General features: G+C 43.5%; 1 protein-coding gene across 1 annotated transcript; it reads left to right on the top strand.

Annotated features, from left to right (window-relative positions):
* Positions 1-154,396: 154,396 nt before the first annotated feature.
* On the top strand, positions 154,397-285,426 carry CA4 (carbonic anhydrase 4). Its single transcript, XM_077482142.1, has 15 exons — positions 154,397-154,552; positions 174,267-174,311; positions 184,949-185,110; positions 187,263-187,411; positions 192,578-192,679; positions 194,799-194,865; positions 199,728-199,891; positions 202,134-202,236; positions 254,504-254,554; positions 258,599-258,763; positions 265,203-265,354; positions 267,562-267,663; positions 275,537-275,603; positions 278,884-279,047; positions 281,483-285,426. The coding sequence occupies exons 1-15, from the start codon at positions 154,489-154,491 to the stop codon at positions 281,672-281,674; spliced, it is 1,749 nt and encodes a 582-aa protein (XP_077338268.1). The 5' UTR covers positions 154,397-154,488; the 3' UTR covers positions 281,675-285,426.
* The last annotated feature ends 2,932 nt before the right edge of the window (positions 285,427-288,358 follow it).

Genomic DNA, 288,358 nt, shown 5'->3' with positions numbered 1-288,358 from the left:
GCGTGCGCTGGCAGAGGAGCAATTCCCACTCCCAGAGAAGGATTTGCGGGTACCAATCCAACAGCGCCTGCAAGAAGAGGCCGGTTTGAAGATGTGTTGGTGACTTCGGATATGAGGTCATTCTTTCAGCCGACCCATCGACAGGTGTCATCCGGATCCAGCATCAGGGAACGCCTAGACCGTCAGGTGTCCGACTACATTGGGTTAACGGCCGATGTGGACGCTCTGAGGAGTGATGAACCCCTAGACTACTGGGTGGGCAGGCTTGACCTCTGGCCAGAGCTTGCCCAATTTGCAATCGAACTGTTGGCTTGCCCCTCATCCAGTGTCCTGTCCGAAAGGACGTTCAGCGCAGCAGGGGGGATTGTGACCGATAAGCGTACTCGCCTAGCTCACGACAGTGTTAACTACCTCACATTTCTAAAAATGAATGAGGCATGGATCTCGGAGGAATTCAACACATGTGATCAGTAGACCATGTATATGTCTATAAACAATTTTTGGAATCAAGCACACAGACCTTCTTAATTCATTTGGCTCACTTCCCTGACCCAAAAAAGCACACCGTACTATATGCCCCTACCCTCCTCTTTGAAGAGGTTGAGCGGTGTCATATTTCTACTGGGGCTGCTTATTATGAGGGGTTCCCACCATCCCTGTGCTGTGCTGACTTCCTCCTGGGTGTTCTTATTATGAGGGGCTCCCACCATCCCTGTGCTGTGCTGACTTCCTCCTGGGGGTTCTTATTATGAGGGGATCACACCATCCCTGTGCTGTGCTGACTTCCTCCTGGGGCTGCTTACGGTGCTGCTGTCAGCGCTGTATGTCACGGAGCTGCTGTCAGCGCTGTATGTCACGGAGCTGCTGTCAGCGCTGTATGTCACGGAGCTGCTGTCAGCGCTGTATGTCACGGAGCTGCTGTCAGCGCTGTATGTCACGGAGCTGCTGTCAGCGCTGTATGTCACGGAGCTGCTGTCAGCGCTGTATGTCACGGAGCTGCTGTCAGCGCTGTATGTCACGGAGCTGCTGTCAGCGCTGTATGTCACGGTGCTGCTGTCAGCGCTGTATGTCACGGAGCTGCTGTCAGCGCTGTATGTCACGGAGCTGCTGTCAGTGCTGTATGTCACGGAGCTGCTGTCAGCGCTGTATGTCACGGAGCTGCTGTCAGCGCTGTATGTCACGGAGCTGCTGTCAGCGCTGTATGTCACGGTGCTGCTGTCAGCGCTGTATGTCACGGAGCTGCTGTCAGCGCTGTATGTCACGGAGCTGCTGTCAGTGCTGTATGTCACGGAGCTGCTGTCAGCGCTGTATGTCACGGAGCTGCTGTCAGCGCTGTATGTCACGGAGCTGCTGTCAGCGCTGTATGTCACGGTGCTGCTGTCAGCGCTGTATGTCACGGAGCTGCTGTCAGCGCTGTATGTCACGGAGCTGCTGTCAGCGCTGTATGTCACGGAGCTGCTGTCAGCGCTGTATGTCACGGAGCTGCTGTCAGCGCTGTATGTCACGGAGCTGCTGTCAGCGCTGTATGTCACGGTGCTGATGTCAGTGCTCTGTATTACGGTGCTGCTGTCAGTGCTCTGTATCTCCTGCACCCTCTTGTTTGCCTACCCTGGTCCCTGACCTTCCCTCTCCTCCATTGCCTTCATTAGCTCCATAGTCCTGAATTGTCAGAACAATTTCCCAAATAAAAAAAAAATGCTTGTAGTTATCGATCCCAAATTCACCTCATACATGTATTATGCTATTGTCCAGGTGGTGGGACTACGTGCTACCCCCTAATAATTACCCCGTGGCCGCAAATTCGACCTAAAGGTTTGCGAAATTCGCCTCCCATTGAAGTCAATGGAGCCCGCGGCGAACGGTCGTTTTCGCGAACGTTTGTGTCCGTTCGCGTTTCGCGTTCGCGAAACGTCCCGTCGGAAGTTCGTCCATCACTAGCCACAAAAGTTGGCTCTACAAAGTATTGACTTCAGGGGAGTGAATAATTATGCACATTGACTTTTTCTGTTATTTTTTCATATTTGTTGTTTGCTTCACAATAATAAAAAAAAAATCTTCAAAGTTGTGGACATGTTCTGTAAATAAAATGATGCAAATCCTCAAACAATCCATGTTAATTCCAGGTTGTGAGGCAACAAAACACGAAAAATGCCAAGGGGGGTTAATACTTTTGCAAGGCACTGTATGCCACATGAATATTTGATTTATTGATTATGATTGTTTTAATATATTGATTCACTATAGAGCTTGAGTAACATCATTTATAAGAACTATTGATTTACTTGTGGGAACACAATAGGTGTTAGCAGCACTCACAGTGTGTTCAACATTTTTGTTAGATCTATATTTATACCAAAGGTAGAGCAGAGGTATCATTGGTTTTTATTTTCACTGTTCATAGCAAGAGGTACTGTACCTATTTAGGAGGTTTGTCATCACTGTCATTTATATAAAATATTTATAAATAAAATCTGATAAAAAAAAAAAAAAACCTCTGTTATAAAAATAAATAAATTTCCTTTTCAATTTGCAGAGCTGTAATTTTCTGTAAAATACAATGCAATATGGCAATGTGGCAACCTGGAGGCTTTGGTGTTGGTATTGGTGTACACAACACCCCCAGAACTGTAATTCCATGCTTGTGTGATTGGCTCACTGATTTTCCCAAATCTGCAGAAAGATGCAAGTCAAATTTTAGGCATTTGCTGCAAAAAAAAATGCTAAATAGTTAATCACTTTTTTTTTTTAGAAATATTTATTTATGAAAGTATTAATGTGTAACAACAAAGTGTTACAAGCTGAAAATCACAATGGGTATCCAGTTGATTAATCACTTCTTAGCCCTTATACACACGGTCGGAGATTCCGACGGAATGTGTCCTATCGGACCGTTTTGTCGGATAATCCGACTGAGTGTGGTATGCATCGGACTGATTCCGTCGGAATATCCGTCGGACCCAGATTTCCAACTTGCTGGAAATATTTTCCGACAAACTGGTCCGATCGGACATACTCCGATCATGTGTAGCCTACTCCGACGGACAAGGTGCCACGCATGCTCACATTCAAATTCCGACACGGAATCGCTTGTTCAGGTAAAACTACTGCTCGTAAGCGATATAGCACATTCATCACGCTGCAATGTTAAAAATTCATTCATGAAGCTCATTCTCTTGTTCTTTACAATGCTGCAAGAGCGAACTTCTTTTGCTGCTCATAGTCACACACACTTCTCCCGAATGTATTTCATTACTCTTTTTTAACAATTTCAGCAATACAATTTTAGTTTGCGTCACATCTACACAATTTTAGATTTTGTTTATTCTTTTTAGGATGTTTTTTTTTTTTGGATTCTCTAAAAATCTCCTTTAAAGTTAGTTTGCTCATTTCTCCTTTTTTTGGTTTTTTTTTTGGTGTGTAAACTTATCACAACAACATTATTCTATTTTTGATATTTTGTTTTTCTTTTTTAATCTACAGGAGGTTGTTTATTGTTGTTACCCCTTGTTATTCATTTCACTTTGTTTTTTTGAAATGTACCTGCCTGCTCACAAATAAACTGGCCTTTTGGAAGGAAAACACATACGCAAGTATTTCTTCAAAAAAAACAAAACCTTTATTTCGGTGTCAGTAACAGATAAAGAGGGAGGCAGCGATGGAGAAACTGGGGAGATTAGCGAAGCCTTTGGCCCCCAGGGCACACATCAACTATTTAAATGCAAAACTTGGTGGCCTGAGGAATACATGTCTGAGGGAGAGAAGTCTGGTCCTGAAGTCCATGAAACCCAGAACAGCATCAGATGACATCTATGTTCCCAGGCTGTGGTACTACAACAGGCTGCATCTTCTGTGAGACCAGACTGAACCCAGGTCATCACTCTCTGGTCTTCCTTCCACGCTTCCTTCCAGGCTGTGGCTGTGGTGCTGGAGGTGTGGCAGAAGGAGGAGGAGGAGCAGGGGCATGGGCCAAACCACACAAGTGTGTTTCTTGTGTCATTTGGCCCAACAGACCCTTGTTGAGGGTGTGGAGAATAACCTCCTCACACAAGATCTTTTGCCCCTGCTCCATTTTATCAAGCTTGCATGCAACCATGGCGGCAAAGGCCTCTTGGTAGGTGGGTTTTGCTTGGAGTGCCGCAGAAGCCTCCCCAATCAGCCTCAGGGCCGACTCCTCAACATTCCCCCCCTTTCTCGCCCTTGTGCGTGGAAGGCGGAGGGGAGGGACCTGGCATTCAGTGAAGCTCCTTTGGCTGCCCACCGCCTGGCTGCCGCTTACCCCCGCCTCCTCCTGGCTGCCACTTTCCACAGCCATGTCCTGGCTGCTGCATTCCACACCCTCCTGTTCCTGGCTGAGTTCTTCCTGTGTATGAAAAAGGAGATAGTTTGAGTTTTTGGTTCATCAAACACACACAATTTTCACATTAACACTGTTGCAAATTGTTAATCAATAAAAAAGACTATCATTCTGTGCCCCACATTTTTCTTTCTTGTCCCCAAGGTTTTGGCCACTACTGTCTATTGATATGTGAAACACTTTCAAAACTCAGCAATTAGTGAGCGAAAATCAAGTTAACATCATTCATTTTGACTCCACAAATATGTACAACAATACTATACCTGGCTCAAGCTGGGCTCCTCCAGTTCTTCCTGAGTGGAAGGCCCAGGTTGGGCGTCGGAACACTCATCGGGTGTGGAATGGAGCATAGAAGGATGCGTGGAAGGAAGAGTAGAGAGGGATTCTCTGACCTCAGCCTGGTCTGCCAGAAAATGCATCCTGTCATAATACCACAGGGTGGGGACATAAACGTCATCTGCTGAAGCTCCAGATTGCATGGACTTCAGCACCTTGTTCCTCTCCCTCAGATATGTACTCCTGAGGCTAACAATTTTCTTTTTTAAATAGTTGACGTCTGCCCTGGGGACCACAAACTCAACCAGTTTCTCCAGCGCTGCCTGCCTCTTTTGTTTGTTACTATATAGTGGGTGTGTTGCTTGCCACAGGAAGGGCATGTCTCTGTATTTATCGATGAACAGAGGGAGGAAGCTATGGTCATTGAACCCGTCCATAATGTCTGCAAGACAGAACACAAGACAAACCCTAATGTCAGTCTAAACTCCACTAATGCAGGCCTCAATCTACAAGCAGTGTAGCCTAGTGATGTACCAAGTTCAAAATGTTGTAAAAATGGACCCTCGCGCCACTAAGTGCTAAAAGTGAAAATATATCTAAATACGTGTATGGTCAAAAAATGGAGAATATACCAAAAAAAAGAAAATATAAAGTAAACAGTAAAGTGGTACAAAAGTGCAAGTGCTACTTAGTAATGCAAAAAAATGCAGCGGGACAAAATAGTGAACACAAACTATCACATCGAATAAATAAAATAAAGAGTCCTGCGCAAATCGTGCCACTTTAAAAAATGTATATATAAATATAAAAGTATAAAAAATGTGAAACAGTCAATGTATAAATAGGAATAAAAAATCCCAAAAATCACACACCAATAAGTGAGGATAAACTGTGAAAAAGAGGAGAAAGGACGGGACCAAATGTTCCAAAGTTCACAAATCCGGGCTCTCAGAACTCTCACCTTAAGATGAAATGTATAAGCAAATGAAAATAACCCCAGAAACTTCTCTTTTGCTTCTCTGTATAAGGCAACTAAGGAATTGCAGGTAAAGCATGTAATATACACTTCCGCCACTAGAGGGCCATTCCCAGTTCTTAGGTATTGCACTGCAGATAAAAGCTTCTATTTCTGTAGTATATGGCTCGAAAAAAACACAAAGGAGAGGGGGAAGGGGAGAGAGAGAGGGGACTCCAATCGTGTAGTAGTTCAAATTAAGCAGATAAATTTATTAAGAAATAGCCAAAACTCTCACATTTCAAACATAAAAAATATACAGAGAGAGGAAAATGGAGATCTGGTGTCTTCCGCCAGTCTTACGCTACTTCCGGTTTGTCCTATGGCCACACCCTACGCGTTACGTCATACCACGTGACTTCTTCATGGGGATGATGATTGGCCGTTCAAGATATCCATATATATCGAAAAAAACGGAACCGGAAGTGTCCGAACGGCCATTTTGGAAGAGGTAAGCAGGATATAAACAAGTATAGACCGGATATAGTAACTCGGCCATCTTGCTCCTCATATATGGTAAAGCGGAAGTGTACATAGCCGCCATCTTTAGACCGGAAATAATCCCTCGGCCATCTTGCTCCTCATAAATGATACAGAGGAAATACACATTCCCCCATCTTAAAAGCAAGCAATGGACCCAAACGGAAAAATGAAGATAAAAATGTTAATACTGAAAAAACAGCGCATAAGGATAGAGTACTTTAATGGAACAGGAGCTGAATAAATCTGGCATATATTCCATATAATAAAATAAACAAAATATAAAAAACCCCAGTTAAGAATAATATATATAAATGACATAATGAGCAATATAAGTATGATGGAAATATGGATGAAAACTAAAAATAGTAGCATATCAACTAAATATGCCTAATCAATATAATAAAAAATGGCGACAATACCCGCCCCATAAAGTACTAAAAAATATACTAAAATATGTGTAAAAAATATTTTTAGTATGGCAGATATAATAAGAAAAAATGGAAAATGAAATGATAGATAAAAATGGACCATTAAAATATCAACCTCAAAGTGGGTAAATAAAATGACATACCGGAAATAGAGCAGGACTTTACATAAAAATATGTCCTATCACAATATTTCCCACAAAGGGATAAAATATTAAGGTATAATAAACAACATAACCCATAATATAAATTGATAAATATTAAAAATTACTTAAAAAACAATTAAGATCAAAATCGACATTTAGACCATCAGGATAAAAAGATCTCATAGTAAAAATCCATCTAGATTCCTTCTGACTAATACTTCTAATTTTATGGCTACCCCTCCATGAAGGATTAAATCTTTCGATACCCCAAAATTCTAGATGGGAGGGGTCCCTATTGTGCACTTGGTCAAAATGCCTAGAGACACTATGTTGTGGAAAGCCCTTTAAAATGTTCTGTATATGTTCTTTAAGCCTGACTTTGAGCGCTCTTTTTGTTCTTCCAATATATTGTAATTTGCAACTGCATTGTAAACAATATACCACGCCTTCCGTATGGCATCCTATAAAATCTCGTATCATGTGCGTTTCTCCAGTAGTGGTACTAATAAAATCAGTTCTTTTATTTTGAAATTTTTTAGCATGTCGACATGTAAAGCAATTTTTACAAGGATAAAAACCTTTCCCCCTAAAAAAGGTAAAATCTCTTTTAGGAGGTGGTTCAACCACAGATTTGGCAATGATATCTCTCAACGTGGGAGCCCTTTTATAGATAACATTCGGTTTTTCCGGCAAAATTTTGCCCAAATCCTTGTCTTTTTTAAGAACATGCCAATGCCGACTTAACAACCTGGAGATCTCTTTGTGTTGTACATTATAGTCCAGTATAATGGAAGGAACTTCATAATTGAATTTATTTCTATCTTTGTTGTTATTTTCAAGCATCTTGAACCTATCCATACATTTAACGTGTTCAATTTCTTTTTTTATAAAGGAGTCGTCATACCCCTTTTCCCTAAATCTAGTAGCAATTAGATCAGCCTGTTCCAAATAGTCCTCAATTTTACTACAATTTCTTCTAACTTCCAAAGTTGTCCTTTGGGTATGTTAAATAACCATGGCTTAAAATGGCAGCTATTGATGGAAATGTAACTATTGGCATCAACACTCTTAAAATGTGTTTTAGTAATAATATTGTTTCAGTCCAGGGAAATATTTAGATCTAAAAAGTCAATACTTTTATCATTTATTTTCCATTCTAAATGGATGTTTTTTTCATTCACATTTAAATTAGCAAGGTATTTTTCTAATGCTTCAAGGTTACCATTCCATACTATAATAATATCATCAATATACCTTTTGTATAAATTTAACTCTGCTGGTGTATTTTTATATATAGCCTCTTCTTCCCAATGGGCCATAAAGGCATTCGCGACACTTGGCGCAAACTTAGCGCCCATGGCTATCCCAATAGCCTGTCTGTAATAAGTTTGGTTATGCCAAAAGAAGTTGTGTTTTAGGCAAAAATCTAGACACTTTATCAGGAACTTCCTTTGTTGACAGCCCAATGTGGTAAAAGTTCTCAGAAGCCATTTAATAGCAGAGCACGCTTCGTGATGTGCAACAATAGTGTATAAGGAAGAAACATCTGCGGTAGAAAGCAAAGTTCTTCCTTCTAAAACAGTTACTGTTTCCAATAATTGAAGCGTATGTTTCGTGTCTTTAAGGTACGCATTAGTTTTCTGTATGGCTGGTTGGATAAAAAAATCTAAGTATTTCCCCAATCTTGATGTAAGAGATTCGATGCTATTAACAATAGGTCTGCCAGGTGGATTATTTCTATTTTTATGAATCTTTGGAATCGTATATATAATTGGTACTCTACACGATTCAGGGATAAGATACTTGCTCTCTTTCTTGTTTAGAATAGCTTTCTTAATCCCTAAATGAATTAATTGTTCCAGTTCCTTTTTATACTTCATGGTAGGATTACCCAAAAGTTTGATGTATGTATTACCGTCTTGTAGTTGCCGATCAAGCTCATCCAAATATGATTTTTTGGATTGTACAACAACAGCACCACCCTTGTCGGCCGGCCGAACAACAATATCTTTCCTTTGTGTTAATGATTTGATACCCTTTTTGATGTATCCTGGATCAAAAACTTTTTTAATTTTCATAGTATGCAGATCATCCAACACCAGTTTCTTAAAAACTTCAATATGTTGGTTACCAGTCAATTGCGGGTTAAATACTGAGTTGTTTCTTAGTGTACTAAATTGTATAGGATTAGGTTCATTCAGTGTCCTAGTACTGGGTTTAATAGGATTATTCATAATGTACTTTTTGATATTAACTTTTTTGATATATTTTTGGATGCCAATGTAAGTGTCAAACTTATTCAAATTTTTTACAGGAGCATATTTAAGACCTTTATCCAGGACAGCTAGTTCTTCAGGGGAAATGGGGGTATCGCTCAAATTAATAACACCTTCTCCAATCACTCTCTTTTGCGTTTGGATTCTCTTTCCCGCTCTGCAACCTCTCTTCTTTCTGGGCTGCTTCGTATTCGGTCGTTCTCGGTCCTTCTTGCAGGGGAGTGATATGGTTCCTGTGGTGGTCTTCTTCCGGGCGAGTCCCTCCTCCAATGTGTCTCCTGTGGTCTTCTCGGGGAGTAGTCTCTTCTGTCTCGATCTAAAAAATGATCCTGTGTGTCTCGTGGATACTGATGATAGGAATGTTCGTAATGATTCTGTTCCGGATAGTTTCTAATAGGTTCATATCGATTGGACATCGGTATGGGACTTCTATCCCTCCTTCCTTGAGTCCATTGATTGCTTTTAAGATGGGGGAATGTGTATTTCCTCTGTATCATTTATGAGGAGCAAGATGGCCGAGGGATTATTTCTGGTCTAAAGATGGCGGCTATGTACACTTCCGCTTTACCATATATGAGGAGCAAGATGGCCGAGTTACTATATCCGGTCTATACTTGTTTATATCCTGCTTACCTCTTCCAAAATGGCCGTTCGGACACTTCCGGTTCTGTTTTTTTCGATATATATGGATATCTTGAACGGCCAATCATCATCCCCATGAAGAAGTCACGTGGTATGACGTAACGCGTAGGGAGTGGCCGTAGGACAAACCAGAAGTAGCGTAAGACTGGCGGAAGACGCCAGATCTCCATCTTCCTCCCTCTGTATATTTTTTATGTTTGAAATGTGAGAGTTTTGGCTATTTCTTAATAAATTTATCTGCTTAATTTGAACTACTACACGATTGGAGTCCCCTCTCTCTCTCCCCTTCCCCCTCTCCTGTGTGTTTTTTTCGAGCCATATACTACGGAAATAGAAGCTTTTATCTGCAGTGCAATACCTAAGAACTGGGAATGGCCCTCTAGTGGCGGAAGTGTATATTACATGCTTTACCTGCAATTCCTTAGTGGCCTTATACAGAGAAGCAAAGGAGAAGTTTCTGGGGTTATTTTCATTTGCTTATACATTTCATCTTAAGGTGAGAGTTCTGAGAGCCTGGATTTGTGAACTTTGGAACATTTGGTCCCGTCCTTTCTCCTCTTTTTCAGAGTTTATCCTCACTTATTGGTGTGTGATTTTTGGGATTTTTTATTCCTATTTATACATTGACTGTTTCACATTTTTTATACTTTTATATTTATATATACATTTTTTAAAGTGGCACGATTTGCGCAGGACTCTTTATTTTATTTATTCGATGTGATAGTTTGTGTTCACTATTTTGTCCCGCTGCATTTTTTTGCATTACTAAGTAGCACTTGCACTTTTGTATCACTTTACTGTTTACTTTATATTTTCTTTTTTTTGGTATATTTTACATTTTTTGACCATACACGTATTTAGATATATTTTCACTTTTAGCACTTAGTGGCGCGAGGGTCCATTTCTACATTTTATATCTTGACACATTTTTCCTTTGCTGCCACTATGGAAGTGTTCACTTTTTTGGAAAATAGAAATATTAATTTGGATGAAATATTCTCACACAAAAAGCACGTAACTCTGACCTTGATAGTCTTATGAGAAAGTTAGGACACCATATGGAGAAAAAGATTAGTCTTTGGTGGGATACTATTACTTTTGATCAATATATTAGAGAAAACATTGCTCCAAGATGCATGAGGTGGGAGTTACCACCTAATGATGGTCTTATTGATAAAGAATCTATGGAGGAGTGGTTCGAATTTTTTAATAATAAAAGCGTTGAATGTGTTAAATTTTGACTAAAAAGAAAGCAGAGAAAGGCCCACATGATTGAAAAACAGATTGAGGAGATTAGAAGTAAACTAGAATCGCATAAGGAATCGCCAGATTTTAACAAAATGGCAACACAATTAAATAAAGACCTTATTGCAAAAGATTTAGAGGTTCAGCAACGGAAAATGAAAAAATATCATCGTGATATTACAGATTACAAAACCAATAAAGTATTTAAATGGCAAGGTAAATTAGAACCAACCATTCCGGAGTCTACACAATCTACTCCAGAAAGAGAAGTAAGGATACAAGATCCTACATCTTCTCATGTTGCTAATGGTTCAATATGGGAAAAACAAAATGTTAGATATGAGACAGAGAAGCCCCCTGTTGTACATTACAATAGAGGGTATCCTGAGACGCCTAGAAGGCATGATTCATCTTACAACAATCAATATACCACCCCAGTCCCATATGATAACCATACATATGGGGGCAATTACACACAACAAACCCCAAAAAAAGGTTGGAAAAAGCCTTTTAAGAAGTTCAAGAAGCCGTACTATAATAACTGGCACCAAAGAGATAATAGAAGACCTTCATATCAACATGATCATCAAGGAAGGAGGGATAGAAGTCCCATACCGACGTCCAATCGATATGAACCTATTAGAAACTATCCGGAACAGAATCATTACGAACATTCCTATCATCAGTATCCACGAGACACACAGGATCATTTTTTAGATCGAGACAGAAGAGACTACTCCCCGAAAAGACCACAGGAGACACATTGGAGGAGGGACTCGCCCGGAGGAAGACCACCACAGGAACCATATCACTCCCCCGCAAGAAGGACCGAGAACGACCGAATACGAAACAGCCCAGAAAGAAGAGAGGTTGCAGAGCGGGAAAGAGAATCCAAACGCAAAAGAGAGTGATTGGAGAAGGTGTTATTAATTTGAGCGATACCCCCATTTCCCCTGAAGAACTAGCTGTCCTGGATAAAGGTCTTAAATATGCTCCTGTAAAAAATTTGAATAAGTTTGACACTTACATTGGCATCCAAAAATATATCAGAAAAGTTAATATCAAAAAGTACATTATGAATAATCCTATTAAACCCAGTACTAGGACACTGAATGAACCTAATCCTATACAATTTAGTACACTAAGAAACAACTCAGTATTTAACCCGCAATTGACTGGTAACCAACATATTGAAGTTTTTAAGAAACTGGTGTTGGATGATCTGCATACTATGAAAATTAAAAAAGTTTTTGATCCAGGATACATCAAAAAGAGTATCAAATCATTAACACAAAGGAAAGATATTGTTGTTCGGCCGGCCGACAAGGGTGGTGCTGTTGTTGTACAATCCAAAAAATCATATTTGGATGAGCTTGATCGGCAACTACAAGACGGTAATACATACATCAAACTTTTGGGTAATCCTACCATGAAGTATAAAAAGGAACTGGAACAATTAATTCATTTAGGGATTAAGAAAGCTATTCTAAACAAGAAAGAGAGCAAGTATCTTATCCCTGAATCGTGTAGAGTACCAATTATATATACGATTCCAAAGATTCATAAAAATAGAAATAATCCACCTGGCAGACCTATTGTTAATAGCATCGAATCTCTTACATCAAGATTGGGGAAATACTTAGATTTTTTTATCCAACCAGCCATACAGAAAACTAATGCGTACCTTAAAGACACGAAACATACGCTTCAATTATTGGAAACAGTAACTGTTTTAGAAGGAAGAACTTTGCTTTCTACCGCAGATGTTTCTTCCTTATACACTATTGTTGCACATCACGAAGCGTGCTCTGCTATTAAATGGCTTCTGAGAACTTTTACCACATTGGGCTGTCAACAAAGGAAGTTCCTGATAAAGTGTCTAGATTTTTGCCTAAAACACAACTTCTTTTGGCATAACCAAACTTATTACAGACAGGCTATTGGGATAGCCATGGGCGCTAAGTTTGCGCCAAGTGTCGCGAATGCCTTTATGGCCCATTGGGAAGAAGAGGCTATATATAAAAATACACCAGCAGAGTTAAATTTATACAAAAGGTATATTGATGATATTATTATAGTATGGAATGGTAACCTTGAAGCATTAGAAAAATACCTTGCTAATTTAAATGTGAATGAAAAAAACATCCATTTAGAATGGAAAATAAATGATAAAAGTATTGACTTTTTAGATCTAAATATTTCCCTGGACTGAAACAATATTATTACTAAAACACATTTTAAGAGTGTTGATGCCAATAGTTACATTTCCATCAATAGCTGCCATTTTAAGCCATGGTTATTTAACATACCCAAAGGACAACTGGTTCGAATTAGAAGAAATTGTAGTAAAATTGAGGACTATTTGGAACAGGCTGATCTAATTGCTACTAGATTTAGGGAAAAGGGGTATGACGACTCCTTTATAAAAAAAGAAATTGAACACGTTAAATGTATGGATAGGTTCAAGATGCTTGAAAATAACAACAAAGATAGAAATAAATTCAATTATGAAGTTCCTTCCATTATACTGGACTATAATGTACAACACAAAGAGATCTCCAGGTTGTTGAGTCGGCATTGGCATGTTCTTAAAAAAGACAAGGATTTGGGCAAAATTTTGCCGGAAAAACCGAATGTTATCTATAAAAGGGCTCCCACGTTGAGAGATATCATTACCAAATCTGTGGTTGAACCACCTCCTAAAAGAGATTTTACCTTTTTTAGGGGGAAAGGTTTTTATCCTTGTAAAAATTGCTTTACATGTCGACATGCTAAAAAATTTCAAAATAAAAGAACTGATTTTATTAGTACCACTACTGGAGAAACGCACATGATACGAGATTTTATAGGATGCCATACGGAAGGCGTGGTATATTGTTTACAATGCAGTTGCAAATTACAATATATTGGAAGAACAAAAAGAGCGCTCAAAGTCAGGCTTAACCACATGCTTACTGGGCACTTAAACCCCCCTCAGTCCCAGACCAATTTTCAGCTTTCAGCGCTGATGCACTTTGAATGACAATTGCGCGGGCATACAACACTGTACCCAAATGAAATTTTTATCATTTTTTTCCAACAAATAGAGCTTTCTTTTGGTGGTATTTAGTTACAGCTGGGAGTTTTATTTTTTGCTAAACAAACAAAAAAAGATGCAAAAAAAAAAAAAAAAATCATGTTTTAATAGTTTGTTCTAAAATTTTGCAAACGGGTCATTTTTCTCCTTCATTGAAGTGCGCTGATTAGGCGGCACTGATAGGCTGCATTGGTGGGCACTGATGGGCTGCATTGGTGGGCACTGATAGGCTGCACTGGTGGGCACTGATAGGCATAGTTAAGGCGGCACTAATAGGCACAGATAAGGCGGCACCGATGGGCACAGATAAGGCAGCACTGATGTGCAAAGATGGGCACAGATAAGATGGCACGGATGGGCGGCACGGATGGGTGGCACGGATGGGCACTGATAGGTACCACTGATAGATGGGACTGATGGGCACTGATAGGTGGCACTGATGGGCACTGATAGGTGGCACTGATAGGTGGCTCTGATAGGTGGCACTGCTGGGCACTGATGGGCGGCACTGCTGGGCACGGATGGGCGGCACTGCTGGGCACTGATGGGCGGCACTGGGGTGAAGCACCTTTGAGGCAGATTGTGGGCACTGTGGGTGGCACTGTGGGTGGCACTGCTGGGTGGCACTGTGGGCACTGCTGGGTGGCACTGGGCACTGCTGGGTGGCACTATGGGCACTGCTGGGTGGCACTGACGGGGGCACTTACTTTTATTCAGGATGGCACTGCGGGGGGCAGGTGGGCACTGGCAGGAGGCAGATGGTCGCTTGAATTGCTGGCCGTGATCGGGACTGACGTCCCGATCACGGCCGCCGGCGATCGGCTTTTTTTTTTCTCCTCGCGCTGACAGCGCGAGGAGGAATACTAGCCGATTACCGGCTCCGTTCTATCACCTGATCAGCTGTCATTGGCTGACAGCTGATCACGTGATAAGGGGTCGGGATCGACCCCTTGCACGGATCAGTGATCAGGCGAGTCTCATGGACTCGCCGATCACAGAGCGCGCCGCGTGCACCCCTCAGGGGGCGCGCAGGCCGCTCGTGCACGGGACGACGTCAATAGACGTAGTCCCGGAAAAGTAGGTCCGCGCTAATGCCGTCATTTGGCAATAGCGCGGATCCCAAGTGGTTAAAGAACATATACAGAACATTTTAAAGGGCTTTCCACAACATAGTGTCTCTAGGCATTTTGACCAAGTGCACAATAGGGACCCCTCCCATCTAGAATTTTGGGGTATCGAAAGATTTAATCCTTCATGGAGGGGTAGCCATAAAATTAGAAGTATTAGTCAGAAGGAATCTAGATGGATTTTTACTATGAGATCTTTTTATCCTGATGGTCTAAATGTCGATTTTGATCTTAATTGTTTTTTAAGTAATTTTTAATATTTATCAATTTATATTATGGGTTATGTTGTTTATTATACCTTAATATTTTATCCCTTTGTGGAAAATATATTGAGATAGGACATATTTTTATGTAAAGTCCTGCTCTATTTCCGGTATGTCATTTTATTTACCCACTTTGAGGTTGATATTTTAATGGTCCATTTTTATCTATCATTTCATTTTCCATTTTTTCTTATTATATCTGCCATACTAAAAATATTTTTTACACATATTTTAGTATATTTTTTAGTACTTTATGGGGCGGGTATTGTCGCCATTTTTTATTATATTGATTAGGCATATTTAGTTGATATGCTACTATTTTTAGTTTTCATCCATATTTCCATCATACTTATATTGCTCATTATGTCATTTATATATATTATTCTTAACTGGGGTTTTTTATATTTTGTTTATTTTATTATATGGAATATATGCCAGATTTATTCAGCTCCTGTTCCATTAAAGTACTCTATCCTTATGCGCTGTTTTTTCAGTATTAACATTTTTATCTTCATTTTTCCGTTTGGGTCCATTGCTTGCTTTTAAGATGGGGGAATGTGTATTTCCTCTGTATCATTTATGAGGAGCAAGATGGCCGAGGGATTATTTCCGGTCTAAAGATGGCAGCTATGTACACTTCCGCTTTACCATATATGAGGAGCAAGATGGCCAAGTTACTATATCCGGTCTATACTTGTTTATATCCTGCTTACCTCTTCCAAAATGGCCGTTCGGACACTTCCGGTTCCGTTTTTTTCCGATATATATGGATATCTTGAACGACCAATCATCATCCCCATGAAGAAGTCACGTGGTATGACGTAACGCGCAGGGAGTGGCCGTAGGACAAACCGGAAGTAGCGTAAGACTGGCGGAAGACGCCAGATCTCCATCTTCCTCTCTCTGTATATTTTTTATGTTTGAAATGTGAGAGTTTTGGCTATTTCTTAATAAATTTATCTGCTTAATTTGCACTACTACACGATTGGAGTCCCCTCTCTCTCTCCCCTTCCCCCTCTCCTTTGTGTTTTTTTCGAGCCATATACTACGGAAATAGAAGCTTTTATCTGCAGTGCAATACCTAAGAACTGGGAATGGCCCTCTAGTGGCGGAAGTGTATATTAAATGCTTTACCTGCAATTCCTTAGTTGCCTTATACAGAGAAGCAAAGGAGAAGTTTCTGGGGTTATTTTCATTTGCTTATACATTTCATCTTAAGGTGAGAGTTCTGAGAGCCCGGATTTGTGAACTTTGGAACATTTGGTCCCGTCCTTTCTCCTCTTTTTCACAGTTTATCCTCACTTATTGGTGTGTGATTTTTGGGATTTTTTATTCCTATTTATACATTGACTGTTTCACATTTTTTATACTTTTATATTTATATATACATTTTTTAAAGTGGCACGATTTGCGCAGGACTCTTTATTTTATTTAAGTTCAAAATGTTACCTTCGTTTGCACGTTCGTCGCGTCAGCTTCTCCCTCTGTTCACCGATCGCACGGACGACACAAGCGTGTTGCATTTTATATACAGTGCGCATGCGTGAAACTCCACCCGCCCCTGACGTTCTTTCTACACTATTCCCCGCCCCTTCTCTTCCGGCGCAGTGGGGAGAGCACATGGTGGAGAGAACACAGGTGCGCAATAATAATAGTTCCACTAACGAGGAGGAGGGTGAGGAAAGCCCGGAGCCTGAAACGTCCCGATCCAGGAAAAGAAGATTTAAGGCCTCAAATATGTCTTTTGGAGAAATGTTGGAGATGGTGGACATATTGAACAGGACCAACTATGATGGGAAGTATGGACCTTACCCAAACTCAAATATCAGAAAGGCCAAGATCATGAATAAAGTTGTGAAGAGTCTTCATAAGATTTTGGGATACGCTGATCCAAGGATCAACTGAGAAAACGCTGGTCAGACCTGAAACTGAGGGAGCACGAGCAGTACATAAGGATCAAATGTGTTCTTGACAAAAGTAAGTAGTTGTCGTGTGTTCACATGATTATTATTGCTTGCATCCTGCTCCATGTGCTTTGATTTCATGTTGTGCAGTTTAAAATGGCCACTTTCAAGTTCATGGTTTTATTTGTTCGTAGGAAACATCGTTCTGCAGGTAAGTATTCTAGGTGAACACAGTGTCCCCAATAATGTTATGACCTTGAAGCTCGGCCAAAATAAACAATTGTACAACACTTCCAAACAATTTTTCATATTGTTAATTCTGACCTCTGTGTGCTAATTCTTTCTTTTTTCCCATTTCCCACTCCCCTCCCAAAGAAGGCCAACTTCCAAAAGCAGAAACAGAGGAGCAGGAGGAGGAGGAAGGAAAGATCGTGGAGGTTGGGCAAATTGTCACCACAACAGGTGAGTGTCGGAGAACACAGCTTCCGGTAAGCTCATCAATGTGTCACCATATTTTTATTACATGGTGTGTTTTTTTGCTTTTTTTTGTAGGTGATGTGGAAGAAGATTCCCGTTTTACCAGTGAAAGTGCCCAGATCCTGATTGGGGAGATAATGGGGTGCAATCGGGATTTGGAAAATATACAGCAAAACATCAATGATGTTCAAAATAAAATGAAGAACATCATTGATGTTTTGGGGAGAGTGTGAAAAACACCAAACTAGATATGGTTTTATTTTTGATATTTTAAACCAAAAATTTTGTATTTTTCGAAATTACAAATTTGGAAGATGCACAGAGTGTGTAAACATGCGCTATCTCCCATCATGGGGGATCAATGTACGTGTTTTCTGTAAAGTGGCTGAGATGAAGGGGTTGCAGCCCCAAAGCATGTACATTGATCCCCCATGATGGGAGATGTTGACACACTGTGTGCATCTTCCAAATTTGGATTTTCCAGGGGTGACACCCCATGTGATGAAGGCAATATCAGCCCAGTTTGTACATACTCATGTCTGATATTGTCTTCACTTTTCAAAGCTGAACTTTGTAAGTTCCTGTGTTCTGTATTTTACGGTTTGATACATGCCTGTTTACACAAAAACACCAAGTAAACAAATTTTTCTTAAACTCTGTTTTTGATACACACAATTTCTTGGTTTTTTGTAAAAACCTTTTCGAAAAGCACATGTGAATGTGCTTGTATTAAAAAGTTTAATTATCAACAATGTGTGGCTTCCTTTTTCATTGCACCAAAAATGTATTTGTAGAAAAATTTTAGTTTGTGCTGAGAAGGAGTGTGATTTACTAAAGGAAACTCCACTTTGCACTCCAAGTGCAGTTTCAGGTGTACTTTTGCAGTGCACTTGTAGTGCATAGTGGATGTGCCTTTAGAAAAAAAACACCCACAGTGAGGTGTAAATTTGGACAATCATGCCATTTTCCTGCCATGGTGCAGAAAATGAACACGATTTTGGTCAGTAATGCACTACATACATTAGTTACAAAAAGAAGGTGTGTGTAGCAGACCCACAACATAATAAGATTATCTGAAGAAGAGACTGTCCCCTCATCTCGATCTGAACTTGGGTTTGCACTGTTGGTGAAGAAGGCACAACTTGAAAAAACCTAAATATACCTAGGAGACACCTAAAACCAAGCCAAGCATGTGATTCAGTTTGTATTCCGCCATGTGAATAGGCATAAGAAAAAGGCGGAACCGGCTGGCCAGTATACCAAAAGTGTTCTCAACCACTCTTCGGGCTCTGGACAGATGGAAATTAAAAATCCTCTGCTCTGGGGGAGGGTCCTCATGGGGAAAGGCCGCATCAGATGGTTCGCCAGGGCAAACGCCTCATCCGCGACAAAGACGAACGGGAGTCCTTCCTGATTCTCCTCTGGGGTTGGCAAGCCCAGACTGCCACTCTGGAGACACCAGTAGAACTCCATCCGTGCGAAGACTCCACCATCCGTCCATTTTGCCCAACGTCCACATACAAAAAGTCATATGTCACAGACACCACCACCAACATCAGGATACTATGAAACCCCTTATAATTATTATAGTACGACCCCGAGTTGGGTGGTGGGACGATGCGGACGTGCTTACCATCTATTGCTCCTCCACAATTGGGAAAGTCCCAACGACTGGCAAAGTGGGAGGCCACAGTCTGCCATTCCTGTGGCGTTGAAGGACACTGTGGTGTGAAACAAGAACAAAAATTTGTAATTTGACAAATCAACATTGCAAGCAGATTAGACACCAACATTTTTGGTCAAAATTAGTATAACATTTTGGGAACGGAGTATTTAAAGCCTAAAGTCTAAGGTCCCCTTATGAGAGTCATCACCCCCCATCCCTCCCCCACCCCCCATATCCCCCATCTGATGGGCCCTTGCTAAAAAATGAGGGGGGGATATTTAGGACAGGTAACCCTATCCACTTGATTGAGAGCTGAATGGCTAAATAATGTGTGCTACTTTGGGAGGCCCCTCCTTAGTTACACTATTGGCAGCCCACCGGACAGGTAAGAAGGGTCATAATAACAAAAAGAAAACAAAATGGAAGCACTTTTTGACATTCTGCTATTACATATCCAGATAATTAATAGGTTAAAAAAAAAATGCATTTAAAAGTATTGAGGCAGGCCCTTGCACTACATGCTTTGGTGAATTCGTCCATAAATGTGAGCATCAAAAAGGTAGGTATAGTGTGTATTGGGTTTGGTAAAGTCAGCAGATAGAGGATTGCTATCAGCTGAGCTAGCAGTTGGGGGGAGGGGGGTTCCTAATGAGTTTGGCACAACCCCAAAAAAAGAAAAATGTCACTCTGCATGAATTGAAGCACACACATCACATTTGTAGACATTTTAGGGGGTGTTTAGGGGAAAGCAATACTATGGAGCTGACAAAAGACATTGGTAAGTGACTAGACTATAGTTTTATGGGCCAAGAAGAGCATGGTGGGGAAGTTAGTGAGGCAAATATGCCTGAGGACAAAGGGGCAGAGCATATGAATTAGAGCATATTGCAATGATGGTAATTAGGGAATGAGGAAAGAAATGCAAGACATTAGCAATCATGAAATACATAGAATGTGATGTTAAAGGATAAAACTTACCTTCATATAGTCGTTCTGCAGGACCTGAATGATGGCAGAACAGGTCTCTGGAATAATGATCCCCAGAGCCTGTGGGGAGATGCCTGTAGAGAACTTGAGGTCCTAAAGGCTTCTCCCTGTCGCCAAGTAGCGTAACGTGGCGATGAGCCTCTGCTCCAGAGTGATGGCTTGCCGCATGCAGGTATCCTGCCTGGTGATATAAGGGGTCAGCAAAGCCAGCAGACGGTGAAAAACGGGGTCCGTCATCCGGAGATAATTCCTGAAATCATCAGGATTATTCTCCAGGATCTCACGGAGCAAAGGCATGTGCGAGAACTGGTCACGCTGGCGCAACCAATTCTTGGTCCACAAACGCCTCCCCTCCCTGTTCATGGACCGGGCTTGTGTCAAAGTAAGAACCCCAACACAAAGCCCCTGCACAGCACAAACTCTACGACGAGTAGATGAAACATGGTTTGAAAACGGTCGGCTCGTCAGAACGGACACCAGAAAGCACCGATAAACAGCAAGGCCTGAAAGAACGACCTGAATAGCAGAAGCAAGCAGACAATAAAAAATGCCTTTCAAAGTGTACTATACCAAGATATAGTCCACAATGATCAACAAATACTTACTGACTGCACGCACTGATGTGCAAAGACAAGCACAAACCGAAGAGCATTAGCGATCTGAATCACAAATTTTCTAGTCCTGCGGCTTACGTCACCGCGTTCTTGGCAATGGCAAATTCCGATAACTTGGTCCGACCGTGAGTATGCAACAGTTTCGGACACAATCCGTCGGACAAAATCCGTCGGACAAAATCCAACGGATTTGGTTGGCAGAATGTCCGACCGTGTGTACAGGGGCTAACAGGATTCATACATTACATATCTTCATTAGAACACAGAAAGCACATGCAAGCACATCAGTCACTCCCATTCAGATTCACTCTGCAGACAACAAGTAGCATTTTCTTCAGAGCATAAACATGTAGGACTCTGCAACAAAATGTGTTACATTTTCATTTAAAGTTCATTTAGTATTCAGCTGTGACAAAGTTCTAGCTACTTAGTATAGAAGGCTGCGTTTTGTACAATTGCTTCCATTTTTCATGCACTTTCTTGACATTGGGGGTTATTTACTAAAGGAAAATCCACTTTGCACTGCAAGTGCACTTGAAAGTAAAGTCGCTGTAGATCCAAAGGGGGACATGCAAGGAAAATAAAAATCAGCATTTTAGCTTGCACGTGATTGGATGATAAATTCAGCAGAGCTTCCACACATTTCAGATCTACCCCTTAGATTTAGAGCGACTGCACTTCCAAGTGCACTTGCAGTGCAAAGTGGATTTGCCTTTCGTAAATAACCCCCATTGTGTATTTGTTGTCAGAGTCTTCATTGGAAATGCGATAACCCTAACTACCAAGACTTGAGGTATGCTTTGGCCTAGCTGGTCATTACACCTAAAAGAGGGCATACCCTTAATTTATGAATATGAAAAAGTGTATGAAGCGTATATGTATATATGAAGGTTTGGGGGAACGGGTGGGTGGGAACCATGGATGAGCCAATGCAGAAATAGACAGAGGAGGAGGGATATATATATACCTCCCAGACTCCTCCTACAAATGCAGGCTAGCCTCCGGTCATAACTTTTAGTAAGAGTTTTGACTTGGAAATGTGATAACCCTAACTACCAAGACCTGAGGTATGCCTTGACCTAGCATAGTAGGTGTGATACTGTATGAAAGCTTTGATGAAGGGCAGGTAACATCAATACATCTAGAAAAGTAGTGAATGGCCGGATGACTACAGTATAGGGTTCCGGTATGAATCTGCTATGACAGGAGAAACTCCAGCTGCCCATGTACTTGATGAAATAAGAAGGGATCCCCTGATTGGTGCCTGCGAAAGCTGACCCGATCTTACACAAATGTCCAATAAAAACTTTGGATTTTTTCCAACCCTTCCCTGGGTTGCACCTGTTGCCTTATCAGTTTATGTGACATCTCCATTAATATCTGTAAAATACTGTAATTATGAATATAGTTCAACTAGCTTTGTATCTTTGTAACAGAGCCACCAAGAAGGTTAGGCTAAGCAGACAAGACGGTGCCTAGGCTTTTGTGTACAAACAATGGGTTTCAAACCCATTGTTTTACACATACACACTTCAAAAGGATCCCATGCTAGTATATGCAATGAAGTGATTCCCACCCCGGGAATTAATTCTTAACTTCCCAGTAGGGATGAGCTTCGTGTTCGAGTCGAACATACGTTCGACTCGAACATCGGCTGTTCGTCCGTTCGGCGAAGTCCGAACATTTTGGTCCGTTTGCGCCAAATTCGTGTGGCGCTCACGGCCCACAATGCACTGCGATGGCGCAGTGCATTGCTGGCTCATGATTGGCCAAGCATGCACTGTGACCCCGCATGCTTGGCCAATCGCAGCGCCAGCAGCGAGGAGAGCCATGATTGGCCACAGGCAGGATGCCTGTGGCCAATCATAGCTCAGGCTGTGTAGTGCACGCCCCACACTATATAAGGCCGCCAGCGCGGCGGCCTTGTGTAGTGTGTTGGCGTCTGAAGCAGTGGGTGTTCTGTGTACCTTCAACACAGTACACATCGATCGTTTTCGGCCGATTTTCGATCTTGCTGTTGTGTAGTGGTTGTTGTCTGCGTGCCCTGACCGCAGTATACACCGCTATATTCACCTCACCTATATAGCTAGTGATCTATCTTTTATAATAGAGCTTGCAGTCAGTAGTGTTAGGAGCTTGTGCGTGCTGTCTGCGTGCTCTGTACCCAGTACATACCGCTATATCCACCTACATAGCTGTTCTCTATTTGAGCCCACTTGCCATCTGCAGGAGTTATTGGAAGTTGTGTGTGCCTCCAGCACAGCACAGTATACATCTGTATATACCCCTTTATCTCTGGTGTTCTATAATAAAGGCATCTGCAGGAGTTAGTGGGTGTTCTGTGTACCTTCAACACAGTAAACACTGATCGTTTTCGGACGATTTTCGATCTTGCTGTTGTGTAGTGGTTGTTGTCTGCGTGCCCTGACCGCAGTATACACCGCTATATTCACCTCACCTATATAGCTAGTGAGCTATCTTTTATAATAGAGCTTGCAGTCAGTAGTGTTAGGGGCTTGTGCGTGCTGTCTGTGTGCTCTGTACCCAGTACATACCACTATATCCACTGTTGTCTAGTATTTATGATTATGTGCATACCCCTCAATCATTGTAGTAGTATGGACATATACATATCTAGATCTGAGAGATCTTGTACAAAAGAGATAGTTCAATCAGCAATACACATTTATTTATAGGGTTACATAATATATACAAATTACACACCAGACAGTATTTACATCACAATATACAGTGTAGGTCCCCTAGCTTACATGTTATTTACAAATTACTCACAGAATCATATTTACAATACAATATAAGGTGCAAGTTCAGAGTTAGATTACCTGTTAACTTCAGGTCAGCCCATGGTGACTGCCGTGTGCTCCCACACCAGAGTGACTTGGCTTGCTCACAAAGCATTATATCCCCCCCCTACTTTCTGTAGTGTGACTAATATATTCTCCCTAATTGGTCACTGTACCTAGTCAATGTATATTGGGAACAGCCTGATTGGATGAGTCAACGAAAGCTGTTGTTTACTTCCCAGGTGAGATGTTATCAGGGAAAACAAAAGGCCAAGCTTTGAAGTTGAACCAATTACAGTAACACCAACACAAACACTCAATACTTTAAATATATATTTAAATCTAATGGAAATATATTTCTAATTACAATATTGTACAGGTATTAATGGAGATTTCACATAAACTCATAAGGCTACAGATGGCCCCTTGTGGCCAGTTGAGAATATGAGACTCGGCCACACATAGAATAATGGTTTATGTGCAATCTTCTTTAATATTTTGAACGTTTGGCTTTGCCCTCTGAAATGAAATAAAACTCTTTGAGAAGAAAAAAAAACTTTTAAAATCCCCCATCTCTACAGTTCACATTTCTGGATCCCAGTATCGGTAGTCCTCACTTGTTCTGAATGTAATAAGTCCATAATAAAATCATAGGATACAAAACACAATAAAAAAAAACAAAAGGGATAAAAAAAAAAACATGAGGATCCTTGTTCTCAACCGTCCAATAATAATAGTACGAAAGTCAATAATGTCCATCTGGTCATGTTGCCCTTGCTTCTGGGACAGCCTCCCATGGTGATTCACGTTGGATACCGCATACAGTAATGGCCTTTGGACCAGCTTTCCCGGCTAAGATTATACTTTGTTAATGTGGACAGAGGTAGAGAAAGAACACCACAAGTACATTTGAGACACATGCATTCAAATTAATGCTTGTCTGGTAAGTCTGAGCAGTTAGGACCTTTTATTAGAATTACCATAGATATACTGTGAGATATTAATAAGACCCCTTTCTCAGTGACATGTGTAACAATTTGGTTACGCCCTTCAGCCAGGTGTCTGATTTCCACCCCCCATCTTTCTTCCTCCATGGTCATATGCCTGCAAGTAACTCTGTTCTGCCTTCTGCTGTATACCACTGTGTGTCTGTGTATGACCCTTCAAGTGTCCAGGGGGCTCTTGTTGCCACCGCAACTCACCACTACCTCCTTTTACTGGAGCTGTGTTCCATGCTGGTCCCAAACATTGGGCATACCGCTCCATCCTTGGCTACCATGTGTAGCTACTGTACGAGCCCTGCCTTTAGCAGGCTACGGAAGAGGTCATCACTTTAAGAGTTCTCATTGCAGATTAAGCAGTGTCGCCTACGCAGACAAAAATAACTTGATTTCAGAATACAGATAGGTGTGATGTCACCAGTCACTAGTGGCTTCAGGAAAAATCTAACTAAAATACTCTTGAGTACAAATGTACTATACTCCCTGCTATTTGCCAATCACTATGAGTCTCACAAGTCCCAGTATATCTATGATATTGACGCAATGCTCTTTGAACTTATTATGGCACAAAAAGGAAAAACTGAGCAACATACAAAAAAAAAAAAATGATCAATGACCACATCTGATGACTGCCCAATATTAGAACTGTAGAGAGGATTGTATGTCACATATACCCAGAAAATAGTCACATGGTTGTAGCTAAACCCTAATATTACTATTGTCATGATAATAGCTACAATGACCTAAATTCATATAAAACAATTATCCAATGTCATAAAAGAAAAACAAAAACTGTTGGATACTCGACCCGTCCCCAAAATGCTAAAGGGAAGCTTTTAATATTCTATATCAACATTTGTAATTGCTTTAAATGTTCTCCATATAATGTTCCCCATACTCCCCTCTTTTTTTTTTTTTTTCACCATAGGCAAGCCAAACTGAAGAATCACCAAAAAAAAATAAAAATAAGGTGATATAGGAAGTAAAGAAAAAAAAAAATAGTTTTCCTTAAGAGAAAAAGTTGAAGGAAAAAAACCTAAACAATAAAGAGAAAAAAAAACTATTCAGATTGAATGCTGCCTCAACCTTTAATTTGTTAAAGAGCCTTGAATCTGTAATTGTGTTAAACAAGATGATTGAATTTGCCTTTAAACATTGCGCAACACCCTCTCTTGGTGGTGATTAACCTATTAATTGACTCTCCGTGCAAAACAATATGCAAGTCAAGCAGGCCACAAAAATTTGTATTAGAGAGCGCAGGACCTCTGTTTATTGAAACAGACCGCCCCCAAAACATTTTTTTTTTTTGTTTTAGAATTTAGTTAGGCCTGACTGTAATTAATTCCATTCAAGGCTTCTCCTTAAAACCAACATAAAATTATGTTTTAAGGTCCTCATCTGTGTTTGACAATACTTTGCCCCGTCTGAGTCCAATCATCCATCCTTGTTTGGGCAATTACCCTAAAATACAAAACTTAAAAATCATTAATAACACCTCACTGTACCTCTCTGAGAGGTTCATAATGGTCTACAATAGTAGTGGATGCTTGGAACAGACTTCCAGCCAAGGTAATGGGTCCATTAACCGTAAGTACAGTCAATAATGTCCAGGACCCACCCCCATATCTATACTCGGACAGACCAAAAATTATGGAAAAACTGGGAGGGTTTGTAAATACTTAAATTCTAAACGACAACATGTAGATCTATAACCTTCACACATATTAGCATCACATGAGTTAATTTGGAAGGAAAAACAAAACAAAACACAAGACCTACTGAATCCATAAGATGCCACAAGGTGCAAAGTAATGTATCATGGTAGTTTCCGAGTGTCAGAGTGAAAGAACCTTCACTCTAAACCACAGGAAAGGAGAAAACAAAGATATACACAACATTCCTACAGTTCCTCAAAGTTATAGGGATTGAGATTTCATATTTGTGCACAGGTTATTTATTCGCAAGTACATTTAAACTTGTAAAAAAAAAAATTATAAATTTAAACTGGTACCAGTATTGAGCTCATTTCCAATGAAAAAAAAAAATTATAAAATAATCATAAACAGTACAACGCATGCGCATTAGTGTGATCACACTTATTTATGGCCATAAAGCAATGTTGAGTACACCCCCTAAGAGAAAAAAAAAAAATCTTTGTTTACACATGGACAGTTCATACCCATGCATTCCATCACTCACACATACACATTCATTTCGATTGCATGCCATACATCCTGGATAGCACTTTGGTAATTGCAAATGAATTGTTTGGCGTTTCTGGCCTCTGGGAGAATACAAAGGAAAGTGAGAGGAAGAGAGAACAAAAAAAAACAAAAAACAATGGACTGTTATACCTTACCTTTGTTAGGCGTGTTTTTACGCATATGTACAGCTAATTTGTATTGACATATACTTTCCTGAACTCACTTAAACCTGAAAAAAAAATTACTTTGTAGAAGACAGTTATTAATCTTTCCCCCTTTTTATTTATTTAACCTATTTAAAGCAAAACAAAAAATAAAAAAAATAAATAAAAAATACATCATTCTTATGTGTACATTGGTAAATAGACACTGACATCCGCACTTGGATCTGGTGAAAATAAATTACTCAGATCATAGACATCTGAATGACACATTAGATCTGGTACTTCTTTCACTGTTTCTACATTGCTTATATTTAAGTTTTGTTCCCCGTAAGAGGAAGTCCTAGCAGATAATATAGATAGATTGGGCCTCCCTCCTGTATTTTCTGTTTGAATGGAATAGACGGTTTTCTGTGGGGTCTTAACAATTTGATCAAAAGATTGTTTTATTTCTTTCAGTCCTTTATTACACTGTACCACATCTGCATGGCATGCTTCATATTTTTCCTTAAGAACATGTTGTGATGTTTCCATTATTTTATTGGTATTTTCCCAATTATGAATATGCGACTTCAGTAGCTCAATCTCATTTTCAAGAGACGTAATTGTGGTTATTAACGTAAGTTCTTTCAGAACTGATCTCCTGTGCTGTAATCTGAGATCGCTTTCCATGGTATTTACATTCAAAGGGGAGCATGAGGCTATTTGCCTTTGACTAGTATCTGTGGAGCCATGCCTATAGATCTTATCTTTGGAGGCATTGTAATTGTAATGATGTCTCTTTCTGTTTGAAAAGGTGGCCAATTCTCCTGTAGTGTGACTTGCTAAATAGGTATTTTTGTTTGTACGCTGGTGATAAATCTTTGATTTCACAGAATTAGACCTTCTGGCCACATGAAAATAATTGTGCATACAATCCATGATACTTTGATATGAATCTTTAAGAGGATTTATAAAAAATCCACATTGAATTTTAAATTTTGGATGGGCATTAGATATTAGGAGGGTTTTGTACTCTGGGTCCTCTCTGTTTACATTTCTCCGTTTGCCTACATAGTAAGCTGACCATAGCCTGTTTGCATAAAGAAGTGGATTCTCATTATTTTCCTGTTTTGTTCTAAACGCTGCTATTAAGCCTAGGTCAAAGGGATATAATATTTTTAGCAGTTCATCTACAGTTTCATTGTAATCTGCTCTTCCTTCTTTAACATGATCTGGTAAGGAAGACCATGTGTCTAAGTTGACTGTTAATAGTAAAACTTTAACCTGATCTCTGGAGTTGGCAACTCCCAGCAATTTACATCGTTGCAAGACATTATCTGCATGAAATGTTATGTGCACTCCTGGCAATAGTTTGCCAATATTGTTAGCTACAAGTAGCACATTTTCTAAAGACTGTCTGTCCTCCCTATCCATCTTTTGTGCTGTACTCTCAATTCCTGTTACATGCACTTCATCCACTGCAGGAAACATCTTTCAAACTTTTTTTTTTTTTTTTAATCGACTAAATCTTCATGCATAGAAACATTGGGCAACAGCTGTTTTCATCTCCTTCTAATGTATCTGGACTCTTCATGTACAAATTCTATATTATATTTAGCTTTTAACATAAGTGATGTGTTCCTTAGTATACTAACAGTAGGCTTCCTAATTATCACACACTGTACAACACAGCTATTTTTTATAGCCCATTTCTATATTGAGCACATAGAGCACCCAATGTTACTTTTTAGCATTCAGATGAAAAACCCTTTCATAGTGTGCCTTTTGTAGATATTGCAACCCCTTGAGATACTGCTGAAAGAGACCACCAATTTTTCTTGTCCCTTCATGGTTGCCATTTGTTGTCTAGTATTTATGATTATGTGCATACCCCTCAATCATTGTAGTAGTATGGACATATACATATCTAGATCTGAGAGATCTTGTACAAAAGAGATAGTTCAATCAGCAATACACATTTATTTATAGGGTTACATAATATATACAAATTACACACCAGACAGTATTTACATCACAATATACAGTGTAGGTCCCCTGGCTTACATGTTATTTACAAATTACTCACATAATCATAAATACTAGACAACACCACCTACATAGCTCTTCTCTATTTGAGACCACTTGCCATCTGCAGGAGTTATTGGAAGTTGTGTGTGCCTCCAGCACAGCACAGTATACATCTGTATATACCCCTTTATCTCTGGTGTTCTATAATAAAGGCATCTGCAGGAGTTAGTGGGTGTTGTGTGCCTATAGCACAATATACACTACCCAACTGCTTTTTTACCCAACTCCCTTCAGGCCATTACCATGTCTGGAAGGCCAGCAAGGAGAGGCAGACAGGCGCGAGCCGATAAAAGAGGGCAAGCAGGCTCTGTGTCTAGAGACAACAGTGCTGGTCGTGGACGCGGTGCATTGTCATCAGCACGTGGCCATGGGACACGCTTGTCCTTCTTTTCGGCAGCTGGACATGTTGAGCTGCAACATGCCAATGACTTGGTAGAGTGGATGACCAAGCCCTCTTCATCCTCCTCATCCTCTCTCACCCAGTCTCAGGGTACTAGCAAAGCAGCTGCCAACGCATCGTCTTCCCTCCTCTCAATGTCATCATCAGTGACTCCTTCCCTAGACCCACCACGTCCTCCTGAGGAGTCTCCTGAGCTCTTTGAGCACAGTGTTGGGTACATGCTCCAGGAGGATGCCCAGTGTTTTGTGGGCTCTGATGATGACACTCAGCTAGAGGAAGGCAGTAGCGTGAGCGCAGAGAGAGGGGATGCTCAAGAAGGACAGCAATCTGGCAGTCATGTTCCACAAGCTGCAGCATACTGCCAGGTTTGCTACAGCGATGAAGAGGGAGGGGATGATGAGGGCACTGACTCCACGTGGGTGCCTGGAAGGAGAGAGGAGGAGGAGGAGGAGGAGGCACATGTCCAACGAGACAGGATGCCCTCCGGGGGCCAGCTTAGGGGCAGAACACCGACTGAATCACACCGCAGAGCTCCGCCTGTGCAGGGCGCTGCCTCTGCGCGTTATTCTAAAAGTTCTTTGGTGTGGGCCTTTTTTGAGACGAGTGCATCAGATCGCACCGCTGCTATTTGCAACATATGTCTCAAGCGTATCTCACGTGGCCAAAACATCAGCCGCTTGGGCACCACATGCTTGACCAGACATATGTTGACCTGCCATGCAGCTCGTTGGCAAGTGTACCTCAAAGACCCACACCAAAGAACAAAGCAGACCTCTCCTTGCTCCTCATCAGCTGGCATCTCCAACCCCACTAGACCTTCAGTCCTCTCTGAAACCTGCTCTGAGAGGAATGAAGGTGTAGAATTAGGTGTGTCACAGCCAAGTGCTTCCGGGAACTCTGCTAGCGGTACACCCACGTCTGATTATAGCAGGCAAATGTCCCTGCCCCAGCTGCTGGACCGGCGAAAGAAGTTCACTCCCAGCCATCCACATGCCCAGAGGTTGAATGCTAGCTTGGCTAAATTGCTAGCACTTCAACTGCTGCCTTTTCAGTTGGTAGACTCGGCCCCCTTCCGTGAGTTTGTACAATGTGCGGTTCCTCAGTGGCAGGTCCCCAAACGCCACTTTTTCTCACGGAAGGCGATTCCGGCTCTCTACCGGCATGTGGAAGGCAATGTCCTTGCCTCGCTGGACAGGGTGGTCAGCGGTAAGGTGCATATTACCGCTGACTCATGGTCCAGCAGGCATGGACAGGGACGTTACCTGTCTTTCACGGCCCACTGGGTCACTCTTCTGGCAGCTGGGAAGGATGCAGGACAAGGTGCAGTAGTGTTGGAGGTTGTTCCGCCACCACGCCTCCAAAATGCTACTATTGGTTGTGACACACCTCTCTCCTCCACCCCCTCCTCTTATTCTTCCTCCATGGCCTCTTCCAGTGCTCTGTCCTCAGAACCAGCGGTGCTTCGTAGGCGTTCCAGGGGCTACGCAAGTACGCAGGCAAAACGATGCCATGCCGTGCTTGCGCTGGTTTGTTTGGGGGACAGGAGCCACACTGGGGCGGATGTTTTGTCAGCTCTGCAGGGGCAGGCCGAGAGGTGGTTGACGCCACGCCAGCTTAAGCCAGGAATGGTGGTTTGTGACAATGGCACCAACCTCCTCTCTGCCCTCCGACAGGGACAACTGACCCATGTGCCCTGTGTAGCTCACGTCCTTAACCTGGTGGTGCAGCGGTTCTTGGGCAGGTACCCCGGCTTACAGGATGTCCTGAAGCAGGCCAGGAAAGTCTGTGTGCATTTCCGCCGATCATTTAATGCCTGTGCTCGGCTGGCTGAGCTCCAAAAGGAGTTGAACCTGCCCAAGAACCGCCTTATATGTGACATGCCCACCAGATGGAACTCAATGTTGGCCATGCTGCAGCGGCTGCACACGCAGCAGAGGGCCATAAATGAGTACCTGTGCGACTACGGCACCAGGACAGGGTCAGGGGAGCTCGGTTTTTTCTCACCACGCCAGTGGGGCATGATCAGGGATGCATGCACTGTCCTGTCACCGTTTGAGGAGGCCACAAGGATGGTGAGCAGTGACAGTGCATGCATCAGTGACACTGTACCTCTTGTCCACCTCTTGGAGCATACGCTGCGTGGAATAATGGACAGGGCACTTGAGGCAGAACAGAGGCAGGAAGAGGAGGACTTTCTTGCCTCTCAAGGCCCCCTTTATCCAGACAGTGTTCCTGCTGTGCCACCCATCACACAGGAGGAGGAAGAGGAGGAGGAGGATGATTGTGTCAGCATGGAGGTGGAGGCTGGCACTCAGTATCAGCAGCAGCAGCAGCAGCAGTCTTGTGGGGATGATTTACAGTCCCAAGAAACACGTGGACTTGTACGTGGCTGGGAGGAGGTAGCTGTGGATCATGTTGTCCTTAGTGACCCAGAGGACCCCGGACCGAATGCCTCAGCTAACCTACGCTGCATGGCCTCCCTGATCCTGCAAAGCCTGCGGAAGGATCCTCGTATTCTTCGGATCAAGGAGAGGGACCATTACTGGCTGGCCACTCTCCTTGATCCACGGTACAAGGGCAAGGTTGCCGACCTTATCTTGCCATCGCAGAGGGAGCAGAGGATGAGACATCTCCGGGAGGCCTTGCAGAAAGGTCTGTGAAACGCGTTCCCAGAGACTGGGAGGTTACAAACTCCTGGTCCTGGACAACTTGTTGCTGAGGCATCGATCAGAAGGAGCGGTGGAAAAGGTGGCTGTCTGACTGATGCTTTCAGACAATTTTTTAGTCCGCAGCCCCAAGGTATGATCGGTTCCAGCACCCATTGCCAGCGTCTGATTTACATGGTGCAGGAATACCTAGGGGCAAGGTCAAACTTGGACACCTTTCCCACCGAAAATCCTCTGGCTTACTGGGTCTTGAGGATGGATCACTGGCCAGAGCTTGCACAGTATGCAATTGAGCTACTGGCCTGTCCTGCATCCAGCGTTCTTTCGGAACGCACCTTCAGTGCTGCTGGTGGCTTTGTTACCGATCACAGGGTGCGCCTGTCCACCGAATCAGTTGATCGACTGACCTTCATCAAGATGAATCAGTCTTGGATCACCCACAGCTACCAAGCACCTGAAGCTGATGTAACAGAATAATTTTTTTTTAAATATCACATCCCTTCAAGACTGCCTATGCTGATGCTGAGTGACTGTCCTGTTATGTTGATTGTCTATCCTCTTCCTCCTCCGCTGATATGTTGGAAGAACATTTCTGGTTCTGGTTGATGCCATCAGCCCAATTTTTCTGCCCCTGTTTAACAGGGGCGTTTAAGTACAATTTTTGATGCAATGCTTTGCAGCAGGGCTAATTCCTGTAATAAAACTAGAGTATATGGAAGAGGTTGCAGTGTGGTGGCACCAGCACCAGTGCCTAAGGCCCAATTTTTCTGCCCCTGTTTAACAGGGGCGTTTAATTACAATTTTTGATGCAATGCTTTGCAGCAGGGCTAATTCCTGCAATAAAACTAGAGTATATGGCAGAGGTTGCAGTGTGGTGGCACCAGCACCAGTGCCTAAGGCCCAATTTTTCTGCCCCTGTTTAACAGGGGCGTTTAAGTACAATTTTTGATGCAATGCTTTGCAGCAGGGCTAATTCCTGCAATAAAACTAGAGTATATGGGAGAGGTTGCAGTGTGGTGGCACCAGCAGCAGTGCCTAAGGCCAAATTTTTCTGCCCCTGTTTAACAGGGACATGTAATTACAATTCTTGATATAATATTTCACAGGAGGGCCCCTTCCTGTGCCCACCCAGAGTAACGGTGAGGACTTATAGTGTTGTGGCACCAGCACCACAACCACCAAAGGTCAATTTTTCTACCACTGTTCAACAATGGCATGTAATTACAATTCTTGATAAAATCGTTCACAGCAGGGCGCTCCAGCGCCCACCAAGAGTCACTTTGAGGGCTTACAATGTTGTGGCAAAACCAACACCTTGTTCCGCCATTTCTGCAGAGCATATAGGGCAGGCCCCTACTTTCAAACATCCAGCTTACAAACATCTCCTACTTGCAAACGGAAGGAGACAACAGCAAATGAGATGAAAAAAGATGGACGACAAAACAAATTATACAGGGGTGATAACCCTTCCCTATGTTTTCCAAAAAGCTTAAAAATAGTTTTTTTGACTGGAGCTACACTTTAAAAATGTACCAGTTGAAAATTACAAACAGATTCAACTTAACACAACAAACCTACACAGTCCCTGTCTTGTTTGCACTGCCTGTATACTGCTGTTCTGAGTATATAGGGCCTGGGGGCCACACGCATTTCCTTTTTTTAATATGGGTACAGGGTTCCCCTTAATATGCGTACAAGACCCAAATAGGCTGGTAATGGGCAGGGAGGGCTACCCATGCCATTTTTCTCAATGATTTTCAACCATATTGCAGGAACCAGATATAACATTAAAACCCCAAGCAGTTTTAAATGGTGTTATTTCCGTTTAATGTCATTTTGTGCAGGGACTGTTCTAAACACAGGAAACACGTGGCACTTCACAGGCATACTACAGACACCCCCCAGGCACCATATTTAAAGGAATATTTCACTTTTTTTTTCACTTTAATCGTCATTAAAATCAGTGCTCCCGCCAAAATGGCCATTTTTAAAAACATTTTAGGCATTGACCCATGTCCCCTGGGGCAGGAGCCAGGTCCCCAAACCCTTTTTAGGACAGTATCTTGCATATTAGCCGTTAAAATTAGCACTTTTAATTTCGAATGTTTGAGTCCCATAGCCTTCAATGGGGTTCTAAAGTTCGTTCGAATTTGGGGTCCGTTCGAAAGTTCTGGTGCGAACCGAACCGGGGGGGGGGGGGGTGTTCGGCTCATCCCTACTTCCCAGCAACATTCTCCTGCTCATAATAATCATTAGGATTTGCATTAAAGGGGGCTGGCTTAGGCAAAGTATAGGGAAGCTAACCAATCAGAAGTCACGCTATGCCAACCACTGAGACATCAGCCTGGTTTGATATGCACAGACTAGCGGGGAGGTAACGTGCTCTTTCTGGGAAACCAGGCATCAGAATGGATGCCTGGTTTGGATGGGCTGGGTAGGACCAGATGTATGCATCTTGCCACCCCTCAAGGATGGCTGTCCACTCAGGATATTTGTGCTCTTACCTGCCCCTTTTGACTTCTTGAATGGCCTACCAATTGTCTCATTTTTAGCAGTCCATACCAGACTCAGTGCTCTACATTAGGCCATTGACTGCTTTTGAACATCTCTGCGCGGATGACAACTACGTACCACATTTATTGTCAGTCTCATATACACAACTTATTACGCCTCGGGAAAGGTACATCCCTCCATACATTAGCCGATGTGAGTCTGATTTGCAATTTTTTTTTCAAGACAGCAAATCAATAGTATTATCTAGGTGGTATAGGGTCCCGATTCTATTCAACACATTTTACCCTCAAATCTCAAAGCTTTGCTGGCGCTGTAACAAGGAGCCTGGAATGCTGCTACATATTTTTTGGCAGTGACCTTTGCTTACCCAGTTCTGGATGGAGGTGGGGAGTGTGATCAAACAACTGACATTTGTTGACCTTGGCATGGACCTCTTGGGATATCTTTTACATCCAAATTGGTTACCATTACAAAGTCTTTGAGAGTGCATTTGCTGACTGCTGCCCGGGCATGTATCCCTGACCTATCGAAGCTCACTACCTTTAAAACATTGGTTCTCCAGAATAGATGAAATTAGGACAATGAAAAACCTGACAGCATCTCTCTGTGGAAAAGAGGATCAGTTCAGAGATACCTGGTTGCCATGGACGGCCTTTACTTGCACATCTCAATATATTGATGGTCTCTCTGTTTAGTTCAATAGAATCAAACGTATGATGATACGCCATGATCGCCCCCTGTCTCCTTTGGGGGAAGGGGGTGGGTGCAGATGGATTGGAGTTTTACGCTCTTCCTATCCCTCTACTCCCCACTTGATTCTAATGCTCCCCAAGCCCATGTCTCTCCTCCCTGTTTATTTTCCCCCTCTTTTTATCCCCCATCTTTCTTTTTATTTTCCTTTCACCCTTTTTTTCCCTTTGGATCTCTCTTTTTGTTTGATTGTTCTATTTTATTCAGATCCATGTCATCTAGCACTGTGGGAAATTTTTGATCTAGTTTTTTGCGCATTTACTTGTATAATGTGTCTTTTGGGAAACCTTTGTGCTGCAGACAGGTATTTTTTTCCTTACATTGTCGTATAGTTTTTTATTTGTTATACTGCTTATTTCATTTTATACTGTGTTTTTATATACCCTGTCCCCTCTTTTTTAACCATGGATATTATCTCCATTATAGACAGTAATAGGAATGTAGTTTTAGACAAAATATACTCAATGTTATCCTCGGTTACCTCTTCCAACAATGCTAAACTTAAAAGGTAAACATGCCAGAACCCTTGTGGCAAATTTAAACAACTAGTAGAAAGGATGATCCAAACCACTAACCAACAGTGGTGGGATAAATTCTTCCTGGCTCAATATATTGACACATATATCTCTCCTAGAAGCCTGTGTGTGATGAAGGATTGTCCCACATTTTTGGATGATAAAAATTCCAAAGAATGGGCAGAATTTTGTACAGCTAAATAGATAGGAATATTAATCTCACATAGAGCCAAAAGGTTCCATCAATTGTATCTACAATTATCCACCATTATAGAGGAAATCTCCAGCCATTCAGTACCAATCCCCTGCCTTTGGCTAGAGGTTTTTAAGAAACATACCAGAAGAGGCGAAGACAATCTCATTAGTATGAAAATGCGTAAATTCAAACATGACCTGGACGATTATAATTTTGACTGGATTTTTTCATGGAAGAAGACTTTTCACCATCCTAGTAGTACACCATTTGTACCCACTTTCCCCATTCCACCAATACAGAGAATACCGGATTGTGCACCTCCTCGTCATTACTCCCCTGTTGATGAGTTTATGGCTTCTAAGCCTTTATGCTCCCGATAAACATATGAAGAATTTTTCATCCTTTCATACTAAATCACCATCATCTTGGAACAACTGCACTATCCCTACATATAACTGTGACAACAAAAAGAAGAAAACCAGTGATAAAAATAGTGATAAAAATAGTGAACTAATTTTTTCCCTAAATAAATTCTATAACAGATCATTCAGCTCCTGTCAGGTTTCAGATTCTCAAATATCATCTACTATACCCACTTGCAGTGCTCCAGTTTCAATTTGTTCCAATCATCCTGTCCAAACCACCATTGCTCCCTATATAGATATCCAGACAGGTGCTTGTCCTGCTTCCTCTGTTACTATATCCACTGAGTGTATTTCATCTTTACTTACGGAACATACAGACCAGGACACCCTGCTCCCTAGTACCTCCATCATCAACTCATCCCTCTCCCCAAACCCCTTGACACCATCTATTTTAGTGCAACATCCTCCTCTGCCCCTGGTCTCCAGAAAAAGAAAACTCGTAGGAGAAGCTGCAGAGAGGGATGAAATAAATCATCCAAACGCTCTAAAATACCAAACTGTAAAAATATTCAACTTGTCCTCTCATATCCTATCCTCTAGTGAGACCTCTCTCCTCAGCCATGGACTTAATTTCGCTCCAATTAACAAACCCAAACCTTTCCTTCTTTTTTTAAGGATCTAAACAGATATATTCGTAATCTTACCCCGAAAAGACACTTTCATATTAAACATTAAAAAGACCAAAATGCTATTCCTCAAAAGGTCCCCTGGCGGTACTTCTCCTGTCTTATCAGTATCCATTCCTGAGTTCTCTGAAATTCTGAAATTGATATTGACATTTTTGAAGAAGATGAGATACTCAGATCACTTACTCAACATCTAGTCACTTCTCCTCCCATAGTCCATTCATCACTTAAGCCCAAGTGAATTTTCTTCCCAACACATTCCAATGGCCCCTATCTGGAATCTTTTTACAGAGTAGTTTATGCAGATTTAATCAAACTGTGTAATTCTACCACTACATCCCAACACAATAACCTTTCACCTTCTGAAATCAAAGGACTTGATCTTCTCATGCATGCCGACAACTTAGTGATAAAATCTGCCGATAAAGGAGGAGGAATAGTACTCCTAAATAAGACAGATTACCTAAAGGAAGCCCATCGACTACTCTCTGATGAAGTTGCCTACACCAAGCTTAAAAATGATCCTATGGCTGATTTTTCTAGAGAAGCTGATGTTTTGATTAATTATGCACTCCAGGAAGGCATTATCACTAAAATTGAAAGTTAATTTCTAGGAAAAGCTTTTTATCAAATACCATACTTCTATTATCTAACCAAGAGCCATAAAAGCCTACAAAACCCTCCAGGAAGGCCTATTGTGGCGGCTATGGACAGTGTCACCACTGGCTTTAGCATCTACATATATCAATTCCTACAACCTATTGTTCTCCAGTTACAATCTTACATTCATGACGGCACACATCTACTTGAACTTCTGTCACCTTACAGTTGGGAACCAACTTACGTCTGGCTCTCACTTGATGTCTGTTCCCTCTACACGTCCATTACACATACCTTTGGATTAATGGCATTAGAACTATTCTTGCTTTCGGACCCACTCATCAACCCACGTCAGGCAGATTTTATTGTACAGGCTACAAAATCCTGCCTGACGCATAATTATTTTACTTTTGATGATGAATATTATCAACAACTGCAAGGTACCGCGATGGGGGCTAATTTTGCCCCCTCATATGCAAACCTAGCCATGGGATTCTGGGAAAATAATCATATTAACAATAACAACCCTTTTGCAGCCAACATAGTTTTCTTTGAGAGGTATATTGATGACCTCATCATCTGAGATGGTGCCCCTGATCTCAATATTCCATTCGTCCAACACTAACAACAACACCTATGGGCTGTCATTCACGTCTGCCACCAATCTCTCCACCATGGCTTTCTTGGATTTAGAATTGGGCCATAATGGTCAACACATTTGTGCTAAGAACTATACCAAACCCACAACAGGAAACTCCTACCTACACTTTAAAAGTTGTTACCATCCTAAATGGATAAATAATATCCCAAAAGGCCAATTTTGCCACCTTAGGCAAAATTGTACTAAGGAGTCTATGTCGAGCTTAATACTCACTTCAAAAGCAAATTTATTGACAAACAATACCCTGAAGGTCTGATTGATGAAGCCTATGAATCGTACCTCCATGGCAAGCCACTGATATCCAGCCACAATACGAAGGATGGCTCAGTGAGGTTTGTCACAACTTTTCATTCAAAACATAGAAATATGGAAAGAATATGATCCAAACATTGGGATATCCTACAGCAGGATCCCCATCTAAAAACCATACTTCCTGCTCACCCCACAGTCACCTATCGGAGAGCTCCTAATCTGAGAAATAAAATCGCACCAAGCTAATTAAAACCCAATATAGTTCCATTGCCTATACATCTTAATACCTATCATAGGCACATATCAATGCAAAAAAGCACTATGCAAGACCTGCAAATTCGTCAGTCATGGCCAGAAATCATTTACTACAAAAGGTAAATCATACCAGTTAAAGGAGTTTTATAATTGTTCATCTGACCATGTTGTCTATGCTCTCAGTTAAACCATTCGGGCACTGAGAACTAGGTTTGGTGAACACAGAAGATTCATAGAGGGTGGTACAGATCCTCATAGTGTTCCCAGACATTTTACCATGGCTCACCAAAAATCTACTGTAGGACTTAAAGTGTGCGTGATCGAACAGACCCCCAGTTCCCTTCCCACAGCAGAGAAATTCAAAAAACTCTGTGCTAGAGAAACATATTGGATTTATATTTCCCCTGGTGGTATAAATAGGAGCCTAGAAATTTCCACCATCATCTAATATGTTCACTATTATCATTACTATTTTTTATTCATACAGTCCATTGTCTCCCCCCCCCCTTTTTCTTCTCCCTTCCTTACAGTTCCCCTTTTATATAATATTATCTTCATGCGTGTGTGTGTATACAGTATATTATATATATATATGTTAATTTGAAAAAATCTTTAATATATATATATATATATATATATATATATATTTAGTAAATTGACTTATAATGGCTTAATATACTTTCAAACAATTTTTTTAATATTTTTTAAAATGATCTCAAGATTTCCTTTGATATAATATCATTATTCCTCACATGTGCATACCCTACAGGCCGGTCCCCCTTCACTTTTTCTTTTTTTTTTTCATTTCATTTCATTATCTTTACTTTTTTTATGGCAGACATAATTGTTGATGTCAATGTGATCATAATTTGCATTGTTTTATCATTGTCATGTTTTGCTGTTTTCTTTTCATGATTTTCCGTATATTTTGTATATTGCGTCTGTTACATATTCTTATATGCTGTCATGCCCCCGTTTCTAGCCACATCATCCATTTACTACATTCATTTGTCCATGTATATCAGCAGCTGTGTACTCTGCACAATCCCCTTTTCATATCTATTCATTACCGTGCAATCTCCTACTTTGACCACTCCCCCTTACCCGTGTTCAGCCTTTATTAACCAGTCTCCAAACTCCACCTATTAGCTTGACAAAGGTGCGTGGCTATCATGTCATCTCAGCCTGTACGCACCTCTTTACTTGTATTCTTCTGCAGATTTTGGAACACGGTTTCTGTTCCTCCCTGATGGCAGCATGTGTGAATTCCCTGCATTTGATTCCATTCCATTTATTCCCTTGGCATTTGGATTATTTGTATACAGACTTTGTATGGACTATTTATTGCATGGACCTCGTTTTGATTGATTGTTCTATTTTATTCAGTTCCATGTCATCTAGCACTGTGGGAAATTTTTGATCTAGTTTTTTTGCGCATTTACGTGTATACTGAAAAAATTTACCATGACTGCGGGACTCAGACCCAGAAGCAAGTCAAATACAATATACTTGGGGTGCTGTTGAGAAACTAGAATGACCCAAACTATTTTAATTTCTCTTACGCATAGAAGCTTGGAAAAATTCCAGTACAAATTTGTTAACGGACGTGATAAGGTTGACCTCCTTTTTTTTAATGTTATCTGTTCTATAACAAATGGATTGTTTTCACACCCTGACTGTCTGAGGCATTTGGAATTTCCAATAAAAACAATGAAAATGATTCACTGACAGTGACATGTCAACAATCATCCAGTGTGCAAGTGTGTGCAGAGCACATAGGCTGTGAGGGAAGGAGCCAACTGTGCCCTGTCACACACTGCATACCGGTCAATTAAATTGATCCCCCCAGATTCCCCCGATTCCCATGCAGCACCGATCCCCTGAGGATTCTCCTCCTCTCCCATCGGCTTCAGCTACTGCATAGGAGCCTCAGAGGGAATCAAAAACTCCAAATATTTTCCCCACATGGATCCTCCTACCCCCATAGTGCAACCTTTCACCAACAACCCTCCAGGGAGTACGGCTTCCCCTCATCCCCCCTCCTGCCGGGTGCAGCTGCTTCTGGGCTGGGAGATTGGTGTCAGGATTGAGATTGGGGCTGGTGAACATGTCAAGTTTACCAACCCCTTCCTGAATGAACACAGCGACTGATCTGTACTGGTCACTCTTGTGTTCATTCATTACTGAAGCATAGTAAACTGTGTTCAGTCTGTGAATTAATAGGAGACTCTGTACAGAGACTTCTATTCATTCATCTGCAGTGCAGCTGAGGCTGCAGAGCAAGGGAATAGGGACTCTAAGTCTTCAGTCCATTTCTCTGTCTCAAAAAAGAGATATCAGGGGTCTCTTTAGACCCCTGATGTTTCAGCAAAGCCCCCCGCCCCCCAAAAAAATATATAAAAAAAAGCATTGTAAAAAAAAATTAAAAATAGTAAGCTCTTGCTTACAAAGGGGCATACTACAGCATGCACCCATGCAAGGCTGTCTTTACCTGCATATGGATACACAGGTGTTCTGTGAATCCCCACACAGGCAGTCCCATTGATGTCAAAAGGGAAGCATCGGCTGCATAGACATAGCTGCTACTCTGACATCCAGGTGGGTGCATGTCCCTGAACTCACACTGTCTGCATTCGGAGCCATGCACACGCACCCACCTGGACTTTAGATTGCCCTAACACGGGCATACACTTCAGTACATCCCTTGTGAACGAGGCCTTAGTAGAAACTGAACAGGAATTTTGTAAGCTATGTTGTGTTTATGTGTGCTAATAATGATTTTAACCACTTGCCGCCCACCCACTGCCAAATGACGGAGAGATGGTGTGGCTCTCGTTTTGGGTGGACGTCATATGACAGCACACCCGAACGGCCACTCCTGCATGCTCGCGGGGGCGCACATCACGGCGATCATGGTCGCGCCATGTTGCTAGAACATGGCTCTTTAATAATGTGATTGGCTGTGTCCAATCACAGCCTGTCACATGTAAACAAGGAAGAGCCAGTAATCGGCGATCCTCACCTCACAATGAGAGTGTGTGGCAAGGAGAGCCAATTAGTGGTATCTCCTTGCCGGGGACAGTGAAAGATGTAATCAGGGCACTTATGATTAGTGCCCTGATTACATTACAGCGCCACCAGTACCAGCAACTAGTGCCCACCAGTGCCAGCAACCAGTGCCCACCAGTGCCAGCAACCAGTGCTCATTAGTGATGCCAGTCAGTGCTGGCTTTCAGTGCCCATCAGTGCTGCCCATCAATGCCCATCAGTAAAGCCCATCAATGCTCATCAGTAAAGCCCATTAGTGCCACCTATCAACAGGGCCATCTTTAATATCGATTGGACCCTGGGCAAAACTTTTCTTGTGGACCCCCCCCCATGCAATTTCGCTCTCCACCTGCTCTGGAACATATAATACATACAGACTCAAAATCAGTTTACTGTATCAGATCAAGCAGCGATTGCAATAGGTTGCCAGAGGTTACAGCATATCATTACCGCTTACTGACTGGTTGCTAGAGGTTACAGCACACATTACGGCTCACTGATTAGTTGCTAGAGGTTAAAGCACATCATCTCCTCACTGCCTGCACACCATGGACTGGGGATGTGAGCAGACCCATCAATAGACAGAAAACTCTTATGGATCCTAGAACTCTTGGGATCAATGGTAGTTCTGTGGGGGAGGGGATGGTGTGATCAATGGCAATGCTGATTTTTTTTTACCAACTACCAATATAAAGAGGAGTTTCAACACTGACTACCAATGTAATAAGGGTTTACGCTGACCACCAATGGAATAGAAGCATTCACGGTAACCAGAAATGTAAGGAGGGATTTACACTGATCACTAATGTAAGGGGAACATTCACACTGACCACTAGTGGGAATGAAAGGATTCTACACCAAGCACCAATGTAATGAGAAGATTTACATTGACCAGTGACCACCAATGTAACTGAGACATTTAGCCTGTGTTCACATTTGTGTTTTGGGAACGCATGCAAAATACCTTTCCTGACACCACAGAAACGTGCTGGCCTTTAGCAGATACAAAGCAGTACCATCAATTGTTAATGACACCCTCACGCATCTGCTGACATGTGCCTTGGCACCGTGTGATTTAGAAAAAGGGTTAGGGACTCTCTTCAGCATTTCTAGTGCATAGAGCAGCCCAGTCAAATGAATGGGCTGCCCTACATGCTACCTACATCTTTATCCATCCTGTCAGTACACCCTTGCATCCTAAAACCCATGCTAACCTTTAACGCCAAACCTTCCTCGTCCTCTACACTCCAATCCCCTTCCCCTTTACGTGCCTCCTCTGCTCATCTTTGCACCCACCTTTATAACCTCTACACATCCCTTCCTTGCTCACCTGTACACCCCAAACTGTAATTCCTTCTCTGCCTACCTCTGCACATCCCACACTACCCCCCCCCCCCCCCCCCCCACACACACACCAATTTTTTTACCCATGTAGAACAGGCAAATGTTAGACTTAATGACCACGGTTGTAGGCAGGTCTTTCAAGCATGCCCTTTTACCTCCTCAGTGGGCAGCATTCAGTATAGGTGATGGTGAATATGACCTCAGTGTCAGGGCTGGCTTAGCCCTTCCTTCTCTGGGCTGGCTGCTCAGCTGTCGGCTAATTGCCAGCTCTCATCTCTCTCCACAGTTACCCAGCTGTTCCTGATCCTGCTCGTCTGACCCGCCTACTTAAAGCTGTCTAACTCACTTCATCTCTGCCTTCGCCTTGGTCACATCACAAGAAACCATCTCCTTTGGTTCTGTTTAAAGACTGGTTTGCTGACATCCCTTCTGGCTCCTTATCCTGCTGGCTGTTGCTCCACTTGGATCCCACAACTTCTAGCATGGCTGATTACCCAATCTAGTTATTGAACTCTGGACTGCCTGACTACTCAATCCGGTTACTGGACTCTGGCTATGCTTTGACTATGCTTACTCTGTTTGCCTTTTTATTTTTTATTAATAAACAAGTGGGATTTAATTGTACTTAATTGCACTTAATTGTACTTCTGTTTCAGTCTGGTGCATGGTTTCTGACACTCGACATGCAAAATATACATATGAATGTCGCCTCTATTTACATATGAATTCCACCGACTGAGGGCATTTACATATGAATGACGGTTATTTACATGTAAACACAGGGTCTACAGGTGAGTCACCCATCCACAATGGGGCAGATCTGGGCAGCATTAGTAGCAGCACTCCACACTGAGATATTGGGACAGGATAGATTAAACCAGGATAGTTGGCAAGTATAAGGCACTACTTTTGCGCCCCACAACAATGACAGGGCCCAGGGCAGCTGCCCCTTTTCCCCTGCCTTAAACATGAGACAGCCCTGCCTATCAAGCCCATCAGTGCCCATTAATCCCACCCATCAGTGCTGATAAGTACCACCTATCTACGGTGCCTATCAGTGCCCACCAGTGCCAGCAATCAGTGCCCGTCAGTGCCACCTATCAGTGTCCAACAGTGGCACCCATCAGTGCCACCTGTAAAAAGGGGTACTAATGCGCACAACTCGAACAAATATCCCTGATATATGTCTAACGTGTAAAGAACTATTACTAAGGGAAGCTGCCAACATATAAAGTGATCTCTGCACCATCCAAGAAAATATAATAACGCAAATAATGTTCAAGATGAGGACTCAAATAAGTTAAAATGTTTTGGACTCTTATTATTTGAGTCCTCATCTTGAACATTATTTGCGTGATTTACGCCACTGCATTGCTATGCTATATGGACTTATTATGGTTTGCACTGGGTTTGTGGATTGCACATAGATTTGCACATAGCATATATGTAAGTGTGTTGTTTATTGTACTTTAATACGTTGGTTGCACTATATGCGATTTTTGCACTGCAGCATTTTTGCACTATTGCTCATTTTGCACATTATTTGATGTATTATTTATTTAATACATTTTTGTATTTTCAATTTATTTGTAATTTTTAGTTTATTGTTAATTAATTCCTGGGTTAGGTAGCGCCACATACTATTTTTATTATACCCATCAGTGCCACCTATCAGTGCTCATCAGTGCCACCTATCAGTGCTCAGTGTCACATATCAGTGCCACCTATCAGAGCCCATAAGTGCAGAATTTTAGTGCCTCCTCATCAGTGCTACCTAATCAGTGCCCATAAGTGGCATCTCATCAGTGCCCATCAGTGCAGCCTATCAGTGCCACCTCATCACGGCACATCAGTGGAGGAAAAATTACTTTACAAAATTTACTGACAGAAATTTTTAATTTTTTTTCAAAAATGTCAAGTCTGTTTTTTTTTGTAAAAAATAAAAATTCCAGCAGTGATTAAATACTACCAAAAGAAAGCTCTATTTGTGTAAGGAAAATTATACAAATTTAACATAGTTACTGTGTAGCATGACCACGCAATTGTCATTCAAAGTGCGACAGCATTGAAAGCTGAAAAATTACCTTGGCAGGAAGAGGGTGAAAGTGTAAGAGGTTAATGTATTTTTATTGAAAGCAGTGATTTGATAAACATTTGTCCAACTTTTGCAGGGCCTAAAAAATTCCCTTAAGCCCCTCCCACCAGTAACACAATTTGGCCACACCCACCGTTTGACATGGCATGTATATAGGGTTGCCACCTTTTCTTCAAGCCAAACCCAAACACTTTAGTGGCACACAGCAATGTTTTTTTTGTAGTATACACTATAGGATTAGTAAAATGCTTGGGACTCCTTTGGGTGCACCAAGGGGAGTAATAATGCGGAAGGATGGAGGGTGGACATGGGGGGGGGGTTGGGTAGTATAAATAGGAGGGGCTGCAAGGGTAGGGGTAGGGGGGTCAACTGAGGAAAGGAAAGTGGGGGGGTGAGTGAGTGGGGTGACTGGGGATAAAAAGAGTGGATGCAGCAAAGATAGGTGGTAGGTTGGTGGAGATGCAGACCAGGACCGGGGAGGGGGGAAAGTAATGGAATGAGACTTGCAGAGAGAAGGGAGCTTGCTCTGTAAGATAACAGATTCAGAACTCAACCTGTCCGGGTGAATCCTGGACAGGTGGCAACCCTACACGCATAGTGCACCACATGAACTCTTCTTCTTCGTGTGCCCAAGGGTGGTGCCCCAGGTTTTTTACAATCCTAGCAACGCCCCTGGCACAATAACAATCAGGCTCTGCTCCTTAGTGTGGGACACTGCATTCTTTTTTTATCAAGCAACGGGGCACAACTTATGATTTGCACACAGGCCCACTAATTTCATAAAACGCCTCTGTTCACTGGTGATTGAATGCTACGTTAGCTTGCATTGTATGAGCTCATCTGTAAATGGTATGAATTTGTGCAAATACGATTTTTCATGTGACAGATTTGCTCACAAGACTTATATTTATGATAGTTGGTTTCCTTGTGCGTACCAGCATTATCCTAGATGCTGGTGAAAGGTAAACAAATCATGCCAGGATATATCTGCAGTGCTAAAGCTACAGTTTACATTTTCCTGAGTAATAAAATACTAAATTCTGTCTGTTGTTAATACATTCATTGCTGGCTTTGTCAATGTATTTATTATTGCCACTATTATTATGCTTTTATTTCCCTCCCATCTTGTACTTGCTAGGTTTTACACATGTCATCTGCAGGGGGCTGCAGATGACTGGTCTCCTTACTCCTGCACAGCCAGACGACAAGCGTTTTCCACTTCCATCCAAACACAAGTAACAGTCTTTGAGCTTGTTTTTTGTTGTTTATTAGGGATATTAACTTGGATGGGGAATAGGAATTATGGGATGCCCAGCTTGACTGAAACAATGTCCAGGGACAACATCCTCCCTATATACACAATCTTGAACTGTCAGTCTCTGAAAATGAAATGCAACAGCCCCTTATGGACTAGGAATTCTCAGTCCCTTAGAAAATAACACTTTGTGTAGTAAGCAGCATACAGGAGTATCCCCTACTCCATTGTAGACACCGATCCCAGCTCTACTGCCTGCAGGAACTACCAGCCCACTCAGCTGTTCCAAAGATCTCCCAGGGCAAGGGACAAGAAGGGTTAAGCACAATGCTGTCCTCCAGAAAGGCTTGCTGCATGTGGCAGTCTATCCCCTTGTGAATCCCTGGGTGTGATTATGTACTTACACTGTCCTTCTTACTCCCTGCTGCTCCTTAGGGGACAAGGTGTTTTGGGGGGGAACCAAGTTGAGGGCATGTGGCCTGGTACAGTTCAGGAGGGGCGGATCTCTTCCCCCCCTTTTCCTGCGGCCAGCCAGGTTGTGTGCTCAGATAAGGGTCTGGTACGGATTTTGGGGGGGGGGGTGGCCCCACCACATTTTTTTAAAAATGTTGGCACGGCGTTCCCCTTAATATCCATACCAGACCTGAAGGGCCCCATGGATGTCCCCCATGGCATTTTATTTTTATTTTAGCGTGGGTTTTCCTTTAATATCTATACCAGACCCAAAGGGTCTGGTAGTGGACTAGGGGTGGAATCCCCGCCATTTTTTTCAATGATTTTTATGTATATTCCTGGGATCCAGGGACACATTATAGCTGCAAGCAGTTTTAAATGTAATTTTTTATTTAGAAATGTAATTCATTACACTACCTACAGCCTTACATAGTGTGAGGCATGGACTTAGCCCCCTGAGCTATGATTGGCCAAAGGCACCCTGCCTTTGGCCAATCATGGCTCTCACAGGAGAGCGCGCTGTGATTGGCCAAACCATGCAGGTCAGGTGCATGCTTTGGCCAATCAGCAGCCGTCCATCCACTGCGATCTCGCAGTGCATTGACAATCCCGCAGTTCATTATGGGGGCCTAATGCGGGCACTCAAATTTACCACAAACAACCTATAATGTTCTAAATTCGGCGAACGGATGAACATCAGACTCATCCCTACTCCTTAGGTAAGATTCCTTTCATACTGTAATGCTGTCAGAATCCTCTTAAGCCAGGCTGACCTCCAGCCTGAGGCAGAGCCACCAAACCCCAGACACAGGGGACCCCCTCCAAGGTCACCGACACTCTCCTCAACACTTCATCTTCCACGACACCCTTGCTGACATGACTCGTTCATATTTAAGGGCTGGCTCAGCTACTCTACCAGGCCCATCACCTGAGAATAGGCCATGGTCCCCCAAGTATGCAGATCAGCCCTCCTGGCCTCTGCCCACTAACTTCTAGAAAGTTATCCAAACTTCCAGAACCAGGAGGAAGCACCAGAGACCTGCCTCTGTGAGTAAACAAGCCTGACTTGCAGTAACCCCTGAATCAGATTTAGACTCACTTTACCATGAGTCACACAAATAAATTGATCTATACTAACCTGATAGCACATTCGAGGGTGCTACACACATTTGTTGGAATATAATAATTGTTGTACAATAAGACTGCAATGTCTATGGTCAGCTTCTAAGCTGGATATACACCTTGCAATCTGATTGAACAAACATATGTAGAACTACCAATAATTATATATACTTTTCCATACACGTGTAGCTCACAAACTATTCCACATAAACTGTCCAATATGTTAAAGGAAGTCCTGATTCTCAAACAAACAAACTGAAGGTGCTCATATGGATCAGGATAAAATCAGTGATGTCCGTGGCAGGTATATTGGTATTGTTTAGGTATTTTGCAATTCTAATTGGTCAGCGCTGGCAAAGAGCATTGTTCTGATCCACCACAGAAGCACTGTAGAGAAAAGAGGGAGAAGAATGGACCACTACACTGGCTGTGTGGACACTGAAAAATCATCACCTACAGAGGTAGGTACAGTTAGGACTAGGGGGTTGGGCGTAGGTTGTTATTTCACCTTTTTTTCTAAAGGGTGAACCAACCCTTTGCCACCATTCATACCAGTGCGACTTGTCATGCAGTTTGACAGGTCCAAATCGCACGACAAGTTGCACCCTATAGTCAGCAATGTAACTGTTCAAAACGGTGTGACGCTGACTTGAAAAGAAGTTCCTGCACTATTTTTGGCAATTTCAGGTTCAACTTGCATAGATATCTGTGCATGAAGTCACATAACTGCGATTTCAAATGAAGTTGCACGATTTAAAAGTCGGATTTGGTGTGAACGGGGGCTTTAACCACTTCAACACCAGGCGAATTCTGAGATTAAAATGGTGGGTTCTGCCATTTTTAATGTCACGTGGTATTAGCGCAGTATTTTTTTTTTAAAATACACTTTAGTGAATTTAAATGCACAAAAACATAATATAACACCCAATTGTTTAGTAAAATCTAAAAGATAATGTTACTTTGAGTAAATAGATGCCTAAAATGTCATGCTTCAAAATTGTGCATGCTAGTGGAATGGTGCCTAGCTATGGTATTTAAAAATCACCATAGGTGATGCTTTATAAGTCTTTACAAGTTACCTTAGTGTTTGGCCAGCCATAGACAAAGCACATTTCTTTCCTGCAACCATGAGTGTTGATGAGGGAATCCCTCCAGCCAAGCCATTGTGTTCTTCCAGCAGGGGAAGCCTTCCCTGCTTGGAGAACACAGTGATTATTGCTAGTAGTTATAATGGCTGCTAGCAATAATTGCATGGAAATTTCCTGGCAGGCTGATTGTACCCAAGTTGATTGATTAATCAACTTACATACATTCAGATTTCCCATACATGGTTCGAATCTCGGCTGGTTACTGCTAGTATAGTGTAGTGTAGTGTAGTAGTTAGTGTAGTATGTCAGGGACGCTCTGCCCGCTCCAGAAGACGGGCGCCTATGCGCATGTGCGAATCGTGGACTTGCACAGATACATGAACACGCGAATTGCGGACTTCACACACAGGTGCACGCACAAGCAAAATTGCGAACTTTGCGCACAAATGCGTGCACAAGTGCATTGCGGACTTCGCGCACAAATGCACGCACACTGCGGACTTCGCACACGCATGTGCGCATGCATTTGCATTAGCGCGCATTGGTGACCAACAGTCTATAAAAGATGCTCCTGGAGTGCCACCCATTGTAGTTTGATCTGCTTCTATTACCTGTGTTCCTGATTCTGTGCCAGTATCCTGCTCCTGTGTTTGACCTAGATCCTGACCTTGCTTCTGTCTCCAATCCTGACCTCGGCTTGTTTGACCCTGCTTACTCTTCTGCCTGATTGCCTGTTGCCAAGACCCAGCCTGGACTCTGACTATTCTCTCCTTGCCGTTTATGCTGTTCACCCTGATGTGTATGACCCAGCTAGTCTGACTCTGCTTCTGCCTGTATCCGCTGACCTGCACCCACAGCCCTGCAAACCTGCATCTGCTGCTCTGCAACCCTGCATCCACTACATTTGCTGGCCTGCATCCGCTGATCTCCGTATCTGCTGTTCCAGAATCCACTCGGCTATACAGCTTCAAACAGTGAGGACTAAACAGGCACCTTTACCTCCCCGTGCTCTTACCACCACTGTCCCCATTCCAGTGGTCTCCAAGGCGGGGTGATACGGGAGGTCTCCCTCCGCACATCAGGCTCACATCCAAGGTACGTTACAGTGTAGTTCTCAGTGTAGTGGACAGTATAGTTACATAGTTACATAGTTAGTAAGGTTGAATAAAGACACCAGTCCGTCCAGTTCAACCTGAGTGAGTGTCTACAATTGTCCCTATCCCTGTACTTTGCACACTCACATTGGTCCCTACCCTCAAGGAGCCCACAATCTATTCATATACTAGGGCCAATTTTGGACAGAAGCCAATTAACCTACCTGCATGTCTTTGGAGTGTGGGAGGAAACCGGAATGCCCGGAGGAAACCCACGCAGGCACAGGGAGAACATGCAAACTCCAGGAAGGTAATGTCGTGGTTGGGATTCAACCCAGTGACCCTTTTTACTGCTAGGCGAGAGTGCTAACCACTACACCACTGTACTGCCCTTATACTTTTATATAGTATAGTGGTCAGTGTAGTGTGCAATGGTCAGTAAAAGAATCAGGTTGGACAGTGTTGAAATCAAGTAGGTTAGTGTAGTGGTCAGTACACGAATCAGGTAGGTCTGTGTTGGAATCAGGTTGGTCAGTACTACTGTATTTGAAGGGACTCGGGGAGTGCTAAATTACTTGCCTTGCCCCGGGTGCTGACAACCCACGATACGCCACTGATATGATGTCCAGGACTTGCTGGTTAAAGGCAGGAGGTATATATATATATATATATATATATATATATATATATTGTGGTAGTATGGTACCCCACCAGCAGAAGGATGCAGGGTTCTCAACCAGGCAGGTTGAGGGGCTCCAGGGGAGTTGTTTGTTTGGGAGAAAACTGGCTTTTCAGTTTCCTCATTGTTTTCAAAAATCCAGTTGGGTACCTGGAGCCCGGAGATTCCATAGTGTTATGGGTGGGACGGAATCTCCAATCCTGGGACCGGGTTTTGGGAACAGCCAGAAGTCTGGCTGGAAGATTGAACAGGTGGGTCCTGGGGTTATAACAGAGCCAAGACCATGGATCTGGGCTCCACCCTCCCGAGGAGTCCAGGCAAGCAAGGGAGAAGCATGCATGTCTGCATGGTGTAGTCAGAAGGCCCAAAGCTGTGGGCTGAGTAGTAAGGAAGATCAAAAGATGTACAGTCCTTGTACAAGATCTCTGTTATGTGGCCGAGAGGGCTGAAGGGTAAAGCCTAAACGTCAGTATTGCTGAGGAGAGCCAGGGGGCTTGGTACTTTTTCTGTTTATTCGTTTGTTACTGCTGTGAAGCTGAACCCTCCTGTTATGGGACTTGTTTTCTTTTACGTTTAATAAAAGTGGGCCAACAAGCCCTTAAATGGCATAACTGGCGTGGACTCTGCTCACTGGTGTGCTCTACACAGAGGCTAAATAACCCCCAAATATCACAATATATATATAGACAAAGGCAAATACCATAGCGTTAATTTACAATAACAGGATAATATATCTTGCCAGTGTATCAATAATGAGAACTCTTTATATGCTAGGGATTTGTTCAAAAGGACTGCACACCCCTAGCATAACTTGAATAGGTAGTGTAGCGCCGACTCCTGAAGAGCACGCCCTAAATGTTTTTTAAATTTAATGTTAAACCTAAACTGCAGTTTTGTTTGGGTTTAATTACTCAAAATTTTGACCTCAGCATCAGTCTGACTGGACTGCAAGGTGTTCGGCCTGGCCATAGGGGGCGCTGTCACTTCTGGCAGGCATGGAAACACAGTCTGGTTGGGTGCTTTAAGGTTACTTTCTCTCAGAGCCAGCCCACTGGGAGTGTAACTCTTGCTGTGCTTTCTGGGAGAGGGTACTTAAGATGTGGATGTCACAAGTTTAGGATTTCCGGTCCAGAAGTATGTTCTGACGGCATGGTCCTGGTCCTCCTGACCAGCCCCCAGGACGCCTATGGCCTGGGGTGTGGATCCACCCAACTTTACGTCTCGGGGCTGGCTAGCCCGAGGCGAGGAAACTAAAGGAAGGATTCGGAGGTGGTCAGGTGCCGTCTCAGGTTGTGGAGAGGCCCAGCAACTTTGTAGTTACCCAGGGGAGGACTCTTCGGGAGAAGGCCACGCAAGGGTTGGCTTCTCAGCAAGAGCCTATAAAAGCTGAAGGACCTAAGCAAATCCAATTCTCATGCGGTATCGCCAGGCCGGCTGCAAGATACTGGTACCACATGAGCGTTTTGCAAGTTTTCCAGTTTCCTTACACGTGTTCTATAACAAAGTCTGTGGCAGAGACTTGTTCCTGACTCAAGCACCCTGTTGGCTGCTAGGCCTGGTGAGAGAAGGACTATCCAATTAGGGTGAAGATCCAGCTGTGAATGGCTATTCTCTGGATTTATTCAAAGTAAGAGAGTTCTTTTATGCTGACTTTGACACTAAAACCCTCTGATCCTATACTGAGAGACTGTTAACTACGTTTTTGCAAATAAAAATCCTTTTAAGCTGATCAGTCTTTATAGTTCTTGGGCCATCTACCATGGGAAATCCCTATACGCAAATGGAGGTGAAGAAGATATCGGAAAGCCCATTAAAACCAACCGCTCCTTCAGGGGTCAGTGCTCCAGTAGCATGGAAGGCCTGCTGAACCCATGACCTGCGTAATGCCAAATTCTTACCTACCAAGTGGGTTTCTTGTAAAAATAGAATATGGGGTCTGCGATGATTCAGATATTTGAACATTGGCGCCCTCTTGAACTTATCATTGAGTCCACTAACATTCCACAATAACAATTTCAGCTCCATAACTCTAGTAAGGAGACCCATGACCTGAGCAAGAGACACTTGAATACAAAAGGTACACATAACAGAAGGTAGAAAGAGTTGAATTCCTGGAGAACCCTGAAAAAAGGGGCTGTAATGATGCATAGATTGGAGAGCTGACTCAAAACAAAACTGGAGCATGGTCAGTGAAACAAAAAACCCTGTCAAGAAATATGTAAAACACCATACTGACCATGAGTCCCCGTGTCATGTACATGATAGGCTGGGCCGTCTTTAATATTGATTGGGCCCTGGGCAAAAATTTGCTTAGGGCCCCCCTCCCCCCATGCAATTTCGCTCTCCACCTTCTCTGAGACATACAATAAATAGCAGCTAGACTTAAAATCAGTTTACTGTATCAGATCAGGCAGCGATTGTGATTGGTTGCCAGAGGTTACAGCATATTATTACTGTTTACTGACTGATTGCTAGAGGTTACAGCACTCCTTAAGGCTCACTGATTAGTTGCTAGAGGTTACAGCACCTGATTTCAGCTTGTTGATTGGCTGCTAGAGATTACTGTACAGTAATACTGCTCACTGGTTTCTGTAGGTTACAGCACATCATCTCCTCACTGCAGGGGGCATGATATATATATGAATGCTGCCTTATTTACATATCAATGCCGTTGGCCTCAGCTATTTACATATGTATGCTGGTTATTTACATGTAAACACAGGGTCTGCAGGTGAGTCGTCTGTACACAACAACAGGACTAAAACCTCAAGGGACAAGGGAATGTAAACTGGGATAGTTGGCAAGTATGAGGCAGCTGCTTTGGGCCCCACAACAATGACAGGGCCCAGGGCAGCTGCCCCTTTTGCCCTGCCTTAAAGACGACCCTGATGATAGGAGACTGATTTGATGAGGTCGGCCTCTCTTATATCTCCTGTCCTGGCCCCACTAAGGATGAGACAGAGGAAGCCGAAGGACAAGAGGGACAGAGTGCCTGATGTGGATGATTCCGGGCCGGCAGCTTGTCAGGGTTCTGGAGACTGGAATATGCAGCGGTGTGCAGAGCTGGAGCAGGAGACAGCCAGGCAGGCCCCCGAGTGTTAACATAAGCCAGGATCATAGACAGAAGCAGAGTCTCAGAAATAGCCAGGGTCATCAGCAGGTGGGCAGCGCTGTACCAAATCCTAAACAGAGCCAGAGTCAGGAATGGAGCCGGGTCAGAGGTGAGCAGCAGCACAGGAACAGGATACACATCCAAGGTCAAAGAACAAGCCAGGTCAGCAACTAGGATCAGATCAGAATACATGACACAGCTGAAGATCAGTCAGCAAAGAATAGGAGCCTAGACTTCCTTTAAATAGGCCATCTGGCGCCAAGAGGAATTATTCCCGCGCACATGTGGACTCCTGCGCGCATGCGTGCACCTGTTAGCCGTTCTGTCTCTATTTAGATGTCCAATACGCTATTTGCTGGTTGGAGATTGGTTTACTTCCTTTTTAAGGACCGAGCCTCTTTTTCAGACTCTGTATTTACATGTTTAAAACAGTTTTTTTTGCTAGAAAATGACTTAGAACCCCCAAACTTTATATATAGTTTTTTTCTAACACCCTAGGGAATAAAATGGCGGTCATTGCAATACTTTTTTTCACACCGTATTTGCGCAGCGGTCTTACGAGCACACTTTTTTTGGGAAAAATTCACTTTTTTGAATAAACGAAAATAAGACAACAGTAAAATTAGCCCAATTTTTTTTTATATTGTGAAAGATAATGTTATGCTGAGTAAATTGATACCAAAAATGTCAAACTTCAAAATTGTGCCCTCTCGTGGAATGGCCTCAAACTTTTACACTCAAAAATATCCATAAGCGACATTAAAATAATTCTACAGGTTGCATGTTTTGCGTTACAGAGGAGGTCTATGGCTAGAATTATTTTTCTCGCCCTACCAATCGCGGCGATACCTCACAGGTATGGTTTGAATACTGTTTTCATATGCGGGCACTGCTCACGTATGCGTTCGCTTCTGCACGCAAGCTTGTTGGGATGGGGTATTTTAAGAAAAAACATTTTTTTTTCTTATATATTTTACTTGATTTTATTTATTTATACACTATTTTTAAAAAAATGGATCACTTTTATTCCTATTACAAGGAATGTAAACATCCCTTGTAATAGAAAAAAGCATGACAGGTCCTCTTAAATATGAGGGGTCAAAAAGTCCTCAGATCTTATATTTTGACTTAAATGCAATAAAAAAAATAAATGTAATTTGAAAAAATGACATTGAAAAATTCCTTTAAGAGGTATGGGCGGAAGTGAAGTTTTGACGTCGCTTCCGCCCTCCTATGGTATAGAGACGAGTGGGGGCCATCTTAGCCTCACTCGTCTCCATACCAAGCACAGAAAAGGACCCGATCCCAGCGGGAGAGGTGCCACCTCCCCTTCCGCCGCTCTCCCGCGTCCTCCGTCTGTAGTAGCGGAGGGCACAGGAAAGCGGCAGGAGGGGGGTGTGACCTCTCCCGCCGCCGGTAATGGTGATCTCCCGACGAAACCCGCCGCAGACCCCACCATTATCGTACACACGACCGGCGCCTGAAGAGATGGATATCCCTCTTCAAAAATGGACGTACATCGTCGCGCACAGGTCGTAAAGTTGTTAAACAGCTTAGGAATTTTTACAGTATATAAGTATAAAACAACACTAAAAACTTCAGTGAAAAATGTTGGAGCACTTGCAGAGTGCTAGAGCAGGTGGAGACTTCCATGTGCAGTGTCAGAGGCGCACAGGAGGACTGCCGGAAAGTCTCTATTGAGGGATCCACGAGCGCCGTGTGTTCACAGTCATCGGGCGCCTGAAGCTGCCTCACTCCCTTTATAGCCTCCATTTAGAGACTAATTTTTAGGGGTTCATCCCCCAGAACTTTCAATCCACTCACCGTTCACATGGTTGCACCTTTATGTATCAGCATGCAGATGCATGCCTTTTCCATTTAAATTTTAAACTTTAATCTTTTTCATCAGATGGTTTAGTGCTAAACATTATACCAATATTGTGTGTATGTTTCCTCCTAGCATCTATGGTAAACGCTATGTCTTTTCTCTGTACTATAAAAGTTTCCTGTTCCTGTCTGCTGTCAAGCAGCAAAGCAGCAAAGCCCAATATGTTCTGTAGGTCTATATACAGCATTTCTAACAGCTCTGATGTAACCTGAAGTGGCATGCAAGAAAGCAGAGATGGAAGCAGAAACTGGATGCAATAAAGCACTGATGGAACAGAAGCTGCACACAAGGATGTGAGCATGCCACAGCCATGGCAACCTGCCAGGGCTGGGCTCAGCCCTTCCTTCTCTGAGCTGGCCACTCAGCTGTCAGTTAATTGCCAGCTCCTATCTCTCCACAGTGACTCATCTGTTGATGATATCCTGCTCATCAGTCTTGCTTACTTAAGCCGTCCAGCCAATATCTTCTCTGCCTTCACCTGGCCAACATCACAGAGACCCTCTCCTGCGTGCCTGTTAAAGACTTGCTTGGCTGACGTTCCTTCTGACTCCAGATCCTGCTTGCTGTTCCACTACACTGATTCCTGGCTTTCTGACTTTCTGGCTTGTCTGACTATCCTTTTCAGTTACCGAACTTAGGCTATGTTATGTCTACGTTTGTTCTATTTACTTTTATTATTAAAAAAGTCTAATTTAACTGTACTTCTGTCTCCATCTGATTCATGGTTTCCGACACAACCTAAAGGTTTTAGAGCAGGCTGTTTGGGAAAGTAAAGGAGGTAAAAGCAGCACTGGGTTACATCATATGCATCCTATTCCTCACACTCTCTCCCAAAGCTTCAGCTACCAATCACAGCAGCTGTATCCCTCAACCAAGGTCAGCACACCACACCCACCACCTATCAAGACAAACTGCCTACTCATCCTTCAATACACTAGGCTTTTGCACTGCACCAAACTGTAGACACCAGTATGCAATAGACAATAATGCATCTTACTATGCTAGTCAACTCTCTCCTACCAAGTCCACAGCTCCACAGCTGAGTCAGTGTTGGGTAGGAACACATTTGCACCAACATTCCTCCCAAAGTCACACAATCTTAGCACAACAGCCAATGTATCCAGCTTTGTTCCACATGCCTCTGTGCATCTAAAGTCCAAAAGCGCAGATGTGTCTCAGTTTACTAAATATATGAGTCGCAAAAAGCTCACCAAGACAGGTCTCTCTAAGTTTGATGAAAAACTTAGAAAGTACAGAGGCTGGAAATCCACATTCAAAGCCACAATCAGTGAATTAGATGTCATAGCTATAGAAGAAATAAATCTGCTTATCAGGTAGCTAGGTTCCTAATTCATTGAACATATCAAAAGACTGTTCACATTGACAACCCTGCTGCAGGTCTTAACGCTGCTTGGGATAGACTTGAGTGTAGCTTCGGCAACCCAAAAGCCATTCAGGATGCTTCATTTAAAAGGTGGCAAAGCTTACCATATCTAGCCAGGACAATCTAATGTTTCAAGAGCTCAGTGACCTTCTCTTGGAGCTTCAACTCAAAAAAGCTGATACCCACTTACCTCGCCTCGGGTAACTAGATACCCCTTGTGGCGTTAATCCCACAGTCTCCAAGTTACCATATGGTGTACAGGAGAAATGGGCATCACTTTTTTGAGCCAGGTATAAATTATTACTCAGAGCCAGGTATAAATTATTACTCACAGAGCCAGGTACAAATTATTACTCACAGAGCCATATACAAATTATTACTCACAGAGCCAGGTATAAAAAAAGTTCATAGTTACCATTAAGGAAAGGAGCACTCTCTTGCCCTCGAGCATCAGATCTAACTCCTTCACGGGTGGAAAGAAGAGTGGGAGCGTGCACTGCTTTCCCTATATGCGGCCGCAGCACATCGTCGGTTTCACGTGCAGGAGACGTGTATGAGATCCGCCTCCCGCACTTGAAAGCCAGCAAGGTGCTGTGGCCACATTTAGGGAACGTGGTGACCTTGGCTTCTCTGTCCCTCCTCCTCTCCTTGCGTCCTGGTTACCAGATGACCAATGGGTGTGGGGCACATGCACGAACTGCGGCTTTCAGTTGCCACAGTGGGCGTGGGAATGGAGAGACTTTCCGAACCTCCCACCATCACCAGGCATATGCATGCATATCCTCCCGTGGCCGGCCCCGTCAGCTCTTTTTAAGACATGCGTCCTGGCGTCCCAGTGGCCCCCGGTCCACCGGGCTAATGGCCAATCTGCCCTATGGCCAGTCCAGGCCTGGTAGTCACTAGTTTATACGTACATTGTGTACCATCTCCACAACATAGTCTCTTATAATCTTGTTTTACCTCTATGTATACACCACTCTTTGTGGCTATTTGCCATCCCAGTGTGAAAGGGCTCTTAAAGGCATAGCCGCACCCTGGAGCAATTGTGGCATAAAACTAAATCCCAGCTTGCATTCACCAGATATAAATCTGTCTTCGTAAAATACAATTTCTCCCTCCATGCTGCCAAACAAGCCTACTTTGTCACTCTCATTAAAACTCTGTCCTCTAGTCCTCGTCGTCTCTTTTCTATTTTTAACTCTCTACTTTCTCCACCACCATCTCCACCCAGTAACATGCTCACTCTTCACGAGATTGAGAAGATTGATGCAATTTGTGGGGGCATCTCCACTACACAGACATCTATTCCACTTAGCATACCCTGTACAAAACCACTCAGCATTTTCCTATTTTGACCTTATTACTACCGAAGAGGTCGCTAACTTTTTCTCAGAAGCCCGACTTACCACCTGTCCCCTGGATCCTGTTCCCTCGCAACTACTACGGTCACCCTATTCTTCTATCCTATGATCCCTCACTCACATCTTCAATTTCTCTTCCTCTACTGGCATCTTCCCCTCCCCTCTAAAATATGCAGTGATTACTCCCATACTTAAAAAGATCCCACTGTACCCACCAGCCAGAACAACTTAAGACCCATCTCCTTGCTCCTGATTGCATCAAAACTTTTAGAATGGTTAGTCTACAGCTACTTACTACACTCCACTGGAACTGCCCTACTGAAACTCACTAATGATCTATTAACCGCTAAAACTAATGGTCACTACTCCATATTCATACTACGAGACCTCTCTACAGCCTTTGATACTGTTGACCATTCCTTCCTCAAAAACATTCTACTCTCTTGGCCTTCAAGACTCTGCCTTCTCCTGGTTCTCCTTCTACCAATCACAGCACTCCTTCAGTGTTACCTATAACTCTGTGTCATCCTCTACACTTCCTCATTCTGTAGGGGTACCCCAAGGTTCGTCCTTTTCTCCATTTACACCCCTTCCCTTGGTCAATTAATAAACTCCCATGACTTCCAGTACCATTTTCATCCTGACAACACACAAATCTATTTCTCTACTCCTTACCTCACTCCTTCAGTCTTCTCTCGCATTACTAACTTATTAACTGACATAACAGAATGGATGTCACACCACTTCCTTAAACTCAATCTTTTTAATACTGACCTCCTAATTTTTCCTCCGGCAGTGCCCCCTCCCCTGACTTCTCCATCAAGATTAATAATTCAACCATCAGTTCCTCCCCTTATGCCAGGGTGCTAGATGTAAACCTGGACCCTGACCTGTCCTTTCAGCCCCAAATCCAAATGTCCAAATCTTCCAGACTTCACCTCTGCAACATCTCCAAAATATGCCCCTTCTTAACCATTGAAACCACTAAGAAACGTATTCATTCCCTTGTTATCTTTCGCCTTGACTATTGTAACTACATCCTCATTGGCCTGCCTCTCTGCAAGCTTTCCCCTCTTCAGTCTATCATGAATGCCCCTGCCAGACTCATCCACCTTACCAACCATTCAGTGTCTGCCACCCCTCAATTCCTCCACTGGCTTCCCATTGCCTAATGAATACAATTCAAAACACTAACATTAACATACAAAGCCATTTACAACTCTGCCCCAAGCTACATAACCAATCTTATCTCCAAATATCACCCAAACCGTCCTCTCCGCTCCACCCAAGACCTCCTGCTCTCTAGCTCCTTTGTCTCTTCCTCCTATGCTCATTTCAAAACTTCTCCAGAGCCTCTCCCATCCTCTGGAACTCACTACTCCAATCTCCTACTTGATTTTTAGGCGATCCCTGAAAACTCATCTCTTCAGGGTGGTCTATCCTGCCTTCAGCTAACAACCAAATTTTCTACTTCTCTCATCAGTTAATCCCTCACAGTTACTTCCTTTTGTTTCACCAGACCCTTCCTATTAGATTGCAAGCTTGCAAGAGCAGGGCCCTCCTATCCCTCTTGTATTGAATTGTATTGTTGCTGTATTGTCTCCCTTCATATTGTAAAGTGCTGCACAAATGGTAGGCGCTATATAAATCCTGTATAATAACAATTCAAAGGGGTTCAAAGGGTAAACCATCAGGGCTACAAGGAAAACAAAGGATTATGATCAAACTACAGCATTGTACATCATTTTAGTGGTATAGAATACCAAGCATGAATACATAGGGATATAAAATACAAAATAAATATTGTAGAATATTTAAATAGCATGTCGATCATAATTAAAAAGTAACCAGTATTATTTGACATATATTATAGTATTCTTTGCCAAGATGGCACCAGTGTGGAAGCACCTGTGAGCTGCCAATGTGGTCTTCTACTTACCTTAAGCCTCGATCTAAGTTTTTTTTTGGGGGGGGGGGGGTGTAAATAGGATTCAATTCTATAATTAGCCTGTTGTTTGTTTTTGTTTTGTCTTTTTTCATTTTGTTCCATTATGCTGCTATAATGGAACTAATTTAGTAAAAACGTGTAAATGTTCAGAAATATTGGATAAAAAAGGGATGTGGAAGATGGATTGTGAGATTTATGTTGCTCTAAATAAGAATGTAATGACTATGTGTAAAGGGAAGTACAGCAGTTGTAAAACATTTAATGTCAGTCAGTAGCTGCCTTATTAAGTCATAACTATGTGTACTTGGATATACTGTAATTCTCTTCATGTGTCATCATATTCTAAAGTATGAAGTTTACAGGTGGACCTTGTCATAGCCATACAGATAGCTTTAGAGCTCATTCTGGGGTTTGTATCAACAGGGAAAATTTCTATTGCTATTGCAGAAGAACAAACAACTGCTTTAAGACACATGAGTGTCTGGGTATATCCTATACTGTATATAAAAACCATCTCCACTCAAACATGTTCAGAATAAAATTGGGTAATTTCTTGGCATCGTTAACCAATTCCTAATCTGAATAAATAGAAAATGTCTAATAAGAACCCTTTCGCACTGGGGCGTTTTCAGGCACTTTTGGGCTAAAAATAGTGCCTGTAAAGTTCCTGAAAAACTCCTCCCCTGCAGCCCCAGTAAGGAATGTAGGGGAAGCAAAGGAATGAATAAGTAATGAAGGTAATGAAGAGTCCATGAGAGAATGAAAGGATAAGTTCCCCTTGGGGTTTTCAGGCAGCAACACCACACCAGACAGATCATTGAAACAGGTATGGAGAATGTTGAAGAGAGACACCTTTCTTTTCGCTGTGTCTCTCTTTATTGATACAATATAAAGTTTGGTAACTATACTATTTTATATTTAGCTTTAGGGCCGCTGCGGCACTGGGGGCTTTTTCGTTACTCGTTTTAAGGGGCTAATTTATTTATCTGCAGACTACAAAATAAGTGCAGCAGATACAATACACAGGTAATACATTACTAATCACTAACGTTACCAATATTCTTCCAGTTTGCACTTTTCATCACCATTCATACTATCACATTCTCAGGCACTTCACTACATGCTGATGGGGTCAGTGGTTTAAGCATACACACTTATGCTAGTCTTTTAGTTTTACTTCTTTTTATACACACTCACACATCTTGGTTTGGTTGCACTACTAGCTAACTGTTTTTTGAACTACATCCACACTACCTTACAATAATGTCGATTATCACAGTGGGATCTTCACACCTGTTTATTACCTATACAAATATTATTTGGGCAACAAAGTATTATTCCCCTCCTATTTTGTTATTCCCATTCATATACGCTCTTGCAGATCAGCACAATAGTGCAACACATTAGTTAAATATCTAATTAGAATAATTTTCGTGATATATTTGCTCTATATCTTATTGTATTCTATTATTTTTAGGTGTGACCACCTTGGGTGTGCTAAGAACCTCCTACTCTGTTCCTCTGGTCTCCCTGGGGAACCTCCAGATACTGTCAATTCTTGTAAGCTAGCGATCGATGCCCCCGTGAAGTAGTTTTCCTCTGTTCCCTTCCCCCCCCCCTCCCTTTTCCAGCTTGGTGGGTGGCTGGGGTGGGCCAGAACAGCAGGGCAGCGGATCCAGGATGACCCTTTGAGCGAAGGCACATTTCTTTTTTCAGATTTTATTAAAAGTCTCTGGTTGAACAGTAACGGTTCGGTGGAATTGGTAAATATTACTGAAACAAGTTATGAAAATTAATACATTTTTTGGTAAAAAACTATTATATTGAAAGTCTTTTTTCCTCTGATTACTTGCAGAATACACAATATAATTACCTCTTTCGCTTGGGCTTTGTTGTTTTTTCCCCCCCTGAAGAAGACCCTGACTCCTTGAAGGTCGAAATGCATTGGGGCAGCCTGGGTGTTATTTGCAACTTTTGAAAAATTGTTGTATTTGCAAATTGTTCCTGTAACCATTTCTGTATTACTTGTTGCATATACTTTCTATCCATTGATATGCTGTAATAATATATACCAGAGCCTGTATTTTAAATCTATGATGGCGAATAAGCCGTTGAACCAATAAAACAAATATATTTTTTACGAATTTATTTCTGCTTCTTGTTGCTGCCTGAAAACCCCAAGGGGAACTTATCCTTTCATTCTCTCTAGAATACTTAGGGGTGTGCAGCTAGCTCGCTCTCTATTTATTTTTATGCACTTCTCTTTTTTTCTTACATGAAGAGTCCATGTGCCAATACTGTGCAAAGGAGATATAAAGTAAAGGAATAAAATAAGGTGGGGGTTGATGTATAAGGGGGTGGAGGAATACAGAAGATATAAGGAATGATTGAACTACTCCCCCCCTCCGCTCTGGCTTTACTTCCCCTATTCCCGTTTTCAATCTTAACCTCCCTGGCGGTATGATTATTTTCAGATTTTTGGTGCAGGTATGATAAAGATTTAAAAATGAATCATAAATTATAATATAATAAATAACTATAAATAATAACAAATAATGATAAAAATTATTCAATAATGTAATTAAAGTGGTTCTGCACCTAAAAAAAAATATTAAAAGCCAGCAGCTACTAATATTGCAGCTGCTGACTTTTAATAAAATCACACTTACCTGTCCCAGGGTCCAGTGATGTCGACGGCAGATGACGAGCGATCGCTAGTCTCGCTGCTGCCCCCACCGCCATCCTCTGTCAGGGAATCGGGAAGTGAAGCATCGCGGCTTCACTGCCCGGTTCCCTACTGCGCATACGCGAGTCGCGCTGCGCGTCTCTTCTGGTCCCCCGCTGTGTCCTGGGAACTGTGTGTTTCCCAGAACACAACGGGGGGGCGGGGCGTCTGCGGGGGTCTGCGGCGGTCTGCCCGGAAGTGGGTGCAGATACCTGGATTATCCAGGTAACTGCACCCCCCTCCCCCCTGAAAGGTGCCGATTGTGGCACCGGAGGGGGGGAGGGATCAGATTAGCGGAACTTCCCCTTTAGGGTGAAAAACCGCTTTAAATCAAAAACACTGAGATTTGCTTAGTTGCAGAATTTTCGCTGTCATTGGATTTAGTATTTGATGATGAATTTCCCCACAAATCATTAGCACTCAATTCTGCAAGTGATTCTAATTTATTATCGCTATTTTCTAGCTGGTCTAAAACCACTTTTGACATAAAGGGACACTTTTTGGTTGCTATGGGCAATCTACAAATTCCAGGCAGAACAAACAGTATTTATAATATAAAAGTGCATGCAGGGCACTGGACAGACCACTAGGGACAAAGGGGATGTGTAATTTTTTATACAGTACTACAATCTGTAAGATTATAGTGTACTGTATATGTACTGTGTTTTTACTTTTTTGAATTTGGCGCTGTTCTCTGTCCCCGTGCGTCGGGGGCACTGCTAATGGTACTGAAATTCCACCCTGAGCCAGACTCGGGAATACCGCCAGGGAGGTTAAAAATCTTTATGGAAGCAGTAGTGGAAATAGTACAGAGAATAAGTGAAGTGCGTTTAATTTCTATATTGGTGGAGTATGTTCGGAAGGCTCGGACTGGAGCAGCCGTGATCAACCACAACCCCCTAATAGGCCAGCACTCGAACCTTAGATTCGGAAATTGAGTGCTTAAAATTAGTAGTGCTATAGGGACCCTCAGGGGGCCGGAAATGAACAACTGACTTGAGGGCCTTTAGTGGGAAGGGAAGTATTTTTTTCTTTTAATATTCTGTAAATTGGGGAGTTTTTCTTTCTCTCCTCTCCTTCCACACTCCCATTTCTCTTTACTTTACTCTATGGTGTTTCACGCAGGTAACGTTGAATCCAAAAGCAAAGGAGTATCTATCATGATATCAAACACAGTGGCTTGGAACTATAAAGATTCCATGACAGATGTAAAAGGAAGGTATTTGTTTATAAAGGGAACCATTGGTGGGGAGTTAGTGACGTTGGCTTCATACTACGCCCCAAACATTCAGAAAAATACTTTTGTTAAAAATGAATTAGAAAAGCTTATGGAGTTTAAAGAAGGACAGCCGATTATGGGAGGAGACTTAAATGTGCCCTTGATACCCAAAGAAGACACCTCATCAGGAGTATCCTCAGTGACATCTAAAATAAGGAAGGGGATTTCCCAATCAATGGCAGAGGCAAGAATGGTAGACATATGGCGATTATTTCACCCAAGGGAAAAAGACTATACCTTTTTCTCTAACCCACATAGGGTATACTCAAGTATTGACCTTTTTCTGGTACTACACAAACAATTAAATTCAGTAAGGGAGGCCTCTATTGGTTCAATCACATGGTCAGCTTACGCACAAATTTTTCTACAATATAACTTAGCCGATAGATATCATACACCCCTGAGACTGTGGGACCTTAAAGAGGAAGTAAACCCTGATGAGTTTACTTCCTCTTTCATTCCCTGTAAAGGCAAAGCATAATGGACTACTATGCATCGCATAGTAGTCCATTATGTGTCACTTACCTGACACAGGAGCCAGCGAAGTCACCGCTGTCCCCTGTAGTTCCGAGCGTCCATCTTCTTGGTGGGTCTCCGTGGGTCTCGCTGCTCCAGCGCTGTGATTCGCCGGAGCAGCGATGACGTCACTCGTCCATGCGCACGGGAGCCAAGACTCGCGGCATTGCCGTAATCGACGATGCCCCTCTCAGTGCGCCTGCGCGCCGCTGTCTACGGCGCATGCGCCGTAGTTAGCGGTGCCCGTCTTCGGGCAAATATCTCCTAAACCGTATAGGTTTGGGAGATATTTCTTGGACCTACAGGTAAGCCTTAATCTAGGCTTACCTGTAGGTCAAAGTGGTTTGTAAGGGTTTACAACCACTTTAATGAAGGCTTTCTTCAAGACCTCATGGTAAGGGAGGATGTCCAGAGGGAAATAGAATGTTTTTTACAGATGAACGATAATTCAGACAGTTCCCTGGGAGTGATTTGGGAAACACATAAAGCAGTAATACAGGGATCATTAATAAAACATGGTGCAAGAATAAAGACGGAGAGGGAAGCCAAATTGACTATGCTACTGTCTAAAATCCAAGGGTTAGAGGCATGGCATAAACATGCTCAGATGGTAGACATGTAACGAGAGTTATTAAATGCCTGTAGACAAGTGACTGATTTATTATACAGAGATAAACTGGCATTACAAATAGAACTAAAATGCAGCTACGATTTGGACAATAAATGTGGCAGGCAACTTGCAGGAGCATTATGTGAAATGCACACAAGGATGTTTATCCCTTCAGGGAAGAAAAAAGAGACGGACACGGACAGGAGGTGGGGATGCCTGGGCAGATAGCTGAGGAGTTTGGCGAGTTCTACTCCTCACTTTACAACTTGAACATAGGCACACCAGATCGAACAGTGATGAAGAAGTATTTTAAAACAAGTGGAATGCTGTGCCTGACAACTAGTGTGCAGGAGGAGCTGGACTTGCCAATTACATTAGAAGAGGTACAGAGAGGAATACGATTAGCAAAAACAGGGAGAGCACCAGGACCAGGTGGATCTCAGCTCAGTTTTATGAATCATTTTCACCAGTATTGGGACCCTATCTGGTTAAAATGTTTAATGTGATGGGGGAGGGAGCCTCTTTCCATTCAGAGACATTAAGAGCTATGATAGCAGTGATCCCAAAAGAATGTAAGGATCCAAAGCAATGCGGAAACTATAGGCCAATATCCTTACTGAACGCAGATCTGAAGATATTTAGTACAATTATAGCCTTAAGACTACAACAGTAACTACCCTCCCTGATCCATCAGGATCAGGTAGGGTTTGTTAAAACAAGAGAAGCAAGGGATAACACTATCAAAACCCTGAATCTGATGCATATAGCAAACTCAACCAAGACCCTGTGTGTGTTCCTAGGAACAGACGCGGAGAAGGCTTTTCATCGGGTGGATGGGGGTTTATTTTTGCAGTCCTGCGCCATATAAAACTAGGAGGGAAAAATTATCAGATTGATTGCAGGCATGTATAAGAAACCTACAGCTCAAGTGAAGGTAAACTGAGTAGCGCCCCCCCCCCCCCCCCCCATTTGCGATAATGAACGTGACAAGGCAGGGATGTCCATTGTCCCCTTTATTGTTTGCACTGATATTGGAACCTTTGCTGTGTAGAATTTGCCTTAATAAGGACATCTGGTAAATAACGGTAGAAGGGACTCAACATAAAGTTGTAGCATATGCAGATGATATGCTCTTCCCAATGACCAATTCGATAATTGAAGACATATAGTACACCATCTTATTTTAAGATTAATTTCTCTAAATCAGAGGCATTGGCGGTAGCCGTTCCAAAAGAAATGATGATGTCAATAAAAGCGAATTATAAATTGAAATGGGCAGATCTATCCTTGAGGTATTTACTGACTTGTATAGCAGTAGACCCTTCTAAAATGTATGAACTTAATTTTTTACCAGTATTAAATTAGGTATGAGGCCTGTTGGAGAGATTGCATAAGGGATTATATTTCTGGTTTGGAAGAAGCAACATAATTAAGATGAACATCCTACCAAAGATTCTGTATCTCCTCCAGGTGGTACCAATTGCAATCCCTAGATTTTTTTTTTTAACTATACAAACATTATTTGCAAAATGTATCTGGGCATTCTAACAACCTAGGATGGGCAGTACTCTGCTGTCCCTACCAAAACAACATGGGGGGCTGGTGGTCCCATATATATATATACAGTGGTGTGAAAAAGTGTTTGCCCCCTTCCTCGTTTCCTGTTCCTTTGCATGTTTGTCACACTTAAGTGTTTCGGAACATCAAACCAATTTAAACAATAGTCAAGGACAACACAAGTAAACACAAAATACAATTTGTAAATGAAGGTGTTTATTATTAAAGGTGAAAAAAAATCCAAACCATCATGGTGTGAAAAACCACCTGTGTGAAAAAGTGATTGCCCCCCTTGTTAAAACATACTATAACTGTGGTTGTCCACACCTGAGTTCAATTTCTCTAGCCACACCCAGGCCTGATTATTGCCACACCTGTTCACAATCAAGGCATCACTTAAATAGGAGCTGCTTGACACAGTAAGGTCCACCAGAAGATCCTTAAAAGCTACACATCATGCCGAGACCCAAAGAAATTGAGGAACAATTGAGAAAGAAAGTAATTGAGATCTATCAGTCTGGAAAGGGTTATAAAGCCATTTCCAAAGCTTTGGGAATCCAGCGAACCACAGTGAGAGCCATTATCCACAAATGGCGAAGACATGGAACAGTGGTGAACCTTCCCAGGAGTGGCCGGCCGCCCAAAATTACCCCAAGAGCGCAGCGACGACTCATCCAAGAGGTCACAAAAGACCCCACAACAACGTCCAAGGAACTGCAGGCCTCACTTGCCTCAGTTAAGGTCAGCGTTCATGCCTCCACCATCAGGAAAAGACTGGGCAAAAATGGCCTGCATGGCAGAGTTCCAAGGAGAAAACCACTGCTGAGCAAAAAGAACATCAAAGCTCGTCTCAATTTCTCCACAACACATCTTGATGATCCCCAAGACTTTTGGGACAACATTCTGTGGACCGATGAGACAAAAGTGGAACTCTTTGGAAGGTGTGTGTCCAAGTATATCTGGCGTAGAAGGAACATTGCATTTCATAAAAAGAACATTATGCCAACAGTAAAATATGGTGGTGGTAGTGTGATGGTCTGGGGCTGTTTTGCTGCTTCAGGACCTGGAAGACTTGCCGTGATAAAAGGAACTATGAATTCTGCTGTCTACCAAGAGATCCTGAAGGAGAATGTCCGACCATCTGTTCGTGTACTCAAGCTGAAACGAACTTGGGTTCTGCAGCAGGACAATGATCCTAAACACACCAGCAAGTCCACCACCGAATGGCTGAAGAAAAACAAAATTAAGACTTTGGAGTGGCCTAGCCAAAGTCCTGACCTGAATCCTATTGAGATGTTGTGGTATGACCTTAAAAAGGCTGTTCATGCTCGAAAACCCTCTAATGTAACTGAATTAGGACAATTCTGCAAAAATTCCTCCAGGACGCTGTAAAAGCCTCATTGCACGTTATCGCAAACGCTTGGTTGCAGTTGTTGCTGCTAAGGGTGGCCCAACCAGTTATTAGGTTTAGGGGGCAATCACTTTTTCACACAGGGCCATGAAGGTTTGGATTTTTTTTCACCTATAATAATAAACACCTTCATTTACAAATTGCATTTTGTGTTTACTTGTGTTGTCCTTGACTATTGTTTAAATTGGTTTGATGTTCCGAAACACTTAAGTGTGACAAACATGCAAAGGAACAGGAAACGAGGAAGGGGGCAAACACTTTTTCACACCACTGTATATATATATATATATATATATATATATATATATATATATATATATATATATATCTGGGACCACCAGCCCCCCATGTTGTTTTGGTAGGGACAGCAGAGTACTGCCCATCCTAGGTTGTTAGAATGCCCAGATACATTTTGCAAATAATGTTTGTATAGTTAAAAAAAAAAACATGCAAAGGAACAGGAAATGAGGAAGGGGGCAAACACTTTTTCACACCACTGTATATAAATATTACCAGCCAGTGCACTTGGGCCGCCTGTTGGACTGGGGCTGACATGGAGAACTTAAAATCTGGCCAAGACTGGAGCAAGCGCAGAGTGAGGAGCTATTGTACTGAGCCCATTGATGTTTCAAGGACTTGACATCTAAAACTAAGATGCATCCAACAATAGGACCCACACTCCGTGTTCGTTACAATCTTTTATTTAAGGGTAAGCTATCCACACAGGAATCACCTTTAGTACCTATATTGGGGAATCTGCCATTTATATTAGGAACACAAAAAGGACCTTTTGACATATTGATTAAACGGGTGCTGTACCAGGCATTGCACTTTTTGAGATCAGGCAGATGGCCAACAGTGCAGGAATTGATAGATAGAAATGGTCCCTTTCAATTAGATTTCTGGTCAGCAGCACAATTACGACATTATCCCCCAAGTCCTTTGGATCTAAATCTGTTACCATTTGAGAAATGTTGTATGGAGACTGAACCAGTAACACACACTGTCTCTAGAATGTATACGCTGTTGATTAAACCACAGGAGAATTTTCAGTTACCGTTTCTTCAGAAATGGGAAATAGATTTGGGGAGGATCTTTTCGGAGGAACAAAAAAACAATATGATACATTCAATATTTAAGACATCGATATGTACCAAAAAACAAGAAACTAATTATAAAATCATTTCATAATGGTACAGAACTCCAGATAAACTTCAAAAATGTTTCTCAAATGTATCGGATAGATGTTGGTGATGCCAGACAGAACAGGGGACTTTGTTACATGTTTTTTGGTCCTGCCCCAGAATGAGGACATTTTAAAAAGAGGTCCGGGAAATAATCCAAAGATTTAGCGAAGTGGAAATACAGGAAGATCCAGCTTTCTTTCTTTTGCATCTGCACCTGTGCCATTTGGTGAATGCAGCTAAAGCATGTTTTCCGCTTAAGTGGAAACAGACACAACCCCCTACAGTGAGTATGTGGCTTAAGAAAGTAGAGGATAGAAGACCTAGTTTGGACAAATAGGAAAAAAAGAGAAATTTTTTTAAAAACGTGGACACCATGGAATTGTTTTATTTCTTCAGAGGAAGGGAAAAAAACAAATTGATACAACTTAAAAGGGAGAAGGGGTTTTGGAGAGGAGACGATTGTTTAATATGAGGGAATTTAAATAGGGGAATCATTTGGGGGTTTTTTTTTTTTTTGGAAGGGGGAAAGGGACTATAGATAGAAATGGCAGTGGGAATATTGAGAGATAGTTGGAGTGCTCCGGTGAGGTCGGGGGAAAGCGCCTCCCTCCTGATGCTGCACAGAGTAACAACATGATGGATGGAATTAGGAGAGGAAGTTTACTTCTCTTAATTCTGTCTTCTATGCCTCTTTTGTGGCTCCTTTATGTTTATTTGTGTATATATCTGTTCTAGATAGTATATTAGGAACATACAGATGTACATGAAACAGAATGAAAGTTATTACTATGTTCTTATTTTTTATTTTCTCTGTCTGACTGTATGTATAGAAATTAAATGCTATATACAGAAAGATTGTTAATTTTTTCCCCTGTTATAAAAGAAAAATAAAGAAATTATAAAAAAAAAAGATAACGTGGAGATCACAATACACCCCTACAGGACTTCGGATGGGTCTTGAATTTCAAGAAGCCCACCCTGATCCCGACTGGAGTATCTGGGTCTGATTCTCACATAACGCAAGCCAAGGTGTTCTTCCCATTGGATGAGCTCCGGAAACTTTGCTCATGTTCCACAGACCTGTGGTCTTGCATGTAAGCCTTGGATCTTAGGCTCGATTCACATCTATGCATGCTGCTTTTGAGTGTTTCTGCAGTGCTTTTTGCTGTGCTTGCTGTGTTTTTACCATGATTTTACAGTGATTTTTCCAAGATTTGTGTTTTTTTTTTACACTGTATATAGCTGGTTGCTAAGGAGGGGTCGGGAAGCTGGCTGCCATGTCCTTAACAACCAATGCATCATCAGCTGTCAGTGGGCTTCCCCGCTGACAACTAAAATAAATAAATAGTGAAAATAAAATAGCACTGGGTCCCCCCAGGTTCATACCAGGCCCTTCGGTCTAGTATGGATTCGGAAGGGACCCCCCCCCACACCAAAATTCTTTAAAAAAAATGGCGCGGGGTCCCCCCAAAATCCATACCAGACCCTTATCGGAGCATGCAGCCCAGCAGGTCAGGAAAGGGAGGGGACGAGCGTGCGCCCCCTCCTTACAATACCAGACCACATGCCCTAAACTTGGGGGGTAGGTGCTCTGCCCCCCAACCCCAAAGCACCCTGTTCCCATGTTGACAGGGGCCTCTTCCCGACAACCCTGGCTTGTGGTTGTCGGGGTCTGCCGGCGGGGAGCTTATCGAAATCTGGAAGCCCACTTTAACAAGGAGCCCCCAAGATCCTGGCCTCCCTACTTATGTGAAAAAAAATAGTGAAGTGTGGCAGAAGACAATAGCCAGGCCTTTATTAAAAGTGTCTTTTTCCCACTTTTTCCTCCTCGGGTTTCTCCTTCTTCCTCTGGTCTTCTCCTTCTCCTGCTTCTTTTTCTGGCCTTCTTCTTTCTCCGCTGATGACCCGCCTCCCATGCTGTGTCCCGCTGATCTGTCCTTGCCGATGTCAAGCATTTCTTAGATAACTATAGGGCGTGGCCATTGGATGACATCATCCATAGGCCCCACCCCCTTGTGTCTTCACCGCCCAGGGCATGATGGTTTCTGTGATGTCACTAGGAGGCGGGGCCTCCAGATGACATCATTCAATGGCCACGTCTCAAAGTTATCTAAGAAATTATTGACATCGCCACGGACGCAGTATCAGAGGAGGGTCATCGGTGGGAGCAGTGGTGGAGGAAGAAAACCATACAAAGAAGAACAGAGAAAGAAGTGGGAAAAGGAGAAGACCAGAGGCAGAAGGAGAAGCCCGGAGGAGGAAGAAGACATTTTAAAAGGGCTTGTCAAAAACTCTCTATTTTCTTTTGTAACACTACACTACTTTTTTGGGTGAATGGGTAGGAGTACATTGTACCCCATACTCATTCATATGGGGGGATGGGATCTGGGGGCCCCCTTGTTAATTTGATCTCCTTCCCTACAGACTGGGAAGTCCTTTCTCCCTCTCCACTGGACAGCAGTCATAAATGGATGCCAGCCTGTCGGGATGCAGGGAAGGAAAAATCCTGGATGCAGGATCTTTGGAGGCTAGGAGCAATGGATGGACCTTCTCCAGGGGGCACCTGATCAGAATCTAAATCGGACAATGCCACCACCTGGCCTATGTCAACCACCAGGGAGGCATGAGAAGTGCGTCAGTGGCACTGAACATCTCATGCATTTTTCAGTGAGCAGAACTTCACAGACCAGCTCTCTCTTCTGTGTAGATTCCAGGCATTGGGAATTGGAAGGTGGATTACCAGATGCTGGATCAGGGGGAGTGGCCCCTACACCAGGACGTGTTCCATAAGAGCTACCTAGGCTGAGGTACCCTGGACATGGATCTTCTGGCATATTTCCTCTACATGAAGGTTCAGAGGTTCGTGGCAAGAGTGAGGGATTCCCTATTGGATGCAAGGGATGTACTGGTGGCACGGTGGGATCAGTATCACCTCTTATGCATTTCTTCCTTTCAAGCTTCTGCCTCTCCTGCTATGTAGGATAGAGGTTGACACGAGTCTGGTCATTTTGGTAGCTCCAAGCTGGACTCATCGACAGTGGTACGCCAATGTGGTGCTGCGGTTGCAGACTCTCCCTGGCAGCTGCCCCTTCAAGTGGATCTCCTGTCTCAAGGACCAATTTGCCCCCTTGCTTTACCATCTCTGGCTTGACAGTTTGGTTATTGAAAGCCTGGTTTTGAAAGATAGGGGTTGTTGGGTTCAATGATCCCTATTAGGGATGAGCCGAACACCCCCTGTTCGGTTCGCATCCAGAACATGCGAACAGGCAAAAAATTTGTTTCAAATTACTTTTTTATTTCATTTTTAAGACACACATCATATTAACATTTATCCAATATTCAACATTCAAAACATTTCCTTTACATAACCATATAAAAATCTTAATTATAAACACAATCCCATTTATAAAAAAACAAAACAAATAATATTTTATTATAATCTCCCTTCTCTACCCCCTCACACCCCCCCCCCCCACTTTCTTCCGTAGGACCCTCCTCTTCTCTCCACTTACAGATAATCCCTCATCCTCCTTGAAGACCGAAATTCCTCCCATTTTTGCCATAACCTTGATATTTGATTATTTCTATAACCTTCTTCTCTTATCTGTTTTTCCATATGATATATTTTGTTCATTTCACATATCCAGTCCGTCACAGTTGGACTATTTGATTCTCTCCATTTACGTGCTATTACTACCCTAGCTGCCGTAATCATATGATGTAATAATTCTACCTCCCTTTGCTTTATTGACTTTGGTGTAAGGGAAAATAATGCAATGTTTATATTTGAATTTAATTCTATTCCAACCACTTTCTGATATATTTTCATTATACTATTCCAAAATGCTCTTACCTTACAGCAACTATACAGAATATGTTCTAAAGTCCCTCTTTCTACCTTACATCTCCAGCATTTTTCCGTATTCTCTTTATTTATCGTATTCATTACTACTGGACTCCTATACCATCTTATTGCGATCTTATAATTATTTTCCTGATATTTAGTTGCTGTTCATAATTAATGTATTCTCCCAAAGATTTTTTCCCATTCCTCCTCCGTTAATGAGTTCCCTATTTCTTCCTCCCATTTTTTTATTCCTGTTATTTCCTTAATCTTTCCAGAGGGAAGTAGTAAATCATATATCTTGGATCATTTTTGAATTGGTTTATCTTTCTCCATAACTATTTGTTCAAATTTAGTAGCTTGTCTATTTATTACCATTTCAATTGGTTCAAAACTGATAATATTGTAGCCATTTATTTTTATATTCAGGTCCCAAATCTTGAAAAGTTGGCATTTTTCCATCCACTAAGATCTGTACCGCCCTTTCATTCTCCAATATATTCCATTTGAAATATTTTGTGGCTTTTAATGCTGGCATAAATTCTGGATTGGAGAATAATGGGGTCATAGGTCCTACCATAGTGGACAGATTTCCATTTTTCAATATAGCATCCCAAATTTTTTATGTAGTCTTTACGAAAATCAGTAATTCCTTTTCTTTTGGTCTTAAATTAGGTTTTGTCCATTTTAAGTATTTTATTTTTATCCCTACAATATCTTCCTCAAGGTTGACCCATTGTTTATTATCCGCATTATGGTGCCAGTCTATTATTCTAATCAATGATGCTGCTTGCAAATATTTAGAAAGATCAGGTAATGCTAGTCCTCCTTTTTTTTGTTCTAATTAATATTTCTCTACTTATTCTAGGGATTTTATGGGACCAGATAAAGCTTCCCACCGCTTTTCTCAGGTCCTTCATAAGTTTTTTTGATGGTATTATAGGTATCATTGGAAAAATATACAACAATATTGGCAATATTTGCATCTTCACTATATTTATTTTTCCTAGCCATGAATAAGTTATTTTATCATATTTTTGCAATATTTTCTTTATTTTATGAACTGTCGTATTATAGTTCAATTCTTGTAATTGTTTCAAGTTTTTTGGAATATATATTCCCAAATATTTAATCGCATCTTGCTTCCATTTAAATGGGAAGTCCTTTTGTAAAAGTGTCTGTGTTCTTTCTTTGAGCGTAACATTCATCAACTCAGATTTATCATAGTTTACTTTAAAATTACTTAATTCCCCAAACCTATCAAATTCTTTTACTAAGTTTGGAATTGTTATTATAGGATTAGTTATATATAATAGTAAGTCATCTGCGTAAGCAGCTATTTTATATTCTTTACCATTAACCTTTATCCCTTTGATGTCCTTATTTTCTCTTATAGCTTCCATAAGATGCTCCATTACTATTATATATAACAATGGGGTTAGGGGACATCCCTGTCGAGTTCCATTTGAGATCTTTATATATTCTGATAGTATTCCATTTATTCTTACTTTAGCTCTTGAGTTGGTATATAACGCAACAATCCTTCCTAACATTTTTGACCCAATTCCTATCTGCTTTAATGCTTTTTCCAAGAACTGCCATCCCACCCTATCAAATGCCTTCTCAACATCTATAGCTAAGAGGCATGATGGGATAGCGGCTCTCTGTGCATATTCCATCAATGTACAGGTTTTAATAATATTGTCCCTTGTTTCTCTCCCTTTTGTAAATCCTGTCTGTTCTAATTTTGTGCTGGTACAGTAGATGTTAATCTTTTAGATATGATCTTTGAATATACTCTTATATCTATAGTTGTCAGAGATATTGGTCTATAGTTCTTACATAATGTATGGTCCTTCTCTGGTTTTGGTATTAGTATAATGTGAGCCTCTGTACTTTGTGGTACAAAAGTTTGTGTTTTAGATATAGAATTAAATGTTTTTTTTAAGAATAGGTATAATTAAATTTTGAAAAGCTTTATAGAATCTAGCAGTGTATCCGTCTGGTTATGGGCTTTTCCCCAGAGCCAACTTCGAAATAGCTTGTTGGATCTCTTCAGTTGAAATTTCTTCTTCCATATCTTCTACTATTTCTTTAGGGAAAATAGGTAAAGCCGTTTCCTTTATATATTTTTGTATCTCTTCTACCTTCCCTATCTTTTCCTTGTAGTCTTGTTGTTCTTCTATATTATATAGTTTAGAATAATAAGTATAAAAAGTTTTGGATATTTCTACTGGATCATAAGTCATATCTCCATTTGTTTTTCAAAATTTCTGCTATAAAACTCTAAGGCCGCGTACACACGGGCGGACTGTTCGCCCAACTTTGTCCGTCCAACAGTTTCGGCAAACAGTCCGCTCAAAATTAGCATGGACGGACATGCCCACACACGACGAACGAACAGTTTGCTGAAACCGTGCGCGATGACGTGAACGGCACGTACGACGGGACGAAAAATACGACGTCCTATACACTGCATTATAACTTTCGGCGTGTAAATCCTTTCTGAGCATGCGCGGAACTTAGTTTGACGAACAAGCCTACACACGGGCGGACTGTTCGCTCAAACAAGGTTTCAGCGGACAGTTTTACGGAATTTCCGAAAAACCTTGTTCGTCAAACTGTCCGCTGAAACTGTCCGCTGAAAGCCCACACACGAGCGGACTGTCCGCCCAAACACTGTTCAGCGGACAAAGTTGGGCGAACAGTCCGCCCGTGTGTACGCGGCCTAAGGTTGCTGTGTTTTTATTGATCTAGCTAATATTTTCCCAGTTTTATTTCCATATTGATACCACTGTATTCTATTTTTGTCTCTTATCTGAATGGACTCTTTGTGAAGCACCGATTGTAGCTCCATTCGCTTATCCTTTAACATTATTCTATCAGCTGAGTCCAAGCTCTGCTTATGTATCCTTTCTAAGTTCTCAATTTCTAGCAGAATTATTTAAATTCCTTTAATTTATTATTCTTCCTATGAATTTGAATATTAGTAGTATCAAGCTTTACATCCATTATAAAATGTAAATCTCCGCCCAAGATTATTGTTCCTTCCACTTTCTCCATTGCGTCCGACGGGGCTTTTATTCCAGTCTCAATTTGCTCATAGTTTGGTAAATAAAGGTTAATTATTGTAAACTTTTTTCCATATAGCAATACCTTTATTATTAAGGACCTGCTATCTTTACCTTTATAATTTTGTAATATTTGATACGGTATTTCCCAGTGGAATGCAATGGATACTCCTTTTGGTTTGGAATATGAAAATGTATCATGAATCCATGTGACATAATTTCTATTATTTATTTTTGGTCTGTGATCTGAACGAAAGTGAGTTTCTTGAATTAATATAATATCTACTTTTTGTTTATGAAAAAAATGTAGTATTTGATTTCTTTTAGAGGGAGAATTAAGTCCTCTTGCATTGAAGGAGCAAAATTTTACCACTCCCATTTTGACTCAGGAGAGGATTAAGTGACCCACAAGGCTCTACGGGATCAAAAGAGAGGGTCAGAGAGAGCAGAGTAGAACGGAAAGAGAGAAAAAAAACCCCACACACCAACCCCCACTAACGCGCAATCCTCCAACCCCAATATGTCCTACCCCTTACACACAACACACCCTTAACTACTCTCACTATTTCTTCCACTACACTCAACTCACACTACACTTTCTTCACCTCACAACTTATCCTCAATCTATTGACTTCAATAAGTCTAACTTACTTAAAGTAAGATCCCTATTGAGGGGGGAGCCGAAGCTGCTGATTCAGATCTGTTACCCGTCAGCTTTTCTCATGCTGCTTTATCTAGCTAATTTTTTCTTCTTTTTTTACCTTCCTTTCTCTCTTTTCTTCCTTTTATACTTATCTTATTATACTTTTATACTAACTCCGCGTTGCCTCTTATTTTCTATCAACCATAATATAATATGTAAAAGGGGGGGGGGGCTTAGAGCCAATATGGTAAGGGAATGGAGGGGGATCTCCTCATATATAATTTTAAACTAATATAAAGAAGAGAGAGAGAAAAAAAAATCCTGTGCCCCAGCCCCCCCCCCCCCCCCCCGCTTCTTATAAATCCACTAGTGTTATAGTGCAAAAATCAAACAATATCTTGTATCCATCCAATCCATCCCTTTTAATCCCATTCTCCCTCCCCTAACCTCTCCCCCTCTTACCCTACCCATTTCTACCTTGGTGCCTTTATATATTCATTAAAATAGTTAACTAATAAAATAAATAGAAGTATGTTACAACATTTTGTGACACTAATACCATACCGTACGATTTACTTTATAGATTATTTTTATTATTATTCCCCCATCCACCTCATATTATTATGTGAAAATTTCCATTGATATCTATCCGTGTTGGGTGATTGTCATCTCCTATAAATTGCATAATGTGTTACCTTCCTATGTGATTATATGCTCCATATATTTCTCCCTCCTTCCTTTATTTCCCTCTTCCCCTCCCCCCACCTACTCCCCTCTCCCACCCCCTTCCCCCTTCAAAAAATGTGTTCTAACACTTGAACACCGTTAAAGTCTATGGGACACGAACATGAATAATCAAAAGTGCTAATTTTAAAGGCTTATAGGCATGGTATTGTCATAAAAAGTGTTTGGGTCCTGCCCCAGGGGACATGTATCAATGCAAAAAAAAGTTTTAAAAATGGCCCTTTTTTCCGGGAGCAGTGATATTAATAATGCTTAAAATGAAACAATAAAAGTGTAATATTCCTTTAAATTGCGTACCTGGGGGGTGTCTATAGTGTGCCTTTCCCGTGTTTAGAACAGTCTGACAGCAAAATGACATTTCTAAAGGAAAAAAAGTCATTTAAAACTACTCGTGGCTATAATGAATTGTCAGTCCGACAATACACATAAAAGTTCATTGATATAAATGGCATGGAATTTCCCCACAGGGGAACCCCGAATCAAAATTAAAAAAGCGTGGGGGTCCCCCTAAATTCCATACCAGGCCCTTAAGGTCTGGTATGGATATTAAAAGGGAACCCCACACCAAAAAAAAAAATGTGGGGTCCCCCTCAAAATCCATACCAGACACTTCAGATCTGGTAGGGACCTTGTTGTCGGAAATTCCGGCCGTGTGTAGGCTCCAGCGGACATTTTTCATTGAAATTTCTGACACACAAAATTTGAGATCTGGATCTTAAATTTTCTGACAACAAAATCCGTTGTCGGAAATTCTGATCGTGTGTACACAATTCCGACGCACAAAGTTCCATGCATGCTCGGAACCAAGCAGTGTAAATACAACAGGAAGTGAGAACAAATATCTCCATAATGAGCAAAATTCCCCTTTAGGCAGTTGCCACTATAACATTCCTAACTGGCCACAGTTAAAAGCGATAGAGACTGCTCCTTATTTAGCAGCCCATCAGCCATCCACTGTTAACATTCTTAATGGGACAGCTTCACAGACACCATCTTACAGAAGGTCCCTAATGATAATCGGCTAATACTGACAATTAGGGACCATGTCGTTTATAGCCAACTTCAGGGGTACACCTTTGGAGCACAGTTCATTGTTGCCTATTTTCTGTGTACGATTTTAGAGTGGTAGCACACCAATGGTTAAGTTACACAAGTGTGAGCAGCCCCGACATACAAGGTGTGTAGTTGGGGACCAAGCAGCTTAAAGAGTCCTGGAAGAACAGAGAACCCATTATCACCAGTGGCTCCTGCAGGAGTAAAGCTACATTTGGGGGCTTGTGCAGGATACCTTTTTGTCTACAAGCAAGATACCAAGATAAGGAGCTGGAGACAGTCAACGTTAATCCTGCTGCCACAATCCAGTGGTGGGAAAAGCAAAAGAGCTGAATGGAATTTAGCATGGTGGCCAATATTGCCAGAGCCATGTGGACAGAATAGCAGATCTACAAAGCAGTGACAGTACTGGTTCCTGATCAGCAAGTGTCCATGCTGGACATGGATGTGGATTGAGTTACCTCTCACAGCTATGTATTCCTAGAGTGGAGAAGGGGGATTCTTGCCTGTTTCAAATGGGATAGCCTGCAGATGACTTATGAAATTGAGGGCCACTTGGTACAGTTGAGAGTGCCAGACATGAATCCAGAAAGTCCCAGTCAGGCAGCACCAGAGCCTGATGTAGCTGCTGCAGCCTCTGCATCAATCTCAAGATTCCCTTCTGACTCTTTCTTTACAGATGTGGAAAAACTTTTGAAGAACTTTGTGAATGATGGTTTTGTACCCATTAACCATGGGTATAGGAAGCTTTTAGGATGTTTAAGTTCTGTCAGCAGAGGAGGACTTGGATGGATCAAGCCTCCCAGGCATTAGAGGAGGAGAGAAAGCGTCAATGACAGTCTGAGGGGACCTGATGCCCAGTGCTGGGACAAGTTCATCCAGTGCCCAGGGCAAAAGATGCCAAACTGTGCACCCTCCCCCTCCATTCATGATGTGCCAGCTAAAAGGATCCTATACCCAGCAGTCAATCACTTGTCAAAATCAATGTGCAGGTCAGTTTTAGTGAGAACACAGGCCGCACCTTATCCCAGCTCTCTCCTCCTCTCCTTGCTGCTCCCAGCATTTAGATGACAAGAGTAATGATGCCATTGCCATTACTCCTGTCAGCCTTGTAACAGAAGGAAGCGCCTCCATCGATACAGTGAGTAAACCATTGTTCCCAGGGCAGCCGCCCTTCCCGCCCACCCTTTGTCCCGACCCTGCTGCTGCCAGAATGATTTGTAACTTAAAATTGGGAAACAGGAGTGTACAGCCTAATGCCCCGTACACACCGTTGGATTTTACAACGGAAAATGCTCGATGGGAGCTTGTTGTCGGAAATTCCGGCCGTGTGTAGGCTCCAGCGGACATTTTTCATTGAAATTTGCGACACACAAAATTTGAGATTTGGATCTCAAATTTTCTGACAAAAAAATCCGTTGTCGGAAATTCGTGTGTACACAATTCCGACGCACAAAGTTCCACGCATGCTCGGAACCAAGCAGAAAAGCTGCACTGGCTATTAAACTTCAATTTTCTCGGCTCGTCGCTCGTGTTGTAGGTCACCGCGTTCTTGATGTTCAGAATTTCTGACAAGATTTGTGTGACCGTGTGTATGCAAGACAAGTTTGAGCCAACATCCGTCAGAAAAAAAAAACATGGATTTTGTTGTGGGAAAATCCTATCATGTAGGATTAGGATTAGACTACATTGAGGCACTGTATGTTACAAACACAGAGGGAAGAAACTCTTGTACTACATAACCCAAGTGGACAAGATTCTGCTTTAGATCATCTAGAAGAGAAGAGACTCTGCTGACAGAGTAAGTCCAAATCTTACAGGGAGCTCATCCAACCCATCCCATTGTCCTAAAGTTTAGAAGGGCTTCAAAAACACTCCCTCTTATCCAGAGTTGGTGAAGGAAGTCAGGGAGGAAGAGGCTTTGATAGAGGAGAAAAATCAAGATGCAAACACCAGGTCAAAGCAAATGCTCAAGATAGAAGAGGGCCTCACGTGCTCTGCTCAGGCAGGATAACACTTCCCAGAGGACGAGGATGAGTCAGAGTATGAATCGGGTGTTGAGCTGCCGAAAAAGACTACATCTCACCATCTGAAAAGAAGAGTCTGAGGTTAGAGCCTGCTGTGAGAGTTAGAGTGGCTATTTCAGTGGGGATTAACTTAGAAATAGCTGCACTGAAAGTGGAAGTGACCCTGCTATCCGAAAGGATCAGTGAGCAGCTTGGGAAGTTGATACAAGTCACTCCTCCTGAGCAGTCAACAGATTCAGTTATCTGCTACAATTGTGTAGCACATGAACGTTTAAGCTACACAAGCATAAGTAGCCTCCAGCATACACACAGGTGTGTCAGTGTGGACCTAACAGTTTAAAGGGCTGTGGCAGAACAGAGAATACATCATCACCAGCGGCTTAGGGGCGGATCCAGAGTCTAATCTCGGGAGGGGCACTGCTATAAAATGTTTTTTTGCAGACAATTTATCAGGGAAATGGCTGGTGTTGGCACTTCAATCATCCCGGCACCATGGTTGTTATGGTGTCAGGATGATTTAAGCACATCATTTTGTATTATTACATTGTTATATAAAATGAAATGGTTCAACTCACCATAATGCTGAATCAGTGGGAGCCCTGAGGGTGTCACCTGCCACCAAATGAGGATTGTCACTTGCCACTTCACTTGTCATACAATGCAGATTATCATTTGCCACATCACCTGTCATCAGATGTGGATTGTCACGTTACCTGCCACACATTGCGGATTGTCACTTGCCATGTCACTTGCCACGTCACCTGCCATACATTGGGGATTGTCACTTGCTACGTAGCCTACCACACATTACGGATTGTCACTTGCCACATCACCTGCCATACATTGCGGATTGTCACTTGCCACATAGCTAAAGTGGTCTTTTGCTGTGCCCCAGAGTGAAATTAGGCAGCAGAGAGATGATGTAATCTCTCTTCTGCCCACAGGTTCCAGCACAGTGAGGGCGGAACTGTGGGGCGGTGAGAGATGATGTCATCTCCCTGTCCGCCGGCTTCCTGATTGGCCAGCAGCCCGCTAAAACACTGAGCTGCCCAGCTGCCCCCCCGCAGCCGCCCACTCACCAACCGAGCCACCCCCACTGTCACCCGCACTGTCATTCACGGAGCCGCCCACCCGCGGAACCACCCGCACTGTCACCTGTGGAGCCGCCCACCCGCCCTATCACCCCCCCTATCACCCCCAGAGCCACCCGCATTCTCGAAGGGGTCAATTTCCCCGTTGCCCCCCCTGGATCCGCCCCTGCATATATATATATATATATATATATATAAATAATAATTGAATGTTATTAAAAATTACCTTTCCTTTTCAATCTGCAGCCACTGTAATTTTCTGAGAATGCATTGCAATATGGATACCTGGAATTGTTCTCTACACAGAGTGTGTACTGACCACTAAGGATGAGCCGAACACCCCCCGCTTCGGTTCGCACCAGAACCTGCGAACAGACCTAAACTTCGTGTGAACTTTAGAACCCTATTAAAGTCTATGGGACTCGAACGTTCAAAATAATATATTTCCGTTACATCAGAGGGGGGCGGGGTCACCCGCAAGTCACTGGGGAAGCCCGCCCTCCTTGGCTAAGACGTGTCAGGCTGCCGGGATTCCCGCAAATACTCCGGTGGAGACAGGATGGATGCGATGTGCTGGACCATCGCTGGATCTGATCACCCATCGCTGGAGAAGAGATCAGCCATCACTGGATAGCCAGAGTGGATTACCATTGCTGGACTCTTTAAAAAAAATATTTTTAATAAAGGACTTTTCCCAACGGTGTGTGTCTTTTTTAACTATTTTTTTTTACACTTTCTTTGTGAAATGGTAGGGGTACTTTTGTACCCCCTTACCATTTCAAACAGGGGGGGGCAGGATCTGGGGGTCCCCTTGTTAATGGGGGCTTCCAGATTCTGATAAGCCCCCCGTCCGCAGACTATCACAACCACAGGCCAGGGTTGTGGGGATGAGGCCCTTGTCCCCATCAACATGGGGACATGGTGCTTTGAGGGGTTAAAGACCCCCAAAGCATCCTCCCAATGTTGAGGGCATGTGGCCTGGTATGGTTCAGGAGGGGGGGTGCTCTGGTAAGGATATTTGGGGGGAACCCCACGTCATTTTTTTTTTATTTGACGCGGGCTTCCCCTTAATATCCATACCAGACCTGAAGGGCCTGGTAATTGAATTTGGGAGAATTATTTTTTTTAATCATAAATGACTTTCAATGACTGTTATCTGTATTACTGGGAGCCGACAATTCATTATAGCCACGAGTGATTTTAAATAATGTTTTTTTCCTGCAGAAATTACACTTTGTGCAGGGATAGTTCTAAGCACGGGAAACATGCGCCCCTTTACAGGCATACTATAGACACCCCCCAGGTACGAAATTTAAAGCAATATTACACCTATTGTTTCACTTTAAGCATTATTTAAATCACTGCTCCCGAAAAACCGGCCGTTTTTAAAACTTTTTTTTGCATTGATACATGTCCCCTGGGGCAGGACCCAGGTCCCCAAACCCTTTTTATGACAATAACTTGCATATAAGCCTTTAAAATGAGCACTTTAGATTTCTCCTATAGACTTGTACAGGGTGTTCCGCGGCTTTTCGAATTTGCTGTGAACACCCCAAATTGTTCGCTGCTCGGCAAACAGGCAATGTTCAAGTCAAACTTGAGTTCGACTTGAACTCGAAGCTCAATCCTACTGACCACCCCCCAGAAACATAATTTTCTGCTTGTGTGATTGACTCACCAATTTTCCCAGAAGTCTGCCTAAGATACAAATCAGATTTCAGGCATCCCCTGCAACAAATATTTCATTTTTGGAGAGATACTTTTAATAGGAACATGTCTAAAGGGATGCAAGCCCAGCAGATTTCCTCATTAGTGCTCTGCATCTGCACACCTGACAGTTAATTATGAAACCACTCCCATTAGACCCACTCAGAACAGAGGCACTGAGAAACACAGAGGGATTTCTTCAGAACAACAAAAGGTAGGAATCTACAACAAAGCTTGTTATAATCCTTGCAATGCACATAGATTACCCAGAGGCAAATGTTTTTTACCCTAGACAAAAGTGGAGTTACGCTTTAAGGTACAACTAATTAAAAGGGCTTTAGCAGCCATAACTAGTCAAAAATTAGCATACCCACAAAAATGAGTCTCCGTATATATTGGATGACACACTACCTAGAGGTAGAAGACTGTTTACCCCTTGTTTGAGCAAACAAATTAAGACTGTTCTGACAGCTAAACACCCTTGCAGAACCCTGGCAAAGTGCTGTAATTTTAAATGCTACCAATCAATTGTAAAAATAGAAAAACAAAATGCTAGTACACAGTAAGTTAATTTACTGTTACAAACAAATGCTTGAAACCTGCAGGCATGGAGGGTGTTAATTACTAATTCTACCTCCTTTATGTCATTGGAAGGGGGATACAACATTTAGAAGGCCTTGCCTATACTCTTCTGTAATAGTAAAAGATAATCACATTAAACTATATCCTTGCCTGGGATAACCAGGTAAAGAATTGTAGCCTATATAGTAGCTTTCAACATCCTGTGCAGCAAAGTATTACTTTAAGGCTGGGTTCACATATGAGCTGCATGTGGCTCACAGCAGGGGTACAGTGTGTCCTGGTTCACCGCTTCACGTCTGATTTCAGCCCACATTTTTGGCTGAATTCGGACCTGAAATGGACCAAAAAGTGCAAATCGCACTGGACTCTCTGCGGAGATATGTGAACCGGCTCCATAGAGAGCCGGTCCAAATGTTCTGCTATATGGTGTGAACCCAGCCTGAAGCTGAGCTGCAGGTTTGATTTAACTTGAAAACTTGTCCAAAACAAACTATTTCCTTCACTAATACATGCGCCTGCTGAGAGCGTTACATAAACTACATGTAATGATAACGTGAATATTCCCGCGTTACTATGGACTCTAATTTAACAGTGGGTGTGGTGCAGCAGCCACCATGTGGGTCAAACACTACCCACAATAAAATATGTGGAAAAAAAAAATCAAAGGATGGTGTTGCGCTCCAAAATAGATAAATATAAAGTGCTGAGATAAATGACAATATATGTTATGTCCAATATAAAACTGACATATACTGATCATTTACAAAGAAATAATAGTGATCGGGCAATAGTAGCAAAAAATATTAAAGTGACTGTAGTGTACAAAAAAATAAAATCACAATGCATATAAAATATAATAATGATTCAACAAAGGTCCATATATGAAAGTGCAAATAGTGCAAATGATCACAATCCGTAAGTAATAAAATCTTCCAACCATGAGGCTGGGTTCACACTGCTGCGGTGTACGAGATCGGATGTGATTCGCACCGCACTGCAGTGCAAATCACATGCGATCTCTGTGCGATGCGAGTTTAGCCATACAGATAGTGTGGCTGAATTCACATCGCATCTGGCCCAAACTCGCACAGGACCCTTTTTTTGGTCCGTAGCAATATTGGATCGCATGGGTGTTCACACCATGCCATCTGATTCCTGTCCGAGTTTGCAGATCGCACTGCGATATGCGAACTGATCTGGGGGTGTCATTAACTTTTCACTGACACTCCCAGCAGTTCGCAGAGGGCAGTGTGAACTGCCGCCGGGAGGCATGCGATGCGGGAACCCTCAATAGATTCAAAAGCGTTCCCGCATCGCAGCAGTGTGAACCCAGCCTTAAAATGAATCCCGAGCGGTGCCTGGCTACTCCTGTTCCTGGAGAAAGGCAGCACCTCCTAGGCTCTTCACCTACTGGAACCCCCCCTGGAGGAACCGATGAGAGATGCCCCTCTCTCCCCAGAATGACCATTTATCTCCTTGTGTTTCTTTGAATGCTGCTTACCTTACAGCAGTAAGGTAAGAAAATAGTACACCTGCGAGTGTCATTTTGCACCAAAGATCCACAACACTAAAGTCACTACGTCACCTTTTGATGCCAGTTAGCACCTTGCAATTCGCACCGTGCACCTTTTTATTGTTTGGAAGATTTCATTACTTACGGATTGTGATCATTTGCACTATTTGTACTTTCATATATGGACCTTTGTTGAATCATTATTATATTTTATATGCATCGTGATTTTTTATACACTACAGTCACTTAATATTTTTTGCTACTGTTGCACCGATCACTATTATTTTTTGTTAAAAACTTGGGATACAAGTGAGCAGCAGTGCTTTGTGTCTCCTCTTTGATAAAGAAACTGCAGGCTGCATCCTTCTCATACCTTGCGCTCAGATCATCCTGTAACATTGGGGGTTCCATCTGGGATTGATGCAACAGCTATTACATTAACGTTGGAGACTTCAGGGAGGCTACACAGAACACCAAATGGCTGATCCAACATCAATAAAGAGGCTGCAGTGGCACATTCAGAAGCTATTTTGAGCATTGTCTGAAAGCTATGCGTACACACGACCAGACTTTCCGGCAGAAAAGGTCTGGCGGTCTTCCCGACGGAGTTACGACAGACTTTTGACAGAGTTACGATGGACTTTGGATGGAGTTACGACGGACTTTCGACTGAACGAACTAAAGTCCATTCATTTTAAACTTGATCATATACAACGGGAATAGAAAAGGAAGTTCAATAGCCAGTAACCAATAGCTGCAGTAGGGTCGTATTTGGTCCATCGGACCAGCATACAGGTGAATGGTTTTCCAGATAGAAATTAATTCTGTCGGACAGATTTGAAACATGTTCTATTTCTAGGTTTGTCTGAATTTTTGAAGAAAGAAGTCAGATGAAGCCCAGACACGATCGTAGTATCCGACGGAATGATTCCGTCTGACCTTTTCGTCCTGAAAGTTCGGTCGTGTGTATGTGGCCTCAGCTGCACTCACTGGCTACCTTCATGCAGGAAAAAGAAGGTAAAGCGTTTCCTCACGCCATAGGTTCAAGTGAGATGGAGATCTGTGAGTACATCATGAAACACCTGCAGGGAGAAGAAGTATGCAATGCAGTGGACAGAGGTATAGCATACCTTCTCCAGGTAAAAGAACAGGTGTTGTCTTTCATAAGTGAAAGCAACTATGAAAATCCTAATATAAGTGAGGCGAAAGATTGTGGACCATTCCTGCCAGGAACATATGACCAGTTTTGGTCATCTTACTTGAAAAAAGTACCGTATTTATCGGCGTATAACACGCACTTTTTCCCCCTTAAAATCGGGGGAAAGTCGTGGGTGCGTGTTATACGCCGATCCACACTGTCTGTGAGTCTAAAAGACCGAGCGCCGCCGAAAAAGACCGAGCCGTCTGCTCGGCTCCGCTCGTAGTCCCGCCTCCCTGCTGTTTCTGGAGCGAGCGCTGCCGAAAGAGACCGAGCCGACTGTACTGTGTACTCGGCTTGGCTCGGCTTGCAGTCCTGCCCATACTGGGCGGGACTGCAAGCTGAGCCAAGCCGAGTCTGTCTCGGTCTGTCTCGGTGGCGGGATATTTAAACATGGGCAAGGCTGCAAACAGCACTGGGCAAACTGGAAATGACACTGGCAAGCTGCAAATTACACTCTGCAAGGCTTCAAATAGCGCTGGGCAAGCTGCAAATGATGCAGATCATTCCGCAATGATGGACAAGGCTGCAGATGCACACTGATAAGGCTGCATTGACGGGCATTTAAATGTAAGTTTTTTTTCCCTTAAACTTCCCTCCTAAAACTTTTTTCCTTAAAATGCCCTCCTAAACTTGGGGTGTGTGTTATACGCCGGTGCGTGTTATAACCCGATAAATACGGTAATTACTTAAGTTACAAATTACTTCTCCCAAAATTAATTGCGTTAGTAACTCGGTTACTACATTGGAAAAGTAATTTGTTACTCAGCAAAGTAACTGTGATAGGGGTGGCAGCGGTGGTACTTGAGGGGGCGGCAGTGGTGGTACTTGAGGGGGTGGCAGCGGTGGTGGTGTACTTGGGGGGGTGGCATTGGTGGTCGTGTAAGTACTTGGGGGGGTGGCAGCGGTGGTACTTGTGGGGGTGGCAGCGGTGGTGTACTTGAGGGGGTGTGGCAGGCAGCGGTGGTACTTGGGGGGGGTGGCAGCGGTGGTGGTGCCATCCTCCCCCACAACCACCTCTGCCTCTTACTGATCCCATCCCCCACCACTACTGATCTCATCCCTACCGTATCCCCCCATCACCTCTGTTGTAGAAGTGATGGTGGGTGGGTAGGGATGGGGTCAGTAAGAAGCATAGGTGGTGGAGGACTTGGGATGGATCGATTGCACTGCAATTCGAATCGTCAGACAGTCACTTACTTGAATGCCTCCAGGGATGCCTTTACTCATTTGGATAGAAAGAGACTCTCCCCTTCACTCGATTGGTGTCAGCTGGTCAGCTGACTTAATTTTTTAGTGTCCACTCTGCCTCCCTACATTCTCTCTCTGGATGGACAGTCTCTCTGAGTCTCAGCCTCTTCTCAGCTCAGGGGGCGAAAGCCCCCCTCCCCGCGGTAAAATGAACGGCCAGGCAGCGCGGCCACGGCGGGCCTCCCGGGCGGTAGATGTAATTGCAGTAACGGCGCCCAAGTAATGGGAACCGAGTTACCATGAGGGGAAGAGTAATCAGTTAGTTTACTCATTACCCTCTAAAGTAACTGCGTTAAGTAACTCTGTTTATTTTAATTAAGTTAAAGTCAAAAAATACCAAATACTGCATGTGCTTAGGGCAAAAAAAAAATATTATAAGGCAGCTGTCACAATTTGCATGCAACAAATTAAAAGCAATAAAAGGTAGATGGGTGCAGCACTAAACATAAATGCAAAAAATACAAATATAGTATTATAAAATAAAAGTCATTCACACCAAAGTGAATCTAAAAATGTGCAAACACTTGAGAGATCTTATATAGAGCAAGTCCATTAACAGTTTTTAAGGTGGCCAAAGATGAAAAATAAAAATCAGTCTGAAAATGGGTGCTCCAGGAGTGTAGCATGAACCAGAGAAACCCTCCATCGACATAGTTTTAACCACCAAATGAACAGCAGTCAAACAGCGCCTTATGGCAATGGCAATTCCTCATTACCTTTGATAAGGAGCGGAGGAGGGACTTTGGAAATCCAGTCAGGAAAGTGGTTAGGCACAGTTGGTTTCAACAAGGATACATGGAATACTGGGTGGATCCTTAAGTTCTTGGGCAACACTAATTCAAATGCTACTGCGTTAATTTTCTTCTTGACAGGAAAAGGACCCAAGTTTCTTCGAGGGGCAGTTTAACCTTAAATTAGCTGTGGACAGCCAGACCTTATCTCCCGGTTTCAAGTTCAGGTTGCCTCTTCTTTTCTTATCAAAGAATTTCTTGATGCTTGCCTGAGCTTTAGTGATCGTATCTTGTAACAATTGATTATTGGTAGAAAAGAAGCTTAACCGGTCTTGTACAGCAGGTACGGAAGATTCAACAGATACCTCTGGCAAGAAGGAGGGATGAAACCCATAATTGGTAAAGAAGGGTGATTGTTTGGTTGCTGAGTGAATGGAGTTATTATAAGAAAATTCTGCAAAATTCTGCAAGTGGAAGAAGTGACAACCAATCGTCTTGTGTGAAGGAAGAAAAGCACTGCAAGTATTGTTCAAGGGTTTGGTTTGTTCTTTCGGTTTGGCCATTTGTTTGTGGGTGATATGCGGAAGACAGATGAAGTTCAATGTTCAGTGCCTTACATAAAGCCTTCCAAAATCTAGATGTAAATTGTACACCTCTGTCGGAGATGATGCTGTCTGGGATGCCATGTAGCTTAACAACTTCTTTAATGAAGGCTGAGGCAGTCTCGTGGCAGAAGGGGTTCCTTGTAAGGGTATAAAATGGGCCATCTTGGTTAGTCGGTCGACAACAACAAAAATGGTGGTGAAATCTTCAGATGGAGTGAGCTCTACAATGAAATCCATGGAGATCATACTCCATGGTTTCTTAGGTATAGGAAGGGATTCCAAAAGACCCCAGGTCTTGGCTTTGTCCGACTTGCTGCAAAGACATGTAGAACAAGAATTCATGTATTTCTTACAGTCCTGCCTTAGGTCTGGCCACCAGAAGGTGCGGGAGATTAGGTCAGCAGTCTTGGTAATTCCAATGTGCCCTGACAGAGGGTGATCATGGCAACGTCTTAAGATAGCAACCCTGAATCGCTCAGGGACAAAAAATTGTTCCTTATGAAAGAAAAGATTGTTCCTCAGTTGAAGAGCCAGATTCTGGGAAGGGGGTTGATTTACCAGATCTACCTTTATTTGTGACACCGGATCGGCCTGAAGAAATAGAAAATTTTTAGCCAGGAGGATGGTATCCGGTTCCATGGAAATTACAGGACTGTTGAACATGCGTAATAAGGCATCCAGTTTGCCACTTTTTGAGCCAGGGCGGTAAGTGATATGTAACATAAAATGTGAGAAAAACAGTCCCACCTTGCTTGTCATGGCCTTAATCATTTAGCTGTCCTTAAATACTCTACATTTTTGTGATCCGTGAAGATGAGGATCGGGTAAGATGCTTCCTCCAAAAGGTAGCACCATTCTTCGAGAGCAGCCTTGATGGCTGGTAGCTCTCGGTCTCCGACATCATAATTCCTTTCAGAAGGATTTCATTTCTATGCGAAGAAAGCCACTGGATGAAGTAAAGACTTGGGTTCTTAAAGCTGGGATAATATAGCTTCGACCACATTCTCAGAGGCATCTACCTCCGGCACATAAGCCAGGGATGGATCTGGGTGCTTCAGGATGGGGGCAGAAGTGAATAAGGCCTTCAGTTGTTCAAAAGCCTCCTGAGCTTCTGGAGTCCAGCAGAAGGGAACATGTTGTTTTGTTAATTGTGTAATGGGGGAAATGATGCCAGAGAAGTCCTTGAAAAAAAATTTCTATAAAAATTTGCAAACCCCACAAACCTTTGAACAGCCTTTCTGTTGGTGGGAGCAGGCCATTCTAGGACAGATGAGACCTATTGTGGGTCCATAGAAAAGCCGTCAGCAGAAATAACAAGTCCCAAAAAATGCATGGTTCTCTTCTCGAAGTCACATTTTTCAGGTTTAGCATACAGGCAGTGTTCACGGAACCAATTTATCACTTTTTTCACACGGATCTGGTGTGATTCAGTAGTTTCAGAGACTATAAGAATGTCATCTAGGTATACTATGACAAATAGATCTAGGAAGTTCCGGAAAACATTGTTTACTAGATGCTGAAAGGTAGCTGGGGCGTTGCAGAGTCCGAATGGCATAACTAAATATCCAAAATGGCCGAACCGGGTTCGGAAGGCCGTTTTCCATTGATCCCTTTCCCTAATTTGGACTAAATTATATGCTCCTCTTAGAGCAAGCTTGGAAAACACCTGTGCCCCCCTTAGTCGTTGGAAAAGTTCAGGAACCAAGGGAAGGGGATACTGGTTCTTCACCGTGATCTTATTAAGGTCCCGGTAGTCAACGCAGGGTCTCAGAGAATGGTCTTTTTTCTCCACAAAAAAGATACTGGCACCAGCAGGAGATGTGGAGAGCCTCGTGAACTGTTTCTTCAAACTTTCATCTATGTAGGTACGTAGAGCTTCCAGTTTGGGTTCAGAAAGGGGATAGATCCATCCAAACTGAATTTCTGCTCCCAGTAAAAGTTCAACAGGATAATCATATGTCCTATGCGAGGGAAGAGTGTCTGCACCCTTCTTGTTAAACACGTCCAGGTATTCGTGGTAAGCCGCAGGAACTAATTTCAAAGTTTCAGGATCACGTTGTAGACTCAAGAGAGGGGTGGTGTTGACCGTACTTCTGGGAAGGCAGTATGTCAGACAATAGTTGGAAGTGAAGGAGATGTCTCCTGTAAGCCAGTTGATGAGTGGATTATGGGCTTTTAACCATGGGATGCCAAGGATGACAGGAAATATAGGTGATGATATGACATCCAGCTGGAGGAACTCGTGATGGCCTGTGGTAGTTTGGCAGCGGATAGGTGCAGTCTCTTGAGTAACAGGACCAGATTTAATGCCAGAGCCATCGGCCAGATGGACCTGGAACCCTTGCTTCTTGGCACATACATTTAGCTGTTGCAGAGAGACAAATGTAGAATCTACAAAACAGCTACAGTCCCCAGAGTCTAGAATAGCTGATATAGGAATTGTCCTTCCCCAGTGAAAAAGTTCTATAGAGAGAGAAAAATGTGACTGATCTCTTGCAGGAAGATACATCATGTGAGGTGGACGTGGGCTAGGTCTGTTGCGTTTTAGCGGGCAAGTCCGTATAAAGTGACCAGTCTCCCCACAATTGAGGCATAAATTGGTTTGCTGTGGTCGAAGGTGCTCAACAGGGGAGAGAGGTGGCCTTCCAAAACTCCTATGGTGAATTTTAGGAAGTTTCTTCTCTCTGGGAAGTGCAGCCAACAGAGGAGCAGAAGATCTAGGAGTCACAGGAGGGGTTCTTTGCAGTTTTTTGGACTGCCATTCCCATAATCATTGGTCAATCTGATCAGATCTCCCAAAGATGTGAGCACACCCACTCTGGCAAGTTTATCCTTTAAAGTATCAGAAAGTCTCAAGCGAAACTGGTGGCCGAGTGCGGAGTGGTTCCATAGGGTATCAGCACTCAAGATACAGAAATCGGTTATATAGTCCTCAACAGGCCTTGAACCCTATTGTAACTTGCCAAGCTTGGATTCTGCAGTCTGATGATAGAAAGGATCGGCATATAGCTGGGCCATGGCTGTAAAAAATGAGTCTGTGGTTGCCAGGACAGGGTCATGTTGTTCCCGGAGATGGTGGGCCCAGGAAAGTGGATCATTAGATAACAGGGTAATGATGAACCCCACCTTGATGTCTTCTGAAGAGAAGGTCCGGGGCAGCAGAGAGAAGTACAGTTCGCAGGATTTTCGGAAGGTACAAAACTTTCCCAGGTCCCTAAGAAAACTTTCCGAAATAGGCACTCTGGGTTCCAGAGGGGGAGCAACCTCCTGGAGAAAACTGAACTCCCTTTGAGCAGAAGAATCTGTGACTGCAGGGAAAGCAGGGGCCGATGCGATTTTCCTCTTGTCCGAAAGTCGCTCTTCTATGCAATTTAGATTCTTCTGTAGACCTTGCACTGTACATGTTAGTGCAGAGACTGATCTGAAGATGTCCGTTGGTGGGGAGACCTCCTTTTCAGACTCCATCCATGGCTGACTGGTACTGTCACGTACCTGGTAGGAGTCTACTATGACGAGGGCGGCCTCCTTTGTATCTCTGACCCAAGCTCCACTGAATGTGGAACAGGTGGTAACTAGGACTTAGGAGGAACACGAGTGCCTGGGTATATTGTTTGCAGGACTGGCAGTGGAGGCTGTAGAATAGACGGATCTGGCAGAACAACAGGCAGAAGTCCGAGATAGAATTCAGTAGATCCACTGATGTTAAGGCGGCATACCAACCGATGTACAAGTTCAGGTATCGTGTCTTGTCAGGACCTCCCGAGCACCGGAGACGGAAGCAGAGTCGTGAGGATAGCCGGGTTCGGTAACAGGCGGGTAATGAGGTATAAGACATCAGGCAGGAGCAGAGTCAGATCAGGCCGGGATCAGGAAACCAGAAGTCACAGGTGTCAGAGTTCAAAGCAGAGTCAGAGCAAGCCGGGGTCAACAACGGTTATCAAGCAGGTTTTCATGCAGAGTACAGAGGATCAGGACAAGCTGAACACCAGTCAGCACTGTTTGTAAGCAGAGCGCCCTTTAAATAGTCTATCTGACGCAAATTGCAGTTAGGGGCACACTCTTGCGCGTGCGCGCCGTTGCGCACACGCGCGCGCATCAGTGATTCTGGAAGCCCGTTGTGGTCTGTGCGCGCAGACGTGCGCGTCAGCGCTTCCAAAGGTCCGTTGTTGTATGTGCGTGAGCGCATGCTTACGAGTGTGCGCTATGCGCGAACTACTAGTTTTCTTACAGCCAGGCTTCTGGGGAAACCTCTGGTGGAATTCCCTTGTTAATCTTGGGGGCATGAACATTCTCTTAAGACTTCCAAGAATTTTCTTCTGGCCCATATCCTTCCCATTGAACCAGATATTACAATTTGTTCCTAGAGATTCTAGAATAAAGTTCTTCTTCTTCACCCTGTACCTCAACAGGTGGAGGGAGAGGATGAATTCTTCCATAAAAAGTATTTCTCTTATATTCACCGACCCACACAGTTCCTCTCATAACCATTGGGTTGTTCTGCCCTATTACTAGGAGATACCAGGCATTAGTTGTAATACAGCACTCAGAACTCTTAGTTCCGCCCAGGGGGCGGTCCCTTGGGCAACAACCCTCCAGCCTGCTATGCAGCCATCAGTTTTATTTTGCCTAGTGAAGGAGAAGGACCTAGGAACCCTGCGGGCCCATCGGTCCGTGCTTTTTTATGCAGAAGCGTGACCTTTTGCACAAGATAATAGATCCTGTGATCTACTATCAACAGCCAGCTGGGTAACAGGCTGGATACCCTTATCCTTGTAGTCTCTCCAGTCCAGCCATCGAGTGTGTGCAGGCTGCAGCTACGCGCTCAGCAGGCTGCGACGAAACCTCAGCTCCAGAGGTGGTCAGTGAGCTTTTATGCTCCAGGGCATACATATGACCAGGCTATTGATGTCTGCGTCACAGTATGCCGGGCCAGCAGCCACCCTGTACTCATCAGAGAGTGGGTCTGTGATGGAATGTCTCCCAGCTCTTCAGGATAGCTAGACCATCTCCTCCTGAGGGCATCTTCCACCTCAGAATTAGAGGAGGATGTGGCAATCACCATGCAGACCCTGCAAGAATTTGGGTGCCTGTTGAACCTAAAGAAGTTGGTGATTGTATCGACCCAGTGTCTGGAGTACCTAGGCTTGCTCCTGGACTCCATGGAAGCGAGAGTGTTTCTCCCTTCAGACAAGCTGCAGACTCTCAGGGCCGTGGTAAAACTGCTTTTGAGCCGCAAGTGGTCGTCGCTCCGCTTGTGCATGCGAGTCCTGGGACTCATGGTAGCCTCCTTCGAGGCAGTACCTTATGCTAGCTGAGTCGCCAGATGCTGGACCCAGGAGAATGGGCGTTGCATCCGGAGATATTCAGGTCACTGTGCCTGGGGTGGGGCACACCAGACATGGATCTTCTGGCCTCCCGTCTCAATCAGAAGGTGCCAAGATTCGTGTCCAGGGCAAGAGATCCGTGGGCAGACGCGTCAGACGCACTGGTGGCTCCATGGGATCAGTACCAGCTGATCTACCCCTTTCCTCCACTGAAACTGTTGCCATGCCTGCTTTGCAGAGTGTAAGCCGAGGGGATCCCAGTAATGCTGGTTGCCCCAGATTGGCCTCAGCGTCCCTGGTACGCAGGCCTGGTGCGTCTGGTGGCAGACGCTCCCTGGCGACTGCCGTTGCGAGAGGACCTTCTGTCTCAAGGTCTGATTCTCCATGCTGCTTTACCATAGCTGGCTGTAACGGCATGGCTATTGAGAGACAGGTGTTGAGGAACCAGGGTCTGTCAGACAAGGAGTAGACCAGAAATTAGCGTTAAGCACCCTTAAGGGGCAAATTTCGGATTTGGCTGTCTTTTTTCAGCGCCCCCTGGCGTCTCACTCATTAGTGAGTACATTTGTTCAGGGGGTACGTCATGTAGTCCCTCCTATGCATCCACCGTTACCCCCATGGGATTTGAACCTGGTATTATTGGCGCTTCCAAAAAACACTGTTTGAAAATATTAGGGAGATTGCCCTGTTGACTCTCTCACAGAAAGTGGTCTTTCTAGTGGCCATCACATCGGCCAGGAGGGTTACGGAACTGGCGGTCTTCTCTTGCAAGTAACCCTATCTGGTTATCCACAAGGATAAGGTGGTGTTGCGTCCGCAACCGTCTTTTCTACCGAAGGTGGTCTCGGCTTTCCACATTAATGAGGACATTGTATTACCATCTCTATGTCCTAGGCTGAAACACCCTAAGGAGGTGGCCCTTCATGCTCTGGATGTGGATCGGGCCCTGAAAGTGTATTTGTCTACCACTGCTCCCTTTCGGAAGTCAGACTCTCTGTTTGTTTCGGTAAATGGTCCCAAGAAAGGCATGGTGGTCTCGTCAGCCACCATTTCCAGGTGGATCAGACAGATTGTAGTACAAGCCTATGCCTTAAAGGGGCAGGTGCCCCTCTTTCCGGTCATGGCCCACTCCACAAGGGCAATCGGATAGTCTTGGGCCTTCCGACACCAAGCGTCTGTCGCTCAGGTGTGTAAGGCGGCGACCTGGTCATCTGTCCACATGTTTACCAAGTTCTACAAGGTAGACGTGAGTGCATCAGCTGATGCCTGTTTTGGCCGCAAAGTTTTTCAGGCGGCTGTATAGTTGCAATTGAATATGCAATATTTTTCCTCTTTTCCTGGTTTTTCGATAAAAACACAGTACCGTTAAGTTAATGCACTGTTGCATTACATTCCCCAGTTTTTTGTGCGGTTGTGGGTAGTCACTCCTATTGAGGTACCCTGGTTTTGTGGTGGATTTCTCCACGCACTGTTGTTTTTTGTGGGTAAAGTTTCACTAGTTCTCACTTGCCATAGTGGATGACATTTTTATGTTGTTTTCCCACCCCTCGTTTGGCACTGCTTGGGGACGTCCTAATGGTTATGAGAGGAACTGTGTCGGTCGGTGAATATAAGAGAAAATAGGATTTTTTGTACTCATCATAAAATCCTTTTCTCTGTAATTAACCGACCGACACAGCACCCACCCCTCCTTTTTTATCTTTACATTATATTGCTTGTTGACGTAATGATGGCTGCATGGCAGGATGGAGGGTTGTTGCCCAATGGACCGCCCCCCTGGGCGGAACTAAGAGTTCTGAGTGTTGTATTACAACTAATGCCTAGTATCTCCTAGCAGAACAACCCAATGGTTATGAGAGGAGCTGTGTCGGTCGGTGAATTACAGAGAAAAGGATTTTATGGTGAGTACAAAAAATCCTATTTTTCATGAAACCGTTTACGTAGCGATATATGAAAAACAGGGTGAATCCTCATACTTTCAGGAAGTTTTACACGGAAAGTGACCAGGTTAATTTGAGCAGAAATCTCAAAAGGTTCCACAAACTTTTGACCCAGCTTAGAACATGAAACCTGAACCTTCCAATTTTTGGTAGATAACCAAACTTTGTCACCTACGTGAAAGGCGGAAGACCTATGATGTCTGTCAGTGGCCTTCTTGTAATATTAATGCACCTCCTTCACTGTATCAGTCAATTTCTCCTGGATCTCATATAGTGAAGTTAGCCTGTTGGTAACAGCAGGAATTGAAGTTGAGATAGAGAGATTGGTCCTCTTGGTCTGACCATTAGACTGAATTAGATGAAAAGCTGAGGACAGATTAATTGTTACACCCAAACCTGAGCAAAAACGTCTCCAAAATTTTGAGGTAAACTGTACTCCTCTGTCAGACACCACTTCATCAGGAATTCCATGAAGTTTAAAAACTTCTCAAACCATTACCTTAGCAAGTATGTTTGGTGGAGGGTACCCCCTTAACTGGAATAAAATGAGGCATCTTAGTGAGACGGTCAACCACTACCAGAATGGTGGTCATCCCTTTTGTAAGAGGAAGGTCAACCACAAAGTCCATAGGAATTTACTCCCATGGTCTTGATAGAACAGGCAGTGGTAGATGTAACCCCAGAGGAGAAGATCGGGGTGTCTTATTGCGAGCACAGGTTAGACACAAAACCACATAACTCTTTACATCTTTCTTGTACCCAGGCCACCAAAAAGAACATGGTAAGAGTTCTTCTGTCTTAGAAACCCCAAAATGACCAGCAAGTTTAGAGTTGTGAAGCAACCTAAGGGCTTCTACCCAAACTGATTCAGGTACATAGAGGCAATGGAAGAGAAAAACTCAACCAAGGTCTACCGCTATATAGTATAGTTGGTGTGTAGAGTAGTCGGTGCTCTGGCTAATTAAGCTCACAAAAGATCCATAGAAAGTACAGGCCGGCAACTCAATAGCTTCTCCATAGAAAATATTTATTTGAATATTACAGCAATAACATCATCCAAAAATGCTAACAGGTTTCAGCCTTAGGCCTGCTTTTGATGAAGGCCTGAGGCTGAAACGTGTCAGAATTTTTGGATGATGTTATTGCTGTAATGCTCAAATAAATATTTTCTATGGATCTTTTACATAGAGGCAATGCTCTTGAGTCCAAAAACCGTTGTACTTGAGGTTAATGTCCTTAGGAGGATTATTAAGAAGTGGGTCATTCTCATACCTCTCCTTGAGAAGATTAAGAAATGTCTTCAAACTTGTGGCCCCTAGAAAGTTCTTTTGAGGCAGGATTGTACATTCAGAGTTGCTTCCTGGAGAGGCCCAGACAACATCCACGATAGGGCATCAACCTTACCATTCCTTGATCCAGGACGGTATGATATAACAAAATTGAACCTGGAGAAGAAAAGGGTCCAACGTGCTTGTCTAGATGACAACCTTTTATCAGAACTAATAAATTCAAAATTTCTATGATCGGTGTGAACGGTTACAGGGTGTTTAGCCCCTTTCAGCAGATGCTTCCACTCAGAAAATGCTTCCTTAATTGCCAGCAGCTCCTTGTTTCCAATGTCAGAATTCTTCTTAGCTGAAGACATCAGTCCAGAGAAATAAGCACCAGGAGGAAGCTTCATTTTTTCTCCAATTCGCTGAGAAAGGATAGCTCCCACAGCAGAATTAGAAGCATCAACTTCTACAATGAAAGATAGTTCTGAATCTGGATGTACCAGTATTGGTGCAGAAGTGAAGAGAGTTTTTAACTTACTAAAGGTAGCCTGTGCCTCAGGTGACCACAAAAATGGCATCCCTTTCTTTGTCAGCTGTGTAATTGGAGCAATTACCTTGGATAAAATCCTTATAACAAATCCCTGTATCTCCTTAACATTCCTAGTGACAGGCCAATCCACCACTGCTTTGATCTTATCAGGATCCATGCTTACCCCTTCAGAAGAAATTATGTATCCCAAGAAATGGATCTGAGTTTGTTCAAACTCGCATTTCTCTAGTTTGATGTAAAGTTGATTTTGCCTTAATCTCTTGAAAACAATACAGACATGCTTGTGGTGTTCTTCGAAAATTATCAGGGAAAATGTCATCCAAATATGCTATTACAAACTGATCAAGCAAAATTTTGAAAAGCATCATTAATGAAATGTTGAAAAGTTGCGGGAGCATTGCAAAGTCCAAAGGGCATGTGTCAGGGAATCAACAGCAGGAGAAGGGCTCTAGGACCCAGCATCTCTACCAGCACTTATGGCAGAAGAAGGACTTTAGGACCCAGCATCTCTGGCAGGAGAAGGACTTTAGGACCCAGTATTTCTACCAGCAGGTCACACTGGGCATATATAAGGAAGTCTGCTAGTGTCTGCAATTGTGACCCAGCTTGTTTTGACCTGCTATTCCTGATCCTCTGGCTTGGCCCTTTGGCTTGCACCTGACTTCTTCCTGCCTGCTCCCAGCATCTGACCCCGGCCTGGCTATTGGGCTCTGCTTATCCTGCTCCCTGTAATAAGACGCAGCTGATCTTTGGTCATTCTGATCCTGGACTGTCTCTCTGTGAATGACCCCTGACCTGGCTCCCGGCATCGCTATTCAGTTATTCCACTGGACTCTGTATCCTGGACCTTTCAAGCATGCCTGTCTGCAGCAACCCGGCACCTGTGCTTCTGTGCACACCACACCTGCTGTTCCACTTTCAGTGGTGTGCTGTGCTCGGCCACAAGAGGAGCCCTCCCAGCATCTCGGCCTCCTACCAAGTTACTGATAGCTTGACCAAAGACTCAAAATGTCCATATCTGGTTCTGAAAGTAGTTTTCCATTCATCTCTGGGACGAATGCGGGCAAGGTTGTATGCCCCCCGTAAATCTAATTTGGTAAAGAGCTTGGCGGAGCGGAGTCTCTCGAGCATTTCTGGAATTGGTGGGAGTGGATAGCTATTATTAATTGTGATCCTGTTTAAATCTCTGTAGCCATGAAGAATAGGATTGCCCCAGCAGGAGAGGTTGAGTGTCTGATAAAACCTTCCTCTAGATTCACATTAATCCACTCCCTGAGCACTTTCAGTTCAGGTTCTGATAAAGAATAAAGGTGACCAAATGGTATTTCTGCTCCTGGAAGCAATTCAATGGGACAATCATAAGAGCGATGAGGGGGCAGCTGATCTGCATTCTTTTTATCACAAATGTCCCGAAACCTATTGTGTATTGTGATATTGTGGTGGTTGCTTGTCGTATGACTGGATAGTTGCCAAAACTGCTTGTAAATCGTGGGTTGGTGGGGGGCTTATTTGATAAGATTCTTTGCAATGTTTTTTGCAATGGTCAGATGTAAAGCTTAAAGAACGCGTCTCCCAAATGATGCAGGGATTATGGATAAAGAACCAAGGAATGGCCAGAATGATAGGGAACTTGGGTGATGTGATCAGCTGAAAGCTGATAGTCTCCTGATGGTCAGTCTTAATTAGGTGTTTAAGTGGGACGGTCTCGTGGGTAACAGGTCCTAAAGACAAAGGTGAGCCATCCACAGTTTCCATATCAATAGGGGAGAATTTATTTCTTATTTGAAAGTTATTATTTTGGGAAAATTCAATGTCCATGAAGTTTACCCTGGCCCCTGAATCCAGCATAGCAGAGCAAGGTATTTCATTGCTTTCAACGATAAGCCTTATAGGGATGAGAGAAATAACTTTATTTGCTTCCTGAATCAAAGGAGAGACGGACTGAGAAATTGAGTTTATTTGTTCAGATACTGTAACATCTGTTGCCACAATTGTTCCTTTAAATTTATTGGGACAATTAACTGCGTAATGTTCAGAGTCTCCACAATAAAGGCATAAGTTCTCTGAATGTCGTCTTTCTTTCTACTGAGTAGTAATAGATATTTTAATAGCATCCACCTTCATAGGTTCAGGAGTGTCAGAATTCAGAAGAACTCTTGGACCCTTAGGGGAATACTGAGTAGTAGAAAAATGCATGCCACCATTACTGCCTAGGATTCCCAGTCTCTCCTTTCTCCTTTCAGTAAGTCTCTGATCAATTCAAATACATAATTTAATAAAAGTCTCAAGGTCGTCAGGACTTTCTACTCTGGCAAGCTCATCTTGCAAAATCCAAGTATACTATGTCCACAGCCACTCCTTTGTCTTAACCTTCATACAAAGGCATCAGATTTGTCTGACAACTTATGTCTTTCATGAATCCGTGCTGTCTGTTGCTTAACTAGTTCCGGACCAGCCACTGCAGTTATACTGCGGCAAGTTGTCTAGGCTGGACGAAGCGTTGTAGCTGTACAGTGGTCGTGACTATTGGATTTGCTTTAGAACCGATCAGTCTCCAGGCCCAGGTCAATGATTTCTGGCCTGGACCTGGAGATCGATTCTGGCGAATAAAATCCTTCCCCTGCTTGTAAGTGATATTATCTCCCCTCGAGGAACTCTTTTGTGTTCCAGAGAGAGGAGAGAGGACATCTCACAGTAAGTTTCACTAACACTACACTGACACAGTACACATAGGTACACCACTCCCCCCCAATCGCCCCCTCAGTTAACCCCTTCTCTCCCTGTCACAGTGTCACCCAGTGCAGTGTTTATATTTTTCTTTGATAACTGTATCCCCTCTACTAAAGGTTCAACCCCTTAATCACCCCCAGTTAACCCTTTAACCCCCTGTCACCAGTGATCATCATATTAGTGTTAAGGGTGATGCTGGTTAGTTAGTTATTTTTTATAGCGTCAGGGCACCCACCGTATATTACCTAATAAAAGGTTTAACCTCCTAATCACCTGGCCGGTCATATCAGTTAGGTTTTAGCATTATTTAGGGTCTGTGCCTCTGTGTCGCCCCAGGCAGCGTCAGATTAGTGCCAGTAGTGCTAGCATCATACACCTCCCTAATGCCGCGTATAGGCGATCGGAATTTTCTGACAACAAATATTCAATGTGAGCTCATTGTCGGAAATTCTGACCGTGTTTAGGCTCCATCGGACATTTTTTGGGGGGAATTTCTGACCCACAAAATCCGTTGTTGTAAATTCAGAGCGTGTGTACACGATTCTGACGCGCACAATTCCACGTATGCTCTGAATCAAGTAGAAGAGCTCGGTCTGGTAAAACTAGTGTTCATAATGGAGATAGCACATTCCTTTTTAATGTTTTAATGCAGCCATTCTCTTCTTCCTTAGAATGTTAGAATAATGATGTTTTGCTGCTGATATTCACACAGAGTTCTGACAAACTGTTTTCTTTATTATTTTTCGTGATTTAATGAATAATCTTTTTTATTTTTTTTGCCAGATCTCCAGAATAATGTTTTATTTATTTTTATAGTGAGCTACTTTTTTTTTTTTATCAAGATCTCCTGTTTTTTTTTATAGGGATCTCCATATTATTTTTCTCGTTTTGTGTGTCAAGTTACCACAACACCATTATTATCTTGTATTTTTTAACCTCAAAGATATTGGTTGGTGTTGGTGTTCCTTGTTAATTTCACATTGTCTTTTTGAAAGACTCCTACTCACCTACTCACAAACAAACTGCCCTTTTTGAACTAAAACACATAGCCAAGTATTTGTGAAAATAAACTAGCCATTTATTCGGGGTCATAGCAAAATAAAGAGAGAAGCAACACTGGATAAACTGGCGAAATTGGCGAAGCCTTTGCACCCCAGGGCACACATCAATTATTTGACAGGCAAAATTGGTAGCCTGAGGAGTCCATTTAATAGGGAGCACAATACGATCCTGGACTCCGAGAGATTGGGAACAGCAGCAGAATACATGTATGTCCTGAGGCTGTGGTCTTACAACAGCCTGAGACCTTTGTCAGACCAGACTGAACCCAGGCCATCTCTTGTCTTCATTCCACGCTTCCTTTCATGCTTTCTTCCATGCTGTGGCTCTGGTGTTGGATTTGTGGCAGGTAGTGGAGGAGGTGGAGGAGAAGGAGCATGGTCCAACTCACACAGGTGGGGTTTGCTTGTGATTTTTCCCCTCAACCCCTTATTTAGGGCCAGATAGATCACTTCCTCACAAAAGAGGTGTTGGCCCATCTCCATTTCCTGCATTTTGCTGGCTACCATGCAGGCATAAGTCTCTTGAAGATTGGGGGTGGTTCCGAGGGCCCCAGTAGCCTCCCGAATCGAAGAAAGCGATGACTCCTGCATGTTCCTCTTCCTCCCTTCCTGGTACTTTTTGTTGGAAGGCGGAGGGGAGGAACCTGGGATTCGTTCAGGCTACTGGGCCTGGCCACCTCCTGGCTGCCACTTTCCCCCACCACCTCCTGGCTGCCACTTTCCCCCGCCACCTCCTGGCTGCCACTTTCCACAGCCTCCTCCTGGCTGAGACTTTCCTGTGTATGAAAATGGGACATATTTTCAGTTTATTCAAACAAAAAAGGAAAAACGTACTTAAGCGCATGAAATGAATAGGAAAAAATATTCAACCCAAAGATAAATTAAATAAAAATCAGAAAAACAGCTGCAAGCACTCAGAACAGGCCAGCCAACCAAAAATGAGTGTATCACAGTAAATAGTGCTGCACTATCTTCCAAAGACAAAGGCAAAGTGCTAAATATATAATATATAAAAAAAGTGAGTGCAATCAATCAGAATGTGTTTTAGATGAAATCATCCCAAGAAGAAAAAAATATCCAACCATATAGTGGACAATCTATAATCTAGCCAAAACAGCATCCAAGTGCAATGTGCTAATTAAAAGGTGCTAAACAACAGGTGGAAGAAAAAAAAGAGGGGGGGGGGATCCCTTGATAAGAAATTAATTATAAAAATATTATAAATAATGTTCAGTCTTTGTGCACGCTTCATGTGTATATATATGATATTATCAATGATTTAATGTCTTGAGATTATTCAATAAATAAAATACGTTATATTGTAACTTACCTCCACTATTCATATTCAATTGCCTCATCCAAAGTCCCAATTTCCCTTTTTTTCTTATCCATTACCGGGATGGAGTCACCTTTGGGTGCTTCATTTAAAGTCCCAACTCCTCTCTATTGTATTCAAATACCGGGATGGAAGCAATTGAATATTTGGGACTGGCAGTGTTCCCCTGCCATCCCTGTGCGAGGTTGCCCTCATTTATAGGGTACCTTCTGTTAAGGTTTACATATTAAAAATATTAAAATTATTAATATTAAAATTACTAATTTTTATTGTTTATCTACATTTATATTGTTATTACTGTACATGGCATTATTTACATGCAGCATTCCTTATGCTGGTTTAACCACTTTCAGACCGGACCATTTTGCTGGTAAATGACCAGAGGTCTTTTTACACTTTGGCACTGCGCTGCTTTAACTGGTAATTGCGCGGTCATGCAATGTTGTACCCAAACAAAATTTGCGTCCTTTTCTTCCCACAAATAGAGCTTTCTTTTGATGGTATTTGATTGCCTCTGCGATTTTTATTTTTTGCGATATAAACGTAAAAAGACCGCAAATTTTGAAAAAAAATGATATTTTCTACTTTTTGTTATTAGAAAAATCCAATAAACTCAATTTTAGTCATACATTTAGGCCAAAATGTATTCAGCCACATGTCTTTGGTAAAAAAAAAGTCAATAATTGTATATTTATTGGTTTGCGCAAAAGTTGTCACATCTACAAACTAAGGTACGTTTTCTGGAATTTACGCAGCTTTTAGTTTACGACTGCCTATCTCATTTCTTGAGGTGCTAAAATGGCAGGGCAGTACAAAACCCCCCCAAATGACCCCATTTTGGAAAGTAGACCCCCTAAGGAAATTGATAAGAGGCATGTTGAGCCCATTGAATATTTTATTTTTTTGCCTCAAGCGATTGAATAATGACAAAAAAAAAATTTTTTTTTTTTTTTTACACAAAGTTGTCACTAAATGATATATTGCTCACACATGCTATGGGCGTATGTGAAATGACACCCCAAAATAAATTCTGCTGCTTCTCCTGAGTACGGGGATACCACATATGTGGGACTTTTTGGGAGCCTAGCCGCGTACGGGGCCCCGAAAACCAAGCACCGCCTTCAGGCTTTCTAAGGGCGTAAATTTTTGAGTTCACTTCTCACTACCTATTACAGTTTTGAAGGCCATAAAATGCCAAGATGGCACAAAACCCCCACAAATGACCCCATTTTAGAAAGTAGACACCCCAAGCTATTTGCTGAGAGGCATGTTGAGTTCATGGAATATTTTATATTTTGCCACAAGTTGCGGGAAAATTACAAACTTTTTTTTTTTTTTTTTTTTTTTCACAAAGTTGTCACTAAATGATATATTGCTCACACATGCCATGGGCATATGTGAAATGACACCCCAAAATAAATTCTGCTGCTTCTCCTGAGTACGGGGATACCACATATGTGGGACTTTTTGGGAGCCTAGCCGCGTACGGGGCCCCGAAAACCAAGCACCGCCTTCAGGCTTTCTAAGGGCGTAAATATTTGACTTCACTCCTCACTACCTATTACAGTTTTGAAGGCCATAAAATGCCAAGATGGCACAAAACCCCCACAAATGACCCCATTTTAGAAAGTAGACACCCCAAGCTATTTGCTGAGAGGCATGTTGAGTCCATGGAATATTTTATATTTTGCCACAAGTTGCGGGAAAATTACAAACTTTTTTTTTTTTTTTTTTTTTTTCACAAAGTTGTCACTAAATGATATATTGCTCACGCATGCCATGGGCATATGTGAAATGACACCCCAAAATAAATTCTGCTGCTTCTCCTGAGTACGGGGATACCACATATGTGGGACTTTTTGGGAGCCTAGCCGCGTACGGGGCCCCGAAAACCAAGCACCGCCTTCAGGCTTTCTAAGGGCGTTACAGTTTTGAAGGCCATAAAATGCCAAGATGGCACAAACCCCCCCCAAATGACCCCATTTTGGAAAGTAGACACCCCTAAATTTAGGGGTACACTAGTGAGACTAGGTAATAAATGGCGGGTGCCCTGAAACTATAAAAAAATAACTAACCAACCAGCGTCACCTGTAACAGTTATATGGTGATCACTGGTGAAAGGGTTAACTAGGGGGCAATCAGGGGGCTTTATGCGGTAGTATATGGGGGTCCCTGGCGCTATAAAAAGCTGCGGCGAACCTAAATACCTACTTGCCTAACTAGCGTCACCTGTGACACTAATACAGCGATCAGAAAAACGATCGCTTATTAGGCTGGGTTCACACTGGAGCGATGCGGGAACGCCACGAATGCGCGGCGGGTTCCCGCATCGCATGCCTCCCGGCGGCAGTTCACACTGCCCTATGCGAACTGCTGGGAGTGTCAGTGAAATGTTACTGACACCCCCAGATCAGTTCGCATATCGCAGTGCGATCTGCAAACTCGGATCGCATGGTGTGAACACCCATGCGATCCGATTCTGCTGCGGGCCAAAAAAAGGGTCCCGTGCGAATTTGCGGCGGGTGCGGCGGGTGTGGCGGGTGCGGCGAATGGCTGAACTCGAATCGCACAGAGATCGGATGTGATTTGCACTGCAGTGCGAATCACATCCGTTCTCAAACCGCTGCAATCTGAACCCAGCCTTAGTGACACTGGCGACGGGGGGTGATCACGGGGTTAAACCTTTATTGGGGGGGTTAGGGGGGTACCTTAGAACTAAAGGGGGCTAACCCTAACTGCCCTAACAGTTATTAGTCACAAATGACACCCGCCGGGTGATCAGGGGGTTAAACCTTTATTAGGTAATAAATGGCGGGTGCCCTGAAACTATAAAAAAATAACTAACCAACCAGCGTCACCTGTAACAGTTATATGGTGATCACTGGTGAAAGGGTTAACTAGGGGGCAATCAGGGGGCTTTATGCGGTAGTATATGGGGGTCCCTGGCGCTATAAAAAGCTGCGGCGAACCTAAATACCTACCTGCCTAACTAGCGTCACCTGGGACACTAATACGGCGATCAGAAAAATGATCGCTTATTAGGCTGGGTTCACACTGGAGCGATGCGGAAACGCCGCGAATCCGCGGCGGGTTCCCGCATCGCATGCCTCCCGGCGGCAGTTCACACTGCCCTATGCGAACTGCTGGGAGTGTCAGTGAAATGTTACTGACACCCCCAGATCAGTTCGCATATCGCAGTGCGATCTGCAAACTCGGATCGCATGGTGTGAACACCCATGCGATCCGATTCTGCTGCGGGCCAAAAAAAGGGTCCCGTGCGAATTTGCGGCGGGTGCGGCGGGTGTGGCGGGTGCGGCGGGTGCGGCGAATGGCTGAACTCGAATCGCACAGAGATCGGATGTGATTTGCACTGCAGTGCGGTGCGAATCACATTCGTTCTCATAAACCGCTGCAATGTGAACCCAGCCTTAGTGACACTGGCGACGGGGGGTGATCACGGGGTTAAACCTTTATTGGGGGGGTTAGGGGGGTACATTAGAACTAAAGGGGGCTAACTCTAACTGCCCTAACAGTTATTACAGTCACAAATGACACCAATGCAAAAAAAAAAAAAAAAAAAAAAAAAATGACATTGGTGTCACTGTGACTGGGGGGCAGGGGTAATTGGGGGGGTGATCGGGGGGTAAAGGGGGGGTGTGAGTGTGCCTGGCATGTTCTACTGTGTGTGGGATGTGTTGGTGCAACTCACTGATCCGCTCTCCTCCGTGTCGGAACGAAAAATACCGACACGGAGGAGAGAATACATCACTTCCTCTCCTGTGTTTACATTACAGGAGAGGAAGTGATGTCACCGGGGATTTCTATTCGTCGGGAGCGATCGCGAGGGGGTGGCCATGAATGAATGGCCGTCCCCTCGTCCGGGATCGCTCCCGAACGAAAACCGACCGCCGCAGGCACCGGGCGGGGGCCCGATCGGGCCCCCGACCCGCGGGAGGCAAATCACGTACATGTACGTGCTTATGCCTGCCCGTGCCATTCTGCCGACGTACATCGGCGTTAGGCGGTCGGCAAGTGGTTAAGGTACCCACATGGATTGTCTCTATTTAGATGTCCAATACACTGTCTCTGCCTCGTCAGCTATTCGCTGTGTGGGGATTGGTTGGCGTGCGGTTGGGGCTGTGGTCCTTCCTCATCATGGGAGCTGCGATGCGCTCAGTGGACCCTCCCTCTCCTCCCCTTACACGTATTATGTTTGGGAGGAGTGGGCGGGTGCCCCTCCACGAATCAGCGCCACGTCTGTCATGCTGTGGGTGCGACGGCAGGTACACCGTGCGCTTGACGTCAGTTTTGACATCATTGTCTGTCTGATGTCTGTCCCTAACATCTCGTGTTCCTGTATGGGGGAGCTTCCGCGCCTGCTACTGAGTGATCACTTGGTTCAGGTGCGGTCTTTTTTCCCCCATTGGTCCACTAACGTGGCATTGGCGGCATATATTCATATCCCCCAGTGCAGTGGGCTGTTCATTTGACCAGTCTGCTGCTGGGGTGATTGCACACCGGCTACGTTCGTTGCTGGTGGTGCCTCTATGCAGCATTAGGGTCAGCTTTTCTTTTGGGTTAGATCCACTTTCTCTTGTCTCTTCTTTCCTCTTGGTGATCTATTTTTAAGTTCTACTTTCCATTATTTTCCCACTTGTTATAGATTTTTGGGCTTTTTTACACTCTCTTTTTTGATTCATATACTTGTCCATCACTTTCTTACACTGATATTCTTATACTCCTTCGCACTTTTCTTATATTGTCATCACCCTTCGTGGAGCCACACTGGGTTCACCCATATAAAATTATTATTATTATTTAGAACATGTCACTGTTATAACTATACACATACTTTAAATATTCTGTTCCCAGATATCCTTGCTTCACGTAGTACACCTAATTCCTTGCCACATGGAGATTCTATTCATACTGTTTATGCCCTTATACCATCAGATGCTGCATCCTTGTTTTTTTGCCGCCTCAGCTTCCGTGGTGGGGTTTGTATTCTCGCCAGACCCTTGGCCGGCCACTCCGCGCTGTGGTTGTTATCTGGTTTGGTGAGTGTTGTTGGTCAACTATTTATACTTATAAAATGATTTTGAGTATTTCTATCTAGAATTTAGCTCTTTACATCCCTTTATATATATTCCATAGGAATCTCTGCCGCATCTGCTCCTGATGATTGGGAATACCCATGAAACGCGTAGAGCTTTACTTGATGCCACAGTTATACCTCATACGAACTGATATTTATCTATTCACCACTACTAGACTCTATGATGTTTTTATATTCTTCGACAGATGTACATATACCATGTGGCACATATGCCAGCATCGGGCATGGTGCTATTGGCACTTGCACACCCCCTTGTATCAATCTGCATATTCATTACTCCGATCATGTGTTGTATGTATGTACTTTTTTTTCTCGTTCAAAAGTTTTTATTTTATGTTAAAATAAATTACATGTACAGAATATAAGACAAATTATGTGATACCAGAAATAAAAAGTAGACATATTGAAGTACGGATGATACAAAGCACAGAAGAATTTCAAGATATTCTCGTGGGAATGACAATAAATGGCCTTATATATTTTAGAATTTGAAAACATTCTTATAGCTGAGTTTTAAACATTTTAATCCCAAGAAAATATAAATATGTCTAAAAGAAAATATATGATTTTAAAGTTTTGACCATAACTTCTAAAGTATGTTTATAGTAAGTATTATATAGTAAGGGAAGAACATAAAAGGTATATAGGAGGGGAAGAGGAGGGAATAATTCTCCGGAGGAGGTTTTATGTATCAGCTAATGTTGTAATTCTATAAAAAATCTTAATCACCATAACAATAAAACTCGGTTGTCAATATTATCTGACGTATAATATTTAATCCAAGGTTTCCATATTATATCAAACTTTGTCATCTGGTTTTTATCTATAGCATCCATTTTAGCATGGATGAAAGATTGATTCATTCTACGTTTGGTTTCTGCAATATTCACCACATCTGTTTTCCACGCATTGGCTATAGTCTGCTTTGCGGCTATCAGGAGTGTAAGAACTAATTTGAATTGTTTCTGATTCTGAAAGGCTAGTTTTAAATTAAGGAGAGCTATAATTGGGTCTGGAAAAATTGGATGATCAAAACATTTTGTAATTAGCAGAAAGATCTTTTTCCAAAATGATTGTACAATTGAGCAATGCCACCAGGTATGTATATAGGTACCTTTTTCTGGACAGCCACGAAAGCAGAGGCCAGTGTTGTCTGTTGAGAATTTGGCGATTCTCGCAGGAACCAAATACCAGCGTGTGAGAACTTTATATGATGATTCAGACGCCAATATATTTATAGAGGAAGATTTTGTGAAAGACTATATGTTGGACCAAGACCTAGAATCGATCGTACAATCCAAATCTTTTTCCCACTTGGCCACATATTTAGGTATAACAGTATTAGAATTAGATATCAATTGTGTATACAATGATGTAATACGACCTTTAGCATGTGGTTCCTTGAGACAAAATCTTTCAAATTGAGAAATATTATGTAAGTTTACATTTAAATTGAGAAGAGGAGTATAACATTTTTTGATTTGGAGATATCTGAATATTTCTGATTGTGGAAGCTTATATAATTTACATAGATCTGTAAAAGATTTTATTGATGTAGTTGAAGTTAAATTATATAGACAAGTGATACCAGCCTTAGACCAAGCTTTAAAGGTTTTGGGATATTTCCAGGCTGGGTAAAAAGTCGGATTCTTGTGGAAAGGTAATAGCGGATTTTGTGGAGATTGTAGACCATGTGAATTTCTATACCTATCCCATATAGATAGAGAGTGCTTAGAAATGGGGTTATTTATAGACTTACGATCCGCAGGTTGTAACCATAATATATTGTTTATAGGAAGAGGATCACAGTCTACAGCTTCAATGAGGACCCATAAAGGAATCTCAGTAGAAGAGTGATATTTTGTTAATTGAGATAATTGAGCTGCCTTATAATATATGTTAAAGTCTGGAAATCCCAAACCACCCAAAGTTTTGGGGAGAACAAGTGTTTTTTTGTGAAGTCTGGGTTTTATTTTCCCCCAAGTAAATTGCATTACTTTTTGTTGAATCAGCCTAAGAAAATATGCAGAAATATGAATCGGGAGAGTTCTGAATAAATATATAAATTTCGGAAGAACAGACATTTTTATGATATTGATTTTCCCAAACCATGATATTGGCATTGATGACCAATTAGATAACGACCTTGTAATATTTTTTAATAGAGCTGGGTAATTAGCTGCAAATAAATCTGAGGGGTTAGGAGTAAACTGCACACCCAGATATGGGAGGCAATGATCTACCCACTTAAAGGGTAGTGAATTTTGTAAAGATTGTTTATCTTTCTCGACAAGTGAAACGTTTAATGCTGAAGATTTTTGAATATTGACCTTAAGGCCCGCAATAAATGAGAATTCTTGTACACAATACAACCATAAGATTTGGGGCCGAAACATGTGGAGAAGATAGAAAAAGGAGAATATCGTCTGCGAATAAACAGAGCTTATGATGAAAGCCACCCATTTCAATACTTGTTATAGTGGGTTCCATCCTAATTCTTTGTGCTAAAGGTTCAATGAGTAAAGCAAATAATAATGGTGAAAGTGGACATCCTTGACGAGTCCCCCTCAGTATATTAAACTCGTCCGATTTGTACCCTTCATATCTGATATAAGCTTTGGGATCTTGATACAAATTAGAGATCCATCGTAAAAATACTGACTGTGTCAAAAGCTTTCATAATATCTAAAGAAAGAAAACAAGTGGGAATACGTCTTTTTTTAGCGGCATGTGACAGGAGTGTTGCACGTCTAATATTATCTCCTGCTTGACGTAATGAAATGAAGCCCACTTGATCACGATGTATAAGATTGCCTATAATAGTATTTAATCTGTTAGCTAGAATTTTGGCTAACATTTTTATGTCCAAATTTAGTAACGAAATAGGGCGATAATTAGACCATATTGAATCGTCTGTGTGAGGTTTAGGGAGCATACAGGTAATTGCAGTTAGGGTTTCTCTTCTAAAAGAATGACCTTCCAAAAGGGAATTAAAAGTGAATTAAAAGTGTTTGTCAAGACTGGAGATAGGGTGTCTACAAACGTTTTGTAATACAGTGCAGAAAAACCATCAGGACCTGGCCTTTTATTTAGTTTCAGATTTTTGATAACTTCAGATACCTTTATACTTGACACTGGTTCCTCCATCATTTCCATTTGTGTTTTAGATAGTGTCGGTAGAGATATATAGTGTGTATAGGTTTGGCAAAGTCTGCAGATTAAGTATTGGTATCAGCTGAATTAGCGGTTGGGGGGGGGGGGTTCCAAATCGAATGGGCCCCAAAAAAAAAAAAAAAAAGCCTCTTGCACTCTGCCTGAATTTAAGGACAACAATAACACTTGTACACATTTTAGGGGATGTTTAGGGTAAAACACTACTATGGAGCTGACATTGTTAACCACTTGCTTACTGGGCACTTAAACCCCCCCTCCTGCCCAGACCAATTTCAGCTTTCACGCTGACGCATTTTGAATGACAATTGCGCGGTCAGACAACACTGTACCCAAATCAAATTTTTATTATTTTTTTCCCATAAATAGAGCTTTCTTTTGGTGGTATTTAATCGCAGCCGGGGATTTTTATTTTTTGCTAAACAAACAAAAAAAGATGGAAAATTTTGAAAAAAAAATCATGTTTAATAGTTTGTTATAACATTTTGCGAAGAGGTAATTTTTCTGCTTCATTGATATGCGCTGATGAGGCAGCACTGGTGGGCAATGATAGGCTGCACTGATGGGCACTAATAGGCACAGTTAAGGTGGCACTGATAGGCACAGATAAGGTGGTAGAGATGGGGACTCATAAGTCAGTACTGATGGGCACAGATAAGGCGGCACTGATGGCCACTGATAAGATGGCACTGATGGGCCCTGATGGGTGGCACTGATGGGTGGCACTGATGGGTGGCACTGATGGGTGGCACTGATGGGTGGCACGGATGGGTGGCACTGATGGGCACTGATAGGTACCACTGATAGGTGGCACAGATGGTCACTGGTAGGTGCCACAGATGGGCACTGATAGGTGGCACTGATGTGCAGCACTGTTCTTCAGGCACTGATTGTGGGCACTGATAGCTGGCACTGTGGGCACTGACAGATGGCACTGTGGGCACTGACAGGTGGCGCTGGTGGGCACTGGTAGGCGGCACTGTTGCCTACTACTAGGTGGCACTTGTAGGGGGCAGAGGTGGGCACTGAGAGCTGGCGGCAGCTCGCAGTGATTGGGTCTGATGTCCCTCTCACTGCCGCCAGTGATCGGCTTTCTGTTTTCTCCTCGTGCTGTCGGCACGAGGAGAAAAAATAGCAGATTATCCGGCTGTGTTGACATCACATGATCAGCTGTCATTCTCTCACAGCTGATCACGTGGTAAGGGGTCGGGATCAACCCCTTACTCAGATCTGTGATCCAGCGAGTCTCATAGACCTGTACCTGTCAGCCCATCTGAGTATCTGAGTACCTGAGTACCTGTCACAACCCATCTGAGTATCCGAGTACCTGAGCACCTGTCAGCCCATCTGAGTACCCGAGTACCTGTCCCAGCCCATCTGAGTACCTGAGTACCTGAGTACCTGTTCCAGCCCATCAGAGTACCCGAGTACCTGTCCCAGCCCATCTGAGTACCCGAGTACCTGTCATAGCCCATCTGAGTACCTGTCACAGTTCATCTGAGTACCCGAGTACCTGTCAAGGTTCATCTGAGTACCCGAATACCTGTCACCAGCCCGTCGGAGCACCCAAGTACCTGTCACCAGCCCGTCGGAGTACCCGAGTACCTGTCAGCCCATCTGAGTATCCGAGTACCTGAGTACCTGTCAGCCCATCTGAGTACCCTAGTACCTGTCACAGCCCATCTGAGTACCCGAGTACCCGTGTACTTGTCACAGCCCATCTGAGTACCCCAGGATCTGAGCACCTGTCAGCCCATCTGAGTACCCGAGTACCTGAGTACCTGTCAGCCCATCTGAGTACCTGAGTACCTGTCACAGCCCATCTGAGTATCCGAGTACCTGAGCACCTGTCAGCCCATCTGAGTACCCGAGTACCTGTCACAGCCCATCTTAGTACCCGAGTACCTGAGTACCTGTCACAGCCCATCTGAGTACCCGAGTACCTGTCAGCCCATCTGAGTACCCGAGTACCTGTCACAGCCCATCTGAGTACCCAAGTACCTGAGTACCTGTCAGCCCATCTGAGTACCCGAGTACCTGAGTACCTGTCAGCCCATCTGAGTACCTGAGTACCTGTCACAGCCTATCTGAATATCCAAGTACCTGAGCACTTGTCAGCCCATCTGAGTACCCGAGTACCTGTCCCAGCCCATCTGAGTACCCGAGTACCTGTCACAGCCCATCTGAGTACCCAAGTACCTGAGTACCTGTCACAGCCCATCTGAGTACCCGACTACCTGTCACAGTTCATCTGAGTACCTGAATACCTGTCACCAGCCGGTCAGAGCACCCAAGTACCTGTCACCAGCCCGTCGGAGTACCCGAGTACCTGTCAGCCCATCTGACTACCCGAGTACCTGTCCCAGCCCATCTGAGTACACAAGTACCTGTCACAGCCCATCTGAGTACCCGAGTACCTGAGTACCTGTCACAGCCCATCTGAGTACCCGAGTACCTGAGTACCTGTCAGCCCAACTGAGTGCCCAAGTACCTGAGTACCTGTCACGTCTCATCTGAGTACCCGAGTACTTGTCACAGCCCATCTGAGTACCCGAGTACCTGAGTACCTGTCACAGCCCATATGAGTATCCGAGTACCTGAACACCTGTCAGCCCATCTGAGTACCCGAGTACCTGTCCTAGCCCATCTAAGTACCTGAGTACCTGAGTACCTGTCAGCCCATCTGAGTACCCGAGTACCTGAGTACCTGTCACAGCCCATATGAGTATCCGAGTACCTGAGCACCTGTGAGCCCGTCTGAGTACCTGTCACAGCAGATCTAAGTACCCGAGTACCCGTGTACCTGTCACAGCCCATCTGAGTACCTGAGTACCTGAGCACCTGTCAGCCCATCTGAGTACCCGAGTAACTGAGTACCTGTCACAGCCCATCTGAGTACCCGAGTACCTGTCCCAGCCCATTTGAGTATCCGAGTACCTGTCACAGCCCATCTGAGTACCCGAGTACCTGTCCCAGCCCATTTGAGTATCCGAGTACCTGTCACAGCCCATCTGAGTACCCGAGTACCTGTCACAGTCTATCTGAGTACCTATCACAGTTCATCTGAGTACCCAAGTACCTGTCACAGTTCATCTGAGTACTCGAATACCTGTCACCAGCCCGTCGGAGCACCCAAGTACCTGTCACCAGCCCGTCGGAGTACCCGAGTACCTGTCAGCCCATCTGAGTATCCGAGTACCTGAGTACATTTTAGCCCATCTGAGTACCCGAGTACCTATCCCAGCCCATCTGAGTACCCGAGTACCTGTCACAGCCCATCTGAGTACCCGAGAACCTGAGTACCTGAGTACCTGTCAAAGCCCATCTGAGTACCCAAGTATCTGAGTACCTGTCACAGTTCATCTGAGTACCCGAGTACCTATCACAGTTCATCTGAGTACCTGAACACCTGTCACCAGCCTGTCGGAGCACCCAAGTACCTGTCACCAGCCCGTCGGAGTACCCGAGTACCTGTCAGTCCATCTGAGTACCCGAGTACCTGTCAGCCCATCTGAGTACCCGAGTACCTGTCCCATTCCATCTGAGTACCCGAATACCTGTCACAGCCCATCTGAGTACCCGAGTACCTGAGTACCTGTCACAGCCCATCTGAGTACCCAAGTACCTAAAGTACCTGTCAGCCCATCTGAGTACCCGAATACCTGAGTACCTGTCAGCCCATCTGAGTACCTAAGTACCTGAGTACCTGTCACGTCTCATCTGAGTACCCGAGTACCTGAGTACCTGTCACAGCCCATCTGAGTACCCGAGTACCTGAGCACCTGTCAGCCCATCTGAGTACCCGAGTACCTGAGTACCTGTCACAGCCCATATGAGTATCTGAGTACCTGAGCATCTGTCAGGCCATCTGAGTACGCGAGTACCTGTCAGCCCATCTGAGTACCCGAGTACCTGAGTACCTGTCAACCCATCTGAGTACCTGAGAACCTGTCACAGCCTATCTGAGTATCCAAGTACCTGAGCACTTGTCAGTCCATCTGAGTACCCGAGTACCTGTCCCAGCCCATCTGAGTACCCGAGTAAATGTCCCAGCCCATCTGAGTACCCGAGAACCTGCCACAGCCCATCTGAGTACCCAAGTACCTGAGTACCTGTCACAACCCATCTGAGTACCTGACTACCTGTCACAGTTCATCTGAGTACCTGTCACAGTTTATCTGAGTACCTGTCACAGTTCATCTGAGTACCCGAGTACCTGTCACAGTTCATCTGAGTACCTGAACACCTGTCACCAGCCTGTCGGAGCACCCAAGTACCTGTCACAGCCCATCTGAGTACCCAAGTACCTGAGCACCTGTCAGCCCATCTGAGTACCCAAGTACCTGAGTACCTGTCACAGCCCATATGAGTATCCGAGTACCTGAGCACCTGTCAGCCCATCTGAGAACCCGAGTACCTGTCCTAACCCATCTGAGTACCCGAGTACCTGAGTACCTGTCAGCCCATCTGAGTACCTGAGTACCTGTCGCAGCCCATCTGAGTACCCGAGTACCCGTGAACCTGTCACAGCCCATCTGAGTACCCGAGTACCTGAGCACCTGTCAGCCCATCTGAGCACCCGAGTAACTGAGTACCTGTCACAGCCCATATGAGTATCCGAGTACCTGAGCACCTGTCAGCACATCTGAGTACCCGAGTCCCTGTCCTAGCCCATCTAAGTACCCGAGTACCTGAGTACCTGTCAGCCCATCTGAGTACCCAAGTACCTGAGTACCTGTCACAACCCATCTGAGTACCTGACTACCTGTCACAGTTCATCTGAGTACCTGAGTACCTGTCACAGTCTATCTGAGTACCTGTCACAGTTCATCTGAGTACCCGAGTACCTGTCACAGTTCATCTGAGTACCTGAACACCTGTCACCAGCCTGTCAGAGCACCCAAGTACCTGTCACAGCCCATCTGAGTACCCAAGTACCTGAGCACCTGTCAGCCCATCTGAGTACCCAAGTACCTGAGTACCTGTCACAGCCCATATGAGTATCCGAGTACCTGAGCACCTGTCAGCCCATCTGAGAACCCGAGTACCTGTCCTAACCCATCTGAGTACCCGAGTACCTGAGCACCTGTCAGCCCATATGAGTACCTGAGTACCTGTCGCAGCCCATCTGAGTACCCGAGTACCCGTGAACCTGTCACAGCCCATCTGAGTACCCGAGTACCTGAGCACCTGTCAGCCCATCTGAGCACCCGAGTAACTGAGTACCTGTCACAGCCCATATGAGTATCCGAGTACCTGAGCACCTGTCAGCACATCTGAGTACCCGAGTCCCTGTCCTAGCCCATCTAAGTACCCGAGTACCTGAGTACCTGTCAGCCCATCTGAGTACCCTAGTACCTGAGTACCTGTGAGCCCATCTGAGTACCTGAGTACCTGTCACAGCCCATCTTATTACCCGAATACCCGTGTACCTGTCACAGCCCATCTGAGTACCCGAGTACCTGAGCACCTGTCAGCCCATCTGAGTACCCAAGTAACTGAGTACCTGTCACAGCCCATATGAGTATCCGAGTACCTGAGCACCTGTCAGCACATCTGAGTATCCAAGTACCTGTCCTAGCTCATCTGAGTACCCGAGTACCTGAGCACCTGTCAGCCCATCTGAGTACCCGAGTACCTGAGTACCTGTCAGCCCATCTGAGTACCCGAGTAACTGAGTACCTGTCACAGCCCATATGAGTATCCGAGTACCTGAGCACCTGTCAGCACATCTGAGTATCCAAGTACCTGTCCCAGCCCATCTGAGTACCCGAGTACCTGAGAGCCCATCTGAGTACCCGAGTACCTGAGTACCTGTCAGCCCATCTGAGTACCTGAATACCTGTCACAGCCCATCTGAGTATCCGAGTACCTGAGCATCTGTCAGCCCATCTGAGTACCCGAGTACCTGTCCCAGCCCATCTGAGTACCCGAGTACCTGAGTACCTGTCAGCCCATCTGAGTACCCGAGTACCTGTCAGCCCATCTGAGTACCCGAGTACCTGTCACAGCCCATCTGAGTACCCAAGTAACTGAGCACCTGTCACAGCCCATATGAGTATCCGAGTACCTGAGCACCTGTCAGCACATCTGAGTATCCAAGTACCTGTCCTAGCTCATCTGAGTACCCGAGTACCTGAGCACCTGTCAGCCCATCTGAGTACCCGAGTACCTGAGCACCTGTCAGCCCATCTGAGTACCTGAATACCTGTCACAGCCCATCTGAGTATCCGAGTACCTGAGCACCTGTCAGCCCATCTGAGTACCCGAGTACCTGTCCCAGCCCATCTGAGTACCCGAGTACCTGAGTACCTGTCAGCCCATCTGAGTACCCGAAGTACCTGAGTACCTGTCAGCCCATCTGAGTACCCGAGTACCTGTCACAGCCCATCTGAGTACCCAAGTAACTGAGTACCTGTCACAGCCCATATGAGTATCCGAGTACCTGAGCACCTGTCAGCACATCTGAGTATCCAAGTACCTGTCCTAGCTCAACTGAGTACCCGAGTACCTGAGCACCTGTCAGCCCATCTGAGTACCCGAGTACCTGAGCACCTGTCAGCCCATCTGAGCACCCGAGTAACTGAGTACCTGTCACAGCCCATATGAGTATCCGAGTACCTGAGCACCTGTCAGCACATCTGAGTACCCGAGTCCCTGTCCTAGCCCATCTAAGTACCCGAGTACCTGAGTACCTGTCAGCCCATCTGAGTACCCGAGTACCTGAGTACCTGTCAGCCCATCTGAGTACCCAAGTACCTGAGTACCTGTCACAACCCATCTGAGTACCTGACTACCTGTCACAGTTCATCTGAGTACCTGAGTACCTGTCACAGTCTATCTGAGTACCTGTCACAGTTCATCTGAGTACCCGAGTACCTGTCACAGTTCATCTGAGTACCTGAACACCTGTCACCAGCCTGTCGGAGCACCCAAGTACCTGTCACAGCCCATCTGAGTACCCAAGTACCTGAGCACCTGTCAGCCCATCTGAGTACCCAAGTACCTGAGTACCTGTCACAGCCCATATGAGTATCCGAGTACCTGAGCACCTGTCAGCCCATCTGAGAACCCGAGTACCTGTCCTAACCCATCTGAGTACCCGAGTACCTGAGCACCTGTCAGCCCATATGAGTACCTGAGTACCTGTCGCAGCCCATCTGAGTACCCGAGTACCCGTGAACCTGTCACAGCCCATCTGAGTACCCGAGTACCTGAGCACCTGTCAGCCCATCTGAGCACCCGAGTAACTGAGTACCTGTCACAGCCCATATGAGCATCCGAGTACCTGAGCACCTGTCAGCACATCTGAGTACCCGAGTCCCTGTCCTAGCCCATCTAAGTACCTGAGTACCTGAGTACCTGTCAGCCCATCTGAGTACCCGAGTACCTGAGCACCTGTCAGCCCATCTGAGAACCCGAGTACCTGTCCTAACCCATCTGAGTACCCGAGTACCTGAGTGCCTGTCAGCCCATCTGAGTACCTGAGTACCTGTCGCAGCCCATCTGAGTACCCGAGTACCCGTGAACCTGTCACAGCCCATCTGAGTACCCGAGTACCTGAGCACCTGTCAGCCCATCTGAGCACCCGAGTAACTGAGTACCTGTCACAGCCCATATGAGTATCCGAGTACCTGAGCACCTGTCAGCACATCTGAGTACCCGAGTCCCTGTCCTAGCCCATCTAAGTACCCGAGTACCTGAGTACCTGTCAGCCCCTCTGAGTACCCAAGTACCTGAGTACCTGTCAGCCCGTCTGAGTACCCAAGTACCTGAGTACCTGTCACAACCCATCTGAGTACCTGACTACCTGTCACAGTTCATCTGAGTATCTGAGTACCTGTCACAGTCTATCTGAGTACCTGTCACAGTTCATCTGAGTACCCGAGTACCTGTCACAGTTCATCTGAGTACCTGAACACCTGTCACCAGCCTGTCGGAGCACCCAAGTACCTGTCACAGCCCATCTGAGTACCCAAGTACCTGAGCACCTGTCAGCCCATCTGAGTACCCAAGTACCTGAGTACCTGTCACAGTTCATCTGAGTACCTGAACACCTGTCACCAGCCTGTCGGAGCACCCAAGTACCTGTCACAGCCCATCTGAGTACCCAAGTACCTGAGCACCTGTCAGCCCATCTGAGTACCCAAGTACCTGAGTACCTGTCACAGCCCATATGAGTATCCGAGTACCTGAGCACCTGTCAGCCCATCTGAGAACCCGAGTACCTGTCCTAACCCATTTGAGTACCCGAGTACCTGAGCACCTGTCAGCCTATATGAGTACCTGAGTACCTGTCGCAGCCCATCTGAGTACCCGAGTACGCGTGAACCTGTCACAGCCCATCTGAGTACCCGAGTACCTGAGCACCTGTCAGCCCATCTGAGCACCCGAGTAACTGAGTACCTGTCACAGCCCATATGAGTATCCGAGTACCTGAGCACCTGTCAGCACATCTGAGTACCCGAGTCCCTGTCCTAGCCCATCTAAGTACCCGAGTACCTGAGTACCTGTCAGCCCATCTGAGTACCCTAGTACCTGAGTACCTGTGAGCCCATCTGAGTACCTGAGTACCTGTCACAGCCCATCTTATTACCCGAATACCCGTGTACCTGTCCCAGCCCATCTGAGTACCCGAGTACCTGAGTACCTGTCAGCCCATCTGAGTACCCGAGTAACTGAGTACCTGTCACAGCCCATATGAGTATCCGAGTACCTGAGCACCTGTCAGCACATCTGAGTATCCAAGTACCTGTCCCAGCCCATCTGAGTACCCGAGTACCTGAGAGCCCATCTGAGTACCCGAGTACCTGAGTACCTGTCAGCCCATCTGAGTACCTGAATACCTGTCACAGCCCATCTGAGTATCCGAGTACCTGAGCACCTGTCAGCCCATCTGAGTACCCGAGTACCTGTCCCAGCCCATCTGAGTACCCGAGTACCTGAGTACCTGTCAGCCCATCTGAGTACCCGAGTACCTGAGTACCTGTCAGCCCATCTGAGTACCCGAGTACCTGTCACAGCCCATCTGAGTACCCGAGTACCTGAGCACCTGTCAGCCCATCAGAGTACTCGAGTACCTGTCCCAGCCCATCTGAGTATCCGAGCACCTGAGTACCTGACAGCCCATCTGAGTACCCGAGTACCTTAGTACCTGTCAGCCCATCTGAGTACCCGAGAACCTGTCCCAGCCCATCTGAGTACCCGAGTACCTGAGTACCTGTCAGCCCATCTGAGTACCCGAGTACCTGAGTACCTGTCAGCCCATCTGAGTACTCGAGTACCTGTCCCAGCCCATCTGAGTATCCGAGCACCTGAGTACCTGACAGCCCATCTGAGTACCCGAGTACCTTAGTACCTGTCAGCCCATCTGAGTACCCGAGTACATGTCACAGCCCATCTGAGTACCCCAGTACCTGTCACAGCCCATCTGAGTATCCGAGTACCTGAGCACCTGTCAGCCCATCTGAGTACCCGAGTACCTGTCCCAGCCCATCTGAGTACCCGAGTACCTGAGTACCTGTCAGCCCATCTGAGTACCCGAGTACCTGAGTACCTGTCAGCCCATCTGAGTACTCGAGTACCTGTCCCAGCCCATCTGAGTATCCGAGCACCTGAGTACCTGACAGCCCATCTGAGTACCCGAGTACCTTAGTACCTGTCAGCCCATCTGAGTACCCGAGTACATGTCACAGCCCATCTGAGTACCCGAGTACATGTCACAGCCCATCTGAGTACCCGAGTACCTGAGTACCTGTCAGCCCATCTGAGTACCCGAGTAACTGAGTACCTGTCACAGCCCATATGAGTATCCGAGTACCTGAGCACCTGTCAGCACATCTGAGTATCCAAGTACCTGTCCCAGCCCATCTGAGTACCCGAGTACCTGAGAGCCCATCTGAGTACCCGAGTACCTGAGTACCTGTCAGCCCATCTGAGTACCTGAATACCTGTCACAGCCCATCTGAGTATCCGAGTACCTGAGCACCTGTCAGCCCATCTGAGTACCCGAATACCTGTCCCAGCCCATCTGAGTACCCGAGTACCTGAGTACCTGTCAGCCCATCTGAGTACCCGAGTACCTGAGTACCTGTCAGCCCATATGAGTACCCGAGTACCTGTCACAGCCCATCTGAGTACCCAAGTAACTGAGCACCTGTCACAGCCCATATGAGTATCCGAGTACCTGAGCACCTGTCAGCACATCTGAGTATCCAAGTACCTGTCCTAGCTCATCTGAGTACCCGAGTACCTGAGCACCTGTCAGCCCATCTGAGTACCCGAGTACCTGAGCACCTGTCAGCCCATCTGAGTACCTGAATACCTGTCACAGCCCATCTGAGTATCCGAGTACCTGAGCACCTGTCAGCCCATCTGAGTACCCGAGTACCTGTCCCAGCCCATCTGAGTACCCGAGTACCTGAGTACCTGTCAGCCCATCTGAGTACCCGAAGTACCTGAGTACCTGTCAGCCCATCTGAGTACCCGAGTACCTGTCAAAGCCCATCTGAGTACCCAAGTAACTGAGTACCTGTCACAGCCCATATGAGTATCCGAGTACCTGAGCACCTGTCAGCACATCTGAGTATCCAAGTACCTGTCCTAGCTCATCTGAGTACCCGAGTACCTGAGCACCTGTCAGCCCATCTGAGTACCCGAGTACCTGAGCACCTGTCAGCCCATCTGAGCACCCGAGTAACTGAGTACCTGTCACAGCCCATATGAGTATCCGAGTACCTGAGCACCTGTCAGCACATCTGAGTACCCGAGTCCCTGTCCTAGCCCATCTAAGTACCCGAGTACCTGAGTACCTGTCAGCCCATCTGAGTACCCGAGTACCTGAGTACCTGTCAGCCCATCTGAGTACCCAAGTACCTGAGTACCTGTCACAACCCATCTGAGTACCTGAGTACCTGTCACAGTTCATCTGAGTACCTGAGTACCTGTCACAGTCTATCTGAGTACCTGTCACAGTTCATCTGAGTACCCGAGTACCTGTCACAGTTCATCTGAGTACCTGAACACCTGTCACCAGCCTGTCGGAGCACCCAAGTACCTGTCACAGCCCATCTGAGTACCCAATTACCTGAGCACCTGTCAGCCCATCTGAGTACCCAAGTACCTGAGTACCTGTCACAGCCCATATGAGTATCCGAGTACCTGAGCACCTGTCAGCCCATCTGAGAACCCGAGTACCTGTCCTAACCCATCTGAGTACCCGAGTACCTGAGCACCTGTCAGCCCATCTGAGTACCTGAGTACCTGTCGCAGCCCATCTGAGTACCCGAGTACCCGTGAACCTGTCACAGCCCATCTGAGTACCCGAGTACCTGAGCACCTTTCAGCCCATCTGAGCACCCGAGTAACTGAGTACCTGTCACAGCCCATATGAGTATCCGAGTACCTGAGCCCCTGTCAGCACATCTGAGTACCCGAGTCCCTGTCCTAGCCCATCTAAGTACCCGAGTACCTGAGTACCTGTCAGCCCATCTGAGTACCCGAGTACCTGAGTACCTGTGAGCCCATCTGAGTACCTGAGTACCTGTCACAGCCCATCTGAGTACCCGAGTACCTGAGCACCTGTCAGTCCATCTGAGTACCCGAGTAACTGAGTACCTGTCACAGCCCATATGAGTATCCGAGTACCTGAGTACCTGTTCCAGCCCATCTGAGTACCCGAGTACCTGTCCCAGCCCATTTGAGTATCGGAGTACCTGTCACAGCCCATCTGAGTACCCGAGTACCTGTCACAGCCTATCTGAGTACCTGTCACAGTTCATCTGAGTACCCAAGTACCTGTCACAGTTCATCTGAGTACTCGAATACCTGTCACCAGCCCGTCGGAGCACCCAAGTACCTGTCACCAGCCCGTCGGAGTACCCGAGTACCTGTCAGCCCAACTGAGTATCCGAGTACCTGAGTACCTGTCAGCCCATCTGAGTACCCGAGAACCTGTCCCAGCCCATCTGAGTACCCGAGTACCTGTCACAGCCCATCTGAGTACCCGAGTACCTGAGTACCTGTCACAGCCCATCTGAGTACCCGAGTACCTGAGCACCTGTCAGCCCATCTGAGTACCCGAGTACCTGAGTACCTGTCAACCCATCTGAGTACCCGAGTAACTGAGTACCTGTCACAGCCCATATGAGTATCCGAGTACCTGAGCACCTGTCAGCACATCTGAGTACCCGAGTACCTGAGTACCTGTCAACCCATCTGAGTACCCGAATACCTGAGTACCTGTCACAGCCCATCTGAGTACCTGAGTACCTGTCACAGTTCATCTGAGTACCTGAGTACCTGTCACAGTTCATCTGATTACCTGAGTACCTGTTACAGTTCATCTGAGTACCTGAATACCTGTCACCAGCCCGTCAGAGCACCAAAGTACCTGTCACCAGCCCGTCGGAGTACCCAAGTACCTGAGCACCTGTCAGCCCATCTGAGTACCCAAGTACCTGAGTACCTGTCACAGCCCATATGAGTATCCGAGTACCTGAGCACCTGTCAGCCCATCTGAGAACCCGAGTACCTGTCCTAACCCATCTGAGTACCCGAGTACCTGAGCACCTGTCAGCCCATATGAGTACCTGAGTACCTGTCGCAGCCCATCTGAGTACCCGAGTACCCGTGAACCTGTCACAGCCCATCTGAGTACCGGAGTACCTGAGCACCTGTCAGCCCATCTGAGCACCCGAGTAACTGAGTACCTGTCACAGCCCATATGAGTATCCGAGTACATGAGCACCTGTCAGCACATCTGAGTACCCGAGTCCCTGTCCTAGCCCATCTAAGTACCCGAGTACCTGAGTACCTGTCAGCCCATCTGAGTACCCGAGTACCTGAGTACCTGTGAGCCCATCTGAGTACCTGAGTACCTGTCACAGCCCATCTTATTACCCGAATACCCGTGTACCTGTCACAGCCCATCTGAGTACCCGAGTACCTGAGCACCTGTCAGCCCATCTGAGTACCCAAGTAACTGAGTACCTGTCACAGCCCATATGAGTATCCGAGTACCTGAGCACCTGTCAGCACATCTGAGTATCCAAGTACCTGTCCAAGCTCATCTGAGTACCCGAGTACCTGAGCACCTGTCAGCCCATCTGAGTACCCGAGTACCTGAGTACCTGTCAGCCCATCTGAGTACCCGAGTAACTGAGTACCTGTCACAGCCCATATGAGTATCCGAGTACCTGAGCACCTGTCAGCACATCTGAGCATCCAAGTACCTGTCCCAGCCCATCTGAATACCCGAGTACCTGAGAGCCCATCTGAGTACCCGAGTACCTGAGTACCTGTCAGCCCATCTGAGTACCTGAATACCTGTCACAGCCCATCTGAGTATCCGAGTACCTGAGCACCTGTCAGCCCATCTGAGTACCCGAGTACCTGTCCCAGCCCATCTGAGTACCCGAGTACCTGAGTACCTGTCAGCCCATCTGAGTACCCGAGTACCTGAGTACCTGTCAGCCCATCTGAGTACCCGAGTACCTGTCACAGCCCATCTGAGTACCCGAGTACCTGAGCACCTGTCAGCCCATCAGAGTACTCGAGTACCTGTCCCAGCCCATCTGAGTATCCGAGCACCTGAGTACCTGACAGCCCATCTGAGTACCCGAGTACCTTAGTACCTGTCAGCCCATCTGAGTACCCGAGTACCTGTCCCAGCCCATCTGAGTACCCGAGTACCTGAGTACCTGTCAGCCCATCTGAGTACCCAAGTACCTGAGTACCTGTCAGCCCATCTGAGTACTCGAGTACCTGTCCCAGCCCATCTGAGTATCCGAGCACCTGAGTACCTGACAGCCCATCTGAGTACCCGAGTACCTTAGTACCTGTCAGCCCATCTGAGTACCCGAGTACATGTCACAGCCCATCTGAGTACCCCAGTACCTGTCACAGCCCATCTGAGTATCCGAGTACCTGAGCACCTGTCAGCCCATCTGAGTACCCGAGTACCTGTCCCAGCCCATCTGAGTACCCGAGTACCTGAGTACCTGTCAGCCCATCTGAGTACCCGAGTACCTGAGTACCTGTCAGCCCATCTGAGTACTCGAGTACCTGTCCCAGCCCATCTGAGTATCCGAGCACCTGAGTACCTGACAGCCCATCTGAGTACCCGAGTACCTTAGTACCTGTCAGCCCATCTGAGTACCCGAGTACATGTCACAGCCCATCTGAGTACCCGAGTACATGTCACAGCCCATCTGAGTACCCGAGTACCTGAGTACCTGTCAGCCCATCTGAGTACCCGAGTAACTGAGTACCTGTCACAGCCCATATGAGTATCCGAGTACCTGAGCACCTGTCAGCACATCTGAGTATCCAAGTACCTGTCCCAGCCCATCTGAGTACCCGAGTACCTGAGAGCCCATCTGAGTACCCGAGTACCTGAGTACCTGTCAGCCCATCTGAGTACCTGAATACCTGTCACAGCCCATCTGAGTATCCGAGTACCTGAGCACCTGTCAGCCCATCTGAGTACCCGAGTACCTGTCCCAGCCCATCTGAGTACCCGAGTACCTGAGTACCTGTCAGCCCATCTGAGTACCCGAGTAACTGAGTACCTGTCAGCCCATCTGAGTACCTGAGTACCTGTCACAGCCCATCTGAGTACCCAAGTAACTGAGCACCTGTCACAGCCCATATGAGTATCCGAGTACCTGAGCACCTGTCAGCACATCTGAGTATCCAAGTACCTGTCCTAGCTCATCTGAGTACCCGAGTACCTGAGCACCTGTCAGCCCATCTGAGTACCCGAGTACCTGAGCACCTGTCAGCCCATCTGAGTACCTGAATACCTGTCACAGCCCATCTGAATATCCGAGTACCTGAGCACCTGTCAGCCCATCTGAGTACCCGAGTACCTGTCCCAGCCCATCTGAGTACCCGAGTACCTGAGTACCTGTCAGCCCATCTGAGTACCCGAGTACCTGAGTACCTGTCAGCCCATCTGAGTACCCGAGTACCTGTCACAGCCCATCTGAGTACCCAAGTAACTGAGTACCTGTCACAGCCCATATGAGTATCCGAGTACCTGAGCACCTGTCAGCACATCTGAGTATCCAAGTACCTGTCCTAGCTCATCTGAGTACCCGAGTACCTGTCACAGTTCATCTGAGTACCTGAACACCTGTCACCAGCCTGTCGGAGCACCCAAGTACCTGTCACAGCCCATCTGAGTACCCAAGTACCTGAGCACCTGTCAGCCCATCTGAGTACCCAAGTACCTGAGTACCTGTCACAGTTCATCTGAGTACCTGAACACCTGTCACCAGCCTGTCGGAGCACCCAAGTACCTGTCACAGCCCATCTGAGTACCCAAGTACCTGAGCACCTGTCAGCCCATCTGAGTACCCAAGTACCTGAGTACCTGTCACAGCCCATATGAGTATCCGAGTACCTGAGCACCTGTCAGCCCATCTGAGAACCCGAGTACCTGTCCTAACCCATTTGAGTACCCGAGTACCTGAGCACCTGTCAGCCTATATGAGTACCTGAGTACCTGTCGCAGCCCATCTGAGTACCCGAGTACGCGTGAACCTGTCACAGCCCATCTGAGTACCCGAGTACCTGAGCACCTGTCAGCCCATCTGAGCACCCGAGTAACTGAGTACCTGTCACAGCCCATATGAGTATCCGAGTACCTGAGCACCTGTCAGCACATCTGAGTACCCGAGTCCCTGTCCTAGCCCATCTAAGTACCCGAGTACCTGAGTACCTGTCAGCCCATCTGAGTACCCTAGTACCTGAGTACCTGTGAGCCCATCTGAGTACCTGAGTACCTGTCACAGCCCATCTTATTACCCGAATACCCGTGTACCTGTCACAGCCCATCTGAGTACCCGAGTACCTGAGCACCTGTCAGCCCATCTGAGTACCCAAGTAACTGAGTACCTGTCACAGCCCATATGAGTATCCGAGTACCTGAGCACCTGTCAGCACATCTGAGTATCCAAGTACCTGTCCTAGCTCATCTGAGTACCCGAGTACCTGAGCACCTGTCAGCCCATCTGAGTACCCGAGTACCTGAGTACCTGTCAGCCCATCTGAGTACCCGAGTAACTGAGTACCTGTCACAGCCCATATGAGTATCCGAGTACCTGAGCACCTGTCAGCACATCTGAGTATCCAAGTACCTGTCCCAGCCCATCTGAGTACCCGAGTACCTGAGAGCCCATCTGAGTACCCGAGTACCTGAGTACCTGTCAGCCCATCTGAGTACCTGAATACCTGTCACAGCCCATCTGAGTATCCGAGTACCTGAGCACCTGTCAGCCCATCTGAGTACCCGAGTACCTGTCCCAGCCCATCTGAGTACCCGAGTACCTGAGTACCTGTCAGCCCATCTGAGTACCCGAGTACCTGAGTACCTGTCAGCCCATCTGAGTACTCGAGTACCTGAGCACCTGTCAGCCCATCAGAGTACTCGAGTACCTGTCCCAGCCCATCTGAGTATCCGAGCACCTGAGTACCTGACAGCCCATCTGAGTACCCGAGTACCTTAGTACCTGTCAGCCCATCTGAGTACCCGAGAACCTGTCCCAGCCCATCTGAGTACCCGAGTACCTGAGTACCTGTCAGCCCATCTGAGTACCCGAGTACCTGAGTACCTGTCAGCCCATCTGAGTACTCGAGTACCTGTCCCAGCCCATCTGAGTATCCGAGCACCTGAGTACCTGACAGCCCATCTGAGTACCCGAGTACCTTAGTACCTGTCAGCCCATCTGAGTACCCGAGTACATGTCACAGCCCATCTGAGTACCCCAGTACCTGTCACAGCCCATCTGAGTATCCGAGTACCTGAGCACCTGTCAGCCCATCTGAGTACCCGAGTACCTGTCCCAGCCCATCTGAGTACCCGAGTACCTGAGTACCTGTCAGCCCATCTGAGTACCCGAGTACCTGAGTACCTGTCAGCCCATCTGAGTACTCGAGTACCTGTCCCAGCCCATCTGAGTATCCGAGCACCTGAGTACCTGACAGCCCATCTGAGTACCCGAGTACCTTAGTACCTGTCAGCCCATCTGAGTACCCGAGTACATGTCACAGCCCATCTGAGTACCCGAGTACATGTCACAGCCCATCTGAGTACCCGAGTACCTGAGTACCTGTCAGCCCATCTGAGTACCCGAGTAACTGAGTACCTGTCACAGCCCATATGAGTATCCGAGTACCTGAGCACCTGTCAGCACATCTGAGTATCCAAGTACCTGTCCCAGCCCATCTGAGTACCCGAGTACCTGAGAGCCCATCTGAGTACCCGAGTACCTGAGTACCTGTCAGCCCATCTGAGTACCTGAATACCTGTCACAGCCCATCTGAGTATCCGAGTACCTGAGCACCTGTCAGCCCATCTGAGTACCCGAATACCTGTCCCAGCCCATCTGAGTACCCGAGTACCTGAGTACCTGTCAGCCCATCTGAGTACCCGAGTACCTGAGTACCTGTCAGCCCATCTGAGTACCCGAGTACATGTCACAGCCCATCTGAGTACCCAAGTAACTGAGCACCTGTCACAGCCCATATGAGTATCCGAGTACCTGAGCACCTGTCAGCACATCTGAGTATCCAAGTACCTGTCCTAGCTCATCTGAGTACCCGAGTACCTGAGCACCTGTCAGCCCATCTGAGTACCCGAGTACCTGAGCACCTGTCAGCCCATCTGAGTACCTGAATACCTGTCACAGCCCATCTGAGTATCCGAGTACCTGAGCACCTGTCAGCCCATCTGAGTACCCGAGTACCTGTCCCAGCCCATCTGAGTACCCGAGTACCTGAGTACCTGTCAGCCCATCTGAGTACCCGAAGTACCTGAGTACCTGTCAGCCCATCTGAGTACCCGAGTACCTGTCAAAGCCCATCTGAGTACCCAAGTAACTGAGTACCTGTCACAGCCCATATGAGTATCCGAGTACCTGAGCACCTGTCAGCACATCTGAGTATCCAAGTACCTGTCCTAGCTCATCTGAGTACCCGAGTACCTGAGCACCTGTCAGCCCATCTGAGTACCCGAGTACCTGAGCACCTGTCAGCCCATCTGAGCACCCGAGTAACTGAGTACCTGTCACAGCCCATATGAGTATCCGAGTACCTGAGCACCTGTCAGCACATCTGAGTACCCGAGTCCCTGTCCTAGCCCATCTAAGTACCCGAGTACCTGAGTACCTGTCAGCCCATCTGAGTACCCGAGTACCTGAGTACCTGTCAGCCCATCTGAGTACCCAAGTACCTGAGTACCTGTCACAACCCATCTGAGTACCTGAGTACCTGTCACAGTTCATCTGAGTACCTGAGTACCTGTCACAGTCTATCTGAGTACCTGTCACAGTTCATCTGAGTACCCGAGTACCTGTCACAGTTCATCTGAGTACCTGAACACCTGTCACCAGCCTGTCGGAGCACCCAAGTACCTGTCACAGCCCATCTGAGTACCCAATTACCTGAGCACCTGTCAGCCCATCTGAGTACCCAAGTACCTGAGTACCTGTCACAGCCCATATGAGTATCCGAGTACCTGAGCACCTGTCAGCCCATCTGAGAACCCGAGTACCTGTCCTAACCCATCTGAGTACCCGAGTACCTGAGCACCTGTCAGCCCATCTGAGTACCTGAGTACCTGTCGCAGCCCATCTGAGTACCCGAGTACCCGTGAACCTGTCACAGCCCATCTGAGTACCCGAGTACCTGAGCACCTTTCAGCCCATCTGAGCACCCGAGTAACTGAGTACCTGTCACAGCCCATATGAGTATCCGAGTACCTGAGCCCCTGTCAGCACATCTGAGTACCCGAGTCCCTGTCCTAGCCCATCTAAGTACCCGAGTACCTGAGTACCTGTCAGCCCATCTGAGTACCCGAGTACCTGAGTACCTGTGAGCCCATCTGAGTACCTGAGTACCTGTCACAGCCCATCTGAGTACCCGAGTACCTGAGCACCTGTCAGTCCATCTGAGTACCCGAGTAACTGAGTACCTGTCACAGCCCATATGAGTATCCGAGTACCTGAGTACCTGTTCCAGCCCATCTGAGTACCCGAGTACCTGTCCCAGCCCATTTGAGTATCGGAGTACCTGTCACAGCCCATCTGAGTACCCGAGTACCTGTCACAGTCTATCTGAGTACCTGTCACAGTTCATCTGAGTACCCAAGTACCTGTCACAGTTCATCTGAGTACTCGAATACCTGTCACCAGCCCGTCAGAGCACCCAAGTACCTGTCACCAGCCCGTCGGAGTACCCGAGTACCTGTCAGCCCAACTGAGTATCCGAGTACCTGAGTACCTGTCAGCCCATCTGAGTACCCGAGAACCTGTCCCAGCCCATCTGAGTACCCGAGTACCTGTCACAGCCCATCTGAGTACCCGAGTACCTGAGTACCTGTCACAGCCCATCTGAGTACCCGAGTACCTGAGCACCTGTCAGCCCATCTGAGTACCCGAGTACCTGAGTACCTGTCAACCCATCTGAGTACCCGAGTAACTGAGTACCTGTCACAGCCCATATGAGTATCCGAGTACCTGAGCACCTGTCAGCACATCTGAGTACCCGAGTACCTGAGTACCTGTCAACCCATCTGAGTACCCGAATACCTGAGTACCTGTCACAGCCCATCTGAGTACCTGAGTACCTGTCACAGTTCATCTGAGTACCTGAGTACCTGTCACAGTTCATCTGATTACCTGAGTACCTGTTACAGTTCATCTGAGTACCTGAATACCTGTCACCAGCCCGTCAGAGCACCAAAGTACCTGTCACCAGCCCGTCGGAGTACCCAAGTACCTGAGCACCTGTCAGCCCATCTGAGTACCCAAGTACCTGAGTACCTGTCACAGCCCATATGAGTATCCGAGTACCTGAGCACCTGTCAGCCCATCTGAGAACCCGAGTACCTGTCCTAACCCATCTGAGTACCCGAGTACCTGAGCACCTGTCAGCCCATATGAGTACCTGAGTACCTGTCGCAGCCCATCTGAGTACCCGAGTACCCGTGAACCTGTCACAGCCCATCTGAGTACCGGAGTACCTGAGCACCTGTCAGCCCATCTGAGCACCCGAGTAACTGAGTACCTGTCACAGCCCATATGAGTATCCGAGTACATGAGCACCTGTCAGCACATCTGAGTACCCGAGTCCCTGTCCTAGCCCATCTAAGTACCCGAGTACCTGAGTACCTGTCAGCCCATCTGAGTACCCGAGTACCTGAGTACCTGTGAGCCCATCTGAGTACCTGAGTACCTGTCACAGCCCATCTTATTACCCGAATACCCGTGTACCTGTCACAGCCCATCTGAGTACCCGAGTACCTGAGCACCTGTCAGCCCATCTGAGTACCCAAGTAACTGAGTACCTGTCACAGCCCATATGAGTATCCGAGTACCTGAGCACCTGTCAGCACATCTGAGTATCCAAGTACCTGTCCAAGCTCATCTGAGTACCCGAGTACCTGAGCACCTGTCAGCCCATCTGAGTACCCGAGTACCTGAGTACCTGTCAGCCCATCTGAGTACCCGAGTAACTGAGTACCTGTCACAGCCCATATGAGTATCCGAGTACCTGAGCACCTGTCAGCACATCTGAGTATCCAAGTACCTGTCCCAGCCCATCTGAATACCCGAGTACCTGAGAGCCCATCTGAGTACCCGAGTACCTGAGTACCTGTCAGCCCATCTGAGTACCTGAATACCTGTCACAGCCCATCTGAGTATCCGAGTACCTGAGCACCTGTCAGCCCATCTGAGTACCCGAGTACCTGTCCCAGCCCATCTGAGTACCCGAGTACCTGTCCCAGCCCATCTGAGTACCCGAGTACCTGAGTACCTGTCAGCCCATCTGAGTACCCGAGTACCTGAGTACCTGTCAGCCCATCTGAGTACCCGAGTACCTGTCACAGCCCATCTGAGTACCCGAGTACCTGAGCACCTGTCAGCCCATCAGAGTACTCGAGTACCTGTCCCAGCCCATCTGAGTATCCGAGCACCTGAGTACCTGACAGCCCATCTGAGTACCCGAGTACCTTAGTACCTGTCAGCCCATCTGAGAACCCGAGTACCTGTCCCAGCCCATCTGAGTACCCGAGTACCTGAGTACCTGTCAGCCCATCTGAGTACCCGAGTACCTGAGTACCTGTCAGCCCATCTGAGTACGCGAGTACCTGTCCCAGCCCATCTGAGTATCCGAGCACCTGAGTACCTGACAGCCCATCTGAGTACCCGAGTACCTTAGTACCTGTCAGCCCATCTGAGTACCCGAGTACATGTCACAGCCCATCTGAGTACCCCAGTACCTGTCACAGCCCATCTGAGTATCCGAGTACCTGAGCACCTGTCAGCCCATCTGAGTACCCGAATACCTGAGTACCTGTCACAGCCCATCTGAGTACCTGAGTACCTGTCACAGTTCATCTGAGTACCTGAGTACCTGTCACAGTTCATCTGATTACCTGAGTACCTGTTACAGTTCATCTGAGTACCTGAATACCTGTCACCAGCCCGTCAGAGCACCCAAGTACCTGTCACCAGCCCGTCGGAGTACCCAAGTACCTGAGCACCTGTCAGCCCATCTGAGTACCCAAGTACCTGAGTACCTGTCACAGCCCATATGAGTATCCGAGTACCTGAGCACCTGTCAGCCCATCTGAGAACCCGAGCACCTGTCCTAACCCATCTGAGTACCCGAGTACCTGAGCACCTGTCAGCCCATATGAGTACCTGAGTACCTGTCGCAGCCCATCTGAGTACCCGAGTACCCGTGAACCTGTCACAGCCCATCTGAGTACCGGAGTACCTGAGCACCTGTCAGCCCATCTGAGCACCCGAGTAACTGAGTACCTGTCACAGCCCATATGAGTATCCGAGTACCTGAGCACCTGTCAGCACATCTGAGTACCCGAGTCCCTGTCCTAGCCCATCTAAGTACCCGAGTACCTGAGTACCTGTCAGCCCATCTGAGTACCCGAGTACCTGTGAGCCCATCTGAGTACCTGAGTACCTGTCACAGCCCATCTTATTACCCGAATACCCGTGTACCTGTCACAGCCCATCTGAGTACCCGAGTACCTGAGCACCTGTCAGCCCATCTGAGTACCCAAGTAACTGAGTACCTGTCACAGCCCATATGAGTATCCGAGTACTTGAGCACCTGTCAGCACATCTGAGTATCCAAGTACCTGTCCTAGCTCATCTGAGTACCCGAGTACCTGAGCACCTGTCAGCCCATCTGAGTACCCGAGTACCTGAGTACCTGTCAGCCCATCTGAGTACCCGAGTAACTGAGTACCTGTCACAGCCCATATGAGTATCCGAGTACCTGAGCACCTGTCAGCACATCTGAGTATCCAAGTACCTGTCCCAGCCCATCTGAGTACCCGAGTACCTGAGAGCCCATCTGAGTACCCGAGTACCTGAGTACCTGTCAGCCCATCTGAGTACCTGAATACCTGTCACAGCCCATCTGAGTATCCGAGTACCTGAGCACCTGTCAGCCCATCTGAGTACCCGAGTACCTGTCCCAGCCCATCTGAGTACCCGAGTACCTGAGTACCTGTCAGCCCATCTGAGAACCCGAGTACCTGAGTACCTGTCAGCCCATCTGAGTACCCGAGTACCTGTCACAGCCCATCTGAGTACCCGAGTACCTGAGCACCTGTCAGCCCATCTGAGTACTCGAGTACCTGTCCCAGCCCATCTGAGTATCCGAGCACCTGAGTACCTGACAGCCCATCTGAGTACCCGAGTACCTTAGTACCTGTCAGCCCATCTGAGTACCCGAGTACATGTCACAGCCCATCTGAGTACCCCAGTACCTGAGCACCTGTCAGCCCATCTGAGTACCCGAGTACCTTAGTACCTGTCAGCCCATCTGAGTACCCGAGTACCTGTCACAGCCCATCTGAGTACCCGAGTACCTGAGCACCTGTCAGCCCATCTGAGTACTCGAGTACCTGTCCCAGCCCATCTGAGTATCCGAGCACCTGAGTACCTGACAGCCCATCTGAGTACCCGAGTACCTTAGTACCTGTCAGCCCATCTGAGTACCCGAGTACATGTCACAGCCCATCTGAGTACCCCAGTACCTGAGCACCTGTCAGCCCATCAGAGTAACCGAGTACCTGTCAGCCCATCTGAGTACCTGTCACAGCCCATCTGAGTATCCGAGTACCTGAGCACCTGTCAGCCCATCTGATTACCCGAGTAATTGTCCCAGCCCATCTGAGAACCCGAGTACCTGAGTACCTTTCCCAGCCCATCTGAGTACCCGAGTACCTGTCCCATCCCATCTACGTTCCAAAGTACCTGTCACAGCCCATCTGAGTACCCGAGTACCTGAGTACCTGTCACAGCCCATCTGAGTACTCGAGTACCTGAGTACCTGTCACAGCCCATCTGAGTACCCGAGTACCTGAGTACCTGTCACAACCCATCTGAGTACCCGAATACCTGAGTACCTGTCACAGCCCATCTGAGTACCCGAGTACCTGAGTACCTGTCACAACCCATCTGAGTACCCGAATACCTGAGTACCTGTCACAGCCCATCTGAGTACCTGAGTACCTGTCACAGTTCATCTGAGTACCTGAGTACCTGTCACAGTTCATCTGAGTACCTGAGTACCTGTCACAGTTCATCTGAGTACCTGAATACCTGTCACCAGCCCGTCAGAGCACCCGAGTACCTGTCAGCCCATCTGACTACCCGAGTACCTGTCCCAGCCCATCTGAGTACACAAGTACCTGTCACAGCCCATCTGAGTACCCAAGTACCTGAGTACCTGTCACAGCCCATCTGAGTACCCGAGTACCTGAGTACCTGTCAGCCCATCTGAGTGCCCAAGTACCTGAGTACCTGTCACGTCTCATCTGAGTACCCGAGTACTTGTCACAGCCCATCTGAGTACCCGAGTACCTGAGTACCTGTCACAGCCCATATGAGTATCCGAGTACCTGAACACCTGCAGCCCTTCTGAGTAACCGAGTACCTGTCCGAGTCCATCTAAGTACCTGAGTACCTGAATACCTGTCAGCCCATCTGAGTACCCGAGTACCTGAGTACCTGTGAGCCGGTCTGAGTACCTGAGTACCTGTCACAGCCCATCTGAGTACCCGTGTACCTGTCACAGCCCATCTAAGTACCTGAGTACCTGAGCACCTGTCAGTCCATCTGAGTACCCGAGTAACTGAGTACCTGTCACAGCCCATATGAGTATCCGAGTACCTGAGTACCTGTTCCAGCCCATCTGAGTACCCGAGTACCTGTCCCAGCCCATTTGAGTATCCGAGTACCTGTCACAGCCCATCTGAGTACCCGAGTACCTGTCACAGTCTAACTGAGTACCTGTCACAGTTCATCTGAGTACCAAAGTACCTGTCACAGTTCATCTGAGTACTCGAATACCTGTCACCAGCCCGTCGGAGCACCCAAGTACCTGTCAGCAGCCCATCGGAGTACCCGAGTACCTGTCAGCCCAACTGAGTATCCGAGTACCTGAGTACCTGTCAGCCCATCTGAGTACCCGAGAACCTGTCCCAGCCCATCTGAGTACCCGAGTACCTGTCACAGCCCATCTGAGTATCCGAGTACCTGAGTACCTGTCACAGCCCATCTGAGTACCCGAGTACCTGAGCACCTGTCAGCCCATCTGAGTACCCGAGTACCTGAGTACCTGTCAACCCATCTGAGTACCCGAATACCTGAGTACCTGTCACAGCCCATCTGAGTACCTGAGTACCTGTCACAGTTCATCTGAGTACCTGAGTACCTGTCACAGTTCATCTGATTACCTGAGTACCTGTTACAGTTCATCTGAGTACCTGAATACCTGTCACCAGCCCGTCAGAGCACCCAAGTACCTGTCACCAGCCCGTCGGAGTACCCAAGTACCTGAGCACCTGTCAGCCCATCTGAGTACCCAAGTACCTGAGTACCTGTCACAGCCCATATGAGTATCCGAGTACCTGAGCACCTGTCAGCCCATCTGAGAACCCGAGTACCTGTCCTAACCCATCTGAGTACCCGAGTACCTGAGCACCTGTCAGCCCATATGAGTACCTGAGTACCTGTCGCAGCCCATCTGAGTACCCGAGTACCCGTGAACCTGTCACAGCCCATCTGAGTACCCGAGTACCTGAGCACCTGTCAGCCCATCTGAGCACCCGAGTAACTGAGTACCTGTCACAGCCCATATGAGTATCCGAGTACCTGAGCACCTGTCAGCACATCTGAGTACCCGAGTCCCTGTCCTAGCCCATCTAAGTACCCGAGTACCTGAGTACCTGTCAGCCCATCTGAGTACCCGAGTACCTGAGTACCTGTGAGCCCATCTGAGTACCTGAGTACCTGTCACAGCCCATCTTATTACCCGAATACCCGTGTACCTGTCACAGCCCATCTGAGTACCCGAGTACCTGAGCACCTGTCAGCCCATCTGAGTACCCAAGTAACTGAGTACCTGTCACAGCCCATATGAGTATCCGAGTACCTGAGCACCTGTCAGCACATCTGAGTATCCAAGTACCTGTCCTAGCTCATCTGAGTACCCGAGTACCTGAGCACCTGTCAGCCCATCTGAGTACCCGAGTACCTGAGTACCTGTCAGCCCATCTGTGTACCCGAGTAACTGAGTACCTGTCACAGCCCATATGAGTATCCGAGTACCTGAGCACCTGTCAGCACATCTGAGTATCCAAGTACCTGTCCCAGCCCATCTGAGTACCCGAGTACCTGAGAGCCCATCTGAGTACCCGAGTACCTGAGTACCTGTCAGCCCATCTGAGTACCTGAATACCTGTCACAGCCCATCTGAGTATCCGAGTACCTGAGCACCTGTCAGCCCATCTGAGTACCCGAGTACCTGTCCCAGCGCATCTGAGTACCCGAGTACCTGAGTACCTGTCAGCCCATCTGAGTACTCGAGTACCTGTCCCAGCCCATCTGAGTATCCGAGCACCTGAGTACCTGACAGCCCATCTGAGTACCCGAGTACCTTAGTACCTGTCAGCCCATCTGAGTACCCGAGTACATGTCACAGCCCATCTGAGTACCCGAGTACCTGAGCACCTGTCAGCCCATCTGAGTACTCGAGTACCTGTCCCAGCCCATCTGAGTATCCGAGCACCTGAGTACCTGACAGCCCATCTGAGTACCCGAGTACCTTAGTACCTGTCAGCCCATCTGAGTACCCGAGTACATGTCACAGCCCATCTGAGTACCCCAGTACCTGAGCACCTGTCAGCCCATCTGAGTAACCGAGTACCTGTCAGCCCATCTGAGTACCTGTCACAGCCCATCTGAGTATCCGAGTACCCGAGCACCTGTCAGCCCATCTGATTACCCGAGTAATTGTCCCAGCCCCTCTGAGAACCCGAGTACCTGAGTACCTTTCCCAGCCCATCTGAGTACCCGAGTACCTGTCCCATGCCATCTGAGTACCAAAGTACCTGTCACAGCCCATCTGAGTACCCGAGTACCTGAGTCCCTGTCACAGCCCATCTGAGTACTCGAGTACCTGAGTACCTGTCACAGCCCATCTGAGTACCCGAGTACCTGAGTACCTGTCACAACCCATCTGAGTACCCGAATACCTGAGTACCTGTCACAGCCCATCTGAGTACCCGAGTACCTGAGTACCTGTCACAACCCATCTGAGTACCCGAATACCTGAGTACCTGTCACAGCCCATCTGAGTACCTGAGTAACCGTCACAGTTCATCTGAGTACCTGAGTACCTGTTACAGTTCATCTGAGTACCTGAATACCTGTCACCAGCCCGTCAGAGTACCCGAGTACCTGTCAGCCCATCTGACTACCCGAGTACCTGTCCCAGCCCATCTGAGTACACAAGTACCTGTCACAGCCCATCTGAGTACCCAAGTACCTGAGTACCTGTCACAGCCCATCTGAGTACCCGAGTACCTGAGTACCTGTCAGCCCATCTGAGTGCCCAAGTACCCGAGTACCTGTCACGTCTCATCTGAGTACCCGAGTACTTGTCACAGCCCATCTGATTACCCGAGTACCTGAGTACCTGTCAAAGCCCATATGAGTATCCGAGTACCTGAACACCTGTCAGCCCATCTGAGTAACCAAGTACCTGTCCTAGCCCATCTAAGTACCTGAGTACCTGAATACCTGTCAGCCCATCTGAGTACCCGAGTACCTGAGTACCTGTGAGCCCATCTGAGTACCTGAGTACCTGTCACAGCCCATCTGAGTACCTGAGTACCTGAGCACCTGTCAGCCCATCTGAGTACCCGAGTAACTGAGTACTTGTCACAGCCCATATGAGTATCCGACTACCTGAGTACCTGTTCCAGCCCATCTGAGTACCCGAGTACCTGTCCCAGCCCATTTGAGTATCCGAGTACCTGTCACAGCCCATCTGAGTACCCGAGTACCTGTCACAGTCTATCTGAGTACCTGTCACAGTTCATCTGAGTACCCAAGTACCTGTCACAGTTCATCTGAGTACTCGAATACCTGTCACCAGCCCGTTGGAGCACCCAAGTACCTGTCACCAGCCCGTCGGAGTACCCGAGTACCTGTCAGCCCATCTGAGTATCCGAGTACCTGAGTACCTGTCAGCCCATCTGAGTACCCGAGAACCTGTCCCAGCCCATCTGAGTACCCGAGTACCTGTCACAGCCCATCTGAGTACCCGAGTACCTGAGTACCTGTCACAGCCCATCTGAGTACCCGAGTACCTGAGTACCTGTCAGCCCATCTGAGTACCCAAGTACCTGAGTACCTTTCAGCCCATCTGAGTACCCAAATACCTGTCACAGCCCATCTGAGTACTCGAGTACCTGAGTACCTGTCACAGCCCATCTGAGTACCCGAGTACCTGAGTACCTGTCACAACCCATCTGAGTACCCGAATACCTGATTACCTGTCACAGCCCATCTGAGTACCCGAGTACCTGAGTACCTGTCACAACCCATCTGAGTACCCGAATACCTGAGTACCTGTCACAGCCCATCTGAGTACCTGAGTAACCGTCACAGTTCATCTGAGTACCTGAGTACCTGTTACAGTTCATCTGAGTACCTGAATACCTGTCACCAGCCCGTCAGAGTACCCGAGTACCTGTCAGCCCATTTGAGTATCCGAGTACCTGTCACAGCCCATCTGAGTACCCCAGTACCTGTCACAGTCTATCTGAGTACCTGTCACAGTTCATCTGAGTACCCAAGTACCTGTCACAGTTCATCTGAGTACTCGAATACCTGTCACCAGCCCGTTGGAGCACCCAAGTACCTGTCACCAGCCCGTCGGAGTACCCGAGTACCTGTCAGCCCATCTGAGTATCCGAGTACCTGAGTACCTGTCAGCCCATCTGAGTACCCGAGAACCTGTCCCAGCCCATCTGAGTACCCGAGTACCTGTCACAGCCCATCTGAGTACCCGAGTACCTGAGTACCTGTCACAGCCCATCTGAGTACCTGAGTAACCGTCACAGTTCATCTGAGTACCTGAGTACCTGTTACAGTTCATCTGAGTACCTGAATACCTGTCACCAGCCCGTCAGAGTACCCGAGTACCTGTCAGCCCATCTGACTACCCGAGTACCTGTCCCAGCCCATCTGAGTACACAAGTACCTGTCACAGCCCATCTGAGTACCCGAGTACCTGAGTACCTGTCACAGCCCATCTGAGTACCCGAGTACCTGAGTACCTGTCAGCCCATCTGAGTGCCCAAGTACCTGAGTACCGGTCACGTCTCATCTGAGTACCCGAGTACTTGTCACAGCCCATCTGAGTACCCGAGTACCTGAGTACCTGTCACAGCCCATATGAGTATCCGAGTACCTGAACACCTGTCAGCCCAGCTGAGTAACCGAGTACCTGTCCTAGCCCATCTAAGTACCTGAGTACCTGAATACCTGTCAGCCTATCTGAGTACCCGAGTACCTGAGTACCTATGAGCCGGTCTGAGTACCTGAGTACCTGTCACAGCCCATCTGAGTACCTGAGTACCTGAGCACCTGTCAGCCCATCTGAGTACCCGAGTAACTGAGTACCTGTCACAGCCCATATGAGTATCCGAGTACCTGAGTACCTGTTCCAGCCCATCTGAGTACCCGAGTACCTGTCCCAGCCCATTTGAGTATCCGAGTACCTGTCACAGCCCATCTGAGTACCCGAGTACCTGTCACAGTCTATCTGAGTACCTGTCACAGTTCATCTGAGTACCCAAGTACCTGTCACAGTTCATCTGAGTACTCGAATACCTGTCACCAGCCCGTCGGAGCACCCAAGTACCTGTCACCAGCCCGTCGGAGTACCCGAGTACCTGTCAGCCCATCTGAGTATCCGAGTACCTGAGTACCTGTCAGCCCATCTGAGTACCCGAGAACCTGTCCCAGCCCATCTGAGTCCCCGAGTACCTGTCACAGCCCATCTGAGTACCCGAGTACCTGAGTACCTGTCACAGCCCATCTGAGTACCCGAGTACCTGAGTACCTGTCAGCCCATCTGAGTACCCAAGTACCTGAGTACCTTTCAGCCCATCTGAGTACCCGAGTACCTGTCACAGCCCATCTGAGTACCCAAGTACCTGAGTACCTGTCAGCCCATCTGAGTACCCGAGTACCTGAGTACCTGTCAGCCCATCTGAGTACCTGAGTACCTGTCACAGCCTATCTGAATATCCAAGTACCTGAGCACTTGTCAGCCCATCTGAGTACCCGAGTACCTGTCCCAGCCCATCTGAGTACCCGAGTACCTGTCACAGCCCATCTGAGTACCCAAGTACCTGAGTACCTGTCACAACCCATCTGAGTACCCGAGTACCTGAGTACCTGTCACAGCCCATCTGAGTACCCGACTACCTGTCACAGTTCATCTGAGTACCTGAATACCTGTCACCAGCCCGTCAGAGCACCCAAGTACCTGTCACCAGCCCGTCGGAGTACCCGAGTACCTGTCAGCCCATCTGACTACCCGAGTACCTGTCCCAGCCCATCTGAGTACACAAGTACCTGTCACAGCCCATCTGAGTACCCAAGTACCTGAGTACCTGTCACAGCCCATCTGAGTACCCGAGTACCTGAGTACCTGTCAGCCCATCTGAGTTCCCAAGTACCTGAGTACCTGTTACGTTTCATCTGAGTACCCGAGTACTTGTCACAGCCCATCTGAGTACCCGAGTACCTGAGTACCTGTCACAGCCCATATGAGTATCCGAGTACCTGAACACCTGTCAGCCCATCTGAGTAACCGAGTACCTGTCCTAGCCCATCTAAGTACCTGATTACCTGAATACCTGTCAGCCCATCTGAGTACCCGAGTACCTGAGTACCTGTGAGCCGGTCTGAGTACCTGAGTACCTGTCACAGCCCATCTGAGTACCCGAGTACCCGTGTACCTGTCACAGCCCATCTGAGTACCTGAGTACCTGAGCACCTGTCAGCCCATCTGAGTACCCGAGTAACTGAGTACCTGTCACAGCCCATATGAGTATCCGAGTACCTGAGTACCTGTTCCAGCCCATCTGAGTACCCGAGTACCTGTCACAGCCCATTTGAGTATCCGAGTACCTGTCACAGCCCATCTGAGTACCCGAGTACCTGTCACAGTCTATCTGAGTACCGGTCACAGTTCATCTGAGTACTCAAATACCTGTCACCAGCCTGTCGGAGCACCCAAGTACCTGTCACCAGCCCGACGGAGTACCCGAGTACCTGTCAGCCCATCTGAGTATCCGAGTACCTGAGTACCTGTCAGCCCATCTGAGTACCCGAGAACCTGTCACAGCCCATCTGAGTATCCAGAGTACCTGAGTACCTGTCACAGCCCATCTGAGTACCCGAGTACCTGAGTACCTCTCAGCCCATCTGAGTACCCAAGTACCTGAGTACCTTTCAGCCCATCTGAGTACCCGAGTACCTGTCACAGCCCATCTGAGTACCCGAGTACCTGAGTACCTGTCAGCCCATATGAGTACCTGAGTATCTGTCACAGCCTATCTGAATATCCAAGTACCTGAGCACTTGTCAGCCCATCTGAGTACCAGAGTACCTGTCCCAGCCCATCTGAGTACCCGAGTACCTGTCACAGTCCATCTGAGTACCCAAGTACCTGAGTACCTGTCACAACCCATCTGAGTACCCGAGTACCTGAGTACCTGTCACAGCCCATCTGAGTACCCGACTACCTGTCACAGTTCATCTGAGTACCTGAATACCTGTCACCAGCCCGTCAGAGCACCCAAGTACCTGTCACCAGCCCGTCGGAGTACCCGAGTACCTGTCAGCCCATCTGACTACCCGAGTACCTGTCCCAGCCCATCTGAGTACACAAGTACCTGTCACAGCCCATCTGAGTACCCGAGTACCTGAGTACCTGTCACAGCCCATCTGAGTACCCGAGTACCTGAGTACCTGTCAGCCCAACTGAGTGCCCAAGTACCTGAGTACCTGTCACGTCTCTTCTGAGTACCCGAGTACTTGTCACAGCCCATCTGAGTACCCGAGTACCTGAGTACCTGTCACAGCCCATATGAGTATCCGAGTACCTGAGCACCTGTCAGCCCATCTGAGTACCCGAGTACCTGTCCTAGCCATATAAGTACATAAGTACCTGAGTACCTGTCAGCTTATCTGAGTACCCGAGTACCTGTGAGCCCGTCTGAGTACCTGAGTACCTGTCACAGCCCATCTGAGTACCCGAGTACCCGTGTACCTGTCACAGCCCATCTGAGTACCTGAGTACCTGGGCACCTGTCAGCCCATCTGAGTACCCGAGTAACTGAGTACCTGTCACAGCCCATATGAGTATCTGAGTACCTGAGTACCTGTTCCAGCCCATCTGAGTACCCGAGTACCTGTCCCAGCCCATTTGAGTATCCGAGTACCTGTCACAGCCCATCTGAGTACCCGAGTACCTGTCACAGTCTATCTGAGTACCTGTCACAGTTCATCTGAGTACCCAAGTACCTGTCACAGTTCATCTGAGTACTCGAATACCTGTCACCAGCCCGTCGGAGCACCCAAGTACCTGTCACCAGCCCGTCGGAGTACCCGAGTATCTGTCAGCCCATCTGAGTATCCGAGTACCTGACTACCTTTTAGCCCATCTGAGTAGCCGAGTACCTTTCACAGCCCATCTGAGTACCCGAGAACCTGAGTACCTGTCACAGCCCATCTGAGTACCCGAGTACCTGAGTACCTGTCAGCCCATCTGAGTACCCGAGTACCTGTCACAGCCCATCTGAGTACCCAAGTACCTGAGTACCTGTCAGCCCATCTGAGTACCCGAGTACCTGAGTACCTGTCAGCCCATCTGAGTACCTGAGTACCTGTCACAGCCTATCTGAATATCCAAGTACCTGAGCACTTGTCAGCCCATCTGAGTACCCGAGTACCTGTCCCAGCCCATCTGAGTACCTGAGTACCTGTCACAACCCATCTGAGTACCCGAGTACCTGAGTACCGTCACAGTCTATCTGAGTACCTGTCACAGTTCATCTGAGTACCCGAGTACCTGTCACAGTTCATCTGAGTACCTGATTACCTGTCACCAGCCTGTTGTAGCACCCAAGTACCTGTCACCAGCCCATCGGAGTATCCGAGTACCTGTCAGCCCATCTGAGTACCCGAGTACCTGTCAGCCCATCTGAGTACCCGAGTACCTGTCCCAGCCCATCTGAGTACCCTAGTACCTGTCACAGCCCATCTGAGTACCCGAGTACCTGAGTACCTCTCAGCCCATCTGAGTACCCAATTACCTGAGTACCTGTCACGTCTCATCTGAGTACCCAACTACCCGAGTACCTGTCACAGCCCATCTGAGTACCTGAGCACCTGTCAGCCCATCTGAGTACCCGAGTACCTGAGTACCTGTCACAGCCCATCTGAGTACCCGAGTACCCGTGTACCTGTCACAGCCCATCTGAGTACCTGAGTACCTGAGCACCTGTCAGCCCATCTGAGTACCCGAGTAACTGAGTACCTGTCACAGCCCATATGAGTATCTGAGTACCTGAGTACCTGTTCCAGCCCATCTGAGTACCCGAGTACCTGTCCCAGCCCATTTGAGTATCCGAGTACCTGTCACAGCCCATCTGAGTACCCGAGTACCTGTCACAGTCTATCTGAGTACCTGTCACAGTTCATCTGAGTACCCAAGTACCTGTCACAGTTCATCTGTGTACTCGAATACCTGTCACCAGCCCGTCGGAGCACCCAAGTACCTGTCACCAGCCCGTCGGAGTACCCGAGTACCTGTCAGCCCATCTGAGTATCCGAGTACCTGAGTACCTTTTAGCCCATCTGAGTACACGAGTACCTGTCCCAGCCCATCTGAGTACCCGAGTACCTTTCACAGCCCATCTGAGTACCCGAGTACCTGAGTACCTGTCACAGCCCATCTGAGTACCCGAGTACCTGAGTACCTGTCAGCCCATCTGAGTACCCGAGTACCTGAGTACCTGTCAGCCAATCTGAGTACCTGAGTACCTGTCACAGCCCATCTGAGTATCCGAGTACCTGAGCACCTGTCAGCCCATCTGAGTTCCCGAGTACCTGAGTACCTGTCACAGCCCATCTGTGTACCCGAGTTCCAGAGTACCTGTCACAGCCCATCTGAGTACCCGAGTACCTGAGTACCTGTCACAGCCCATCTGAGTACCCGAGTACCTGAGTACCTGTCACAACCCATCTGAGTACCCACATACCTGAGTACCTGTCACAGCCCATCTGAGTACCTGTCACAATTCATCTGAGTACCTGAGTACCTGTCACAGTTCATCTGAGTACCTGAGTACCTGTCACAGTTCATCTGAATACCTGAATACCTGTCACCAGCCCGTCAGAGCACCCAAGTACCTGTCACCAGCCCGTCGGAGTACCCGAGTACCTGTCAGCCCATCTGAGTATCCGAGTGCCTGAGTATCTGTCAGCCCATCTGAGTACCCGAGTACCTGTCCCAGCCCATCTGAGTACCCGAGTACCTGTCACAGCCCATCTGAGTACCCGAGTACCTGAGTACCTGAGTACCTGTCACAGCCCATCTGAGTACCCAAGTACCTGAGTACCTGTCAGCCCATCTGAGTACCCAAGTACCTGAGTACCTGTCACGTCTCATCTGAGTACCCGAGTACTTGTCATAGCCCATCTGAGTACCCGAGTACCTGAGCACCTGTCAGCCCATCTGAGTACCCAAGTACCTGAGTACTTGTCACAGCCCATATGAGTATCCGAGTACCTGAGCACCTGTCAGCCCATCTGAGTACCTGAGTACCTGTTCTAGCCCATCTAAGTACCCGAGTACCCAAGTACCTGTCAGCCCATCTGAGTACCCGAGTACCTGAGTACCTGTGAGCCCATCTGAGTACCTGAGTACCTGTCACAGCCCATCTGAGTACCCGAGTACCCGTGTACCTGTCACAGCCCATCTGAGTACCCGAGTACCTGAGCACCTGTCAGCCCATCTGAGTACCCGAGTAACTGAGTACCTGTCACAGCCCATATGAGTATCCGAGTACCTGAGCACCTGTCAGCCCATCTGAGTACCCGAGTACCTAAGTACCTGTCAGCCCATCTGAGTACCCTAGTACCTGAGTACCTGTCAGCCCATCTGAGTACCCGAGTACCTGTCACAGCCCATCTGAGTATCCGAGTACCTGAGCACCTGTCAGCCCATCTGAGTACCTGAGTACCTGTACCAGCCCATCTGAGTGCCCGAGTACCTGAGTACCTTTCCCAGCCCATCTGAGTACCCGAGTACCTGTCCCAGCCCATCTGAGTACCAAAGTACCTGTCACAGCCCATCTGAGTACCCAAGTACCTGAGTACCTGTCACAGCCCATCTGAGTACCCGAGTACCTGAGTACCTGTCACAGCCCATCTGAGTACCCAAGTACCTGTCACAACCCATCTGAGTACCCGAATACCTGAGTACCTGTCACAGCCCATCTGAGTACCTGAGTACCTGTCACAGTCTATCTGAGTAACTGTCACAGTTCATCTGAGTACCCAAGTACCTGTCACGGTTCATCTGAGTACCCGAATACCTGTCACCAGCCCGTCGGAGCACCCAAGTACCTGTCACCAGCCCGTCGGAGTACCCGAGTACCTGTCACCAGCCCGTCGGAGTACCCGAGTACCTGTCACCAGCCCGTCGGTGTACCCGAGTACCTGTCACCAGCTCGTCGGAGTAACGGAGTACCTGTCACCAGCCCGTCAGAGTACCCGAGTACCCATTTGCAGACCATGCCTCATAGAATATACGTTGGGGTGTTTGCTTTCCAAAATGGGGTCAATTTGTGAGTAATTCCATTGTCCTGGTGCTCCAGGACCTTCAAAAGTGTGATGGGTAGAAATGAAATGAAATGTGTAATTTATGCTCCTAGAATGCCTGAAGGTACTACTTCCAATATTGGACCTCTGTATATGGCCAGGCTGTGTAAAAGTCACATGTGGTATCACAATGCTCAGGTGGAGTGGAATGTGTTTTGGGGTGTAATTTTTGCTATATACATGCTATGTGTTAGGCCGCGTACACACGCGGGGACTGTTCGCCCAACTTTGTCCGCTGAACAGTGTTTCAGCGGACAGTCCGCTCGTGTGTGGGCTTTCAGCGGACAGTTTCAGCGAACAGTCTGCTGAACAAAGTTTTTCGGAAATTCCGAAAAACTGTCCGCTGAAACTTTGTTTCAGCGAACAGTCCCCTCGTGTGTAGGCTTGTTCGTCAAACTAAGTTCCGCGCATGCTCAGAAAGGATTTGCACGCCGAAGTTTGCATTGCAGTGTATAGGACGTCGTTTTCTAGTCCCGTCGTACGTGCCGTTCACGTCATCGCGCACGGTTTCAGCAAACTGTTTGTTCGTCGTGTGTGGGCAAGTCCGTCCATGCTAATTTTGAGCGGACTGTTTGCTGAAACTGTTTGACGGACAAAGTTGAGCGAACAGTCCCCGCGTGTGTACGCGGCCTTAGAAATATCTTATAAATGGACAACTTTGTGTAAAAAAAAAAAAAAGATTTTCACTTTCTTTCCACGTTTTCTGAAGCCTTGTGTAAAAAAATTAACCATTCAAAAGACTCATAATGCTTCATAGAATATACTTTGGGGTGTTTGTTTTCCAAAATGGGGCCATTTCTTGGGTAATTCCATTGTCCTGGTGCTCCAGGGCCTTCACAAATGTAATAGGTCGTTAGGAAATTAGAGGTGTCATTTATGCTCCCAGAACAACTGATGGTGCTCCCTGCATGTTGGGCCTCTGTATGTGGACACGCTGTGTAAAAGTCATACACATGTGGTATCGCCATACTCAGGATGAGTAGCAGAATGTATTTTGGGGTGTAATTTTTGCTATGTACATGTTTTGAGTTAGAAATATCTTATAAACTGACCACTTTGTGTAAAAAAATATGTTTTAATTTTCTTTCTACGTTTTCCGAAGACTTGTGGAAAAAGATCAACTGTTCAAAAGACTCATTATGCCTCATAGAATATACGTTGGGGTATTTGCTTTCCAAAATGGGGTCATTTTGTGGGTAATTCTACTGTCCTGGTGCTCCAGGGCCTTCACAATTGTAATAGGTCGTTAGGAAATTAGAGGTGTCATTTATGCTCCTAGAACTCCTGACAGTGCTCCCTACATGTTGGACCTCTCTGTGTGGCCAGCCTGTGTAAAAGTCCCACACATGTGGTATCACCATACTCGGGAAGAGTTGCAGAATGTATTTTGGGGTGTAATTGGAAGTATGCATATGCTGTGTATGAGAAATAACTTGTTATTATGACAATTTTGTAAAAAAAAATACAAATAAAATTCTTATTTTTCCCAAGAATTGTGGGAAAAATTACAACTTCAAAAAACTCACCATGCCTCTTACTAAATACATTGGACTGTCAACTTTTCAAAAAGGGGTCATTTGGGAGGCATTTGTACTTTCCTGACATTTCAGAGCCTCAAGAAATGAGATAGTCAGTGCATCAGGTGTGATCAGATGTGATCAATTTTCAATGATTTGCACCATAGCTTGTAGACTATAACTTTCAGAGACTAAACAATATCCACTAATTTGGGTTATTTTTTACCAAATAGATGTAGCAGTATAAATTTTGGCCCAAATTTATGAACAAAAATGACTTATTTGCAAAATTTTATCATAGAAACTAAAAAAAGTTTTTTTTTTAAATTTTCGCTCTTTTTTTCACATATGTCACAAAAAAGAAAAAAACCCAGTGGTGATTAAATACCACCAAAAGAAAGCTCTATTTGTATGAAAAAAAAAGATAACAATTTTGTTTGGGTACAGTGTTGCATGACTGAGTAACTGGCATTCAAAGTGTAAGAGCGCTGAAAGCTAAAAATTGATCTGGTAAGGAAGGGTGTATAAATGCCCTGTATTGAAGTGGTTAAAATAGATATAGCACCAACTTCTAAGTTTTACAACTTTCCAGTTTTAAATTGTAAGCAATATGGATCTTTGAATTTTTAATTTACTTTTCAATTTTATTAAATTTTTGTAAATAATGCACCCAATAGATTGTACATGATGACCCCATTCGTTATGTAGCCAATACAACCCCCAGCCTGATATAGGGGTTATTTAGGTATTTTTACTAACGCAATATAGGTGTAATTATTCCCCCCTTTTTTTCTTGGGTTGGGATTGCTTTTTATAAAATAACCTTTTATCTCCATTGGGTGTAAACCAGTTGATCTTTGGTGTGTCTAGGCGCCTAGTGGAACTCCTATTTATTTTTTATTTATTTTTTATTTTTATTTTATTTTTATTATTATTACTATTATTATTTTTATTTTCCATTTTACTCTTATTTTCATATTTATTTTTATTTTATTTTATTTTGCTATCTTCTTATTTTATTATTTTTTTATTTTTATTTTACTTTTATTTATTTATTTATTATTTATCATTTACTTTCCATTATTTATTTTTCATTTATTTTTATTCATTTAAATTAATTAAAATTTATTTTTTCTTTCTTCATTTCTTTTTTATTGGAGTAACGACTGGGCTGTTTGGGCAGCACATCTGGTTTACTGGTGTGTTCGCGACGAGTTGTGTTGACGGCTCGTTGGGCGGTGTCGGGGCCAGGTCTCGCTTGTGCTGTGTGCCCTGATTGGCCAGCAGTGCACCGATGTGTACTATGCTGGCCGACCTTTTCTATTTGGAGCACCGGATGTCTGATGGCCAAGCCTCTGTTTCAGATTGAGGCTTGGAACACAGACGCCGAACCGGAAGTGAGTGCGGCCAAGCCTCGTTTTTAAGGAGAGTCTTGGTTGATGACAGCTCATTGGCCGTTAGCGTGGGGAAAGCGAGGCTTGGCTAATACAAACACACGTCGAATATAGTGGGGGTAAAATTATATCCAAAATGCCCTAAACAGATATATTTTTTATATCAATGGATCTGAATGTACAGGTTTGATTTATAGGCTGTCACTGAAAAGGGATATTTCAGTTCTAAAAAAACGGCCTGGCACGAGTTATACACTTCCGGTTTGTAACCGGAAGTGTTTTTGGGCGGAAGTGTTTTGGCGTCATGAACTTATTTGGGATCACCATTTTTTATAAGCGATGTTGGGAAGGGGGTCCACACCCCAGATGATAACTCTGTAGTCGAAACGCGTTGGGTGGACTCCTTTGCAGACATCGCTTGCATTCATTTATGTACATGTTGTTTTGATATCCTCAAAATGTGAGGGTTTTTTTTTATTCACCTTTTATATTAAAGAAATTCTTGTGACAATATTATGCTATGTTGGATTTCTATCTCTACGGTTTTATGTATGATGTTACTACCCCATCTTCTATTGGATAACAACGAGCCTCTGCCAAATTGATGTTACGGTGCGAGCTGAATGTGTGGATTACCTATACTTATTGGGTCGAGTTCCATTTATAAGCCTACATGACTTGGGGGGCATATGCCTAGCTAAGTCCAAGCCTTCCTCCAGTTTCACAGTGGTGGTGGTGTTGCATGTATGAAGAGTACACCTTGGAAGTCTTTACATAAACGGGCACCAAATTTGATCTTTTGGGACTGTATTAGCACTTCCACTTTTTAAGAATAAGCTGTGAATGATTATATCAATTTCCACTTAATAGTGTTTGATTCTAATTTTTGGGCTCACGGAGCACAAGTGAATTTGTTTTCTATTTATATGTTTTGAGATATATATATGTTGGCACGTATATTTTGAATTTAATACTTTGGCATAGCACTACACATATTTTTCCTTTTAGATTTTCTATGCTTTTTGTCTAGAGCTGTGTTGGCGGTTAATCAAAATTTGTATCACAGCGCAGTATACACCAATTAACAGTATCAATCGATCGCTGTCACTTACAAGACAAAAAACACATAACTGCAGCATTCGCAGAGTCAGGCCTGATCCCTGAGAATGCTAAGAGTAGTATTTGAAGCATTCGCTGACAGTCAGGTGCTCTTTTTTCCTTTGAGTCTCACTAGATGTACCAGTAAATTTAGAGGCCAAAATGTCCAATCAAAGGTACACTAGTGAAGAGGCCTATACGTTTCTGAGCATGACAGATGAGAGTGAAGAGGAAGTCACCCATCTATCAGATTCAGGCTCAGAATACAAACCTGGAAACAGCAGCGGCACCCTGACTGATAGCTCTGACGACAGAGTAGTGGTCCCTGCCAAAGTCAACAGACCCCGTTTATCTGCTGTTGTTGAGCAGAGAGCCAGGACTAGTGCCGCTCATCCTTCTGGTGAACTGGAAAGCACCAGCAGCCTAGTACATCCTGGCCATACATCCAGCACTGCAGTAACACTTGGTGATGTGGCGAGTCCCATAAGTACAGTTCAAACTAGTGAGTTGGCTAGCACAAGTAGAGTCCAGCAGCCACCAAGAAGACAAACACAGGCCTGTCGAGCCCATAGTGTCCTTCCTGCTGCATTTGCCAATCTGAATTGGGAGCCCACCCCTTCTGCAGCACCCACACTTCCCCCATTCACTGGCCAACCCAGAATTTAGGTGGAAATAGTTGATTTTATGTTACTTGATATTTATTCGCTGTATTTCACGGAAGATCTCTATTGTGGACCAAAGCACTTTGTATGCTGGTCAATTGATCGCCTCTAATCCCCAGAGATTGGAAACCAATTACAGTTTCCGGATTTAAGACCTTCCTGGGCCTATCCCTCCTCATGGGCATAGTTGAAAAAAGGGAGTTGCGGTCATATTGGTCCACTGACCCAATTCACCATATGACCGTGTTCTCTGCCTCCATGACCAGGACATGATACGATCAGATCTTGTGGTTTATGCATTTCGATGACAATGAACTCTGTCGTCCTGGGGGTGACCCTGGTTTTAATCGGCTGCACAAAATTTGGCCCCTCGTAAACCACTTCAGTTTGCAGACTTGTTTACTCCCGATCACATTGTCTGCATTGATGAGTCCCTGATTAAGTTTTCTGCCCGCTTGTCTATCAAACTGTATCTTCCCAGCAAGTATGCCAAATATGGGGTCACAATGTATAAGCTCTGTGACAGGGCAACAGGCTATACATATAGTTTTATGGTTTATGAGGTAAGAGATTGTCACGTAGAGCCGGAGAACTGCCCAGACTACATAGGGAGCACTAATAAGATTGTGTGGGACTTGGTGTCACCCTTATTTGGAAAAGGGTACCCCTTGTATGTGGACAATTATTACACAAGTCTGCCACTTTTTAGTCACCTTTTTGATTGTGGAAATAGTACATGTGGCACGGAGCGATCTAATCGCCGAGGCTTTCCCCAACGGCTTGTAGAGTCCCGACTTAGGCGGGGGGTGAGAGCCTGAGAGCCTTATTGAAATGTAATAATTTGTTAGCAGTGAAGTGGAGGGATACACGGAATGTTTTCGTCCTGTCCTCCCTTCATGCAGATAAGACTGTCCAAATTTCTACGGCGGCCGGTGTTGTGGAGAAACCCCTCTGTGCCCACAAATACAACCTTAACAAGGGAGTGGTGGACCTCAATGACCAGTAGTAGTAGTAATAGCAGTACTAGAATAAATACAATTTACCATCATGCATATGAATATTTTTAAACATTATCTAGTGTACATATTACATTACAGTGGCACATTTATGCAGTATAAAATAATACATAATAATAAAAAAAAATTCCAAACCTAAATATATGTACTATACCTTAATAATCAATTTGTCTTCAGCACATCATCATGACAGAACGAAATAAGCTATCATGATACCTGTAAAATACACCAAGAAGCAACTGCAACATGCCACTGTATGGCTGGCTTTTTGATGCATCATATATCACAATCTCAGCAAAAGCCTGATAATGCAAATTCACATTTTATTTAACAGAGTTGAAGAGTTAGTGAACTAATATATCTAATTAAATATGCTTTTGAATAATTAATGCATTTTATTAGTAGCCAAGTCTAGAGTTCCTTAGTTAATTGAGAGCTTCTAATTATCGAGTTGGAATTTCCTTGCAATTAAACTCTATTTATACATGCCAGTGACAGAAGAATTTACTATCGGTTGTTGGAACAAGTTTAAAAAAGATAAGCAATGAGTGACACTTATTGGTGGAATCAGGGAATATTCAGTAGAGGGAGGAGTTCACCTTCTTAGCTGTGTACCCTCTCCTGTATAAAAACTCTCAGCTGAGATGTGAGCACAGTATGAAGATCCTGATTGATTCTGGCTCACAGCATCACTTGCTGGTAGATTTGCAAGAATGACATTCACCTATTTGTGTTTTTTCCTCACTCTGCATGTTATCATTGTGATATCATCAGAAGGTAAGACGAGTCTTTTCATCTGCTTACAATAGTGTTCTTTACAAAATGATCTGTATGCTCTTTGTAGAACAGAGGACAAACTCAAACACAGAACAGAATTCCTATATTGCTTATCTATTCTATTTCTTTTTACAGCTACACTACAAGAAAAAATGCTGAATTACAGTTTTTGTGCTGGAGAGGCTATTGCATGCATGTTGTGGCCTCCTAGCATTCAAATTCAGAGATTGCTTTATCAAACAACTAATACTGCTTAGAGTTCTATTTTAATTCAGTTGCATACATGCAATTTACCCAGAACCTTGCTTTTAAACAGCTGTCACATTGTAAAGATGAGCTCTATTAAACTGTATATGGTTTGTTAGAACACAAAACTTTTACTTCTGAATTTAATCAATGCAATAGAAATTCTCTTTTAAATGACCCCTTAACCTTACGAGGGTCAGATGTTTATTAGGCTCTCATGAATATGAATTAGAGAATAATGCTTACCTATTGACTAATTCATTTTTCTGGTAATAATTACACATCTATATTCTGACTAGAGATGGAGGGGGAAAAAAAGTAAAGTAAAGGAATTTCATTTGTTTTAAGCCTTTTTGTAACATAGGAGCTATACTGCTATGCAAATACTATGAACATTTGGATTCTCTTGAAGTTACAAAGGTTATGCTGTTATGCAACAACCCACAGCAACCCTGTGAAAATGCAATCGATTGCTTAGGAATGTCTCATTAGCAGCCCAGGTATTAGAATAAAATTACCTGCTGTAGTGTTTAACTAGTGTTATGCCCTGTACACACGGTCAGACTTTCTGACAGAAAATGTGCGATCGGATTGTGTTGTCATAAATTCCGATTGTGAGTGGGCTCTATCTGACTTTTTCTGTCAGAATTTCCAACACACAAAGTTTGAGATTTGGATCTAAAATTTTTCCGACAACAAAAAAAATTCTGATTGTGTGTAGACAATTCCGACGCACAAAGTGCCACGCATGCTCAGAATAAATTACGAGACGTAAGCTATTGGCTACTGGCCTCTTTATAGTCCCATCGTACGTGTTGTACATCACCTTGCTCTGAACGATTGGATTTTCCAACATCTTTGTGGGACCGTGTGTATGCAAGACAAGTTTGGGCCAAAATCCGTCTGAAAAAATCAGATGGATTTTGTTTTCGGAATGTCCGACCGTGTGTACAGGGCATAAGTCTTTATAGAGTAACCTGCCACCTATTACAGCATATTGGTTTAAAGCGTCTTTTCATTTTTCTCTTTTATAAACCTATCAGGGCTTCTTTTTATTATCTGTGGGGTTGACTACTAAAGGTAAATAGACTGTGCACTTTATAGTGCAGTTGCACTCTGCAAGGGCAATTGCTCCAGAGATTAGTAAATAATGTAAAGTTTCACTTTGCAAAGAATATCCAATCACGTGCAAAGAAAATAAAAAAGAAAGAATGCTTTTTTTTTTGCTTGCACATGATTGGATGATGGAAGTCACTTTGCAGAGTGCATGTTTATTTGCCTTTAGTAAATCAACACCTATGTCTCATAGAGATAATTTCTCTTTGCTTCTTCTTCCAGAGACGCCAAAGGCAGTGAGAGGTAATCTCTCCAAAGGGAACTCCCTGCCTAGACAGTTGGCACTGTTTCACTTTCGAAACTGCCATTGTTTGTGTATGGCCAGCATTATGGTTTATAATAGTAAAAAAAACTGCATGGAAACACTCCTGTTTTGTACAAGCCTTCAGCCTAATGCGTTTAGACACAATTAGGTAGGACCAGAGTCAAGATATGCAAAGCAAGGCAATAATTCATAGATACTATTAGATTTCTTATCTATGTACCCTGAAAAAGATGCCAGATTTAGTATTTTGTGACCCCTCATGTATCTTCGGTCACTAAAACAGAGAGTGCTTTATAAAACAGAAATGATATAGTTGTCATGAGTACATATCTTAAAGTTATCTTTCAGCAAGCTTGAGGGACCTCATTTTAATGATGCCGTGCAATTAAAAAACCCTCACTTCTGCACTAGTCCTTCAATGACTTTACCAGAGGGTAATTGTCACAGAGATCATGCAAAGTTCACAACATATCTCCAGATTACTTGAGGAATTAAATGCCATCGTCATTAAGGATTGTAAAGGTATTCATAACTAACTTTGGTATCAGAACGACACCAGTTTTAAACAATCCTTTTTACATCAGCATTATTATGTATTGACAACACACCTTCACAACAAGGAGCACAAAGTCGTTGACTAGTTTACTAGTATAAAAGGTAGTTACCGCCTGGAAGAAAATCACCTGGCTTTTAGGAAAAAACTCAAGACCTTCCTCTTTTAGCAGATGATCAAAGCTCGCCACAGCGCCTAGAGGCGATTCAGTTCGCATTGTGCGCTATACAAGTATTTCATTCATTCATTCATTCATTGTGAGCCTATATTAGATATGCTAGGAACTAAAAAGTACACTTGATATACAATGACAAATATCATTCTGTTTGTGGATACTTTGTTTAAAACTTAACATACGTTTTTGGGATAACAACATAGACATTTATTGAAATTCCTGGTATTCAAAAGTACCAGAAGCATGGGTGGTGGAGAGGAGAGGGGTTGGGTGTAATGTGTTATGGACGAACTGGTGGGCAGAAACATCAATGGGGTTGATTTACTAAAACTGGAGAGGGCAAAATCTGGTGCAACTGTGCATGGTAGCCAATCAGCTTGTCACTTCTGCTTGTTTAATTAACCCTCTTGGCGGAATTCCCGAGTCTGGCTCAGGGTGGAGATTTTGTATCAAAAGAGGTAACCCCGAGCCAGACTCGGGACCGCATTGCTGAATGCAGGGAGAGGTTACTTACCCTTACTTGTCCCCTGGATCCAGCGATGTCCCGCCGCTGTACGCACGGGGAAGGAGAACGGCGCCAAATTCAAAAAGTGAAACACACAGTATACATACAATATAATGTAATATTACAGATTACATTGCTGTATGTAAAGCTGTATGTAAAAATTTCACATCCCCTTTGTCCCTAGTGTTCTGCCCAGTGTCCTGCATGCAGTTTTATATTATAAAAACTGTTCTTTATGCCTGGAAACTGGAGATTGTCCATAGCAACCAAAACTGTCCCTTTACATCAAAAATCATTTTAGACCAGCTAGAAAACAGCGATAATAAATTAGAATCATTCGCAGAATTGAGCGATAGCGATTTGTGGGGAGATCCGTCATCAAATACTGAAAAGTAATGACAGCGACAATTCTGCAACTGAGCAAATTTTAGTGTTTTTGATTTGATTACATTATTAATTATTTTTTATTATTGTTATAATTATTTATAGTTATTTATTATATTATAATTTATGATTTCATTTTTCAAACTTTATCATACCCGGGATGTCTACTAGACTCTGGTTTGGACAGATTTAAGTGAGTTATTCCTAAGAATTACAGGCCTACAATATAAAATGCCAAATTTTCATGCAAAATAATTGTACCGCTTTCAGCACCTAAAATCGGAAATAATCATACCGCCAGGGAGTTTAAGCATTGACAAAAAACCTGCAAGCGGGTTGGTTCTATGCAGAGCTGCACCAGATTTTGTACTCTCCAGTTTTAGTAAATCAACCCCAGTGATATTTGTCATGTCTATTGATGGAGACTACACTGAATACCCATAGACTGGCAAATATTGAAAGAAATAGCAATCGGCCAAATAGAATCATTTCAGCCAGGCACTATTGTTTTCTTTCAAAATACTCCACTGTTGAAGGTGCCTGGCTTTCTTCTTACTCCTGTAATAAACATGTAGCTCAGGAAATGTGCATGTTTATATTAATTAGGAAAAAACAAAAACAAAGCCTTGGGGTTGCATTATATCTGCAGATCGGACTGCCCTTTTTTTTTACCTTTGGCCGGTTGCACACTGCTGTTTTTGTGGTTTGGCCACAGTTTTCAAGCATTTAACCAGCAATTTTAGCCATGGTCTCATGGACTTTCTATTATGTCAAATGTTTTTGGTGTTTCTGAAAGCGCACCCAATGTCCTGCGTGTTGCATCTTAAGTGCGCTTTCCAAAAAACCACGGAAAACTTGTGAAAACTGTGGATAAACTCACAATCTGGCCAAATTGCAGTGCAGCAGTGTGAAACCAGCCTCGGGGCAAGTTCATGTGTTGTGTTTTTGGCATGTTGCTTTTTTGTTCCATTTTAGGTGCACTGCCATAGAACTCTATAGAATGTGTGTTTTGATGAAAGCGCATGAAAGATGTTGCATGCAGGACTTTTGTTTTAGGGCAGTACACCTAAAACATATAAACTGCACAGATGTGAAAAGGGCCTTAAAGTGAAACTCTAGGCACAAAAACATGTATTTAATTAAATTCTCCAATAGCTACATGGGGTATAAATCATGGAATTCTGCTTTAGCCTAGGTTCAAACTGGTGAGTTGTGGGGAACCGCATGTTATTCAGACAGGAATCCCACCTCATTCCTTTTCAAATCACATCTTTTCCGCACTGGAATCGGATCGCATGGGTGTTCACACCCATGCGATCCAGCTCAGCCAATCCCACTGTGTTTTGCAAACCATTTTTGGGGTGTTTTTAACTTAACATTGACATCCACAGTGATTTGCATGAATGGAGCGCAACTGTGATGTGGTGCAGGAAACACACAGGAATCGCTGCAAATCTCGCACCACATCACTGTGAAGCTAGGCTTAAGGTGAATCTGTACTAAAGAGAAACCAGGTACATAAAACAGTGTCTCCAACTGACTAATTCACCAGGATCCGATTCCTGGGAGATCTCATCCTGGTTAAAACAGGCAATACAGTATTCAGACCACAGCTTCTGCAGTTCAACCTTGAATGTACACATTTTCTAAATGTAATTCTTTCTCCTGTGTGAATTTGAACACCTGTATCCAGCTTTAAATAACATCTCATGGTTTTTCCCCTATCAGTGTAAATTGTTATGTGAATAGAGCTCCAGAGCCATGGCCTCCTCCGGTGATTACATCCCTTTCAATTATCATTTTTAATGGAGTCTAGCTTTCCCTGACGTCATAGCTAAGCCCACCAATGGCCATTTATTGAGAATGCCATTATTAGCAACTTAAGACATCACTCCTTGCATTTTTTTTTTTTTTGAACGATCTGATGAGCTGTGACAAGAAGTACCCTGTATGTATTACAATCTAAGTTTAGCAGTAAGCTGTAGGCAAAAATGTGTGTACTTCACAGTGCCTTGTTGCTGCTACAGGTGAATTAATAGGTGTGGTGAGGTATAGCATACATCTGAGAACAAGAGCCCAATTTTACGTTTTAATTAAAAATACATGTCTGAAGAATGGGGAAAAAAAGGAAGAAGAGGAAAGCCTGACTCCAATCTGAATTGTCACTGCTTTCCACCAATGATTGCTTGGTCACATGACATTTTCTATCGGTAGCAGACTTGGAAAAGTGTTAAGTAGAGAAAGACACAGTTGATTTTTTATCATCTCCATTACATTTCTTAGTATCTCTATGAAGTTAAAGTGTGCTGTGTATTTTGACTGGACAAATCTTAAAGTAAACTATTAGACAAAATGGGGTTGATTTACTAAAACTGGAGGGTACTAAATCCAGTGCAGAGCTCTATAGAAACCAATTAGCCTCTAGGTTTTTTTGTCAAAGCTTAAAGGACAAGTTTACCTTTCATAACATATTCCACCCGCCTTCAGGATGTAACATGTTACTAAATCAGTAGCCTTTGCATGCCCCCCCACACTCAGCCCCCACTGTGATAGCGGGCAGGTGATCTTCTCACCACACCCACTGTCACAATTTAAAAAGAGCATGGCTATGCAGGGCTCTGCCCCTGGCCCTGTCATTCATTCACAGAGTTTTGTGAATTAGAGAACTAAAATTATTGTCAAACATAGCAGCTGACGGCTTGAAGTTTTCAATAAGCTACAAGGACACTGGTGAGCACTCTAGTAGTTTATTGATTCTTCCTGCCATTCAGTAACTGCCTGTCGGTCAGGCATGTACTGGCCATCGGGACTACCGGGAGTTTCCCGGTGGGCCGATGGTTCAGTGGGCCACTCTGATGTAAGGGGGCTGCTGATGGGACACTCTGATGTAAGGGGACTGCTGATGGGACACTCTGATGTAAGGGAGCTGCTGATGGGACACTCTGATGTAAGGGGGCTGCTGATGGGACACTCTGATGCAAGGGGGTGCTCATGGGACACTCTGATGTAAGGGGGCTGCTCATGGGACACTCTGATGTAAGGGGGTGCTGATGGGACACTCTGATGTAAGGGGGTGCTGATGGGACACTCTGTTGTAAGGGTGCTGGTGATGGGGCACTCTGATGTAAGAGGTGCTGATGGGACACTCTGTTGTAAGGAGGCTGGTGATGGGACACTCTGATGTAAGGGGTGCTGATGGGACACTCTGTTGTAAGGGAGCTGGTGATGGGACACTCTGATGTAAGGGGTGCTGATGGGACACTCTGTTGTAAGGGGGCTGGTGATGGCACACTCTGATGTAAGGGGGCTGGTGATGGGAGACTCTGTTGTAAGGGGGCTGGTGATGGGACACTCTGATGTAAGGGAGTACTGATGGGACACTCAAAATGTAAGTGGGCCAGTCTGGATGAAGTCCAGGGCCAAATTTCTGTCCCAGTCCAGCCCTGCTGTCAGTACAGCTACAATGACAGTTTGCAGGAGCCTGACACTGCACCTGCAATCTGCTGATCATGGGGGAAATGCTTTACAGGCTCCTAGTAAAAAAGGAAATAATTGTAAAAAGATGTGCATTTATTATTTTTAAGGTCAACTTAGCATTTTAGCTTAGGTTTACACTATAGCAAACACAGACATCGCATGTGATTCGCACCGCACTGCTTTGCCGATCACATGCAATGTCTTTGCAATGCAAGTTCAGCCATACAATTTGTATGGCTGAACTCGCTTTGGATTGTCATAAAAAAGGTGCAGGTACTTTTTTTTTCTGCACTGGAATCAGATTGCATGGGTGCATGGGGGACTCTAGAAGAGGAGGTTCGGGGCCACTATATGCAATGGAATTGAACAGAGCAGGTAAGTATAAAGTTGTTTGTTATTAATTAAATATTTAATTTTAGAATTTAAAATCACTTTGGCCTCTTTCACGCTGTATCATGGACTTGCTAGCGGTAAAGAGACGTTAGTTTTAGCAGTGCTCCACCGTAATTTTAGCGGCCCTGTTCGGTTAAAAGCACATTTTTGTCATATGTTGTATCGCCGCCTAATTATTTCAATGGGCAGGGACGTTTTGGGAGCAGTGTATACACCGCTCCCACACTGCCCCAAAGCAGCTTATTTTAGCGCTAAAATGCCTGAAAAACGCTTTCAGTGTGAAAGGGGTTTAAAATTGAACAAGCTGAAGTTAGAAGATGATTGGCTACTATGCACAACTGCACCAGATGTTGCACTTTCCAGTTTTGGTAAATAAACCCCAAAATATGTGAGAAATGCTTCTAAAACTAGGGTGATACTTCAATACAATAATGTTAAAAACTCATGACGTTTATAAAATGTTCTTAACCCATAAGTCAATTAGATTTCAGTTTCTGTAGTTAGTTCAGTTAATGATAGCATGAAAGGAATATGAGTTTCCCTGCAAACATCTGTAAAAAGATTTTGCAGGCATAAAGCATAATTCTGCGTAGTTAACTAATTGGCACAGCCAAATAAAAATCCACATTCATGGATTTAATTGCCAAGGCTAAAACTCAAATACTGTAAAATAAACTGTATATATGGAACGATTTAAATGCATGCCATTTTTTTTGTTTGATTTCCATTCATAGGCAAAAATGTTGGATAGACTTATAGATTTAATATATATATATATTTTAAATATGCCCTAAAATAAATGTAGAGCAGTTGTGTAGTAGTAATAGTGGAAATTGACTTGCAGAATGGTGACCGATCAAACAGAATAAGTCAAATTAGATCAAACTACAGAAATCTCTAAACAAAGCACAAGGCTAGCTAAAAATAGAAAATGCTGCCTTGTTTGCTCCAGGTGCTGTTATTTTTCCCCTAAAGAGTAGAATCTTTTAAATGATCTTGTATAGCATTCAGAAGAAAGAGCAGAAATATCATCCTTAGTGAACTCGAGAAACTGACCAATACACAATACCGAAAAATCAGATTTAGACACGTGTCAGTGACTGCCATTATGCCTCATAAAAGAAAATTAATGACAACACATGTTTAATAGTAAACATTTAAGTGTTTAAGCCATTGATGCCACTAGATGTACATCTTCAAAAAGATACCCCAGCAGGCTCTGTTTTTTTTATTTTTATGAATTGCTGCAAAATTAAAAGCCAGCTTACATTCATGTGATGCAAGAATATACAAGTTACTGCAATGTGCACATTGCATATTACATGCGTCGACACATTGTGGTGCCAATCATTTTAAATAGCATGTTCCATAGGAACCCATGTTAAAAAATGTCCTTGCATTTCTGCAAAATGCAAAATGCATCAAAAAACGCGCTAGTGTGAATCGAGCCTTAGAGCATGTGCATTGCACTATAATGAGTTGCAGTGTTTTAACCATTCCGTGGCTCATCTGATTTTGACGTGTTTTAGTGCATTGAGAGTCTAATGTTTTTAATTGCTGATGTAATGCAACATACAGTAAAGTGAATATTAACATATGTTAATGTACCACACAAATGTAAATAGACACTAATTGTATTTTGTGCGGGTCTTGACCTAGCCTTTCAATATAGGGACAGCTCACAGTAAGACAGTATGTGAAAAGTCAGACAAACTTTTTATGGTACACCCAAACCAGTAGTTATCACCCAGTACCCTGGGGGGGAAACTTAAAGTAGAACTATCTGCAAAACTTTTTTTTTTCATTTAGGATAGAGTAAGGGAGGGTTATAACCCCTGTCACATTTTTTTTGTTATCTATGTCCCATCGCAGAGATTTACCTTCACTTCCTGTCCCACAGCCAAACAGGAAGTGAGAGGAAATCCTTGCAAATTAAGTGAATTCCTTGGAGACCCCAGGTCACCAGAACCAGTGTCCTTATTGGATGATTTCTCCTCTATAATTTTTCTGGGAACAACCCAAAATGTGTGATTTTTTTTTTTTTTGTACATTCACTTTCAATGATAATGGTAAACAGGACAAACAGAGAGAGTGAATCTCCTTAACCTTCCTGGCAGTATGATTATTTCCGATTTTTGGTGCTGAAAGCGGTACAAATATTTTGCATGGAAATTTGGCATTTTATATTGTAGGCCTGTAATTCTTAGGAATAACTTAAATCTGTCCAAACCAGAGTCTAGCAGACATCCCGGGTATGATAAAGTTAAAAAAACAAAATCATAAATTATAATATAATAAATAACTATAAATAATTATAGCCAAATAATAATATAATAATGATAAAAATTATTCAATAATGTAATCAAATCCAAAACACTGAAATTTGCTCAGTTGCAGAATTGTCACTGTCATTACTTTTCATTGTTTGATGACGGATCTCCCCACAAATCACTATTGCTCAATTCTGCGAGTGATTCGAATTTATTATCGCTGTTTTCTAGCTGGTTTAAAACCTCTTTTGATGTAAAGGGACAGTTGTGGTTGCTATGGACAATCTTCAGTTTCCAGACAGAAAGAACAGTTTTTATAATATAAAACTGCATGCAGGACACTGGAGAAACCACAAGGGTCAAAATGGAGGTGAAATAATTACATACAGTAATGTAATCTGTAAGATTACAGTGTACTGTATGTATAGTGTGTGTTTTACTTTTTGAATTTGGCGCTGTTCTCCGTCCCCGTGCGTCGCAACGCTCGCAGGGAACGGAGCCCGGCTCCCTGATAAATCGAGCGGAGGATGAGATGCTCACACTGCGGGGAGACATCGCAGGATCCAAGGGACAAGGTAAGTAAGCTCTTCCTGGATCTTGCGATGCGATCCCAAGTCTGGCTCGGGGTTACCACTTTTGGTCCTGAAATTCCACCCTGAGCCAGACTCGGGAATACCACCAGGGAGGTTAATGGGGATACAAATTGAAATAAAAACCTGACAGGTGTTCTAATCCATCTCCACTCTATCCAAAACAAAAAAAAAGTTTTGCTTTTATATACTTTAAAGGTCAACTCCAACTTCTGTATGAAATTCCTAGACTTTTTACTTCCTTCTCCCTGCCTCTTCACACTTCAATTTAATTGCAGGTGCATTGTGTGTGGTTACATGGCAAGCACCGTCTCTTTTCCTCTTCTCCAGCATCAGGATGGGAGCAAGTCACAATGTGCATAGTTTTTCTGTCCTGTGCAGTTTTAACCTATGAGCCCAGGCTCTGTGGTGACATTACAGATTGTGTCTTCATCTGACTCTTTCTTTCGGAAATTCTGACAGACCTAGAAATAGAACATGTTTTAAATCTTTCTGACTGAATCAATTCCTATCAGGAAAAACTGTTCGTCTGTATGCTTTTTTCCGACGGACCAAAAACGATGCAAGGGCAGCTATTGGCTGCTGGCTATTGAACTTCCTTTTTCTAGTCCTGTCATACGTCATCGCGTTCTAAACTATCGAAATTTGGTGTGATTGTGTGTAGGCAAGTCCGTTTCAGTGGAACTCCATTGGAACCATAATCGGTTGCTAGGGCTACTAAGATTCCTTTGTAAATTTTCGCTTGCTGAAGAAAACTGCACACAATTGGGCCTGGCAATTGGCTACTTAGGTACCAAATGTTGTATTGTGGGGAGGCACACTTGGAAGTTCTGTGGGCTTTGGCAGGGAATTAGGACTGTGGGCTGGTTATTATTTGTCTGCCCAATGAATACTCTGTCCTAAGTAGTTATGGATCAATTATAGAAATTATAGCAAAAAAGACTTGCTTTAGGCATTTCTTAGAAATGTGAAAAAATGTTTATAAGTTTGTACCTGGCCTTAAGGCCAACATATGGCTGACTTCAAGGCTCCACCTGTCGACCTCCACATCATTATAGGACACAGTAGTGATGCAGAGGTTGGTTGGAGGAACAACCACCACTGTTGGGGGCACAAGCGATTGCTACTTCCAGAAGTGTTGGTTTCTCAGCAAACTTCAGAATATTTTTCTTCAACAAAGCAGCATTTAGTAACAGAAGAGGTACTGTAGGTATTTACTCTCATTTTTGCAGGAACCAGCAATACATTTCTTAGGCCTCTACACATAGCATGACCAGTACGAATGGGTCCTATTCTTTCTGTTGAATTATTTTTAACATTTAGTGAGTACCTTGCCCCCAGAAACATGCATATCTGACTGGTCACTTCATATGCACATACTGATTCCGGGTGAATGATTCGTCAGGTAATGAAGAAAGGATAATGTTAATAGCCCTAAACATTGCACTTTCACATACAATGCAGCAATGGCAAATGCCAGGTGCTTCATTTACAGACAGTTTTTTTCAAATCAAACACTAATGTTTCTAAGAAGAAACACTAAAGCATACATGAAAATATAAATTCGTTTTTTGCTGAAATTGACTACAAATATCCTGCAAAAAAGCAATGTTTGATTTGTTCTTCCTTTTATGCTTTGTATGAGCCTAGTTGTTTTATATGGTAAATAGAAAATTTTCCCCAAGGTAAGAGAAGCACAGGGGATGCTAGGAAAGACTTATCTGGAGTGAACTTGTCACATTTAATCTCTGGCCATCAAATCACTATTAATAAAAACAGTACAAGGTTATATTGGTTTAATTCAACTAACTAAATTACTAGGAAAGCTGTAAACTGGACAAAGTGCAAAGACTAACAGGAAACATTAAAATGTGATGAACACATCCTTGTATTTGTTGACAGAGTTGTGACTAATGTGCATAAAATAATGCCATCTGAAGCTTAATAAAGAGGGTTGATTTCACATCACTGTTTAGTACATAGTCTCAAGATCCCATAATTCATTGATAACTGAGAAAGACACTCCCTTTCTAGAGATTGTTTTACTGTAAACCTGACAGATGATTCTTGAAAGTGTTTCACAAAGGAGTTTAGTAAAACTATTTGGATAACTTTCAATTTTTTTTGCCCAAATGTATATTTGTACAAGTCACATCAGCAACACATTGTGGTAATACACAATTGTTTAGTCCAGTGTTTCTCAACCACCGGGTCATGGCCCAGTGTTGCAGCCTTCCTTATGCCTCACAGTGTATTTTGCCATTGGCTAAGAGCGCTGTTTGGAAGTCGGTTGGCTGCTGGTTTTCCAGCATGAACATCTGACAGAAGCCAGTTGAAGTGCCAGCTTCTGTCAGACAGACTGGCATACACGCGGGCAGAATGTCAGCTGTTTTTTTGGAACTGGCAAATGTCTCCCAATATTCTGCTCCTGTGTACGGGGCTTAAAGCCTGGTACACACTATTCGTTTTTTTTTTTCGTTCAATCCCGTGGTTTGAAAGAAAAAAAACTGTCAGCTCTGGTCGAAGCTGCTTTACTAACCATGCAAGGTTAGTTCAGTGATCTCCCCTGCTGAGCTGTTGTGTTGCTGTCTGCCATTGGCTGAGAGTGCTGATCGAGAGCCAGTTGGCTGCTGGTCTTCCAGCAGGCACATTTGACTGAAGCTGCCCAAGCGGCCAGCTTCTGTCGGAGACTGAACGACATACACATGGACAGAATGTTGTCCTTTTTTTCTTTTGAAACGGCAAATATCTCCTGACAGTCTTTCTGTGTAGGGGGGCTTATGTAAGCAAACAGCGGGGTACTGCACAAATTGGGACAGCAGTAGCTCTCAAACTTTGTCTCAGGGGGAATGGGAGAAAGCACTAGCACAAAGGGCAATTGTGCACTGGGCCACATTGTTCAGAAGGAGTAGTCTTTTACTTTTTAATGTATTCCATTTATTAGAAATATCTGGTTGATCGTGCCAGTCCCCTTTCTTCCTTGTTGTAAACTGACCATGCAAAGCATAGGAAAATTGATAAATTCATTGCAAAATCAATTTCACCAAAGACATTCTACCCATCTCTACCCCGCAGTGCTGACCAGCAAATATGAGCTCCAAGAGTACACAAAAATAAGTAACACAGAAAAATGTATCATTACCGTGCCAGAAACCATGCAATTCAAACTTTAAAGATGAACAAAAACATTAATCTAAAGAAGAGCTCCAGGCTACCCCCCCCCCCCCCCCAAATTTTTTTTTTTTAAGTCAGCAGCTACAAATTCTGTCTAGGAATCCAACGTGTCCTCACCCAAACTGATTCCTCAATCGGCTTTCGCCATCTTGTGGCAGCGGAGTGGGAGAGGAGGCAAACAAGCCTTAACACAAAGGAAACAAATCCACATGGCATGCACCAAATGCCTTTCCAAATTAAGATACCGGCCTACTGGAACACAAATTACTGGTGTACACAAAGTATGCCAACATTCATATAAGCGTTTTATATTCATGTCTTTATATTTAGGTTAAAACGTACTCATTCTGGGATTGAGCTTTAATGTAAAAGAGGTAATAAGTGTTCTTCAAACAAGAATCGGGTCTGACTAAAATTTTCAAAAGTGTACTTTCAGGCTCTATTACTAGGTTTTATTACTTGGAGTAAAGTTCATCATGCACTTTATTACCAAGATTGATCCTTTTAGACAAAGTGGGACTCCAAATAGGGTAGGTTTCACTTACTAAGGTACTACGCATTGCATGAGGCACAGGGTGCTTTTATTATGAATGGTGTAGGTGTCTGTTTTTGTAATAGGAAACCGCCTTAATTCATATGAATTGTGTATACTCACTATTCCAATGAAAACAGTTTCACAGGCGAGGTAAACACTGCAACAGGGACACAGGCTGAAAAAAAGGCTTGTATGGTCTTTTAAAAATAATAACAAAATTAAACTGTGCTTGTGATAGCATAAACAAAATCAGAATTAAGCTGCGCCGCTGGCATGAGATATTATCACAGATAAAATAAAGAAAGAATAAAGAAATTGCAAAACACTAACTTACAAAACAAATGATAGTTTAAAATATGTGCCAAAACGTTTATTTTATTGTTTTGGATGGAGTGGGGAAGTGTAAAAATCCCTGTCAGGTTTTAGCTGCCATGTGGGGTTAAAAGAGATTTGCCCTCACTTCCTGTTCCAGAAACAACAGTTTCACTAGACAGGAAGTACAGGAAAATTTCCAACAGTAGCACAGACAGAAATAAAAATGCTTCATTTAGTAGTGTAGAGGAAGGTAAAAAACATATTACAAAATTAAACTGTGTTGCGCTAAATCAAAATCAATAATCTGTGAGTCCAAGTATCAATCTTATGACACCCTCTTACCCTTCCAACAAAGGGAAGACGATGAGAGTTGCTCTAAACTGCCCATAGATATACAGACAAACCTCTTGTCTCAGGCTGGCAGGGAAAGGATTGTGCAGCCACGCATTCCAGGGACTTCTCTCGTGATACTTTCCCTGCCAGCCAGGGGGGCTCCACTGAGACAAGAGGCTCATTGTCTTCCCTTTGCTGGATATAACAGTGGATGAGCAGGGCCATCTTTTTTGCATGGGCACGCTGGGCAGTTGCCTGGGGGCCCCACTTGCCTGGGGGCCCCACCAGCCAAGCATCATTCAGATGCCACAAAGTTTGCTGCCGCATTGTGCCAGTGCTGTGCAATGGTGTCACCAGCGTGGGGCCTGATGGGGCCATGACCCCCCAATTTTACTCTGTGCTGCCCATGTACCCCCCCAAATTAAGTGCTGTACTGTTTTTGTATAACCAAAATATTGGTGGCCTGCCGGCGCCGTGCAGCGGCTGTCTGGGTGTCCGCCCGCTGATCGCTGAATGACTCAATAATGAGTGGCAGTCTGTCAGGTGATGGCCGCCGCTGTTGTCTATGGGAGTTGTAATCCGTGGTGGCGGCTGCATGGCTCAAGCTCCCTGCTCCCAGGGGGTGGCGTCAGTCTGAGGAGAGCAGCGCAGCCAGCCTACCGCATGCTCCAACTCCCATCGCCGTGGTTGGAATCCAGCCACTGACCTGTGGGCCCTGCTGGCCACTATCCTAGGGTGACCAGAAGTCCCCAGCACCGCCAGATTACAAATGTCTCACGCTTACACATATTTAGTGCTTTTGTACTGACCCATCGGACATTTTTGACACATTTTTGGGACCATTGTCATTTATACAGTAATCACTGCTATATAAATAGAACCTGATAGGGATTTTTACACTTCCCCACTCCATCCAAAACAATTAAAGAAACATTTTGGCACATTTTTTAAACTATCATTTGTTTTGTAAGTTAGTGTTTTGCAATTTCATACTCAGCCACTGGATCATGTTTTCTAATTTCTCTTTTCTATCTCAACTGCCACTTTATGCACTAACTTACCTCCATAGATGTCAGTCTGTATGCACAGTGTGATCACATGCTGATTTAACAGCCTTAACAGACAGTCTTAATCTCCTATAAAACATGGAAGGTGTATCCAACGCAAATTTACTTTGCAGCGTTCAGCGCAACAGAAGTTTTTCCACTCTTAAATTTTCAAAATAAAATGGACTTTCCCAGTTTATTGTCTGCTATAAAGCTAACAACTATACCGATGTAATGTGTATCCAAAAACATTACTACCTAGCACTAGAGAGGAGGGGGAGAATAGTGCAACATACCAAGTGCACAGAATACTAAAGTTGTTGTGATGCTGAACTACCATTAGTTGTCAGCAGATATAACATTTTAATAATACAATGCAATCCAAAGCAACAGCAAAACATGCACAACAAGCGTGACACAGTATCCCCAATTAAATATTTCAGAATCTAGTAATAATTCTATTGCCTATTACAGATTATTATTGTACTGCAATTTTCTTAGAAGCAGTTGTCTACTGGATAGAATTTGTGATTTGCTAGCAACTCTGTTCCAATGAACATCTGTGTGCTGAGAGAATGACTCTGTAATTTGAAATTGAACACTTAAATAAAACAGACTGAATAAAGCTCGAAAAACAGTGTCTTTTTTCATGACAAAGATTTGTGCTACTTTTGGAATAAATAAAGCAGGTTCCTCTTTGGTAACAAAATGACTAAGTAGTTGCCAGGATATAGTATTTCAAGCTTAACTAGTTTGTAAATAGACTTTTTCATCATGCAAGTAGCTGGAAAGAGATAAGCATTTCCTTGCTGATTTGTTGTAAGCCTAACAAACAACTTTCACACACTGACCCTGGAAAATGAGAATGCAAGCCAGCAAGCCATTTAAATAAAGTAAACCTATCATGGTTGACATGTAAGGGCTGCCATTATTTACCAACATCAGAAAATGCCAGTTCCATGCCCATTAAACTGACCCATTGGCTTCAGTTGTTTCAAGTGTACACATCAGGTGAAGGAAACTCAAAAGTTATGATCTGCATAATTGTGCCAAGTCAGTGACTCTGACCAGTGGATGACAGTCAAGGTAACCACCATTTTTTAAAAGAGAGGTCCACAACTGCAGACTCCATTTCTCTCTCATGAAAGTTTTTTTTTAAATGTAGTACTCATTGTGAAAACCTGAAAATTATTCAAAATGTCTTTTTTTGGACTCCAAAACTAACAAAAATATTATTTAATTTCCTATTTGTTTTCAAATTTAGGTGGACCTTGTTAGGTTGAATCATTTTCTGTTTTCCTACCATGTTTGAGATTTTTCTAAGATATCCACATTAGGTGTGGGTCATCCTGTTCCATGTCTATAGGAGGTCCTGGATGCTACCAGCTGCTGTGAGAGGGAGAGAGCGATCAGTAAAAAAACATTGTTATATAAACTTATTTCCTTCTGCCTCTTGTCTTTAGCCCTCTCTTCTCCGTTCACAGCAGCTTGCTCCAAGGGGGATCAGGTTATGCATTTATTAATGACTGTTCTCTAAAGAATAGGTGAAAGAAAATAACAGAGCACCAAATTATTGTCTTAAGAATCCATAATTCATTATTGCTAGTGATACTTTAATGCCAAGAAGAAAATCTATGGCCAACACGTTTCAGGGCAGGCAGAAACATTGACTGCTTATATGCATTACATGGCAAGATATTAAGAATCTCGTGAAGGAGCTGAGTAAAAATGCAGCTGGCACCAGCATCCTTACTATATGCACATTGAAACAATTCAATTTATAGTCTCCATAGAGACTAACCTTCAGGAGTTTCTTAAATAGAGTACAGTTTAAATTGCTGGTACAATAAGCCCCAATGAACGACAATTTTTCTTCCCCTGAAATGAGTTTAGTACAGGTTGTCTTCTTGATTTCAGACTATCATTGGCAATAAAGAATTATGAACTTTTAAGACAAACTTTTGGAGCTCTGTTACGCGAGTTTTTCAATTCTGGTGGCCCCTCTACCTGTAGAAAATAAAAACCAATGCAGCCACCAAATCTAAAGACTGGTAGGCTGCAATATATTATATTTTTCTTCTTGGGTTTAGATATGTTTTGTTTGCCTTTAAAAAAAATAATTGTCTGTAGTTCAGTTTTTTAGATTTCAATCTATTTTTAAATTTGTTTTTCAAACTAATTGAAATGCAAACAGTCTCTCAGATACAAAAACCATGAGGCACAAAGATAGTTAGGAAAAAGTGGAAAGAATACTCATAGAACATGTACACCAATAGTATTACGGAAAACTGTTTGATCAATTTTTGGTAACCATACATTCTTCCTATCATAGGGATTTCAAATGGCTTCAGGAACATAACATTCAATAACGTATACTGGTGAATAGTTCAGCTTTTTATTATTTCTGTTTCATACTCTGTTTATAAATGAGCTGTTTGCAGATGTTGCAGCTTGCTTTACCTTGGACTAAAGCCTTGTACACATGATCAGATTTTCAGACAACCGTTTGTCAGTTTTTTGTTGAATGCTAGTCTCAAGTCAAAAGTGAAGAGGTTGCTCACAATACGAAAATTTTCATATGACAGAAGTGCCGTAATGTGTTGAATCGTTGTATGTATTCTTTCGTTTCTGAGCATGCGTACTCTTGCTCTTGCGATTTTTGTCCTATGAAAACTGTACTAATTAAAGAAAATCAGACGTTGAGTTCACATACAACAAAAATGTTAAAGTCTGCACATCCTGCTTTTGCCTGAGGAAAAAAATGGAATCGGCTGTCGAAAGCACCATACTAATGATCCAAAAATCAAAAGAACCTTTGTCGGACAAAATTTTTCTTCTGATTTTCGTATCGTTTGTACGGACCTTTACATATATGATTTGATAATAGGCTTCAGGCTTAGAGAGCAGCATATTTGGAGTCCTGAAAAATAATGGTAGAGATATACTGTATAATATTTTTACCATCATAATTATCATAACATTCATTTTCAAAAATCTGATTAATAAGTTCACATCAATGTAGTAGGATAAAAAGAAAACCATACTTAAAAGTACAAAAATATATGTTGAGGCCTGCCAGCCCTTAAACTACAAGGTACAAAACAGCTATGCTAAGAGTCTGCAGGAGCCTGCAATTGCACCCGTGATCAGCAATGCTCGCAGACTCCTTTAAAAAAAAAAAAAATGCACTTGAACTGCAAGGTGAACTTATTCTTTGTGGCAATTTCATGAAACTAAGAATCCTTGTGGTTGAACTAGCCAAATAATTGCTATGTTAGGTAAAAACTAAAAATAACATGATGAGCCATGCCCTGAGTCTTCTTCCCAAGAAGAGAAAACCAGGCAAAGACTACGGGGGAGATTATTTACAATCTAAGGTCCCCAGCTGACATTCATACTAGGGCCAATTTAGACAGGAGCCAATTAACCTAGCAGCATGTCTTTGGAGTGTGTGAGAAAACACACGCAGGCACAGGGAGAACATGCAAACTCCACTATGGACTGGATATTAGAAAGCTGAACACCATGCTGTTAAAAGCTCCACTGAAATATGTACATAAACTACTTCTCAAAAGAGTTGTGATTCTACGCAGTCAGTTTTGTGATCCTGGCACTCCAGCTAGGCAACACAATCTGATTGCCAAGCACCACTACACCAACTATGTTACTTGGTCAAAAACAATGTTAAAACACACTCTTTAGCTGTCTTTACAATAAAGCAGTGGCCACAGATTTAGGTGGTTATCTCATTCTTTTTATGGTGGCCATTCTTCTTATGATGGTCATTTTATGAGAAAATTAATCCATTTCACTTTACTTCATGGAACTCTTCCTGGAGCTCTGGGCCTGCCTCCTAAAACATGTGACAGGAACTTCCCAGGATGCAGCTGTGAGCCCCTGGTTACATCACCAGTGCCCCACTCTACCAGGATGGGGAAGATCAGTAACTGTTTTGTAAAAAATGTTTGTTTAACTAATGAATGTAAGATGATTTCATATCAGCATGTATAGCTGTATGCTGATGTGATTTCTAGTGAAAGGGAGGAAAAGTTGCTAATTTATGAGTAATCTGATACACACAGCCACTTTACATTGGATGATTTCGGCATGGTCTGTAATCTATCTATCCAGACTCATTCATTGATACATGAAGTATATTGAGGTTTTTTTTTTCCACTGCAAGCCTGCTATTGGTACTCTGTTGATGGTATAGATGTATGCACACTGAAATACAAATGAATATAGTCAATATATTGAACTACCAACTGCATTTAAGGATGTCTATCTTGGAAGTTGTTGTTGTGTTCTGATTTTTATTTTACCCTTTTCTCTTGCAGACTGGTGTTATGAAATTGTACAGTCATCTGGCGTTCATTGCACAGGTAAAAGGCCACTATTATTTGAGGGATTGCCGTGTAAACCAATAAAACTATAACTAAAAGGGCATATCACATCCGGGCTGTTTTTTTTAGTGCCCAAGACTAGACACCATAGGGCAGATTTACTAAAACTGGAGCACTCAGAATCTGGTGCAGCTCTGCATGGTAGCCAATCAGCTTCTAACTTCAGCTTTATTTGACAATAAAACATGGAATCATAGGTGTCCGCAGAACTTTTTCCAAGGGGGGGCATCATTTTAAGGCCACTCATGCTCCGTCCCTTTTCGACAATCTCATGAAAATCTTTCCACTGGAAATACATATGTGTTATATAACAGATAATTCATCTTCACTTTGTATTGGAAGTTACTCTGGTGGCTGTGTTCCATGCCCATATAGCCTAGAGAATGTACATCTTTTTACATTGCAATACATCTTTTGTGGCCATATTTTGATCTCATACTGTCACTGTATAGGCTGTTTTCATCAAGAAAAAATATGGCAAAAACAGATGTATTGCAATGTAAAAAGATGTACATTCTCTAGGCTATATGGGCATGGTACGCAGCCACCTGAGTAACCTTGCAGACTCCCATGCTTTCAAAAACCAGCCCTGGAAAAAATTTCATACCAGCCTCACAGCATTATTATACCAGCCCAACAGCATAACGTCATTATTTTCTTGTTCATGAAAAGGAAAACCATACATTTTACCAGTTAATAGTTGTAAGTGATCAATCATCAAGGGGGACCCCAGGAACTCAGAACATGGGGGGGGGGAACCTTCTGCAGAAAGAATACTCGAAGGTAAGGGGGGTGGGTTACTAATATAAGGAGGAAACCCTTTATATCAGTGCCCCTTACATTATCATATTCACTCTAGGCTTGTGCAATTCGTTTCGCAACGAATCGAAATTCGGCCGAATTTTGCATCTTTCGGGCATTCGGATGCATCCGTATGTCCGAATAAAAAAATAACAAATTACAACGAATACGAAAGAAATATAACGAATGAATTCGAATGAATTCGACATGATTCGAAATTATTTCAACCGCATTCGAAATTATTTCAACATGATTCGACATTATTTCAACTGCATTCGAAATGGTTTCAACATGATTCGACATTATTTCAACCGCATTCGAGTTTCTAGCACCAAGTGACCCCGAGATACATGGCCCTAAAGTCGGGTCACAAAATATTTTCGAATGTGGTTGAAATAATGTCGAATCATGTTGAAATAATTTCGAATGCATTCGAAATTATTTCAACATGATTCGAAATTATTTCAACTGCATTCGAAATGATTTCAACATGATTCGACATTATTTCAACCGCATTCGAAAATATTTTGTGACCCGACTTTAGGGCCATGTATCTCGGGGTCACTTGGTGCTAGACACTTCGAATTTGGATATGTTATAGTGCTAGTATTAATTTGTTTGCATACCAAATTTGGGGTTTCTAGCTATAAGTGACCCCGAGATATGTGGCCCCAAAATCGGGTCGCTAAATGTTATTAGTTATTAGAGCAGAGAATGACATTTTGCGACCCGATTTTGGGGCCACATATCTCGGGGTCACTTATAGCTAGAAACCCCAAATTTGGTATGCAAACACAATAGTACTTGCACTACAACATATCCAAATTTGGAGTTTCTATCACCAAGTGACCCCGAGATACATGGCCCTAAATTCGGGTCACAAAATATTTTCGAATGCCGTTGAAATAATGTCGAATCATGTTGAAATCATTTCGAATCCGGTAGAAATATTTTCGAATTTGGTTGAAATAATTTCGAATGTGGCCGATTTTTTGAATTCGGTAGAAAACTAAACGAAATCCGAAAACGAATTTAAGGAAGTTAACGAATATAACTAAACGAAATTAATGAATTAACGAATTAAAACGAAACTAAACTAAACGATTTTTTCCTTTTGCACATGTCTAATTCACTCCCCCCTTACATCAGTGACCCCCCCCCCCGACTGGCCTGGCGGTGCTTTCACTGATCATCTCTCAGATGCACTGTGCAGGGCTCAGTCAGTCGGCTCCAGCTTGGTGGCTCTGGTTTTATCCTATAGTCTCCTGTCCACAGTCCACACAAGTCTGACTTTTCCCATGACCCCCATCCCGGTGTTGACTCTTGACTCCTCTCCAGACTCCCTCAGAGACTGCAGACATGTTACAGGAGATGGTTAGAGACTTCATACTTGATGCAAGAGCTCAATGCAGCCTCACCAGTGCCCACCAATGCAGCCTTACTGTGCCCACCAAATGCAGCCTCACTGTGCCCACCAAATGCAGCCTCACTATGCCCATCATTGCAGCCCCTCCTGTGCCCCATGTCCCAGTCTGCAGTCCCTGTCTGTGGGAAGTTGTGTTGTTGATGCTTGGTACAGTACCTTGCATGCCAGCAGGATATCCATGATGGGCAGCAGCAGGCAGGGTCTGTTCTCATTTTGGATGGGGACGGTGCTCCTTCCAGAGGGTCTGTCTGCTGTGAGATGGAGTGGTCCCTGGCCACCTGCACCTTCAGCCATCCTCATTTTCTGGCCCCAGTAAGCCTGTCCTCTGGTCCTGGGGAAGTGGGGAGCACTGGGTGGGAGTTGGAGAGAAGGGTGAGCGTACTAGAGGTTGGGGTTGGAGAGCACATGGGTGGGGGCAGGGGGCGAGGGGGAGTGGAGATCACAGGGGTGGGGAGCAGAGAGCGCTGGGGGGAACTTGAGAGCACTGGGGGGGACGATAAGAACAGGGGTAGAGAGCGCGGTAGGCTGAGAGCACTGGGGGGGGGGGGCTAAGAGTGTGGGGCAGTGAAGAGCACTGGGGGGCAGAAAAACAGGGGTGGAGAGTACTGGGGGGTACAAAGAGCAGGGGAGAGTGGAGAGAACCAGTGGGGGCCAGAAAGAACAGGGGTGGAAAGCACGGGGGACTGGAGAGCACTGGTAGGGTTGGAGAGCACATGGGTGGTGGCAAAATGCAGGGGTGGAGAACACGGAGGGTAGAGAGCACTGGGGGGACTGGAGAGCACCAGGGGGTAGAAAGGACAGGGGTGGGGAGAATGGGGGGCTGGAGAGCACTGGGGTGGGGGCTGGAGAGTGATGGGGAGAGCTGAAGAGCACTGGGGGGGAAGAACAGGGGGAGAGCATGGGGGGAGCACTGGGGGGAGTGGAGAGCACTGGGGGGGAGAACAGGGGGGAGAGCACTGGGGGAGTGGAGAACACAGGGGGGAGAAAGAACAGGGGGAGAACACTGGGGGGAGAACAAGGGGGAGAGCACTGGGGGGAGAACAGGGGGAGAGCACTGGGGGGGGGAGAGAACTGGAGGGAGTGGAGAGCACTGGGGAGGAAAGAACAGGGGGGAGAGCACTGGGGGGAGAACAGGGGGGAGAGCACTGGGGAGGAGAACGGTGGGAGAGCACGGAGGGGAGAGGACTGGGGGGAGTGGAGAGCACTGTGGGGGGAGAGCACTGTGGGGAGTGGAGAGCACTAAGGGGGGAACAGGGGGGGAGAGCACTGGGGGGAACAGGGGGGAGAGCACGGGGGGAACAGAGGGGAGAGCACTGGGGGGGAAGAGGGGGGAGAGAACTGGGGGGAACGGGGGAGAGCACTGGGATGGTGGCTAGAGAAGGATGGGGAGAGCTGGAGAGCAGGGGGGGCAGGAGAGTGTGGTGGTGGAGGAAAGCACATGGGTGGGGGCAGGAGAGTGAGTGTGGTGCGGTGAAGAACACTGGGGGAGCAGAAAAACAGGGGTGGAGAGCATGGGGCTGGAGAGTACTGGGGGGGGTACAAAGAGCAGGGGGAGTGGAGAGCACCAGTGGGGGCCAGAAAAAACAGGGGTGGAAAGCACTGGGGACTGGAGAGCACTATGGGGGGTGGAGAGCACTGGTAGGGTTGGAGAGCACATGGGTGGGGGCAGAATGCAGGGGGAGTGGAGAGTACAGGGGTGGGGAGTGGAGAGTGCTGGGGGGAGCCAAAAAGAACATGGGTGGAGAGCACTGGGGGGGGACTGTAGAGCACCAGGGGGGCAGAAAGAACAGGGGTAGGGAGAATGGGGGGCTAGAGAGCACTGGGGTGGGGGCTGGAGAGTGATGGGGAGAGCTGAAGAGCACTGGGGGGAAGCACTGGGGGGAGTGGAAAGAAGAGGGGGGGGAGAAAGAACATGGGGGAGAGCACTGGAGGGGGTGGAGAGCACTGGGGGGAGAACAGGGGGAGAGCACGGAGGGGAGAGGACTGGGGGGAGCGGAGAGCACTGTGGGGGGGGAGAATGGGGGAGTGGAGAGCACTGGGCGGGGGGGAACAGGGGGGGAGAGCACTGAGCGGGGAGGGCACTGGGAGGGGACAGGGGGGAGCACTGGGATGGTGGCTAGAGAAGGATGGGGAGAGCTGGAGAGTTGGGGGGGGCAGCAAGAACAGGGGAGGAGAAAACTGTGAGGGGGGCAGGAGAGTGTGGTGGAGGAGAGGGGGGGCAGGAGAGTGTGGTGGTGGAGGAGAGCACTGGGGGGGGGGGGGCAGGGAGCGCAAGGTGAACTGGGGACAGTAAAATAAGTTGGATAGGAGAATTGGCAGGGCAGCCCCCCCCCTCCTCCTATCCAGGCACTGTGGCACATAGGGCGGGCTGTACCTGCAGCATCTCCTTCTCTTGATCGTACTGGATGGCTCTGTGTACTGCGGCCGCTCTGTAACATGGCCCCGCCCCCCCAGACCGGCTCGTGTGATAGGGGGAACGTTGATTCTCTTTACTATCATACGAGCTGGTCTGAGGGGGCGGGACTGTGTTACAGAGCGGCCGCAGTACACAGAGCCATTCAGCACTCTGATCCATAGGAGTCGGAGAGGGCGGAGGATACAGCTGCCAGCGGACAAAAAAATGGAAAAAAAAGAAGTGAAAAAAAGGAGCATGGCGGCGGCTACGGCAGACACCTTGGGGATTCCAGGGGGGGCACTTGACCCCCCTTGCCCCCTGCTGCGGACGCCCATGCATGGAATCTGATTGGTCTCTGTGCAGAGCTGCAGCAGATTTTGCTCTCTCCAACTTTAGTAAATCTCCCTCCATGCTACTATTATATATATAGTGCCAACAGTTCGCACAGCACTTTACAACATGAAGGCAGGCAGTACACATACAATAAAAATCAATATAGGAGGGATCAGAGAGCCCTGCTCGTTAGAGCTTACAATCTAGAATACTATATAAAAACATTTGACAAATAATTGATGATAGAATGCACATGACAGTCTAAATCATATTAATAAATAACATTCATGAATATGTGGACACTTTATTAGTTGCTGAAGGGTTAAAGCAGGAGGAGTATTTGAAGCCACAAAGCTAAATACATATCTTCATCCTGCTCCTGAAATCAGGGCGGATCCAAGGGGGGCAATGGGACAATTGCCCCCCCCCGCCCCCCCAGAAAATAATACTGACTCCAAGGCTTTCTCCCTCCGCCACCTCACCAGATTTGCGTTATGAGGCATCTAAATGCTGCAGGAGTCCCAGGTGACCTAAAATATATTCCCTGGGCCCCATCAGTTCATTTAGAGGGGGCCAGTGGCATCACTCTGGGGGTCTGGAATTGATGTGACATCGGGGCCGCTGCTACACGCTGGCAGAGTTGCAGCAGAGCGGTGCGAGTATCACTTCACTTCCCTGTCAGGCGGAGTGATCTCCACCCGACAGGAGCTTCCTAGTCCCGGCTGGTGTGACGTCATGCTTCAGAGGAACGCAGGATTGAAGACAAGAAGGACTTGTAGCCAGCTCAGTGCACTGCAAGTGAGTGATCACTTAGCTAAGGCATTGTTATGTTAATGAGATATGGCAGCATTGCTATGTTAATGAGTTAACACCTTGTCTTACATGTGAAGTGCTTAACCACTTTCAGACCGGACCAATTTGCTGGTCGAAGACCAGACCACTTTTTGCGATTCGGCACTGCGTCGCTTTAACTGACAATTGCACGGTCGTGCGACGTGGCTCCCAAACAAAATTGACGTCCTTTTTTTCCCACAAATAGAGCTTTCTTTTGGTGGTATTTGATCACCCCTGCGGTTTTTATTTTTTGCGCTATAAACAAAAATAGAGCGACAATTTTGAAAAAAACGCATTATTTTTTACTTTTTGTTATAATAAATATCCCCCAAAAATATATAAAAAAACATTTTTTTCCCTCAATTTAGGCCGATACGTATTCTTCTATATATTTTTGGTAAAAAAAATCACAATAAGCGATTATTGATTGGTTTGCGCAAAAGTTATAGCGTTTACAAAATAGGGATAGTTTTATAGCATTTTTATTAATAATTTTTTTTTTTTTTTTTTTTTTACTAGTAATGGCGGCGATCTGCGATTTTTATTGTGACTGCGACATTGTCGGGGACCCATCGGACATTTTTGACACATTTTTGGGACCATTGTCATTTATACAGTAATCACTGCTATATAAATGCAGTGATTCCTGTGTAAATGACACTGGCAGTGAAAGGGTTAACCAGTGGGTGGCAGTGTAGGGGTTAAGTGTTCCTAGGGGTGTGTTACTAACTGTGGGGGGGTTGGGCTTTCATTTAGTGTACACTGATCTCTGCTCCAATCACATGGAGCAGAGATCAGCGTCACTAGTTGCTAGGCAGAATGGGAAAATGTTGTTTATACAGCATTTCCTCCATTCGGCCGCTCCGTGAGACGATCGCGGGGATGCCCACGGCGATCGAGTCCGCGGGTCCCGCGACTGGACTCACGGGGGTCCCAACCAGCGCGGGAGCGCGCCGCCGGCGGCGCGCTCCCGATGGCACGGCGGCAACGAATATTGGACGTACATGTACGCCAATATGCCTGCCCGTGCCATGCTGTCGACGTACATCGTCGTGCGCTGGTCGGGAAGTGGTTAATGCTTTGGGGGGGGGGGGGGGTTAAATCATTTACAATGGTAATTGTAATATGGCACATGGAGATGATTAATATACTCACTCATGTATTTGTGATCAGTGGCAATTAACCCCTTTGTGCTGCATTAATGACAGTGGCACTATCAATGTTAATTAACGCCTTTTATGCTACAGCACGAAGGGGTTTATAAACACTGCCATTAGTGCCACTAATGCAGCACACAGGGGTTCATTAATTGCCACTGGTCAGTAATACATCAGTGAGTATATTAACTCCATCCATGTGTCATATTACAATTACCAATCATCATCATTATCATCATGATAATCACAAAGTACAGGTGCGTTGAGCCACAGCACCTGTATTGTGTGATTATTATGATAATTATGATGATATTGAAAGACAGAAAAATTAATCTTTAGGCTTCATTCACACAGGGCGTGCTGCTAACATGCGTCTAACATGCAGGGCTGTCTTTTTACTGGCTTGGGGATGCATACAGTGTTACATGAGACACACAGCTGCCATATCCCAATATGTCATGCGTGTGGATCCCAGAATGCATGCAGGGTTTATTCAAGGACCCACACCAGCATGTCATATTGGGATATAGCGGCTGTGTGTCTCAGTAGAAATAAATGGGATAAAACCCCCCACGCTAGCGCCCAAATAGCGGCGCTAAAAATAGCGCTGCTTTACCACGCCCACCAGTCCCAGTGTGACAGTAGACTTATTTTCTGGCAGTGCCCCTCCCAAGACTAGACCCTGGATCCGCCCCGCCTGAGAACTTCATTGTACAGCTCTGATCGGCATCATATAGCCTAGGCAAAAGTCCCAGCTGAGCCTAGTTCCTACTATGCATGAACATCACTCTATCCATTCATTCCTACCCCTGGGTCCATATTCTGCACAAAGGACTGTTTAAAAGGCAAGGTGCTGTAACCCTTAACCAATCAGATTTTAGTGATTATATTAAACTGCGGAAATGTAGTTGAATGCACATCATTGTTCTAGGTCAGGGCTGCTCCAATACCATTAGACCCAATAGGCATGTGCATAAGGCAGCACAGACAAAGAGGAAAACCCCTGACACCCACCATCAATAGGAAAAGTCATCTTATGCCAGATTATCCCATCTGATTAATATTACTTGCGTGCCCACAGTCTCCAATGATGGAAATTTGGGCCATGTTTTGTAGCATGTTATTAAATCAAATATTTCATTTAGCAGCTCTCTCTAAATCAATTTTAAAAACATACACTAGCAAATGTGCACTATCCTTCCAATTGAGAGACATAAGAAATGTGGAAAAAGAATTTGCCCTTTTTTGATACACTGAAAAGGAGATGTTTTTAGTTAACAGTCTGATATCTTGCTCCTTTCCTGCTGTGAATGACAAAATATGCCAGCCCTGAGGTTTGTAGCCTATGGCTGTACAGCATGTACTAACTAATCCAATATAATATTAAGAATGGGATATTAGGGTCAATTTACTAAGCCACATAAGTGATTTTTTAACTGCATTCTTTGTTACAACTCTTAATAATTTTATAATCAAAATGTTCACATCGCAAACAATTATACCATTGGTGTGGATTCTGTTTTTTTCCCACATTAAATGAATATTGAACTACTGGAATTTTTTGAAAGCCTAAAGTGGACATTTAGTAGAAAATAAATGTGAACAGACAGATTTTTTTAATGCCGAAGAGACAACTTCTGTATGTCTCTTCAACATTAAAGTTTCTTACCTGCCTGTTCACACTGTACATTTAGATGCGTACAAGCACACATATAAGGGGGCTTTATGTCTACAATTTCCTAGTTAGTTTTCTTAGGATGTCTATTAAGTAACTTACCATAAGGTCCTTCTATAGACATACCACATCAGGCAAACTTGCATGTTTGTACCTATAGAGGAGGGAGGAAGTGTTGTGGGTATTGGCTCCTTGGGCCAGCGCCCTGAAATCTATAAATGTTCCGTCTGCATTGCCTGCTCTTCAGCAGGACTATTACATTAAATGATTGACAGATTCACTCTAAAGCTGCTGGAAATAAAAACAATATATTTTTACATAAAAAAATGTTCCTTTTGTTTTTCAATGCTGTTTACACCCCATCATACTATATTTGTAAATATCTGCGTCATTTTAATGCCCTGTATCTATCTACATCTCATCTGAGAATTGGTATTCATGTAACTGTACCTTTTAAAACTAGCCCTCTCTCACCACTCTCCTTTCTTCTCGTCAAGACACTAAATAAAATGACAGCCCCCAGATGTACGTGAAGTAATCTCACAGGCTATAATGGAGGTTTATGGAGCACTCTATGACCCAATTTTAATGAATTAGAAATCTGCCTTCTTGGTCATGTTACATGTATGTGCCACAGCAATGAGAAGGTCTCTCAGATCTAAGGTCTGGTCTGTCATTTTCATAACCCAGTTAAATAGAAAAGTAAGGGAGACAGAAAAGGCTAGATTTTCAAGGTTACAGTAATGCCGCATACACACGACTGGACTTTTCGACAGACTAGGTCTGACGGTCTTCCCGACTGACCTTTGGTGGAGGTCCGACTGACTTTCCGAACGAGTGGACTTGTGCCCACACAAATTATCAGAATTATTGGAATTATCAGAATTATCGGAATCCAGGAGCCCCCTTTAATAAGGGGGCCCCCCAGATCCCGCCCACTACTCTATGTGAATAAGTATAGAGTACATCGTACCCCTACCCATTCACCTAGGGGAAAAAGTGTCAATAAAAAAAACACACTACACAAGTTTTTAAAGTAGTTTATTAGGCAGCTCCGGGGGTCTTCTTCCGACTTCAGAGGGCTCTTCCGACTTTCCGGTTCTTCTCCCACTCTCTGGCTTCTTCTCCCGCTCTCCGTTTCTTCTGCTGGGCTCCTCCACTATCTTCTGATCTTTTGCCGCTCTTTTGCTAGCGGTGGCACGGCTTTCTCCGTCACCTTCGCTGCTGTCTTCTTCTTCCTTCTTCTGTTCTTCTGATGTTGACACAACGCTCTCTCCCACTGTATTGCCATGGGCACGGTGCGCAACAACTTATATAGGCATGGGGTTCCCCAAAGCACCCACCTTCCCAAGTTGAGGGCATGCGGCCTGGTACGGTTCAGGATGGAGGGGGTGCTCGCTCTTCCCCACCCCCTTTCCTGACCGGCCGGGCTGTGTGCTCGGATAAGGGTCTGGTATGGACTTTGGGGGACCCCCATGGCATTTTTTCGGCATAGGGGGTTGCCCTTAAAATCCAAACCAGACCCAAGGGACATTGCCGCCTATCTCTCACGCTCACTGCAATAGGTAAATGTGCGCGAGATGTACAGTATCCTGCAGCCAAGAACCAGCACGATAGGATCACACTGGAAACATTCTCGCGGGCAGGTGCTGTAACTGCCCTTGCATCATATTGTCTCCATCGGACCAGCATACAGACGAACAGGCTTCCAGATAGGAATTTGGTCCGGCGGACCAAGATTTAAAACATGTTCTATTTCTAGGTCCGTCTGACTTTTGGAAAGAAAAAGTCAGACGGAGCCCACACATGATCAAATTGTCCAACGGATTCTGGTCTGCCGGACCAAGTTTGCCGAAAAGTCAGATCGCGTGTATGCGACATTACTCTTCAAATGTCTCCTGATCATGTATTGTAACAGAGCATATCATATATGTATTTGCTATTTAATTCAGAATACAGTTTCCCTTGTGACTTTGTATTTTTCTTTATAAACAGGACCAAGGGAATGGAAAACAATAGGCTCATGTGGTAAAAACGAACAATCTCCAATAAACATTGTTACGAAAAACACTGAATTTAAGAACACTCTAAAGGCATTTCAATTCAGTGGATATGATGCTCCACATGATTTGACGATAGTTAACAATGGCCATTCAGGTAAGTTTACCTGCAATGTATATGTAAACAGTGCTGTTCTTTGCATATTAAAACACATGAAAAAACAAGGGATGCATAAAAATCTGTGCACTATATTACAAAGCACAACCTTTTCTACTTACTGAGACAAAAGCGTTTACCTCTCCTTACATCATCCTACATCTTCTTACATCATCTTTAGCCTTTCACGGTAAGTTAAGTCACTTTGACCACATTTAGATTATAATTTGGTATGGTGATAAATGTTTTTTTATAGAAAAGAAAACTATTAAACTGCATACCTGAATGATCCTGTGATGATTACAAACCTGTTTCCTAACCAGTAATTATGGAGAGAAGGGAGTTCATGGTGTAGTAGCGATCTCAATATGAATGCCCAGTCTAATAGTGCATTCCCCTCCACAGCAAAATTCTAATTATGAATTCAGACCACTCAGAAAATACAGGGATGTTTCACAGCACATCCAAAATGGAAAGATGTTGTTTTCCTGTCTAATTGCACCTTGAAAGCCCTACTCAATATGGTTATGAAGAATCTTGGGTAAAATATCTGAAACATGTATGACCAGTTCTGGACACTTGCCCTGATTAGGAATTTTCTATGGCTTGAGATGCGCTTGCAGACTTGAAAATGTCCACATTTGTGGATTTCAGCTGCCATTTTTGCCCATCTTTTTTTTACAGATGAGCAAACTCAATAAGCTGAGCTTCAGCCAAATAATAGTTGTACCCAACCATGCCCAAGTCTCCTGAATTTCTGAAATACATATGTATTTTCCAAAAGATAATATAGCTGCTTTCAGTGGATTCATTTGTCTTTCCCAAGACAGTTGTTTTAAGTATCATGTTCATGGGACAGCACAAAGGACTAAAATAGCTATACATAAAGATATAAAATAAAGAGACACAAATAATCTTAATTTTTTGGCAAAAAATGGCCACAGCATTTATTAAGGGGTTACCCAACATAACAATAATCACTCATAACAAAATCTTTAAACTAAAAATTCATAACCATAAATTATTTAATTTATTAATCTCACGTAGTCCATCCAGAACTAAACTGGATGACAAACCCCACTAAAAAATGCCATGACAAATTCAAACTACTGTATACATTTCAGGGAGGGAGGGTGGGAGCAGCGCAGGGTCCATCCTCAGCAGGGTCTCCTCAGACGGTGAAACGAGCGGGAAAGCCGCCGGCTTATATAGACACAGCCCGGCTCGATCCCGCCCGATTCAGCCAATCGGGACCTGTTGCCATGCTGCTGCACATATCACATCACCTGGGGCAACCTAAAAGAATGAGGGAGAGGGGGGGAAACATTCTGTACTATCGCCCTATGTACTGTCCCATGGAGCCCCGCATAAGTGCTAGAGGCTCATTCATTCTATATATAAGGGCACAGATCACAGTCTAGAATTGGACTATCAGAATGTACAGTATCTATCAGGGTCCAATATTTACCCATCACAGATGGGGGGGGAGGAAAACATTTCAGTTGCAATTTTCACAATGGTAAGTAACCCTTTACTGCAGCTAATGCCCCTATTTATACTTATTTAGCAGATTTTTATGTTGTTTATGAAATGCATACACCTATGACATACACCTTAGCATACACCTATGACCTTTTAAACTTGATCTCTTGGCAGCAGCTCCTGCTGGTCTTTTAATGGTTTCTGAAAGACGGCAGGAAATGTCCCTGATAATGTGGAAACTCTGATTGGCTGTTGCAGAATTCACATGATCCGGAGCCCTGCATAACTGATTATTGATCCTAACGGTGACCAACAGCTGGCAATACCAGCTCAGTCTCTGTGCTGATAGGTGTGCATTGAGTTTGCTCTCCGCACAGAACAGTAGAGCCAGCTGAGGCATATATTTGTACAGCCGGCATTACAGCCCGTCTGCTGTGCTGAAGCATATGTTACACCAGCAGGAAGAGATTTTAAATATACAGTATAATATAGTACAGATGATTCTCCAGCACACTTACCAGAAGTTTTTGTCGCATAGTCTTTGTGTTTATTCTGCCTTATAACAATGTTTTTTGTATCCTTTACCTTTTTTATATTTAATTTATTTTGTTTGCCTGTTCTATACTTTTTATATGAATTTAATTAGGGGAATTTTAATATTTTATTTTAGCTCAGTTGTCTTTGGAAGGAAAAGGAATTACGATTAGTGGAGGAGGTCTTGACGGTACATACTCAGCTTTACAATTTCACTTTCACTGGGGTAGCAGTGACATGCTTGGATCTGAGCACAGCATAGATGGAGAAAGATATCCGGCTGAGGTAGAAAATCCTAGCTCACCTATCTTTTATGCAAATGCTAAACTCTGTCTTTTTCGAACATACCATAAAAAAATAAAATAAAATAATGATGCATATATCTGAAAGTATAGTATGTTGTTAGTTTTGAACATTCTAAAAAGAATTGCTGATACTTCAGTTTTAGGTAGATGCTGGTAAGGTAAATCATCTTTAAGGGTCTCATGCAAACTGAGCAGAAAACTTTTAACAGAATTTGAATTTTTTTTCAGCCTGTAAATGCACCTGTATGCACACATAAATGTATGCATTTACAGGCTGAAAAAAAACATCACCGGTGTGCTGAGGAGAGGAGTGGTTGGGCAGTAAAAACAAGCAATGTGCATAAAGACACCTAAACACTAGGTGTGTTTATGTGTGTTAAGCATTCCAATGGCCAGAAGAAATTAACATTCTAGCACATATATGTGAATGCACATAAACACATGTGCAATACGCACACGTGGCTGTTACCAGCTTTTTTAGCAGCTTTTCTCCTGCCAGGAGAAAAGGCGTTCAGAGGAGCTCAGCGTGACTGAGACTTAAGTGATTCTTGTATCTGATTTACACATGAGTTCCTAGGCTGATCCATATGCAAATCACATTTTCTTATTTAATTACACCACCTTACCTCATGGTGACTGCAATCACAGGATTTAGTGCCCATTTATTCCAGTGCGCTGCATTACTGCACATGCATTTTAGCATTGCATTAAGAATAGGAAGAAACAAATAAAAGGTGCTGTATGCCACATAAAACAACACACATCTTGCATATCTGTGCACTGTGGTGCTTTACAGCACATGTACGCTACAGTGTATTGGTTCATTGGGTTGCTGTTGAAAATGAATGGCAATACAACACATCACATTGCAATAAACATGTTAATGTGCATTTTACAGTGCCTTAATGCAATTCACTGGTGTAAACTTGGCCTTAAGTTCTGTTTTGTTGTTAAAGGGGAAATGAGCTTTCACACCCAAATATGGTTTATTTGTCTACTCCAAAAGGGAGATTTCACTACTGAAAAAACATTAACACGTAACTAAGACTGTATTTGTTTATATGTGATTTATCGAGTGTGAAATAGGTATTATAGTGATTCTTTCAGATACTGTTTGATATGAGATCACAGTCTAAAGAAGATTAAAACAAAGTTTGAAAATCAATAGTTTAGGTGCCCTTTATTTATCTAGCTCAAAAAAATATGTAATACATTGTAGTTTACCAGTCCTTAGAAGTAGTAGATACATTATATTTTTCAGGCTCTCTTTTTCTCTAGTTTCCCCTGATTATACTGTGAATAACACACTTCCTGCCCCTTTAAGTCTATGCTCATTTCTTCATTGTATCTATGAGGGTAGCCATGTTTGTCACCCAGGCTGGACTTAAAATGTTACAAAGACAGAGCTGTGCCGCTCCAGGTGGGAATGATTGCTCCCTTCAACCTTGTGGTGCAGGTCCAGTCCACAGCTTGAATAAGAGCCAATAGTTCAAGAAAGGTTGACCACACTCCCGGTTATGAAGCAGTAATGATTACTTTATTGAAGATAAAAATCCATCAAGATAAATCATAAGACTTCATGAGACCTCTATGCAGGTTTTAAAAATTTTAACGCGTTTCATGAATCAAGGTTCGCTTAGTCATAATCAAGTAAGATCTAACCATGCCTGCATAGAGTTCTCATGATATCTTATGATGTATCTTAATGGATTTTATATCTTAAATAAAGTCATCATCACTGCTTCAAACCTGGGAGCGTGGTCAACCTTTCTTGAACTATTGGACTTCAAATGTGTCTACCTTTCTTCATCTCTATTACATGGAGGATCGATAGGACTAGTAGTTCACCGAAGAGAGATACATTTTTTTTGTGCTTTCTTTTAAAGAAGAACTAAACTGCTTCTTAGCACCATAAACTTAATACATGATTTATTTAATTTTTAATATTCAAAGACAACTCACCCATCCATCTACTGTGTGTCTCCATGCTTTATTTTGTTGAGAAATCACTTTGAAAAACATTGTCCTAGCATCTCTAGCCACAGCCATTTTGAGTAAGGGCAGAAAAAGTGGAAAATTAAAGGATAAAAGTATGACCATACTGTATATCAATATGTGCATAGTCCTTACATTTTACAACCTGCAGAACACCTGGAGCTTCCAAAACATGACATTGATCAGTATATGGACAGTGATGATAGTTCCAAAAAAAAAAACAGCCATAGTTAAATTTATGTGATGTACAGTATTATTGTGGACAATGACTTAGTGGAAACATGCCCATAGATACTGGATAAAGTTCCAATGAATTTGTTTTTAAAAGGTTCTCCCCAAATAGAAATTATGTTATTGCAGGATGCAGTAGCAACCAACAATTACAAAACTAGTGTGGGGCTTTCTTATTAGAAGTCCCAGCATATTTTTCAGCTTGAAGCCACCCTGTGTTTTTTTTTTTTTTTTTTTTTTTACTTTTTTTTTTTTTTTATTTCCACTTCAGCGAAATTTCCTGAGAGACTTATTTCAACTTTCTAAGTTCAAATTTTGGTCTCATCTTGTTTTCACATCATCGTGGCTTACGTTTTTATATTCTATTTTTAATCTTTTATCAGGAAAATTCTAATTACATACAAGTCACTCTGTGTTTAATGTTTTTTGGTAAAATATGAATTTTTAAACTTAAAACAGTATTAAACCCAAAAGCAAGCATTTATCATATCGTAGCTTACTAATTCTTGGATGTGATGGCGACATTCAATTTCCTTTTTAGGCTTTCTTTATTTTTATCTGGTGATCCAGACAGTAATTTGGTTGTTTTTCCAAAGAACAAGCTCAAGTGCAGTTACACGGATGAGACAAACCATTACCACTGACGGGTGCTTCCCATGATCAGCTTTTATTTATTTATGGAAAACCTTTATCCCAAATAGAAAAACTGTTTACTGTAACTGATTGAATTATTATCTGCAGTTCAGCTTCAATTTGTTAGCAACTCTGCTAGTACATCTAACACCCCCCATCCCCTAGACCAGTGATGGCGAACCTATGGCACGCGTGCCACAGCTGGCACCCAGAGCCATCTCTGTGGGCACACGAGAGGGTCCTGGTTCACGGTGGGGAGAACATGGCAGCAAACAGCGGCGAGGTACAGGAAATTAACTGCACGAGTGAGTGGGTGGCTCCGCAGCCTCCGCGCGGAAGGCTACAGACCTGAGAGCACGTGAGGGAGAGAAGCAGGCAGCGGCGAGGTGAGGGGGACACTGTCTGCACGAGTGAGTGGGTGGCCCCACATTCTCCGCGTGGTAGGCTACAGGCCTGACAGCACGCACGGGAGGGAGAGAAGAGCTTCACTGCTTCATTGTATGGCTGAAGAGGGGCACAGCATCCCTGGCGCCTTCCAGAGCTTGAACTCCTCAAACCTCCTTCAACAGTGAGGCCCGGAGAACAGACTGACTGTGGGCCCAGTAGACAAGGACAGGCGAGAGGCACAGGCTGTGAGGGAGCCGCTGGATGGAACAGGGATGGAGACAGGTACCGGGCACAATTATACATTGAATACCTGCAGACGAAGACTGGGGCAGGGAGGCAGAGCAGGGATTGCAGATAAGGACATAGCTAGAGGTCTCCCTTTCTCTCAGCTCTCCACTTTTTCAGCCCCGTGTCCCCCCCTCTCTCTCTGTGTCCTCTCTCTGTCCCCTCTCTCTCTCTGTCCCTCTCTCTCTCTCTCTCTCTCTCTCTCTGTCCCTCTCTCTCTCTCTCTGTCCCTCTCTCTCTCTCTGTCCCTCTCTCTCTCTCTGTCCCTCTCGCTCTCTCTGTCCCCCCTCTCTCTCTCTATGTGTCCCCTCTCTCTCTCTCTGTGTCCCCCCTCTCTCTCTCTTTGTGCCCCCCCTCTCTCTCTGCCCCCCCTCTCTGTCCCCTCTTTCTCTGTGCCCTCCCCTTTATCTCTGTCCCATATCTCTCTCTCTGCCCCCCCTCTCTCTCAGCATCTCTCACACTCCTCCCCCTCTGTGTGCCCCCATCTTTCTGCCCCCCTCTCTCTCTGCCCCCCTGTGTGTCGCCTATCTCTATCTATCTGTCCCCCCTCACTCTCTGTCACCTTTCTCTCTCTATGTGTCCTCTCTCTCTCTCTGCCCCCTCTCTCTCTCAGCATCTCTCACACCCCTCCCCCTCTGTCTCCCCTCTCCCTCTCCATCCCCCCTCTCTCTCTGCCCCCCATGTGTCCCCCCTCTCTGTGTGTGCCCCCTATCTCTATCTATCTGTCCCCCCTCACTCTCTGTCACCTTTCTCTCTCTATGTGTGCTCTCTCTCTCTGTCCCCTCTCTCTCTTTCACTGTGCCCTCCCCTTTATCTCTGTCCCATCTCTCTCTCTGCCCCCTCTCTCTCTCAGCATCTCTCACACCCCTCCCCCTCGCCCTCTCTGTCCCCCCTCTCTCTCTGCCCCCCGTGTGTCCCCCCTCTCTGTGTGTGCCCCCATCTCTATCTATCTGTCCCCCCTCACTCTCTGTCACCTTTCTCTCTCTATGTGTCCTCTCTCTCTCTTTCTCTCACAGCCCCCTTTCTCGCTCTCTCACAAACCCCTATCTCACAACCCCCTCTCTCTCACACACAACCCCCTCTCTCTCTTACACACACCCCCATATCTCTCACACACCCACTCTCTTTTTCTCAGCACCCCTCTCTCATGAATTGCCGTGTTGGCACTTTACAACAGAAAACCAACTTATTTATTTCAGTTTGGGCACTCAGACTCAAAAAGGTTCGCCATCACTGCCCTAGACTGACAATGCTGCTGTCCAAATATGCCCCAATGTGCTCCATCATCCAGAGCGTAAGCACAGTAATGCAGGGGGGGTGTTACCACCAGTCAGATCACCATGGGAAAATAGGAGGAAAAAAGCTTCAAAAGGAAAACAAATGCAGCCACCACATCTAATGATTGGTAAGCTGAAATATATGACATTGTTGGTTTTGGGCTTAATACTGCTTTACAACATACAATCGTTTTTAATCTTATAGTCACTGCAATTTTCCTTTGAATGTTTAAATAAATATTGGAACCTTTTTGCTCACAAAAAAGAAATAAAGACATTTTGTAGCATTACCGCTATAAATGAAATAAAATACAAATTCAATGCTGTCTGTGATTTAGCTTCATATAGTTCACACGACAACGGCCAGCAGTCGGTCATCATCTGGTGGAGAAACTACTGGGAGTGGAAGAACAATTGCTGTGCTTGGATTCTTTATTGAAGTAAGTATGATATATAAATTATTCTAAAATATTACTGTTTGTGGTTCCTAATGTAACAAGCCTGTGTACATTCAGATAGAAAAAAATGCAATTCCTTTTATTGAAAACTCAATAAACAATTGAATAATTTTTGCCATACACTTTACGAAAAATCATTCAAACCCATTTTAGAAAAATTAACATTCGGTTGTGAGAGGAAACGATAGTGCCATCATTCAATGAAATCGTTCAATGAATATAAAGGAATACATTTTTTGTTCGTTTTTTCACATATACCTAGTGCAAGCAGTTTGAACAAGAAACAAATTAAAGGGGTTGTAAACCCTCTTTTTAAAAAACAAAAAACAAACATATCATACTTACCTCAACTGTGCAGTTCGTTTTGAACAGCGTCTTCTGGGGTCCCCAGGTGGCACGTGAGGCTCCTCCTCACATCCATCTCCATCGGTAAACCCCCTGGGAGAAGTGCTCTCCCTGGGGGTTATCTTGCAGGCACACTCCCAAGTCAAGAATTTGCGTGCATAGACACAGAATGCTGGTCTCGGCCCCGTCCCTGGCACCCATGCCATTGGAGTGGAGTTTTTGGGTGTGTTTCACACGCCTCTGGCTTTTCAAAAAAAATATTTGGATTTGGTTGACAGCAGCGGGAACCAATGGTTGTGCTACTATCAATCTATCCAATAGAGAGCCGAGAACCCTGGGCATAGAGTTACAGCATGTCTCTGCCGAGGAAATGAACGGGATCATGTAAGTAAAACGGGGGTGCTAGGGGGCTGGTCAGTGTCAGAATAGGATGCATTAAGGTGAAAAAACACAAGGGTTTACAACCCCTTTAACTTTTCAATTTATCGTTCGTTCAGCAGAAAATTTCCCAACCGATTACCAATTTGTGCCCAATAACTAGCCGAAAAAGGAACATGCTAAATGACTGAATTTTGGCCAATTTTTCGTATAGTGTATGGGCAGCATTAGATGTATAAGTCAAAACTGATCTCTGTGATGGTGCTATACTTGCCAGCCACTCAAGAAGACCCTTGCAAGTCCTCTAGAAAATTCTGTCCTTTGACTTTACTAGCAAATAAGAGTGGTTGTATTTGCTAGGCACAGTGGCTGCATGTAATGGGCACAGTGGCTGTATTTGCTGGACACAGTGGCTGCATATGATGGGCACAGTGGCTGTATTTGCTGGGCACAGTGGCTGTATTTGATGGGCACAGTGGCTGTATTTGATGGGCACAGCGACTGTATTTGATGGCACAGTGGCTGTATTTGCTAGGTACAGTGGCTGAATTTGCTGGGCACAGTGGCTGTATATAATGGGCACATTGGCTTCATATGATGGACACAGTGGTTGTATTTGATGGATACAGTGGCTGCATTTGATAGGCACAGTGAGGCTGCAATTGATGTTCTTTTAAGTATGTTTGGGCCCCCCAAAGATTTTGAGTGCCAGCCACCACTGAGATTATATATATACATATAAAATCTTGTAAAATAACATTACAAAGTACTTCTGCAGGAGGTATCTTACACCACACAAACAAAGTAGGGTATTCACAAATCTCTGGCCTGAATGCTTCAGGAGCTGCACAAGTTACTTTTTACCATATTTGGTGGTGATGCCCGATCGCCACCCATTTCTGAGCCACAATATTTCAATAGCTGTAATCCATTGCAATGCCTTGACCACCACCCTAAATCCCACAAAATATAAAAACTCTTCCCACTTTGCCAGCTGGCCTATAGTTTCCATCTGGCTGCTTTAATTACCACCCATGAGAACTGCTTCACAGATATGAAAGTTTAAACCTTAACCAATTATGTTCTTATTCTTTTGGCACAGTTTCAAATATTATAATGCTATGATTTTCATGAAACAAATTTAATGTACTTGGAGAATTCTTCCTGGTTATTGTATTTTGCCCCCCACCTTTATTTACTTATCTATAATTCCCAGTTCCTCCTCAGCATTAATAAAACTAGTTGAAAAAAAAGAGTTTATTAATGTTTTAATACTAGATCACAGAAAGGCATTTACGAAATGTTTGACTAAACTTATTAGAAAAAAAATGTTTTGGTTAACAAAATATATTTCTACATTTTCTAATTCTCTTTACAGGAAATTACTGATAACAATGTCAAATATGAAAGTATAATTACAGCACTAAATAATATCAGAGCAACAGGTATGACACAATTGATTAATAGGCTTTAAGTATTAAGTTTATGATTATTATAACTAGTGTGCAAAATTTGTAACTCAGTTGATAATTTTTAATGTAATGCTTGAAATAAGAGACGTATGCCTACTGTACTTACAACACATTCAGCCATCAGTACTTTATAAAGACATATTATTCATTGTGCATATGTAGTGCATATTCATAAAGCAGTAAATGTGACATTCTGCAAACATTAACTACAGGTGAATTATTCACATAAAAAAGATACACCTGCAGTGAATGTTTGGTGAATGTCACATTGGCTGTTCGCATAATATACCTAGTTAACAAAGCATAGGCTTTTTATTTACAGGAAGAGTCAATATTTGCATATAACTTCAATGGAATTGCTGATTGTTTTTTCATATAATTTTTGCTGCATTTTGCTGCATTTTGCATGCATATGCTCAGTTTAAACGACAGAGACTTGTAGTAGGTTTACTTTAAAGCTCAATAGGACCATCCTAAATTATTACCATAATGCAGTCAGGCTGCATACATACAGTATAATTCTTTACAAAATATAAGGCTAGACATTAACTCCTTTACAGCAGCTTTATACATACAGTACTATGCTATAAGAATGCTTTCATACTTTGTTTATTTTTTCAATTTACAAAATGCAAAGTGAGCGAACAGAAGAAAGGCCTAAATCAAATCAATATGTGTGTGACTACCCTTTGGCTTCAAAACAGCATCAGCTCTTACACTTTGTACACTTGCACAAAGTCAGGGATTTTGTAGGAATAGAGTGAGGTGTATGATTAATCAATTATACCAAGCAGGTGCTAATGATCATGAATTTCATATGTAGCTTGAAACACAGTCATTAACTGAAACACAAACAGCTTTGTAGGAGGCTTAAAGTGATTGTTATAAAAAAAAAAACCTTTACAAATATGTCATACTTACCTACTCTGTGAAAGGGGTTTGCACAGATAGGCCACGATCCTCCTTTTCTGGGGTCCTCCGGCAGCATCCTGGCTTCTCTCCTTTATCGAGTGTCCTCCCCACAGAGATCCGGTTTCCATTGGGGGTACTCGCAGCCCTGTTGCCGTGTCACTGGATTTGATTGACAGCAGTAGCGTCTGCTGCTGTCAGTCTGACCATTGAGGACCAGAGACAGCGGCTGGAGCTGCTGGGCTTGTTTTCGTAACTGGATCGGTCAGGATCAGGTAAGAAAAAGGGAGGCTCTGGAGGGCAGCTGCAGCACAGAAGGTTTTTCACCTTAATGCATAGAATGCATTAAGGTGAAAGACCTTGAGACTTTACAACTCCTTTAAAACTGGATGAGGAACAGCCAAACTCTGCTACTAATGTGAGGTTGTGGAAGATCGTTTCATGCCACACACCATGGCAAAACTAAGAACAGCAATAAGACACATGGTAGTTATAATGCTTCAGCAAGGTGTCTCCCAGCCAAAGAATTCAAAGCAGACTGGGGATTTATTATGTGCTGTTCAAACTCTTTTGAAGAAGCACAAAGAAATGGGTAATGTTGAGGACTGTAGATGCAGTGGGTGGCCATGGAAACTTAATGCAGTAGATGAAAGACACATCAGGCTTACTTTCCTTCAACATTGGAAGATGTTCTGCAGTGCCATCAGTACAGAACTGACAGAAACCAGTGGGACCTGGGACACCCATCTACTGGCCAGAGAAGTCTGTCAAGAAGTGGTCTTCATGGAATAATTGTGGCCAAAAAAACATACCTCATGTAACTCAACTATGCACAAAAAACATAGGAACCAGGGTGCAGAAAAATAGCAGCAGGTTGTCTGGACTAATGAGTCAAAATTTGCAGGCAACAGTGAAGCATGGTGAAGGTTCCTTGCAAGTTTTGGACTGTATTTCTGAAGTCAGAGATTAGGTCAGGATCAATGGTGTCTTCAATGCTGACAAATACAGGCAGATATTTTTCATCATGCCATACCATCAGTTAGGCATGTGATTGGCCCCAAATTTATTCTGCAGCAGCACAATGACCCTAAACATACAACCAATGAGCTATATTCAGATTAAAGAAGAACAAGGAGTCCTGGAAGTGATGGTTTGGCCCCCACAGAGCCCCGATCTCAACACCATTGATTCTGTCTGGGATTACATAAAGAGACAGAAGGATCTGAGGAAGCCTACATCCACAGAAAATATTTGGTTAGTTCTCCAAGACTTTTGGAACTTTTGCCGAGTTCCTTCAAAAACTGTGTGCAAGCGTACCTAGAAGAATTGATGCTGTTTTGAAGGCAAAGGGTGGTCACACAAATATTCATTTGATTTGGATTACACTTCTTTTCATTTATTTTTTGTTAACTGATAAAAAATAAACTATTGACACTCTTACAGCATTGTTCCACACCTGCCTAAAATGTTTGCATAGTAGTCTACATACAGAGGCAGGTGGGTGGGCCTTAATGCCCAGCCGTGGCATATATGCATTACTGTCATGTTCTGGGGTGCACGCTCATGACTGGGCTGCCACAGACAGCTCAGGGTCAGCTAGTTATAATCAAGAGCGAGTAGGTGTGGCTCCCAATGATATCAGCACTGTGCAGCCAATCACAGTGCGGCAAGAAAGTCCTGCCTACAAGCTCCGAACATCACAAACATTTTAAAATGCCAGCTGTGGCCAGCATAAAGGGATTAATTATATCACACAACATCCAATAATACAGTTAAAACATAATTTTTATTAGTCAGTCACCACAATAAATTAAAGTATAAATAAAGACCAAATAAAGACCAAACTTTTTTTTTTCTTTTTTCGTTTTTCTTTTTAGTTTGAATAGAGTGGAGGGGAATTACAACATCTGTCAGATTTTTATTGGTGTCTGTGTTGCCGTCAAGGAGATTTACCCTCTGTATTGGTCATGTTTACCATTATCATTGAAAATAAAAGTAAAAGAAAATCAGAAGTTTTTGGTTATCCCTAGATAATAGAGAGCAAATATTTAAATGGTGACACTAGTCCTGGTACCCCTTGTGGCAACAAGGTATTCTAATAATTTGGAGGGATTTCATCTCACTTCCTATTGTGGCTATGGGACAGGAAGTGAAGGAAAATCTCCCCAATGGGACACAGGTGTCAATAAAAATTGACAGGGGTTATAAACGTTCTCCAAAATCAAAATAAAGTTTTGCCTTTAGTTCTACTTTAAAAGCATACATTTCCAATTTTCCATTTTTTTATTGATTTTTAACACTTAAAATACCCTGTGCTAGCAAACTGCTAGAGAGCCGGACCTCTGCTCAATACAAATCGCAGAGGTGCAGGTTTCCTTGGGTCCTCCACACCCACTGCCCAACCGCCCAACCACAAGCTGCAGGGAGCGTGTCTGAAACTCTGTGATCTGTGCTAAGCAAGGGTTTGGCTCTGTAACGGGTTGCTGGCATGGGGCATTTTAACCCTTGCTGCAGTAAATAGTAATGCTAATAAATAAAAATGGCACTTATTTAATGCTGTTTATGCAACCTGACTGCGTTAAAGTGATAAAATAGGAAGGTTCAGTTTGGCTTCAATTTCTGATAAAGTGGAAACATCTGTTTACATGTTAAAATTTGCTGTAATTGTGTTTTTTTTTTTTAAGTCTTTACCTTTGTAACTTCTGCCTCAGGTTTAACATTATACATTATAAAAAGATTGGTTTGATTATGGTTCATTTCTAGGGAACTTGTCACTTAAACACTTTGAAGGTGTTTCTTTTTTCACTTTAATTGTATAAAGGAAAATACCATTCTGCCTAAAACGCTCAATGCTATCTAGTGCCTTGGTTGGACCCACAATAAAATAAATAGATAAAGATGTGGTACCTTTCAACTAAATCAAAAAAGCAGCAATTTAAGGTCACTTAAATATGTATGATTCTCAGAAAGGGACATCTCCTGCAGAATAATCCTCCCAACCAAGAGTGTTTCATTTCCTGCACATAAAATTTAGTTCTACTGAAAAAGACCCTTGACATAATTTTGGCTTGCTTTGTGTATGTTGCCAAACCTATCTGCCAAGAAAGAAACAAACATTCCTTGGTCAATTACATACAATGCAAAGATTTTAGAATAATTAATTGCACAGTCCTACCCGCTGCGATTTGTGTTGGAACACAGCATATCAAGGCATTTTCAAGCTTTGTGCACTGGTGCGCAGTCATGTTGAAACAGGACGGGTCAACTGTTCCCACAAAGTTCCCTTCATTGGAACTGAAGGATCAAGGCCAACCCCTGAAAAATAACCCCATACCATAACCCCTCCACCAAATTCTTTGGACCAGTGCATAAAGCAAGGTCCATAAAGACATGGATGAGCGAGTTTGAGGTGGAGGGAATTGACTGGTCTGCATAAAGTCCTGCCTTAAACCCGATAGAACACCTTTGGGATGAATTAGAGTGGAGACTACAAGCTAGGCCTTCTTGTCCAACATCAGTGCCTGACCTCACAAATGCGCTTCTGGAATAATAGTTAAACATTCCCATAGACACACTCCTAATCCTTGTGGACAGCCTTACCAGAAGAGTGGAAGATGTTATAGCTGCAAAGGGTGGGCCAACTCAATATTGAACCCTAACAACTAAGACTGGGATGCCCTTAAAATTCATGTGCGTGTAAAGGCAGGTGTCCCAATACTTTTAACAATATGTGTGTGTGTGTATATATATATGTTTTATATATATATACACATACACGCACAGTATATATATTTGAGTCAAATAAAGTTGTCTTTTAAAGTGGTTCTAAAGGCAGAACATTTTTTACCTTAATTCAAGCATAAATATTCTCCAACACACTTTCCATGATGTTCACATGAGCTGTATGTTTTTTTTTTTTATATTAGGCACCAATACAACTGTTTCTGCGGTGAAATTACAAGATCTGATTCCAGAAGAAAAATATCTAGAACATTTCTACAGATATGATGGTTCTCTCACTACTCCTACATGTGATGAAACGGTCACCTGGACTGTGTTTCCTGAAACAATAAAGCTAGGGAACAAACAGGTACTTTGTTTTATTAAAATCCCCCCCCCCCCTTCTTTTTCTCTATTTCCTTCTCTCTGTAGTCTACTGAAAGATCTGTTAATAGTAAGCCTGCATTCACACCAGTGTAGTGTGTGAATGCAAGCAAAATCAAGTGTTTCTGTATGCATTCACAAAACTGTCAAAACACCTGTGTTCCACCTGCAACGTCATTTATTGTTAATGGCACCCCACACATGCTAAGCAAAAAGTGCATTTTCGCATGCACAAGAACAAACAACAATTCTTGAAAAACAGGCAGTTAAAATGTGCTAAGCTGAAAAAGGTGCATACGCTTTCTTGCTGTGTTTGTTACTTGTAGGGCAGCCCATTGAAATGAATAGCCTACCATATGAACAAAGTGCAACGACATGCAAAAACCATGCAAAAGCATGACAACTAATATAATAGCACAGCAGGGAACAAAGGGGCGCCAGGCTAAGTGCAGCGTTTAAAACCAACAATTTAATAAAAAGGACAAATGGCAACTCACAAGATAGCTGAATGATGCAGGTGTAGTATATACAAAGTGGGGACGTCCATCTAGAAGCCTCTCAAGTAGGGATGAGCTCAGGTGTGTTCACATGGTCCACGTGCAGAGCCCGCCAGGAAGTCGGCGCAGCTCTGGGCTAATCACAGGCAGTGAGACATTGCCTCGATCTCTGCAGCCACGTATCGGGGCAATGTCTCTCTGCCTGTGATTAGCGCAGCTCTGCGCCGACTTCCTGGCAGGCTCTGCATGTGAACATGCCTGAGCTCATCCTTACTCCCAAGCATTGCAGCTGTGGCATGTGTACAACTTTGAACGGCTGCATGCCTTTCTTTAAGTGGACGGTCGGGGGAGGGGGGTTAAACCAATAACTTTGCCTTCAGGAAATTTGTTCCTGAAAGCATACAACCCTAGGGGCCAGTTCACACAGGAACAAGCTGTCCCTCTTTCGCTGTGTTTTGGTGTGAACTGGCCCTTAATGCGAGAATCACTTGGAAGAGTGCCCAGCCACTGTGTATTTAGGTCTGTCATAGATTTTCACTGACTGCTGCCAGTGGTACTGACGCTGCACCCATGCCTGGGCCAGGGCACACAAAAATTTCAGGTTTCGATACTGATGGGCCATATGTGCAGAGTGCTCATTTTTTTTTTATACAAATCATGGTGAAATTATGTACAAATGGAAAAATTTTTGAAAGCTTAATTTTAACATAGGAGCAACTGCACAGAGTGATATTGCACTGAAAGCCTAGCTCCACGGCTGGTTAAAAATAATTTCAATATCAGCATTTCCATTCTAAATTAGTATTAGAGCAATATTGAGATTGTCTGGCTCTCCTGGCTCCATGCATAAGTGTTATATGTAAACAAAACTGTCCCAAAAACCACTGCTGATCCTTTGGCAAGGACAGCATTTAAAGGATCATCCTGTTTAATATTTTTATTTATTTTAATATTATGTTGCTGGCCCTTCACTGTTTTGTACTGAAACAAATAACAGGGTGAAATAGACAAGATATTTTACCAGTACTTGAGCAAACACCTATTTCAGGAACAGATGTGTTGTTTTTCAGACTTGTGCAGACTGTTTTAAAGGATAAGTCCACTTATCCTTGTTTGCCCTCTCCACCCCCTGACTAGCAAATACTCAGTGCTCTTCTGCCTGTTTTCCTTGCAGGGAATATTACCATTACAGGTTCAGAAAACTTTTCCAACTGCTATTTTTTTTTACTTTGAAAAGAAATGTCTGTGGCAGAAGTGACTGTGCCTGACATCGGTAGTGTCGATTGCCCCCACAATACCCCACCTACAACTGAATTATTACTTTCAGTGGACTGATTCGTCAGAAAGTAAAAGCAGAATCTACATTGTTTTAGTCTACTCTGCAATACTGTGATTCAGCTTCACATTTGTCAAAAGCTTATATTAGCATTCCAGGGAAATAAGACCCAGTGTACAAGAATCAGTATAGAACCTTCCTATCTACGTAAAAACCGAACAATAAAAAATGATTAATCACTAAACATTATGTCCGCTCACATTTTAAACTCTGAAAATATTGAAAAAATACTTTAAAAAAATGACTTAAGTACTTTAAAAAATGAAACCCATTGTTGGAAGAGTAACTCCCAATTTTCGTCTGTAGCACTTGCTGCAGGTCAGCTCATTGTAACCTCACTTTATATAGGATAATATGTTTGAATCACATTGAACCTCTCGCCTTTCTTTCTACAGCTGGAAGCATTCTACACAAAACTTAATTACTCATCAGATGCTGTCATGGCGGAGAACTATAGACCAGTACAAGACCTAGGAGAGAGAAAAGTCTATACCTCTGGTGTGGAAGCAGTATTGTCTTACAGCAGACATTTGCTACTCTTGTTGATTGTGGCATATGTAGCATCAACATCTTAATCAATGCTTGTTTAAGGGTGTAAATTACGCTGGTTTAGTACTGTTAAACATTGATTGGTATATTAGAGTGGATCTGTAGCCTATGCACTTTGAACGTGGTCATTATATGGTTTTGAGTTGCTTTTTTTTAAACCAGGGATCCATGGAACCTTAGGGTTTCTTCAGAGGATCCTAGGGGTTCCTTTAGCAATGGTCAATGTCTGACTTACAGATAAGTAACCACTGACACCATCGGTCTCTTTAGCTATATGTTAGGAGGGATTTTTTCCAATGACCACAAATATGAGGAGCATTCTTCCCACTGACCAACACACTATACCATGATCTGTAGGTATAGTAAATATTAGCAGGGACCAAAAAGTTATTTCAAGGGTTCCTCCTTGTTAAAAAGGTTGAGAAATCTGGTCTAGAGCAACACTTCAGGGAATAATGCTTTATATATTTCTAGTTATAGCAGGCCATTTTTGCAGTGCATTGGCAAAAGCTCCACTCTTAGTATAACTGGAATGAAATGAATTATTAGGAACAGTACACATTAGTATTTATTCACAAAACAGTGCAATGCGGATATGGTAAATGCAGTAACCCATTGCAACCAATATGATTTCGGTTTAATGTGATAAGCCAATGGCAATTAAATTGTTTTTATGATTTGTGCTGCTATTGGTTACTGCATTAAGGTAATTGATATTTGTCTTATTTAATAAGCCAGTCTTTATGTTGATTTTACAAGTTACAATAGAGATACATTTTTAAAATAATCAAACTGTTAGTCATTGAAATGCATCACTGCTCCATAAATAATAGAAAATAGCAGCATGCATCAGGCTGGATTTGCTCTATAGTATTGTAATAATGTATCTTTTTTTATTATTGTTCAAAAAAGCCATTGGTTGGTAACTTATGAGATACAAGAGCCTCAGCTCTGGCCCTTGATGTCACTAAGGGGCTACACATAATATTCCTTATATGTAATGTTACAGAGGGCTGTCATAGATTGCTGGGTTGCATTTATTCGAGGAAATGGTCAGAAACTGTAAATAAGCTATAGATGTGGTTGAAGATGAAGTCAGGCAAACAATGAGGGCATGTCACATGAGACACCCTCTTGAACCTGGTAGCAAAAAACATTTCAAGTGCAGATTTAAGCACCCAGGTGTGTGCATCTCTTTCAGAATGCCATATATTCGTGTATACAAGGATTGACCAAGTAAAAAAATTGGTGGACTTTGTGGGTACACAATGAGAGGCAAAATCAATAAAAAAGTATACATTTTATTACAGCATAATTAAAATTACAAAAAACATATAACCAACATACAAACAACACCCTGTATGGACACAGTTACCAGTTACCAGTTACCCAATGATGCAGTTACAGAGGGCTGGATCTAAGGTACAGAAATGTCATAATGTATCAAAGTAGGAGAAGAATATCTGATCAAGTAATGCGTCTAAAAACTTGCTAGTCGAGGCCTTTTTGGAGGCATTACTGGATCAGAAATTCTCCTACTTTGACCAATTTTTTGGTCCTGGTCAATCCTTGAATATATATTTTGGATGTTGGCCTGGTGAGGGTCCTCCCTAGCCATATATTTGTGTAACTGTTTCTAACTCACATTGTAATGAACAAGCCCTACAACAATAAGATTGTATTAGGTAATTTAAGAGAAACAACTATAAATGTACTGTATGTTAAAACTAAACTTTAATCTTCTTATATTTTGCCTTCCCTGGCACCTCCCTGCCTCCTCATCAACATGCCAATGAAATGTTTAAAAAAAAAAAAATCCATTTTCATTACATACTTTATTTTAGACATTATCACTAGGCTTCTGTGCTTCTCTATGCAATGCAGTCCCAATGCAAATAATAGAATGACTCTTAGGAGGAGTTTTACAAATATTAAAATGCTTTGGCAGGTAGGTGTTAGTCTGGAGAAGTGGGAATTCCTAGGAATGCAGACTGCTCTATGTAAGGCCACTTGCACACAGGGCAAACACTGCCAGGAGTCAACCTGCTCAGCGGGGTATCTGTCCGCTGATCCCTGCTGAGCAGAGCAGGTACAGACACAGCCCACTTTCCTCTATGGGCAGTACCACCTGTCCTTTTACACCCGACTGCCATTGAAATGGAAATGGATCCCCACCCGTCTGTTTTTAGCGGATTGGATGGGACTGGATGTTGGCGCTTTATAGCGGACAATGGACAGTCTGACTGAAAAACTGACTGATTGACCCGATCGGTCCACTTGTGTGAAAGGGGCCTAATGTACACATGTGATGCTAAGCCACTATGATTGAAAGAACTTAACTTGATTGAATGAAAGAAGTGGGCCAGGGACAGTAAAGCTGGGGAGAAAAAAAGCAGATGATGCTGGATGTCCTCTATCCAGAAAATGTAGTTGGCTTTCTCTTATCTGCTGAAACTTTTACTGCACACTGATAAACTCACAATAATCAGTGAAATCAGAGTAAGCTATTTCAGTACAGGAGAGTAGATTGTGCAACTGTGCAAGAGTGAAGGTAAATTGAGCTTTAATGTATTATATGCTACGTCTAATGAAAGTTATAGTATGTATGTTTATTCACACTATAATTGTAGGTTTATTTAATTTACCGTAAGTAAGATATACCTTATACAAAAACAGTTCTTTGAATTCTATGCCTAAATGGTTGTTTTAATTACATTACCACAAATATATTTTTTATATTGTAAGGTTGTGTCAGTGTATGTTGTACATAGCTCTATTTACAGAAACACAGGTTGAAATATTGTGAATTTCTTATAACGGAAACACAGGTTGAAATATTGTGAATTTCTAATAACGGAAACACAGGTTGAAATATTGTGAATTTCTAATAACGGAAACACAGGTTGAAATATTGTGAATTTCTAATAACGGAAACACAGGTTGAAATATTGTGAATTTCTAATAACGGAAACACAGGTTGAAATATTGTGAATTTCTAATAACGGAAACACAGGTTGAAATATTATGAATTTCTAATAACGGAAACACAGGTTGAAATATTGTGAATTTCTAATAACGGAAACACTGGTTGAAATATTGTCAATTTCTAATAACAGAAACACAGGTTGAAATATTGTCAATTTCAATTAATGGAAACACAGGGTGACATATTGTGAATTTCTGCCACATTGTATCTTTACATGAAAATGTCTAAATACACTATGCTCTGTCAACCAATTCAGTCTGCATAGGTTTGGCAAGTAAAACAATAATAGGGGGCATTATTAACCTGAAGTCTGGACCCTGGGGCAGTAGATACTTAAGGCTAGGACACACAGGTCGAATATCAGAGGGCAGCCGGTCCGGCAGAAGCCGGTCGAGCAGCATGACCGAAAAAGGTCTGCCAATCGACATTCAATCAGCGCTCTCAACCAATGGCTGATAGTACTGACCAGTGTATTTTTGGCAGGAGGGCTGCCCCCCTGTCAGAACATACTAGCTCAGTGGAGGAGATCACTGTACTAACATAGCATAGTTAGTACAGCAGCTCCTCCTGAGCTATAATTCAGCAGTATTTCTGTCCTCTAGCCTGGAGAATATCATACTTTTTCAATATGCAATCTTTACTTAAGAGGCGACACTTATGCCCCATACACACGGTCGGAAATTTTGAGGGAAAAAGTCAGATCAGATTATGTTGTTGGAAAATCCGATCGTGTGTGGGCTCTATCAGACTTTTTCTGTCGGAATTTCAGATTGAGAAAGTTTGAGAGCTGAATCTAAAATTTTCCGACAACAAAATCCGATCAGACTTTTTCCCATCGTGTGTAGAGAATTCCGACGCACAAAGTGCCACGCATGCTCAGAAAAATTTTGAAGATGACAGCTATTGGCTACTGGCCTCTATGTAGTCCTGTCGTATGTTTTTTACGTCACCTCGTTCCGAACGTTTGGATTTTCCAACAACTTTGTGCCACCGTGTGTATGCAATTAGTTTATAAATAATAATAGGGCCCCAGGCGCTACCTCAGAAAATGTTTTATGAGCTACACCCGTATTATATAGAAGTATTCTGAGATCTCTCTGCTGTGCTAGGTCAATGGCCCGCCTATGCCAAGGAGAGACCATAGAATCTTCTCCAGTAATAAGATGTCACTAATATATTTTAAAAAGACTATATAGTCCAGTAGGGGCTAAGATAATTATATGTACTATTCCCTTAATTAAGGTGTATAACAGCCAACATAGAGGATAAGCCGGGATGAACCCCGCTCTCTATATACACCTAATTAATGTGGAGTAGTGTTAGGTAATTGGGCTGATTTAGGCCAATGAGATGCAATACACAATTAAAGCATAATAAAAGCATAGAGAGCATATGAAGCATAGAGCAAACTTATTCCTTATATATATCAATGTGAATCCTCAATTTAAAATGTCTCTGTGTGATTCAATCAGTTCACATTAAGTGTCTCCAAATATGTGACAAATGTCACTAATAAATCCACTGTGACGTTGGATACTAAATAGGGTCCACAGCAAAATGTGCAAAAATGCAAAAAATGTGCAAAAATACAAAAACAAATATAATGATAAATGTAAAAGAACAAAAATATGTGCAAACCAATGTGCAATAATACAGTACTCAAAGTTCCTTAAGTTGCAATGTGCAAAATCTGCAAAGTTTCATACAAAAAAAAGCGCAGTATGTATGTAGCAAATCTTCATAAAGGTGTAAAAAAATACTGCGCTGTGAAAAGATGTGTTCTACCCAGCTGCCAACACTACTGAAGACTACACAGTAACATACAAAAATTAAAACAAAAGAGTGTGGCGCTTAGGTGGCAACAAACCACATGAACCAGTAAGGCACTAATTCAAGCAAAGAAAATTACATACACTTCAAAAAAAGAAAATATGTGTAAATTCCGTTGTATATCAAGAGATCTTACTCCCAGGTGGAAGAGTGCATGAACCTCATGCACACAAAAGGTTCAGGTAAATAAAATTAATTTAACATATACAGTCCATCAAGTGAACGTCTAACAGTCCTTGAAATGTGTAATATCAATCACAATTCCAAACTTGAGGTGACGTGAAAAAAGGTGAAATTCAACTTCCGATGTGTAGAATAATACCACCACCACTGTGATAAAGAAGGGGAGAGGAGGCTTACCAAATGACGTGGACTCAGAGGAAGGCTTACGCCTCTCGAGTCATATGGGCCTGTAGGTTAGCAAACCAGATAATCATACATCTAGTATGTAATCTCCCGCAAGTCTTCACGTCATGAAATCATCCGTAGCGATCCTCCTATAGTGCTCATCCCACGAAAATAGGGGGCTCAGGTATCAAAGACCATGGAAGTAGAAAACTAGCATAGCGTGATACCGTTTTAACATCCAATTTATTAAAAAAATAATAATAAAATTACACTCACATTTGGTTCAATCGTAATAACATAGTCAGAAAGTAGCGATGTCTGTAAGGGGGTCCATCTGACGCGTTTCAACTAAACAGCCGTCCTCTGGGGGCCGGGAGATTACATAATAGATGTATGATTATCTGGTTTGCTAACCTACAGGCCCATATGACTCGAGAGGCGTAAGCCTTTCTCTGAGTCCACGTCATTTGGTAAGCCTCCTCTCCCCTTCTTTATCACGGTGGTGGTGGTATTATTCTACACATCAGAAGTTGAATTTCACCTTTTTTCACGTCGCCTAAAGTTTGGAATTGTGATTGATATTACACATTTCAAGGACCGTTAGACGTTCACTTGATGGACTGTATATGTTAAATTAATTTTATTTACCTGAACCTTTTGTGTGCATGAGGTTCATGCACTCTTCCACCTGGGAGTAAGATCTCTTGATATACAACAGAATTTACACATATTTTCTTTTTTTGAAGTGTATGTAATTTTCTTTGCTTGAATTAGTGCCTTACTGGTTCATGTGGTTTGTTGCCACCTAAGCGCCACACTTTTTTGTTTTAATTTTAGCAAATCTTCATACGAATAAAGAGTAAGGTGACTTTAGTGCTCATTCAGAAAAGGTCGGTGACTTCTGTGCTCGCCCCCTCAAGTCCCCACTCACCAGATTCCTAAGGGGGTTATGTGCATATCGTATCTCAATCTCCAAACGCTTGCCAGCCAAATCCACCACCTTCTTTCACTCCTTTATAATTCGGATGATTCCTCTTTAAAACGGTTAAAGGCAGGCCAATACATCCTCAGAGGGATAAAATAATATATATTCCCTTTCATCACCAGAAAGTTCTTTTCATTATTAAAAAATATATATTTGTACAAATCAACACAAAAAAAAACCACACAAAAAAAATAAATAAATAAATAAATAAATTTAAAAAAAATGTCATCAAATAAAAAAATATATATAAAAAATAATTAATTAAAACATTGGTTAGATGTAATAACCAGCAGACAAATGGACAGATCCACAGCCCGTATAGTGCATGGGGGCAGAAAATTATTTAGTTAGATGCACCTTATTGCGTCCCAGGTAAGAGCATCATACCTCCACATGCTCTACTACTGGCCCAGGTACTAGATAGAAAGCTGGCCTCATGCGCTAGGTAGAAAATTATTAGCGAAAAGCTTAAAAGTAAAAAATCCCGGCAGTAGTGCAGAAAGCTGTGGAAAAGCAGCATGTATTCCAGCTGCGCTCCACACAGTCTGCCGGCCGTAAGTGACATAGTGCGAGTGGTTCCGTCGTACGCGTTTAGTCATAGACGTCCTCAGCGATGGTGCCACGCCACCACACACTACGGTCTATGAGGCCGAGTTGGTGCCTCCCACTTCTAGCCCGCCAATCAAGATATTAGAGCTTCGTATATGCATTCCTACCTTTCCAATTTAAAACGTTGAATACCATAGAGGAAACTTAGAGGGAATCCGTATAATACATTATATAATCTGAGAGGAAACATATAAGGATACCATCTAATCCCCATTTCGCACAATTTATTCTCAGATACTAAGAGAACCAGGTTTACTCTCAAAGCGCCCCTGCTGGTCAATTACTAGGACGCTGAGCTATTATCAGGCAACTACATTGATATTAGAGAGTTTACCATACGTACCAGATATTATGTTGTAAAGCTATTTAAACCGTATTTTTGGGGGAACATATTTTATCCTCATGGTATTAGGTTGCATACAGACTCTAAATAGCCGTATAGCTATTTTCAACAGCCAGACAGCTATACCAAAGTCCTATATTACTACGAATTGAGTATGCATTAAGATTATTATTTATATAAAATTTCTGGATACCATATGGGGAATTTTTTTTAAATTAGAAACAACACCTCTTTAACTATATATCACACTTAGAGTATTTCTTCAACCCTTAATAACTCCTTATATCAATGTGTGATCATCACATCCCCTATTCCTTTCCCGATATAGGGTTTGTACATTATTGCGCAAATACTTAACATTTGATTATCAATCCCCCATGTCATCCAAAAGCAACCATAAGGGATAAAAAGTTGTAAAACAATATAAAAGATATATAATAAGGATTAGGTTACATACATAATCCCTAAAGATCGACTTGGGGTTTCCATCAGTTCATATAAGGTCCATGGGTCTATATACACTAGTGATGTTCAGCCCCCTAGTAAAGAAGGGGCTAAGTAAAGGAAAGGAAAAAAGAGGGGGGGGGAGAATTGAGGGACAAGAAACTAAAGAAAATTGCAAAAAATTAAAAAAATTAAAAAAAATTCAGAAAATTCAGATAAGAGAGAAAACGAGAACCAATACAAACAGGAGAGGGGGGGGGGAGGTGGTATTATATAATAGGGGGATGAATTATACAATTTTTCATACAACTCCCTAAATTTCATCTCCTTATATATATAATTTAATCCTTTTTATAAGCTAATATGATTGCTTGATAATTATATTGGGCTGAAGATCCTTATAATGCATTTATTTTTTACCATACCATACTTTGCGTCTATATATAGGCCCCCCACTTTATCAGTATCCCTATGGGTTGGCTATAAAGAAATTCAAATCTATATCTAGATTCAGCCCTCTAGGGGCAAGGGACCCAAGATGGTATATCTAGGCTGTTTTGTTTTGAGATATAAGGGTGGTCATGTTGCCTCCTCTCCAATTATGTTTTATACAATCCATCCCATAAAAGACTAGACACGACGGATCTCTTTGGTGAAATAGATCAAAATGACGGGATAGGTTATGTTTCGGGAAACCTTTTTTGATGTTGTTAATATTCTCTCGTATACGTACATATAGGGGCCGCATGGTTCTGCCCACATACTGTAAATTGCATGGACATTCAATTACGTATGTAACGTGTGTACTTTGGCATGTAATGAGCTCTCGTATCTTATATTCTTTATAATCTGTTCTTGATTTGAACGTTTCTTTTTTGAGGGGTTGGGGTTTGCTCACCCTACATGCCAAGCATCTTTTACACTTATAGAATCCTTTCAACTCACTAAAAATCTTTATTGACCTGGGAGGATCAATCACATTATGCACCAAGAGGTTTCAAAGATTAGGGGCTCTTCTGTATACAAAACTAGGCTTTTTTGGGAGAATGTTAGATCTTCCTGTAGGATGGGCCAATATTTCTTCACAATTTCTCTGTATGCAAGACTAGTTTCAGCCAAAATCTGTCGGAAAAAATTTGACGGATTTTGTGGTCGGAATTTCCGACCGTGTGTATGGGGCATAATAGCTCTCAAAAGTAATAGTCAGGGGACAATATATAATGTACATAGGAACATCTTAAAATAACACGTTAATGATGTTCCTGTATGACAATGAGGAGAGGTATGTGTAGTAGTCACATGTAAAATGAAAACCTACTAAAGGAGGTAATGTGAGACTCTGGAGCTGATGATTTTTATTATATGAGGGTATTAGTGGGTAGCATAAGGTAACTAAAGAGTAAAAACACAGGTGGTTATGGACCAGAAGAACTGGTATGCCCCTTCATTTGTGCTGGATTTAGGTGGAGTGTGGGTGTGGAGTTAGAGGAAATGTTGTCGTATTGGAATGGAGTAAGGGAAGAAGCGAGGGGGGAGGTAAGGGGTAAGGGCCTGGCCATACCACATAAATGAACAAAGAGAAGTAAAGAAGAAAGAAAATAAAAAAGGGAGAGGGCAGGGCAGGGCTGGACTGGGACAGAAATTTGGCCCTGGACTTCATCCAGACCGGCCCACTTACATTTTGAGTGTCCCATTAGCACTCCTTTACATAAGAGTGTCCAATCACCAGCCCCCTTACATCAGAGTGTCCCATCAGCGTCCCCTTACATCAGAGTGTCCCATTAGCACCCCCTTACATCAGAGTGTCCCATCACCAGCCCCCTTACATCAGAGTGTCCCATCACCAGCCCCCTTACATCAGAGTGTCCCATCACCAGCCCCCTTACATCAGAGTGGCCCACTGAGCCATCGGCCCACCGGGGCAGGGTATGGAGGATAGATAAGAGTGCAGAATGCAAAATGTCCAGTATGGGTGCTAATTTGGGCAACTCCTGGAGTCAGCATAAAGGGTATAGGATCCCTTAGGATAGAAGGTTCCCATATTCATCTATTGAAGTTTATTCTCTCCAATAGAACCAGGTGGTTCTCCCATTTAGCTGGCGAGATGTCCTATTCATTTAGCATTGTTGATTCTGTGAAGATAATGCTGAATTATAGACAGGGTGGAGGTTTCCAAAGAATGTGGATGCAGGAGCACACAGCATGAATGAAGTGGATTATAAATGGGTTGAACAAAAAAAAATTACCTAAATGAACAAAAATTACCCAATTTGCCCATTCACACACTCGATGTTCTCCAGTGTATTCTGACAGCAGGGAGACTTCCCCACTGTAAGGAATACACTGATCAGTACTGCCAGCTATAGCTGATTGAGAGAACAATTTCCAACGGGCTGGTTGCACACAAGTTGATTAACTATTGTACAACCAGCTTGTCCATTTATAGATTGAAATTCAGCAGGGCCTGAATTTTGATCCATATATTAAGGTTGCACTCACATTGGCAGTCAGGGCTGCTGTTAAAAATCATGAGGCCATGTACAGCTAACCTTACAGCCCACCACCCTGAAATTATCAAAACATATTTTTTTATAAAAAATACACAAAAATCATTATTAGTGGACACAGACATAACATTACTTACAAAATTCCTGATAAATATAAAAGATAAAACTGCATTGAATAGTCCTGTGTGTAAATGAGGTCTCTGGGCTCACTCACATAGGTGCTGTGGCATGTATAGTGTGAATCAATGTTGTTTTTTAAATAAGGCTATTGCTGTATGAAGGCAGCCTATGTTATGCTAAGGGAAAGCAGCAGCTGTACGAACACAGACGCAGGTGGGTGAAGTGTATGACCTCAAACCACTGCATTCTCTTCAAATTGTAGGGGCCAGAGAGCCTGTGTGAATGAGCCCTTCATTTTTACTTTTTTTTTTTTTTTTTATTCTTTACATTTTGTTATTTTTTATATTTTTTTAATTATTCTTTAAAAAAAATTTTTAAAATGTGTGTGTTTGTTTATGTGGCGGGGGGGGGGGGCTCCTCTCTTTTGAGGCAGAGAAAGGGTCAAAGATTCTTCAATTCCTTTCTCTGTAGAATTAGTTGAACTGAAGATGAATTAACAAGATACAGAGGCTCCTATCCATTTATAAACTGAAGCAGAGTAAACTGATTGTTCATTGTGTCCAGTTCAAAAAAGAAAAGGGCCCCTTCCCCCCTGTGTACACGCAGCAGCCAGTGAGATAGGGGAGCTGTCAGTGCTGCGGGGTGGATGAGAGGGGCCTGGACACAGAGGAGGAATCAGATGTGGGCAGCACACGGAAGGAGATCAGTGCGGCGGAGGGTGGTGGGACAAATAGAGAATGATGCATTGTGTCTGTGTCTCTCCCTCCAGCAGCTAAAATCCAGTTACAGGGAGACAGGGAGAAACTGACTGTCAGCTGCTGGAGTGAGAGACACAGACACAGTACATCATCCTGTAATTGTCCTCCTGTCCCACCGCACCAATCCCCTTGCTGTCCGGGCCCCCCCTGTGTACCCTGGCCCCTTACAGGACTCCCGGTGGTACCCCCCTGTTGGTGGCCCTGCTGGCAGATTTAACTGAGCCCAGTCGTGGTTCATCCCCTTGGCCCAGTACCTTTGTGTAGTGTAAATTCTCCAAACTGTGTCCAGGAATGGTTAAGTGTACTGTGGACCACCTGGAAGGGGTGGTCATGGGCACAGTTCACTTGTAGGTTCATTATGATTCACTTCAGTGTGAATAAAGATCATGCCTGGGCACATAACCCTCCATGTTAGCATAGGACTAGGGATTGGGCTAGGATAGTACTATAAATTAGGTTTAGCATAGTACTAGGGTTAGGGATAAACCTAATCCCAAACCCTAGTACTTTGGTAACCCTAATCCCTAGTGCTATGCTAACCCTAATCCCTAATACGATGCTAACCTTAATCCCTAGTACTATGCTAAACCTAATCCCTAGTACTATGCTAACCCTAATACTATGCTAACCCTAATCCTAACCCTAATACTATGCTAACCCTAATACTATGCTAACCCTAATCCTTAGTGCTATGCTAACCTTAATCCCTAATACTATGCTAACCTTAATCCCTAGTACTATGCTAACCCTAATCCCTAGTATTATGCTTACCCTATTCCCTAGTACTATGCTAACCCTATTCCCTTGTACTATGCTAAACCTCTTTCCTAGTGCTATGCTAACCCTTTCCCTAGTGCAATGCTAACCCTAATCCCTAATATTATGCTAATATTATGCTAACCTTAATCCCCAATATTATGATAACCCTATACCCAGTACTATGCTAACTCTAATCCTTAATACTATGCTTACATGGTTACTATGGTTATCCTACCACTATGCTAATCATAGCCAAGGAGTATGCTAATCATCTTACCCAAACCAGTGACAGACCAAACAAAACAAGAATTATCACTTATGTAGGAATGCTCATCTGAGTATAATTTTTTTAACTTTTCCGGGTGAACTTTCAGATCCTGGTATTATAGAATGAATCATCCTCTTGAGGCGTGTGACTGCAATGTGGGATGAACCCAATATCTACATTGCTACCTCCATTCGAGAAGACGCTCCCAATATAGCAGCACAAAAATCAATGCTCAAGTTTTCCCTTAACAAAATTTAAGTAAGTAAAAAGAAATTGATGTAAAGGGGAGAGGGGAGTTCAAACCTAACGCCAAAACTTCAAAAACGCTTCAAAACCGCCCCCTACATTGCATTAATTAAAACACAATGCACCAAAACCGCAGCCAAAAATGCTCCATTAACGCATAGGCTTTTTACTGGCAGATTTGATGCAAACCAGTGAGAATGTGCCCTAAATGAATGCCCAGTTATTTGGGAAAGGAAAACACTTATTTAAAAGAATAAACCTGAATTAGTGAAGTGCTGCTTATACTCTCAGTCCTCTTCTCTATGGTAATATATTAAACAATCAAGTAAAAAAGTAACATAATACCTTAAATCATGCTAACCAGTAAACACTTTAAAAGGGGTAACTTAAAGTGATTGTAAAGGCAGAAGGTTTATTATCCTAATGCATTCTCTGCTTTAAGATAAAAAGCCTTATATGTGCAGCAGCCCCCCTCAGCCTCCCTAATATTTACCTGAGCTCCATCTAGATCCAGCGAATTTGCACGAGAGACTCGACTGTCCAAGACTCCCCTCCTCATTGGCTGAGACAGCAGCGCAATTGGCTCCCACTGCTGTCAATCAAAGTCAGTCAGCCAATGAGGAGATAAAGGGGCAGAGCTGGGCTGTAGCTCCGTGTCTGAATAGACACATGGAGCTGTGGCTCGGCTCGGCTGCCCCCATAGCCTAGTTGCTTGCTGTGGGGGTACTCAGCAGGAGGGAGGTGCCAAGAGCAACGAACAGGGCCCCCCGAGAAGAGGAGGATCTGGGCTGCTCTGTGCAAAACCACTACACAGAGCAGTTAAGAATACTGCTTAAGAATTTTTTTAACAACACAAAAAACTAGACTTTAGTATCACTTTAAATGTGCAACAAGTTCACTCACCATAAAACACTCCACCGTGCTGAAAATAAAACATTCATCCATTCTAATCTACTCTACTCTGCTAGAAAATAAATGTCCTAATATTGTCACTCAAAAAAAAAGTGTTCAGAGCAAATTCTTTAGAGAATAAATGTGCATCAATTTTTCCTTTCACTATAATCCACTTTACTGTGCTGGAATTTAAAAGTCTTTAAAGTGGTTATAAACCCTAGAAAAATAAAAATAAAAACCCCCAAGACAAAGGCATAATGAGCTAGTATACATAGCATACTAGCTCATTATGAGTTACTTACCTTAGATTGAAGCCCCCTTAGCAGTCCTCGTACCCCACTCCGGCCGGCAACATCATTCCCGAAGTTAGTTCGGGGTGTCGCATGCGCGCGGGAGCTGCCAGTAACATACGCGTATGTGCCATTGCTTCAGTGCGCATGTGCCAATGACATCGGCACATGCAGATACATGGGATATCTCCTAAATCGTGCTGGTTTAGGAGATATCCAGGGTAGCTACAGGTAAGCCTTACCTGTAGCAGAAAGTGGTTGTAAAGGGTTTACAACCACTTTAATATTGTCACATCATGAAAATTGTGTTCAAAGCAAATCTTTTTGATTATAAATGTGGATCATTTCCTCCACTGCAGTCCACTTCAATTCATACTTTCTCCCCTGATAAGAGTGCACCCAAGATGGGCTCTCACCTTTGTTATATGACCTTTAAATTACAGAGGTCAAAAATCTATTTTCCCATTCAGTGGTTAAATGGAGTGTTTCCTCCTCTTCTCAGCTATACCACTAAGATACAGTAGGAATTTAGGAGATAACATTCCGGGCAAAGCAAATAACATATTCACAGTGTTTTCCATGAAACGTATGCTTATTCAAATAACAGTAATAAAAAAAAAACATAAAGCTCACATTTATAAGTGCACCATTCCTTGTGCACATAGATATCCTTCTTAAAAATATTAAATCAGTAGCAGTCCTGTGCCCTGTGTCTGGTTCCTCCACTCTGTTCAACTTTATGTCCACTTACTTTCTCCTTGTTCATGGGGCCAGGTTTATGTTCAAAACAATTTGCTCTGAACACATTTTTTTTTTTGTGTGGCAATATTAGGACATTTCTTTTTCAGCATGGTGGAGGGGATTATAGTGAATGGACATTTTATTTTCAGCACAGTGGAGTATTTTATAGTGATTAAACTTGTTGGACATTTAAGCTAATCCTAATTGTCTAATGCCACGTACTCACGAGCAGATTTTCCGTCAGAAAAATGTTGGATGGTTTCTCCGACGGAATTCCGCTCAAGCTTGGCTTGTGTACATGCGGTCACACAAAAGTTCACTGAAATTTTGACTGTCAAGAACGCGGTTACGTACAACACTATGACGAGCCAAGAAAACTAAGTTCAATGCTTCTGAGCATGTGTCAAATTGTTTCCGAGCATGCGTAGGAATTTTGCGTGTCGAAATTGCTACAGACGATCAGAATTTCCAATTTGAACTTTTTCCGACTGAAAAATTGAGAACCTGCTCTCAATCTTTTGGGGCACTGAAGTGCAAAAATATGCTGCTACTATGCAGCCCTCTGGAGGAGTAGTAGAGGGTCTGCACTCGAGATCCTCTACAATTTCCTAGTTGACCACCACTGCATAATACTGCGTACATGGAATCGGAAATTTGGCCATACACACGGTCGCATTTTCCAACCAAAAGCTCTCATCGGTCTTTTGCTGGCCGAATTTCCGATTGCATGTACGCGGTATTATGCAGTGGTGGTCAACTAGGAAATTGTAGAGGGTCTCGAGTGCAGGCCCTCTACTACTCCTCCAGAGGGCTGCATAGTAGCAGCATATTTTTGCACTTTAGTGCCCCAAAAGGTTGTCCCTGCTGCATTTTTTTGCAGGAAATCGCAATGCACACTGAAGAAGTTGGAGCACAATAAGCACAACATTGGTGTCAGTGGATGCATTATTAACACCCAGCATTGATATCAGTGGCAGTGGACACAACATTAACCCTTAGCATTGGTGTCAGTGAGCAAATTAATAGCCCCCAGCACTGATGTCAGTGAATGCAATAATAGCTCCCAGCACTGGCGTCAATGAATGCAACAATAGCCCCCAGCATTAGTATCAGTGGATTCAATAAAAGCCCCCAGCATTTGTGCCATGGAATGCAATAATAACCCCCAGCACTGGTGTTAGTGGATATAATAATACCCCCAGCACTGGTATCTAGGAACACAATAATAACCCCCAGCACTGGTGTCAGTACTATTAACTTTGGTGGGCAGTGGCAGTGAAATGTAATCCTTCCTGCATTGGTGGTTAGTAGCAGTGAAAGTTAACTCCCACCTGCTTTGCTGGCCAAAGCAATGAAAATTAACCCTGCCCCCCCCCCCCCTCTCATTGGGTCTCATTGGGGGTGGGCATGAAAGGTAACCTCTCATATCCCCTCCCATATGTGTTCACTTACCCATTACACACTTCCACACTGTTCTCGCTCTCCCCAGGCCAGGACTTCACACAGTACAGTTTTCCTTTCAGTTCTGGCACTGAAACACAGAATTCTAGCACTCAACACCCCTCTGTGACTCTGCTGTTGGCTGGCGGGACACATGTTGGACACCAGGGGTCTAATGGTTAGCATGGTCTAAGGCAGCTCTCACAATTTCCATCCGTTCGCTCGCATTTAGCGAGTGGAAATTAGTTGAGAGCAAGTGAGCAGCCATATTGAAGAGGGAGACGGCGGGCGCTGCCGGCAGGCAGGGTTACATGAGAGACGATTCTTCTAATGGCCAGGAAACTGTGGGGAAGGGAGAGGAGAGGAAAAGGAGCAGCGCCGGATCACACAGTTCTCCATTGTCAAACAGATTCCCGCCTCCTGGACCGGCTCCTATGATAGACAGAACACTGGTCCTATGCCAGGAAATTGAAGTAGTGTGACATCTATCAGAGGAGCTAGTCCAGCAGGCGGGACTTTGTTTGACAGCTGAAGAAGCTGAATTGATGGGCACTGATAGGCAACATTGATGGGCACTGCTAGGCGATTCTGCGAGTGGCTAGGAAACTGTGGAGAAGAGAGGAACAGGGGCACCTTTAGATCACAAAGAGAGAAGAGGAAGAGAAGAGCTGGCCGGATCACACAGATCTCTGCTGTCAAGCAAAGTCTCGCCTCCTGGACCGGCTTCTATGATAGACAGCACACTGGTCCAATGCTGGGAAATTGAAGTAGTGTGACATCTATCATGGGAGCTGATCCAGGAGGCAGGACTTTGTTTGCAGCATTGATCCACTCTCTGTCTGACCGAAGTGTTCTGGCAGGGGGGTGCCCCTCATGTCCCTCTCTCCATGGGACCCCGGCTCTTGATTGAATAGATTGATAGCAGCATAGCCTTTGGCTCCCGCTGCTGTCAATCAAATCCAATGATACGGGTGTCGGGGGGCAGGGCCAAGTCCGGCATTTGTGTCTGTTATCGCAACTGCTGGACTCGGGAGCATGCTCACAAGGTAACCCCTTCGGGAGAGCGCTTCTCCAAGGGTGTTATCTGATGTGAGCAGGAGCCGTGAGAGCTGCCAGGGGACCCCAGAAGAGGATGTTCGGGGCCACCCTGTGCAAAACGAGCTGCACAGTGGAGGTAAGTATGACATGTTTGTTATTGAAAAAATATAAAAAACGATACTTTATCATCACTTTAAGGTTTATTTCAAGACGGACATTTCATAGCTGTCAGGGTGGACCTAGTAAAACAGGGTTTTGGACACAAAATGAAAATAGGGTATTAAGAAGGCAGCCCTGATTCATGCCATTTCCAATCAGGAATAGGTAAGAGAGAATTACATTGATCCAGATACAAGCAAAGAGAGAGATATAATGCCCTGATCCAAGACTGCATATTAGCTACTGCCCACCCGGCCAATGTATATACGGCCGGGTGGGAGCCTTCTCCTTCTGACTCGACGTTCAGGAACGTCCATCAGAAGGAGAGGGATTGCACGCGCGTGTGCCCACGCAGCTGCGCGATCCCGATGCATTCGTGTCACCCGGACAAGGCGCATCTCGGATTGGCAGGAGGGCTCTGTGATTGGCCCTCCTGATCACATGATGGCCGTGTCCAATCACAGCCTTCATGTGATGTAAACAAACAGCCAGTTGCTAGGCAATCGGCTCTCCTCTCTTCACATGAAAGTCGTCGCTAAGGAGAGGAGAGCAGATCGCTGCAGCCGGCTGGTGATCAGTGAGTATGAGCTGTTTTTTACAGCTTTTTACTCACTGATCACCAGTCCAGTGTAAAACACATGTCCCCAAAACACACATGTCCCCACACATGCCCCCAAAACACACATGTCCCCAAATAATAAAAACACTTGTCCCCAAATAATAAAAAACACATGTCGCCCACATATGTCCCACTAAAATCACATGTCCCAATCATTATCTGCACACATATGTCTGTGATCACCTGCACATATTTGTACATGATCATTTGCGTACATATGTCTGTGAAAATCCAAGGACCAGGGGTCCTCTTTTACAGGCAATTTGTATTTGTTTTTTAATGGAGTCTTTCATAGTTAAATGTCTGCACGAGGACCCCAGGATTTGAAGCATAAAGAGAGGGACCACTATTGGGTGCTACCCTATTGAATCCCTGACACAAGGATAAAAATAGATGTTTTACCACAACAATCCTTAGGGTTTGCAGGATTTCCTCCTGATTAACATGCCTCTGAGCCTTGAAAGAAGAAACAGCGGTGGTGGCAGCAGGCAGCGCTCACAGACAGAGCCTGGACCACTTAATTGCTCACTACATTGGGATCAGGGCTGGTGCAGACACTCTCAGAAGTGAGGACCCCATGGACTATTAAGTAACTAGGTTGGGCCACTGGCTGGAGCTCATACAATATGCACTGGAGCTTCTGGCTTGCCCTGCATCCAGTAGTCTATCTGTGGGGGCCTTCAGCGCAGCAGGAGGTTTTGTTATGGAGAGGTAAATTTGCCTGTCCCCTGAAATAGTAGAGCACCTAATTTTTATAATCATGAACTAGTCTAGGATTACCAATGACTACAAAACACCTGCTGCAGACTAAACTTATAAGTGTCATCTTACCACCCAAAATATTTGATACCCACCACTAGAAAAGGGTCGTACAACCTCCTGTTCAGTTTGCCCCAAACAGCGAACTCCACTAAAGTCTATAGGAGCCAAACATGAGAAATCAAATATGCCCATTTTAAAGGTTTATATGCAAGTAATTGGTCATGCAAGGGGTATGGGGGTTTGGATACTGCCCTGAAGGACATAAAAAAAATGTTTTAAGCAGGGATTTTAATGATGCTTAAAGTGCAACAATAAAAATGAAAAATTAATTTAAATATGGAGCCTGGGAGGTCGCCTTAGTAAGCCTGTAAAGTGGCATGTATTGAACATGCTGCAGCAAAAATTACATTCCTAAAGAAAAACAAATTAGTCAACTCACATTTCAATTGACTCGCGGTTGCAATTGCTGACACCTGACTATTTAAAAAATATAAAGAACAAAATGAAAAAAATAAAAAAAGCGTGGGTCCCCCTCAAAATCCACACCAGACCCTTATCCGAGCACGCAGCCTGACAGATCAGGAAAGAGGGGGCAGGATCAAACGGGCCCACCTTCTGATCCTTATCAGGCCCCATGCCCTCAACATAGGGGGGTGCCCCCTACCCCAAAGCACCTTGTCCCCATGCTGATGGGGACAAGGGTCTCTTCTCCACAACCTTGGGCTCTGGGAGTGGGGGGTTTATCAGGATCTGGAAGCCTGCTTTAACAAGGGGGCCCCCATTATGCTGCCCCCTCCCCCCTATGTGAATGAGTATCCCCTACCCTTTCACCAAAACAGTGTCAAAAAGTAAACCCAGAGATAGTTTTTGACAATTCCTTTATTATAAAAAAAAACAGTGTCCCCCCAATGTAAATCCAACATCAATCATGACTCCCGCGAACCTCAAAAAAAATAAAAAAACGCTCCGCCATCCGTGAAGGCAAGCCACCAAATGGCTGGCTTGCTGTTTGACAGTTCAAATGTGTGTTGCGGGGTAAATCCTGAGTCGTGCCTCAAAGCTTGAGGCTTATTCCAGTGCTCCATTAATGTAAAAATGTCCCATGCCTCACGGTGTAAAGGAGCCACACACTATGATTGATTTATATGGGAGAAAACTAAATCTGGTGCAGCTGTGCATGGTAGTCAATCAGCTTCTAACATGGGCTTGTTTATTTAAGCTTTGACAAACAAACCTGGAAGCTAGCTGTTTTCTATGCAGAATCGCAGCTTTGCTCTCAGCAGAAATTTCACTGTAGAAATGTCTCCAAGCACTAGATGTTGGTCTCACCATTTTACTGAGAGGAGAAAAGGAAATAACAATTTACCGACCAGACTATAGGGAAACTCTATGATGTGATGGTGGCGAACATTAATAGGAATCATTTAAAGGTTAAAAAAGATGAACTAATTTATCAGACTAATCTTCCATCTTGTCTGTCAATTAAGGCCAATCATCTCCTCTATCCCAACAATCACTCAACTGTAGGAGCCAACAAGCAAACTAAACTGGAGCCTTTCCCTACAGTGCTCCATAGAGGCAGTTTGAGAACTGTATTGAGAAGTACAATGTTACTTGAACTGTATTCCAGGATTTTCTTATCTTCAACTGATAGAACTTGCAATATTTAGGACTTTACATAATGTTTCAGAAATCTTTTATTAAGGTCTTCTTGTTATATAGTTTGAATATTATGTCATAGATATATTACTTATCATTGTAAAAAAAAAACATATTCCACACTTATTTTTTTCCAATTTTTCTACCCCCCCTCCAAAAAACTATTTTGAAAAAAAAACAGAAAAAAAAACATTTATTTCCCCGATTTTTCTGGGTCTACCCATCTAATCCTGACCAAGCCTCATTCTGACATATTTTATCCCAAAAGGGCTTAATCATAGAGATGTGGGGAAAGAAATTGTTTATACAGAATTTACAAATAATGGTAGGTTCACACTGCTGCAGCCTGATTTTGATAGGATTCTGTGAACACAAAAATAAAAAAGGTTATGGGAGGTTGGCAAATCTGGTGGTACCTTGTAAATGTAGCCATATAGCAAGTAAAAAGCAGAGGAGAATCTGCAACGCATGCAGACAGTGCCGGGACAAGGTCATCTGGAGCCCAGGACGACCATGCCAAATTGCGCCCCCCCCATATGTATGAGCATTATGTGTAAGCGAAAAAAACCCTCCCCTTCCAAAAAAATTTTATACTAATAAGCATGCTCAATTCCTAAGCAAGAATTACTCCTTCTCTCAGTACAAATCTGCCTCCTCCTGAAATTGCCCCTCTGAGCACAAATCTTTGCCCCCTATTACCCCAGCTCAAATTCTCTCTACCCATATGGCTCTAGCACAAATCCCTAAGCCATCTGCAGGGCTTGGTGGGTGTTGTGTGACTCCATTACAGTATACCCCTTTATCCCTGGTGTTCTATAATAAAGGCATCTGCAGGAGTTAGTGGGTGTTGTGTGCCTCCAGCACAATATACACCTGTATCTACCCTTTATTGCTGTTCTCTAATAGAGCCATCTGCAGGGCTTAGTGGGTGTTGTGTGACTCCATTACAGTATACCCCTTTATCTCTGGTGTTCTATAATAAAGGCATCTGCAGGAGTTAGTGGGTGTTGTGTGCCTCCAGCACAATATACACCTGTATCTACCCTTTATTGCTGTTCTCTAATAGAGCCATCTGCAGGGCTTAGTGGGTGTTGTGTGCCTCCAGCACAATATACACTACCCAACTGCTGTTTTACCCAACTCCCTTCAGGCCATTACCATGTCTGGAAGTACAAATCTGCCCCCTCCTGAAATTGCCCCTCTGAGCACAAATCTTTGCCCCCTATTACCCCAGCTCAAATTCTCTCTACCCATATGGCTCTAGCACAAATCCCCCCACCACAAAAAGTTCCCCCTCCTAGCACATATCCCCTAACCCTCAAATTACCCATCTAAGCACAAATCCTCTCCCCCACTCCAAATCCCCCCTTCCAGCACAAAGTCCCCTCCCCCAATCTGGCACAGATTCCCCCCAGCACAGATAACCCCAACCACCCCTTCTAGCACAAATATTCCTCACCTATCTCCCCTCCCAACACATATCCCCCAAATCACCATTTCTAGCACACCTCCCCATATTTGCCCTCCTAGGACATTTCTTACCTGCTTCCTCCCCTCCAAATTCCACTTTTCAACACAAACCCCCTCCCCCATCTCCTTGTGGCGCCACCCCACTTCACAAGATACCACAGTGCCCAGGGCAACCGTCCCTCCTGCCCACCCCTTGTCCTGGTCCTGCATGCAGAGACACTAGGAGGTTGTAGAAAGAGCTGGTTAGCAGACAAAAACCCACAACATAAAACAAAATTTAAGCAAGCTTATTTTGGATTGTCAAAAATAACTGTTGTTTGTATTGCTATCATAATGTTATTATTATAGAATGAAAGGATCATAGATTTCCACTAAGCTTAAGTGTGGTATTAGAGATCTCATTTTCAATTTCTTCTTGTTATTGGATGCTTTTGGAACCTTCATCTTTTGCCCCTATAATTCCTAGAATATAGGCATTCTCACTGCATCAATATTTCATATTGTAGACTAGAATCATCTTAACGTTTAGGCTCCATGCACACTAGAAGCTAAAAAAAATGCAATTAAAACACTGGATAAAAAACGTTCATAATTGTGGTTTTGTGCCAGCTTTTAGGAGCAGTTAAGAGCTTTATTTTCTGCTGGCAAATCGCTCCCAAAAATGCAAAAGAGTTTTGTTTTTTCTGGTCCTAGAAGCTGAAGCTTAAAAAACGCTTCTAGACTAAAATAGTGTGAAAAGACACATAGGATAATATTACTTGCTTCTAGAAGCAGATTTTTTTTCAAAAGGAAAAGTTTTAGGAGTGTTTTTTTAAAGCTAGTGTGCATGAAGCCTTATGTCCTGTACACACGATCTGACTTTCCAACAACAAAAACGAGGATTTTTGTTTGAAGGATGCTGGCTCCAACTTGTCTTGTATACACACGATCACACAAATGTTGGCCAACAATTAGGAACATAATGGGGTACAAGACGTACATGACATCTGAATTACCAATTCTAGTTATATCTCCGGTTCGTACTTGATTCCGAGAATGCATGGACTTTTGTCTGACGGACTTGTGTACACACGATCGGACAGTCAGACAAAAAACATTTGTTGGTGGAAAATTTGAGAACCTGTTAGCCAACATTTGTTGGCAGAAAGTCCACCAACAAATGTTCGATGGAGCATACATGCGGTCATACTTTCCGCAAACAAGCTGACATCCAACATTTGTTGTCGGAAAATCTGGTCATGTATACGGGGCATAAGTGAGCCAGTTCCCAATGGAGTGAACAAGGTTATATAGATGGCACCACTCGTTCTCCAGGTATCAGCTTTCTGTGCAACTTGTTGATTTGGAAAAGGAGTGAAACAAGCTCCTGTCCATTAACTTGCACCACACATTCATAAGGGTTAACCTGCACCGCATATTCATGTGGGTTTGCTATCTTAGTGGTACATGCTGCATATACACACATGGAGCATTGCTGCTGCAAGTCCTATTCCATTCCCTTGTCCCTCTTTGGCCACTGAGCTGCCATATGACAGGTCCAGCAATTAACCTCTTATGCCCTGCACACACAATAGGATTTTCCGACAACAAAATCCATCAGATTTTTTGCGACGGATGTTGGCTCAAACATGTCTTGCACACACACGGTCACACAAAGTTGGTTGGGAATTCTGAACGTCAAGAATGCGGTGCTGTACAACACATACGACGAGCTGAGAAAAATGAAGTTCATTAGCCAGGGCTGCTCTTCTGCTTGATTCTGAGTAGGGATGAGCTTCGTGTTCGAGTTGAACATACGTTCGACTCAAACATCGGCTGTTCGCCCGTTCGGCGAATTCCGAACATCATGGGCCGTTCGCGCCAAATTCGTGTGGCGCTCACAGCCCACAATGCACTGCGTCATCGCAGTGCATTGCTGGCTCATGATTGGCCAAGCATGCACTATGACCCCGCATGCTTGGCCAATCACAGCGCCAGCAGCGAGGAGAGCCATGATTGGCCACAGGCAGGATGCCTGTGGCCAATCATAGCTCAGGCTGTGTAGTACACGCCCCACACTATATAAGGCCGCCAGCGTGGCGGCCTTGTGTAGTGTGTTGGCATCTGAAGCAGTTAGTGGGTGTTCTGTGTACCTTCAACACAGTATACACCGATCGTTATCGGCCGATTTTCAATCTTGCTCTTCTGTAATGGTTGTTGTCTGCGTGCCCTGACCGCAGTATACACCGCTATATTCACCTCACCTATATAGCTAGTGATCTATCTTTTATAATAGAGCTTGCAGTCAGTAGTGTTAGGAGCTTGTGCGTGCTGTCTGCGTGCTCTGTACCCAGTACACACGGCTATATCCACCTACATAGCTCTTCTCTATTTGAGCCATCTGCAGGAGTTATTGGAAGTTGTGTGTGCCTCCAGCACAGCACAGTATACATCTGTATATACCCCTTTATCTCTGGTGTTCTATAATAAAGGCATCTGCAGGAGTTAGTGGGTGTTTTGTGCCTCCAGCACAATATACACCTGTATCTACCCTTTATTGCTGTTCTCTAATAGAGCCATCTGCAGGGCTCAGTGGGTGTTGTGTGACTCCATTACAGCATACCCCTTTATCTCTGGTGTTCTATAATAAAGGCATCTGCAGGAGTTAGTGGGTGTTGTGTGCCTCCAGCACAATATACACCTGTATCTACCCTTTATTGCTGTTCTCTAATAGAACCATCTGCAGGGCTTAGTGGGTGTTGTGTGACTCTATTACAGTATACCCCTTTATCCCTGGTGTTCTATAATAAAGGTATCTGCAGGAGTTAGTGGGTGTTGTGTGCCTCCAGCACAATATACACCTGTATCTACCCTTTATTGCTGTTCTCTAATAGAGCCATCTGCAGGGCTTAGTGGGTGTTGTGTGCCTCCAGCACAATATACACTACCCAACTGCTGTTTTACCCAACTCCCTTCAGGCCATTACCATGTCTGGAAGACCAGCAAGGAGAGGCAGACAGGCGCGAGCCGATAAAAGAGGGCAAGCAGGCTCTGTGTCTAGAGACAACAGTGCTGGTCGTGGACGCGGTGCATTGTCATCAGCACGTGGCCATGGGACACGCTTGTCCTTCTTTTCGGCAGCTGGACATGTTGAACCGCAACATGCCAATGACTTGGTAGAGTGGATGACCAAGCCCTCTTCATCCTCCTCATCCTCTCTCACCCAGTCTCAGGGTACTAGCAAAGCATCTGCCAACGCATTGTCTTCCCTCGTCTCAATGTCATCATCAGTGACTCCTTCCCTAGACCCACCACGTCCTCCTGAGGAGTCCCCTGAACTCTTTGAGCACAGTGTTGGGTACATGCTCCAGGAGGATGCCCAGTGTTTTGTAGGCTCTGATGATGACACTCAGCTAGAGGAAGGCAGTAGCGTGAATGCAGAGAGAGGGGATGCTCAAGAAGGACAGCAATCTGGCAGTCATGTTCCACAAGCTGCAGCATATTGCCAGGTTTGCTACAGCGATGAAGAGGAAGGGGATGATGAGGGCACTGACTCCACGTGGGTGCCTGGTAGGAGAGAGGAGGAGGAGGAGGAGGAGGCACATGTCCAACGAGGCAGGATGCCCTCCGGGGGCCAGCTTAGGGGCAGCACACCGACTGAATCACACCGCAGAGCTCCGCCTGTGCAGGGCGCTGCCTCTGCACGTCATTCTAAAAGTTCTTTGGTGTGGGCCTTTTTTGAGACGAGTGCATCAGATCGCACCGCTGCTATTTGCAACATATGTCTCAAGCGTACCTCAAAGACCCACACCAAAGAACAAAGCGGACCTCTCCTTGCTCCTCATCAGCTGGCATCTCCAACCCCACTAGACCTTCAGTCCTCTCTGAAACCTGGTCTGAGAGGAATGAAGATGTAGAATTAGGTGTGTCACAGCCAAGTGCTTCCGGGCACTCTGCTAGCAGTACACCCACATCCGATTATAGCAAGAAAATGTCCCTGCCCCAGCTGCTGGACCGGCGAAAGAAGTTCACTCCCAGCCATCCACATGCCCAGCGGTTGAATGCTAGCTTGGCTAAATTGCTAGCACTTCAACTGCTGCCTTTTTAGTTGGTAGACTCGGCCCCCTTCCATGAGTTTGTACAATGTGCGGTTCCTCAGTGGCAGGTCCCCAAACGCCACTTTTTCTCACGAAAGGCGATTCCGGCTCTCTACCGGCATGTGGAAGGCAATGTCCTTGCCTCGCCGGACAGGGCGGTCAGCGGTAAGGTGCATATTACCGTTGACTCATGGTCCAGCAGGTATGGACAGGGACGTTACCTGTCTTTCACGGCCCATTGGGTCACTCTTCTGGCAGCTGGGAAGGATGCAGGACAAGGTGCAGTAGTGTTGGAGGTTGTTCCGCCACCACGCCTCCAAAATGCTACTATTGGTTGTGACACACCTCTCTCCTCCACCCCCTCCTCTTCTTCTTCCTCCATGGCCTCTTCCAGTGCTCTGTCCTCAGAACCAGCGGTGCTCCGTAGGCGTTCCAGGGGCTACGCAAGTACGCAGGCAAAACAATGCCATGCCGTGCTTGCGCTGGTTTGTTTGGGGGACAGGAGCCACACTGGGGCGGATGTTTTGTCAGCTCTGCAGGGGCAGGCCGAGAGGTGGTTGACGCCACGCCAGCTTAAGCCAGGAATGGTGGTTTTTGCGACAATGGCACCAACCTCCTCTCCGCCCTCCGACAGGGACAACTGACCCATGTGCCCTGTGTAGCTCACGTCCTTAACCTGGTGGTGCAGCGGTTCTTGGGCAGGTACCCGGGCTTACAGGATGTCCTGAAGCAGGCCAGGAAAGTCTGTGTGCATTTCTGCCGATCATTTAATGCCTGTGCTCGGCTGGCTGAGCTCCAAAAGGAGTTGAACCTGCCCAAGAACCGCCTTATATGTGACATGCCCACCAGGTGGAACGCAACGTTGGCCATGCTGCAGCGGCTGCACACGCAGCAGAGGGCCATCAATGAGTACCTGTGCGACTACGGCACCAGGACAGGGTCAGGGGAGCTCGGTTTTTTCTCACCATGCCAGTGGGGCATGATCAGGGATGTATGCACTGTCCTGTCACCGTTTGAGGAGGCCACAAGGATGGTGAGCAGTGACAGTGCATGCATCAGTGACACTGTACCTCTTGTCCACCTCTTGGAGCATACGCTGCGTGGAATAATGGACAGGGCACTTGAGGCAGAACAGAGGCAGGAAGAGGAGGACTTCCTTGCCTCTCAAGGCCCCCTTTATCCAGACAGTGTTCCTGCTGTGCCACCCATCACACAGGAAGAGGATGAGGAGGAGGAAGAGGAGGAGGAGGATGATTGTGTCAGCATGGAGGTGGAGGCTGGCACTCAGCATCAGCAGCAGCAGCAGCAGTCTTGTAGGGATGATTTACAGTCCCAAGAAACACGTGGACTTGTACGTGGCTGGGAGGAGGTAGCTGCGGATCATGTTGTCCTTAGTGACCCAGAGGACTCCGGAACGAATGCCTCAGCTAACCTACGCTGCATGGCAAAGCCTGCGGAAGGATCCTCGTATTCTTCGGATCAAGGAGAGGGACCATTACTGGCTGGCCACTCTCCTTGATCCACGGTACAAGGGTAAAGGTTGCCGACCTTATCTTGCCATCGCAGAGGGAGCAGAGGATGAGACATTTCCGGGAGGCCTTGCAGAAAGGTCTGTGCAACGCGTTCCCAGAGACTGGGAGGTTACAAACTCCTGGTCCTGGACAACGTGTTGCTGAGGCATCGGTCAGAAGGAGTGGTGGAGAAGGTGGCCGCCTGACTGATGCTTTCAGACAATTTTTTAGTCCGCAGCCCCAAGGTATGATCGGTTCCAGCAACCATCGCCAGCGTCTGATTTACATGGTGCAGGAATACCTAGGGGCAAGGTCAGACTTGGACACCTTTCCCACCGAAAATCCTCTGGCTTACTGGGTCTTGAGGATGGATCACTGGCCAGAGCTTGCACAGTATGCAGTTGAGCTACTGGCCTGTCCTGCATCCAGCGTTCTTTCGGAACGCACCTTCAGTGCTGCTGGTGGCTTTGTTACCGATCACAGGGTGCGCCTGTCCACCGAATCAGTTGATCGACTGGCCTTCATCAAGATGAATCAGTCTTGGATCACCCACAGCTACCAAGCACCTGAAGCTGATGTAACCGAATAAATTTTTTTGAAATATCACATCCCTTCAAGACTGCCTATGCTGATGCTGAGTGACTGTCCTGTTATGTTGATTGTCTATCCTCTTCCTCCTCCGCTGATATGTTGGAAGAACATTTCTGGCTCTGGGTGATGCCATCAGCCCAATTTTTCTGCCCCTGTTTAACAGGGGCGTTTAATTACAATTTTTGATGCAATGCTTTGCAGCAGGGCTAATTCCTGCAATAAAACTAGAGTATATGGGAGAGGTTGCAGTGTGGTGGCACCAGCACCAGTGCCTAAGGCCCAATTTTTCTGCCCCTGTTTAACCGGGACATGTAATTACAATTCTTGATATAATATTTCACAGGAGGGCCCGTTCCTGTGCCCACCCAGAGTAACTGTGAGGACTTATAGTGTTGTGGCACCAGCACCACAACCACCAAAGGTCAATTTTTCTACCACTGTTCAACAATGGCATGCAATTACAATTCTTGATATAATCGTTCACAGCAGGGCACTCCAGCGCCCACCAAGAGTCACTTTCAGGGCTTACAATGTTGTGGCTAAACCAACACCTTGTTCCGCCATTTCTGCAGAGCATATAGGGCAGGCCCCTACTTTCAAACATCCAACTTACAAACATCTCCTACTTGCAAACGGAAGGAGACAACAGCAAGTGAGATGAAAAAAGATGTACGACAAAACAAATTATACAGGGGTGATAACCCTTCCCTATGTTTTCCATAAAAAGCTTAAAAATAGTTTTTTTTGACTGGAGCTACACTTTAAAAATGTACCAGTTGAAAATTACAAACAGATTCAACTTAACACAACAAACCTACACAGTCCCTGTCTTGTTTGCACTGCCTGTATACTGCTGTTCTGAGTATATAGGGCCTGGGGGCCACATGCATTTCCTTTTTTTAATATGGGTACTGGGTTCCCCTTAATATGCGTACAAGACCCAAAGGGGCTGGTAATGGGCAGGGAGGGCTACCCATGCCATTTTTCTCAATGATTTTCAACCATATTGCAGGAACCAGATATAACATTAAAACCGCAAGCAGTTTTAAATGATGTTATTTCCGTTTAATGTCATTTTGTGCAAGGACTGTTCTAAACACGGGAAACATGTGGCACTTCACAGGCATACTACAGACACCCCCCAGGCACCATATTTAAAGGAATATTTCACTTTTTTTTCACTTTAATCGTCATTAAAATCAGTGCTCCCGCCAAAACGGCCATTTTTAAAAACATTTTAGGCATTGACCCATGTCCCCTGGGGCAGGAGCCAGGTCCCCAAACCCTTTTTAGGACAGTATCTTGCATATTAGCCGTTAACATTAGCACTTTTAATTTCGAACGTTCGAGTCCTATAGACTTCAATGGGGTTCTAAAGTTCGTACGAATTTGGGGTCCGTTCGAAAGTTCTGGTGCGAACTGAACCGGGGGGGTGTTCGGCTCATCCCTAATTCTGAGCATGTGTGGCACTTTGTACGTCGGAATCGCGTATACACGATCGGAATTTCCGACAACTCATTTTGTTGTTGGAAAATTTTAGATCCAGCTTTCAAACTTTGTGTGTGGCAATGGAAAAAGTCAGATAGAGCCTACACACGATCGCAATTTCCAACAACAAGCTCCGATCGCACATTTTCCGTCGGAAAATCCTATTGTGTGTACAGGGCATTAAACCTCTATCAGCCCATCAAATTTTAGAGGGTTTAGGTGGTGGGTACCTTTCCTGGCTGTTTTACAGCCCAGGTCAGACATACTGCAATTCTTCACCTATAACTTGGGGATGAGGTGTACTGTCTTGCTTCAGAGCAGCTCTATGGTAAAGGTTCCCCTAAGATGCCCTCCACACAGTTGTTCCATCCAGGCAAAGCCTGAGCCAGCCAGTGGTATTATTTCCAAGGAATACTGCACACAAATATGGGGTTAGCACGTCAGGTTAAAGCCAGGTTAATGGCCTGGGCAATATTTCAGTCTTCAACACCTTGTAGATGCTTGCTGATTCCAGGGCTCAGTTGAAATATGCCTTCCGGGGGTTTCGCAATCAAAAAAGGGGCCAGCACATTCATCATCATTAAAGTGGAACTTCAGTAATTTTTTCAACTTTCCATGCATTAAATCTTCTGCCCCTAACTTTGGATAGTAAAACATTTTCTTCTGCCAGTAATTACCTTATACAGCCCACTTCTGGTTTCTTGTCTGGTCATTAGCCTAGGCTTATGACATCATGACTCTCTCTCTCTCTCATGAGAATTGGCCAGGAAGGGGGTATGGGTCATAAGAGGGCCAATTAGAGCTGCAGGGCTGCAGAGCTGGAGGTGTGCCTCTGTGTGTCTGTGTAAACCCAGGAAGTGAACAGGCAGCAGCTTCAGCTGCCAACAGTTAAAATGGCTGCAGCCAGACTTAGTGGAGGGAAATTTCTGCAGCATATTTGACAAGTACAGAATCACAGTATATATAAAATAATATGCAAAGTGGTTGGAGCGAAGCTTCAGAATGGCAAAGATGTTTTTATTACAAATTACGTGAGCAGACTGCAGTTCCTCTTTAATCTGTCTCGGGCAGCCCTTCTCTCATGGCATTCCACTCAAAAAGCACCAGACAAAGGCTGAACTATCAGGAACGCAGGTGGCGTTCTATCACTGTCGGGGGGGGGTGTCCATCGGGGTCGCTGCAGCAGGACCCTGACCCGAGAGAGTTTCCCTTTTACAGCCCAGAGCCTGCACTGACAGTTCCCCCTGCCTCGTCCCTTGCACGGATGGGAGAGGAGAGATCCGGTCTGCTCCTTCTCCTCCCACCCCTTCTCCTCCTGTTTGCACCACAGGAAGTGTGAAGTTAAGCAGCTGAATTTGATCATTCAGCTGCTGGGATTCACACTTCTCAAGGTGCACACACAGAAGGAGAGGGACGGGGGGAGATGGAAGAGATCATGTCTCTCCTCTCCGATCCATGCAAGGGAGGGGAGATTATCAGTGCAGGCTCTGGGCTGCATGAGAGACGTTCTCAGCTCAGAGTCCTGCTGAGGAGGCACTGAGGAGGAGGCAGCACTGATAGGCAGCTCTGATAGGCATACTGATGGGCAGCACTGATGGTCATGATATGCAGCATTGATGAGCACTGATAGGTGGCACTGATAGGCGGGATTGATGAACACTGATATGCGGCACTGAGAGGCTGCATTCATGGGCCCTGATAGGCAACAATGATGAGCACTGATAGTCTGCACTGAGGTGTCACTGATAGGCAGCACTGATAGGCTGAATTGATGGGCACTGATGGGGCTACACTGATAATCAGTGCCCTGATTATCAGTGGGAACAATGTACACAAAGACACAGTGTGGGAGGAAAGGAATGCCGATAACCAGCAAGTCTGTTTACATGTGATCAGCCAATCACATGGTAAAGGGCCACTGTAATTGGCCCTTTACCATGATCTGTGATCAGCTGTTTCAGGGTTCATGGTTTCTTGCACCAGGGCCTGAAGGTTACGCCTCTGGTACCAGACATGCTTCCAGGCTGCCTACTGAGGTCATTTTTTGTAGGACCTGCTGCATGGCCTTCTGCAGGTCAGCTGGTGTGCCAGAGCCAACATGAACACATTTTAAGCTTACTGGGTCACTGCATATTGTAGGACTGCAGTTTTTCCAGTCAGCAAATGGTTAGTCTCTTTTTGGGCTACAACTGCCTTTTCCAGGGCCAGTTGTGTGCAGCTGCTATCTGCTGCTACTGCTGCACCAGAGCCTCCTCATGGTGTGTCTATACTTGCTCATTGGCTAATACCCTGACCAGCAAACTCCATATATTTTCTGGGTGTAGTACTACCCCCATAGGAGCTGCTGGTTAAGATGGGCCCTCTGTTCTCTGTCACAACCCCCATAAGAACATCAGCCCCTCTGACATACTATGTTGAGTGTACAAAGCATGCAATACCACAGAAAATCACTGAAAGTAACATCTGATAACCAATAATACTAGTATGTCCATGAAAACAGGCACTGAACCAGTTAGTAAGGCAAAATGAATATATTATCCCCCGATATGGTGGGAAAAGAGGCAAGCATAAAAATGGATTAGGCATACAGAGTGATTAGTAATAAGGACTAGGCATAAGATGACATTTGGCATCCAGATCAGTATAAACAGTAGCAAGTTCACCTAAATTGCAGCAGTGGGTAGTACTGAAGCTTGATTTAGCAAATACGGGAGACTACACTGCCAAAGGGAAATAATGTCAACTATGATAGAGCTAGAGAACCATATCACAGTGTTACTATATTGACAGCGCTAGAAGAGTAATTATAAATATGAAACAAACAAAATAATAGGAATTTAGGAAGTTCATAGACATTGAGTGATGTGCTGAATCTTAGGTTGTGAATAGGGTGCTCTGCTTAATTCTCAAACAGAGTAAAAAAGAGTCCAATTCAACACCAACCACCAAGATACTTTTATCCAGTGTGAAGCTTCGTGCTCAGTGTCACTCCCAATGGTAATGCACTTATCCCAAATAGGGTTGTATAAAAGCACTTCTCATTATAAATCACTCCTGGTGTTTCTAAGGCAAAACCTCAAAGAAAGACTCTCCCCTCTCAGCACCACTCACAGATGTTTTTCACATATGGAAGAAATCAAAAAATACAATCCATAGTGCAAACCATTTTAATCAGTAATCTCATATAAACTTTTTAAAAACATACATACAATGTACATAACATCATATGGCATTAAGTATCGTCAGCGGGGCGCAGTTTAATCTCACCAAACTCTGAAATAGTGATAGTGATAATGATAGAAAGCGGTCTCGGTATCCCACGTGTGCGTGACCGTGCAGCTGATCACTATCGTAGAAGGAGAGCCAGTCTTCCCGGGACTTGCCTTAAACACAGAGACCGCTTTCTATCACTGTGTTCCAGAGTTTGGTGAGATTAGACTGTGCCCCGCTGACGATACTTAATGCCATATGATGTTACGTACATTGTACTTATGTTTTTAAAGAGTTTATATGAGATTACTGATTAAAATGGTTTTCACTATGGATTGTATTTTTTGATTTCTTCCATATGTGAAAAACATCTGTGAGTGGTGCTGTGAGGGGAGAGTCTTTCTTGGAGGTTTTGCCTTAGAAACACCTGGAGTGATTTATAATGAGAAGTGCTTTTATACAACCCTATTTGGGATAAGTGCATTACCATTGGGAGTGACACTGAGCACGAAGCTTCACACTGGATAAAAGTATCTTGGTGGATGGTGTTGAATTGAACTCTTTTTTACTCTGTTTGAGAATTAAGCAGAGCACCCTATTCACAACCTAAGATTCAGCACAACACTCAATGTCTATGAACTTCCTAAATTCCTATTATTCTGGTTGTTTCATATTTATAATTACTCTTCTAGCGCTGTCAATATAGTAACACTGTGATATGGTTCATTAGAATATGTGATACTATATGTGGTTTTGATATTTTGTTTTTGGTATGATAGCAGCTTTGAGCTTAAATCTCAACCTTAAACATCTTCTTTTGAGCGCTGGGATCAGTGATACTTGTCAGTCGATACTTATCAGTGATACTTGTATATGATAGGCCTAATCTAACTGGATAGGCACTCAAAAAGAAGAAGAAAGAAAGAAAAGGGTATTCGTACCAGAGGGGTGCAGGGGAATGAAGGGCTTGCAGGATAATTATTACGGGAGGGGCAGTCCTTTGAGTTTTTTTCTGCTGGCTATCATTGGGGCCCTTTAAGAGCATCAGTGAACGACAGTCCCAGTTAATCTATATGCAATTTAGGTACAGCATAAGTAGAGTATCATCTTGGCACAGATGCAAGAGTGGGTGTGGTTCTGGTGCGGTAGAGGTTTGGTATAATGCAGTATAGAGTTGGTATAGGTATGGTACAGGTGCAGTATGACTGTGATAGACCTAATATCCTGTTTCCAGTAACTCAGTTTCTGGTAACAATGCGAATGGGGGACAATGAGCCCTCTAACCAGGATGCTGCTGTGGATGCTTGCTGTAGAAGTGGGTCCCTTCTGTCTCTCCCTGAAAGCCTCCAGTGATCAGTGATGCAGGATCTGTGATGTGGGCAGTGCTGCGCTGCCCCCGGGTGTCCCAACTCTCAGTCTCATGCTTGTATCTCTGCTGGCAGGTGAATACCTGGACAGTGTTGCTCTCTCTCTCTTTCCTCTGCGCCAAGACCCAGAACTTTCCTAAGTTTAATAGGAATCCTCTTCCCACTCCTGCTGTCCAGAGCACACTAGAATCTGTAGTTCAAACAGTCAGTTTCTGTATTACATGGCTGCCATTTCAGACTACAATTCCCAGGATTCCAAGCACCCAACATTAAAGTCTAAAGGGTTGCTTGGCTTTAACTCTTCCCCCTGTTGAACAGAGTAAAATGGTGCAGCATAACATCAGTATCTGAGTAGAAAGTGAAAGTAAACTGATGAAATACCTACCAAAATCTTGAGAGGGGAATGAGGGACACCTATTAGCAAAAGTATGTAGGCATTGGACACGCTCCCTGTCACGCCCCCTTAACCACTTCCCACCCAAAGATGTCATATTACGCCTTTAACTTTCAGTGGGAATATCTGAATGATGCCTGCAGCTACAGGCATCATTCAGATATCCTTGCTTTCAGCCGGCGATTCTGGGCACCATACGAATGATCATAGTGGCAGTTCTGCCACCTGATCATTCTTACAGGCGACAGGAGGGGACTTCCCCCCTTCCACCACCATCCGTGCTTCCATCGGGGACCCGGAGAAAGAATCAACCGCTGCCGGATGATGACCATAGAGATGGTCATCTGTCATTTCTATGACCGTTAGAGGCCCAGGCGCAGCGTTATGACGTCACGTCCGGGCCACGGATGTAAACAAAGCTGTGATCGCGGCTGGTAAGCATGAGATTGTGGATTTTTTTCCCAATTTCATGCTTTGCAGCCTGGAGGAGAGATGCAGGGTCTTATTGACCCCGCATCTCTCCATAAAGAGGACCTGTCACAAACGATTCCTAGTGAAGTGATAAAAAAATCAAAAGTAAAAGAAAGTGTTAAAATTAAAAAAAAAATTATTGAAAATGCCCCTGTCCCCAGTAGCTCACACTCAGAAACGCTCAGAAGCGAACGCACACGTAAGTCCCGCCCACATATCTGCTGCTAATTGTGGAGTGAGAAACAAGCATAAACTGCTCTATTTCCTCTGAAAACGAACAAAAAGGCGTTCCTATAAAAAAGGAAGAACAAAAAGTGATTAAAGTGATTGTAAATGATCACCTTATAAACAACCCATTCAATTTAAAATAGAAATGAAATGCAAAACATTTTTGTATAGATATAAAAAAAAATTATAAATATATTTTTTCCCCCTATTTATACGTGTTCATATTCCCTCTGTTCTCTCTGTTCTCAGCTGCATAAGAGCTGGGGGAGGAGAAGCAGCAGCACACGGAGCTTCCCAGTGAATGGCTGTGCAGCAGGGTGTGTCAGGACAAGTCTGATCATTGGAGGAGAGCATACTGAATTCCCAGCATATCTACATGGTACAGCAGGTGCAAATCAGGAATATAAATTGTTGGGGTAACAAACGCTTTAACTTCAGCAATAAGGCAAAATAGAAAAACAAGTCCAAATTGAAAATTCCACAGCCCTGTACTTATTACTCTCATGACTAGGGTCAAAACGACCCTGAAAGTGGTTCTGGAAGTTCTTTGCTTTGCATTCTATGCATTAAGGTAAAGAAACTTCTGGGTGCAGCTTCCTCCCCAGACGTCCCCCCTCTTAGCCCCCGTACATACGGTCGGACATTCCGACAACCAAATCCGTCAGATTTTGTCCAAAACTGTTTCATACCCACGTTCGGACAAAGTTGTCGGAAAATCCGTTCGTTCAGAATGTGGTGACGTTATTTAGTTACGACGGGACTACGTTCAAGCTAGTAGCCAATAGCTTTGGTGTAGAAATTTGATCTGAGCATGCGTGGCATTTTGTCCGATCGGAATTCTCTACACATGATCGGACAAGGTCTGATCGGATCATGTTGTCGGAAAATTTTATAGCCAAGCTGGAAAACTTGGTCCGTCGGATACTCCGACAGAAACAGTCCGATGGAGCCCACACACGGTCGGATTATCTGACAACATGGTCCGATCGGACATTTTCTGTCGGAATATCCGACCGTGTGTACAAGGGCTTATACTTACCTGAGCCCTATCTCGATCCAACAATGTGCATGAAAAGAGCGGCTCTCCCAGGTCTCTTTCTCTTCACTGGCTCACGCAGCAGTGGGAGCCATTGGCCAATCACAGTCAGTGAGCCAATGAGGAGAGAGCGGGGGTGGGGTAGAGCTACGCTCGTGTTTGAATGGACACACAGAGAGCAGCTTGGGAGTGAGCCTGCTCCAGTGCCCCAGAGCTTGGCTTGCTATTGGGGGCACAAAAATAAGAGGATCAGAATGCTCTGTGCAAAGCCATTGCACAGAGCAGGCAAAGTATAACATGTTTGTTATTTTTTTTATTTTTTTTAAAGATCCCTTTAAAATCCTTTACAATTGGGCAAAAATCTATATGTGCAACTTTGACATGTTAGTTAATTTTTCAGGATAGATTGGGTGTTCATTTATTATTTTTTTTATACATCAGTTTGCAGAGCATTGCACCAAAGATCAGTAGATCGTGGGTGCAATGTCAGGCTTCTGCAGACATTGCTGAGAGTTCTCTGCCTACGGCAGACAACTTCATAAATGCAGGAAATGAACTACAAGGGCACTAATTAGTGGCCTGGTAATTCCTTCAGAACTACAAGCTGTCTGCTGTGATGGCAGAAAGGAATTGTAGTGCATTCATTCAAAGAACTGTAATGTGGCTGTGTGTGTGCAGTCCCGCACAACTGCGCTGTTTTTTTTAAATGTGACAGTTGGTGCAGGGAGGGAAACCTTCTGCCTGCTGTCACAGGTGGGGGGGGGGGATGCTGAACATGTTACAAACATGTTACACCCTAAACATGGGTGTAACATGTAACGCCTTCAGAAGGTGAACTTATCCTTTAATGTATATTTCCTGATTTTGTTTTATTATCATGTTCAAAAAGCTTTATTGACAATTGTAAGTATAGTGCAAGAAATGAAAGATTAAGACCCCTGCCAAAAAAATATAGTTTAACCAGACCTCCTTGCACATAGGGTGGCATAGGAGAGAAATATAACATCTTTGTCTAGCAATAGATCATTTGATTTTGCTTTATCAGCAAAGGAAAACTGTCTCAAAACAGTAAAAAAAATTAAAATTTTAACAAAGAACTCCAGTCAAAATTTTTGGATTTTCCCATGCAGTGGGGCTGTGTCTGTACTACATGGGTTACCTGCTTGCTTTGTCTAGGGGCAAGGAAAAGCTATACTCAATCCATCCTTCGATCCTCCAGAAAACCACGCTCCCCCATGTCCAGCGATGGACTGTTCCTGCCACCCTCACGCCCAAAGTTGGTCTATGGGCATGATGACATCAGGAAAAGTCGATTCACAACAATGCTAACATGCTGAGGAGGAAGGAGTAGCGTGAGCTGGTCTTGTGCTCAGAGAATCAGCAGATTTGGTAGGTATATCTCCGCTCTTCAGTCCCTTAGACAAAAATAAACAGTTAGCCCTTGTACACGCGGTCGGAAATTCCAACGAAAAATGTCTGATCGGACCGTGTTGTCAGATAATCCGACCGTGTGTGGGCTCCATCGAACTTTTTCTGTCGGAATGTCCGACCAACAAAGTTTGAGAGCTGGATATAAAATTTTCTGACAACATGATCCGATCGGACTTTGTCTGTAGAGAAGTACGATCGGACAAAGTGCCACGCATGCTCAGATCAATTTACGAGACCAAAGCTATTGGCTACTAGCCTAAACGTAGTCCCGTCGAAACAAACGTCATCACGTTCCGAAGGATCGGATTCTCTGACAATTTTGTCTGACCGCAACACCAGTTTCGGACAACATCCATTTGAAAAAATCTGATGGATTTTGTTGTCGGAATGTCCAATCGTGTGTACAAGGGCTTAGTCCATACATTGTGGGCACAGCCCCACTGCATGGAAAAAAGTTCTGGAGTTCTTCTTTAAACTTTAGCTGTATAATGTTATGTCATTACCATGACCTACCACTGAAAAAATAAAAAATAAACTCTCCTACTCCTGGTGATGATTGCGGCAATACCACATATGTGTGCGGTATTTGTTCTTTGTACCTGTAGCAAGAAACAATGGTATGCAATTTATTTTTGTCTTATCTGAACATACTGATATGGACACCAACATTTGCACAAGCACTAAATATAAAACTTTTTTTCTTTATTTTTCTTCAACTGACATTTTTTTTAACCTTCTCCTCTAGAGAGGAGGAAAAGATAGAATTGATCTTTTTCTCATCACAGAGCAGAAATAGTACTGGGGCAGTTCTTCACAGTAGTGATCAATGTGATTGGCTAATCACAGTGATCACAGAGACCACATGATTGGCAGCCAGAGAACCAGGTCCCGAAGAGACCGGGAGATGTCAGTGACAGCATAGTCACAATGCTGAGAGTGCACTTACAGCACAAACAAAAGAAGCTCATCTATGCGGCACCCAGGAACGAGAACCACTTCCTAGATTCTACGTGTTATTTATTGTTTTTGTATATTTTATTTGTGTTATTTTATTTTTTAGGCAGTTGAAAACGTGTGTTAAGCTATTTCCCACCTTACATTTGCTGTCAATGCGATATTATCGCTTCCTTGCAGAGTCTTCTTCCTCTCTGTCCCTAGGGATGATCAACATTGGGGACATGGTGCTCTGTTAGGGGGTTTCTATGAGCACTTTTTCCCTTAGAAAGAAGCCTCCACAGTAGGCGTATTAACTCCCCAGTGAACATTATATGTATATTCATTAAAGTGGAACTAAACTGTATCGGAACACCACAAATCAAAAACACAATTTAACCGCTTGCTGACCAGCCGCCGCCATTATACCGTCATTATACTGCGGTAGGTTGGCATAGCTGCGCAAATCACCGTACCTGTACGTCGGCCGCTTTAAGAGCAATAACAGACGCACATAGGAGATGTCCGCTGGCCACCCGCGATCGCTCCACAGAGAGCCAGAATGGGGATCTGTCAATATAAACAAACAGATCCCCGTACTGACAGGAGAGTAGAGAGAGATCATCTGTTCCTAGTGATCAGGAACAGCGATCTCACTCCTCCTCCAGGCAGTCCACTCTCCCACAGCTGAAAACACCTACCTAGGACACACTTAACCCCTTGATCGCAAACTAGTGTTAACTCCTTCATTGTCAGTGCCATTTATACAGTAATCTGTGGCTATTTTTAGCTCTGATCACTGTATAAAAAAAAAGTGTCAAAAGTGTCAGATCTGTCCACCGCAATGTCGCAGTATTGCTAAAATCATCGCCATTAGTAGTAAAAAAAAAAATTATAATAAAAATGTCATAAATCTATCCCCTATTTTGTAGACGCTATAATTTTTGCACAAACCAATCAATATACGCTTATTGGTATTCTTTTTTACCAAAAATATGTAGAAGAATAAATATTGGCCTAAACTGATGAAGAAATTTGTTTATTTTTATTTTGGATATGTATTATAGCAAATACCTGAAATAAAAAATATTGGGTTTTTTTCAAAATTGAAGTTTTTTTTGTTTATAGCGCAAAAAATAAAAACCACAGAGGTGATTAAATACCACCAAAAGAAAGCTCTATTTGCGGGAAAAAAAGGAAGTCAAATTTGTGTACAATGTCGCATAACCACGCAATTGTCAGTTAAAGCGACGCAGTGCCGTATCGTGAAAAATGGTCTGGTCATTAAGGGGGTAAATCATTCTGGGGCTGAAGTGGTTAATTCATTTTTAACCCCTTTGCGCTGACAGTAGGCATATATGCAGCTTCGCTGGACTTTTGCCCTTTTTCCCATGGGGCCACAGATATGCGTATTTGTCTCAGAGCTCCAGAAGACTCTTGGGATGTATGACATCATTTGCCTAGGCAGGAAACCAGGAAGTAAGTGAAAAACTTCAAAATAAAATAGTTTAAAACAAATGAGTATAATATACTTTCCTATCTATTTACTAATGTTACCAGCATAAGGATTAAAAATAATGTTTATTGAGAAAGTGAGTCTCCAATGCCCAATTTATGAACATTAACCCCCTGAGTGATCAGTCCCCAGTGTATGCATGTTAACTCCTCAATGTTCAGCTCCAAAAGCATGTGTATTAATTAGACATGTGCAGCTTGTTTCATTCCAAATCGAAATTCAGACAAATTTTAGTTTTTTGAGGAAATTGTATATTGTATTGTACTGTGTACAGAAATGTATTCGAATTTCTGAATTACAATAGTACTGAATTTCAACGAATCCGAAATAATGAAAAAAATTTGGACGGAATTCAATTTAGAATAGTTTTCGAATTCAAATAGTTTTCGAATTTCCAAAGAGAATACAATAGAATAGAAAATAAAGGAATATAATAGAAAAAATAGAATGGAATATAAAAGAAAAGAATATATTATAATATAATATAATATAATATAATACAGAACAAAATAGGAAGTAAAAGAACAGAATAGAATAGAAACTAATAGCATAGAAAAGAATAGACTATAATATAATAGAAAATAATAGAACTAGAAAAACAATAGAATAGAAAAGAAAGAATATAACCATTTCCCAAAATTCAAATAGAATCAATTCAATTTTGAATAGAATAAAAAAGAATATAATAACAGAATAGTATAGAAAAAACAACAGAATAGAATGAATATAACCATCTTCCGAAATTCTACATTTCGAAAAGAATACATTTGAATTTGAATAGAAAAGAATAAAATAGAAAAGGATAGAATAGAATAGAAAATAAAATAATATATTAGAAAAGAATAAAATAAACAAATAGAAAAAGAATAGAATAAAAAAAAACAATAGAATAGTATAGAAAGAATATAACCATTTCCCAAAATTCAAATGGAATCAATGTGTTTTGAATATAATAGAAAAGAATAGATTTGAATAGGAAGATGGTTATATTCTTTCTATTCTATTCTGTTATTTTCTATTCTAATCTATTCTTTTCTATTCTATTTTAAAAAAAAATCCATTATATTCAAATTTCAAAAGATGGTTATATTCTTTCTTTTTTATTCTATTGGTGTCTATTTTATTCCATTCTATTCTGTTCTTTTATTTACTATTCTATTTTGTTCTGTTTTACTCTATTATATTATATTCTTTTATTTTCTGATATATTATCTTCTATTCTATTTGATTTTTTTCTTTTCCATTCCTTTATTTTCTATTCTATTTTATTTTATTCTCTTTTATTCACTTTTCGAAAACTTCAAATTGGAAAACTATTTGAATTTGAAAACTATTCAAAATTAATTCAAAAACCATTTGAATCGATTCAAATAAAAATTCAGAAAATTCAAATAGATTCTGATCGTATAAACGAAACAAATTCTGAAAAACAAATTAAATGGGTTAAACTAATTTAACTAAACTAATTTATGTATATAGTGAATCAAAACTAAACAAAACAATTTTTTTTGTTCTGCACATGTCTAGAATTAATCGCTCAGTGAGCAGTCTGCTCTGTATCTACAGTAACCCTTCAACACCCAGTCCTAGTGCATGCATCTTAACTATCAGCTCCTATTCATGTTCATTAAAGCGGAGGTCCACCCTAAAGTGGACCTTCCACTCATTGGAATCCTCCCCCCCTCCGGCGCCACAATTGGCACCTTTCAGGGGGGAGGGTACCTGTACAGTACAGGTATCTGCACCCACTTCCGGGATAGCTCTCTGCGGAAAGGGGCGTAGATTACGCCCCTTTCCGAAAGTCCCCCGCTGCCTGCTGGGAAACACACAGATCCCAGAGGCAGCGGGTCCATCCTTATTGCACAGCGCGACTCGCGCATGCGCAGTAGGGAACCGGGAAATGAAGCCGAAAGGCTCCACTTCCTGATTCCCATACCCAAGATGGCAGCGGCAGCACCCGAGAGACGATCGAGAGATCGGCTTCGGGTGGCGACATTGCGGGCGCGCTGGGCGGGTAAGTGTCCTTATTTTAAAAGTCAGCAGCTGCAGTATTTGTAGCTGCTGGCTTTTAAAATAAAAAACGGCGGAACTCCCGGCGGACTCCCGCTTTAAGGTGATACTAAAGTCTCCTTTTTTTTCAAAAGATGTCATATTTACATGCTCTGTGAAGTGGTTTTGCACAGAGCAGCCCAGTTCATCCTCCTCTTGGGTCCCTCTTCAGCGCTCCTGGCCCCTCCCTCCTGCCCCACAGCAAGCAGCTTGCTGTGGGGGCACCGGAGCTGAGCCACTGCTCTGTGTGTCCATTCAAATACAGACCCATGGCTCAGCCCCATCCCCTCTCTCCTCATTGGCACACTGACTTTGACAGCAGTGGGAGCCAATGACACCCTGCTGCTGTCTCACCCAATGACAGCTAAGACTCTTGTGCAACATTGCTGGATCGAGAGGGGGCTCAGGTAAATATTAGGTGGGCTGGGGGAGGAGCTGCAGCACACAGAAGGTTTTTCATATTAAAGTGGTTGTTAATCCACCTATACCAAATTATGTAATCCCCTTCCTTACATGAAAATCTAATGTGCAGTGTGTGTGGTTTATAAAAATGATTCCGCAAAATACCTTATTTACATCGCTGCGGGGTGCTCATGTGATGTGCCAGCACACTACTTCCTTGATCCGAGCACTACAATGGGATCGTCGGGAGGCCACATGAGCGCCCCAGGATGCTGTAAATAAGGTATTTTGCAGAATAATTTTTACAAAACACACACACTGCACATTAGATCTTCATGTAAGGAAGGGGATAACATGATTTTTCACTGGTAATTTTAACAGTTATAGCGGCCGGAGGGGCAGGGAGGAGATGGCTAACACAGACACACAGAGCTGATAGCCAGGGAGGGAGGGGGAGAGGGAGAGAGGAGAGACAGCAGATGACAGAGGCATGTAAACTGTCCATGGTAATCGGGGGATCAGCAGCCATGATTACCATGGTCAGCACACCATGGGGGACACAGGAACTAGCAGGATCAACCAGGTTTTTTTAGAACATTTTTTAGGGTTACAACCACTTTAATGCATAGAATGCATTAGGATCAAAAACCTTCTGACTTTAGCTATTGACTGCAAAGCAGGTTGAAAACCCCTTTTCACAAAAGCCGACAATATATCTATTGATCTTGGGTCCATGCTCTGCAGGCTCCTAAGATAAAAAATAATAAATGCACATTTTTACCTGCAAAAAATGTGCATTTTTTTTTTTTAAAGTGAAATTAATCTTTAACAGTGCAGAAATCTAAATATTTTCGAACCTATCAAACATCATGCTCCAAAACTGCAGGGCCTTATGCCTTTTACTAAATCCGCTACATGACATTTGCCCCATAGAAGCTAGTAGCCAATAGCTTTGGTCTCGTAATTTAATCTGAGCATGCGTGACACTTTGTCCGTCGGAATTCTCTACAAAGGATCGGAAAAAGTCTGATCGGATTTTGTTGTCCAGCTCTCAAACTTTTTCCGTCGGAATTTCAGAAGGAAAAAGTCCGATAGAGCCCACACATGATCGGATTTTCCGATAACACAATCCGATCGGACCTTGTCTGTCGGAATTTACGACCGTGCGTACAAGGCATTACAGTAAAGAACCCTATTTTCTTATAATTTTAATGAATGGCCACAAGTCTTGTTAAACTTACTTCCGTGAAAAAGTTTTATCCCTATTGTGGGGTCACCAGTACGGTATTTGCAAATTAAAATCATATTCCCTCTCAAGCATCTCTTCTCCAGAGAGAATAAGTTCAGTGCTCGCAACCTTTCCTCATAACTAATATCCTCCAGTCCCTTTATTAGATTTGTTGCCTTCTTTGTACTCGCTCCATTTCCAGTACATCCTTCCTGAGGACTGGTGCCCAGAACTAGACAGCATACTCCAGGTGCGGCCGGATCAAAGTCTTGTAGAGTGGGATAATTATCGCTTTATCCCTGGCGTTAATCCCCTTTTTAATGCATGCCAATATTCTGTTTGCTTTGTTAGCAGCAGCTTGGCATTGCTGAGCCTATCATCTACTAGGACCCCCAGGTCCTTTTCCATCCTAGATTCCCCCAGAGGTCCACCCCCTAGTGAGTAGATTGCATTTATATTTTTGCCACCCAAATGCAAAATTTTTCTACATTAAACCTCATTTGCCATGTAGTTGCCCACCCCAATAATTTGTTCAGATCTTCTTGCAAGGTTTCCACATCATAAATTATCGCCCTGCTTAGCTTAGTGTCGTTCGCAAATATCGATATTGAACTGTTTACCCCATCCTCCAGGTCATTTATGAACAAATTAAACAGGATTGGTCCCAGCACAGAACCCTGGGGGATCCCACTTCCCACCCCTGACCATTCTGAGTATTCCCCATTAATCCCCACCCTCTGAACGCGCCCTTGAGACAGTTTTCAATCCATGTACTCACCCCACGGTCCATGCCAACTGACCTTACTTTGTACAGTAAACACTTATGGGGAACTGTGTCAAATGCTTTTTCAAAATCCAGATACACCACGTCTATGGGCCTTCCATCTAGATGGCAGCTCACCTCCTCATAGAAGGTTAATAGATTGATTTGGCAAGAACGATTCTTCATGAATCCATGCTGATTACTGCTAATGATATAGTTTTCATTACTAAAATCTTGTATATAGTCCCTTATAATCCCCTCCAAGATCCTGCATGCTATTGATGTTAGCCTAACAGGTCTGTAATTCCCAGGGATATATTTAGGCCCTTTTTTAAATATATGTGCTATGTTGGCTTTTCTCCAATCAGCTGATACCATTCCAGTCAATAGACTGTCAGAAAACACGCACTCCAAGTTTAGGAGGGAATTTTAAGGAAAAAACTTTTAGGAGTTTAAGGAAAAAAAAAATTAAATTTAAATGCCCATAAATGCAGGGTATCAGTGTCCATCTGCAGTCTTGTCCATCATTGCATCCTTGTCAGTGTCATTTGCAGCCTTGTCATGCAGCCTTGTCAGTGTCATATGCAGCTTTGTCAGTGTCATATGCAGCTTTGTCATGCAGCCTTGTCCATTATTGCACCCTTGTCAGTGTCATTTGCAGCCTTGCCATGCAGCCTTGTCCATCATTTGCAGCCTTGTCAGTGTCATATGCAGCCTTGTCATGCAGCCTTGTCCATCATTTTCTGCCTTGTCAGTGTCATATGCAGCTTTGTCAGTGTCATATGCAGCTTTGTCAGTGTCATATGCAGCTTTGTCATGCAGCCTTGTCCATCATTTGCAGCCTTGTCAGTGTCATATGCAGATTTGTCATGCAGCCTTGTCCATCATAGCACCCTTGTCAGTGTCATATGCAGCTTTGTCAGTGTCATATGCAGCTTTGTCATGCAGCCTTGTCCATCGTTGCACCCTTGTCAGTGTCATTTGCAGCCTTGTCATGCAGCCTTGTTCATCATTTTCAGCCTTGTCAGTGTCATATGCAACTTTGTCATGCAGCCTTGTTCATCATAGCACCCTTGTCAGTGTCATATTCAGCTTTGTCAGTGTCATATGCAGCTTTATCATGCAGCCTTGTCCATCATTTGCAGCCTTGTCAGTTTCCTTTTTTAAGCTTTACCTTTTAAAAATGGCGCAGCTGAGATACAGATCCGGATGTCCTGTGTATTTCGGTGGCGCTCAGTAGCTCTCGGCGGCTTCGGCCAATCTCGGCCGTTCTCGACAGCTTTCTCTGCAGCTTTTGGGAGCGGCCAAAAGCTGCCGAGAATGGTCGAGAACGACCAAAAGCTGCCGCGAATGGCCGAAGGTGGTCGAAAGCTGCAGAGAATGGCCAAAAGCCGACGAGAACTCACATTCGGCTCATAATCGGCGGGGGATCGGCGTATAACACGCACCCACGATTTTCCCCTGATTTTAAGGGGAAAAAAGTGCGTGTTATACGCTGATAAATACGGTACTTAACTGAGATCCCTAAGTACCCTCAGGTGCAAGCCATCTGATCCCAGTGATTTATTATGTTAAGTTTCCCAAGTCTATTTCTAATTCTGTCCTCTGTTAGCTGTGAGGGTGCTTCCTGTAATGTGTCATGAGGACAAACACTGCAGGTTTGGTTACTGAAGCCTCCCCGATTCCCTCATGAAAACTAAAGAGAAGAATAAAATCAATACCTTCGCCATCTCCCCATCCTTTGTAACCAGATGTCATTTCTCATTCTTTATGGGGCCAGTATGGTCTGTCCTCCTTTTTTACTGTTTATATACTTAAAGAATTTCTTGGGATTTTATTTTGCTCTCCTCCACTATGTGTATTTCGTGTTCCATCTTAGCCGCCCTATTTGCACCCTTACATATCTTGTTGCATACTTTGTAAAGTCTGAATGCTGACGATGATCCCCCAGCCTTGTATTTTTTGAAAGCCTTCTTATTTGCTTTCATATGCATTTTTACATTGGAGTTAAGCCATCCAGGACTTTTGTTCGCTCTTTTAAATTTATATCCCAATGGGGTGCACTGGCTAATGCCCTCATTTAATATGCTCTTAAAGCAAACCCATCTCTCCTCTGTGTTCTTTGATTCTAAGATTTTATCCCAATTCGTATCTTCTAGCAAGGTTTAGGGATGTTGTCTCTTTTGAAATTCAGTGTCTTTGTGTTCCCCTTGTGTTTTCTATTTGTGTGATTTATATTGAAGCCAATTGACCTACGATCGCTGTTTCCTAACTTGCCCTGTATTTACACATCTGTGATTAGAACTGTATTGTTGGTAATTAGTAGTTCTAGTAATGCCTTGTTTCTAGTTGGTGCGTCTACCATCTGACCCATGAAATTGTCCTGCAAGACATTTAGGAACTGGCGAGCCTTAGACAAATGCTTGGTTCCCTCCGCCCAGTCTATGTCTGTATAATTAAAATCCCTCATTATGATAACACTCCCCATCCTTGCTGCTAATCCAAATTGTGATAGGGGGTCTGAACCCCCCTCCTCCCTCAGGTTAGGGGGCCTATAGCATACTCCCAGTATTATTTTCCCCTTAGCTTCATCCCTTTGGAGCTCTATCCATAAGGATCCCACCTCCTCCATAGCTCCCTTATTGATATCATCTCTCACATTCACTTGTACATTGTTCTTGATATATAGGCATACCCCTCCCCCTTTTTTACCTTCTCTATCCCTGCGATAAAGGGAATACCCTTGAATGGTTGTCAGCCAATCATGAGCACTGCTGAACTATGTCTCTGATCATTTTAATACCTGTTGAGCTTATAGGGGCAACTTTTGTCATTTACCTCCATTGGCTGACACATACACATAATTGTACACACCTGTGTGCAGGACCCCTGTGTGCAAGACATGCAGACTTGTGGGTCCCCAAGAAGTGAAGACACGAAGAGGAACCAGTCAAATTACTCATATCGTAACACAGGAAGCTTTGTGGCTGCCTTACTCCCATCTCCTTAGAATCGTTATCACCCCAGATATTATGACATTGATGCTCATTCTCTCCAAGCTAGAGTTGTCTCCCGAAAACCCATGGGTGGTGCCTTTGCCTGAGGGCCACGACCAAATATGTGGATATATGGCACCTAAATAGGCTCTATCAAATTCTGAGCCAAACTTCTAATGCCTAACTTCCTGCTGTGTGGGCGCAAGTGTCTTTAGTTGCTAAGATAAAAGTGGCCACTTGCCTCCTAGCAACCAGGGACACTGCACGGGCCAGCCACAACAGGTTCACGGGTTAAGTGAACACATCTAAAAATTGCGAACTTTAATTCAATAAGTGTGAAGTTAATAATTTCTCTCTATTTTCAAGGGATATAGACAAGGGATTGTCAAACAAAGGCATGGAAAGCTGGGCACTCCCATAAAGACATCTACCAATGTGAAAAACAATATTGAAAAATGCTGTTTGGCTGGGTGCAGCTCTTTTAATAAGGTGTGTTTTTAAATAAAGTGTGATGCTGTGCGCTGCCATGTTGTGACATGCTGTGCCTCTGTCTGCATTTTACCACAGCTCACCACACCTCCTGTCTGCATTGCAGTGTGCACTGAGCAAACAGTTTTTTTCCCCCCATGCAGTGACTAGTATTTATTGAGTGTGGAAAAATGCCATTCACTGCACTGCACTGCATGTGTGGAAGAGTCCTAAAGGTTTTGTGTAATTTTCATGTCTACTTAGAAGCTATGTAATAATGGTAAAGTTTCCCATAGTTATGTCCCGCCTCCCGTGCTATTTGCTTGACAATAGTTTGCCCAGCAGCCCCCAAGTGACCCCAACTGGCCATAATTCACTTCCCAATGAGTTCAGAGGAATTCACGCCAACAGTCACCTCTGTCATATTTAGTTTGATTTGCCAACTTCTGGGTGAATTTAATTGCCACGTGCACACCAGTAGCTTATGTGGCATCAGTAAAGTGGCTTGCCTCTCAGTGAGTCCAACTGTCAGCATAGTCATTAGGCAGTGTGATGCAAATAAGCCTCCCACTGCCATCTCTGTTGTAGCTGTTGAGCGAGATTAAGTCAGTAAACCCACCTCCTGACTTTGCAGCAGCCAAGCAGCTTGCATCCAATGGAGCTGACTCAGTGTAAGTTCTATAAATGGTTTAAGGGCTGACAAAAGACATTGGGCATTATATGTAATCCGAGGGTGTTATGGGTAGGTCCTACGCAGTAACGGTGCAGAAAAAAAAAATCAATATCTTACCTGCTACAGAAGAAGAACATGTCCCAGCATTGCCTTTTTTTCCATATAATGCCAAACGTTTTTCCCTACAGTGCGTTATATAATCCTGCCTGGCCCACTGACAGAGTTGCGTGTTAAATATTCCTAACTGGGTCACTCTGCATGATGTGCTTTAGAAATTTATGTTTGCCCCAGCCGTTAGGTTGTACTGTATGTTGTATATTCCAGAATGCTCTGCTATGTACAATGTCTATACTATACGCTGTAAACTATGCTGACAACAGTACTGTGCATTATATTTTCCTTCACAAACGTTTTTAAGGGAGGGCAAAAGGGGAAGCTGCCCTGGGTTCCATCATTGTTGCGGGGCCCAAAGCAGCTGCCTCATACTTGCCAACTATCCCAGTTTAAATGCCTTTATCCCTTGAAGTTTTAGTCTTGTGTTGTGTTCCGATACATCAGTGTAAAGTTCTGTTGCTGCTGCCCAGCATTGCACTATTGCCATGTACAGATGACTCACATGCAGACCCTGTGTTTACATGTAAATAAGCTTAATTTATATGAAATTAGCGACAGCATTAATATGTAAATAGCCGTGGACCGTGGCATTGATATGTAAATATAGTCATTAAGCCTAACATCAGCCTGTTATTCAAAGGTAAGCAAATTGGAGGTGGAACACTTCTTCAAAATAACATGGTGCCACATCACCCTGAATTTTAATGCACATGAATAAGCACATCTCAGCTGATGTTGTTGATGTAAAATCTCCCATTAGATTGGTTGTCAGTGTAAATTCTGCATGGCATTGGTGATCAGTGTACATTTCCCTTTACATTGGTGGTAAGTGCAGAATTGCCCTTACACTGGTAGTCAGTGTAAATACCCCTTTACATTGGTGGTCAGTGTAAATCCCCTTTAACATTGGTGGTCGGTGTAGAAGTGTCCCCTTACATTGGTGGTCAGTACAAATCTCCTTGACAATAGTTGTCAGTGTACATTTCCCCCTACATGGTGGTCATTGTATATTCCCCCTTACACTGGTGGTTGGTGTAAATGCTCTTAATGCATTGGTGTCAGTGTAGAAATTCCTATTTTCTATTGGTGGGTTGCATAAAATCCCCCATTACATGGTGGTCAGTGTAAATTCCCCCTCACATTGATAGTCACATTGATATTACATTGGTAGAATCTCCTCACTATATACTTGCCAAAGATTTCCAGATTTGCTCTACATGAGTCAGAATTTGCCACAGTGTACTGCCTAATAACTAATCCCACCACCCCCCACCACTGCCACTGATCCCATCAACCCCCCAGCATTGTCACTGGTCACACATCCCCCTCCCCCAGCATTGCCACTGATATCAGGAGTCCTAGGATCCCTAGGAGTTTTCTTTCTATTGATGGGACCCCTCCCCTCCCCAGTCCATGGTGTGCAGGCAGTGAGTAAATTATGTGCTGTAACCTTTAGCAACCAATCAGTGAGCAGTAACGCTGTGCACTAACTTCTTGCAAACAATCATTGAGTGGTAAGGATATACAGTAACCTCTAGGAACCAATCAGTGAGCAGTAATAATGCGCAGTAACCTCGAAAAATCAATTAGTGAGTGGTATGGATGTCCAGTAACCTCTCAATCAATCAGTGAGCAGTATTGATGTACAGCAATCTCTAGAAACCAATTAACAAGCAGAAGGCATGTACTGTAACATTTAGAAAATAAACAGTGACCCATAATGAGTGCGGTAACCTCTAGCAGCCAGTTAGTGAGCAGTAATGATACACTGCAACCTCTGGCAACCAATCGCAATCGCTGCCTGATCTGACTCAGTAAACTGATTTTGAGTCTAGCTGCTATTTATTGTATGTCACAAAGCACGTGGAGAGCGAAATTGCATGGAAGAAGGGGCCCAAGAAAATGTTTGCCCAGCTTCCAGTCAATATTAAAGACGACCCTGTTTTCCTTACTGTCCCACTCTTTACACTCTGCAGCATGTAATATATCTGTACCTGCCCCACTTTGTACACTATGCAACACTTTATTTCTGGCTGCCCCAAATATTCAGGCTGTGTTGTGCGTTATATTGTTTGGATAAGTGGCAGGGATGGTTCTATGTCAACAGCAGAAGAGTGAAGATTCTGGAAGTGATTGGTCTTCATTAGGGATAAGCAAATCTATCCAGATTTGAGTTCTATGAATCCTAAAATTCGGAGAACCCTTACCCGAGAATACGAATTGCATTAAAGTTTATGGGTGGTGAATGTTGTTAGTAAATTCTGCCCATTTGTAGGGCTTATAGATGAGATATTGTCAAAAACAGGAATGGTAAGCTGGACACTGCGACTGGAAATTTGTTCCAATGGCAAAATTTTATTTAAAAAAATCATACAGCAGGGAGTGAGTCCTTTTCAAGTGTCTTCGAGGGCTTTGAGGCCCCATCCTGCACTCAGTGGCAGTCACTCAGGAGATCAGATCTATGGGAGCCATTGGAAGACAAGCTTTCTCTTGTAAACACAGAAGCCAGACTTCTGTGTTTTTCAAGAGATATCGGTGAGCAAGGAGAAGAGAGCCTGAGCCAGAGGTGGTGGAACTGAGTACCACTAGTTTCAGCTGAAAAAAAGCCCTGGTTTTAGCAGCAATAATGTACATGTTTTTTCAACAAGCTGTAATAGGCCCACTTTGACCAGCAGGAAATACATTTGCCAGCATTTTGTTGAGGTTATTCCAGTTCCTGCTGATGCCAAATTGTCCTTGCACTGGCCAATTTTTATCAAACTCTCAGATAGAGCTGTTTAGACATTTACCAACCATGAGGAAGAATACAGAAACATGGCACAGGCAGATGTTTTCCTACAGGAATTAGGAATATTAGTTTGCAGATATAGTTGTGTAAAATTGGTTGGACAGTTTTAATCAGGCAGAATAGGATTACTTAAAGCAGAACTTCAGTAATTTTTCATCTTTCGATCTATTAAATCTTCTGCCCTTGTTTTAACTTTGCATAGTAAAACATTTTTTTCTGCCAAAAAATACCTTATACAGCCCACTTCCTGTTTCTTGTCTGGCCATTAGCCTAGGCTTATAACATCATGTACAGCTCTCTCTCTCTCACTCTTGTGAGAGTTTGTCAGGAAGGTGGGGGGTGAGTTATAAGAGGATCAATGAGAGCTGCAGAGCTGGGGTGTGCCTCTGTGTGTCTGTGTAAATCCAGAAAGTGAACAGACAGCAGCTTCAGCTGCCCACAGTTAAAATGGATGCAGCTAGACTCAGTGGATTGAGATTTCTACAGCAAATTTGGCAAGTACAGAATCACAGTATATAGAAAATAATATGCAAAGTGGTTGGAGGGAAGCTTCAGAATGGCAAAGATGTTTTTATTACAAATTATGTGAGCAGACTGCCGTTCCTCTTTTACCTACATATGTTTATCATTGCATACCATAGCCCCGATAAAACGCTATAACAAGAGAGAGCCTAGCTGGGAATCGCTACTTTAGTAAAACAGTTTAGAACACAAACAGCTACTTTACTTGCACTTATACTCATACAGTAAGTGGTGAATTTCTCAGTGAAGTCCAGGGTAGCTCAGGTAACACAGGTGAACAGCTAAAAGCATCCTAAGCCCAAAAAAAAAGTACCACCCTGCCCGGTCTTCTGGATAAGGTGCATGCTATTAGACTCTAGCCTAGCTGCCTGCAAGCTGGTTATAAAAGTGGAGGGCCTTTCACCTAGCTGCAGAAAGCTCTCTGAGCTGCTGAGGGAGGTAAGCTGAGGAACGGTTCTTCCCTTGGTGTGTACAGGAACTCAGGAAATTGTGTGAAAAGGAAATGGAATTGTGTCTGCATCTGTGGATGATGAGTAAATATGCTCTCTACTACAACCTACCACAATTAAACACAAACATACAAATAAATGTAGCCTTTATATTGAACTGCTAACTGCATTTTAGGACATCTATCTTGTACATTTTTACTACTGTGTTTTATTTATTTTTTATCTTTTCTCCGGTAGGTAAATCATGGTGTTATGAAGTCCAATTGTCACCTTTGGAAAACTGCATAGGTAAAAAGCCAGTATTAATTAATGTTATTACTGTATACATGAATCCAACTGGTGCCCTAAGTTGCATTTGATGATAATGCTTTTTTTTTCTTTTAAAGTGGTTGTAAACAACATTCCTGAAATCTGACCTAGGCCCATATATCTGTAGTGTTTACTTATCTCTCTCCAAAGCCCTAAGTGCCTTGTCTTTCTGCTGCTCCATTCCTCTGTTATCAGCACGATAACTTCTGACAAGTTCTCAGACACAGGACATCTGAAAGCTGGAAATGTGTATCAGGAGAGGGTGCTTAGAGGTAGATTAGCAGAGAACTTGTCTATTCAGACTGCAGCTCTGCAAGTTCCTTTGTTCCTCTGCCTATATGGAGGGGATGGAGCTGTTAGCCCAAACTCCACACCCACTGCTGGAAGAGGAAAAAAGATTTGTAACATGATGTGCACTTTCTAAAGAGTGTAGAAAGGGAAATACAGCAGATATGCAAGTAATGCCACGTACACGCGCCTGGACTTTCCGGCAGACTAGGTCCGACGGAATCAGTCCATCAGACAATCCAATCGTGTGTGGGCTAATCATTTTTCATTTAAAAAATCTGACGGACCTAGAAATAGAACATGTTTCAAATCTGTCCGATGGACTCAATCCCTATTGGGAAAACCATTCATCTGTATGCTGGTCCGACGGACCAAATACGACATAAGAGAAGCTATTGGCTACTGGCTATTGAACTTCCTTTTTTAGTCCCGTCTTACGTCATCACATTCAAAATGAACGGACTTTCGAACAGACTTAGTCCGTTCGTGTGTGTCCAAGTCCGTTCGTTTGGAAAGTCTGTCGGGAAGACCATCAGACCTAGTCTGCCGGAAAGTCCGGTCGTGTGTACGCGGCATAACACTTATGTAGGAGGAATTGTTTCATCTCTGTGTATCATCTGAGGCTGTTCATTTCACGGGGTATATGTGAGGGTTTATAACCACTTTAATGTTCAACTGTGCCTAGATTATTGACAATAAAGTAGTGTTAAACCTGAAAACAAAAATTGAATAGCAATCCTGCATCAGTTTTCTTTTTTTAAGGCTTTTTCAATTATTTAAATCTAGTGACCCAGCCAGTAACACACTTCCTGTCTAAGGCCCCTTTCACACGGGACAGATCCGTAATGATCCGCCCTGTGATGATCCGCTTGCTCAGCGGGGATCGCTCGGTTTATCGGGACTGCCCTGTCAGCTCTCCGCTCTCCTCTATGGGGGATCGGATGAACACGGACCGTCTGTCCGTGTTTATCCGATCCGCTCTGCTAACGGATAGAAAAATAGGATTTTCCTCCGTCTGCAGAATCGGGCCATAGCGGAGATGGACATTATCGGGTGTCAGCGGATGTTCATCTGCAGACACCTGCTATCTCATAGGATGGATGAAATACAGACATACTGTCCACATGTGTGAAAGGGGCCTTAGGGTATCTGCATTTTGAATGAAGTAGTAAAGCAGCCACCTTTGGACAGCAGCATTGTCAGTCTACGGAGAGGGTAGTGTTAGACTAGCATATTTAGATGGATTTGAACAGATTAAAGCCAAACTCCAGCTAACACTTTATAAGCAGTTACAGCAAACAGTTTTTTCCATTTGGGATAAAGGTTTTATATAAATGAATAAAAGCCAACATTTCTAAGCACCTCTGTAAGTTCTACATGGTTTGTCTCAACCCTTTAACTCAGCAGTGTAAAACTAAATTTCATTGTGCAATTTCATTGCTGCATTAGTGATATGGTTGTCCTCAAAGGGCCAGTTGTACCTGTAAGACTAGATGTCCCCCTAACACCAGATGTCAAAAGCCCCCCCCACCATCAGAAGTTAAGAGTCCCCCACCCTCCCCTACGCCACAGTGCACCCCTATTACCTTATGCTGTTGCCAGAAGAAACTGGGGCAGGAACTGGGAAGCAGAAAGTGCAGCATTTGGAGGAGGTGCAGAGGAGGGCTGAACTCATCTGCCGGAGTCTGCTGAATGCTGAGACCAGGGAAGGCAGAGACAAGGATGTGCTGTGGCTGCACAGAGAAGTGCAGGATCTGTGTGAGAAGTTGTGTCCTCCTTTCTGCTGGTGACTGCTGAGGTGGGGGAGAGAGATGAGCCTCTTTGCGGCTGCACAGGGATGAGCAGTATCTGAAAGCATTTTGTCATCTCTGCTTCCCGACTACTGAGACAAGATGGGGGCAGAGACGAGGGGCCTGCAAAAGCTGCAGGTGAGGTGTACATATATAGAGCTATTCCTAGTTAATGTTGCAGCAAGGTCCCATTACAGCGGCCCCTAAGATTGATGTGGTATCTGTTTTTGTGTCAGAGACATGATGACAAGATCTACGGCGATGAGGAGACCTCTCAGCCAGCAATAATGACCTCTTCTGATCTGGTATTAGTAGCATGTACCAGGCATGTAGCTGAGACCTTCTCTCTCCACTATGTCCTTTCGGGATGTTTTACCCCACATCCTAAGAGTCTGGAAGTGACATACATAATTATACATTACAGTGTTACAATAGCAGATGAAAGTAGAGGGCAGCGGGTGCCTACAGATGCCTATTAGGTAGAGCTTAGTTCAGAAAGGGCAAATTGTAGGGGTACACAGAAGAGTTGCTATTTGTAGCTGAGACCTTCTCTCTCTCCCTCCACTTCCTCCTTCTAGGATCTTTTCCCAACAGCCCCAGAGTCAGGGAGTGATGTACACAATTATACATTACTGTGAGGGCAATGGATCCCTACAGATGCCTGCTGGGTATAATAATAATAATAATACATTTTATTTATAATGCACTTTTCATAAAAGGATCTCAAAGTGCTACATGGTACAGCATAGTTCAGAAAGCCCAAATTTTATTGGTACACAGAAGAGGCTCACTAACAAAAGCAAAAAAAAAAACAATCAAGTTAGGTCAAATATTCGGAAATTCGAAATTCGAAAACCTGAAAACCCAAACATTTGAAAATCTGAAATAATAACTAACTAATAATAACTTAACTATTACTAACTATTAAATTATAGGTATTGGAATTTCCTTTCAAATTTAGCTGTTAGTGAACGCAACATAGTTACATAGGTTGAAAAAAGACACAAGATCATCCAGTTCAACCATCAAAAAAATAAATAAATATTGTACAATCTAATATACCCAATTCTATAACCACAGTTGATCCAGAGGAAGGCAAACAACCCAAGCAGATCATGCTCCAATTTTCTACAGCAAGGGAAGAAATTCCTTCTTGATCCCCCAAGAGGGAATCGGATTTTCCCTGGATCAACTTTACCTATAAATCTTAGTACCCCATTATATCATGTACATTTAGGAAAATATCCAGGCCTTTCTTAAAGCAATCTTGGTGTTGAGTTATTCACTTTACGGTCAACACAGAGGACAAAGGGAGACTCTTTACGTCTTTCATCTCCAAATACAGAAAGGTTTCTTCACAGTAAGAGCTGTGAAAACGTGGAATAGACTCCCTCCAGAGGTGGTTCTGGCCAGCTCAGTAGATTGCATTAAAAAAAGGCCTTGATTCATAGCTAAATGTACATAATATAACATTTATAGGTAAAGTTGATCCATGGAAAATCCAATTGCCTCTCGGGGGATCAGGAAGGAATTTTTTCTCCTGCTGTAGCAAATTGAGCATGATTTGCTGGGGGCTTTTGCCTTCCTCTGGATCAACTGTGTTTGAAGTATTGTGTATATAGTATTTTTATTTTATTTTTTTGGTTGAACTAGATGGGCTTTTTTCATTTTGAGAGAAGAACATGCTATAGAGAGATATGCTTTGTTGATATTTCATGTAAGAGGTTTAACTAGATGGACTTTTTTTCAATTTGTCAAACAATGTAACTATGTAACTATGTAACTATGAGACAAGTACATGCTATAGAGAGATATGCTTTGTTGATATTTCATGTAAGAGATTTGCAACTACTGACCATTAAATATAATGGAATTTGTTGCATTTTGGATACAGCAATCCATTTGACTTTAGTTTAATATTGCTTTCTATATTCTTTATAAACAGGACCAGAGGAATGGACAACAATAGACTCATGTGGCGGCAAAGAACAATCTCCAATAAATATTGTTTCAGAAGAAGCTGAAGAATGTGAAAGTCTAAAAAGTGCCTTTACATTTAACAATTATGATGCTGAAAATTACTTTGTACTAACTAACAATGGCCATTCGGGTAAGTTTCCCTGCAACGTATACATACATAGAAATTCTTTCCATGATACAAAAAATTAAAGTGACATACAGTATAAGAGACTATTTCCTAGTTTTACAAATCACAAAGTACCACTTATAGGGAGAACCTGTTGTAAGAGACATGTGTAGACTGCCATTGTTGACTTTCTGAAAAGGCTAGCTTCATGTGGATCCTCTGGCTTTAACGCTAAAGTTTAACAAAAAAATAAATAAAAATCCCTACATCTTTAGTCACTGCACTTACCTATAATCAAGTATGTCCCAATTTGGATCCTGGGGAAATCTTCACTGCAGGGCTGCCTGTCCCATTCCTGTCCCTGAACTTCTGGTGCTGCAATGGTTAGTAGCTTCTGGTCCTCAGGTCCTCAACTCTCCTTCCTTCTCCTCCTCCACTGAGTAAAGTTCTATCATTGATTACACTGCTTGATACATGATCTGTGAGTAGGGTAGAGTTTGACACTCACAGAATCCTTTCCCCCATTCACAAATTATGTTATACGCAAATCGCAATGTAATCAGTAAAAGCGTGGGCATGTCCCCATCAAACTATCTGTACTGCTCTTCTGTCTCAGAACCCGAAGCTGTTAACCATTGCAGCACTGAGAGTTCAGAGACAGGAAGAGGACTGGCATCCCTGCAGTGAGGGGCGTTGCTAGGTCTGCAAAAGATCTGGGGCTAGAGCCTATAGCAGCGGTCACCAACCTTTTTGCAGGCACAGTGGTAAGCAATTTTTCGTGGGCAAAGGCTGGTGTTGGCGTTTCAATTATCATGTCACCATGGTTGATATGGTGTCAGGGTGATCGAAGTGCATTGTTTCTATTGTTACATTCTAATATATAATGAAGTGGTTCAACTCCCCACAATGCAGAATCAGTGGGAGCCCTGGGCGTGCCACCGTCGCCTGTCGCCAGATGAAGCTTTTTAACTTGCCACTAGATGTGGATTGTCACTTGCCATGTTGCCTGCCACCAGATGTGGATTGTCACTTGCCACATCACCTGCCACCATTTGCAGATTGTTACTTGCCACGCCACCTGCCACCATTTGCAGATTGTCAGTTGCCATGTCACTTGTCACATCACCTGCCACCATTTGCAGATTGTCACTTGCCACATCACTTGCCACCATTTGCATATGGTCACTTGCCACGTCACTTGCCACCATTTGCATATGGTCAGTTGCCACGTCACCTACCACCCGATGCGGATTGGCACTTGCCACATCACCTGCCACCATTTGCACACTGTCACTTGCCACATCACCTGCCATTATATGTGGGTTGTCACTTGCCTATTGATGTGGATTGTCACTTGCTATGCCAGCCAGTGCCACCAAATGTGCATTGTCGCTGCATTAGTGGCAGGCTGGCAGCACTGGTCCATTTAGTGAGGGCAGGAGAGCAGAGATGCGGGGCGGACAGTGAGAGATGCCCTGTGGCAAGAGACTCGGGGGTATGGGCTTCAAATTCGGGGCTACAGCCTCGATAGCCACGCCTATGCCTGCAGTGACTTTCAAGATTTCTCCAGGATCCAGCTGACTGCACAACATGGGACATACCTTTTTTTTTTTACAGGTAAGTGATGTTTCTAAAGCATAGCGATTTCTTTTTTTTTTGTTAGCTAAACTTCATATTCAATACTTTTACTGACCCTGAAAAGAGAATACACCCTGTGAAGTCATAGTTAAGCTTAATATCCAGGTCTGTATATATGTTCTAGGTCAGTGAGGCAGAAATGATCACACTTGAGTAGGGTGGATTTAATTTAATGAATTTGATTTAAATAATTTATTTTATTTTATGTACTTATATAGCGCCGTCAATTTATGCAGCGCTTTACATATACATTGTACACTCACATCAGTCCTTACCCTCAAGGAGCTTACAACCTAAGGCCCCTACAAACACACATTCATACATATATAACTAGTGCATTTGATTATTAATAAAGCAGCGCTACTATCACAAAGTTCATGAACAGCTTTCATGTGAAATGAATACACATGAGGAGTAATAACAATTGAGTGTTGGAGAGACAGTCCCAGAAACCTCAGGTGGAAGGAAAAAAGATGTTGCTATGCTGTATCTTTAAAACACCCCACTGCAATCTGTGTCACACTCCCCTTCGGGGTTCAAACTCACCAAAAGGATGCAAGGATCAAGCATGAATAGATAAACCACAGATCTCCTTAACAAGGCAGCAGGTGTCACAGCAAAGTTCACCGGTTCTCAGGACAAGAAAAGAGACTCCACGTAGTGTAAATCCATTTTTGTCTCTTTATTTAAAAGTTTCTCCATACAGCTTCACATCTGGCATTTCTTAGTGTAAATGTGTAAATGTGTTCCTCGTATCACTCAGGAGATAGCTCACACTATAATGGAAGCAGCGTTCAGCGCTCACTTCCTAGTGTGTCTCTCTGTCTCTCGTGAAACGCCGCATCATTTCTGGAGGAAATACCTTCGGAGGAAGTCGTAACAACGAAACTAGGCGGGTCTTATTGACCAGAAATGACGTGTGCATTCCACGAGAGACGAACCAGGAAGTGAGCAATTTTGTTGTGGGAAAATTTGATCTCAAATTTTGTGTGTCGGAAATTCCGATGGAGCCTACACAAGCTCAGAATTTTTTGACAACAAAGCTCCTATCGAACATTTTCCATCAGAAAATCCGACCGTGTTTACGAGGCATTAGTGTGCTGTGGGAGTTTTGAAAAATATTTAAAAATGCTAGCATTTTGAAACCTTGAACATATCAAAAAATTTTAAATGGTAAATCAATGTCGCAAAAGTTAAAAAAGTAACATATATAAAAACGCATTTTCTGTCAGTCTATCATTCGTCGGTTCCTTTGGTAACGCAAGACTTGTGTGAGATCTCGGCAGAACTTAATCACTCTAAATATTTTCATTCCAACGTTTATGCTTATAAACAAAGTTTGTTCATTGTTTAGTGATGGAGAAATACTTACGGTAATTAAGTCTGGAAATGCGCACTTGTATGTCGACTTTGGAGACTCGCTTCAAAATGATTTTCTCTCGAAAGCAGGCGCATCCTTCACATTAAATTTAAAATTAAATAAATATGTAAAAATAAATAAGTTCTTTACCACAAAAATTCTTAAATCTTTTCAGGTGTGCCATGAAAATATTTAGATCTTTTTGGGGCACCGCAAGACAAAAAAGTTAGAAAAACACTGCCCTAGACAAAAACGAGCAGTTAACCCTTGCAGTGTGGGAACAGCTCCACTTCATGGGAAAATAAAAAAATTCTTGGATTTCTTCTTAAAAGGGGTCGAGGTATTTCACCTTAATGCATTCTAGTGCAGCAACCCTCCAGAGCTCCCATTTTACTTACCTGAACCCGATCGTTCCAGTGATGGGGACAATCACAGCAGCTCCCGCCAGGGGCAGGGTCGAGTCCTGCTGTCTGTGTCAATGGAGCAGGACATGGGAGGGCGCCCGCACGAGTGCCCCCATGGAAAGTGGCTCTCCGTGGGGGCATTTGAGAAGTGGAGGAGCCAGGAGCGCCGCTGGGGACCCCCAGAAGTATAAGATATAACATGTTTATTATTTAAAAAAAAAATGAACCATTACAACCCCTTTAACCACTTCAGCCCTGGAAGGATTTACCCCCTTAATAACCAGGCCATTTTTTGCGATACGGCACTGCGTTACTTTAGTTGACAAATGCACGGTTGTGCAACATTGTACTAAATAAAATAAAATTGATGTCTTTTTTTCCCCACTAATAGAGCATTCTTTTGGTGGTATTTAATCACTTCTGCAGTTTTTATTTTTTTCGCTATAAACAAAAAAAGACAGACAATTTAAAAAAAAAACAATGTTTTTTTATTTTCTGCTAAAAAACATACCCAATAAAATAAAAAAAATCTAATTTCTTCATCAATTTAGGCCAATTTGTATTCTGCTACATATTTTTGGTAAAAAAAAAACAATAAGCGTATATTGATTGGTTTGTGCAAAAGTTATAGCGTCTACAAAATAGGGGATATATTTATGGCATTTTTGTTTGTTTATTTTTATTTTTTTACTAGTAATGGCGGTGAGCTGTCATTTTTAGCAGGACTGTGACATGGCGGCGGACAGATCAGACACCTAGCTGACATTTTTGACTCTTTTTTGAGAACCAGTGACATTATTACAGTGATCAGTGTTAAAAATATGCACTGCCATTGCACTAATGACAACAGCAGGGAAGGGGTTAACATCAGGGGCGATCAAAGGGTTAAATGTGTTCCCTGCGTATGTTTACTAAGTGTATGGGGGATGGGCTGCCTGGGACAACACACAGATCCATCTTCCTGCATAGCAGAAAGACAGGATCTCTGTGTCATCCCCTGACAGAATGGAGATCTGCCTTGTTTACTTTGGCAGATCCCCGTTCTGTCTCTGCGGGGAATGATCGTGGACATCTAGTTCGCCAGATGTGCTGAATGGCTCCCCCCCACTGGCCAATCAGTGTGCATGTGCACCCACAGAAAGTCATGTATGAGCCCGACGTACACCTACGCCAAATTACGCAGCCGAGCTAACCTGCCGCAGTACAGCTGCAGCGGCTGGTTGGCAAGCGGTTAAAGTGGATGTAAACCCGATTCATGAGATTTGACCTAAGCACATATATCCGCAGTGTCTTCTTATCTCTCTCTCTCTCTCCAAAGCCCTAAGTCCCATGGCTTTCTCCTGCTCCGTTCTTCTGTTATCAGCATGATAACGTTTGACAAGTTCTCCGACATGTGATAAAACCAGCTTGAAATTTGTGTCAGGGTGGGTGCTATAAATAGATTAGCAGAAAGCTGCTGTACTCATAGCACAGCTCTGCAAGGCTCTGCCTATCGGGAGGGGGGTGTGTGCCTTTCCTCCAATCAGCTGTTTCCCCGTTTAATCCAACACTACACTGTTACTGCTGAATGAGGAAGTGAACATTCTAACACAATGGGGGGGATTTACTAAAACGGGAGCACTCAGAATCTGGGGCAGCTGTGCATGGGAGCAAATCAACTTCTAACTTCTAATTGTTGCTTTGGCAATTTAACCTGGAAGCTGATTGGTTTCTACACAGAGCTGCACCAGATTTTGCACTCTTCTGCCCTGTACACATGGTCGGATTTTCCGACGGAAAAGGTCAGATCGAATTATGTTGCCAGAAAATCCAACCGTGTGTGGGCTCTATCGGACTTTTTCCGTTGGAAATCCTGACGGAAAAAAGTTTGAGAGCTGGATCTAAAATTTTCCGACAACAAAATCCAATCTGATTTTTTCCAATCGTTTGTAGAGAATTCCAACAGACAATGTGCCACGCATGCTCAGATTAAATTACGAGACCAAAGCTATTGGCTACTAGCCTCTACGTAGTCCCGTTGTACGCAACATACATCACTTCGTTCCGAACGATCGGATTTTCCGACAACTTTGTCCGACCGTATGTATGCAAGACAAGTTTGGCACAAAATCAGTCGGAAAAAATCTAATGGATTTTGTTGTCGGAATGTCCGACAGTGTGTACAGGGCATTGAGATTTAGTAAATAACCCCCAATGTGAACTTTCTAAACAGTAAATAAAGCTGAAGACAGCAGATATAGATGTAAAACTTATGTAGGGAGATTTGTTTCATCCCTGTGTATCATCTGCGGCTGTTCACTTCATTGAGTATATGTGAGGGTTTACATCCACTTTAAGTAACACAAATTTATAGTGCCTATAATTTCCATCCCAGTAATGCCTCTGTGTACTACTCTACTTAAAGTAGAACTAATGAACTTCCTATGATGGTGTGGCAACAATGCTGAACGTTTTCTTAGATCAGAGCAGAGTTGCCACTTTCATGTAGGCTGTGTCTGCTTGCAATAAAGAAGAATGAACAAATGTTGAAGGTGATGTGGCAACATTGTCACTACTAAGTCACCAGCATGTAGCTTGTCAGTCAACACCCAACCCACCTAGTCCTACTCGCTGCTTTCTGGATTGACAGAACTGTCTCTGTTGCTAAAACCCTTCCTTTGTGAGCTGCAGTGTCTAGGGTGGGGAGAGTGTGAAGGACAAATGAAGGAGGATTTAACACAGACAGGGTAGGTAAAGGATTTTCATTTGTTTATTATATGAAGCTTGCACATCACATAGTAACTGGATATGATACCCATTTATTCAGCACTGCGCTACTTTAACAGGTGCTCAGTCATACAACACCATAACCAAATGACAATTATATATTTTTTCACAAAAATAGAGCTTTGTTTTGGTGGTATTTAATCAGCACTGTGTTTTTTTTTTCTATATAAATAAAAAAATACAGATTTTTTTTTCTTTTCTTTTTTTATAAAAACACGTTTCTGTTAAAAAAAAATTTGCAAACAAATAATCTTTCTTCATAAATGTATATCAAAATGTTAACATTTCATTCTAGCTGAGTTATTTCTAGAAGGAGAAAACGAAATTACAATTAGTGGAGGAGGACTTCAAGGTACTTACAAAGCTAAACAGCTTCACTTTCACTGGGGTAACAGAGACATGGCTGGATCTGAGCACAGCATTAATGGAAAAAGATACGCAGCTGAGGTAGGAAATCCTAATTCACCTTTTCCTTATCCAAAGGCAAAACAGTTTTTTTGTGAACAAATCACTTATAAAAAAAATGGCACAGATATATGACATTTGCTTACATTGTTGAATACTTTTAACCATTCTAAAAGTAGCACTCCACCGAAAATGGCTACTTCAGTTCTAGACAGATGCTGGCAAGTTTAATCAAATATTATCTATATCACTTTTAAAGGGTAACTCCACTTTTGTGGGGGAAAAAAATAGCAATTAAAAAAAAAATAATACAATTGCAACACAAGTCATATTGTAATTGAATGTTATTAAAAGTTACCTTTCCTTTTCAAACTGCAGTCACTGTAATTTTCGCAGAATACATAGCAGAATGACAACCTGGAGTTGTTCATTACACAGAGTGTGTACCGACCACTCCCCAAAAACATAATTTCCTGCTTGTGTGATTGACTCACCAGTTTTCCCAGAAAGTCTGCCTTAGGCCGCGTACACACGAGAGGATTGTCCGTCCAACTTAGTCCGCTGAAACGTGTTTCAGCGGACAATCCGCTCGTGTGTGGGCTTCAGTGGACTTTTTCAGCGGACAGTCTGGCAGACTAAGTCTTTCGGAATTTCCGTAATTTTGTCCGTCCAAACTTGGTTTCAGCGGACAGTCCGCTCGTGTGTAGGCAAGTTGGACGGACTAAGTATGGCGCATGCTCAGAAAGGATTTACACGCCGAAGGTTGCATTGCAGTGTATTGGACGTCGTATTTCTAGTCCCGTCGTACGTGCTGTACACGTCATCGCGCAAGCTTTCAGCGGACTGTCTGTTCATCGTGTGTGGTCAAGTCCGTTCATTCAAAAGTTGGACGGACTGTCTGTCGGATTGTCTGACGAACTTAGTTGGGCAGACAATCCGCCCGTGTGTACGCGGCCTAAGATACCAGTCAGATTTCAGGCATCCCCTGCAACAAAAATGTCATTTTTGGTAAGACACTAACAGTAGGAACACGTCTAAAGAGATGCAGGCCCAACAGATTTCCTCATTAGAACCCTGCAGGTGCACACCTGATAGAAAATTATGAAACCATTCCATTAGACTCACTCATCAAGCTTAGAGGAATGCACATGGATTACTTCAGAATAACAAAAGGTAGAAATCTGCAACAAAGGTTGTTATAATCCTTGCAATGTACATAGATCACCCAGAGTGGAATTTTTTTTCTCAACAAAAGTTACTCTTTAAGTGATTATTGTGGCATGGTATTTTAAGCTCGGTTCCTAGACTAAACCACCTGCAAATGTATTTTTTTATATATTTTATATTACAGAGATTGCAATAAAATGATTTAGTCCTGGTTCACACTGGTACGATGTGGGAAACCCTGCTATTCCTGTGAGGACCTGAATTGCAGGCAGTTCACACTGCCATCTGCGCTGCGGGTGCCAATGTCAAACTAATGACACCTCCAAATCGGTTCACAGATCACAGTGCGAAGTGTAAAATGGTACAGGAATTGGATCACATGGGTGTTGACATCACCCCCTTGGGCTCCCTCCTCCTTCCCTGGCTGTTGGCCCAGTAGAAGAGAGAAGAGGAGCCTTGTGCATGCTATGTAGGGTTCCCAATGTGAAGCCATAAGGTTTCACTCCTGGGTTCCCTTACTCGCAATGGAGGCGGCATACACCATCGCTGAACTCCAGGACAGGTAAGTGTCCAATTATTAAAAATCATGCAGTATTGTGCAGCTGCTGGCTTTTCATTTTTGCAGCGGTGGGCGGACCTCCGCTTTAAGCCGCTGGCCAGCAGTAAAATTACTGTTGGTTGCCCTGCAAGTGGTTACAGGCAACATATTCATAAATGTTATGTTTGTATTATGTTTAGATTTATTGCATATACAGCATGTAGTTCATATTTGTCTTTTCCAGCCAGCAGGTGCCAATTATGAATTTGTTATTTAGGGGCTCTCTACAAGTAGATATGTTGCTTTCTAAATCTTCAGTATGCAGAAGCAGCCAAAAGGTATAGAATGAGCATTGAGCTTTCTAATTAGAGGCATCGGCATGCTCTGTATACATTTTAGCCTGAAATCACTCTGTATTTAAAATAAATTTGTAAAATATGGATTTCATAACTATAACAACACAAAATATCAGTTTATAAAATTACATATGTAAGTAAAAGCAATATAATATAATACATATTCAATGCTTCTCCTTTTTGTTTAGCTTCATATAGTTCACACGCTAATGTCCAGCAGCCGGTCACAATCTGGTGGAGATATTACTGGGGAAGGAAGAACAATTGCTGTGCTTGCATTCTTTATTGAAGTATGTTTGATAAATTACATTACCGTAATCTCTATGTGTTTTTAATGTAATAACAATAAAATACACAGTTAAAATTGTAGTAAACATTTGAATACAAATTATGAATTAAAACTAATCTCAATGACAGTTTTATAAGTCCTCTAGAAGCTTTCACCCATATGCTTCTGCAGAAGAAGAATCTGTCTTATTTGCTCAAGCTATGGTTAGTAGAATGGACATACCTTTGCGTAAATAAACAATGGACAAAGAGATCCACACAAACTGAATTATATAGTAGATGTTTATAAATATTGGAAGATATGCTAGACCTGCTTCTCATTTTATTCTATTTTTTAACATTACATTTTATTAGTATGTCCCCCTCTCAGATATACCAGCCCAGCACACCTGGTATAAGGGCTGGTATCTCTATTGCAGAAGGGCTGGCAAATGTGCAGCTGCCTGTTGGACTGGTGCCAGTCTGTCAGTTTGTACTAGACCAGTGTTTTAAGAGGAAGAATAAAAAAGAAGGGTAAAAAATTAACAATTCCAAACTTTACAAAATACCAAACTGTATTTGGAGGGTCCTAAACTGGTCCATACTTCATTTGCCCAATGATGTTGTAGAATGTGAATTTAGGTGGGTTTACATGCAAATTACCTGAGGATAAGTATGGCGGCCATTCCCTTCCTTGGTAAACTAAAAGTAGGTTATTTGGGCCTCTTACCCATTCGCACGTCTGAATTTCTGCTTCCAGGATAATGTATTTTGCCTCTCACTACTATTTTACTAGGGCTGTGGGCAGAGAGGGTAAAAGGTAAAGTTTTCCTAGATCTTTACACCTATAAATTACCCCTATACCTAGATGAGGAAATACTGTTGCTCTACTCTAACAGTATTTTGGTCATTGGCATGCAGAACCAGGATAATGCATGCAAGAACATTGCCCTAGCAGGTTCAGCCTCTCCCAGGGTTAAAGGGTCTAGGCGACTTGAACTAAATCCGCCTAAAAACTGGACACCCTGTGTGCTAGGACTGAAGGCAATATGCTTAAACAGCATGCTTTCAAGGCGGAAGCTCAGCTGGCTCCATTCTGTCAAAATAGCCAACTCGTCAAAATGTCCAATTAGGTCACTTCCGGTGACTCTCCAGTAGCAGATTTTGTCGAGTTGGCTCTACTGGCCATGCACGTGCGTGTACCTGACAGAATAAAAGAAACCCTCGGCAGCTGCTGGAGAACTCGGATCTAACAATCGCCACAGTGCACATGCACAAGGTAAATCACTAACCTTTTTTGAAAACTTGTTGAGTTCTCCAACAGCTGCCGGGGGTTTCTGTTATTCTGTCTGGTGCCCTGCGTGCACATGGCCAGTAGTGCCAACTCTTCGAAATCTGCTGCTGGAGAGTCACCGGAAGTGACGTCATTGGAGATTTTGATGAGTTGGCTATTTCGACATTTTGGTGCCAAAGTATGTCTCTGAAAGGAATACCTTTATTCTTACATTGTGGAGATAATTATTTGCATATCATTCCTAACTGCCTCTGCCTTGTTCATCTCCTCTAACCTCAGCTCTATATGCCTTTGGAGATTCTGCTACCTGGGCTGTCATTCTGTGCCAATGCTTTCTCCCCTGTATCAAGTATAGCGGTTTTTTTAAAGGGCCAACAGCCAAAAAAAAAGAAGGGGATGAATTAACTTTTTGTATGGAGCTAAAAAAATTGCCTTTTTCTTCTGTCTTTTCTCAGCCATGAGCTCACTACCCTTATCAGAGGCACACAAATTCAGAGATAGGTAGGAGGGAGCTACGTGGGACATGTGGTAAAATAATGCTACACCACTACAGTAAAACCTTGGATTGCAAGCATAATTAATTCCGGAAACATGCTTGTAATTCAAAGCACTTGTATATCAAATTTCCCCATAACAAATAATGAAAACTCAGATGATTCATTCCACAACCATTTATTCATAAGTCCTTCAGTTTATAGTCCATATAAAAAGATCATAGCAATGTGATAGGTTGTGTAACCATAAAATGTCCATTTACAAAGGGCAGCCTTCACAGGGGGATTAGGATCAAAATCCAGCAGGAGTTACAGAGTATAAAAGAGAACAGAGGTGCATTTAAGTGTAGCAATATGGTTACATTTAAAGACGGTACAACATTTAGCAACTCACATGGCTGATGATTAAAACAGGCACGTCTAAGTATGCAGGCATCCAGGGTAGAGCTGTCCACATAGACCATCCTGTGCATCGCCGTCTCTCACCGCTGTCAATCTGCAATCGTGACCGGGAAGACTACCCTGCAGTAGAGCGTTCTGAAAGAAAGGCTTGAAGTGCTCGTGGAGTGCAGCGTGGAAAGGATGACATCTATGGCTGTGTGGAGGATGGTCTATATGAACAGATGCCTGCATACTTAGATTATTTTAATCATCAACCATGTGAGTTGCTAAATGTTGTACCTTCATTAAATGTAACCATATTGCTACACTTCGAGGTGTCTTCTCTTTTTTACTCAGTTGTGACATGACGCTACTTGTATATGAAGACATAGCTTGTATAGCAAGTCAAAATTTATAACAAAAAAATGTAGCTTGTCTTGCAAAATGCTCTAAAACCAAGTTACTCTCAAACCAACATTTTAGTGTATACTTCTAAAAGCAGAAGCCCTAAACAAAAGTAAGGAAAAGTCCTTCCATCACTCATCTTCACCACACTCTTCAGAGTCATATTCCAAAAGCTGGTCCCATTTACCAAATAGTTCAGGCTGTAGTAGAATGCCAGATATGGAACTTGTCAGAAATGAAGGGGGACCATCTCAAGGCCTCTGCGGCCTTGTTCTGTGCCATCCTTACAAGAAAAGCTATTGTGAGCAGAGTGCATTAAGGATGTGACCGCAGAAAAAGAGGCAGACGCACTCAGAATCAAAATTTATATTCAACAAGCGGTGGCTGAGAGTTTGCAGCTTATGGTAAGTTCTAATAGTCTTGGAAGTAATCCTAAATCAAAAGCCTTGTCAAGATAAAGACCAAACTCCCCGGTAGAGGTATCTTCAGGTTCAGCCTGCGGGGGGGGGGGGGGGGGGAACGACTTACAGAGCATTCTTTTAATTTCTAGTTCATAGAACCCTACATCATGCAGTAAAGGGGGCCATAGAGTGGGAGCAAGGCTCTCAACCAAAGTAGGATTCTCTTTTCCAACAGAAATGCCGGCATTGATAGAAAATGAAAAAGAGAAGCCCCGAAAAAAAGGTTAATATTCAAAATATATTTGCCAAGTTGTACCTATTAAGATCTTCAGATGCCTCATTATGGGAATCTCTACCAGGAGTGGACACAGTTCTTCAATGCCTATAGAGGCATGTTTCTCTCCCTTTAGAAGATTCCATCACTTTAGAGACTCGACGGATAGGCGGGCGGAAGCTGACCTCAAAAGAATCTACTGAGTGGCGGGCGCAGCTTGTCAGACAACTATAGCCCTGACCTCTATTTCTAGAGCATGGGTCACAAATGTCAAAGCAGCGATAAGATCTGGAATAGAGCTGAAAATTATTACAGCTCTGGAGGAGCTGCATTTGACAGTGGCATTTTTGATAGAATCATCAATAGATTGAGAGTCTGGGCTATTGCCTCTAGTAAATAGGAAAAAGCAGAAACCATTACACTGAAATCAGTCCTATTTTAGGAGAGCTTGAGAAGCCATATCTTATAGACCAGGCTGCAAATACACTAGAACACAATGGAGGGGAGCCATAAAATCTAAGGCAGCACAGGTGGCCGAAAAAGCAGAGAAATCCTTTTGATGGGATGCCCATTCAGTCCCTCCCAGTGTAGTCTAGACCTTGGAGAAAGCTCATTGGGCGCTATGTGTGAGGTGGGTGGTGATGTAATCATGCTAGATGGACAGAAGTGGACTGTGCAAGGCAAGGATAGTACTGAAATATGCCTGTATTTGACTTCTGAATAAATATATGGATATATATGGATAATATATACAAATTGAATGGGCGATCTGCACTATGGTTTTTTCCTCTTGCTTTTTACATATATGACACTATGCTGAGGTCTGTGGATTTGATTTGATCTGTCAGTGGAAGCAGTGCCACTTTTACACTGCAAAGGCACATACTGACCTCCTTTAGGTAGCGGGGTTCAACCAAGCAGGTGGAGTGAAGGGCGCTGTGGTGAACAAAGGTCGATACACACAGGATTGTTTTTAGTGTATGGGATTACACGATTCACTGATTTTATACATATACAGTATATCTCTATAGACTGGCACTGAAAGATGGACTCACATTTATATATATATATATATATATATATATATATATATATATATATATATATATATATTTGTGTATATAATAGTTATTGTAGTTTATTTTATTAATATTATTTTGATCTTTGATTTTATATATGAATTAATTCATGCACTTAACGTATTGAAGGAGAGCGATTCACCATTGCAAGGTAGTAATGGAATAACTTGGCGTAATACTCCATAACCAAAAGAGGCAGGTTTCTCTACTGTATCGCAAGATTGCCAAATTCATTTTGTTATGGAACCTCCCTTTCCTTCTGCAAGAGACTGTATGGTACTTCTAGGCTTTTTCACAACACCAATACTGGCAGTCGCATTTCATCAGAGAGCCTTCCAGGTCCCCTTCCTAAGCCAGTGGAAGAGTTTCTCACTGGATCAGAATATTTTTTGTGTCAGCATGCATCTGGCAAAGTTTGGCTCGGTGGACATTGCCAAGGATCCTCTCTATCTGGGAGATTGGATAGTGGTAAATTCAGATGCCAGTCTCTGGGGGTGGGAAGCTCACTGCCTTAGGAGGGGAGTTCAAGGTAAATGGGATGTCATGGAGTCCAGGCACTTCAATTCCCTGGAGTTACAGACAGCTTCATAGCCCTGCTCTGTTTCCAGAATCTGATCCAAGGGGTGTTCCCATGAAATTATTGCTGGACAACTGAATGGTGGTAGCCTACATAACCTAACAAGGGGGCAGAAGGGACGAACCCTTGCTTCAACTAGCAACAAATATCTTTTGCTGGGCTGAAACGCATGTGGAGGCACTGACACTAGCATATTTGCAAGGCAACCAGAATTAGCTGACGGACCAATTGAACCGGGTTTTCCCAAACAGCAACAAATGGTCAATCAACAGGAGATACCTCAAAACGATTTTTGCTCATTGGGGTATGCCCTTCATAGATCCTATGACAACTCCATCAAACTTACAAGTACCTGGATTCAGAGTGAGGTACAGGTACAAGAAAGCATTAGTCCAAGATGTTTTCACATTTCCTTGGGATTAACCCCTAATCTATGTGTTTCCTACTGCCCAGCTGATGTTGAGGGTACTGCTGAAGATCTTGAAGGAGAAAACTCATGCCATTCTAATTCTTCTAAGAGCCTGAAATGATGAGGAAGGACTCTCTTACACCTCTGACTCTGGGCCCTTGGTAGTGTGAACAGAAGGTGTAGAAGTGCATGAGTGCCTGTAGGTCTTACCAGTAGCAGAGCGGGTATCCATGCCAGGCAGGAGAGGTTATCAGTAGTCTTCAGTGAAGTGAGCTGGTAGACAGCTGGTGGATGGCAGACTGAAGCAGGCTGGCACTGGCACCGGCGAGCAGGTGAGGCATGCACTGGTAGCAGACTGTAGAACAGCAGGGGAATCAGCATACAGAATCACAGGGTCTAAGGATGCAGGGAAGGCTAAAAGACAAAGCGGTACTGATCCTGAGCACTAACACCGTTTAAATAGCCCATTTTGGCTCCAAGATCAGTCACCTGTGCACGTTAGCACACAGATGCACATGTGTGCTCACACTTCTGTGTGTGCCCATATGTATTAGCCAAATTCCTATGTGCACGAATGGAAGCATGAATTAGCCTATGAAGAGGCACAGAAGTCTGTCTAGATGAATCATGTTGTCCACTGGCATGCCCTTCCTGACACCTTGGTTTCTGTTTCTGCTGGACATGAGCAACCTCAGTGCCTCTGCTGATCAAATAAGATCTACTATATCAAAATCATTGGCACAATCCCAATCCAGCAAAGCTACAGATGACGGCGTGACTCTTGAATCGGCAGGTTACAAACACAAGGGCTTTCAGACAAGGTGATTCAGACACAATTAAAGGCAAAAAAGTCTTCAACAAATTCTACCTATAGCAGAATTTGGGCAAAATTTGTATCCTTCATTAGAGAGAAAAAAATGTCTTTACTTGCTCCAAATCTCTCAGATGTCCTGGAGTCCCTACAGTCAGCCCCAGATATAGGGTTAGCATACAATTCAATCAAAGTATTCACCTTGTCATTATTTACAGGACATAAGTGGGCAGATGAGCCGTCAAACATTTCTTATGGTTGTCAATACACATAAGACTTTATAGGAAGACACTTTTTCTATCATTGGATTTGGGAATAGTACTAAAAGCTCTATTACAGCCACCATTTAGCCCGGTCGAGTCTTGCCCACTTTGGTTTCTGATGTACAAGTTGATATTTCTTATAGCTACCAAATCGCCAAGAAGAGTATCAGAGCTGGTGGCCCTATCCTTTATAGAACCTCTCTGTATCATCCCAGCAGACAAAGTAATTCTTCAGCCTTCACCAAACTTGTACTCAAAGGTGGTTTCTAGAGGCCATATAAATTGGGAGGCAGTGCTTCCAAGTTTTTCCCAAAGACCAAAGCGAACAGATCAACTGGACCTTAGGCCATTAGATATGTTTAAATAGATTTTAATGTATCTACAACATTCTCATGGTGTACGTAAGGGTGGCAATTTTTTTGTTTTATCTTCTGGTCCACGTAAATGGGAACCGGCATCATCACGAACTATAGCTTCTTGGATCACAAAGATGATTGATCTGGTGTATAAAAGGCAAGGCTTTGCTCCTTTGCAACACGTGCAAGCTCACTCAGCCAGAGGGGTAGCAGCCTCCTAGGCGGCTTATGCAAAGGTATTTATTGAGGACACATGTAAGACAGCCAGCTGGAGCTCCTGTGAAAAACCTTTGTTCAGAATTAGATGTAATCTCAACCAGCTTGGCGAGATTTGGAGCACAAAAAAATTATTTTTATGAAGCAGCTTATTTTTAAGTTCTTTTCTTTTAGCTCCCTTGATTTAGGTATGTTATATCCCATTTGTGCTGATGTGAGGTGGGCCAGGAAAACGGAAATTGTTACCGAATACTTACCATATTTTTCCTTTCCTGACCAGGAGAGAAAAATAACAGTAAGTATTGAATAACAATTGGCCATTTTTTTGAGGTACATAGGTTCCATCCCTCTGTGTTAAAGTTTTATTGTTTTTCAATCTCCTGAAGAGGCAGTATAATAAAAATGTCTAATGCTGTGTACACACGGTCGGACTTTCTGGCAGAAAAAGTCAGACTGAATCTTTTCATCGGATATTCCGTTCACGTGTGGGCCTCATCAGACTTTTTTTTTTTCGAAAATTCTGACGGACCTAGAAATAGAACATGTTTTAAATATTTCCGAATGAATCAATTCCAGTCGGGAAAACTGTTTGTCTGTATGGACCAAAAACGACGCATGGGCAGCTATTGGCTACTGGCTATTGAACTACCTTTTTAGTCCCGTCGTACGTGTTGTACGTCACTAGGTTCTTGACGATCGGACTTTGGTGTGATCGTGTGTAGGCCAGACTTTTTAAATGGGAACTCCATCGGAACTCTGACGGAAAAACCATCAGAGTTTATTCTGACGGAAAAAACAGTCGTGTGTGCGCGGCATAAGATTTACTACGTTCCTGTGAACCTCAATGGACTTCAGGAAAAAGATTTTATGGTAAATATGAAAAAACTTATTTTACTTATGGAAATACATTTCTACATTCTCATCTACTCTTTACAGGAATCACAGGAAAACAATAGCAATTATGATGGCATAATTCAGGCCCTAAATGACATCACATCAAAAGGTATGACACAATTGACTGAATGGAATAAGTATTGAGATATTTTTTAAAGTAATGTGCAAGATTATTTACAGTATTTGTAATTCTCATATTTTAAAACACAAAATTCTGTCTATTTATGTCACAACAGTATTTAATATGTCAGTACTGACAAAAAAAAATGTAACTGTTTAATTAAAATCTTCTTTTAGAAATACAGTGTAACAACATTACTGTTACATTGTATTCCATCTGTTTCATTCATCTGCAGTTCCAGAGGATGCCCCTTAACTGCTTTTTATCCCTTAGTAAACTCTAAACAATCCAAATTACCTCCTTCCCCACTTCTCCGTTAGCTATTATTTCTATTTTTTTATAATAATATCTATTTTATAATAATACTTTTTAAATATAATATTTAAGCTTTTTTTTGTTTTAATTCATTGTGTTCATTCATTTTTTTAGGTCAAATGTAATAAAATCTTTAAAAATAACTCTGTAATGCTTTGCAGCAGAATCATAATGTTAAGCCGCGTACACACGGGCGGACTGTCTGGCCAACTAAGTCCATCAGACAATCCGACGGACAGTCCGTCCTACTTTTGAATGAACGGACTTGACCACACACGATGAACAGACAGTCCGTTGAAAGCTTGCGCGATGACGTGTACAGCACGTACGACGGGACTAAAAATACGACGTCCAATACACTGCAATGCAACCTTCGGCCGTGTAAATCCTTTCTGAGCATGCGCCATACTTAGTCCGTCCAACTTGCCTACTCACGAGCGGACTGTCCGCTGAAACCAAAGTTGGACGGACAATATTAAGGAAATTCCGAAAGACTTAGTCCGCCAGACTGTCCGCTGAAAAAGTCCGCTGAAGCCCACACACGAGCGGACTGTCCGCTGAAATGTGTTTCAGTGGACTAAGTTGGACAGACAGTCCGCCCGTGTGTACGCGGCCTTAGTGTTATAATGTGGTTGCTGACTCCCTAACAACCAGGAGGAAGCTGTTACATTTATCAATGGTAATAATACCACTGTTGATTTTTTCACTTCATTCTGCAGCTGGAGGTTCATTCAGCCATTCGTACAAGATTCTCCATAGAATGCACACAGAAGTCTCCCTCATATTACACTTAGGGGTTATTTACTAAAGGCAAATCCACTTTGCAGTACAAGTGCACTGCAAGTGCACTTGGAAGTAAAGTCGCTGTAGATCTGAGGGGGACATGCAAGGAAGATAAAAAACAGCATTTTAGCTTGCACATGATTGGATGATAAAATAAGCAGAGCTTCCCCTCATTTCAGATCTTCCCCTCAGATCTACAGGGACTGCACTTCCAAGTGCAATTCAGTGCGCTTGTAGTGCAGAGTGGATTTGTCTTTAGTAAATCAACCCCTATGTGCCCTGCTGGTCAAATATTTTTAGCCCATTAACTCTCATGGTCGAATGCTCTTTTTTCTTTGAAGATAGAATGTTAGGAGTTGTAACAGTCACCCAGTGAAAAGTATCAAAGAAACTATTACACACATAATACAAACATTACAGGAATTAATCATTATGCTTGCATGACTGTTGAGACATTCACAAAGCTATTAGTTTCTTATAAATTTGCCTCTATTTGTTTAACTACCGAATTTATCGGCGTATAACACGCATCCCAAGTTTAGGAGGGAATTTAAAAGATAAAAACTTTTAGGAGGGAAGTTTAAGGAAAAAACTTACATTTAAATGCCCATCAATGCAGCCTTGCCAGTGTTATTTGCAGCATTGCAGCCTTGTCAGTCATTTGCAGCCTTGTCGACACTTGCACCCTTGTCAGTCGTTTGCAGCCTTGCATTGCAGCCTTGTCCCTCATTTGCAGCCTTGCATTTGCAGCCTTGTCAGTCGTATGCAGCCTTGCATTTGCAGCCTTGTCAGCCATTTGCAATTTAAAAATGGCGCCGGTAGTTCTCGGCCGTTCTCGGTGGCTTTCGGGTATTTTCGGCCGCACTTGGCCATTCTCGGCTATTTTCGGGCACACTCGGCCTTTCTCGACTATTTTCAGGCACACTCGGCCGTTCTCGGCGGCTTTTGGCTTTCCGAGAGCCGACGAGAACGGCCGAGTGCGGCCGAAGATAGCTGAGTGCGGCCGAAGATAGCCGAGGATGGCCGAAGATAGCCAAGAATGGGCGAGTGCGCCCGTAAATACACAGAAGCCGCAGAGAACGGCAGAAAGAGTTAGCAACAGCGGGGGATCGGCATATAACACGCACCCCCGATTTCCCCCTGATTTTAGGGGGAAAAAGTGCATGTTATATGCCGATAAATACAGTAACTAACATTTAAAAAAAACAAAAACATTTTTAGATTTGGTTGCATACCTTTTCTACGGATTAGAAAGAATGATATAAAAAACAATGTCCCCAAATGAAATACCTAATTTAGAATGCTAGTTCTGGAGACCTTACCTACTAAAAGATATTGATAAGATAGAACAAGTCCAGAGACGGCTAACATGAATGGTGAAAAATCTGGGGGATAAAACGTATCAGGAGAGACTTTAGGAATTTAAAATGGAAAGTATGGAGGAAAGGGGAGACATCAAATCTCCCATTGACATTGAAATCTTTAAATAAGTCAAGGGTATGAATAAGGTTCAGGAGGGAAGTTTTTTCAGTATGAAGCTAGGATCAAGAACACGGGGACATGAACTAGCAGAAGGAAAGTTCAAAACTAATGTTAGAAAATATTATTTTATTGAAAGTTCCAGCCGAGTCAACAGTGTGTGATGTCAAACGTGCTTGGGACAAACATAGATCTATACTCAATTAAGTGTTAAGAACCCCCCCCCCCCCCCAAAAAAAACTCCATAAATAAATAAAATAAAATAAAGGGGCAGACTAGTTGGTCTTTTTTTCTGTCAATACTCTTCTATGTTTCTATGAAAGCCTTGTTTGTTTAGAAACAATGATATACATATGTATTACTTTATTATCTTAAGTAATGAGAACGTTATTACAGAAATAAATAGGTTAATCGTTGAAATTTAGACTTTCAATTTTTTTAACAGAAATTGAGTTTACTTTTAATAGTTAATGTTTCATATGGTTAATAACAATAAGTATGTTTTAAAATAACATTTTTTTGATCATCTATTTATGAGGTATACTTTATACATGAGCTTTGGCCTGAAGTCGAATATATTCTTTTCTAACTTAAAATAGAGTTTAATTCTGCATTCTTCATGTAATTCAAGAATATATATTCTGCAGAATGATTTTACTAAAGTCTTAATAAACTGCTTTTTTTTAAATAGACCAGCAAACAACTGTTTCACAAGTGAAATTACAAGACTTGATTCCAAAAGTAGAAAACGAAACCCTTTTCTACAGATATGATGGATCTCTCACTACTCCTGGCTGTGCTGAAATTGTCACCTGGACTGTATTTAATACAACAATAAAGCTAGGGAAATCCCAGGTACATACTTTTATTAGATTTTGTTTTCCACTGCTGATTACTTAACATAGGCACCACAAATTTAAAATGGTTTGCATTCTATGCATGAAGGTAAAAAACCTTCTGTGTGCAGCAGCACCCCCTGCCCCCCTAGTACTTACCTGAGCCCCATCATGATCCAGTGATGTGCACGAGAGCAGTGGCTCTCTCAGGTCTCTTCCCCCTCGTTGGTTGAGACAGTCAGTAAGCCAGTAAGGTGAAAGTGGGGCTGAGCCATGCTCCGTGTGTGAATGAACACACAGAGCAGAGTTTCGGGAGCCTCCATAGCAAACTGCTTGCTATGGTGGCACTCGCCAGGAGGGAGCAGCTAGGATTGCTGACAGGGACCCAAAAAGAGGAGGATCAGGGCTGCTCTGTGCAAAACCACTGCACAGAGCAGGTAAGTACGACATATTTTTTTTTGTCTTTTAAAAAAAAATGTCTTTAATATCACTCTGAAGGAACAGTATGGTGTTCTAGCTAATAAAAAATAAGAAAGGTTTTTACATTAGTCCGTTCTGCAGCACTGTGACTCTACGTTGTACCTAAAGTGGATGTAAAGGCAGAAGGTGCCTAGAAGAATTTTATGCATTAAGGTAAAAAAACCTTTTGCTTGTAGCCCCCCCCCCCAAGTTCCCCCTTATACCTACTGAGCCCGATCTCAATCCAGCTGTGTGCGTGAGAGTAGTGTCTATCTCCTCCCTCTCTCTCTCTGTCCTCAATGGACAGAGAGGCAGTAGGGGGAGCCATTGGCTCTTGCTGCTGTCAGTCCCAGCCAGTGAGTAGAATGTGGGGGTGGGGCCAAGCCACAGGGTTGGCTTGGAAATGAGCATGTCCTCGGCAGGGGGGAGGGGCCAGGAGTGTCAGCGGGGGACCCAAGGATTGTGGCCTCTCTATGCAAAACCATTGCAGGTAAGCATAAGATATTTGTTATTTTTGTTATTTTTCTTTTTAATAAAATTTTCGCCCTAGGATTGCTTTAACAGCACAGAGACTGGGGTCTCACCGAGAGCTCTGGGCTGCGTGCTAACAATCGGGATCTGAAACTCCCAATTCCGGGTCACCGGATCACTGCAGAAGAGATCAGTCACTGTGAAGCCTGCCCCTGTGTTTCTCTCTCTCTGTGAATGAAGAGGAAAGATACATTGTATTTTTGTCTGTCCTTGCAGAGAAAAAAAGTGTGTAAAAAAATAAATAAATAAACAAAGTAAAAAAAAGAAAGAAAAAAAATAGCTAGATCAAGGTTTGGTCTAGGTCAGTGCCAGGGTTAGTGTTTGGATCAAGTAAGTTTCAAAGGTCAAGGTCAGCATACTTTGGGCAGGATTGCATTTTTTTTTAAACCACTTCAGCCCCGGAAGATTTTACCCCCCTCCTGACCAGAGCACTTTTTCAATTTGGCACTGCGTCGCTTTAACTGACAATTGTGTGGTCATTTTGGTGGCATTTGATCACCTCTGCGATTTTTATTTTTTGTGCTAAAAACAAAAAAAGAGAGACAATCTTAAAAACAAAACAATATTTTTTTACTTTTTGCTATAATAAATACCCCCCAAATATTTTTTACAAGACAAATTTCTTTATCAGTTTAGGCCAATATATATTCTTCTACATATTTTTGGTAAAAGAAAAACGCAATAAGCGTATATTGATTGGTTTGTGTGAAAGTTATAGCGTCTGCAAGCCGTGGGAAAGATTTATGGCATTTTTATGGCATTTTTTATTTAATTTTTTTTACTAGTAATGGCGGTGATTTGCAATTTTTAACGGTACCACAACATTTGCGACAGACAGATCAGAGAGTTTTGACACTTTTTTTGGGACCATTGGCATTTATACAGCGATCAGTGCTAAAAAGATGCTGATTACTGTGTAAATGTTACTGGCAGGGTAGGGGTTAACACTAAGGGAAAATCAAGGGGTTAATTCTGTGTTCCCTCACTGTTTTTTAACTGTATGGGGATAGGATTTACTAGGAGAGGAGACATATAGTTTTTCCTACTTAGTAGGAATAAATGATATGGCTCCTCTCCTCTGACAGCACAGGGATTTGTGAAGGATAAAAATGCAGGGAAAAATGCACTGATTACTGTGTAAATGTCACTGGCAGAGAAGGGGTTAACACTAGGGCCCGATCAAGGGGTTAATTGTGTGTTCTCTCAGTGTGTTCTAAGTGTATGGGGATAGGATTGACTAAAACTGTGGTTGGCACTCAGTCATCAACCATATTGTCTCATTTTACAACAGCCTGCAAGTGTGAGAATTTAGAAACTTCCAAAAATTAAGGCAAATGTTGGAAGAGTGATTTGAGATGTCATCTGAGGTGCTTTCCTCTGATAGCATGAATTTTCTTTTTCTATTTTTCCTTAAACTCATAACGCATATGGATCATACTATACCTTTCTCTTTTTTTCCTACAGCTGGAAGCATTCTACACGAAACTTAATTATTCAGCAGATGCGGTCATGGTTCAAAATTTCAGACCAATACAAAAGCTGGGAGTGAGAAAAGTTTATACTTCCATTTATACTTCCGGTGTGGAAGCAGTAGTGTCTCACAGTAGACATTTCCTACTCTCATTCATTGTGGCATATATTGTTTTAATATTTTAATGAATGCCTATTGAAGTCTGTAAATGAAACAGGATTTGAATGATTAAACATTGATTAGTATGTTAAATTGCAGCTGTGATCAGACTATGGACATTAAACTAGTTACATACTCTAAACAAGCAGTAAAAGAGCTTTGAAACAAACCTCTCTGGCTGCTTTTTAACATTATTCCTTCTTAAAGATCCTCTAAGATTACAACAAAGACTCTGAATTAGGCCGGCCATACAGGGGTTGAATTTAGAATTTTGAATTTTGAAAGAATTTTCTTTTCGAAAATCATATCTAAGAAATTTCACACCATTAGCGGGCAGCAGCTCATGAGTACAAGAGAAGAAAATTCCCGGCCACAAAAATTATTTTCTGTAAAAAGGAGGTGAAATTGAAGGCTTGGTTGGTCAAAATTTTGAAATCAATGGTGGCACCATCGAATCACAAAACACACAAAATTTCAGATTTTCTAAAGAAAATTTGTTTAGAATTTAACTCATGTAGGGCCTGCATTAAGGTCAGTTGGCTTGTGACAGCTTTTAAACACCTGCTGGTTGCTTACTTTACAAGACTGGCAGCCTGCTAAGATCTGCTCTTCATAAAAAATTGAAATATCCATATACTGGACTGAAAAAGACATTTAACGAAACCGATAAAGTGAAGAAATTTGAAAAAGTATGGCAACCTTGGGTTAAGCACTACCTACCCTCTGACTTTGATGAGTCCTTACTGTTGCCTTGGTAATTTTTCTACGCTTTTACCTGATTAGAGGGTTTCCTGATTGAGGGCCTCACCACCATGTTGAGAGACTCCCTCCCTCTTTCTCTACCCTCTCTCTATCTCTGAGTCTGACCCACCCACAGTGGGCCGTATACGGAGGCATCTGGAGCCTCTATCTTTTAGTGGTACCCTAACCTGGCACACACCCGCTTTCCCCTCTTTCACCCCACCCCCCCATTTTCCTACTCTATCCTCAATCCTGCAATACATTTTAATGGGATAGCCTTTTACTCCCACAGTTATTAGCCATTAATGAGGTTGGACATCTACTAATTCACCCTATGTGATCGATTGATACTTTTACACCCTAAAAAAACGTTACATACTGATATGCAGTGGTATCTGCGGCACACCAGTACACACCCTCTCGTCTCGACCCACAATTTTCAAGTGCAAGTCCATTTATCTGATTTTTCCATTAGACACTTGATAAGTAAGGGTTCCTTGTTAACTCTGTACCCATGTGCCTCTTTACAGCTTTACAGACTCTGGTTCTTTTGACATGCCAGAACCAACATAAACCGCTTTGAATAGCTTCAGAACAGGCTCAGAATAGTTGATGCAATCCAACATTAACAGTAAAATCATAATGTCCCTACCTACCTCCAACTGGCTGCCCAGGTGTACCTCAGAAGGGTAGTAGTCCCTTATGGCATTCTCCATGTCTTGAATGTTCTTCTTGGAACCCCTGGTGCCTCAGACAGACTGCAAGTTGCAGCAGTTCACAGCAGCTGCAGTGAGTCCATTCCAGTATGGCCCATCCAAACCGGCGAGAAGATCCCAAAAGAAGGAGCCAGTAAGCTCCAGACCTAGCCTTCTCCCATATTTATATTATCGATGAGTAGGTTGGATCCAAAACCCAGGAACTGCAGAACACACATTAACTCCTCCCCCTCAGCCTGGTCCAGCCACTAATTAGCTAATACACCTGTAGGCAACCTGCCTACAAGTAACTCATAGCAACCAATATGATTTAAGTTAAATTTAGTAAGGAAATTAAAATCCTAATTATGATTGCTGCTGCTGTTAGTTACTGCATTATACCTATTATTATCTATCGATTAAGCCAATCTTTGTAATGATTTTACAAGCTACAGTAAAAAATAATTAAGAAATCAAAACAATATCTGATTTGTCTAGGAAATACTACTTGTTTCTTCAATAATCAACCTCCTCAAAAAATGTACCCTCGGCAATAGAAAGTTTTCATCTAGCTGGATTCACGTTGATGCATCTTTGGTGCATGTTTTATAACATTTTGCTTCAATGTAACCATTTTTCTAGCATTTGTCTAGCATTAAAGTACATGTAAATCCTGCATTTCACAATAATGCAGTGTTTTGCACAGGCATACAATAATAAGGTTTTGTACTGAAAAAAAAAATCCCTTTTCCTTTTGCATCAGTAGTCATGCAGAATTCATATAAAACAATGAGAACCCAGCCTCAGATCACATCTATGTGGCTGCCTAGACATAACAAAACATATCGCTCAAGTACACATGCTTTTTTTTAAAAATGCCATACATTGATACAACAGTTTCTAACTCTATTCTAACTTTGGAATAGAAATTGGAGAATCTGGTCCCCAACCAGTACCTACAAAAAGAGGGGGAGCGGGTGGACTATCTCGGTACAGGTAAAGAATGTAAATAAACCAATATATATACAACACATATATAAAAAATATAACAAAGTTTATTGATACAAGAACAACAACTAATATCTCTCTGTTCTTGCACAATAGGTGTACATCATCTCTTCTCATTGTCTTAGTATAGATCAACTACTTGGGGGATCTTTGGTTCTGGGTTTTTCATTTTTTCCCCACTTAGCATACTTTATCTATTTATTCCACCCAAACATCAGCCTCCTTGTGTTTGTGTTTTTGCCTTCTCCAGTCGCCGTCGGAGGCTATACCAGATGGCCTTTGGGCCCTGATAATGCTGGACTGGGGGAAAACGGCCTACTGCAGTAAAAATATTTTGTTACTTTGTTCCCCATTTACATTGTTACTTAAATATATTAAGTTGTTTTTGTTTTATCATGTCATATTTTTATCTTTTCAGATGTATTGACTGTATTTCCTGATGAAGCTGTTCACAGCAAAACTAGTTGAAATACTATACCATCTGCAATTTTAGATATTAATTGTTGTTCTTGTATCAATAAAAACTATATAAACTTTTTTTATATATGTGTTGTATATATATTTGTTTGTTTACATTCTTTACCTGTACAGAGATAGTCCACATGCTCCCCCTCTTTTTGTAGGTTCTGGTTGGGGACCATATTCTCCAATTTCTATTCCATTTAATTTGGATGATGGTATACTAGGTATAAATCCTTATTTTATGTTTTGTTGTGAGGCCACACAATTATATATTCTAACTGTAATGTTCAGGTCATACCTCAAATATGATCACTTATGCCATGTACACACAGTCGGACTTTCTGGCAGAAAAAGTCAGACGGAATCATTTCATTGGATTTTCCGATCATGTGTGGGCTTCAGCGGACTTTTTTTTAAAAAATTCTGACGGACCTAGAAATAGAACATGTTTTAAATCTTTCCAACGGAATCAATTTCTAGCGGGAAAACCATTCATCTGTATGCTGTTCTGACAGACCAAAAACTACGCAAAGGGCTGCTATTGGCTAGGCTACTGGCTATTGAACTTCCTTTTTCTAGTCCCGTCGTACGTGTTTTAGGTCACCGCGTTCTAAACGATCGGACTTTGGTGTGATCGTGTGTAGGCAAGTCAGTTTCAGCGGAACTCCGTCTGAACTTCGTTGGAAAAACTTTTCTGATGGAAAAACTGGTTGTGTGTATGCAGTATTAGAGAAACCATACAACAACAAATATTACAAATATTCCATGCCTGTAAATAGTTTTTCGATTTTCACACTATGATTGTAAGTTTAATTATTTAAACATGGTATATTATTTCAATACAATAAATAAAATGTTACTGATTGTCCAAAGTGTTGTTGTTTTAATTTTAATTACATTAAATTGTAAGATTGTGTCAGTTTATGTTGTTGATATTTCTTATATACACAGAACCATAGGTTAAAATATTGTGCATTTATGCCATATGGTATCTTTAAATGAAAGCACCTAGATACAGTATAGCAAGTCAACCAATTCTGTGTGAAGTTTAATAGCTAAAACGATAATATCAACATTTCTTATCTAGAATGTAGACAAGGGGTCCCCATACTTTGTAAAAAAAAAAGGCCAGTTTACTCTGCATCAAACTGTAGGTCAGAGTGTGACCACTAGCAGTAAAAAGTGCCCTAGCATCTGGGGTCAGTGAGAGTAAAAATGCCCCTTTATCAGTGGGAGTAATAGATGGCCCTGCATCAGTGGTCAATGGGAGTAATAAATGCCCCTGCATCAGTGGTCAGTGGGATTAAAACATGCCCCTGTTGTGGAGGTCAGTGGGTGTAATAAATGCCTCTGCATCAGTGGTCAGTGGGATTACAACATGCCCCTGTTGAGGAGGTCAGTGGGAGTAATAAATGCCCCTGCATCAGTGAGAGTAAGGGCTCATGCACACTGCATCTCAAAAAAGCTCAAAGTAGCTGTTCCTACTGACATGGCTTTTTCAGGAGTTTACAGGCATATGCTCTTACAGGCGAAAAAATAACCCACCAAACTCTCACTTTTGAGAGGAGCTTTCAAGCAGAAAAAATGCCCAAAAACTTGTGAAAAGTGTAAAAAAAGCATGAGAAAGTGTAAAAAAGCACGAGAAAGCGCAAAAAAGCTCAAGAAAAGCATAAAAAACACACACAAAAATAGGAAAATTAGCTGAGGGGAGGGTTGGTGAAAAAAATGCTTATGCTCAAAAAAGCCCCAAAAAGCTCAATAAAAACATGCAAAAAAGCACACAAAAATGACATGCTTCTGCAAGAGAAATAAAAGCTCAAATGCCTGTAAAGCAGCTTTTTTTTGAGCTGCTGTGTGCAGGAGCCCTAATAGATGCACTTGTATCAATGAGAGTAATACATGCCCCAGAGTTAAAGAGAGCAATAAAAAGAAAGGAACAGAGGGCGCAGTAGCCTAGCGCATTACCTTTGCGATAATTTACCATAAATAAAGGTAGTATAAATTATACTCACAAACTAATTCATTTGTCAAGAAAAATGTATATAGAGTCAGTCCACCAGATTCTCCAACCAACATGATCTGCTGACAAGTACCAATTGTGGAATGAAAAGTCCAAAAAACCTGATGTGTTTTGAGGGGTGCCCCCTCTTCCTCAAAGCTCTGAGGAGACACCCCTTTAAAGCTCTGAGAAAGAGGGGACACCCCTCAAAGCTCTAAGAAAGCGGAGACACCCCTCGAAACGCATTGGTTTTTTGGACTCTTTATTCCACAATTGGTACTTGCCAGCAGATCATGCTGGCTGAAGCATCTGGTGGACTCTATATACATGTTGCTTGACAAATTAATTTGTTTATCAGTATATTTAATGCTATTTTTTTTTATAACAAATTATTGGAAAGGTAATGCTCTAGACTGGTACGCCTTCTGTTCCATACTTTCTAGAGTTCCACTTGGGTTTCCCAGACTTGTTGTGAGTGGCGGCACAGCCAATGCGGTGGCTGAAGCAGTGGAGACACACATTTTCAACCAGCCACACAGCAACTTCTCAAGCGCAGGAGTATTTGGTTTTCTTCAATGGGAGCAATAAATGCCTAAGTATCAGTGGTCAATATAAAACCCTTGTAGTGACATGCATTCGCAGGTAGCAGTCAATTTACACATTATAAGGGAGGACATCAAGATTGATAGAGTTGGCAGACTATGCCTATGATAATTCTACTCAAAAAGCCAACTGTATCTGGGTAGCTGTAACGAGAAAAATATCAATCGGTCAAATGAGGAATTGTTTACTGTCCTGGGTAACGTGGGCCATAAACACTGTAGCTGGTCTTAATTGTTGTTTTCAGTAAAATACAGGTAGGGTCTTTTCATGTTGAGACCAAAAGTCAGAAACCCCTCCAGTTTCAGGGACTGGCATTTCAGAGGCAAGTTTTAGCTGTTAAAACTATTATGATTGAAGCACAGGTCTACATTATAACAGATTATTGCAGGCATGGAAGCTACCTAGGCGCATAATATAGACTGGATGTATATGCCGGATGAGTGAAATGCCTCTATACATGCCGTGATAGGAAGGGACTAAGTATTTTGAATGGGAATCTGAGGGCTTCCCATCATTGTAATATTTACAAACATCTCTCTCTGGAGAACCAAGTTGCTGCAGGAGAATTTGGTTGGATTGAAGGAGTTTTGCATTGAATTGGTGTAATCCTGTTTCCATAGTAACATAGTACAATATATATATACAACAGTGTTCAGTGGGAGGAAAAGTCTTCCAGCATTGGTGGTCAGTGGGATTCTTAAATTCCCCCACTTAGTGCTTAGGGCTTGATGCGATCCTGAAAGTCCACCCCATCCATCTTTGGTGTCAGTGGGATCGCAATGTCCTTCCTCTGCCATTGTTATCAGCTGGGTCCTGTATGTTCCCCCCTAGCAATGGTGTTCACTACCTGTGTGCAGGATAAAAGACTTGTGCAGCTCTTCTCGATGATGTCACCCCAAGACTATGCAGGCATCGTTGGGTAGGAGATCATTCCACCCAGTGTGCCTGTAACCGATTGTAGGATGCCAGAAAGCTCTACATTCCAGTGCCTGCCACTTTCTGCCACTCTGCACATAGGCTTCTCTAGCACACAAGCAGAAACATTGCATGTGCCGTAGTTTAGGGACTGCTAGTCTGGAGTAATTGTGCACCTGTTAAATTCAGCAACTAACCAGATTCATGTTTCTTTATCATAATTAAATAAATAAACCTGATTGCTTTTTGGGCACACATATCTACATGTTACACATTTGTATTATTTT

The sequence above is a fragment of the Lithobates pipiens genome, unplaced genomic scaffold, assembly GCF_037356315.1.
Source record: "Lithobates pipiens isolate NorthernLeopardFrog02 unplaced genomic scaffold, aLitPip1_a1.2 Scaffold_16, whole genome shotgun sequence".
NCBI classification, from domain to species: domain Eukaryota; kingdom Metazoa; phylum Chordata; class Amphibia; order Anura; family Ranidae; genus Lithobates; species Lithobates pipiens.
Note: the sequence above shows the minus strand (reverse complement) of the source record. Positions and strands in the feature narration are given on the sequence as shown.

Bases quoted from the DNA above. Each gene is read 5' to 3' on its own strand.
- CA4 (XM_077482142.1), top strand. From the start codon at position 154,489: ATGACATTCACCTATTTGTGTTTTTTCCTCACTCTGCATGTTATCATT. The intron at 199,892-202,133 runs GTACTTTGTTTT...TTCTTTCTACAG, and splicing joins TAAAGCTAGGGAACAAACAG to CTGGAAGCATTCTACACAAA. The intron at 254,555-258,598 runs GTAAAAAGCCAG...CTTTATAAACAG, and splicing joins ACCTTTGGAAAACTGCATAG to GACCAGAGGAATGGACAACA.